The following is a 288,358-nucleotide window of genomic DNA, read 5'->3' on the forward strand; positions in this document are numbered from 1 at the left end:
TGAAAGGTGTTAAACTACTTCTCTGCCATCCCTAGGCAGCATTACGAATCACTTGAGCAAATTTGATTTGAAAAAGCACCCTTTTCCTTATCAATTTCCCAGCGCCCGTGGCACGGGCCCTGGATCTCCTTGCTCCCTGCAGTTAAAGAGAGAGGGAATCGCCCTGCACTCCTCTGGCACTGTTAATGACACAGCTGGGGCAGCTAGGGCTTGTCTACACAGTGAAATGACATCACTAGTCATCGCAGTATAATGCTCTTTCTGGACACTCTTATTCTGGGCTGAGGGCCTTGATCTTATTGCTTTGAAAGTGGCTTAAACTAAACCAGAAAAAAGGCCTTGTTATTCTGCTAGACAAGCATCCACGCAGGGACTTATGCCACTGTAAGCAGAGCATAGGATTATGCCAGTGAATTTCACTGTGTTGACAAGCCCTTAGTAACGCTGAGAAATGGACGTGAGCAGCTATTAGGTGAGGGACCCACCTGGGATGCAGAACCAGCGCAGCAGTGGGAACAGGGTTTAGGGCCTCTGGACATTTCCCCTTCATCCCCACCCCAAAGCACGCCACACTCTAGCTCCAGGCTCTCCAGTATGTGCTCGCTATTGACTCTCTACTGCCTCCTGTTGGGCATAGTTGGGTTTCTCTCTCTCTCTTTTTTTTAGTGTTTGTTTATTTAGGAAGTTTTAACAGGTTTACAGCTCCTTGCCATGTAAACATCAGAGCCAAAATAATAATCATTACATTACAAGAGTGAGCTGTTGTTTCAAACCGTTGTACAGTAATACAGCAGAGTCATCAGGTATCTCTGTGGAACAGCCTGTTTCCATACTACAAACTGAGCATCTGTAGCTATCCACCATGTGTTGCTTCTGGTAATTGTACTAAATCAAGTGACATCTCTGAATACACATTTTTAACAAACCAGGCATGTCTATCAAATGTTAATAGTAAAAAAAAAACCATACAGGTGTGCTGGGGTTTTTGCAGGTGACTGAATGTACTTTGTCTGAGCATTGAATACATAGAAACCAAATATCTACAAATCTGTTTGTCTTCTGTCTGTTTTGCTGAGGATGTAATTGGTGTGTTCATTTTACCATAACAACCACCTCCCTTATTTTTTGACCCATTCCTCTAGAGCTGGACTAGTTTTCTTTCCCAATGACAGGCTCTCAGCCGCTGAGCAGCTACTAACAGATGAGAGATTAAGGCTTCATTTCCTTTTGTGTCATTTCCACTAGGCACCCACAAGAGACTTGCCAAAGCAGCATTTGGTAATAAACACCCATCCATTTGTGATGTCTGGTGATGGAGCATGTCCCAATGCTCGCTAGCTGGACATGTCCACCATGTCCACCAAAAATCTCTTCTTTCACCATAAAAAGAAAAGGAGGACTTGTGGCACCTTAGAGACTAACAAATTTATTTGAGCATAAGCTTTTGTGAGCTACAGCTCACTTCATCAGCTCGAATAAATTTGTTAGTCTTAAGGTGCCACAAGTCCTCCTTTTCTTTTTGCGGATACAGACTAACACGGCTGCTACTCTGAATTCTTTCACCATGTCTCCAACATTTATACCCATCCAGATCTCTCTGTATTTTAACCTGACTGTGGTAAGTTGCTATTGAAACAGTATCGTAGGAAATTTTTCTTGTATCATGTTACAGACTGAGATTGCTGCTCTGTTTGGCATAGTTTTTAATAACTGAAATTGTCTGTCCATCCTCCTCTCCTGCTAATCCCTCATTCTTTGTTCTCCTTTCCCCTCCACTCCTGCTCTTGCTTTTCTTCACCACCTCAGTCCAGTCTCCTCAGCTCCCTAGCCCTACCTCACTGTGTATACAACTTACCTAAGAAGAAAGAGACCATGCACCGTGCCTACTCCAGCATGTATCCAGTGCTGGGTACACTCTCGAGCCTTGTCTGGCTAAAGGGCGGCTCTTCACACAGACTTGCACCGAAATACCTACACGTGAATTCAAAGCCATGTTCATAGGTGCTGGAACTAGGGATGCTAGGGGTGCTGCTGCATTCCCTGGCTTGAAGTGGTTTCCATCATATACAGGGTTTACAATTTGGGTCAATGGCACTCAGCACCCCCACTACACAAATAGTTCCAGCCCCTCAGCCATATTGTTAGTTCAGCGCAGGTTTACATGTAGCCCAGCCCTGAGACCAAAGGTGTTCTAAATCATGTGAGCTGGCACATATGGTTACAGCTCAGTGCCAATAGGACAGGCTGGTTGAGGTGAACCCACCAGGGAGGCCAGGCTACAGCTTGGCCTGCTAATGTCTTCAAACCCACTTGCCTCATCTGCACTAGGGTTTTTACACTGTGTTAGTGAAAATGCAGTGCCAGCGGGCTGGGCCTCTGTCCATAATTCAGCCTAGGTCATGACAATAGCAACCCAAACCTTGCTTGCCTTTGGGGATTTTAGCAAGAAGCCTGACCAAATTCAGTAAAGTTACTGAGCTTTACTCTAACAGGGAGCTTCCTGGCAAGTCTAAGGAAGGCTAATGTAGTGCCAATCTTTAAAAAAGGGAAGAAGGAAGATTCTGGGAACTACAGGCCAGTCAGCCTCACCTCAGTCCCTGGAAAAATCATGGAGCAGGTCCTCAAAGAATCAATCCTGAAGCACTTGCATGAGAGGAAAGTGATCAGGAACAGCCAGCATGGATTCACCAAGGGAAGGTCATGCCTGACTAATCTAATCGCCTTTTATGATGAGATTACTGGTTCTGTGGATGAAGGGAAAGCAGTGGATGTATTGTTTCTTGACTTTAGCAAAGCTTTTGACACGGTCTCCCATAGTATTCTTGTCAGCAAGTTAAGGAAGTATGGGCTGGATGAATGCACTATAAGGTGGGTAGAAAGCTGGCTAAATTGTCGGGCTCAACGGGTAGTGATCAATGGCTCCATGTCTAGTTGGCAGCCGGTATCAAGTGGAGTGCCCCAGGGGTCGGTCCTGGGGCCGGTTTTATTCAATATCTTCATAAATGATCTGGAGGATGGTGTGGATTGCACTCTCAGCAAATTTGCGGATGATACTAAACTGGGAGGAGTGGTAGATACGCTGGAGGGGAGGGATAGGATACAGAAGGACCTAGACAAATTGGAGGATTGGGCCAAAAGGAATCTGATGAGGTTCAATAAGGATAAGTGCAGGGTCCTGCACTTAGGACGGAAGAACCCAATGCACAGCTACAGACTAGGGACCGAATGGCTAGGCAGCAGTTCTGCAGAAAAGGACCTAGGGGTGACAGTGGACGAGAAGCTGGATATGAGTCAGCAGTGTGCCCTTGTTGCCAAGAAGGCCAATGGCATTTTGGGATGTATAAGTAGGGGCATAGCGAGCAGATCGAGGGACGTGATCGTTCCCCTCTATTCGACATTGGTGAGGCCTCATCTGGAGTACTGTGTCCAGTTTTGGGCCCCACACTTCAAGAAGGATGTGGATAAATTGGAGAGAGTCCAGCGAAGGGCAACAAAAATGATTAGGGGACTGGAACACATGAGTTATGAGGAGAGGCTGAGGGAGCTGGGATTGTTTAGCCTGCAGAAGAGAAGAATGAGGGGGGATTTGATAGCTGCTTTCAACTACCTGAAAGGGGGTTCCAAAGAGGATGGCTCTAGACTGTTCTCAATGGTAGCAGATGACAGAACGAGGAGTAATGGTCTCAAGTTGCAGTGGGGGAGGTTTAGATTGGATATTAGGAAAAACTTTTTCACTAAGAGGGTGGTGAAACACTGGAATGCGTTACCTAGGGAGGTGGTAGAATCTCCTTCCTTAGAGGTTTTTAAGGTCAGGCTTGACAAAGCCCTGGCTGGGATGATTTAACTGGGAATTGGTCCTGCTTTGAGCAGGGGGTTGGACTAGATGACCTTCTGGGGTCCCTTCCAACCCTGATATTCTATGATTCTATGATTCTAAGTGTAACCACAATCAGACAAGCCAGTCTGGGAAAGGTGGTACCTAAGCTTGGTCGTTAGGCCTGTGAAAGGTGGCCATTCGTGAGTCAGCCTCTCCTCAGCAGGCTGGCTCCGGCAGAGAATGGCCTATCTGGATCCTGTGGTGTGACACGGAGTTGGAGAAATCTGGTTTGGAAGTGGGGTTTGTTCTGCTGAAATGTGTGTGTGTGTGTGTGGGGGGGGGTTGCTAAGAAGATTGAGGGAGGGAAGTGACTTACCCAAGGTCCCATGTTATGGCAGAGGCAGGACTAGAATCCAGGTCTCCCAACACCCAGCCCTGGGCTTTGCTCCAGGACCACCCTCCTCTCCAAATGAGTGGCTCTTTTCTGCTCAAGGTGATGTTTAGGTGCAGCTCCTTGTAGTATGCATTGCACTGACACAGCCTGCAGGTGGCAGGCAGGAGTAACCAGTTTACAGACCTGAGTCAAACCCCTCAATGGAGGGAGCCAATATCTACTCAGCCAGCTCCTCCAATTCGTCCCCTAGCCTGCCAGCAAACCTCTGCTGTCTCTGGCCCATGCTCAGGGCTGATGGCATGATCTCTTCCTGCAGAACTGAATAGGCCCTCATTTATCACCATCCCTTTGGGCCAGCCCCCCGCTGTAGGGCAGGCCCCAGATTGCCACTGAGACCACATGTTAGATTCATTGGCCTAACACTTCCTTCCCCCCACTTATGGGTGGGGGAGGTAACACAAGCCTCCCTCCAGTGCCGGCTCGAATATCTGCTCCTGGGGCAAAGCTTTGGTTGGCATTTCCAGCTCTGTGAGCATAAGGCTAGTGTCTTGGTCCCTGTGCTGGGATGGCCAAAAGCCTATTTGCTCCAGCAGCACGCCAAGCACACGCTGCTGGACTTTCCCACCACAGAGCTTCCCTGCTGCCCGTTTAGAGCCGCCTACCTTCTAGGGCGTCAGGTAAGGGACTGGGCTCACTGGAGGTCCCCTCCAGCCTAGAACCTCTCATCTTCTGGTTGCTAGACTGTAGATCCCTGGCTGACCAGGGCAGGATTGGAAGCCCATGACTGTCCCAGCAGTACAGGTTTCACCTGTCCCATTGCAGCCCCCTGGGCCTGAATGCACACTCCTGACAGACACATGTGGTCATGCCGAGTGTGCTCTAAGAGACTTCACAGCCGCTCCAGTGTCAGTGGGTCCAACAGCAGGTTCCCCCTCGTCTGCCCTTCACTTGGGTGGTTTTCTTCCCTAGGCTCTCCTGTGGCCTTAGCTCCTGACCTGTGCTCTGCCCTGTAGCATCGCATGTCGAAAAAGGACCCCTGCTAACATAAGTCCTAGCACTAGCATAAGCCGGCGGCTGTTTCTCTGGCCCTGACCTCTTTACCTGCCAGGCTCTGGGAAATTGGGCTCCCCCCACCCTGAACAGCAGTGTTCTCCTGTGTGCCATGTCCTGGCAGGTGTGTCCGGCAGCATTCACTGGGGGATGGAAGTGAAGGGAGAGATTTATCTGCAGGGAGCAGGATGAGGACAGGTTCCCCAGCCTGTCACGGGCTTCCAAGCACCACGGGGTGCTAAAGCCAGCTCCACGAAGGCCAGTGCCCGAAGGGGAAGCAGCAGAGCAGGAGCTCTGGTTTCTCCGGGACAATCTGCACTAACTGTTTCAGAGTAGCAGCCGTGTTAGTCTGTATCCGCAAAAAGAAAAGGAGTACTTGTGGCACCTTAGAGACTAACAAATTTATTTGAGCATAAGCTTTTGTGAGCTACAGCTCACTTCATCGGATGTGATTTAGTTGGCGATTGGTCCTGCTTCGAGCAGGGGATTGGACTAGATGACCTCCTGAGGTCCCTTCCAACCCTGAGATTCTATGATTCTATGACTCATCCTCCAAGCAAGCCCAGCCCCACACCAAGGCTGCTGTAAAGAAGGAGGTGCCATACAGCCAGTGCCTGAGAATGCTGCCATGCAAAGCAAGCTCCAGGCACAAACAGGGTCCAGAATCCCAGCATCCCCCACCCTACCACTTGAACCTGAGCTCCCACCAGATGCCCTGAGCCAGGGGAAGATCAAGAGCCTGCTGCTTTGGAATGCAGAGAGCAGAGGAACAAAGGCCCTGTGCTGGGGAGAGCTTGCAGGAGCAGAGTGTGGCCAGCTGGCCAGGCCTCTCATGCCGCCCACATTAGCAGCCTGCCTGGGATCTGTGTATTAGCCGTGAATTAATGTCCTGCAGAGACTGGGAACCTGGATCAGGCGGGGATTAAAGAGGCATTACCCCTTTGTTAAAGCTGATGTTTTGGGGATAATCTGGAAGCTTTAGCTAATACATTATTACAGAAACTTCTTCAATCACAGTGGCAGACAGTAAGCAGATTTGGATATTACTGCCTACCGGTGTGCAGGGCCTGCTGCTCCCGGGGGAGTGGGTTTGCATCATGGCAAACACATGCCTGAGCTCCTCAGGCATTCTGGAGGAGCAGCAGGGGGGCAAATGGGGGGCAGCGGGAAACAAGGGAAACTCAGCCGCACCCAGGGAATAGGCTCCTGCCCCACTGGGAGAGGGCCCCAGGTAGGGTAACCATATGTCCAGTTTTGGCCGGGACAGTCCCTTTTTAAAGCCCTATCCCGGTCGTCCTGACTTTTTGGCAAAAGTGAGCATTTGTCCTGTTTGCTCTCGCTGACTTGATCAGTTGGCAAGAGCAAACAGGAAAAATGCCCAGTTTTGTTAAAAAAAAAGGTGGATTGTGGAAGAACTTGTGGAGGGGGAGATGAGCGTCAATGGCAGCCCCACACAGTGGGGGAGGCAGGGCTCAGATGAGGGGCAGGCAGGGCTCAGGTAAGCAGCAATGCCAGCCCCAGCCTCACGTGGGAGCAGACAGGGCTCAGGCGAGCAGTGACACCTGCCCCAGCCCCACGTGGGGTGGGGGGCTGGGAGTGCAGCTCGGCCAGCCCTGTGTGGAGGGGGCCTCAAGAGAGTGCCTTGGACCAGTCCCGGGTTGGAGGGGTGGGGGTGGGGGTGGGGGATTCAGGAGAGCGGCTCGGGCCAGCCCCGCATGGAGAAGGGGGTCTCGGGTTAGCCCCACCCTCCCTTTGGGAAATATGGTCATCCTAGCCCCAGGGAGTGCCATGCAAAAAAATTGGCCTGGTCTCACTCACCAGAGGCAGCAGCAGCCAGGGAGACCTCTGAAGAGGCCACTCAGGCCCACCCCACTCCTTACCCCCACTGGAGATTGCTGGGATTGGGTCTCTAGGAGCTGCAGTGTCCTCCAGTCTGGCTCACTCCAATAGCCCAGAGTTTGCCATCTTTCTAATGGCTGGTAACCAGACCCCCTAGGCCTTGCCCCCTGCTCCAGCTCTTCCATCAAAACCCTGCCCTTTCTCTGCTTCTTCCCCCAAGGCTCCACCCCTGCTCCGCCTTCTCCCCCCCCTTCCGCGACCCCCCAAATAAAAAAACCCAGACATCAAGGCATGTCAAATGGCACCAGGAAACACAAGCCAAAACCCAGACTGTCCGATGGCAACTCGAAATACCCTCCAGCTTTACTGTTCAGTTCCTGCCACAACAGGTCCATGGGATCTGGCAGTTGGGAGAGGAGCCCCAGATGGGGAGATCCCCAGCTTTCCAGTCAAATGGGCGCTAGGTGCCAATGACTCTGCTGGGGGCAGTAGGGCTTGGATGAGGCAGCTCAGGGCATGGCCTCACCCATTCCAGGCTCCAACGTCTGGGGGAGGTTGCTCCCTCCTAGCCCAGGAGAGAGCAGGATCCAGAGCCTGGGATGATCAGGGCTCAGCCTTGCAATATGGAGGCAGCAGGAACCAGGGGAGGCTATTTTGTGCCTCTTCAGCCTGCCAGAGGCTTCTGGGCTGAGGACTGAGCAGAGGCCAGCTGGCTCAGCTGCTGGAGGCAGCATCTGGTGCTCAGGGCTGGATTAATCTTTTGGGGGCCTGGAGCCAAAAATATTTGTGGGCCCCCATGGAGGCAATTGGAGCATGTAGTGGGGAGTTCAGCCCCCCCACCACTGCCCAGTACCCCACACACAACCCTAACTCCCTAGTACCCCAACACACAAACATCTTCCCTGCCCCCTCACTGCTCAGCACCACCCCGCCCCCATATCCTCCCAGAGACCCACTCCCCCATGCCTTGCCTCCCAGCCACACTCACTGGCACTGCTCGGAGGCAACTGTCTGCCGGGCTGAGCCGGGGTGGGGAATTGCTCCGGCCCCTCGGGAGTGGCACAATCAGCCAGGCCAGGGCCTGCCTCAACCAGGCCACCTCAGGACCCACTTGCCTGGAGGGACCCAGCCAAACCCCCCACACTGTCTACCTCTGCCCCTTCCCTGCCACAACCGGCCAAGACTGGGAAGGCTACTGCACCAGTCAGAGGTGCCTCCGTGAAGACAGACAGGGCCCCACAGGTAGAGGGAAGCAGAGACTGCACGGAGCTGGAGGTGCACTGGGGTCTGGCCAGGGGGCAGAAAGAATCATAGAATCAAAGAATCTCAGGGTTGGAAGGGACCTCAGGAGGTCATCTAGTCCAACCCCCTGCTCAAAGCAGGACCAATCCCCAACTAAATCATCCCAGCCAGGGCTTTCTCAAGCCTGACCTTAAAAACCTCTAAGGAAGGAGATTCCACCACCTCCCTAGGTAACGCATTCCAGTGTTTCACCACCCTCTTAGTGAAAAAGTTTTTCCTAATATCCAACCTAAACCTCCCCCACTGCAACTTGAGACCATTACTCCTCGTTCTGTCATCTGCTACCACTGAGAACTGTCTAGAGCCATCCTCTTTGGAATCCCCTTTCAGGTAGCTGAAAGCAGCTATCAAATCCCACCTCATTCTTCTCTTCTGAAGACTAAACATCCCCAGTTCCCTCAGCCTCTCCTCATAAATCTTGTGCTCCAGTCCCCTAATCATTTTTATTGCCCTCCACTGGACTCTTTCCTATTTTTTCACATCCTTCTTGTAGTGTGGGGCCCAAAACTGGACACAGTACTCCAGATGAGGCCTCACCAATGCCGAATAGAGGGGAATGATAGGGGCTGTCCCTAGCTATTCTGGGGCCCTACACCGCCTCCCCGCGGGAGGTGTGTGGAGGGCCCCAGACCTCCATGGGTGGGGGGGCGAGGCAGGGCTGGCATGGGGGGCCAGGGAGGAACTGCCTCCCAGCACTTCCCGCCACCAGTGAGTGCAGGCCCAGCCCTGCTGCAGTTCTCAGGAGAGTGGGGATGGGGATGGGGCGGAGCAGGGGGAGGAAGACACAGGGTGGGGGCAGAGCAGGGCAGGGGCTTTGAGGATGGGGTGGAGTGGGGGCAAAGCTGGGGCGGGGCAGGGGTGGAGCAGGGATGGGGGCCATGGACCAGGGGCGGGACAGTGGCTGGAGCCACATGCAGCTACGCAGGGCATCAGGAAATTTGGTGCCCCAAATTTCCTGGTGCCCTACGCAGCTGCGTACATTGGGTATGAGTAGGGACGGCCCTGGGAATGATCCCGTCCCTTGATCTGCTGTCAATGCTCCTACTTATACAGCCCAAAATGCTGTTAGCCTTCTTGACAACAAGGGCACATTGTTGACTCATATCCAGCTTCTCGTCCACCGTAACCCCTAGGTCCTTTTCTGAAGAACTGCTGCCTAGCCACTCGGTCCCTAGTCTGTAGAGGTGCATGGGATTCTTCCTTCCTAAGTGCAGGACTCTGCACTTGTTCTTGTTGAACCTCATCAGATTTCTTTTGGCCCAATCCTCTAATTTGTCTAGGTCCCTCTGTATCCTATCCCTACCCTCCAGCATAGCTACCACTCCTCCCAGTTTAGTGTCATCTGCAAACTTGCTGAGAGTGCAATCCAGGCCATCCTCCAGATCATTAATGAAGATACTGAACAAAACCAGCCCCAGGACCAACCCTTGGGGCACTCCGCTTGATACTGGCGGCCAACTAGACATGAAGCCATTGATCACTACCCGTTGAGCCCGACAATCTAGCCAACTTTCTATCCACCTTATTGTCCATTCATCCAGCCCATACTTCTTTAACTTGCTGGCAAGAATACTGTGGGAGACCGTGTCAAAAGCTTTGCTAAAGTCAAAGAATAACACGTCCACTGCTTTCCTCTCATCCACAGAGCCAGTTATCTCATTATAGAAGGCAACCAGATTAGTCAGGCATGACTTGCCCTTGGTGAATCCATGCTGACTGTTCCTGATCACTTTCGTCTCCTCCAAGTGCTTCAAAATTGATTCCCCGAGGACCACATCCATGACTTTTCCAGGGATTGAGGCGAGGCTGACTGGCCTGTAGTTCCCCGGATTCTCCTTCTTCCCTTTTTAAAAGATGGGCACTACATTAGCCTTTTTCCAGTTATCCGGGACTTCCCCCATTCACCATGAGTTTTCAAAGATAATGGCCAATGGCTCTGCAATCACAGCCGCCAATTCCTTTAGCACTCTCAGATACAAAGCGTCCAGCCCCATGGACTTGTGCACGTCCAGCTTTTCTAAATAGTCCCTAACCACTTCTTTCTCCACAGAGGGCTGGCCACCTACTCCCCATGCTGAGCTGCCCAGTGCAGTAGTCTGGGAGCTGACCTTCTTCATGAAGACAGAGGCAAAAAAAGCATTGAGTACATTAGCTTTTTCCACATCCTCTGTCACTAGGTTGCCTCCCTCATTCAGTAAGGGGCCCACACTTTCCTTGACTTTCTTCTTGTTGCTAACATATCTGAAGAAACCCTTCTTGTTACTCTTAACATCTCTTGCTAGCTGCAACTCCAGGTGTGATTTGGCCTTCCTCATTTCACTCCTGCATACCTGAGCAATATTTTTATACTCCTCCCTTGTCATTTGTCCAATCTTCCACTTCTTGTAAGCTTCTTGTTTGTGTTTAAGATCAGCAAGGATTTCACTGTTAAGCCAAGCTGGTCACCTGCCATATTTACTATTCTTTCTACACGTCGGGATGGTTTGTCCCTGTAACCTCAATAAGGATTCTTTAAAATACAGCCAGCTCTCCTGGACTCCTTTCCCCCTCATGTTATTCTCCCAGGGGATCCTGCCCATCAGTTCCCTGAGGGAGTCAAAGTTTGCTTTTCGGAAAAAGAAAAGGAGTACTTGTGGCACCTTAGAGACCAACCAATTTATTTGAGCATGAGCTTTCGTGAGCTACAGCTCACTTCATCGGATGCATACCGTGGAAACTGCAGCAGACGTTATATACACACAGAGATCATGAAACAATACCTCCTCCCACCCCACTGTCCTGCTGGTAATAGCTTATCTAAAGTGATCATCAAGTTGGGCCATTTCCAGCACAAATCCAGGTTTTCTCAACCTCCACCCCCCCACACACAAACTCACTCTCCTGCTGGTAATAGCCCATCCAAAGTGACAACTCTCTTCACAATGTGCATGATAATCAAGGTGGGCCATTTCCAGCACAAATCCAGGCTTTCTCACCCCCCCCACCCCCATACATACACAAACTCACTCTCCTGCTGGTAATAGCTCATCCAAAGTGACCACTCTTTTCGGAAGTCCAGGGTCTGTATTCTGCTGCTCTCCTTTCTTCTCTGTGTCAGGATCCTGAACTCTACCATCTCATGGTCACTGCCTCCCAGGTTCCCATCCACTTTTGCTTCCCCTACTAATTCTTTCCTGTTTGTGAGCAGCAGGTCAAGAAGAGCTCTGCCCCTAGTTGGTTCCTCCAGCACTTGCACCAGGAAATTGTCCCCTACACTTTCCAAAAACTTCCTGGATTGTCTGTGCACCGCTGTATTGCTCTCCCAGCAGATATCAGAGTGATTGAAGTCTCCCCTGAGAACCAGGGCCTGCGATCTAGTAACTTCTGTGAGTTGCCGGAAGAAAGCCTCGTCCACCTCATCCCCCCGGTCCGGTGGTCTATAGCAGACTCCCACCATGACATCACCCTTGTTCCTCACACTTCTAAACTTAATCCAGAGACTCTCAGGTTTTTCTGCAGTTTCACACCAGAGGTCTGAGCAGTCATACTGCTCTGTTACATACAAAGCAACTCCCCTACCTTTTCTGCCCTGCCTGTCCTTCCTGAACAGTTTATATCCATCCATGACAGTACTCCAGTCACGTGAGTTACCCCACCAAGTCTCTGTTATTCCAATCACATCATAATTCCTTGACTGTGCCAGGACTTCCAGTTCTCCCTGCTTGTTTCCTAGGCTTCTTGCATTTGTGTATAGGCACTTGAGATAACTCGCTGATCGTCCCTCTTTCTCAACATGAGGCAGGAGCCCTCCCCTCTCACGCTCTCCTGCTCGTGCTTCCTCCTGGTATCCTATGTCCCCACTTACCTCAGTGTTTTGGTCTCCTTCCCCTGGCGAACCTAGTTGAAAGCCCTCCTCACTAGATTAGCCAGCCTGCTTGCGAAGATGCTCTTCCCTCTCTTTGTTAGGTGGAGCTCATCTCTGCCTAGCACTCCTCCTTCTTGGAACACCATCCCATGGTCAAAGAATCCAAAGCCTTCTCTCCAACACCACCTGCGTAGCCATTTGTTGACTTCCATGATTCGACGGTCTCTACCCCGGCCTTTTCCTTCTATGGGAAGGATGGACGAGAACACCACTTGCACCTCAAATTCCTTTATCCTTCTCCCCAGAGCCACGTAGTCCGCAGTGATCCTCTCAAGGTCATTCTTGGCAATATCACTGGTGCCCACATAGAGAAGCAGGAAGGGGTAGCGATCCGAGGACTTGATGAGTCTCGGCAGTCTCTCCATCACATCGTGAATCCTAGCTCCTGGCAAGCAGCAGACTTCTTGGTTTTCCTGGTTGGGGCGGCAGATAGATGACTCAGTCCCCCTGAGGAGAGAGTCCCCAACCACCACCACCCGCCTCCTTCTCTTGGGAGTGGTGGTCGTGGAACTCCCATCCCTAGGACAGTGCATCTCATGCCTTCCAATTGGCGGAGTTTCCTTCTGTTCCCTTCCCTCAGATGTATCATCTTGTCCGCTCTCGGCATTAGTACCTGTGGAGAGAACATGAAAATGGTTGCTTACCTGTATCTGTGCTGCTGGTACATGGACGCTCCCCTTTCTTCTTCTTTGTATCAGTCGTCACTATAAAAGATGCTGGGGAGGAACTGACCTCAACCTGCTCTCGTGGGTAGTACGAGATTGAAGTCAGCAACTGAGTTTTCAAAAGAGGAGGTGCTGGAACAAACATAAATAAAGAGCAACAAATTCGCCAGCCGAGACAGCACAGACAAGAGTTTAGGAGGAACTTCCGAAGTGCCAGGGCTGCCAGTGGTAATGTCTCATCAAAATCAGCTACTGTAGTGGAGGGCAGCAAACCTTGTGCCTCTATTTTTAAAGGGCCCTAGCGTGACCCAGGAATTACAGACCAATTAGCTTTGCTTCAGCACAAGGTAACTGGTTGAAACTATCACTTAGAGCCATATGATAAAACACCTAGAGGGATGTAAATATTGGGCTACTCAGGGCAGGAGTATCCCAAACCCCTAGAGTACCAGTAGCATGCCAAGAATCCCACCACTCTCCACGTTGCAGGGGCTATAGCTGTGGTGGGTCCCAATAACCGCTCAGGCACATGGCTCAGGGAAAGGTTATTTTCCTAGGGCTGGAAGGAAAAGGCAGAGTACAGACACCCCTAGGTACAGAGGCCTAAACAGTTACATTTCGAAGTGAGTAGCAGCAGTTCCTGGTTGGATCCCTGCTGGGGCTGTCTAATCCAGAGTCAGGGGTGTCCCTCCAGTCCAGGCTCTATTCAAGCCAGCAGGAGCTTGCAGGTTTCCAGGCCAAGCTCAGGGAGTGTCTCTCACTGGCTCCCTGCCCAGCAGCTGCTGCTCCTCACACAGACCTGCCCTCAGCTTGATGTCTAGCCATCACAGCCTGTTCCACATGGGGCTCACATTTCCGGGGAAATATTTTTGCCCTCATGAGGCTGCTGCTTCACCAGCCCACCGGCCCTCCTCCTCGATCAGGACCCTCCCCACACCTAGCCAGGAGGTAGGGGACGTGAGTTGCAATCCTTGGGTGACCATATTTCCCAAAGGGAAATGGGACACAGGGTGGGGCTAATCCGAACCCTCCTCGTCCACACAGAGCTAGCCCAAGCCACTCTTCTGAGCTCCCCTCCACACGGGGCTGGCCGAGCTGCTCTCCCAAGCCCCACACCCCCACCCTGCACGAGGCTAGGGCCCTGCCCGAGCCCTCACTGCCTGAGCCCTGCCTGCCCCCTGACCGAGCCTGCCTCCCCCATGCGCGGGGCTGGCATTGACGCTCACCCCCCTTTACATTCCTTCACACCCCACTTTTCTTAACAAAACTGGGCATTTGTCCCGTTTGCTCTTGCCAACTGATCAAATCAGCAAGAGCAAACAGGACAAATGCTCACTTTTGCCAGAAAAGTCAGGGCATCCGGGACAGGGCTTTAAAAAGGGACTGTCCCAGCCAAAATGGGGTGTATGGTTACCATAGGAACAGCTCTGTTCTCTAGTGTGCTTAAGGCCTAACATGGTGCAGCCAGGATAGGTATCTGTGCTGAGACCTCATCCAGCCACCACGGCAGCAGGGTCAGCGCTGCTCTGGGCATGGGGTATAAGGGGACACTCCCTTTTGCAGACGAGGCCTCAGCACAGGTCTGCATTAGAGACACTAACCCGTCCTCATCACACTGGCTGGATGCACTGCTCAGGGTGTCTGTGTCCACCAGTGCAATTGGTCTGGGCAGCCTTACAAGTGGGCTTGAACCACCTCCATTTGCCCTGCCCACTGCATATGCATCTGAGACCTCCTGCAAGAGCTGCCAGCAGCAGTGCCTTCTGGGTGATTTCAAAAAGCCTCATGGGGTTCCACATGGGTGCCCTGAAGAACTGTGGTAGAGGAGGTCCAAGTCCCAGAAGCCCCTGGGAAATCCCCAAGGGACTCCCATAAAGTTCCCTTCAGCCGTGGCATTTTCAAGCAGCATCCGCAGCATGGTGGGCAAACAGCATGCTTGGATCCCATGTCTCGCCTGGAAGCTGCCAAGGTTTGTGCTGCTACCTATGCAACATTTTATGCAAACTAGTTAGCAAGGTCATTTGAACATAAGAACGGCCATACTGGGTCAGACCAAAGGTCCATCTAGCCCAGTATCCTGTCTTCTGACAGTGGCCAATGCCAGGTGCCCCAGAAGGAATGAACAGAACAGGTAACCATAGAGTGATCCATCACATCGCCCATTCCCAGCTTCTGGCAGACAGAGGCTAGGGACACCATCCCTGCCCATCCTGGCTAATAGCCACTGAATTTGCATATTTACACATAGATTCATAGATTCATAGATATTTAGGTCAGAAGGGACCATTATGATCATCTAGTCTGACCTCCTGCACAACGCAGGCCACAGAATTTCACCCACCACTCCTGCAAAAAACCTCACACCTATATCTGTGCTATTGAAGTCCTCAAATAATAGTTTAAAGACTTCAAGGAGCAGAGAATCCTCCAGCAAGTGACCCATGCCCCATGCTACAGAGGAAGGCGAAAAACCTCCAGGGCCTCTTCCAATCTGCCCTGGAGGAAAATTCCTTTCCGACCTCAAATATGGCAATCAGCTAAACCCTGAGCATATGGGCAAGATTCATCAGCCAGATACTACAGAAAATTCTTTCAGGGTAACTTGGATCCCACCCCATCTAATATCCCATCACAGGCCATTGGGCCTATTTACCATGAATATTTAATTACCAAAACCATGTTATCCCATCATACCATCTCCTCCGTAAACTTATCGAGTTTAATCTTAAAGCCAGATAGATCTTTTGCCCCCACTGCTTCCCTTGGAAGGCTATTCCAAAACTTCGCTCTTCTGATGGTTAGAAACCTTCGTCTAATTTCTAGTCTAAATTTCCTGGTGGCCAGTTTATATCCATTTGTTCTTGTGTCCACATTGGTACTGAGCTTAAATAATTCCTCTCCCTCTCCAGTATTTATCCCTCTGATATATTTATAGAGAGCAATCATATCTCCCCTCAACCTTCTTTTAGTTAGGCTAAACAAGCCAAGCTCCTTGAGTCTCCTTTCATAAGACAAGTTTTCCATTCCTCGGATCATCCTAGTAGCCCTTCTCTGTACCTGTTCCAGTTTGAATTCATCCTTCTTAAATATGGGAGACCAGAACTGCACACAGTATTCCAGGTGAGGTCTCACCAGTGCCTTGTATAACGGTACTAAAACCTCCTTAGCCCTACTGGAAATACTTCTCCTGTTGCATCCCAAAACCGCATTAGCTCTTTTCACTGCCATATCACATTGGCGGCTCATAGTCATCCTATGATCAACCAATACTCCAAGGTCCTTTTCCTCCTCTGTTACTTCTAATTGATGCGTCCCTAGCTTATAACTAAAATTCTTGTTATTAATCCCTAAATGCATGACCTTACACTTTTCACTATTAAAAATTTCATCCTATTACTATTACTCCAGTTTACAAGGTCATCCAGATCCTCCTGTAGGATATCCCTGTCCTTCTCTAAATTGGCAATACCTCCCAGCTTTGCATACAACCCTAAACTTCATTTGCAACAAATTGTGTGGCCCATGCAGCCCTGGGGACGAGCCCTCTGATTATCTCTGGGCGGCGGCAGGGCAGCTTCCCCCACTCCCCACCCTGCCAGCAGCCTCACACTGGTCTGGGAGTTGCCTCTCGGGGCCATGGGGCGGTTTAGTTGCCATGGTCCAGGCTGCTCTGCTGGGTCAACCAATCAGTGCAAAGCAGTTGACATGGGAGCTGGCACTGAGACCCCTCCAAACTCATCCCAAAAAGGGGCATCCCGAACTGCCCCAAGGATGGGAACAGCTGGTCTCTGGGGAGTTCTGATGTTACACATGGACAACGAGACCATTTTGGCTGAGAGACGTTTATTCAATGCAGTCGTGGCCTGTGTGGAGCTCTCCTAGGCAGGGTCTGCCCCTCCCTGTTCCCCAGCAGCATTTATCACATACTGCACTTCAAGGACACAAATATTAACACAACCTCCAATTTCATCCGACAGGGGGTTTGCAATGAAACCATTCCAACAAGGACAGCCCACAGACTGATGGAGGGGAGCAGGGAACCTATGTAAAAACACACACCATGGGTACAAGGCCTTGCTTAGTCAGGAGGGTTACAAAGAGTTGCATGCAATTATATTTATGTTTTATAATTGTTATTCTGTATTTTGGGTATTTCTTATTATTTCATTTGATCCATTTCCTCCCTGAGGGTTGGTCCTACCCCTGGGGTGAGGGGAGTTGGGAGCCCTGAGTGGGGGATCAATCCTATCCCTGGAAGATGCAGAGCCCTGCGGGAGGTGGAGGACTTAGCTTGTACCTCACTGCACATTCTTCTTGGCTATGTAATGGTGTTGGCGGCGGGGGAGCTCTCTGAAAAAGCCAGGCATCTCCCCTACAAGGCAGGCAGGCCTGACAGACAGGCCTAGCACAAGTGTGCCATGGCAAACACAGGCTATGGGGCAGGCCCAGCTGCCGCAGCTCTCGAGAAGCCATTGCAGCTGAGGCTGGTGCAGGCAGGCAGGGGGTGCAGATGAGGGGAGACCTGATCCAGCAGCCTCCAGAGCAGGCACAGCTGGCCCTGCCCGTCAAGCACATGGCTTCATGCTCTGCTCTGCTGCTGGATAAGCTACAGCAAGTGGTGGGTGTGAGCAGGAGCCTTGCATGGTTCATCCTGGGGCCTGCAGGGAGCAGGGGTAGCTGGACACTGGGTGTGATTGCCTGGGGCCCTGCCCCAGGCAACCCAGGGTACAGGAGGCCCAAAGGCATATAGCCCCCTTTGTCTGGCTTCTACAGGCAAACAGGCCAATGGCGCTGTTCCCATGGCCCGGAGATTGGGGCTCCTGAGGTGCTTGGTGACAACTCAGTAAGTGTCACCCTGGCTGGCAATTCACTGCTGGCAGAGCCCACATGGGAAGAGGGGAGGGGGAACCATGGGATGTGCTGAGAGAGGGGGCTCATTTGGGATTGGCACTGGGTGGGGCTTCATGAGATATTGTCCAATCGGACCCGTGGGAACAAAAGGCTGTGGGAATGGAGCCAAAGGGGAGCCAACATAAGGAGTACAGTGGAGCCCAGTGCATCCCTGCCCTGATGCATCCCTGCCCCAGCACGAGAAGCCTGGCATGTCCCTGGCCTGGCCTGGGGAGCCTGGTGCATCCCTGTCCTACTTTCTGCCAGCCCCCTTATGCAGGATCACACTGTGGCCAAGGATCCAAAAAGAAAAGGGCTCAAGGTGCCAGGAAGAAGGTGAAAGAAATGGGAGAACCACCAAGCTTCAGGCACCAGAGGGGCCATCTTCAGATATGCCAACTCCCCATATCTGACCCTACATCTTTAAAAAAAGTAAGAAGGAGAACCTGGGGAACTTAGTCCCTGGAAAAATCATGGAGCAGGTCCTCAAGGAAGCCATTTTGAAGCACTTGGAGGAGAGGAAGGTGATCAGGAACAGCCAACATGGATTCACCAAGGGCAAGTCATGCCTGACCAACTTGATTGCCTTCTATGATGAGATAACTGGCTCTGTGGATATGGGGAAAGCAGTGGACGTGGCATATCTGGACTTTAGCAAAGCTTTTGATACAGTCTTCCACAGTATTCTTGCCAGCAAGTTGAAAAAGTATGGATTGGATGAATGAACTATAAAGTGGATAGAAAGCTGGCTAGATTGTTGGGCTCAATGGGTAGTGATCAATGGCTCAATGTCTAGTTGCTGCTGGTACCCAGCAGAATGCCCCAGGGGTCAGTCCTGGGGCCAGTTTTGTCCAACATCTTTATTAATGATCTGGATGATGGGATGGATTGCACCCTCAGCAAGTTTGCAGATGACACTAAGCTGGGGGGAGAGGTAGATACACTGGAGGGTAGGGATAGGGTCCAGAGTAACCTACACAAATTGGAGGATTGGGCCAAAAGAAATCTGATGAGGTTCAACAAGGACAAGTGCAGAATCGTGCACTTAGGACGGAAGAATCCCATGCACTGCTACAGGCTGGGGACTGACTGACTAAGCAGCAGTTCTGCAGAAAAGGACCTGGGGATTACAGTGGATGGGAAACTGGATATAAGTCAACAGTGTGCCCTTGTTGCCAAGAAGGCTAATGGCATATTGGGCTTCATTAGTAAGAGCATTGCCAGCAGATCGAGGGAGGTGATTATTCCCCTCTATGCGGCACTGGTGAGGCCACATATGGAGTATTGCGTCCAGTTTTGGGCCCCGCACTACAGAAAGGATGTGGACAAATTGGAGAAAATCCCGCGGAGGGCAATGAAAATGATCAGGGGGCTGGGGCACATGACTTACAAGGAGAGGCTGAGGGAACTGTGCTTGTTTAGTCTGCAGAAGATATGAGTAAGGGGGGATTTGATAGCAGCCTTCAACTACCTGAAAGGGGGTTCCAAAGAGAATGGAGCTAGGCTGTTCTCAGTGGTGGCAGATGACAGAGCAAGGAGTAATGGTCTCAAGTTGCAGTGCGGGAGGTCTAGGTTGGATATTAGGAAACACTATTTCACTATGAGGGTGGTGAAGCACTGGAATGGGTTACCTAGGGAGGTGGTAGAATCTCTATCCGTAGGGGTTTTTAAGGCCTCGCTTGACAAAGCCCTGGCTGGGATGATTTAGTTGGTGTTGGTCCTGCTTTGAGCAGGGGGTTGGACTAGATGACATCCTAAGGTCTCTTCCAATCCTAATCGCCTATGATTTTTCTATGATTCTACAGAGCACCCGGCTCCGTCCCTCTGTGGGCCTATGGAGTGATCTGCTCTGTCCCTCAGTGACCCAATAGAATGACCGGCTCCGCCCCTCTGTGGCCCTATGGAGTGCCTGACTCCGCCCCCCCGTGGCCCTATAGAGCGCCCAGCTCCATCTTTCAATCACCCTATAGAGTGCCCGGCTCCATCCCTCTCTGACCGTATAGGTCATTCCCCTCTGCCCCTGTTTGTGGCTCTGGAGGTCATGCTGAGCCAGTCTTCTTATTTTGGGGAAAATGCCAGCTGAACCCCAGGGCCTGATCACAGCCAGGAGGGTGGGCCCAGCACTGTGCGGCGGGGGCAGGGAAAGCTGGCTCGCTCATGTGCACTCCCTGAGGTTCTTGGTGATGACATAGTCAGTGTGGGTCCCCGTCTAGCTGTGTGTGCATCTCACATGCTGTCAGGGCTGCATCCCCACTCTGTCACTCCGAGTGCAGAAGGTGGGGGTCCACAAGGATTCTAAAAATTAATACTTGCCACTCCAGGCTTGTATTAAACTCCCAGATTACAGCTTTTCTCTGACCTTGGCTTAGTAAACGCTGCCACCACCCAAATGCAAAAAAAAAACAACCTTGCACCCAGGAAGGAGCACTTGGGAATTCCTCCCTGTGGGGTACCCTCAAGCCCTTTCACACACACACACCCCCTCCCAGGGAAGAGCTGAGAAAGAAAACAAAGGAAATTATCTGTTGCCACCAGCTAATCAAACAGCATATGCACAAACGTCTTAGGGCACCAAAAATCCAATCCTGTTCTTAAAAAAGGTAAAAATTTTAAAAATAAAAAGGAAGAAAATGCATCTGGAACTTAGGCTTTTGCTAGATTTTAAAAGAGCAATTCCAAAAATTAAACACCTAAAATACATTTCTTGGGAGTTCAGCTTAAAGGTTACAAGCAAACAAAAGCATCTGGGGTTAGCACAGAGGAGTCCACAAGCCTTAAATATAAACAGAAATAAACCCAATTGCATCTTCCTAAACATTCCTAATTTACTTACATATTTGGGTTGTTAAATGTAGTTCTAGATATGATCTGATGGTTTTCATATCTGGTTCAAACTTTACACAGCATTCCTGCTTATAGCATTTTTGCTCCAACAGACAAAGGGAAAGTTTCTTTCCCAATTTTAAAAAGTTCTATCTTTCCATTGGCTCTTTTGGTCAGGTGCCCACTTCCTTTTCTTTACTTGGGGGACTTTTAACCCATTACAGGTAAAGCAAGCAGAGAACAGCTACCAAGAGGGATTTTACAACTAACTGGCTGGCTGGATGCCCATCAAAGGGAGCTACCTTCCCCCGCCACACACACACACACACACACTTCATTTATCACATGTGCAAGGTCAGAGTTTGTGACCTTATAAAATGTTCTGCAGGATGGCCCAATCAGGAGTGGATGCTGCTTGCTATCACGCGTAGCCAAAGTGATGGTGACCAGAAAGGCCACCCTGACCATGAGATGCTGCAAAGAGCAAACTGAGAGCTCCAAAGGGGGCTCCATGGGATTCAGGAGGACAATGTTGAAGTCACATGCTGGAGCTGAGTCCGACAGGTGGGTAAACAGTTAACAGGCCTTTGAGGAAGCTTGAGACCATGGGGTGTGATCAGACTGCAAATGATTGCACCAGATGACAAGCCAAGATTGCTGCAGGGTGGACCTCGATGGAGCAGAATGACAAGCCAGACTAGTCAAGGATTTTTGGTAACAGAGCCTACACTGGGCCTAGGCTATGCTGGGCTTCCCACACTGAGAACCTCTAAATTTCAATCCATGTCTCTCACAAAGATGTTTTCCTGCCCTGTATCAGGATCTCCTGAACTCACAGGAGCAGTCTCTGTTTATAGCACTCAGCAAGCCAACATTCATGCTGTCGGGTGCAGAGACTTTGACTCCAGGTGCAGTGTATACATTTAATGGGTGGCGCACCTGAGCCCACTTATCCACTGATGCTTTAAAAACTCCCACACCCCAAACTGGATCTATGCTGGTTATGTGATATGTATGTACCTTTCATTATGACAGGTTTCAGAGTAGCAGCCGTGTTAGTCTGTATCCGCAAAAAGAAAAGGAGTACTTGTGGCACCTTAGAGACTAACAAATTTATTAGAGCATGAGCTTTCGTGAGCTACAGCTCACTTCATCGGATGCATAAAGTGGAAAATATAGTGGGGAGATTTTTCTACACAGAGATCATGAAACAATGGGTGCTACCATACACACTGTAACAAGGGTGATCAGGAAAGGTGAGCTATTACCAGCAGGAGAGCTGTGGGGGGGAGGGGGGGAAGAGAAACCTTTTGTAGTGATAATCAAGGTGGGCCATTTTCAGCAGTTGACAAGAACAGTAGGTGGGGGGAAATAAACAAGGGGAAATAGTTTTACTTTGTGTAATGACACATCCACTCCCAGTCTTTATTCAAGCCTAAGTTAATTGTATCCAGTTTCCAGTATAGGGTGGTGTTTATGTGACCATCGCTTATTAGCACCGTGGTGTCCAGGAAGTGGATCTCTTGTGTGGACTGGTCTAGGCTGAGGTTGATGGTGGGATGGAAATTGTTGAAATCCTGGTGGAATTCCTCAAGGGCTTCTTTTCCATGGGTCCAGATGATGAAGATGTCATCAATGTAGCGCAAGTAGAGTAGAGGCATTAGGGGATGAGAGTTGAGGAAGCGTTGTTCTAAGTCAGCCATAAAAATGTTGGCATAATGTGGGGCCATGCAGGTACACATAGCAGTACTGCTGATTTGAAGGTATACATTGTCCCCAAATGTGAAATAGTTATGGGTGAGGACAAAGTCACAAAGTTCCATCCCACCATCAACCTCAGCCTGGACCAGTCCACACAAGAGATCCACTTCCTGGACACTACGGAGCTAATAAGCGATGGTCACATAAACACCACTCTATACAGGAAACCTACTGACTGCTATACTTACTTATATGCCTCCAGCTTTCATCCAGGCCACACCACACGATCCATTGTCTACAGCCAAGCTCTACAATACAACTGCATTTGCTCCAACCCCTCAAACAGAGACAAACACCTACAAGATCTCTATCAAGCGTTCTTACAAATACAGTACCCACCTGCTGAAGTGAAGAAACAGATTGACGGAGCCAGAAGAGTACCCAGAAGTCACCTACTACAGGACAGGCCCAACAAAGATAATAACAGAATGCCACTAGCTATCACCTTCAGCCCCCAACTAAAACCTCTCCAACGCATCATCAAGGATCTACAACCTATCCTGAAGGACGACCTATCACTCTCACAGATCTTGGGAGATAGGCCAGTCCTTGCCTACAGACAGCCCCCAACCTGAAGCAAATACTCACCAGCAGCCACACACCACACAACAAAAACACTAACCCAGGAACCTATCCTTGCAACAAAGCCCGTTGCCAACTGTGTCCACATATCTATTCAGGGGACACCATCATAGGGCCTAATCACATCAGCCACACTATCAGAGGCTCGTTCACCTGCGCATCTACCAATGTGATATATGCCATCATGTGCCAGCAATGCCCCTCTGCCATGTACATTGGCCAAACTGGACAGTCTCTATGTAAAAGAATAAATGGACACAAATCAGATGTCAAGAATTATAACATTCAAAAACCAGTCAGAGAACACTTCAATCTCTTTGGTGACTCGATTATAGACCTAAAAGTGGCAATTCTTCAACAAAAAACTTCAAAAACAGACTCCAGTGGGAGACTGTTGAATTGGAATTAATTTGCAAACTGGATACAATTAACGTAGGCTTGAATAGAGACTGGGAGTGGATGTGTCATTATACAAAGTAAAACTATTTCCCCTTGTTTATTTCCCCCTCTACAGTTCTTGTCAACTGCTGGAAATGGCCCACCTTGATTATCACTACAAAAGGCTCCCTCCCCCCTACCCTCGCTCTCCTGCTGGTAATAGCTCACCTTTCCTGATCACTCTTGTTACAGTCTGTAGGGTAACACCCATTGTTTCATGTTCTCTGTGTATATAAAATCTCCCCACTATATTTTCCACTTTATGCATCCAATTAAGTGAGCTGTAGCTCATGAAAGCTTGTGCGCTAATAAATTTGTTAGTCTCTAAGGTGCCACGAGTACTCCTTTTCTTTTTGTATGTACCTTGTAACCGATACTTGCAATCCCCCATAACCCAAGCCCGACCCCAGATGTACAGTACTTTCCCTCTTAACTTGTGTAAATTTGATTTTAAACATTAACTTTAATAAAATTTTTAAATCTGATCTGCCTGTGGTTCTGCGGGAACAGGTCTGGGCACTCTGGCCAAGCTGGATAAATGGCTGCTTGGGCATCTGCAGGAGGTGTCAGCCAGAACTATCTCAGCTAGTATGGAGCTACAAGGATGATTGTGGCTCTGACCCATCAGATCTTAGGTGTCACACTGGGAAACCAAAGAATCAGTGGGAAGGCCTATAGGAGGCCTTGATTCCGCAGCTGAAGGAAGGCATCTAGTAGCAGTCCTGGACTCATGTCCCCCTTGAGCAAAAGTGCACATATTCCAAGGTCAGCAAGCACCATTGTGACTATCTAGTCTGACCCCCGGGATAGCACAGGCCAGAGACTTTCCTGAGAATCAGTTCCAGGGCAGAGCCAATCTCGATTGAACAACTGCCAGTGATGGAGAATCCACCATAACCCTGGGTAAGTTGTTCTAATGGTTAATTACCCATCACAGGTTTCACTGTGGCACCTGCTCATGGCAGGATCCAGAGATCAGCTCCCATCAGGTCTAGCACCCTTTTCCGTCACTCTCTCGCCCAGGACTCAGCCCTCCAGCCAGATCACTACACAGTTTTCTCCTTCCAGCATAACCAAGTCCCACCTGACAATCTGCCCCTATGCTGTCTCAGGCAACCTTCTGTAACTCCCAGTTTGTGCCATTTCCCCAGTGACTGGCCAGGGAACCCGGCCCAGGGATTCTATTATTAGTTGCCAAGGTCTGCACTGTTTCAGCCCTCACTGCTCTTTCCCTAGGCTTCTTCCTACTCTACCATCCACAGGCGTTCTTCCCTGTACCATCTCCGGGTAAACTTGTCTTGCAGGGCTGGGATCCCAGAGCCTTTGCCCACCCCCTTCTACCCGCAGGGTTTCTTTTTAGCCACCTCTCTGTGCCCAGACAGTGCCTATAACCTCTTCCCCTTCATGCTCACAACTTCCTGGCTTTATACAAGCCCACCCTGCTCCTGCCCAGCAGGGATTCATCTCCAATTAGTGCTTATTAATCAAGCCTGACTCTTCCCCAGGTGTGCCCTATAAGGTTAATTAACCATTTCAGGGCAGGTGTGGGGGGAACACCCTATCACATCCTCACTGTTAAAAATGTATGCCTAATTTCCAGCCTGAATGTGTCTAGCTTCAACTTCCAGCCATTGGATCGTGTTATCCTTTCTCTGTTCAACTGAGGAGCCCATTGTAAATATTTGTTCCCCGTGTAGGTACTTACAGACTGTGATCAAGTCTGCTTTTCACCTTCTCTTTGTTAAACTAAACAGGTTGAGCTCTTTGAGTCTATCACTATCAGGCAGATTTTCTAAACCTTTAATCATTCTCGTGGCTCTTCTCTGACACCGCTCCAATCTATCAACATCCTTCTTGAATTGTGGACACCAGAACCAGACACAGGATTCCAGCAGCAGTCGGACCACTGCCAAATCCAGAGATAAAATAACCTCTTTGCTCCTACTTGAGATTCCCCTGTTATGCATCCCAGGATCCAATTAGCTCTTTTGGCCACAGCATCAGGCTGGGAGCTGCTGTCCAGCTAATTATTAATACCCTCCTCCTTCCCCTGCCCACCAAATCTTTTCCCCTGGATAGAGTCCCTGTCTTGTAGGTAGGGCCCACATTCTTTGTTCCTAGATACACACATTTACATTTAGCTGTATTAAAACACATGTTGTTTCCTTGCACGCAGCTTATCAAGCAATCCAGATCACTCAGTATCCATGACCTGTCCTCATCATTATTTACTATGCCCCAGTTTTTGTTTCATCTGCAAATTTTATCAGTGTTGATTTTATATTTTCTCCCAGGTCATTGATAAAAAATGTTAAAGAGTGTATGGCCAAGAACTGACCCCTGTGGGAGCTCACCCATTCAGTGATGATTCCCCATTTACAAACACATTTTGAGACCAATCAGTTAGTTAGTTTTTAATCCATTTAATGTGTGTCACGTTAATTTTAGTTTTTTAGTCAAGATGCCTTACAGATGTCTAAGAATGTATATATATTATAAAAGCTCTGAGACTTGGTGTTGTTTTTGCTGGCAAGCAGGTCTATTATGGGAATTCCCCACTGGCTGAACACCAGCTCCAAGATGGACCCTGGCAGTGACTGGGGACAGACTGTCTTCTTAGGAAGTCCGCTAGAAGTTGCTGACGCTTGGTAGGTGAAGATCCATTGGGGTTATTCTGTGTCAGTGGCACCATGTCCGGATACCTTACTGGCAAAGTGGTGATGGCAAAGTGGCAAAGCTGCTTGTGTGTTTATGTAGTATATTGATGTCACAGAGTGGGAATTTTTCATAATATTTTATATGAATATTGTGTGTGCCTCAGTTTCCCCTATGTGCTGCATGGTTAACTAGGTGGGGGAAAAGATCGTTTACTCTTTGCAGAGGTCCAGGTGTGATGGATGCCTGGCTGTCTGGGGCCTGGGCTCATGCTCATGGAAAGTCCCAGAAAACAATGCCCAATTGGCCACTCCAGTTGCCCAGAAATTTGGTACCTAGCAACTAACGACCACAGTTGGCCGACCCCTCTGCAGAAAGGCAGCCAGGTGTGACCAGCTAAGTAGGAGGCCAGGTGAACAATGACAAAGGACTGGGGAGAGACCAGGTGGGGGGATTAAGTGTGGGCTGCTGAAGGCAGAGAGATGCTTCTTGACTGGGACTAAGGAGGGGTCAGGAGAGCACTGGGGTCTGGAGGAACCCAGACCGAACTTTGCTGTAACTTTCCATTCTCTATGTTAACTAAGGACTCTCTACGCCGTGTTCCAAACATCTAATGAACTCTCCTGATTTTACAGTGCTCCAGAGCCAGGAAGCTGGGACTGCATGGCTCCCTTTGGGTGTGTAAGTCTCCCTCCCATGTCCAGTCCAGGTGGACTCACTGCAGGGACCTCACGGCGTGAAGTAGGACAGCGGAAGTCTCTGAGGTTCCACCTCAGAAGGTGGTGAAGCCCAGGGACGTACCCAGAGAGAAAGTGTGACCCTTTGGGGGATGACACACTGAGGGGTCCTCCAAGAAACTGTTCCAGAGCCAGGCCTGTGGATCTGCAACAATTGCAGATGTCTGTCAAGATCTGCACTATGGAAATCCATAGAACAGGTAGGAATGCCATGCAAGCTAGTCTGATGACCCAGAGCTCCACCATGTTTATGTGATGTCCCACGTCTGCAGTGGACCAGCTCCCTGCATTTGTACATGGTCCAGGTGGGCTCCCCAGCCTGTAGGAGCCGTGTAAGATGTGTCCAGTATCAAAAGTCATTGTTGGGGAAGGGACCGAGACAAAACCTCCCTTCGCACATTTTGGAGGGCCTACCCAGTGTGACAGGATCCCTGGGGTGCAGCCTGGGACTGTGGGACCACTGTGCCCCCTTAACTCTCTCCAGCCTGGGCTGTCTCTCTCAATGCCTTGCTAGTGACCAGCAGCAAACCCCTCCAGGTGCTGTGATCACTCAGCACAACAGCATGTGGAGCCCCACACACCCAGCTAGATAGCATGAATGCTCCCAGAGCCACTCATGAATCTCACAAAGAAAGGCACCAAAGCCAAATCCCCCAGCTCCCAGTACTGTACCCCAGGACTATACCATCTTGCACTGCTCAGGACGAGCAATGCAGATGTCTTAATTGGTTCACTACTTCATCAATGTAAAATGGATATACACCAGCCTTGGCAAAACCTGAGCAGATTTGCCACACACTTCATACAAACTCACTGGTAAAGATAAACAGTTAAACAAATTTATTGACTACAAAAGATAGATTTTTAAGTGATATTAAGTGATAGGCAAAAAGTTAGAGTTAGTTACCAAAAGTAAAGAAAATATATCCACGCAGTCTAAACTCTCAACCCTATTAGACTGGGCAACATCTAGATTAAGCAGTTTTTCTCACCCCACTGGATACTGCAGTCCTTAATATACAGGTTTGTTCCTTAAACCTGGGCCAATCTCCTGTGTTGGAGTCTTGTTTTCTTCTCAGTGTCTTAGTTGCTTGCAGAGTAGTTGGGGCAGGAGAAAAGGCCCTGCATGTGGCCACTGTGTCAGTTTTATACACTCAGTCCTATGTGCTTGGGGAGCACAAGTCCAGGCACATCTGGGGGCATTGCTGAGTCTCCAGGCAAGGTTGAGCAATTTCCCTGGTGGGCCTCATGCAGGTGAGTCATCGAATTGTAGCTCCCTTGCTGGACAATGGCTGTTGATGGGTTGTTTCACACCCCACATGGGTGTTGATTACTTTCCTTGCTGTTGCCTCTGTGGAGCTAATATCTGGCTGATTCCACAATTTACCACATGTTTTAGTGACAACCATACAACACAATTCTCGTAGTTTCATATGCCTGAATGACATACATATATGGATAGAGAAATGATTTTCAGCAGATCATGACCTTTCCCCTGATACCTTACAAGGCATTCTTTATATGTGAGATCACAATTATATAAAAATGAGGGATATGGAGGTTACAAGATGCTCCCCCAAGGTACAGTATGTCACACACACCCATTCAGCTTTGAGATGACATGAGCTGGGATGTGACTTTCTTGATCATCTGGCATCTCATTGGGGAGTAGATGGACCTGAGCCAAAGCTGAAGGGGCCAGAGGTGAAGTCTGGCAAGCGTTGGCGTGTAAGTGCCCCGGACATGCTGCCTCGCCATGTGAAGCAAAGCTGGATCATGTGGTTGGGTCTGATTATATTCCACTTAGTAACAGTAACAATGGTAGCAATCTGTCCTCCAGAAGATAATTCCTGGCTAACCTGGAAGCAACCATGGCTCCTATGAGCTCTATTGCCTGTGATGGGGTGAGGGAAGATTTTTCACAGTACACAAGGAGGCCCGCAGAGAGAGAGCATATTTGGGGTTTGCTGTCATCTCTTATGGGGCTCTGTCCCTAATCAGCCAGTCATCCAGGTCAGGGCAGATATGGCTACCTCCCCTCCTCTGCATGCAGCCTCCACTGCTAGACATTTCTCAACAACTCTCAGTGCCGTAGAGAGTCTGTAGAGAGTACCTTGTGATGGCAGTTGCTGGGCCGCAGCGCAGATCTGCGGTACTTCCTGGGTGCTTCGTGGAATTTCACATCCTACAAATTGAGTGCCGTGAGCCAGTCTGAGACTGCAGAGACTGTGGAATGATGGAGGCTAAGGCTACCACCCAATCTCAGGCAGTGGAGCATTTGTTCAGTTGCCTCCATTCTAGGACAGGCCAACCCTTTTTTCTTCAGGTTAAAGACATATCAGGAGTAGATGCTTCTTCCCCTAGAATCCTGTGATAATTCTTCTGTGGCTCCCAGACAAAGCAACAAGGCCATTCACTTCTGTTTGCAATAGGTTCTTGTGAGAAGGATCCCTGAAGAGGGCTGGGACATGGGGACAGGGGTGGATCAGGGGGAGAGTATGGTAATAGATGAGGTGACAACATCTAGCACCCATTCACTAGCTGTAATCATAGCCCAAGCCAGTGGAAGGGGAAGGAGGGGGCTTTCAAAGATGATGGTGGGCTTTAGGTTGGTGTTAGAGACTGGGCCATGGGTGGGCAGGGCTAGTGGCCAGAGCAGAAGCTAGGAAGAGGATCCAAACCAAGGGTCAGGGCTGGAGTCAGGACCCGGAGTCAGGGAGAGGAAGCTTGAACTATGAGAAAGGTGAGGTAGCGGGGACTGAGCAGGAGCAAGGCAGGGGAACAAGGCAGGAACAGAAGTAGGAATATGGCTTGAGCAAGCCAGGAGCAAGATGAGGAGCTGCAGACTCAGGGAGCATCACAGCTGCAGGTTTAAATGCATGGAGCAGCCAGAAAACTGCTGCTGCTACTGGGCTTAAAAGCCATCCAGCCGTCCTTCCTGCCCAGTCAGGTGGCGCAGTCAATCAGACAGCCTGCACAGGCCAGTGGTGCTTGTTGGGTGGCCAGGAGACAGATTCTGCCATAGGCCCTGATCCCTGACGTTTGGCTCCGGTACGGCTCCCAGCAGTCCCGTCAAGACTGCTACCTCTGCAAGGATGCTGGTGTGTGAGGGAGAAGAGCAATCACCTCCTGGAGTCAGGGCCTCCTCCTGGGAGGGTACTGCAGCTGTCAAGTCTGGAGTAGGAAGGGTATCTCTGCCTTGGTGGGGCTGGTGTTTGCATGGCTTGTGATGCGGTGTAAATCCCTGATTGCAGGCTGGCCCTCGAATCCTTCAGGCAGTGGAGCCCTTCGTCTGCTTGGCTGCTGAAATGGCAGGTCCTGCATGGTGCACTGCACCTCCCGTGGGATGCCAGACACTTGGGGCCAGGAGGCCTTTTTTGGGGTGACTGCCATGGCCATCAACCTGGCAGCTGTGTCCACTGGGCCATGGCCACTTGTCAGGCTGTGTGTGTGGCCGTTTCACCCTCATTAATGAACTCTCTGAGTTCCTGCCCATTGTCCTGTGGTGGGAGTTTGTCAGGAAAGGGGCCACTTGCTCCCCTCTGAGGAAATGATAGTTCATGCTCATGGCCTGATCGGTCGTGACCCAGCACTGTAATACTGCAGAGCAATAGGCCTTGTGCCCCAGGAGTCCAGTTTCTGATGTCCCTTCCCTTTTGGGTGCCACTTGTAGACCTGGATTTTTCCTGCACTGGATTAGGATGGCACAAACGTATTCAAAGCCCTTTTATTGAACCTGCTACCTCTTTCTGATCCTTTTGCACAAGGGAGGAAGAGTCACCAGGGTCTGCCAAAGTCCTTCGCTGGCTCGAGTCTGCCCTCGTTGTTGGGGAGGGCAATTTAGCTGGGGTCAAGGGGCTAAGGATGTCAAAGACCTTGTGAGACAAGGTCGGGGAGGGGATATCTTTTATTGGACCATCTGCTGTTGGTGAGAGAGACAAGCTTTCAAGCCACAACAGAGCTCTGCTTCAGGGCTGGGAAAGGTACCCCAAGCATCACCCTTGCCCAGACCTGAAGAAAAGCTCTGTGTGGATCAAAAGCTTGTCTCTCTCACCAACAGAAGTTGGTACAATAAAAGATATCCCCTCCCTCACCTAGTCTCTCTCACCTCCCGGGACTGACATGGCTACAACACCACAGCAGACAAAAAGCTTGTAGGACTTTTCCTGGATTCTAGGGGTTTTGATGGCCCCGGTCTCTGCAATCTGGGACAACTTTGAAGTTGTCAGGTGCCCTTGTCAGGGCAAATTCCTCACCTCGTCTGGTGATTGTGATGACTTCTTCACAAGAGAGAGAGATGCTGCCTGTGTCTGGCTCTGACATGGGAAGCCTCATTATTGACATCACTGAGGAGCAAGGTCTTCTCCTCTTCCATGAGACCTGGGAGGGAGATCTGCTCCATCCTGCACGTGATGGTGCTCCCAGTAGTACCAAGGTGGCATGCTGCACAAGTATTGTCTAGCTTGAGAATGATCTGCACACTGCCACTCATGCTTTTCCTGTGATGGAGTCCTGTGTGATCCCTCTGATTGTATAGGAGACAGGACCTGGCTTAGCATTGGGGAAAACGCATGGGTCAGCCAGGGCAATGATGAGTATATGTCCTTCAATGGTAGCATGTTGGACAGCGTGACCCTTGCCAGCCACAGTCTCAATGTGGGGAGTGGCCTTAGTGGAGATAGGGATTCCTCCACCAAAATGTCTCTTGGCATCATGATGAGCTTGGGCCTCAGGGTCAGTGCCAATGTGAGCATGGACGGGTTGGAGGTTTGTCACTAGGGGACTGGTGTTTATATCTTTCCATCTGAGATGAGCCGGGATGGTGCTCAGAGCTATACTTCTACCCAGAACCTGTCCACGCCTATCTCTTGAGGCTAGTCTTTGGAGCTCGGTCCATCAGTGCCCAGGGTTGATGCCAGGGTTGCCAGTACAGAGAGTGCTGGTTCTGGGGATGCTGGTGCCAAAGCAGATGGCGGTGTGGAGGCTGCCCATGCTGGGGTTGCCAGTGCCAATGTTTTCAGCAGCTTTTTCTCATTGTTGGATTGTGGGTGCCTGCTAGAGGGGGCACTTGGCGGGGACAACTTCTTTGGCTCTGGTTTGGGTGTGGCTGTGTCCTCTGGGTCAGAAGTGGCCCTCTAGCATGCTCTAATAGACGCAGTTTCAGATGAGCATGTCTGCACTTATGGAAGAAAAGGAGCAGCAAATGGGGAGCAGCAAACAGAGCATCGGTTTGGAATGTGGCTCTCCCCAGGGCACAAGAGGCCGTGGCTGTGGCCATCTGCGAGTGAGAGGAGCCCACCCGAAGATGGGCAGATCTTAGATCCAGATGTTTTAGATTCCCCCATTAGGTGTGGCAGTCTGCACACAGAGCCAGGCCCCGCTGTATGAGGGGTGTCCAGGGCAGCTTCCAGGGGTACACGTCCAGGACTGTGCATCAGGGGTGGGAGGAAGGAGTCATCCTTTCCTCTCCTTTTCTTGGTTGTTTTCAGTCCCATCAGGTCTGTTTGATAAGCAGGATTCTGTGGTGGGTTTTGTTTATAAATCAGGATTAGCAAGCTCCACAGACAGCAGCAGGTCAGATGCTCATTGGGTCCCCTCTCGCTGCTCTGAGCAGTAAGAGGAAACTGAGGGAGGCCTGTGGTTGCTCCATCCTCATTCCCTCGCACAGGGACACAAGAAGGTGCAGGGCTCATGCATGGCCCTGACAGACACAGCCGTCCTCCCCATGAGGCACATGTTCACCTAAAGTAGGATCCACACTGACACATACTGAAAGCAAAGGGGGTACGCTATCATATGCCCTTCCAGACAGGAATTTGGGTAGAGTCAGACAGAAAAGGACAAGCTGGTGCTGGCCACCTCCTCTACCTTCCCAACAGGGTTTTTCTATTAGTGGCTAATTTATTTTTGCAGAAGTTAGTTAGGTGCCTGTATCCCCCTGGGACTCTCCCTGCGGTTCCTAGCTCCTGTATCTCCTGGGACTGGTGGGGCTCCCAGCTGCCCATATGTCCCTTGCATTAATCACTGGCTTCCCTCTCAGGGTTCAGGCCAGGCCCTGCCAGGAGCAGATGTGAGGTGTCAGTGAATGGTGCAATCCCAGCTCCACAGGAGGTGCTCAAAGCCCAAGCAGGGAGGGGGAGCGTCAGGGCTTCTGACTGGGCTGGGCAGGCAAATCAGATGGAATCAGCCAGCCATTTTTTCCATGTCATTTAGCCTTAAGTATGAGTGAGACAGAGCTTGTGAGTTTGTGCCATTGGGGCCAGATCCCCCCAGATGATGTACTGCCTGGGGTCTGACCCTTCTTTCCGTGTCAGCAGTAATGGAACTGAGGGGGGCTGCCGCACCCCATGGCTCGAAATGGTTTCCATGAAATACAGGGTTTACAGTTTGGTTCAATGGCTCTCAGCTCCCCCACTGTAAACATTGTTCCAACTCCCCTGTGTCCTTGCCTGCTCAGGGGCTGCCCTTTCAGCTCCTGTGTTTGAGCCAGAGAGCGTGCAAGGGCCTGGGTCAAGGACAAAGGAAGTGGAGTGTGTAAAACACTAGGAGCCTGTGAAAAAGGCTGGGGAGATCCCCTCCAGGCCAGCAGCATTGTCAGAGCCAGGAACTTTTCCAGAGAAACTGAAGGTCAGAGCCATGCCCAAGTACAGAAAGATGGCCATTCACAGCATTTCTAGCTGCTTTCACTTGGCTTTACCTGGGTTTCCTTTAGGGGTCTGATTTGCCTTGGCAGGTACTGGGAGCTGTTCCCCAGAGAAGCGGAAGTGAGCACTGGGGAGGGGTAGAGGGAGGGGGCCCACTTCCAGCATTCAACCGCAGACTTTGGCTTGAGGGGTCCATCAGATGGTGGGATCACAGCCTGAGCAAAGATGGAACCTAGGCATGAAGACAGGAGATGCGTTTGTGGGGACTGAGCTAGCTGGAGGGCTGGGGCTTCCACCAGCCTGCCGCATCTCTGGGCCTCCCATCGCTGCAGAAGCTGGGCCAGATCTGCATTTGCAGCGGCCGACACAAGCTGCCTCTGTTTTCCTATTTTTGTTATTTTTGAGAGGATATTTTAGTGCTGAGCGCATTCCCTCCTGTTGCCATGGCAGCCGTGACAGGGGTTATATACCGTGAGAAAAATACCAAAATTAATGAGTGAGTGAAAGTGCAGCCGAGAGAAAAACAAGGTTAAAAAAAGAGTTAAAACAGTAATAAAAACAATCTCTCAATAATTCGGCAGCAGGCATCCTGCAGGCAGGAGAGAGAGAGAGAGACCATTCCAAGAGTGCATGCTTCAGCCTCCACCACAAACCCAGCACAGAGGCATATACCCCACAATCAGAGCAACGCCTTCCCAGCTACAACCCACAATCAGCACAACACCTCCCCAGCTACATCCTACAATCAGTGCAACATCTTCTTTGCTACACCCCAGACACTGATGAGTCTCCCTTGGGATCCCAGTTATGGTCTGGATCCTGGCTGGAGTCTCCAAGCCTCCCTCTATCTCTGCACCCGTACGTTATCAGGAGTGGAGGTAGGCATGAGGGGAGCAGTTCTTTCATGTTGCTCATTTCCTTGTGTTTAGTTTTGGGGATCTTTTGTTTTTAATTGGAGGAACGAATGCATTGTCAGAACATCTGGGTTATTAGCATTTGCTGCCCAAATCCAGGCTGCTGCCTCTCTCGAGGAGCCCAGAGCAGATGAGAGAGAACAGAAGAGCCTTTGAACTCCTCACAGCAGACAGCAGACAGGTTTGCTGCGTGTGTGTTGGGGAGGGGGTATTTATTCTCTTGTAAGGTTCATTTGCTTGCCTTGTTTCCCTTTCTTCTTGCTTTCCCAGAGATTTATCTGGATGCTCTTCACTTGCAGGCTTTGTTCTTCTGACAAGGCCCCAGTGGCCCTGAGGAGCAGCTGTCTCTGTGTGATGCCAGAGCAGACCAGCCTGGGGTATCCTGCCTGGGCCATACTGCAGCCTCAGCACCCTCCTGGAGGGTGAACTGGGCCAGGGGCCTGGGAGACTGATTTTCCATGGCGGTTATTGAGAGGGGTCCTTGGGGACGGAGATGGAAACCAAATGCTATGTCCTGGATTTGGGGGACTCCCTCATAATGGTTCAACTTGCCTGGCCTGGGACCAGCACTAGCACCAGGATGGGAGGAGGAAAGGGGAGTGAAGGCAAGAGGTGGGGTGGGCAAAAGGGCAGGGGCTCCCCATGGGACATGACCAGCACCTTGCTTGGCCCCATTTTCAAATGCCAATTGGCACAGAGAGAAAAATGTCCCTGCCTCCCCTGCACTCTCGTGCTGCCAGTGCCGATGCCCTATGCTATGGAATTATCCTGACAGCTCCCCTTCTTAGAGGACATCGGGTCGTTGGTCTGACTGTCACCCAGGCTTCAGCTCATCGAGTCTGATAAGCCTCAGCTGACTGGTCAGATTCCCAGCCAGGGTGCTGCACTGGGCTACCTGGTTTAGGCCCTGCCCAGGGTGGCACCTGCACTTGGCACTGCACACCCAGACAGCGGGCAGTGCAATGCACTGTACGGGTTGGCATGCAGCACAAAGGAGCACAGTGACTGGTGGAACCCATTCCAATGCAGACACCTGGAGAACGTGTCCAATATGTTGGAAGAGGTGCCCATGGTGATATGCCCACCCAGGTCTCTGTACAGGATGGCATATATGCATGTATGTCACCCCTGGCCTCGGAAGCAGCATTACATAAGAATGGCCATACTGGGTCCATCTAACCAACAGTAGGCAGTGGCAGATGCTTCAGAGGGAATGAACAGAACAGGATCAAGTGCTCCATCCCCTGTCACCCAGGCAATGACACCTCAGGGAATGGTTCCTATCAGTGCTGGGCTCCAGACTTTGGGGACAGACCAGAAAAAAATGAGTCCTGATTCCATCACATTATTTCTTCAATGCTTTTACAGTTGGGGCCATGTGTGAATAGGCACTTGCAGACACCCTCCAGGCCTGTGCAAATGCACAGTCGAAGCAGGGATGCATTTGCAGTCTCCCTCCCTTATGTACAATTTGTACAAAATGTACAATTTTGGGAACCAGACATGCAATTTAGCCACATATTTTTGAAAATATGGGCCTCCAACTGTCACGGAGTGTGGGGGAGTCCAGGCCCTGCACCCCTCTTCCTGGGATTCACTGAGACTCTCAGACAGCCAGTAAAACAGAAGGTTTATTGGACAACAGGAACACAGTCCAAAACAGAGCTTGTGGGTACAACCAGGACACCTCAGTCAAGTCCTTCTGGGGGAGCAGGGAGCTTAGACCCCAGCCCTGGGGTTCCCTGCGTTCCTCCACCCAGCACCAAACTGAAACTAAACCCCCCCCAGCAGGTTCCCTTCTGCAGCCTGTGTTCACATTCCTGGGCAGAGGTGTTACCTCCCCCTCCCGGCTCAGGTGACAGGATCTCAGGTCTCCCATCCCCAGCGCACATTCCCAGGTCAACACTCCCCGCTCCCTGCTGCGTCCCATCATCACACCAACATATCTCAGATGTTGGGGCTTCTGCCCTGAGTTTATATCCATGGTTCCATAGTGTCTCTTAATGGAACCCATCTTGAATCTTCAGGGCTCACCTAAGACAGTGCTTCAGACTATCGGCCTCTCTCTGCTTCTGGATCTTGGCCCCTTCTCTGAAGCCCTATAATGAAGGCAGCTGTTTGCATTCTGTCTCTAGGCTTGTTATTCCCTCTCTTTAATAATACAGTTATGAATAATAATAAATAATCCCTGGCTCTCAGCCAGCTCTGATTTCACCAGCTCCCTTTGCAGAGGGGCATTGACCTTCAGGGGGTCTGGTCTCCTCCGATTTTGATGTCTTCTGCTGATTGGATTGCAGGTGAATTTACACGAAAGAAAAACCTGGCCCAGCTGGGCAGGAGCAGAGAAGTTTGCCATTAAAAAGATCCAGGAAAGCCTCTGAGTTCCCTGGGAGGGCAAGACCCCCACCCCAAGAGGAACCAGTTCCTGACAACTCTCTGCCTCCCTCCCCTGCCCACCAGGAAGGGAACCACGCTTCGGTGCCGCCCGCTGAAACTCAGCCAGGAAGAGGCGGATGGATTCCTCCTCGGAGAAGGAGCCTTGAACCACGGCCAGGGCTGCCGGAGCCGGCTCCATGGAAGGAAAAAGCAGCCTCTAAAAGATGGTGCAGTGGGTCATCAAAGGCGAGGTGACAGCAAGTGTGCGAGGAGAGGGGCGGGGGGCTGTGCTGTGCATGCAACAGGTTCATGGAGCTCAGCAGGAAGTAGGGCTCCTCCGTGCCGCCCACGCCCTCAGCGGCGGGAGAGCGGAGCAGGAGCTCCATCCCTGGGCAATAAATCTAGCTGTCAATCCGCTCCTGGGCAGGGATGTGAAGAACTGCCTCCTCCCCCCCGCCCTACCGCTCCGAGCCCCCAGCCTACAGATTTCACTCGGCACCAGAGAGCACCTAGCCTGTCTGGTCAGCCACCCCGCCCTTGGCCAGGAGAGTCCCCGCGCAGCTCGGCTGAATGCTGCAGAGACTGACTCCAGGCTGCAAAGGCAGGCAATTCGCTCGCACATTAACGGAGCAGAGGGGCCAGGTGTCACTGGAGCGGCTGGCACAGGGAATGGACTGCCCTAGAGCACACGGGCTGTGGGGCGTAGCCCTGACAAGGAATTGTCTCCCCTCCCCCCATCAGGCTGCCATACACAAGAGGTTCCAAGAAGTGCAAACAAGGTGCCTGACCCAGCCCTGTAGTGGGGGAGGGGGGAGTTGCACTGTCAGTGGGGAACCTGCAGCTGCTCAGCTCTGCCCAGCGGGGGTCTGACGCCTGTAAGAAGAGCGTACGTGACTCACCAGGGTGCTGACACCGGCTCAGTGACCTGCTCTTTTGCCACCTTGGCACCCCCGGACCTGGGGCAGGGCTCCAAGCCGCAGCCAGGCAGCCTGTCCCCGCCGGCCCAGGGTCACTGACTCAGGAACGGGGCATATACTAGCTCTGCGCCTTGGCCCACAGCAGGCCCGCGGAAGCCAGAGCTGTTTGTTGGGAGGAGCTGAGCATCCCTGGGCTCCTCCCTAGCTGCATTTCTTGAAGGGGCGGCTGCTGGCTGGGCTGAGAGCGGCGGGGCACACTCACCAGGGGCCGGTGGCAGGGCCTCGACCAACCCCTCTCCTAGCTCCCCAGCGGGCTAGTGAAGCCAAATTCTGGCCTGCTGTTCCATGGGCAACACCTGGCTCTGGCCCCTTCACTGAGCTGCGCTCCGGGCTCCGGCTGGCAGGGAAGCCCAGGGTGGGAAGGGGCTTGTGGGGGAGAAGGGCAGCCGCGCAAGGTCTGTTGCGGGTGAGGGACCGGTCGCGTGCGCTGCTCATAGGGCTCCTCTGCTCCAGGGGAGCGCACCGGCTCGTTGGGAGCCGTGGGCAGCATCTCAAGCAGCTCCAGGAGCGCAGCTCTGCCTTGGAGTCATGGGGCCAATTCCTCCCGCTCCCACGGGGGAAGGGCTGGGCGGGCCGGGCAGCTCCTTGGCCCCCGGAGAGGCGGGATGGGTTGGGGGGGGGGCAGCCGCGGACGCGCCGGCCATTGGGCTGCCCCGGGGCCGGAGCTCTGCGGAGTGGTGGACAACTGGGCGCTGGCTCCGCTCTCCAGCGAGGCTTTCGGGGACACGTTGCTCAGTCCCCAGAGAACTGGAGGTCGCTCCGGGGCTCTGCCCTAAGCGCTAGCGCAGGGCTGGGGTCTGGCTTGGTTCCTGGGGAGATTAGCCATGCGCGCACCGATCCGCCCCCGGCCGGGCAGTGCAGGTGGCGGCCCGGGCCGGCTGCTCGCAGGGGAACAGGCGGGTAGCTCCGGCTCCGACCCACCGCAGCGCAAGCTAGAGGCTCCAACTGCCTCCCAGCCGCAGAACTCGGCGGATCCGCTGAGCCCCCGCCCCGCCGGGCTCCACCTCCCGGTGCTGGCGGCAGCAAGAGGCGGAGCAGCAAGGGGGAGGGGGCTAGGTCGGCTCGGTGCGTCCCTGGCACAGCCTCACACACGCCGAGAGCCGGACACTGCGACGGACACGGCTGCGCCAGCCCCGCTTGCCGAGCCGGGAGGGAGCCGCAGCCCCGACCGGCCGCCCCGGGTCCCCCGGGATTCCGCCTATTTCGTGGGGAACCAGCCGGAGGCGCGGAGCGGAGCCGGTCCCGGCAGGGGCAGGGGATGGAGAAGCCGGAGGAGCAGCGCACACGGCGCTCCCCGCAACCAAGTAAGAGCCGCAGCCGGAAGCCTGCCCGGTGCTCGGTGCCCCAGCGCGGCTGGACCCGGGAGCCCCCAGTTGCCCCACAGCGATGCCTCTGTGTGTGTCGGAATGCGGGAGTGCGCGGGTCTTCCTGGCCGGGTCCGCGCGGGCAGGGAGCGAGGCGGGGGCCGGGTCTCGGGGACCAGGCGGCTGCGCTGGCTGCTGGGGCTGCGGGTTGCGTCCAAGTGCGGGGCAGCTGGGTGCCCGGGAAGGGGGAGTGGAGCCCAGAAGCGATGCTGAGTAGCGAGGCGGATGCTGCGCCCAGCGAAGGAGGGACGCGCCTCCCGGCAGCCGGGCGAGGGAGAAGGGGCCAGGAGCGGCTGCCCTTCCGCCGCTTGTGCGGCCACCAACTTTCTTTCCAGGCTCTGTGCTGAGCTCTGTGCTGAGCCGTGATCAGAGGCTGCCCGGGGATCGGAGCCTTATTGGGGGCGCAGCCGCCCCGTCCCCGCCATGGGCTCCCGGGCTTCACCCGTCTCGTCCCTGGAGATTCCCGTGGCTTGTTGGGCGGGGAGCTCCCCCTCTCCTCGGCACCAAGGGTGGATCGCGGAGCTGCCCTAGCCCGAGCCAGGGCCGGGAGGGGTGGAGCTGCTTGCGCCAGGGGCTCTCGCCGGCTGCTCAGGGCCGGGGCCCGGGGCTGGCGAAGCGAAAGGGCTGCCGGGCTGCGCGCTGCAGTGCCCTGGCGTCGCCTGACCGGACAGCAGCGCCGCACGCGGCTCCTGACACTTGTTGTGCTGCTGCCTCCATCCCCGGGAGAGGCTGCCCAGAGCCCGCCAGGAGACCAGCGCCTCCCCGATCGCCCACCGTGGCGGAAACGGGCTCATCTGCATCGCTCCCCACTGGCCGCCGAGCTCCCGACCTGCCCTATAGCTTCCCCAGGAAAACCAAGCCTGCTTCGGGTGCGGGCAAATGCTGCTGTAAGTGCCAGAAAGGGAGTGGGAGCGCGCGCGCGCGCGCGATCGCCGCTGGCACAGTGTGTGTGCGCGCCACTGGCATGGGGTGAGTGATGTGTTTGTGCGCGCGCGCCACTGGCATGGGGTGTGTGATGTGTTTGTGTGTGAGCGCCACTGGCATGGGGTGTGTGATGTGTTTGTGCGCGCGCGCCACTGGCATGGAGTGAGTGATGTGTTTGTGTGTGAGCGCCACTGGCATGGGGTGTGTGATGTGTTTGTGTGTGAGCGCCACTGGCATGGGGTGAGTGATGTGTTTGTGCGAGAGCGCCACTGGCATGGGGTGTGTGATGTGTTTGTGTGTGAGCGCCACTGGCATGGGGTGTGTGATGTGTTTGTGTGTGAGCGCCACTGGCATGGGGTGAGTGATGTGTTTGTGTGTGAGCGCCACTGGCATGGGGTGAGTGATGTGTTTGTGTGTGAGCGCCACTGGCATGGGGTGTGTGATGTGTTTGTGCGCGCGCGCCACTGGCATGGGGTGTGTGATGTGTTTGTGCGCGCGTGCCACTGGCATGGGGTGTGTGATGTGTTTGTGCGAGAGCGCCACTGGCATGGGGTGTGTGATGTGTTTGTGTGTGAGCGCCACTGGCATGGGGTGTGTGATGTGTTTGTGTGCGTGCGCGCCACTGGCATGGGGTGTGTGATGTGTTTGTGCGCGCGCGCCACTGGCATGGGGTGTGTGATGTGTTTGTGTGTGAGCGCCACTGGCATGGGGTGTGTGTATGTGCCACTAGCGCTGCGTGTGTGTGTGCCTGTGAACGAGAAGGTACCAGGGAAAGCAGGTGTCCCTTTCTAAATGGCCCAAGCGAACCCTTATCCACCGCTTTCCTTGCCTGGCCCTAGCTCCGTGACGGCAGCTTTGGGATTTGGCCAGGGATTAGTTCCCCGAGAGCTTGTAGAGTGTGTGCCCCTCCCCGCGCGCGTGTGCCTTGCCCCTGGGTGCGTAGTGGGAAGGGGGGGGGTGACCGGACCTGGCATTTCCCCTTTAATCCCTTTCCCCCTTTTTTCTGGAGTCACTACCCAGTTGCCAGCCTCCCTCTGGGACTCAGCTCCCTCAGGGTTCTCGCCCAGGGCCAGGCTGTGCTAAGTCCTGACAGCTCCAGCCTGGCGTGGCTAAGGTTGGGAGGGCTGGTCAGTGCTGGAAGTGCCCCGGCTCTGGGGCAAGTGGGCAAGGCAGGGCAGGTGCGATCTCGTGCATAGTGTAATGTGACTGTGGGTGTCAGGCTCCAGGCCGCTGGTGCCTGCTTCGCAAATCTTGCTCCCTCTGTGCCTAGGAATGGTCTGGGGGTTCCTGCTGCCTGTAGCTGCTGTGGTGGGGGTGGGCCTGAGAGCCCTGGGCAGGGACTTGCTGTGGTGGGATGCACAGGTGTGATTCTCCCTTGCCCTGTTTCAGGCTACTTGGCCAGGCAGCACTGCCTGTAGCTATGGCTGCCAGGATGAGATCTTGTTTTTAGTTGCTTGTTGGTATGATTTTACCAAACGCCAAATCTTCAGGCTGGAATTTCTCACACTCGCTGTCTGCCTTCCGGCTGGATCTTTTGGAAGGGTTCAGCTCAAAGGGCTCAGCCATTTCTGAGAAATACCATGTTTGACCATGTTAGAAACATTCCCACTGCTGTTGGGTTGAGAAGCTCTGTCACCACCATGCTTGGGGGTTAAGGCTTGAAAGGGGGTCACTCCAATGCTGGGGAGGTGCCTTTTGCTGTTCCTGGGAAAAAACACCCAAATTTGGTCAAGTGAAAAGCCTTTGAAAAATCTTAGTGTGCACATGCTCAGTAGAGAGAGGTTCAGCCTCTAAAATCTCAAAGATTCTGTCTGAACTGAGCATGCTACAGCCTAGGACTGCAGGGCCTGAGCAGGACTTTCCCTGCTGTTTCTCCCCCAAAGGCCAGAGGCTGCTGTGGAGCAGGGGAGCTGTCTGTCCTATGCCCTCAGTGCCCCCTGCTGTGTCCAGGCAGGAGGAGGAAAAGGGTGTGGCAGGTACTCATAAGAAGGGATGGAACAGAATGGGGGGCGGAAGATGGCAGTGGGGACAGAACAAGGTAGTGGAGGGAGGGGGCAGGAGCCATGCGGGGGGGGAATAGGATCAGGGTGTGAGCATGGCAGGAGCTGGGGACAGATGCGGGGGATGGCAGCAGGGAAGGGGAAATGGGGGGAGAGTGGCAGGACCATGAACTCTGGAGTGGGAGGCTAGGAGCAGAGCTGGGAGTAAGTAGGGGCAGGAAGACAGGAGATAGCAGCAGGGAGAGGGACAAGGTGAAATGGGGCAGAGAGATCTGTAACCACTAGAGAACACTCCCCTCCAGAACCTGGGACTGAATCCAGGATTCCTTGGTTTCAACTTTACTGTTCAGCAAGTATGTGTGAAACCCACTGGTAAAGTATGTCTCCAGCCCCCTCTAGTGGTAGGTCCATATTGAGGTTGACAACCTACTACTGCTATCAGTGAATGTTAGCTTACATGGTGGAGGACTGTGCTAAGGATCCCAGACCCACTGATGACCCACGTTGGTGTCGGTACAGTTTTACACAAGGAAATTAGTGTTTTTTTCAATTGTTAAGTTTTTTAAAAGTAGGAAATAACATCTGCAAAGGAACATTAAGGTTGCAAAGTCAAGCACTCAAAATTAGGGAATGCCTGAATTAATTTTGCATGTAATCTTAATTCAGTCCTCTTGTACCTATGCATTATGATACAGCCTTTAATTATGTGTTCACGTACTTGCTTTTTGCACTGGGCCCCTGTCTCCTTCAGTGCACAGGGCGGATCTGCTCTAGGGATGAATCAGGGTTGTGTAGTGAAGGAGGCTGCTTTCTGTGGAGCCCCTGCCTCCTCTGCTGCAGAGGTTGGAGAGTGGGGAGGGAGTGAGGTGGTAGTGGGGGGAGGGGTTGCAGGAAGAGAAAGGATGGTTTCACTGTGGCAGTTGAATACTGCCTTTAGGACTGGGGTCTCTCCCTCTCTCTGGAATAGGGTCTGTAGCCTGCATGAGGTGTAGGGTAAACTGGAATCTGCACAGGTGGCAACTTAGGTGTTTCTCATTGTGGGGCATCTGGCTTAGGACACCTTAGGCCAAAGCTGCAGAAGTGCTGAGTGCTCACAGCTGCAGCTGAAGTCCACTGGAGCTGTGCTTTGAACATACTAGATCGGGGTCAGCAACCTTTCAGAAGTGGTGTGCCGAGGCTTCATTTATTCACTCTAAATTAAGGTTTTGCGTGCCAGTAATACATTTTAATGTTTTTAGAAGGTCTCTTTGTATAAGTCTGTAATATATAACTAAACTATTGTTGTATGTAAAGTAAATAAGCTTTTTAAAATGTTTAAGAAGCTTCATTTAAAATTAAATTAAAATGCAGATCTTATCAGTTTAGTGTGATCTTTGCCCTTGCTTTTCCTTGCTGAGTTTTCCAATGTCTGGCACGTATTTGGATACTTTAAGCTGCACACAGGCTTCTGAGTGATCAGTTGTTAACCAGCTCCAAGAGGGACAGAGGACAGATTTCATGTGTGAAAATACCTGTTCACACAGGTATGTGGATCCAAATGCTGAAAGCATTGCAAATGCAATTTTCTTCAAACAGTTAAATTTCACTGACAGGGACGTCCAGCTGGTCAGTACAGAGGCTCAACAATCTCTCTCGGTAACTTCAAGTACACTCCACAGAACTCCAAACTTAGATGCCCACAATTCTGAGCTTTTTAACTGAATGAGCTGCATTTCGGAAATCTTCAACACCCATCCACTGAAATACAGACAGATGCAAGTCGCTTTTGTTGAAGTTTTCAGGTTTAATTATAAAAGAAAGCATTGGGCCAAATCACTGGAAATCTTGAAATCTGTCTGAAAATTCTGATTCCAGTTCTTGCATGTACATTCTAATCTCAACATCAAACGCAGTGTGCTGTTCCACGTGGCGTCATAGTGATGTCAGCAGCAAATCAAGACTTAAAAATATCCCAGTACAGTGGCGCTGGAACAATTTTTGTTGTTGCTGAGCCCCCTCTTGCTGAGCCCCCTCTTGCTCCTGTCTGCACCCCTCACTGCCCCAGGCTGGGGCCAGTGGGTCACAGCTGGTGGTAGCTGCAGAGCCCTGGGCTGGCGGCCGGGACCCCAGGCTGACAGCAGAGCCCCCCCGACCGGTGGCTGGGACTCGGGGCCGGCAGTCGGCTAAACGGGGCCAGCGGATGGAACCCCAGCTGGCAGGGGGCCGGCAGCCGGTATCCCAGGCCGCCTTTGGCACATGCCATAGGTTGCCTACCCCGTACTAGATGTTAGCGAATGTTAAGATTGGGCCTTCTCAGATTTGGGCATCTAAAATTTGTTCAACACCTTTGGCAGTTTTGGCCTTAAACTCTCTGCTTCTCTTCCCCATGTGCAAAATAGGGACAACATCCCCTCTACCTGACAGGCATTGTGAAGACACATTCATTAATGTGTGTGAAGCACTCAGATGCTGTAGTGATGAGCAATATAGAAAAGCCCCGGAGGAAATGAATTATTCTTTATTCAGGTCATGGTTTGAGTGGTGTGCAGTAAATAAGACCTGGGGCCATGCAGTGAATGATGAGGATAAACAGAAGTATTGAACATGGAGCACTGTCCACTATGTGCCCTGAATGAGGCAGGGTCCTGTGGAAACAACAGTATGTGAGCATGTAATCCAAGACTGTCTCCTAATGCCCACGCACAAAGGGGATTAATGAAGGTCCCACAGGGAACCTTAATTCTGGCATTTCTTAACTTTTGAGTTCTGGACTTTGCAACCCTCATGTTTCTGTACACAGCGCCTTGGGTGTAATTCTGTAGAGGTTCTGATCCCACCCTCATCACAGCAGTATCTGAGCACCTTCTGATGGTGCATTGAGTGATGCCATGTGTGGTTTGCTCTGTTGCTCACCCTCTTTCTGGGGGAGAGTTGTGTGTGCAGTGGAGTGGTTTGGGTTGTAAATGGTAACTGCTCCCGGTGTTCAGCGGTGCAGGTGGGTTGTAGGAGCGTGCCTGGCTCTCTGAGCAGAAGCTGGGGAGATCTGGTACAGTCCTTAGCTCCTGGAGGAATTGGTTCCAGTGCATCCTGAACAGATGAGCTTTACCATTGGTGGACAGCTTCACTGTGTCCAAGGGGCCGCGCTGTTGGTCATGATTCTCAGGCTGGAGCTCTGCAGCATGTCATTCAGAGCCATGCAGTGAGTGGGAGTTGTTCACGCACCCTCTCTGCACCAGCAGAGGATGGTGGGGGACCAGAGGCAAAAATACAGCGCCTGCTCAGGCCAAGGTGAATTGTCCTGCGAGTGAGTGTTGGTCCGTGTTCTGCCTCTGGCTCCTGCTGCAGTGAGAGAGGTAGCAGGGTGAGTGCTGGGCTTGCCCAGCCCCACTAGTGGTCACAGTGGAAGCTGCTGGGTGCAGAGCCCTGCGAGACACCTGGCCCGGAGCCTAGGAATGGCTGACTCAGGTTGCCTGCTAGGCACAGGGACTGCCTTACCCTATGACTTTCACCTTTGCCCCAAACCTCACCCAATGGGAATGACAGTTGGAACCCATGCCTAGAATAAACAAATATGGGGAAACAACCTCTGGGAGCAGCTCCAGGCCCAGCTGCAGCTCCAAAAGGGCCTCACCAGGGAACTCAATAGATCCCGACCGACTCTTGGGGTCTGTCCAACTGGGACTCCCCCAGGCCCGGTGGTTAGATAGTATTTGTTTGTCTTGCTCCATACGCGGCCATTTTCTAAGATACTACCGAGCAATAGGGTGCCTGAGAAGGGCACGCACACTTGCGGTCCAGGCATGTGGCACACTGTGGTTGCTGTCAGCCTTTTGCCTTCCTCTGGGAGCCATTCTCCACCAAAGCTGATTTTGCTCTGTTTCTTCTCTGTGCCTGGCAATGTGCTTCTCCTGGGTCAGGGCTGAGTCTCGGTGTTGATGTCCCTTGCCTTGTTACTGGGAGGGGCTTGTTTTGCTCTCACACTTTGCCAGGACAAATGGGCCTGCCCCACACATGGGCAGCTCCTGGGCTGGATGCTCCTGCCATCCCAGAGCCCCCTGTCTCACTCATGCTGCCAGGGAGGGGTGGATTTCTTAGTCCTGCGTGAAAGGCACTTAGCAAAGCGGGACAGCTCTTCCAGGGAGGGAGAGCCAGGCCCCACGGCTGGGAGCCTGGGAGCAGGGCTGCTAAGACTTCCCTGTGATTGTCATCTGTGCTTGTGGAAGAGGCTGTGGTCTGTGCAGGAGAGGAGGGGCTGCACAGGGTCCCCTCTGCTGGGCTGGGGTCAGGGACTTGTGATGGGCTGTGAGCTAGTGGCTCGAGGACTGCGCTAAACTGTGTGGCACCCTAGCTGCTCTTGGCACTGCCTGTTGCCCCACTCACTTATTCAGGGGAGCACGGGCCCACCCAGGGTCAGAGCACCATGTAGCAGAGTGGGGGTGGGGAACTGAGGGATTCCCTGGGGTGGGGGGGAGGAGAGCTCACAATGAATGGGAGTGGGGTAGTACCCCATGGGATCACTTTGTGCTGTGGACGGAGACTCAACTCGCTATGTGTGGGGGAGTGGGGCTGGCCATATGTGGGGGAAGGGTAGCATGGGGGCTGGCTCTGTGTTGGGGGGCAGCTTACTGAGTGTGTGGGTGGAAAGAGAAGGGCTGGGGGAGTTGGCCGTGTGGGGGGTGGTCTGGAGCTTACATGGGAGAGGGGTCTTCTGGGCTGGAGGGATCCTTGTGCTTGGGGTTCCCATTGCTCAGGTGTTGCCTCCCACAGGCTTGAAGCTGCAGCATCTCTCTAGGGGCTGTGCTCGTTGCCAGGCAGCTGTAACCCTCCCCAATGCCCCCCATCCTATGGGCACTCGGAGACGCTCCCTGCTGGATAGGGTGAGGTTTGGGAAGGGCACTGCCAAGGGTCCTGTGCTCTGACCCACTGGGGCCTGGCACTGCTCGTGGGGTTGATTTTCAGGGAAGGCAGTGAGGCCAGGCATGCTTGGAGGGGCTGGACCAGGTAGGCATCTCTCTTGCCATTATCTCAGCTGCAGCCCCAAAGGGTGTGCCTGGGACTGAGGGAAGGGGAGGTGGAACTCTGTAGGGGAGTGGGGTGTTGTTCTCATGGGCATCTCCTGCTGTTTTCTCGGCCCTTCCCTTGCAGAGCCTGCCTGTTCAGAGAAGAGCTCGGAGCTTAGAGCTGAAGGTAGCAGCCAGGATGGGGGGCTGAATGTCATGGGGGAGGAGTGAGGGGTTCAAGCCTTGTGCCCGGGGGAGATGCTGGCTCTTAGTGCAGTAACTGAACCAGGAAGAACTGGAGAGGAGGGAATTGTGTGTTTCGGGGTTGAGGTGGGAGGTGTGTGTATGGTGGAGGTTTGGGGTTGTGTGGGGTGCGTAGTGGATAGTGTTGAGGGGCTGGGGGCTGCAGTGTGGGGAGGGAGGAGTACGGCATTGCATGTCTGTTCATCACAGGAGGTGTTTCTGTGGAGGCGTGAGGCTGGGGCATGGGCAGGGTGATGGGTTGCGGGGAGCAGTGCTGTATGTGGGTCCCTGGGAAATAGGGGGTGTGGGGCCATGATTCTGGTTCTGGACAGTCATGCTAGAGGTTGGCAAGTTTGTATAGTGCTTGCGTTCAGGTGCTTGGCTGGGATTGTGTTGTTTCTAGGGAGGAAGTTGATGCGTGTATGTGTCAGGTACATGGCTTTCACTGTGGGCTGCTTATTGGATCTGTATTGGTAGTCAAGCCCTCTGTCTCTTGGGACGCTCCGGTGTGTTGGTGGGGGTCAGACAGTGTGTGAGTGTCGGGGGGAGGTTACTCTGTGTGTGTGTGTGTGCGTGCATGGAGGGTGTCAGACAGTGTGTGTGTGTGCGCGTTTGGTGGGGGGTCAGACAGTGTGTGTGTGTGTAGGGGGGGAGGTTATTTTGTGTATGTATATGTGCAGAGGGAGTCAGTGTGTGCGTGTTGGGGGGAGGTTACTGTGTGTGTGTGTGCGTGGCGGAGGTCAGACAGTGTGTGTGTGTGTTGGGGTGATGTTACTATGTGTGTTGGAGGGGTCAGACAGTGTGTGTTTGGGGGAGGCTACTGTGTGTGTGCTGGTGGTGGTCAGTCTGCGTATCTTAGGGGATCAGACAGTGTGTGTAGTCGGTAGGTTACTGTGTGTGTTGGCGCGGGTCAGACTGTGTGTGTGTGTTGGAGAGAGTTTACTGTGTGTGTGTGTGTGTTGGAGGCAGTCAGACTGTGTGTGTTGGGGGAGGTTACTCTGTGTGTGTGTATGTGTGTTGGTGGGGGTCAGACACTGTACGTGTTGGAGGTCAGACTGTGTGTTGGAGGAGGTTACTGTGTGTGTTGGTGGGGGTCAGACTGTGTGTGTTTGTTGGCAAGGTGTGTGTGTGTTGGAGGTGGTCAGACTGTCTCTATGTGTTGGGGGGAGGTTACTGTGCTTGTGTATCTTGTGGGGCCGGGATAATGAGGAGGGGAGGGGTCTCACCTTGCCTCTCTGCCCCCCACCTGGTGTATGCCCACAGCTCGTACCAGTGTGAGCAGGGGTGGGGCCCCAGCCTGCCCTGTGTAGCCAGGGAGCCCAGCTCGGGGCCAGCACAGCAGTGCTGTGGGGGTTGCACTCCACATGGGGCAGTGCTGAGGTTAGGAGCTGCTTTATGGGGTGGCCCCAGTGCCCTGAGAGTCTCTTCTCCTGTCTGCTGTAATGCAGCCCCCAGGGGCCAGGAGTCAGGACTGGGTCTGTGTGTGTGTGGGCGCAGTTTGTGTCACTGCAGCATGGGGGGTAAGCGTGCGCTTGTAGCAGGTGTCTGTGCCGCACGGGGGGGGGGGTGCACTTGTAGCGTGTGTCGCTGCAGTGCTGGGGGGGGCACCGTGTCACTGTAGTGCCGGGGTGTGGGTGGGAAGCTCATAGCATGAGTCACCATAGCACAGGGTGTGTGTGCGGTCGTAGCATGTGTCACTGCAGCACTGGGGGGGCGTTGCACACTTGTAGTGTGTCGCTGCAATGTCCGGGTGGAGGCACTTGCTCACAGCATGTCGCTGCAGCGCTGGCGGGGGGTGGGGGGGCAGGGTCTCTGGTCTGCGCCGCGAAGCTGTCTCTCTGGCTAGAGCACGTGATGCAGTGTGTCACTGCAGTGCCAGGGGGAGGGGGTGCATGCTCATACCATGTGTCACTGCAGTGCCGGGGGGGGGGAGGGAGAGGGGAGGCGCTTGCTCACAGCGTGTCACTGCAGTGCCGGGATGGGGACACTCATAGTGTGAGTCACTGTAGGGTGGGGGTGGGGATGGGGATGGGGTGCGCTCGTAGCATGTGTCACTGCAGCACTGGGGGGGTTGCACACTTGTAGCGTGTCACTGGAGTGCCAGGGTGGAGGCACCTGCTCGCTTACAGCATGTTGCTGGAGTGCTGTGGGGGATGCAGGGTCTCTGGTCTGCGCCTCGAGGCTGTCTCTCTGGCTAGAGCATGCTGTGCACTGCAGGCGGAAGCCCTCTGCAGCATGCCCTGCGTGCATCTACCTGGGTACAGTGTCTGTTCGCACTGTGACTAGCTGGTGGGCAGGGACAGGCGTGGGGCTGGGTTTCAGTGCCTGTGTCCTTACGCAGGCAGGGCTTGCAGGAGCCTTTCCCCTGGGCACCGATGTTGGGGGGTTGCAGAGGGCTGCTGGAAATCAGCTCCTGTGACTAGCTCAGCAGGGAGGTGAGTGTGTGGAGCAGGGAAGTGCTCAGCTGCTTCATGGCTGGCAATAGGACTGGGGTTTCTCATTCCTAGCCAGGTTGGACATGGAGTGGCAGCGAATGGGGCCTGTGGGGAGTGAGGAGGCCCAAGGGATGGAGCATGCTGTCCCTAATCTGTGGTGTCTTTGCTTCCTTGCAGCCCCTGTCCAGCACAGGATGACGTGGCTGGCAGCCTGCCTGGGCCTGTGGCTCTTCCTGCAGCTCCCCATCTTGGGCGCTGGGACACGCGTGGTCTACAAAGTGCAGGAGGAACAGCCGCCCAACACACTCATTGGGAGCTTGGCTGCCGACTACGGCTTTCCTGACGTGGGGCACCTCTACAAGTTGGAAGTGGGGGCCCCCTACCTGCGTGTGGATGGCAAGACTGGGGACATTTACACCACGGAGACCTCCATCGACCGAGAGAGCCTGCGGGAGTGCCAGAGCCAGTTCCCAGGGGACCGCTGCTTCTTGGAGTTCGAGGTGTCCATCACGGACCTGAAGATGAACAGCAGCCCACGCCTGCTGGAGGGGCAGATCGAGGTGCTGGACATCAACGACAACACGCCCAACTTTGCCTCACCCGTCATCACGCTGGCCATTCCTGAGAACACCAACATTGGGGCACTCTTCCCCATCCCCCTGGCCATGGACCGTGATGCAGGAGCCAATGGGGTGGCCTCCTACGAGCTCCTGGCTGGGCCTGAGGCGCAGGAGCTCTTTGGCCTACAGGTGGCTGAGGATCAGGATGAGAAGCAGCCACAGCTGATTGTCATGGGGAACCTGGACCGAGAGCAGTGGGACTCCTATGACCTGACCATCAAGGTGCAGGATGGAGGCAGCCCACCACGGGCAAGCAGCGCCCTGCTGCGCATAACCATCCTGGACATGAACGACAACACCCCCAAGTTCGAGAAGGCCCTGTACGAGGCGGAGCTCTCGGAGAACAGCCCCGTGGGGCACTCCGTCCTTCAGGTGAGCATGCAGCGGGGCACCAAGCATCGCGCACAAGCTGCACCACCCAGGCCAGCTTCCCACTTTCTTCATCAGTGTTCAAAGGGGGGGTGTGGAGCAGCTGGAGTGTCTCTATATTACTTACTATGATTATTATTTATTAGGTGTATTATGGGAACACTAAGGAGGCCCAGTCACGGACCAGGCCCACATTGCAGTAGGCACTGTACATTATTAGGAGTATTACAGTATCTCTCATCGGCTCCAGTCATGGCTCAGCCCCCTGTGGCCCCAGATGCTGTACAAACACAGAACAAAAAGAACAGTCTTTGTCCCAAAGGCCTCACAGTCTGTCTGTCTGGAAATGTGCTGAGGCACCACCGGGGACCTGGTTTCAGGCATGGCATGATCACAAGTGGCAGGGGTTTTGTTAGTTAGGTTTTGTAAGTTGGTAAGATTAGGAATGGAAAAGAAGTGGGGGAAGGCCAGGGCTGGGCTAGCAGGGGCTGCAGGTCAGGATAGAGGGGCACTGGCAGCGCTGTGCTTGGGAAGCCTGCCCACTGCCTAGCTGTGCTAAATGCTGGCTACAGACAGGAAATTAGTCTCCCTTTCAGCAGCATTAGATGCCTCTGAGAGTAAAGCAGGCTCCTTTGGCTTGGCAGCCCCTGGGAAGTGCCTGCTCCCCGGGGAGATGTGGGATGGTGCAGACTCTCTTGTACATGCACAAACAAAACGTGGCATGGCTGTCTCTGAAGCCCCGGGGCAGCCAAAGGCCGCTTGCATGCCACAGACTCCACAGAGAGAATTTTGAGCCCAAGCGTGGCATCCTAATGCCCATCTTGATTGGCTGGGGGCCCTGAGGGGTGGGTCTCTGTGGATTTGGTGGAAGGGGCACTGAGCTGATGGGAGCTGACATCTGTTTATCTGCAGCTGCCATCTTAATAAGCGGAGCGCGGCCAGCGCTCGGCTGCTCGGCTCGCTAATTTTGATGTGAATTTTAAGAATTCATTTTTCACTGTTCAGAGAGCGAAAGTTGGAGGCAGATAAGGCAGAAGCGACAGGAGAATGGGCTGCAGCTCTGCTGCTGCCATTGCTCAGCTTTTATCTTTCAGGAAGAAAATGACTCCTCAGCTCAGGGAGTGGAGGTAAAAGGTGGAATTTACATTTAACAACTTTTGTTCTCCATCCAAATCTGCTGAGCGAGATAACGGCAGAGCCGCAAATGGGGCAGAGAGGAGCCCGCTTGGAGAGCTGATTAGGAAAGCAAATGTTAGACAAACCTCTGATTCTTTAGAAAGCAAATAATAAATGTGGAAACAGGCTTATGTGAATGCAGAACTCCTGACCGGGAGAAGTGTGTGTGTGTGTGTGTGGGGGGGGGGGGGAATAGAGCCATGCAGCGTATGGGCAGCTCTCCTCTGTCCCTCCACTCAGCCAACATCTCTCAGCCCCAATCTGGAGCTGTTCCAGCCCTGGGACCCACCTCCCCCACTTCTGCTGCTGCCCCTCAATCCCAGCCTCTCCCCCCTACATGCTATTTCTGTCCTCGGTTCCCCCACTCCCCAGCTACGCTGGTCCCCATAGTCCTGACCCACAGCTCCCTGCCACCCCCCCACGCTATCCCAGCCCTGAGCTCCTCCCCAGCTCTGCCATTGCCCCACAGTACGGAACCTCAGCCCGCCTCCCATTGTTCCTGTCCTGGGCTCCCCCAACACTCAATTCCGCTCGAGCTCCTCAATCCCAATCTGCAGCCTCCTGCTGTCCCAGCCCTGAGAATCACTAGCTGTCTGCATTGAACTGCAGCAGCCTCTGGACTGGCTTTGGGTCAGGACGGCCCAGGAGCAGGCACTGGGCTGCCTGCGTGGCTTCAGAGCAGCAGCCCAGAATGGGAAGCAGTGGGTTCTAACCCAGCCTTCCCGGGTGGTGTCTTTGGCTGCATGTAACTAGCTTCACTGCAGTGTGGCGGTGGTGAATCAGGGTTCATTTTAGCAAAGAGGTGTGCAAGGGCCCAGCAGGGTGTGGCCGACTCACTTGGACGGGCTGCATTCTAGTTCCTGGCTGTTCCTTCCTGTTGCTGGGTGTCAGACCTGCTGGCTGGCTGGTTCCCATGGAGAATTCCTTGCATGCCAGAGCAGGACAGCAGGGAGTGGGGCTGAGGCAGCCTAACCGGTCAGGCCAGTTTCACTGGAGCAACATGGACAGGGTTGCTCCTGTTCACCTTGTCCTCCTCTTCCTCCTCCCACAGGTGAAAGCCAACGACTCAGATCAGGGCGCCAATGCCGAGATTGACTACTCCTTCCACCAGGCCACGGACATGGTGCGCCGCCTGCTGCGCCTGGACAGGGCCACGGGCCTCATCACTGTGCAGGGGCCCATTGACCGGGAGGACATCAATATCCTCAAGTTCTCTGTCCTGGCTAAGGACAAGGGGGCCAATCCCAAGAGTGCCCGCACCCAGGTGGTGGTGACCGTCAAGGACATGAATGACAACGCCCCCTCCATTGAAATCCGGGGCATTGGCCTTGTCACCCATCAGGACGGCATGGCCAACATCTCTGAAGACGTGCCTGTGGAGACGGCCGTGGCTCTGGTACAGGTGTCTGACCGGGATGAGGGTGAGAACGCTGTGGTCACCTGTGTGGTTGCTGGCGATGTCCCGTTCCAGCTGAGACAGGCCAGTGAGACGGGCAGTGACAGCAAGAAGAAGTACTTCCTGCAGACCACCACGCCGCTGGACTACGAGGCGGTGAAGGAATACACCATCGAGATCGTGGCTGTGGACTCGGGGAACCCGCCCCTCTCCAGCACCAACTCTCTCAAGGTGCAGGTGGTGGATGTGAATGACAACGCCCCAGTCTTCAGCCAAAGCCTCACCGAGGTGGCCTTCCCCGAGAACAATGCACCTGATGACCTGGTGGTGGAGGTGAGCGCCAGCGACGCTGACAGCGGCTCCAATGCCAAGCTGGTTTACTCCCTGGTCATGGACCCCTCCTCCAAGGGCGTCTTCTCCATCGACCCTGACTCAGGCGAGATCCGAGTGAAGACCGTGCTGGACCGGGAGCAGAGGGAGCGCTACGAGTTCCTGGTGGTGGCAGCTGACAAGGGCAGTCCCAGTCTCAAGGGCACTGCATCTGTGGCCATCAATGTCGTGGACAGGAACGACAACGACCCCAAGTTTATGCTGAGCAGCTACAACTTCTCAGTGATGGAGAACATGCCTCCCCTGAGTCCGGTGGGCATGGTGACAGTGATTGACGCTGACAAGGGCAACAACGCCCGAATCCAGCTGTCAGTGGAGCAGGACAACGGGGATTTTGTCATCCAGAATGGCACTGGCACGATCCTCTCCAGCATCTCTTTTGACCGGGAGCAGCAGAGCACGTACACCTTTCGGCTCAAAGCTGTGGATGGCGGGGACCCTCCCAGATCCGCCTACGTGGGGGTGACCATCAACGTGCTGGACGAGAATGACAATGCCCCTTTCATCACCTCCCCTTCCAATGCCTCTTACAAGCACATCCTGCCCCACACCAGCCCTGGGCAGCAGGTCAGCAAGGTCAAGGCCGAGGACATTGACTCGGGGGTCAATGCAGAGCTGACTTACAGCATCACGGGGGGTAACCCCTTCGAGCTGTTCCAGATCTCGTCGCAGAGCGGGGACATCACGCTGGAGAAGGAGATCCTGCGCAAGCACCACGGCCTGCACCGCCTGGTGGTGCGGGTCAATGACAGGGGCAAGCCCTCACGCCACGGCACCGCACTGGTGCACTTCTACATCAATGAGACCCTGGCCAACCGCACGCTGCTGGAGACCCTGCTGGGACACAGCCTGGACACGCCGCTGGACATCGACATTGCCGGCGACCCCGAGTACGAGCGCGGCAAGCAGCGCAGCAACATCCTCTTCGGCGTCATTGCCGGCATCGTGGCCGTCACCCTGGTCATAGTACTGGTGGTGCTGGTGCGCTACTGCCGGCAGAGGGAGGCCAAGAGCGGCTACCAGGCGGGCAAGAAGGAGACCAAGGACTTGTACGCCCCCAAGCAGGGCAACAAGAGCAGCAAGAGCAAGGGCAAAGTGAAGAAGAGCAAGTCCCCCAAACCGCCCAAACCGTCCGAGGATGAGGAGGAGACAGGGCTGCAGAAGTCCCTCAAGTTCAACCTCATGAACGACTCTGTCAGTGATAGCCCCCGCATCCACCTGCCTCTCAACTACCCGCCCGGGAGCCCGGACTTGGGGCGCCACTACCGCTCCAACTCCCCACTGCCCTCCATCCAGCTGCAGCCCCAGTCACCCTCCGCCTCTAAGAAGCACCAGGTGGTGCAGGACCTGCCTGCCACTAACACCTTTGTGGGCACTGGGGACAACAACTCAACGGGCTCCGAACAGTACTCTGACTACAGCTACCGCACCAACCCCCAGAAATACACCAACAAGCAGGTAGGAGAGCTCGTTCTGAGCCCGCCGGACGCACCCCCTCTGCATCGGGGCGCCATCTGGACGGAGGTGTGGGAATGAGCATGGACCCACCCCCGGCCACACGGGAATGGCCTGGGGGGCTGGCAGAGGACTAATGGAGCACCTAGCCATGGCTCCTTCCTGGGGCAGGAAAGGGCAGGGGCTGAAGCACTGTGACCTGTGGGCAGCCGCCTGTGGCTGATGGGGGTGGTAGCTGCTGAGCTACATTGCTGGGGGTTCCCCTGACGGGAAGGAACCCTGCATGTGCTGGGTGAGGGGTGTGGATGGACTGGATCCGCAGCCCCTGGGCCCCGGTAGCAGCCAAGCACTGGGCTAGAGACCAGGCCTGCCAGCACCAGCAGATGGCAGTGCCCACCCCTCCCATCCCGTGAGTCGCGCTTGCTTCAGCTGCGCTGGGCTGCCTGGGGCCTGCCTGTTGCTGGTCCCACAAGGAGCTGACTTCCTGCCCTGCCTGGGTCAGGGGTGCTGTGCCCAGCCCCAGCCCATTATTGCTAGCAGCAGCCTCTGAAGTGCCAGCTCTGGGCTTCTGGGGGAGGGGCAAAGCAAATCTGTAAGAGAAGCTTCTTCGGCTCCTGGTGTGGCTGCCTGGGGTGGGGAGCCTGGCCTGTGTCCCAGGGCCAACCCTCGCTGCCTGGGGTGCTTGGCCCTTTGCTCCAGCTTGAGCATCAGGCTTGTCTCTGGAGCTGCAGGAGCTGATGCTGCAGCCTCTGCTAAGCCCACTGCAGAGGAGATCAGAGCACAGCTTGTTACCATAAATGAGGGGGCTGGGCTGCACCAGGGCTGTCTGTGTGTCGGGAATGGGGAGCCAGGGCTCGCGGAGTTGGGGTCTCTGCTGGGGAGCAGGAGATGGCTGTGCCAGTCAGGGCTGGGGAGGGTCTCTGCTGGGGAGCAGGTGGTGGCTGTGCCGAGTGTCGGGGCTGGGGAGCCGGGACTGTGGTGGTGGGGTGTCTCTGCTGGGGAGCAGGAGGTGGCTGTGCCGAGGGGAGCCGGGACTTAGGGGGGTGTCTCTGCTGGGGAGCAGGAGGTGGCTGTGCCGAGGGGAGCCGGGACTTAGGGGGGTGTCTCTGCTGGGGAGCAGGAGGTGGCTGTGCTGAGGTTCAGGGCAGGGTCACTGCTGAGAGTTGGGGCTAGGTGTGTCTTGCTGCATGAGGGGACAGAGCAAAGGTCCTGGCTGCATCTTGAGGGACCTGGGGGGGCTGGGGGGAGAACGCAAATCTGGGAGCCAGGCTGTGGAGGTGATGGGTGAGGTGGAGGGTTCAAGGCCTTGAGGACATCCTGCCTGGCTGCCTCATCTTGCTGGGCTCCTGCTCTGTGGGCCCTGTTGCGATCTGCCCATGGGGGGAGGGGGGGCGCTTCCCACCTGCAGCATTGGCATTATATCCTGTGTGTCCTGGGGCTGGGCTCCCCTCCCCCTCCATTGCATTGTAGGCTGTGTGTCCCATGGGACTTGGCTCCCCCTGTTGCATTGTAGCCTGTGTGTCCCATGGGGATGGGATCTGCCATGGGCCTGGACTGCCCCCATTGAATTTGCCCTCAATAAAGTTTTATATTTTTGAATGCTGTGTCTTGTTTTCCATAAGGCCCAGAGGCGCGGGGAGGGGGAGTGAACAAAAGGGGGCTCTGCCTCCCCCGCCCCCGCTTCCCCCCCGCAGTCCATCCTCCCATAGTACAGCTGGGGGCAGTGGCACATTATCCACCACCCCAACCACATCCACATTATCCACCACCCCAACCTCTCTCCATGTGAGGACGTAGCAGGTGAGCCTAGAAATGGCATTACAAGGCCCGGTCCTGTGCAGTCAAGGGGCAGCAATAGTTTGAGGTGCCTCCCCCACACCGTGGAGCCTAAGTTGCACCTGGGGAAAATTTCCAGGGCTGCTCCCCACAGCAACCCCCGTCCCTGGGTCAGGCTCCGCTCCTCCCATCCCTGGGGTTTGTGCCTGTGCCTTGGGGCTAGTTCCTCTCCTGTGCCCTGGCTTCCTTGTGCCTGAGTCCTGTTTTCCTGCCCGTGGGATAGGCCAGGGCAGGGTGGCTTGGGAGGGAACATGGCATGTCCCTGGCTGGCTGTGCCGTGCTGGTGAATGATGGGGGCTGTCGCAGACATCCGGCCCCTCCCTGTGCTGGAATCAAGCTTTGCCACTAGGGTTGCCAACCCGGCAATATTTAAAAACTGGACACTCCAGCAGGGGTGGAACCTCCCCTGCCCTGCCTCTTCCCCCTGAGGCTCCACCCTGCTCTGCCTCTTCCCCCCAAAGCCCCACCCCTGCCCATCTCTTCCCCTGAGGCCCCGCCCCCATCCATTCCCCTTCTTTCCTCCCACCCCATTGCTTGCTTCTGTCTCCGCCTGCCTGGGTCGGGGCTGGGAGCTGCAGCCGCACAACGAAGGTAGGAGGTGGCCCTGATTGAGTAAAGGCTGGAGCGGGTGATGATCTGGCAGCTCCCTGTCTCCCCTGCTCACAGTAACTGGATTTTGGGTGTCCAGTCAATAGATCCGACCGGACGCTGTCAGGTCCCCCTTTCAATCAGATTTTCTGGTCGAAAACTGGGCACCTGGCCACACTACTTGCCACGAGGGAGCTCCAGCGTGCCAGCACACGCCTGGAACTGCTCCATGCACCCTACTGGGTGCAGCGGGATCAGCAACGGTCAGTGCTCGCACCCAGCAGGGCAGCGTGGTGCGTGCATGCAGAGGGGCTGCCTCTGGGAGCACTTACTGACCAGGTCTCGATACTGCAGTGGGGTCTGCGTGGGAGAGGGAGCGAGGAGCCATGCTCCAGCAGGAGAGGGAGCTATCCCTCTGCTTTGCCCTCACACTCAGTCCCTGACCACTGCCCTGTGGGATCCATTCTCTCCCTTGCCCCTTATCCCAGGGGTTGGTTCCTGCACTCTTGTGCCCACTGCAGGCAGGTGCCTATGGAGGTGTGCAGGACACTTGAGTGTCCCGTTCCTTGTGGCATAAGAACGGCCATACTGGGTCAGTATCCTGTCTCTGACAGTGGCCAGTGCTAGATGCTTCAGGGGGTATGTACAGAAGAGGGCAATTGGAGGGTGATCCACCCCATCTTCTCTCCCAGCTTCTGGCAGTCAGAGGTTTAGGGTCACCCAGCGCATGGGGTTGTGCCCCTGATCATCTAGGCTAATAGCCATTGATAGGCCTATCCTCCATGAACTTATCTAATTCTTTTGTGAACCCAGCTATACTTTTGGCCTTCACAACATCCCATGGCAATGAGTTCCACAGGTTGACTGTGTTGTGTGAAAAAGTATTTCTTTATTTATTAAACCTGCAGCCTATTAATTTCCTCGGATGACCCCTGGTTTTTGTATTGTGGGAAAGGGTAACTAACACTTTTCTAATAATTTTCTCTGCACCATTCATGATTTTATGGACTTCTGTCATATCCCCCCCATGTCTTCTCTTTTTTAAGATGAACAGCCAAAATCTCTCCTTGTAGTGAAGCTGTTCCACACCCTTGATAATTTTTGTTGCCTTTCTCTGAACCTTTCCCAGTTCTACTATAACCTTGTTGAGATGGGGTGACCAGAACTGCACGTCATGCTCAAGGTATGGGTGCAGCATAGATTTATATAGTTGCTTTATCTTATTTTCTGTCTTATTTTCTATCACTGTTCTAATGGTTCCTAACATTCTGTTAGCCTTTTGGACCACTGCTAAATTGATGTTTTCAGAGAATTATCCACAATGACTCTGAGATCTGTTTCGTGGGTGACAACAGCTAATTTAGACCCTATCATTGTATATGTATAGTCGGAATAATTTTTTTCAATGTTCATGACTTTGCATATCAACACTTAATTTCATCTGCCATTTTGTTGCCCACTCACCCAGTTTTGTGAGATCTCTTTGGAACTCTTTGCAGTCAGCTTTAGAATTAACTGTATTGAATAATTGTGTATCATTTGCAAACTTTGTGATTTCCATTTTCCAGATCATTAATATGTTGAACAGCACTGGTGCCAGTGCAGACCCTTGGGGGATCCTGCTGTTTACCTCTCTCCATTCTGAGAACTGACCATTTATTCCTGCCCTTTGTTTCCTGTTTTTTAACCAGTTACTGATCCATGAGAGGACCTTCCCTCTTATCCCATGACAGTTTACTTTGCTTAAAAGCCTTTGTGGTGGGACTTTGCCGAAGGCTTTCTGAAAGTCCAAGTACACTATATCCACTGACTAACCCTGGTCCACATGCTTGTTGCCACTTCAAAGAATTCTAATAGATCCATGAGGCACAATTTCCCTTTACAAAAGTTGTGTTGACTCTTCCTCAACTAATCGTGTTTATCTATGTGTCTGATAATTCTGTTGTTTACTATAGTATCAGCCAATTTGTCTGTCCTGAAGTTTGCCCTGTAATTGCCAGGATTGCCTCTAGAGCCCTTTTTAAAAATCGGCATTACATTAGTTACTGTCCAGTCATCTGGTCCAGAGGCTTGTTTTAGTGATAGGTTACATATACCACAGTTAGTACTTCTGCAATTTCATATTTGAGTTCCTTCAGAACTCTCAGGTTCTGAAGGTCTGGGCCTGGTGATTTATTACTGTTTAGTTTATTAATCTGTTCAATTTGTACTGCGACATCAATGTGGGGCAACACTTTAGATTTGTTACCCACATCAGAGCTAGCCTTTTGGGTATCCTTTTTTGAAAACCGATGCAAAGAATTCATTTAGCTTCTCTGCAATGGTCTTGTCTTTCTTGAGTGCTCCTTTAGCACTTCGATCGTCCAGTGGCCCCACTGATTATTTGTCAGGCTTCCTGCTTCTGATATATTTTAAAAAATTGTTACTGTTTATTTTTGCGTCTTCTTGTGAATGCTTTCTTGGCCTACCCATACCCTGGGCAGGAGGCTCTGCTGGGGCCATGCGCAGCCTGTACCCTGGGCAGGAGGCTCTGCTGGGGCCATGCGCGGCCTGTACTCCAGGCAGGAGGTGCTGCGGGGGCCGTGACTAGCCTGTACCCCGGATGGGAGGCAGTGTGGAGTTCTTGCCCGGCCTGTACTCTGGAGTGTGGGGGGTGATGCTGAGTCTCTGTGTAATTCTCTGGGAATGGGGCCCATCAGGATTTGTGAGATCCTTGCAGCCGTGCTATTAGTGGGACAGGTTACCCCTGATGTCTGTGCTGCCTGGGGACTGGCTTTGCCCCAGAGATCCTAGCCATGCTACAGGCAGTTCCAGCTGCCCAGAGCATGTTGTCCCAGGCTGGCTGGAGCCTTCGTAGAATCATAGAATATCAGGGTTGGAAGGGACCTCAGGAGGTCATCTAGTCCAACCCCCTGCTCAAAGCAGGACCGATCCCCAATTAAATCATCCCAGCCAGGGCTTTCTCAAGCCTGACCTGAAAAACTTTGAAGAAAGGACATTCCACTGCCTCCCTAGGTAACTCATTCCAGTGCTTCACCACCCTCCTAGTGAAAAAGTTTTTCCTAATATCCAACCTAAACCTCCCCCACTGCAACTTGAGACCATTACTGCTCATTCTGTCATCTGCTACCACTGAGAACAGTCTAGAGCCATCCTCTTTGGAACCCCCTTTCAGGTAGTTGAAAGCAGCTATCAAATCCCCCCTTATTCTTCTCTTCCATAGACTAAACATCCCCAGTTCCCTCAGCCTCTCCTCATAAGTCATGTGTTCCAGTCCCCTAATCATTTTTGTTCCCCTCCGCTGGACTCTTTCCAATTTATCCACATCCTTCTTGTAGTGTGGGGCCCAAAACAGTTCCACTTCCACTTCCTTTTGGCTGTTACTTCCCTTCTGCTCTGGAGCTGGGTGCTGGGGCTGTCATCCTCCTGCTGCCCCTGGGACCTAGGGGCTGGGAAGAATGGGTTTCTGGCCTAGTGCTCTATGAGTGCCTGCAGGTCAGAGCAAATGGCTGCAAAGCTGCCAATCGTAGTCACATCCCCAGGGCCTGGAGCAGCTGTGCCAAGGGGCAGCATCCCATGAGGCAGCTGCTGCGTGGCTGGGGATCTTTCACAGGGCCTGGGATGAGCGGAGCAGAGCTGGACCCATCTGCAATGCAGCTTCCCAATCAGCAGCATGCGGCAGGGTGGGGCCCTGGGCAAAAAGCCGGCAGGGCACAGATGTCACTCAGGCTCTGGCTCAACATGGCCTAAAGCAGTGGTTCTCAAACTTTTGTACTGGTGACCCCTTTCAAATAGCAAGCCTCTGAGTGTGACCCCCCCTTATAAATTGAAAACACTTTTTTATATATTTAAAACCATTATAAATGCTGGATGCAAAGCGGGGCTTGGGGTGGAGGCTGACAGCTCGTGACTGCCCATGTAATAACCTTGCGACCCCCTGAGGGGTCCCGACCCCCAGTTTGAGAACCCCTGTCCTAAAGGCTGATTCTGGGCTCAGCCCGTGGAAGGAGCCTGTGCCCCCGGGGGGTGTGTGTGTCAGATCTGTGTGCATCGACTCCATGCAGTGTGCCACGCTCACAGCGCCCCTATGCTGTTGCCATGCCATGCTTCTGGATGCACCTTCAGCTAGCACCACACACTGCTGAGAGAAAGAGCTGCCTGGGAGTGCCCCGCCATCAGGCCCTCCATCATGCTTTGTGTGGGGGAGTCTCTGCCCTACGCCCCCGGCAGGGTCCCCATTTGCCTGTTGCTGTGCCTCTGCAGCATAGCATGGAGCTCCGCATTGGCCTGGCCCTGACTCGGCCAGGGAGTTGCGTGGGGATTTTGTTAATTACCGAAGCCCTGGCTGTTTGTGCGCCCTGCTGGGGATCCAAGTGGCTCTGATTGATATTCCCAGCACTGCCTCTCCCCGGCTCCATTGCAGAGCTGCTCCTTGGTATTCACAGTCCTTCTGGAACCAGGCCAGAAGCTGAGTCTGGCAAATTATTCACCCAATTACTGGGGCAAAAATGGATTCGGCGGCCCTCTGCTTGGGTGTGTTCATAGGCCTTTCTGTCACTAGCCAGGCTCCTGTGGAAGGGTGGGTATCAGTGCCCAAGGCGCCATGGGGCAGGCAGGGGTGGAGGGCAGGGTGCTGTGGGGTAGCGGAGGTGGAGGGTGCTATGGGGCAGGGGATAGAGGGCAGGGTGCTGTGGAGCAGGCGGGGGTGGAGGGCAGAGTGTTGTGGGGCAGGAGGAGGTGGAAGGCAGGGTGCTGTGGGGCAGGAGGAGGTGGAAGGCGGTACTGTGGAGCAGGTGGGCAGGGTGCTATGGGGCAAGAGGGGGTCGAGGGCAGGGTGCTCAGGGCAGGGTGCTGTGGGGCAGGAGGGAGTGGAGGGCAAGTTGCTCTGGGGTGGGGCTGTGCTTGGGACGTGGGCCAGCTGTTTCCCTGTGGGCAGCTGTGTCGTGTCAGAGTGGGGCTGGCCAGTGCCTGGGTTTTCCCCGTGGGTAGTAGGCAGAATGTACTGAGAGGCGTGTGCTGGTCTCGTGTCAGTTACAGCTGGGGCTGGTGTCTGGCAGTAGGGGCATGTGGACTGTGGGTTACTTGCTCCTATAGTGCGGGGGATGGAGTGTGAGGCAGCCCTGCCCCTCGAGAACCATGGGGTGAGTGCCAAGTCTCCTTGCGTGGCAGGAGTATGTGGGGTGTGACTGCAACTCAGGTGAGGCCCCCGGGGAGCTTGTTGCTGGGATTACACCCAGTGATGCCAGGGGATGAGTGTTTCCTGGGGCCACAAGGGATGGAAGCTCCTGGCTGTGCCGTGGGGGTCAGTCTGCCAGGGAGGGCAGTGCTGGGCAGCTGGGAGGGAGGTGCGCATTTGTGCAGCAAATTCTATGTGCGGATCCCACTCGTGGTACGTGCGCCTCATGTACGAGGTTGAGATCTCTTGACCTGCAGTGTCTATTGGGGCCATGCATGTCCTTGAGCCCTCCCATACATGAGGGCATATAGGGTAGGGCAGCCCTGCCAACCTGTAGTAGTGAGTTGTCTTTCTGCTGCCCTGTAACACCCCTCCATCCCGTCCGCTAGTGTGTATTTGACTGGCTAGGGGAACTGAGTAGCACGTTTCTGCCCTGTTGGCATCTCTGTTGATTGTTTTCTTTCTTTAAAATCTCTGTCATTCCCATAACTACACTTAGCGCTGAGGCACCTTCCTGCCCAATCACCCAGCCTAAATCCTTGGTCCTCAAGCCATGTACAGTGTGTGATGGACTTATCTTATTAACCAATGGACATGGTTAGTGTCTCTTCGCTTTGGGCGAAAGACGCATTCCAGACTGTGTCTGTGTGCACTGGTCACGGTTTCAGAGATATCCAGCTAAAACTCGGCCTACTGGAGCGATCCATGAGAGGAGCATCAGACTGGGGAGATGTTCCTCTGACTCCACAAAAGGACTTTTCTCCCAAAGATCCCACTCCTTCAGGGCCCCTGTAAGTAGCGATTCTTCCCTGAAGGCTTCCGATGCGAGTACCGAGAACTGGCCTGCATCCCGTTCAGGTAGTCATTCTCAGTTCTCCAATCTGAGTCCCATACTGGCTGGGAGCTCAATGCTAAAGCACAATACCACCTCCACCTCATTAGTGCAGGGCAGATCTGAGCACTGCTCTATGTTCGACTCATGGCACCTATCCTCTTTCCCCAAAGGGAGATCAAAGAAACTGAAAGTGATAGGTCTTCTGACTCTTCTAAACCCAAGCCTTGAGGCCAGCTCACCCTGATGGTGACTCTTTGCCTCACCTGGTTCCGAGTTGGACCAAATCCATTCTGTCGATGACACCCTTGGTACTGACCTCGGTGTTAGTACCTGTCACGGAGTCCCCGGGCGATCATCTGGAACTGGGGGAGCCTCCTCTCTGTGAGCAAACTGTCTTCAGGGCAAAAAGCTCACACGGCCTCCACCTTCCTGGGTCTGACCTCTGAGCATTCAGCATCTTCTGTCCCTCTGTGCGCTTCCCACAGCGAGTCCGCCCAGGCGGGGTCCTGGGGAAGCCAGAGGGTCCTGCACCCCAACTTCGCAGTCAGACGTGACTTTTAGCCAGTCAGTAAAACAGAGGTTTATTAGATGACAGGAACACGGTCTAAAACAGATCTTTTAGGTACAGAGAACAGGACGGCTCAGCCGGGTCCATTTTGGGGGGCAGTGAGCCAGACAACCACGGCTGCACTTTGCTCCTCGTTCCCAGCTAGCACAAACTGACTCACTCTCCACCCTTCCTCCTCTGGGCTTTGTCCCTTTCCCAGGCCAGGAGGTCACCTGATTCCTTTGTTCTCCTTGCAGGGGGGAAGGGCCCAGGCCATCAGTTGCCAGGAGACAGAGTGTCAGCCATTTATGTACTCTGGCCCTTTGCTCTGCAACAATTACACCCCCTTATCCCACCACCTAAAGACTTAAGAAATGCATATGGGAAACTGAGGCACCACTATAGTATTCAGAGGAAACATTAAGAACAGTCCCACTTCATCACAGTACCGAAAGACCTTTACTATCTCTTGACGTTGAGTCCCCAGCACTGACCTTGGTACCAATGTCTCTGACACCAATCAGAATTAAACCCTTGCTACTGGTAGTCTCCTATCCTAGCACTGAGAGGACAGGCTTACTCCTCCTCCTCCTCTGGCCACTCTTCCTCTCCAGAATCAAGCTGAGCCCCTTCTCTAGACGTCCATTCCCCTCCACTTCCTAGGGAGCCTCTGAATACAGCAACTCCCAGATCACTGCCAGCAGACTTTAGGGGTCCCAGAGTTCCTAAATATCCCTGAGATGTCCTCATATCCCTTAGCAGATGTCTCCTCAGGCCTCAGCATCTTCTTCGCCCTGTCCCTTTAGCTTCCCATCTTAACCATATTGGCATTCAGGGTCCCTGGTCTAGACCCTCTAGAAGCTGCTCTCCCTCTCACATTACCCACAAATTACTATATTCCCGTCACCAGTTAGGTGCCGACTAGCCCACTAGAAAGAGAGCGAGAACAATATTAGGAGGCAGAGGCTCAAGAGGAAGCATCATAAGATTATGGTTCTCTCCTACAAATCTGTCTTCCTCTTTGCAGGATGAGGTGGTGATGTACACTCCAGTACCACGCCCTGCAACTTCAGTCCTTCCAGGAGTTACTGGGTAGGATGCAGACACTTAATCAAGCTGAGTTTTGATACAAGTTAGTTTCCCGCACCCCTACCCTGCTGCTCCCCTTGGAAGGCTGTTCCAGAACTTCACTGTCTTTGATGGGTAAAAGCCTTCATCTAAACTTGTTGTTGACTAGTTTATAGCCAATTGTTCTTGTGTCCACATTGATACTTAACTTAAATAACTCCTTTCTCACCTGGGGTGTTTATCCCTCTGATGTACTTACAGAAAGCAGACATATCTCCCCTGAGCCTTAGTTTGGTTAGGCTAAACAAGCCAAAGTCCTTCAGTTTCCTCTCATAAGGTATGTTTTCCATTCCTCTGCAGCCCTTCTCTGCACCTGTTCCAGTTTGAATTTATCTTTCTTAAATATGAGAAACCAGAATTGCACAGTGTTCCAGATGAGGTATCACCAGTGCCTTGTATAATGGTACTGTATATTTCTCTGTTGGAAATGCCTCGCTTGGTGCATACTAGTATTGCATTAGACTTTTTCCTGGCCATAGCACATTGGTGGCTTATAGTCATCCCCCTGTGATCAACCAATACACCCAGGTCTTTCTTCTCCTCTGTAGCTTCCAGCTGAAGCATCCCCAGCTTGCAGCAGAAATTCTTGTTGTTAGTCCCTAAGTGCAAGATCTTACAGTTTGCACTATTAAATTTCATCCCATTTCTATTTTTCCAGTTTTCAAGGTCATCCAGATCTTCTTGTATGATATTCTGGTGGTCCTCCGTATTGGCAATATCTCCCAACTTCGTATCATTCACAACTTGTATTGCGCACTCCCACTTTTTATGCCAAGGTCATTAATGAAAATATTAAATAAGATTAGTCCCAAGACTGATCCCTGAAGAACTCCACTAGTAACCTCCCTCCAGCCTGATAGCATGACCCGTTGTAGTCTCCCTTTTAACCATCTCCTTACCCATCTTTCAATTCTTGGATTAATCCCCATCTTCTCCAATTCCACTAATAATTTCCCATGTGGAACTATATGAAATGCCTTACTGTAATCCAGGTAGATTAGATCTACTGCATTTTCTTTGTCTAGAAAATAGGTTATCTTCTCAAAACAAACAAACAAAAAACCAAAAACCATCAGGCTGGTCTGGCACAAGGTATCTTCTGTAAAACATGTTGTATTTTGCCTCAATTACTGTTTACCTTAGCTATTTTTCCTTCAGAATTTGTTCCAAAACCATGTATACAACTGAGGCCAAACTAATGGGCCTGTAGTTTCCTGGATCACTTTTTTTCCTTTCTTAAAAATAGGTACTGTATTAGCAATTCTCCAGTCATAGGGTATGACCTCTGAGTTTATGGATTCATTACAAATCTTTGCTATTTTGGTCTTGCAATTTCATGTGCCAGTTCCTTTAATAATCTTGGATGGAGATTAGCCGGGCCCCCCAGTTTGGTCTCATTAAACTGTTTGAATTTGACTTCCACCTCGGTTGTGGTAATTTCTACTTCCTTGTCATCATTCCCATTAGCCATGCTGCCACTACCCCATAGATCCTCATTACCATTATTAAAAACTGGGAAAAAATGTTCATTTAGGTGTAGGGCCATGCCTAGATGATCTTTAATCTGCACCCCTTCCCAGTGTTTAGCCATCCCACTTCTTCTTTCCTTGTTTTCTTTTTATTTATATGGTAAAAGAACCTTTTACTGTTGGTTTTAATTTCCTTTGCAAGGTCCAACTCTGCTTGGCAGTTCTCACTTTTACCCTACACTTTCTGATCTCCAAGAGGTCGCTTTCATTGCTGATCCAGTCCATCTTCCATTATTTGATTTAAATCACTAGTCAGGAAGACTCGATTTAATCATGGTTTTCTACATAAAAGTGCATTCTTGTTGGTTGTTATAACCTTAATACATATTCTTCACAACTGAGAGTTAGATGTAGGTTTCATTTTTAGGAGGTATGCACTATACATTTTAAAGCAGTGATCTATTTTGAAAACTTTTAAGATTTTTTTACAGCTATATCAGAAAATGAATGATTGGTTATTTCATTTACCAAAGGTAATTGAAGCAGATATTTATGAAGTCATTGGGAGGTGAACTATCTCCAATTCAACAGGTTAATCATTAATATTTGGAGGATTTTCTTGCCATGCTGTATTAGGAGGAGAACATCACCAGACAGACATTTAAATTGTTTTATTTAACTAAAACAAGGTTAAGTATTCTGGATTTTTTTCTTCAACAGCAAACATATAATATTTTAACAAAACAAGCATATGTTCCTCACTTCTCACATTTATCTCCAGACTTCTTCTCCTTGTCCAGGTCTATTCCGCCCCCAACAATCTTATATTCATTGAACTTTTTGAAACTTTGCACTTTTAGAGAGAGGTAAGAGATTGACTCTGTGTACACATATTTGCAGAGGGACAATAGAGTTGAGGTCTGTTATTTCTCACCTATGCATGTTATTTATTTATTTAAAACATTTTTGCTGTTAACAAGCCAGTTACCTCTGGAGACACAAATCCACAGTTTGAGAACTGCAAAACTAAGCATCTCTGATGGTATCTTCTAGACTGAGCACTGAGTCCCATTGGGTAAATTGAAAGATTAACCTAAATAATCCATACAGAAGCCTGTGGAACCCATAAGATTGGGTCCCTAAATAAGATTGAGTCCCATGAACTATTGGACCTCATATACAAAACTTTTCTTAAACATTACATGAATATATTGTCTCATCCTATAGAGTTAGAATTTATAATCCCTATTCCTTGATGAGATATCTTTGAGCTATAATGTATCTTAATTAAAACTATCTTTAGTTTTTTTTCCTCAGAAAGCATTTTATGAAAAAAATCCAATTTTAAATTTAAAAAAAAAATCATTTATTTTTATCCACTCTGCCTTGTAGAAGTTGTTTTCTCTCAATCACCTGTTTGAAATGCTTGCTTATCAAGCTTGGTTTGCAACCCGTCCCTACCAATGTTTTCCCCTTGCTTGGAATACAGGCTTCAGATAGCTTCTGCAACTTTGACTTAATGTAATTCCAAGCCTCCCCCACATTAAGATCCTTGAGTTCTTCAGTTCAGACCATTTGCCTAACTTATTCCCTTAATGTTTTAAAGTCTGCCTTTTGAAATCAAGGACCTTTGTGGCAGATCTATTTTTGTTTGTTTTGTTTAAACTGAATTAACTCATGATCACTCAAACCAAGGCTGTCCTCTACAACCAGTTCTTCTATGAGCTCCTCGCTATTTAGCAATACTAAATCTAAAATGGCATCACCTCTTGTTGGCTCAGTGACTCTTTAGAGAAGAAATCTGCCAGCTATCACATCCAGGAATATCTGGGCCCTACCATTATTTGTAGCACTTGTCCTCTAATCTATATCTGGGAAATTAAACTGTCCCATAATCACACAATTCCCACTTGTATTTATTTCATTAAAAATATTAAAGAGGTCTCTACCCATATCCAAATTGGATCCTGGGGGTCTGTAGCATACTCCAAATGCTATCCCAGTGGAGCTTCTGTTAAGTTTCTTCCTCAAAGTGATTTTGATCCTAACAGATTCTGTTTTATCCATTCCATCACTTCTAATTTTTTTTACAGTCTACCTCATTATTATTATACAATGCTACTCCACCACCTTTGCCTTTATTTCTGTCTTTGCTGAACAGCACATACTCTTCAATCCCTGTATTCTAGACATGACTGCTATTCCAACATGTTTCTGTTATCCCTATGATATCTGATTTCACTTCTTGCACCAGTAGTTCTAGTTCCTCCATTTTGTAACCCAGGCTCCTTGCACTGGAATATAGACACCTTAATATAGTTGTTGCTTGGCTTAGCCCAGATTCCTCACTTGATTAGGTACAGTCATTCTACTGCCAGTATCACTGACCTGCCTGTTAGTGCCGAAACCAATGACACTGTATTTCCTCTTGATGTCCATTCTCCTGCCCTCTATTATTCCTTTCCCTGTTCCTGTGTCCTCTCTTACTTGATTTTCCTCCTGCTCAATATTACAATCAGGTGTGGAGATTACATGAGCATCTCCCAATGGTCTCCCCTGAGTTCCTAGTTTAAAACTCTTTTAATCAGTTGTGCCAACCTCCATCCCAGAAGTCTGTTTCCCTCTTTACTTAGGTTTAGTCCATCTCATGAGAACAGTCCTCTGTCCATGAATGCCTTCCAGTAGTCTAACATCCCAAAGCCCTCCTTATCGTACTACTGCTTGAGCCATCTGTTGATCATCATAGGTAGAATCCCACTGAAGATCACCTGAGCCTCTATTTCTTTAAGCATCTTCCCAAGCATGGCACAGTCTCCCTGGATGTGTTACCATGGTAATCTAGCAGTATCGTTTGCTGCCACATGAAAGTGGGTTCTTTCCTGCTCCCATTAGGATCCTCTTCAGCCTCAGGTCCACATTCTGTATTTTAGCTCCTGGCAGGCAGCACACCCTTCTGTTCTCCAGCTCAGCTCAACCAGCCTTCCTCCTGTTCTTTCTGGATGCAAGTCCACTTGTCTTCTGTTCTCACTTACAACCTTCTGTGAGTCATCCTCTATCCTGCTGTGAACTCTGGCGCTCTCCATTGACTCTTCCCCTTTTCTTGTAGGACTAGCTGCTCTTCTCTTTTTCCTTGCCCTCCCACCTTCTGTTACTGCCTGCAGTGTCCCTTCATTTTCCAGATGAGCAAACCTGTTCTTCAGCTTTATTTATCCTTCACTAGCCGGTCTTTTCCTCTTCTTGTTCTTATAGTCACATGCTTTCACTGGCCACTTTCCTCATTTAGCAGTCTACCATCACAGTTCTCCAGTCCAGCTTGCATGAGCAAGTCTTGAGTTTTCCATTCAGCCTCCTTTCACCTTCCCTCCATCATCTGGTCAAATCCACCTCAAAACTCAGCCGTAGTTTCTACCTGCATCTCCAAACCTCAGATCGTGTTTTCCATCAGATCTATCAGGCAGCACTTTATAAAAACCTTTCAGATACCCTGTCCAGGATAATGTACATCCTGCAGCTTCCACATCCCGTCATCTTCACTGTCTTTTCCATTCCTAGGGTCAATACCAGTGCTGCCTTTATAGCTTTCGTACCCTTCACTCCTAAGCTCCTGTCAAGAAAAAACAAAAAACAAAACCCCACACACTCCTTCCATAAACTCTCTTGTTTTCAACTCTGTTTCCTGGCTCCTGTGGTGCTGTCCAACTGACACCAAGGCCTGGTAGAGACTTATCCACTGCAGGAATCAATGCACCTCACCAGCATTGACAATGACACTCACCCAGCGCTGTCAACACAATCGGGCTTATTAGTCAACTGGACACAGCACATGAAGTCTTTAAGGTTAGCACAGAGACAGGAAAGTTAAAGCATAGCCCAAGTTCATCTTGGCCAGCACAGAGCCCAGCCATGCTATGGTGAACCCCATGGCTCAAGCTCTGTCTGTCTCCGACTGACCTCCTTAGTCAGTTCCCAGGTGAGAGTCCCGACTCCTTCCTGCAGCCACCTCTGATCCCCCTCCTCATCCCTTCCCAGTCCCTTGTTCTGGAGCTGGGGTCTGTGCTCAGCTCTCCTGCTGAGAGGTGGGGAAATCCATCTCCCCCGGGTCTCTGGTTGCTAGGTGTCCATGACCTAGTGACTTTGCTGTTGTCTTCTCGGATTCTGAGCCAGTCCTTTCCCAATGACCCATTCAAACTCAGACAGCTAGTGACATTCATACCTATGTCTCATAGCCTGCCCTGAGAGCAAAGAGTCCTTTGCCACCCACTGGGTAACAATGAAGCATGTAGGGAAAACTGAGGCATACATAGGGATCATAAAAATAGTGCTGAAAATCCCCATTTCATCACAGCTATCACTTACCTGGCATCATTTTCCAAACAGCAGGCACCATAGGCTATTGGAGATTATTATCAAAGTCACTCCATATAGTTCCAGTGTTTTCTCCTCTCTCACTCCCTCTTCAAGGACCCATTTAATGAGAAACAACTGAGGGAAGAAGGTGGATTCCTTACTTTATCTAGGAGTAAGTAAGAAGGACCGTAGGAGTGTAGAGGGAGGGGTGTCTATTCCTGTTACGGTACGCCTCCTGCCCTGGGCCTGAGACAACTAAACACATTCACACACCCAGTTCAATTCAGAATGGTGACACTAGCCTTCAGCATCTCTGCCGTAGAAGCTTAGGATTGGCTTGCAGCTCTCAACACTTTGTCCTGGAGGCTTAGTTTCATGTAGTGAGGATTCTGGTGCACAGTAGGACATGGCCATGACAGTACAGCTCCATGAATGTTCACAAAATTCCTGCCAGTAGTGGTGGCCCATCTGAGCTGGCAAGGAATACACATCTACCTGTACTTGGATGACTGGCTTCTGAGAGGGAGAGTCCCCTCCAAAAATATCTGGCACCCTCAACATCCCATGCTCCCAGCCCGTCCACAGAATTTATAGAGGCCCTTTCAGATTCCAAGTCAGCAGAGCTGTACCTCTCTCTAGACAGGTTTCAGATCATCACATGCATGACTTCCATTACAGCAAGAGCCTATCAAACTCTTAGGTCACATGGCGCTATGCTTATGTGATGCCTCCTGCTAGACTCCACCTCCCCACATCCAAGACTGGCCGATCTGTTTACCTACCCTCCTAACATCTTATAGATCATCTCTTCAAAGTCCTGACTTCTCCTTGCACTGGTGGGCAAAACCACACATGGTCCCCAGAGGGGTCCCATTCTGCACTTCTCCTCCACAACAGGTTGGTGAGGGCCATCTAAACCACCTACAGATTCAAGAGTCCTCGTTGTCAATATGCTGGAACTCCAAGTAATTAGAGCAGCCCACAGAGCCTTTCTGGTGCTCCTGCAGGGGACCACAATACAGATCCTTACAGACCAGAACTCCACAATGTAGTATCTCAACAGTCAGGGTTGCCTGCTCATCCCCTCTGTGGCAGGAAGTGATCTAGCCTGGACATGGTGACATTCTCATATGATAACTCCCCTTTGGTCCTTCATCTATCAGGAACAAACAGCAATTGGGCAGGTCACCTCAGCACACAGGTCTCAGCCAAATACAAGCGGTTGCTGAAGGATTCTGTTCTTGAGGCTGTATTCTGCAGATGGGGCTGTCCTGTCATAAACCTGTTTGTCAGCAACAGAAATAACAAGTGCCCTTCTGCCACAGCAGGTACCAACCCACTGTACCTCCAGGATGCATTCATCCTTCATCCATGCGGTAGCTAAAGTCTGAAAGTCTCCTTTATGCCTTCTCCCCCATCCCACAGATTGCTCTTCCAGGATCAAGGACAAATTCTCCACCCAGACCCCACATCTCTACTCTTGGCAGTTTGGAAGTTGACTGTCTGAGTACAATAGACAAGGACTGTTCCAGAGAGATCCCAGAGATCCTCATACAGAACAGGAAGCCTTTTACCCCTCTCCAATATCAGTCTACAGATCCAAGTGGAAAAGATTTTCCATTTGGGCTTCACAATGAGGTCTCGACCCATTGCAAGCTCCTGTTCCCAAGAGTCTGGATTACATCCTCCAGTTCAGGTTGAGGGGTCTCAGTGCTATCATGGTCTAACTAGCAGCTGTTTCAGCATGCTACACACCCGTTCAAACTTACACTAGTGTTCTCTCACCCCTGTTTCAGAATTCCTAAAAGGACTGGTCTGTGCCAATCCCCTGAGTCAGGAGCCTCCCCTGTCCTGGGACCTTAATGTTCCTATGGGCCTTATGGACACCCCCCCTCCTGCTCTCCCTCCCCTTTCCCAAGTGCTCTCTGCACTATCTCACTCTCAAGCCGCCTTCTGGTGTTGGTCACCTCAGCCAGAGCTCCACCCTATGTTACCTTCTACAGGGATGAGGCAGTGCTGAGACCTTCACCCTAAATTCTTTACCAATGGGGTGTCTGATTTTTTCACTGAAACCAAATAATTCACTGCCCCATTTTCTTCTTCAAACCTCATTCAAACCTGGGAGGAACCAAGCTCCACCCTCTAGCTGTCCAGAGCCATCCTCTATTATTCAGACAGAGCAAAGCCCTTCAGGAAATCACTCTGTTTATTTGTGGTGCTGGGGGAGACTGCAGAAGGTCAAGCCATCTTTTCCTAGAGATTATCCAAGCTGATCACCCAGTATCACAGTCTGTTATCCACTGCAGATGTGCTCCTTCGTTCAGGTATCAGAGCCCACCCAACTAGAGCTCTGGCAACCTCATCAGCATGTGTAATAAATACTTCTGTATCAAAGAGCTGTGGAGCAGCCACTTGGTGTTCAGCACATACCTTTACCAAGCATAATGCCTTGGGTTTGGCAACTAGCTCAGAGGCCAGACTCAGGAGAACAGTTCTGCAATCCTTTATCTATCTGTAACTATGTCCCTCCTGTTAATTTGGGAACTGCTAACTAGCCACCATGAGTGGGATCAAGATGGACAAAGACTCTTTAAAGAAAGAACAACTGCTGACCTAACAGTAACTGTAGTTCTTCAAGATGTTTTGTCCATGTGGATCCCAAACCCCACCTTCCATCCCTGCTCCTTTGCTGTCTGGCTCTTCTGGGATTCTGAATTTGCAATGGAAGTGAGAAGCAATTAGGACCACTCTATCCTATGTACCCATTGGTGCGGGGCATGAGGACATGGAGGACACAGGTGCAGTCCCCCCAGATACTGCTGGTTGAGAGATTCTGATCTTGCGCATGTGAGGTGCTCGCACACCAGGAGCGGGATCCAATGGACAAAGCTAATGCTGAGGCGGGGAGGATGTGTTCTGGGTATGACTGGGAGGAGAGGAAGGGAATTGCCAATCATGCTGGAAGGAGTGGGGGTGTTAAAAAGGCTGAGTAGGGATCACTGCTAGCAGTAGTGTGGGTCACGTGTGAGTGTTCTGCAGGCACACAATGGCCAATGCCTGGGCGTGTACTCATGGGCCAACTGCATCTAGTGTGTTCTCACCGGCATGTGTTTTCCTAGGGTTAGTGACAGGGGTGTCTGGAAGCAGGGACTGTGGAGTGATTGCCAGTCCCACAGAGGGCATGAGTGTGTACCTAGGGCATTGGGGACCGCCTGCCCAATGTTATGGGAGTTGCCTCTTCTGCTGGCTGGGGCTGCAGCACACCACAGTACTGCTACATCTTGCCCTGGGACTGGGGATCTGGATCACACCCCAGGTTTTCCCTAATGATCTTTTTTCCACTTTGCCCTTCTCAGCAGCTCCCTCTTGGGCCACTCTATGTTTCCTTTGGTGAGCTGTCCAGTCCCTTTGTCTCCAAGCTGCCACCTCATGCCCTTTCCCTGCTCTGCCTGCTGCATCCCTGCTCTCTCAGACGAATGGTCTGGACTCTGCCCTGCCAGGTGGCAGAATCAATATGTGATACAGCCAAAGGGAGAGTCGGAGTCCAAGGCCATGGAACAGGGCCACTGACCCATGTGATCTCAAACAGCCTGGAGCCCCCAGCGCGAGCTTCTTCACCTGGCTGAGGACACCAGCAAAGGGGGAGGCAGCATGGCATGTGCCCCCAGGCTAAATGAGTGCTCATATGGGCTTCTTACCTACTGTGCCAGCTGAGAACAAGTGCACTTCCTTGCTGTCCACTGATGTGGGAGGGGCTGCCCCAGGTTATTCCCCAGGGAGCAGGGGGCATCCTGCCACTGTAATTTCCCTGGGAGAAATAAGTCGGGGGAGGGGTCAGCCTTAGTAATACCCCCTTTCCCCACAATGTGAGACCCACCCCAAATAAAACACAATAATGACATCACTTCCCCTCAACAGACACTCAAGGCTAGTGCAAGCCCGCTATGATCCCCCACAGGGTGGCAGGGTGAGAAGGGGCTCTTCCATTAGAGGAGTACAGGTGGGCAGGTGGATGTGGATTTCCCCTCTGGAGGAAGTGCAGGGTGCGGTGTCTGCAGTAAGGTGCAAAGCTCCAGTTTGGAGGCTACCCTTGTACCTCCCACCAATGCCCCTAGAGCTCAAACATCTGCCACTGTGTCCCACCCCTCCACAAAAGTCTTCCAAAGCGCCGAATCCTCTCGCCTGGGGACCCGTTATCCACAGACCAAGCAGAACAAAGCAGTAACAGTTTCTCCCTCAGCAGATTCATGATGCTGTTTGTGAATCATCCCTGCCCATCCAATCTGTCCCCTGCCTTCTGACATGTCCCTGCCCGAATAATTCCTTCCGTACCCTCTGACCCTCCCCTGCCCTCTGACACGTTCCTGCCCGAACGATTCCTTCCCTACCTTCTGACGCATCCCTGACCTCTGACCCCCCCACCCAACCAATTTATTCATTGCCCTCTGACCCATCCCTGCCCAACCGATCCATCCCCTGCCCTCTGACATGTCCCTGGCCAACCAATCCATCCCCGGCTCTCTGACCCCTCCCTGCTCAATCGATTCATCCTCTGTCCTCTGACTGCTCCCTTTTCAATCATAGAATCATAGAATATCAGGGTTGGAAGGGACCCCAGAAGGTCATCTAGTCCAACCCCCTGCTCAAAGCAGGACCAATTCCCAGTTAAATCATCCCAGCCAGGGCTTTGTCAAGCCTGACCTTAAAAACCTCTAAGGAAGGAGATTCTACCACCTCCCTAGGTAACGCATTCCAGTGTTTCACCACCCTCTTAGTGAAAAAGTTTTTCCTAATATCCAATCTAAACCTCCCCCACTGCAACTTGAGACCATTACTCCTCGTTCTGTCATCTGCTATCCATCCCCTTCAATCCATCCCCTTCCCTCTGATCCATCCCTGCCCAACCGATTCATCCATAGAATCATAGAAGATTAGGGTTGGAAGAGACCTCAGAAGGTCATCTAGTCCAACCCCCTGCTCAAAGCAGGACTAACACGAACTAAATCATCCCAGCCAGGGCTTTGTCAAGCTGGGCCTTAAAATACCTCTAAGGATGGGGATTCTACCACCTCCCTAGGTATCCTATTCAAGTGCTTCATCACCCTTCTAGTGAAATAGTGTTTCCTAATATCCAACCTAGACCTTCCCCACTGCAACTTGGGACCATTACTCCTTGCTCTGTCATCTGCCACCACTGAGAACAGATGAGCTCCATCCTCTTTGGAACCCCCCTTTCGGGTAGTTGAAGGCTACTATCAAATCCCCCCTCACTCTTCTCTTCTTCAGACTAAATAAGCCCAGTTTCCTCAGCCTCTCCTCATAAGTCATGTGCTCTAGCCCCCTAATAATTTTCGTTGCTCTCCGCTGGACTCTCTCCAATTTGTCCACATCCTTTGTGTAGTGGGGGGCCTCAAACTGGATGCAATACTCCAAATGTGGCTTCACCAGCGCCGAATAGAGGGGAATAACCACTTCCCTCAATCTGCTGGCAATGCTCCTACTAATTCAGCCCAATATGCCATTAGCCTTCTTGGCAACAGGGGAACACTGTTGACTCATATCCAGCTTCTTGTCCACTGTAATCCTCAGGTCCTTTTCTGCAGAACTGCCGCTTAGCCAGTCAGTCCCCAGCCTGTAGCAGTGCATGGGATTCTTCAGTCCTAAGTTCAGGACTCTGCACTTGTCCTTGCTGAATCTCATCAGATTTCTTTTGGCCCAGTCCTCCAATTTGTGTAGGTCACTCTGGACCCCATCCCTACCCTCCAGCGTATCTACCTCTCCCCCCAGCTTAGTGTCATCTGCAAACTTGCTGAGGGTGCAATCCATCCCATCATCCAGATCATTAATGAAGATGTTGAACAAAACCACTCCCAGGACCGACCCCTGGGGCACTCCGCTTGATGCCTGCTACCAACTAGATATTGAGCCATTGATCACTACCTTTGAGCCAGACACTCTAGCCAGCTTTCTATCCACCTTATAGTCCATTCGTCCAATCCATACTTCTTTAACTTGCTGGCAAGAATACTGTGGGAGACTGTATCAAAAGCTTTGCTAAAGTCAAGGTATTTCACATCCATTGCTTTCCCCATATCCACAGTGCCAGTTATCTCATCATAAAAGGCAATCAGGTTGGTCAGGCATGACTTGCCCTTGGTGAATCCATGTTGACTGTTCCTGATCACTTTCCTTTCCTCCAAGTCCTTTAAAATGGATTCCTTGAGGACCTGCTCATGATTTTGCTGGGAACTGAAGTGAGGCTGACTGGTCTGTAGTTCCCCGGTTTCTCTTTTTTCCCTTTTTTAAAGATGGGCACTATATTTGCCTTTTTCCAATTGTCTGGGACCTCCCCCGATCACCACGAGTTTTCAAAGATAATGGCCATTGGCCCCTGCCTTCTGACGTGTCCATGCCCAATCATCCATCCCCCGCCCTCTGACATGTCCCTGCCCAACTGATTCATCTCCTTCCCTCTGATCCATCTGTACCCAACGGCTTCATCCTCTGCCCAATGACCCATCTGTACCCACCTCATTTATCCCGTCCTCTGACCCAGCCCTGCCCAGCAGATTCCTTATACAGAGTTCCAGAATAATGAACTATGCTGACTATTTGGAATGTACAGCTGTGTCTTGGCTGGAATAACCATGATGAGATACATGTCCCGCAGATTGACTGGGTCTTTGAACTGTAGATGAGCCCAGTGTTATACACAGGCCACTGGGAATGATAAGCAATGGGAATGCCAGGGATGCTGCAATTTCACACTGACCAGGGGGAGCAGCCATCTTGAGGAATGTCTGGGGAGATCACTATGAAACTCAGGCCATGTAAAACAATGGACACAGGAAAAGCTGGGGAGGTCACAATCATCCGTAGGCTTCAGGAAACTGTGGGTTCAGGGAATGGTAGGAAAGCCATAATTATAGCAAGGTTGCAGTAAAGAGTTCACACAGTTACCAGGGAGAGAGGTTATAGTTACATGGAGGCCACAGGGGGTGATAGGCTCAGTGGATTCCGGGGGGGGGCCAATATTACACACAGGCCACGGGAGCAATGGGTTCAGGGAATGGTTTGGGAGGGGCACAATTACACACAGGCCAAGGGGAGCAATGGGCCCAAGGAATGGGGGGAGATGATACTATTCTTCTTCTATGACAATTATGTATTCCCACTTGTGGGGTTCGGCTCCTCTGTCATTGTGATGTAGAATTGTCTTCCAAATGCACGTCTATTTGGGTGCACAAGCAGAGAGGGACTGGTACTCAGCACCTTTGTTTTGCTAGAGCCGTCGCTAATTTTTTCTGTGTATATTTGTAAATATAATGTTATTATAGCATTATATGTAGATATAGGATAGTCATCTTTCCTTTCTGTTGATCCTGGGTCCTCGGCTGGTCCTGTTTTTGTCCTTGAGCTCCGTATCTCTTGTCCCTCAGTCATCCTGGAGACTGCTGCTCACATCCAGTGACTCATGTGCCTGTGAGGATCTCATTCAATTACTCAGTGTGTGGCCTACCATGCCTTTACAGCCCAGACAAAAAGGGAAAGGTACCTCAGATTCCTGGCCCATCTGACCTCTCTGTTCCTGCATCCCATATCTCGACCAGCATCAGTGCCAAGGTCCTGTATGACAGTCCCCTCAACCTCACAGACTGGACTGGGCCACTCACTTCAGCACTTTGGCTATAAAATAGAATCCATTGTTGGTCAAAGCCTACTTGAATCTATAGAATGCATACAAGGAGCGTGGGCAGCTGCAAGAAGCTATTGAGCATTATAGGCATGCGGTACTCCTCAGAGAAGATTTCATTGATAGGTATACTAATCTGGCTTCTGCACTGGTAGCTGCAGACTATACGGAAGGGGCAGTATAGGCCTATGTCTCTGCCCTTCCTGTAAGTAACACTCTACTCCAAGAACTCTCTGTCCTACCTAACCATCAAACATACTGCTGCATCAGTACAGATAGAGAAGTTTTTGTCTTTAAAAAGTTTGTTTGGAGAATTAAGACTGGAGCCCTAGCCACAAATTTAGAGTTTCTGGTGGTCAGGTTTTTTACAATTAATATTCTATTTACAGTTTTTAAAGGGCATTACATTCTTTGTTTGAGCTGTCTCTGCAAAAATCTTCATCGGGGCATGTTATGCAACTGCTGGTATATGCTTATTGCATAACTGAGATAATAAAGGAAATTTCCCAATCAGTGACTTTGGAAAAGATTTGAGGGTCATAATAGATAATCAGTGAAACATGAGTTTCCAATGCAATGATGGGGCCAAAAGGGCTAATTGATCTTTAAATACATAAACAGGGAAATCTTGAGTAGGAGTGGAGAGGTGTTGTATTTCACCTCTGTATTTGGCACTGGTGTGACTGCTGCGGGATATTGTGTCCAGTTCTGGTGTCCACAATTCAAGAAGGATGTTGATAAATTGAAGAGGGTTCAAAGAAGAGCTACAAGAATGATTAAAAGATTAGAAAATATGCCTTACAGTGGAATCCCCCTCCCTATAATCAACATCATCAAAAGCTTCTATTCCAACTTTACCTGCAGTATTGATCACAGTGAGGTCAATTTTGAAGTCAAAACAGGAGTACGTCAGGTGTGTGTCATGTCTGCAATCCTCTTCAACATTGCCGTCGACTGGGTAATGTGGCGTACAACAGAAGACATACCAAGAGGCATTAGATGAACACTCTTCTCATGCCTTGAAGACCTGGACTTCACAAATGATCTTGCTCTCCTATCACATACCCAACACCGTATACAAGAAAAAACAACCTGACTCAACACATTCAGCCAGCAAATTGGACTGAAGATCAACCGCAATAAGACAGATATCATGACCCTTAATATTACCTCACCATCACCAGTATGGATAAAGGATCACCAACGTAGAAACATTCACATACTTGGACTGTATCATCAGCCAAGATGGTGGAACAAGCCAGGACATCCGGAACAGAATCAGTAAAGTCAGAAACACCTTCAGGAGCTTAAATACAGTCTGGAAATCATCAATATACAACACGAAAACCAAACTCAAGATTTATCAGAACTGTGTACTTTCAACACTACTTTATAGTGTAGAATGCTTGGGAATGACAAAGTATGACATGTCCAAACTGTCTTTATTCCATACAACCTGTCTCAGAAAAATCCTCTGTATCTTTTGGCCCAGAACAATCTCAAACCAAGATCTATTGACACAATGCAGGCAAGAGGATATGAGCAGCATCATTGCCAGGAGGCGTTGGATATGGATCGGTCATGTGCTTCAGATAGAAACTGATTCCATCACCAGAGTAGCAATAAGATGGTCACCTGAAGGCAAGCAAAAATGAGGCCGCTCGAAAACAACATGGCGAAGAGCTGTGGAAGCTGAGCTTAAAAACCTGGGGCACAGCTGGGGAACCATTGAAAGACTTGCCAGAAACAGACAGGAGTGGAGGTGCTTTGTCACTGCCTTAAATGCCAGAGGAGTAATGGGTACTAACTAACTAACTTACAGTGATAGACTCAAAGAGCTCAATCTATTTAACTTAACAAAGAGAAGGTGAAGCAGGGACTTGATTACAGTCTATAAATACCTACATGGGAAACAAATATTTAATAATCATAGAATATCAGTGTTGAAAGGGACCTCAGGAGGTCATCTAGTCCAACCCCCTGCTCAAAGCAGGGCCAATCCCCAGTTTTTGCCCCAGATCCCTAAATGGTTCCCTCAAGGATTGAACTCACAACCCTGGGTTTAGGAGGCTAATGCTCAAACCACTGAGCTATCCCTCCCCCAATAATGGGTTCTTTAGTCGAGCAGAGAAAGGTCTAACACAATCCTATGGTTGGAATTGAAGCTAGACAAATTCACACAGGAAATAAGGTGTAAATTTTTGCCAGTGAGAGTAATTGACAATTGGAACAATTTACCTTGGGTCATGGTGGATTCTCCATCACTGACAATTTTTCAATTAAGATTGGATGTTTTTCTAAAAGATCTGCCCAAGGAATTATTTTGGGGACGTTCTCTGGCATGTGTTGTACAGGAGGTCAGACTAGGTTGTCACAATGATCTCTTCTGGCCTTGGAATCTATGACCTCATCTGAAAATTGACCCTATTCCTAGGCACCAATCATCAGCCATTGGCATCTACTAAGGCTAAGATAACAGTCAAGCTTAAGCTGGCATTGATGGCATGGGCCACTCTCTTGGCTCCAACTAGTGCCCCAGCACTGAGCACAATTTCTGCACTCTGCATTGATGGGAATCCTCCAGGGCCAAATGGTCCCTTTAAGAAAAAGAAGAGGAAACATGTCCTTTTGGAGAATATTCATAAAAAGAAACAGAGGAAGCATCAACATTCTGTGTCTTACTCATTTCCTCAGAACTGCCTTCAGACTCTCTTCTCAGTGCCATCGACACCATCACATCCCACTTTCCCAATGTGGATCATTCTGGCTTGAACTTACCTGGATACCTTGCCACTGAGTATTCTGAGGACTCAATCTCCATGCTGGAGTGTGAGAATACTGGGGTGGATTCTGGTCACCTTCCCTCAGCACTTTGTGTCATCCAGCTTTCACTTATCATCTAGCCATCCTCTTTTGTCCCAGAACTGACATAGAGAATCTGTTATGCTATTGGGGATTCCCATACAGGCCTTAGGTCTCAAATTCTTTGTTTCAACCATCAGCCTCATCTCATACAAGGAACTGCCCCACTATTGATGCTGTCTTACATACAAGACTTAGACACTTCTGGGCGAATGTCATCTGCACTGATGTAACCTTTGGCTCTTCAAGCCCTTCTTTCTTGCCACGCATTAGGAATCATGCAGACGCCAGTGCTCTTGGCACCAAAATTTTTCCAAGACACGTCTCAGACAATGTTATCACTGGCACTGGGTCACCCAACATTGATCCCAGTGCCCCTTCCTAGCTCTCATAAAGATCAGTCTGGTGAGGATTACTAGGAAGAGAACAGGCCCTTGAAGAATTGTACAAGTATCCCTTGAAGGACATCATGGGAGCCGCCTCCCCTGAAAACCAGATTGGAGCTGCTTCTGCGTTTCCAGCTGATGAACAGACAGTTTCAAGAGCTCCTGGGGAGGATGGCACAGACTGTTCAACTACAGACAGAGGCATGACACTGGAGACTCCCAATCCCTTCCTTGAGATCCTGCAGTCACATCGGAAGGAGAAACTATCTTTCTTACTCAGTTCCAACCTCTTGAACCCAGCCAGGGACATTTGGTTTTCTCCCTTCTCATCATCCCCTTGTTTCCTAATGTGCAAACAGGATGCAGGCAGTACCATCTGAATCATAGAATCATAGAATATCAGGGTTGGAAGGGATCTCAGGAGGTCATCTAGTCCAACCCCCTGCTCAAAGCAGGGCCAATCCCCAATTAAATCATCCCAGCCAGGGCTTTGTCAAGCCTGACCTTAAAAACTTCTAAGGAAGGAGATTCTACCACCTCCCTAGGTAATGCATTCCAGTGTTTCACCACCCTCCTAGTGAAAAAGTTTTTCCTAATATCCAATCTAAACCTCCCCCACTGCAACTTGAGACCATTACTCCTTGTCCTGTCCTCTTCTACCACTGAGAATAGTCTAGAACCATCCTCTCTGGAACCACCTCTCAGGTAGTTGAAAGCAGCTATCAAATCCCCCCTCATTCTTCTCTTCCACAGACTAAACATGCCCAGTTCCCTCAGCCTCTCCTCATAACTCATGTGTTCCAGATCCCTAATCATTTTTGTTGCCCTTCGCTGGACTCTCTACAATTTATCCACATCCTTCTTGTAGTATGGGGCCCAAAACTGTACACAGTACTCCAGATGAGGCCTCACCAATGTTGAATAGAGGGGGACGATCACGTCCCTCGATCTGCTCGCTATGCCCCTACTTATACATTTCAAAATGCCATTGGCCTTCTTGGCAACAAGGGCACACTGCTGACTCATATCCAGCTTCTCGTCCACTGTCACCCCTAGGTCCTTTTCCGCAGAACTGCTGCTGAGCCATTCGGTCCCTAGTCTGTAGCTATGCATTGGGTTCTTCCGTCCTAAGTGCAGAACCCTGTACTTATCCTTATTGAACCTCATCAGATTGATTTTGTCCCAATCCTCCAATTTGTCTAGGTCCCTCTGTATCCTATCCCTGCCCTCCAGCGTATCTACCACTCCTCCCAGTTTAGTATCATCCGCAAATTTGCTGAGAGTGCAATCCACACCATTCTCCAGATCATTTATGAAGATATTGAACAAAACCGGCCCCAGGACCGACCCCTGGGGCACTCCACTTGACACCGGCTGCCAACTAGACATGGAGCCATTGATCACTACCCGTTGAGCCCGACAATCTAGCCAACTTTCTACCTACCTTATAGTGCATTCATCCAGCCCATACTTCTTTAATTTGCTGACAAGAATACTGTGGGAGACCGTGTCAAAAGCTTTGCTAAAGTCAAGAAACAATACATCCACTGCTTTCCCTTCATCCACAGAACCAGTAATCTCATCATAGAAGGCGATTAGATTAGTCAGGCATGACCTTCCCTTGGTGAATCCATGCTGACTGTTCCTGATCACTTTCCTCTCATGTAAGTGCTTCAGGATTAATTCCATGATTTTTCCGGGGACTGAGGTGAGGCTGACTGGCCTGTAGTTCCCAGGATCCTCCTTCTTCCCTTTTTTAAAGATTGAGACTACATTAGCCTTTTTCCAGTCATCCGGGACTTCCCCCGTTCACCACGAGTTTTCAAAGATAATGGCCAATGGCTCTGCAATCACATCCGCCAATTCCTTTAGCACTCTCGGATGCAACTCGTCTGGCCCCATGGACTTGTGCACGTCCAGCTTTTCTAAATAGTCCCTAACCACCTCTTTCTCCACAGAGGGCTGGCCATCTATTCCCCATGTTGTGATGCCCAGCGCAGCAGTCTGGGAGCTGACCTTGTTCGTGAAGACAGAGGCAAAAAAAGCATTGAGTACATTAGCTTTTTCCACATCCTCTGTCACTAGGTTGCCTCCCTCATTCAGTAAGGGGCCCACACTTTCCTTGGCTTTCTTCTTGTTGCCAGCATACCTGAAGAAACCCTTCTTGTTACTCTTGACATCTCTTGCTAGCTGCAGCTCCAGGTGCGATTTGGCCCTCCTGATTTCATTCCTACATGCCCGAGCAATATTTTTATACTCTTCCCTGGTCGTATGTCCAACCTTCCATTTCTTGTAAGCTTCTTTTTTATGTTTAAGATCCGCTAGGATTTCACCGTTAAGCCAAGCTGGTCGCCTGCCATATTTACTATTCTTTCGACTCATGGGGATGGTTTGTCCCTGTAACCTCAACAGGGATTCCTTGAAATACAGCCAGCTCTCCTGGACTCCTTTCCCCTTCATGTTAGTCCCCCAGGGGATCCTACCCATCTGTTCCCTGAGGGAGTCGAAGTCTGCTTTCCTGAAGTCCAGGGTCTGTATCCTGCTGCTTACCTTTCTTCCCTGTGTCAGGATCCTGAACTCAACCAACTCATGGTCACTGCCTCCTAGATTCCCATCCACTTTTGCTTCCCCCACTAATTCTTCCCGGTTTGTGAGCAGCAGGTCAAGAAAATCTCCCCCCCAGTTGGCTCCTCTAGTACTTGCACCAGGAAATTGTCCCCTACGCTTTCCAAATACTTCCTGGATTGTCTATGCACCGCTGTATTGCTCTCCCAGCAGATATCAGGAAAATTAAAGTCACCCATGAGAACCAGGGCATGCAATCTAGTAGCTTCTGCGAGCTGCCAGAAGAAAGCCTCATCCACCTCATCCCCGTGATCCGGTGGTCTATAGCAGACTCCCACCACTACATCACTCTTGTTGCTCACACTTCTAAACTTAATCCAGAGACACTCAGGTTTTTCTGCAGTTTCGTACCGGAGCTCTGAGCAGTCATACTGCTCCCTTACATACAGTGCTACTCCCCCACCTTTTCTGCCCTGCCTGTCCTTCCTGAACAGTTTATAACCATCCATGACAGTACTCCAGTCATGTGAGTTATCCCACCAAGTCTCTGTTATTCCAATCACGTCATAATTCCTTGACATCACCAGGACCTCCAGTTCTCCCTGCTTGTTTCCAAGGCTTTGTGCATTTGTATATAAGCACTTGAGATAACCTGCTGATCGCCCCTCATTCTCAGTATGAGGCAGGAGCCCTCCCCTCACAGACATTCCTGCCTGTGCTTCCTCCCGGTATCCCGCTTTCCCACTTACCTCAGGGCTTTGGTCTCCTTCCCCCGGTGAACCTAGTTTAAAGCCCTCCTCACTAGGTTAGCCAGCCTGCTCACAAAGATGCTTTTCCCTCTCTTCGTAAGGTGGAGCCCGTCTCTGCCCAGCACTCCTCCTTCATGGAACACCATCCCATGGTCAAAGAATCCAAAGCCTTCTCTCCGACACCACCTGCGTAGCCATTCGTTGACTTCCACGATTCGACGGTCCCTACCCAGGCCTTTTCCTTCCATGGGGAGGATGGACGAGAACACCACTTGCACCTCAAACTCCTTTATCCTTCTTCCCAGAGCCACGTAGTCCGCAGTGATCCGCTCAAGGTCATTCTTGGCAGTATCAAGGTCACCAGTTTTTCACCAACAGCCACCTCTATACTGGTGTCTGCAGCACAAGGAAGATCAGGGGGAACTAGAGCCTCATGTTTTGCCCTTTTGGACAGGCGTACATATTGGTCATGTTTGGCAGGAGAGTATATTCATCTGGCTCTTTTGGCCTAAGAGTAGCCAATTACATCACCATCATACCCCAGTATGATTTTGCCCTTTGGGCTGCCATGATTTTTATCCTGCATTCCCTTCCAGAGGAGCAAAAGGAAGCAGTAAAGAACCTAGGAATGAAGAGTCACATCCTGGCCAGGCTTTGTTTAAGAGCTGCCTGTGAGTCCTCTGACTCACGTACCAGAACTATGGTCACTGGGGTGGTGTAATGAAGATATTCCTGCCTAAAATTCTCTGGTCTTATGTTGGAAATACAGGACAGGATTAAAGATCTTCCCTATGAGGGCAGCAGCTTCTTTCATGAAAAGACTGATGAGGTCTTGGAGACAATTAAAAACATCCAGTTCTGTCCCAGGCCTCCTCACCTTCCTCTCCCTTTTCCTTCCCTCTTCACAAACCCATCTCATGAGAGTTCTACTGGAAGAGGTGGAGTCCCTTTTCAGGAAAAGAGTCATAGAGGAGATCCTGCAGGAACACCAAAAGAAGTGATTTTATTCCTGCTATTCCCTGACTCCCAAGAAGAGCAACCTCAAAACTCAACAGGAACATAAGAACATTTACATTCAAGATGCTCACTTTTTGGTAAATTATCCTTTTCTTATTCCAGGGAGATTGGTATGTGTCTGAGCCTGGGGTAACTACTAGATGCGTTGCTCTGATAGTGGAGGCTGGTTGTATGCCTTTCCAGCAATTCTCTGATTCCCAGGGTGATTTCCAAGATCAAAAAAGACAAAGCCATGATCATCCTGGTAAATCCATACTGGCTGAGATTTGAATCGACTCAACAAGTTCATCCGCCTTTCAAATTCAAGACAGTAACAGCCTCTATAATCCCATCCTTAGGTTCCTGGGCCTGGTTTGTGGCTCTTGTCTTACAAGATGCCTACTTTGACATATCAATTCACCTGGTTCACAAACTGAGATTCCAAGTGGGAGGTTCCCATTACAGAGTTCTTCTCTTTCAACAGCACCAAAGGATATTCAAAGAGTGCTTGGCAGTGGCTCACCTAAGATGACAAGAGAGCCAAATATACCTGTACCTTGAAGATTGGATCATTCGAGGGAGATCACCACAGCAGGTGATCGACTCTTCTCCTAATCCTACATGTTTTCACTATACTGCATCTCAGGATCAACAAAAAGAAGGCATCACTGTTGCTGACCCAGAAAATAGAGTTCATGGGGCAGTGGTGGATTCCACATCGACAAGAGAGAGATTCAGGACTGTGGTAGACCTCATCAATCAGGGGCAGACTTAGCCACAAATGTCTGTAAGGGTATACCTCCGATACCCGGGGTTACATAGTCTCCTGAACTTATGTCACACAGCATGCCAGACCTCAACTCATGCTCCATGCAGGGGCAGTTGAAATCTGTGTATCTACCCAGCACATGACACATGGATATGAGAGTGCAGGTCCCCTGAGAAGTCCTCTCATTGTTCGATTGGTGGAAGAACCCTCTCCACGTATGCAAAGGAGTACTCTTTTCTCCATCTCTACCTACCAAGATGACGATAATGGATACCTTCACACTTGGATGGGGAGCACACCTGTAGACCACCATCAGACCCAAGGCCTCTGGACTCCCAAAGAGACTCACCTCCACATAAATGTTCTAGAACTCAGAACTATTCATCTAACATGCACAACATTTCTTCCTATGCTTTGCAGACTAACAGTCTAAGTAATGTATGCAGTGTTGTTGTAGCTATGTTGGTCCCAGGATATTGGAGGGACAAAGTGGGTGAGGTAATATCTATAACTGGACCAACTTCTGTTGCTGAGAGAGACAAGCTCTGAGCCATAGAGAGCTCTTCTTCAGGTCTGGAAAACTAACTATGAGCTTTTTTGGTTTTGTAACTGATAAACTATAATTAGCGTAAAATAGCTAAACAAAAGGTCATTTCAGACTGAAAAATACCTGATAAATTCATCAAAACTGACCTTTTCCTGTAAACAATTTCAGTTTTGACAAATCAGCATTTTCTGACAAAAAAGGTTCATCTAAAAATGATTGACGAGCTGTACTTAAAAGCCCCGCTTCCTACTATCCAGGATGCTTAGGTACCCCGAAAGCAGGGATTGGCAACCTTTGGCATGCGGCCCTCCAGGGTAAGCCCCCGCCAGGCCGGGCCGGTCTGTTTACCTGCTGCGTCCGCAGGTTTGGCTGATCGCAGCTCCCACTGGCCGCATTTCGCTGCTCCAGGCCAATGGGGGCTGCGGGAAGCAGCATGTACTGAGGGATGTGCTGGCCACTGCTTCCCGCAGCCCCTGTTGGCCTGGAGCAGCGAAATGCATCCAGTGGGAGCTGCGATCAGCTGAACCTGAGGATGCAGCAGGTAAACAAACCGGCCTAGCCCGCCAGTGGGCTTACCCTGGTGGGCCGTGGGCCAAAGGTTGCCTATCCCTGCCCTAAAGCACTCAGGACTATCCATCAGCTCTATCAGGGACATTTAATAGCAACATCAGCTCATCATCCTCCTGTCTAGGATCACACCATATTTTCCCATCCTATAGTTGCTAGATTCCTCAGGGGCCTTATTCATGTGTTTTCCTCAGTTCAGGAGCCCTCTCCTTCTTGGGATCATTAGAAAATCTTAGAAGATTTAAGGGATCTCCTTTTGAGTTCTCTGTCCCATCTGTCTATGAAAACAGCCTTTTTAGAAGCTAAAATATCAGCTTGAAGGGTAGGGGACGGGACATTCAGGCCCTCGCAGCTGGTCCAGCTTACACCTTATGGTGTTCTATCAAAAAAAAATTCAACCTAAGTTTTTACCAAGGTTGTTTCAGATCTTCATCTGACTCGGATGATTTCACTTGCCAACGTTCTTTCCCAAGCCTCATTCCAACCAGTAGGGAGCCAAATTGCACACCCTTTTACTTGTTACAGTTCATTTATATTACCTTGATAAAACAAGACCCTTTAGAAGCTCCCCCAGGCTGTTTGTAGCCTTTGCTGTTGGGGTGATATATCAGGCAATATCCACTCAGAGACTGCCCACAAGGGATTCTAATTGTATTATATCATTCTCTGAGTTAACAAGATTAGATTCACTTGTGCAGGTTACAGCCCGCTCCATCAGGGCTCAGGCAGTTTCTGCAGCTTGTCTAAAAAGCATACCATTTTCAGAAATTTGCAGGGCAGCTACATGGGGATCAGTTTATGCTTTCACCCAGAACTGTTCCTTAGTTGAGGGCTCAAGATCTGATGCCTGCTTTGGTAGAGATGTCTTATAATTATTATTTAAATAGGACGTAAGCACCTATCTCATTGCTTGCTAGTCTCCAGAAGTAAAATCCATCTGGACAATCACACAAAGAAGAAAGAATAGTTACCTGCCCTACAGTAATTGTGGGTTTTTTTTAGATGTTTTGTCCATATGGATCGCACAACACACCGTCTTGCCTCCCTACTACAACCTCCTATACCACCTGGAGTATTTATGTTGGGCCCACTCCACCCTTTATGCTCTTTGGAGTGGACATGAGAGCATCTAGAGCACAAGCACAGATTTAACTATCACTGGTGGCCAGAGATTCCGATCTTGTGCACATGGGGCTCATGAGGACCAGAAGTAGAATCCAACAGTGAACAACACAACTTGAAATACCACAGTTACTGTAATGAGGATGATGCAGGAATCAATGGGTGAGGTTCTCTGGCTGGTGCTATGCAAGAGGTCAGATTAGATTATCATAATGGTACCATCTGGCCTTAAAAGCTATGAATCTTTCCTAGAGTTATCACAATTAGTTGAGTTACCATAATTTCTGACACACACTTTGTGGAAGGGATATTAAACCTCAGGCTTCAGGGTTTAAGCCAGTCTCTAATGATTAGAGATCGGGATGAGGTCTAATTTGGGGGAGCAGGGAGAGGTTGCCCCACATCTGCCTATGGCTCTGAAGCAGTTGGTGCTGCCCACTGTTGGCGGCAGGACACTGTACTGGGTGGAGCTGGGTCTGACCGAGTCTGGCCGTTCCTATATTTCTAAGGCCACGTCTACACAATCCACCGGATCATCGGGTAGTGATCGATTTATCGGGGATCGATTTATAGCGTCTAGTGTAGACGTGATAAATCGATCCCCGATCACTCTGCTGTCAACTCCGGAACTCCACCAGGGAGAGAGGCGGAAGCGGAGCCAACGGGGGAGCGGCAGCCGTCAATCCCGTGCCACGAGGACGTGAAGTAAGTGATTCTAATTTGATATAAGATGTGTCGACTTCAGCTACGCTATTCTCGTAGCTGAAGTTGCGTATCTTAGATCGATTGCCGCCCCCCCCCCCCCCAGTGTAGACCAGGCCTATGAATCACTGAACTTGCTGGGGTAGTTCTGGATCCCCCATGCATTGAAATAGTTGTAGCCCAGTGGATCCTGTTAATCCTGCTGCTCCTTGTTCTGCCTCAATTCTCCCCCCGACCCCGACCCTTAGATAGTATTTAACAGTATCAGGACAGCTGATTGAAGAATTGCAACTCTGGGTTGGTCTTGTATTCACACTGGGCTATCGCAGTAGCCTTGTATCTCTGAAGATCTGGGACCTTGAGGTGTTCAGGGGACAATGGGGACATGCGTGAGTGCTGTGGGAAGAGGCCTGATCTCCAGGTCACAATCAAGGAAGAAAAAATATCTGGGGATAGGTCACTGGAAGTGTCCAAAGTCACTAGGAGTACATATGCCCTTTGTCCGTCATTTTCAAATACGCCTTCTATAACAAATGTGCTCTTTGTGCTGTGAACTGTCTACATCTCAGATGATGGTCCCAATATGCCAGCATGATGCAAGGGATATTGTGCTACAGGGAGTGGTGTGAGTGACTCAGTAGGGAGTACTTTTCTCTCTGAGTCAGTGCTGACTGATGCCCCAGTATTGTGCTAGGGGTCATTGTGCTGCAGGGAGTGGGTAATTTGATAGGGGAGTGCTGTCTGCTCTGAGTCAGTGCTAACCCCAAAGTACTAAGACAGGGGTAGTCAACTATTTTTTGTCAAGGTCCAAAATTTCTTGGTCAAGATATAGTCAAGGTCCAGACTCCAGAGAAACATTTTTCACATCACAATAACAATAATGATAATAACAAGTAAATAAAAAGATTTTGTGATGCGTTCAAAAGTGTCTGGTTGTCCAGATTTGGCCCGCGGTCCTCCTATTGACTACCCCTGTACTAAGGGATGCTGTGCTGCAGGGAATACTGGCATTCAAATGAGGGTAAAACCAAAAGGCTGATCACTTATGGCCATTGATGATCTAAGGTCTGGCTTTCTAAGAGCATAAGTTCTTTACCCTGGACAATTTGAAACTAGGTAATTCAAATTCTGCTTCCATAAATCCCTGCAAGTGGTTTCCATCATATACGAGATTTCCCTTCATTTCTAGTCCTTAGATACTGTATTGCACTTCTGTATGCCTGTGTTCTCCCCCAGATGCAGCTGCTTTTCAGTGACAAATGAAGAAGTCTCCATGTGACGCACAGTCAGCCTGTGGAACTCTTTGCCAGAAGATGTTGTGAAGGCCAAGACTATAACAGGGTTCCAAAAACAAGTAGATAAGTTCATGACGGATAGGTCCATTAATGGCCATTAGCCAGGATGGGCAGGGATGCTGTCCCTAGCGTCTATTTGCTAGAAGCAGGGAATGGGCGACAGGGGATGGATCACTTGATGATACCTGTTCTGTTCATTCCCTCTTGGGCACCTGGCATGATGGACCTTTGTTCTAACCCAGTATGGCCATTCTTATGTTCACAAACAGTAAGGACCCTATGTATAGTGAAGTAAGCTGGACCTGTAGTTCTGTGGCAAGACTGCCTGGTTGGCACAGCAGACTAGAAATCTTGCAGTAGCTCTGGATCAATTTAAAAAGTATTTAATTAATTAATCTGAAATTGACCATCTCATTCACCACCGTGGCCCCCATATCAGGGCTGTTTTGATATTCTGTACATTTGGCTTGGCTTTTAGAGTTTCAGTACTGTAAGGTACTGCGATTGTAGTAGCTGGTGGAGAAGCTGGAGATTTTGGCAACTGACTAGGGGGTAGTTGGGACTTTTGGCATCTGGGGAGGCATCAGAATTAATTGGCAGTTGTCAGACAAGCACATTAGCGATGTTTCTGCTATAATAATTGACATTTGAAGTATCACAATTAGGTTTCAGAGTTAACCCTGCTTTGGATTAATGGGGCAGTTCACACTTGCCTGAACTGTTGTTCCAGGCTGCTTCTCTTCACCAGTTGGGGAAGAAACCAACACCCGCACCTAGGCCAGAGGTACCTGACCAGCAGTTGGCATGATCCCTTCCTCTCTGCTTCTCAGAACCAAGAAGACTCTGGAGATTTCACCAGCAGGGCTGAAGGTGTGAGAACCTCACTCCAGCCACACACTTGAGCCAAACCCAGCCTCGGCACACAACTCACAGGATCCATTGGCTCCATGAGGGGAGACAGCTACACAGCCCAGGGCTCTGGTGACTTTGAGTAGGGGCTGTCAGGTCAGAGATCATGTCACTCGGTGTGGGGTAAGTACCCTCTGAAGTGAGATTGTGTCGTTCAGTGGGGTAGGGCTAGGTGTTTCTGAGGTGAGAAATGGTGTCAGTCCTGAGGGCTGTGAAAAGAGATGGTTTCAGTATGCGGGAGATCCCTGAGGGGAGAGTTGGTATCAGTGGAAAGGAATCTGAGGTGTGAGATTGCGTCAGCTGGGGAGTTAGGAATTGGGCAAGGATGGTGACCCTTGTTGGTGGCGCCCTACTAGGGAGGGCTCTGGCTGAGAGATGGTATCAGTTGTGGAGGGGGCAGCTCTGAGCGGCGTGGTAATGTCAGTCAAGGGGGTTCTGAGCTAAGATATGGAGCCAACTTGGGGAGACACCTGAGGTGAGGAGGTGTTGTGAGTTTGTGTTAAGGCTGTGAGGTGAGAGATTGTGTCAGTCAGGGGTCAGGTATACTAGGGACTCTTCTTCACTGTGCTCTGCCAGGGAGGACTCTGATGTGAAGGATTGCACAGTGGGCACATCATGTCAGTTATTCATTGGTGCCAGAGGGAGGGCTCTGAGTTAAGAGATAGTGTGTCATTTGGGAATTGTTCTGAGGTGAGAGTTGGTGACAATCGAAGGGTTGTTCTGAGGTGAGAGCTGGTATAAATCAGGGTGCGCTCTCAGGTGAGAGTTGCTATTGATCAGAGGGGTGTGCTGAGGTGAGAGTTGGTATCATTAGGATGATTGCTCTGAGCTGAAATTTAGGGTGTGTCTACACCAGTGGTTCTCAACCAGGGGTCTGGGGCCTGCTGGGGGGCCGTGAGCAGGTTTCAGGGGGTCTTCCAAGCAGGGCCAGCATTAGACTTACTTGGACCCAAGGCAGAAAGCCAAAGCCTCACTGCATGGGGCTGAAGCCGGGGCCCTGAGCCCCAACAGCTGGGGCTGAAGCCAAAGCCTGAGCAATTGCAGGGCCCCTGTGGCATGGGGCCCCAGGCAATTGCCCTGCTTGCTACTTCCTTACATCAGCGCTAGCTTTTATACGCAGAAACCAGTTATTGTGGCACAGGTGGGCCTTGGAGATTTTATAGCATGTTGGGTGGGCCTCAGAAAGAAAAAGGTTGAGAACCCTTAGGTTATACTACAGCATAATCATCTGGACCCATGGCAAAGAAGCCCTTGAGGAATACCACCATGATTTCAACAATTTCCATCCCACCGTCAACCTCAGCCTGGACTGGTCCACACAAGAGATCCACTTCCTGGACACTACAGTGTTAATGAGCAATGGTCACATAAACACCTCTCTATACTGGAAACCTACTGACCGCTATACTTACTTACATGCCTCCAGCTTTCATCCAGGCCACACCACACGATCCATTGTCTACAGCCAAGCTCTAAAATACAACCACATTTGCTCCAACCCCTCAGACAGAGACAAACACCTACAAGATCTCTACAAGAGCATTCTTACAACTACAATACCCACCTGCTGAAGTGAAGAAACAGACTGACAGAGCCAGAAGAGTACCCAGAAGTCACCTACTACAGGACAGGCCCAACAAAGAAAGTAACAGAATGCCACTAGCCGTCACCTTCAGCCCCCAACTAAAACCTCTCCAGCGCATCATCAAGGATCTACAACCTATCCTGAAGGACAATCCACCACTCTCACAGATCTTGGGAGACAGGCCAGTCTTTGCTTACAGACAGCCCCCCAACCTGAAACAAATACTCACCAGCAACCACACACCACACAACAAAAACACTAACCCAGGAACCTATCCTTGCAACAAAGCCTGTTGCTAACTCTGTCCGCATATCTGTTCAGGGGACACCATCATAGGACCTAGTCACATCAGCCACACTATCAGAGGCTCGTTCACCTGCACATCTACCAATGTGATATATGCCATCATGTGCCAGCAATGCCCCTCTGCCATGTACATTGGTCATACTGGACAGTCTCTATGTAAAAGAATAAATGAACACAAATCAGATGTCAAGAATTATAACATTCAAAAACCAGTCGGAGAACACTTCAGTCTCCCTGGTCACTCGATTACAGACCTAAAAGTGGCAATACTACAACAAAAAACCTTCAGAAACAGACTCCAATGAGAGACTGTTGAATTGGAATTAATTTGCAAACTGGACACCATTAACTTAGGCTTGAATAAAGACTGGGAGTGGAGGGGTTATTACACTAAGTAAAACTATTTCCCCATGCTTATTTTCCCCCCTACTGTTACCCACACCTTCTTGTCAGCTGTTGGAAATGGGCCATCCTGATTATCAATGCAAGAGGTTTTTTTCCCCCCCCCTCTCCTGCTGGTAATAGCTCACATTAACTGCTCACTCTCGTTATAGTGGGTATGGAAACACCCATTTTTTCATGCTCTCTGTGTACATATATATCTTCCTACTGTATTTTCCATTGCATGCATCTGATGAAGTGGGTTTTAGCCCACGAAAGCTTATGCTGAAATAAATTTGTTAGTCTCTAAGGTGCCACAAGTACTCGTCGTTCTTACTACAGCATAAGTTGACATAAGTCATGTAGCTCAGGGGTGAGACTGAGCCACTCCCTGAGTGACATAACTTATATTGACTTAAGCGCCAGTGTGCAGATTCTCCTGCTGACATAGTGACTGCCTCTTGTGAGGCTGGAGTAGTTAAGTTGACGGGAGAGCTCTCTCCTGTCGTCTTAGAGCGGCTACACTAGAGAGCTTACAGTTGCATTGGTGCAGCTGTGTCGCTGTAAGCTCTCTAGTGTAGTCATAGCCTTAGTGTCAGTCGGGGGTTGCCCTGAGGTAAGAATTGGTATCAATCAGAGGGTTGTTCTGAGGTGAGAGTTGAGATCAATTGTGGGCTTGCAGTGAGGTCAGAGTTGGTGTAAATTGGGGGGCTGCTGTAAGGTGAGACTTGATATCAATTAGGTGAGGTTGCTCTCAGGTGAGAGTTATCAGTGGTCCTTCTAATTTTTTATGTCCGTGTGCGGAATGAATTTTGTTATGTGTACCAATATGGAGGTGATGTGTGAAACATCACCTTCATATTGGTGCACATAACAAAATTCATGTGAGGGGGGTGGGGCCGATAGGTTCGAAGTGTGGGAGGGGGCTCAGGTCTGGGGCAGAGGGTTGGGGTGTGTGTGGGTGAGGGCTCTGGCTGGGGGCTCTGGGATGTGGCTAGGGATGAGGGGTTCAGCAGAGGACTCAGGGTTGGGTGCAGGGGTTGAGGGTTCTGGCTAGGGGTGAAGGCTCTGAGGTGGGGCAGATGAGGGGTGTGGTGGGGTGCTGGCTGTGGGGTGGGGCCGGGGATGAGGGCTTTGGGGTGGAGGCTGCCCCGGGACTGTGGTGGGGAAAGAGGACTCACCCCAGCCCTTGCCGCAGCAGCTTGGGGCCGCAGGAGAGGTGCTTCTCCCTGGCTGTGGCAGCTCCGGTGGGGCTGGGCTGGGCTGAGGGAGGGGCTCCTCTCCCCCGGCCACAGCAAGTCCGGGTCAGGTCCGTGTTGGGGCCGTCAGGGAAGTATTAATGGGAGGTTCCTCCGACGTGGGAGTTAGTGTCAATGGGCAGGGGTTGCTCTGAGATGAGAGTTGGTATCAGTTGAGAGGTTGCTCTGAGATAAGAGGTGGTATAAGAACATAAGAATTGCCATACTGGGTCAGATCAATGGTCCATCTAGTCCAATATTCTGTCTTCTGTCAGTGGCCAGTGCCAGATGCTTCAAAGGCGATGAACTGAACAGGACAATTATCAAGTGATCCATCCCATCAACCATTCCCAGCATCTGGCAGTGAGATGCTTGGGGACACAGAGCATGGGATTGCACCCCAGACCATCTTCGCTAATAGCCATTGATAGGCTTATCCTCCATGAACTTACCTAATTCTTTTGTGAACCCAGTTATAGTTTTGGGCTTCACAACGTCTCCTGGCAATGAGTTCCACAGGTTGACTGTGCCTTGTGTGAAGAAATACTTCCTTTTTTTTGTTTTAAACCTGCTACCTATTAATTTCATTGCGTGACCTCTGGTTCTTCTGTTACGCGAAGGGGTAAAATAATGGTTTCTTATTCACTCTCTCCCCACCACTCATGATTTTATAGACCTCTGTCATATCCCCCCTTAGTTGTCTCTTTTCCAAGCTGAACAGTCCCAGTCTTTTTAATCTTTCCTCATATGGCAGCTGTTCCAAATCCTTAATTTTTGTTGCCCTTCTCTGCACCTTTCCATTTCTAATCTATCTTTTTTGAGATGAGGCAACCAGAACTGCATTCAGTATTCAAGGTGTGGGCATGCCATGGATTGATATTGTGGCATTATTTTTACTGCCCTATTATCTGTCCCTTTCCTAATAGTTCTTAACATTCTGTTAGGTATTTTTTGTCTGCCACTGAACACTCAGCAGATGTTTTCAGAGAACTATACACAATGACTTCAAGGTCTCATTCTTGAGTGGTAACAGCTAGTTTAATGCCCCCATCATTTTGTATGTATAGTATGTTTTCCAATGTGCATTACTTTGCATTTGTCAACATTGAATTTTTTCTGCCATTTTGTTACCCAGTCTTGTGAGATTCCCTTTGTGACAATTTGAAGTCGCTTTGCACTTAACCATCTTGAATAATTTTATATCATTTGCAAGGTTTCCCACTTCACTGTTTACCACTTTCTCCAGATCATTTATGAAGATGTTGAACAGCACTGGTCTCACTACAGATTCCTGGGGTCACCACTATTTACCTTTTTCCATTCTAAAAACTGACCACTTATTCCTATCTTTTGTTTCCTGTCTTTTAGGTTCATAAGAGGACCTTCCCTCTTATCCCATGACCCCTTACTTTGCTTAAGAGCCTCTGGGGAGGGACTTTGTCAAAGGTTTTCTGAAAGTCCAAGTACACTATATCCACTGGTCCACATGCTTGTTGCTGTCTCAAAGAATTCTAATAGATCGATGAGTCATGATTTCCCTTTACAAAAGCTGTATTGGCTCTTCCCCGACTAATTGTGTTTATCTATGTCTCTGATAATTCTGTTCTTTACTATAGTTTCAAAGAATTTGACTGCTACTGAAGTTAGGCTTACCAGCCTGTAATTGCCAGGATTGCCTCTGGAACTTTTCTAAAAAATTGGTGTCACATTAGCTATCCTCTAGACATCTGATACAGAAGCTGATTTAAGTGTAATTTACCTACCACAGTTAGTAGTTCTGCAGTGTCATATTTGAGTGTCTTCAGAAATCTTAGAATCATAGAATCATAGAATATCAGGGTTGGAAGAGACCCCTGAAGGTCATCTAGTCCAACCCCCTGCTCGAAGCAGGACCAATTCCCAGTTAAATCATCCCAGCCAGGGCTTTGTCAAGCCTGACCTTAAAAACCTCTAAGGAAGGAGATTCTACCACCTCCCTAGGTAACGCATTCCAGTGTTTCACCACCCTCTTAGTGAAAAAGTTTTTCCTAATATCCAATCTAAACCTCCCCCACTGCAACTTGAGTGATATCTTGGGTGATACCATCTGGTCCTGGTAAGTGCTTCTTGAGCACCTTGGTCATCAAATTGCCCGACTAATGGTTTGGCAGACTTCCAGTTTCTGATGCACTAAAAATGTTTTTGCTGGTTTTTTTTGAGTCTTTTGCTAGTTGCTTGTCAAATTCTTTTTTGGCCTGCCTAATTTTACACTTGACTTGCCAGAGTTTATGCTCTTTTCTATTTTCCGCAGTAGGATTTGACTTCCAATTTTAAAGGATGCCCTTTTGCCTCTAATTGTCTCTTTTACTCTGTTAAGCGACGGTGGCATTTTTTGGTCCTCTTACTGTGTTTTTTATAAGAACATAAGAATGGCCCTACTGGGTCAGACCAAAGGTCCATCTAGCCCAGTATCCTGTCTTCCGACAGTTGCCAGTGCCAGGTGCCCCAGAGGGAATGAACAGAACAAGTAATCATCAAGTGTTGCTCATTCCCTGCTTCTGGCAAACAGAAGCTAAGGACACCATTCCTGCCCATCCTGGCTAATAGCCATTGATGGACCTAAGCTCCATGAATTTATCTAGTTCTTTTTTGAACCTTGTTATGGTCTTGGCCTTCACAACATCTTCTGGCAAAGAGTTCCACAGGTTGACTGTGCGTTGTGTGAAGAAATACTTCCTTTTATTTGTTTAAAACCTGCTGCCTATTAATTTCATTTGGTGACAACTAGTTCTTGTGTTATGAGAAGTAGTAAACACTTCCTTATCTACTTTCTCTACACCAGTCATGGTTTTATAGACCTCAATCATATCTCTCTTTAGCCGTCTCTTTTCCAAGCTGAAAAGTCCCAGTCTTATTAATCTCTCCTCATACAGAAGACGTTCCATACCCCTAATAATTTCTCTTGCCCTTTTCTGAACCTTTTCCAATTCCAATATATCTTTTTTGAGATGGGGCGACCACATCTGTACACAGTATTCAAGATGTGGGAGTACCATGGATTTATATAGAGGCAACATGATATTTTCTGTCCTATTATCTATCCCTTTCTTAATTATTCCCAGCATTCTGTTCTTTTTTTGACAGCCACTGCACATTGAGTGGATGTTTTCAGGGAACTATCCACAATGACTCCAAGATCTCTTTCTTGAGTAGTAACAGCTAATTTAGACCCATCATTATGTGGGGTATGCATTTAATATGAGCCTCTGTTATGGCCTTTTAAAAAAGTTTCCATACAGCTTGTAGGCATTTCACTGTTGTGACTTGTTCCTTTTAATTCCCATTTAAGAGGGGTGGGTTGGCTTTGTGGTGAGAGTTAGTTTCGGGGAGGAGGGGGAATTGTGCTGAGGTGAGACTTAGTGTCAATCAGAGGCAGTGGTTCTGAGGTGAGAGTTAGGCCATGTCTACACTACCAATTTGTATCGACAAAAGTGTTGTGACACCCAAAAGTCAACATAATAAAAATCACAATTTCATGTTCATACTTTCTCCCTCTGTTGGCAGATTGCGTCCACAGTGGGGGGGACCATCATCAGTGTGAGCAATGCACTGTGGGTACCTATCCCACAATCCTTCTGTCGCTAGATGTTGTGGGACGATGGAGCAGATCGTGGCGCATGTTGGGACAGTGCTAAATGTCCCGTGATGCATTGCTTTCTGTTCCAGCACTCCACGGGCTTCTGGCTTTCTTTCGCAGCATTTTTTCAACAGCTCTTCTTTGCTCTGCACCCCAGCATCTTTGTGAGAAGGGATGGATCCTGCACTACTCTCCTATGTCTGTTAACTGTCATGAAGACTGTGACAGGTTCAGACACAGAGAACCCCTTGGGACTGTCACCTGGCGTGTTGGAATTATCTCTGAGCCTGTTTTCCACTGCCAGCTTGGGACACCAGAACCCTGCCTTGTTGAGCCAGACACACTAGTCTGCTGCAACAGAGACCCAGGTCTGGTCCACGCCCCCAAAGCTGCAGACATTAATCAAAACCTGCTCAGTAAGTCACTTATCTCCAGCACCCAGACACCCAGTTCCCAATGGGATCCAAACCCCAAATAAATCTGTTTTACTCTGTATAAAACATATACAGGGTAAAATCATAAATTGTCTGCCCTCTATAAGACTGATAGATATGCACAGCTGTTTGCTCCCCCAGGTATTAATCACTTACTCTGGGTTAATTAATAAACAAAAGTGATTTTATTAAGTATAAAAAGTAGGATATAAGTGGTTTTAAGTAATAACAGATAGAACAAAGTAAGTTACCAAGCAAAATAAAACAAAACATGCAAGTCTAAGCCTAATACATTTAAGAAACTGAATACAGGTAAATCTCACCCTCAGAGACGTTCCAATAAGCTTCTTTCACAGACTAGACTCCTTAGTCTGGGCCCAATCCTTTCCCCTGCTACAGTTCTTGTTAGTTCCAGCTCAGGTGGTAACTAGGGGATTTCTCATGACTGGCAGCCCCCTTTGTTCTGTTCCACCCCCTTGTGTCTTTGGCACAAGGCGGGAATCCTTTTAATCTCTCTGGGTTCCCACCCTTCCTTCTAAATGGAAAAGCACCAGGTTTAAGATGGATTCCAGCATCATGTGACATGTTCACATGCTCTGAGAGACTTCATTACTCACTGGCTGGCACCGACGGACACAGGAAGGCTTACAAATAAACAGCCATTTACAACCAATTGTCCTAATTAATAGGAGCCATCAACATTCCAAGCCTCCATTTATGGTCCACACTTTGCATAGTTACAATAAGACTTCAGACTAATAGTTCATATTTCTAGCTTCAGATACAAGAATGATACATTTCAGAGTAGCAGCTGTGTTAGTCTGTATCTGCAAAAAGAACAGGAGCCTAGACAAATTGGAGGATTTTGCCAAAAGAAATCTGATGAGGTTCAACAAGGACAAGTGCAGAGTCCTGCAGTTAGGATGTAAGAATCCAATGCACCGCTACAGACTAGGGACCAAATGCCTTGGCAGCAGTTCTGCAGAAAAGGACCTAGGGGTTACAGTGGATCAGAAGTTGGATATGAGTAAACAGTGTGCCCTTGTTGCCAAGGCGGCCAATGGCATTTTGGGGTGTATAAGTAGGGGCATTGCCAGCAGACCAAGGGACGTGATTGTTCCCCTCTATTCAACATTGGTGTGGCCTCATCTGGAGTACTGTGTCCAGTTTTGGGCCCCATACTACAAGAAGGATGTGGAAAAATTGGAAAGAGTCCAGCAGAGGGCAACAAAAATGATTACGGGACTAGAACACATGACTTATGAGGAGAAGCTGAGGGAACTGGGGATGTTTAGTCTTCAGAAGAGAAGAATGAGGGGGGATTCAACTACCTGAAAGGGGGTTCCAAAGAGGATGGCTCTAGACTTGTCAGTGGTAGGAGATGACAGAACAAGGAGTAATGGTCTCAAGTTGCAGTGGGTGAGATTTAGGTTGGATATTAGGAAAAACTTTTTCACTAGGAGGGTGGTGAAACACTGGAATGCGTTACCTAGGGAGGTGGTGGAATTTCCTTTGTTAGAGGTTTTTCAGGTCAGGCTTGACAAAGCCCTGGCTGGGATGATTTAGTCGGGGATTGGTCCTGCTTTGAGCAGGGGGTTGGACTAAATGACCTCCTGAGGTCCCTTCCAACCCTGATATTCTATGAAGGGGTTGGAATGGGGGCCGGACGGGGTGGGAAGAAGCGGGGCAGGTGTGGGGCCTCATGGAAGAGGTGGAGGGGGGGCGGGGCCAGGGGAACGGGGGGTGTCAGTGAGGGCCAATGCACTAGTCCTCATGTGGCCCTCGTGGTCATTTGAGTTTGAGACCCCTGGACTAGACGATCATAATGGTCCCTTCTGACCTTAAAGTCTATGATGGGGGGGAGGGATAGCTCAGTGGTTTGAACATTGGCCTGCTAAACCCAGGGTTGTGAGTTTAATCCTTGAGGGGGCCATTTAGGGATCTGGGGCAACTATGGGGGATTGGTCCTGCTTTGAGCAGGGGATAGATTAGATGACCTCCTGAGGTCCCTTCCAACCCTGATATTCTATGAGTCTAGTTGAAAGCAGCTATCAAATTGCCCCTCATTCTTCTCTTCTGCAGACTAAATAATCCCAGTTCTCTCAGCCTCTCCTCATAAGTCATGTGCTCGAGCTCCCTAATCATTTTTGTTACCCTCCACTGGACTCTTTCCAATTTTTCCACATCCTTCTTGTAGTGTGGGGCCCAAAACTGGACACAGTACTCCAGATGAGGCCTCACCAATGCCAAATAGAGGGGAATGATCACTTCCAATCCTCTAATTTGTCTAGGTCCCTCTGTATCCTATCCCTACCCTCCAGCATAGCTACCACTTCTCCCAGTTTAGTGTCATCTGCAAACTTGCTGAGGGTGCAATCCAGGCCATCCTCCAGATCATTAATGAAGATATTGAACAAAACCGGCCCCAGGACCGACCCTTGGGGCATTCCGCTTGATACCGGCTGCCAACTAGACATGGAGCCATTGATCACTACCCGTTGAGCCCAATGATCTAGCCAGCTTTCTATCCATCTTATGGTCCATTCATCAAGCCCATACTTCTTTAACTTGCTGGCAAGAATACTGTGGGAGACCATATCAAAAGCTTTACTAAAGTCAAGTAATAACATGTCCACTGCTGTCCCCTCATCCACAGAGCCAGTTATCTCGTCATAGAAGGCAATTAGATCAGTCAGGCATGACTTGCCCTTGGTGAATCCATGCTGACTGTTCCTGATCACTTTCCTCTCCTCTAAGTGCTTCAAACTGATTCCTTGAGGACCTGCTCCATGATTTTTCCAGGGACTGAGGCAAGGCTGACTGGCCTGTAGTTCCCCACATCCTCCTTCTTCTCTTTTTAAAAGATGGGCACTACATCAGCCTTTTTCCAGTCATGCAGCTCCTTCCCTGATTGCCATGAGTTTTCAAAGATAATGGCCAATAGCTCTGCAATCACATTTTCCAACTCCCTTAGCACCCTCAGATGCAGTGCATTTGGCCCCATGGACTTGTGCTCATCCAGTTTTTCTAAATAGTCTTGAATCACTTCTTTCTCCAGAGGACTGGTCACCTCTCCCCCATACTGTGCTGCCCAGTGCAGTAATCTGGGAGCTGACCTTGTTCATGAAGACAGAGGCAAAAAAAGTATTGAGTATATTAGCTTCTTCCACATCCTCTGTCACTAGGTTGCCTCCCCCATTCAGTAAGGGGCCCACACTTTCCCTGACCTTCTTGTTTCTAACATACCTGAAGAAATCCTTCTTGTTACTCTTAACATCTCTTGCTAGCTGCAACTCCAAGTGTGATTTGGCCTTCCTGCATGCCTGAGCAATATTTTTATACTTCTTATAACACCTGTCACCTAAGCACTACTGAGGGTGTTGCGCTTAGGTGACAGGTGTTATCAATCGGGAGGAGCACTCTGAAGTAAGAATTGGTATCAGTGGCTAAGGTTACACTGAGATCAGAGTTGGTATCAATGGGAACGAGGTTGTACTGAGGTGAGAGTTGGTGACAATCGGGGGGTTGCTCTGAGGTAAGAGTTGGTATAAATTGTGGGGGGTTGCTCTGAATTGTGAATTGGTATCATTCAGGAGGTTGCTCTGTGGTAAGAGCTGATATTGATTGGGGGCTGTGATGAGGGGAAAGTTGGCATCGATCAAGTTGGTTGTACTGATGTGAGAGGTGGTATCAATTGGGGCAGGGGGGTTCTCTGCTGTGAGATTTTTTGTATCTGTTGGGGGTTGTGCTGAGGTGATAGTTTTAATGATCCGGGGATTGCTCTGAGCTGAGAATTGATGTCAGTTGGGGTTAATCTGAGGTGAGAGTTGGTACCAACTGGGGTTGTGTGTTACTCTGCTGTGATAGTTGATGTCATCTGGGTGTGTGTTCTCTGAGGTGATAGTTGGTATCAATTATAGGGGTTGCTCAGTGTTCAGAGTTCCTGTCAATTGGGGCGGGGAGAACTGGTATCAGTCAAGGGGGTTGCAATGAGGCTAGAATTTAAATCATTTTGGGGTTGTGCTGGGATGAGAGTTAATATCTATTGGAGGGTTGCTCTGAAATGAAAGTTTGAGTCAATCAGGGGCCTGGTGTAAGGTGAGAGGTGGTGTAAATCAGAAGGGTTGCTCTGAGGTCAGAGTTAGTATCAAGTGTGGGGGGGCAGTTCTCCTAAGATGAGAATTAGTGTGAAATGTGGGGTTGCACTGAGAGGGGGTGGCATAAATGAGGGCGGTTTCTCTGAGTTGAGAGTTGGTATTAATCGGGGAGTTGCTCCAAGGTCAGAGTTGGTATAAATCCTGGGGATTTCTCTCATGGGACTGTTGCTGTCAATCGGGGTAGTGCTCAGGTTAGAGTTGGTATTGATTGGGATGGAGGGGAATTGCACTGATGTGATAGTTTGAATCAATCAAGGTGATTGTGTTGAGGTGAGAGGTGGTATCAGTCGGTGCCCTCTGATGTGAATGTTGGTATAAATTGGGGGGTTACTCTGAGGTGTGAGTTGGTGTCAGCTGGGGGTTGCATTGAGGTGAGAGTTGGAATCAATCAAGGGTATTGTACTGAGGTGAGAAGTGGTGTCAATCCGGGGTGCCCTCTGATTTGAATGTTGGTATCAGGGGAGGATTGCACTGAGGTGAGGGTTGGTATCAATTGCAAGGTTGCTCTGAGGAGAGAGTTGGTAGCAGTCAGGAAGGGTTGCTCTACGGTAAGAGATGGTATCAATAGTAAGGTTTGCACTGAAGTAAGAGTTGGTATCACTTGGGGGACTCTGAGATGGGTGTTGGTGTCAGTGCGGGTTGAGGTAAGAGATCAGTAAATATTTCCAACAGCTGGAATTGGGACACTGGGGAGGGCTCTGAGTATAAAGAATTCTTTCCCAGGTGTCTGGCTGGTGGGTTGCATTCACAAGCTCAGAGTCTAACTGATCCCCATATTTTGAGGTCAGGAAGGAGTGTTTCCCTAGGTTAGATTGGCAGAGACCCTGGTTTTTTTTGCCTTCCTTTGTATCATAGGGCACTCTTAATTTGCTGGTTTGAAGTAGAGTAAATGATGGATTGTCTGTCACTTGCAGTCTTTAAATCAAGATTTGAGGACTTCCAGCATTCATCCAGAGATTATGCTCCTATCACAGGAGTGGGTGAGTGAGTTTCTGTGGCCTCTGAAGTGAAGGAGGTCAGACTATATGATCATGATGGTCCTTTCTGGCCTTAAAGTCTATGAGTTTATGTCAATCAGGGTCTCTGAGATGAGAGATGGTTTTAGTTGAGGGAAGACCCCTGAGGTTAGAGGTGGTGTCAGGTGTGAATGGGACTTTGAGGTGTGAGATTATGTCAGCTGTGTAGTCAAAGATCAGGCAGTTCTGGCACCCTGTTCTGTGGAACTCTGCTGGGGTTCCTCTGAGTTGGAGATTGTGTCTGTTGTGGAAGCAGTTGGCTCTGAGATAAGAGTTGGTGTAATGTAATTCCTGTGTGGGACTGTGAGATGAGAGATGATGTTAGCTGGAGGACTGCTAGTCAGGGACGGTTCTGAGGTAAGAGATTATGTCAATTGGGGGTTCTCTGAGGTGATATGGTAGTAAGGGAGATGAGGGGGTGATTCCATGGAGCTCTGAAATAGGAGATGATGTCTGTTGGGTGGTGGGGTGTTTCTGAGATGGTGTAAATTGGAGGGTGGACTCTGAGGTGAGAGATCATGTCTGTTGGGGGGCAGATTTCTTTGGTGAAAACCAGAAAGACCCCTGAGGTGAGTGATGGTGTCAGTCAAGGGGAGACACCTGAGATGAGGGGAGGTGACACTTTTTTTTTGGGAGGGGAGTGGGGATACTCTGAGGTTGGAGATATTGTCCATTGGGGGGCTCATGAAATGAAAGATTTTTTTTCAGTTGGCAGGGCTTAGGGTCAAGAGAAAGCTGTGGTTCTTTGTCCTCAGTGCTTTGCTGGGGAGGTCAGGTTTCATAACCAGTCCTGATCACTCCCTGTGGGTGGCTGGTATCCCCTCTTATCTCTTTTCTTTTCTGCTTTGCAGTTACCTCATCGCCGAGTGACATTCTCTGCAGCTAATCAGGCACAGGACTTGCAGGACCCCTCTCAACATAGTTACTATGACAGCGGGCTAGAAGAGTCAGAGACGCCCAGCAGCAAGTCATCATCAGGGCCCCGGATTGGGCCACTAGCTCTTCCTGAGGATCATTATGAGCGCACCACACCTGACGGTAGTATTGGGGAGATGGAGCACCCTGAGAACGGTAAGAGAGCCTGCTGCATGCATGTCAGCCTCCTTCCTGCAGATTGTCTTGGTGCAGGCACTTCAAAGCCTTGCAAATCTGCATCCCATGGAGGAGGGATAGGTGGGGGGGTTAGTAGCCATGTTGGGACAGCCTTGGACAGCGTGAGGCAGGGAGGCCAGAGAAAGTCACAGTTCTGAAGGCAAGAGACCACCAAGGATGAGAAAGGGCTCAGAAAGGTGGTCACTGGAGAGGAAGAAAGGAGAAAAGAGGACTTTAGAGGTAGGAGTAAAGGAGTTAAAGGGATGCCTGGGGCTGATATGGCACAGGAAGAAGGGGAACCAGAAGGCTTTGATTTGAGTTGTCAGTAGAACATCATGGAGGATAGTTGGAGGGGAGATCTTGGGGGTTAGACTAGATGACCTCCTGAGGTCCCTTCCAACCCTGATATTCTATGATTCTATGATACAGTTTGTGACTGAGCCCATGGGCAAATCACAACTCTTTGTGTCTTGGAACAAAGGCCAGGGGAGTGTCTAGACTAGCATGTACAGTTATATGTTATATGTTAAAACTGGGTCCCAGACTCTTGTTTAAACAGACTCAGAGGAGCAGTTGGGGTAGAAACAAGATGGAGTGGAGAGGGCCTATGGGATTCCTTGGTGTAGAGGTGGATATTGAAGCCATGGGAGCCTTTGTAGTGGCAGAGAGGGAGAATACAAAAGGACCAACCTTGGGATAACAATAGACATTGGAAGAAGAGGGGACATGGTGCAGTATGATTGTGGCAAACCCAAAGGCATCAGGGCTTTCCATTGAGTTTGTTCGCCATAACAGCCTAACTCTTTTTTTTATGGTCCCACTTCCCCAGGCTATCTTCTGTCAGGCTAAGTTGCCTCCTCCTGCCCAGGCTCTGGCCATGTGCCCAATACCTTCCTTACTCTGCTGTCTGCATTCTGACATACAGGAGTTTTCCTCTGAAATGAGGCCTCTCATTAAGTGGGCTGCAGAGAAACCTTTGGGGAAGAGCAGGGCAGCAAAATTGTCGTTGTGAATTTTCCTAGTGCTGGGAGAGATGGAAATAAACAGGGGTTCTCTTACTTGGGACAGGGTAGATAAAGGGCATCTGCGTGAGCACATTGCTGGGCACTTGCTGTGGCCAAAGCCTGTGGGGGGTGGGCACAGGCAGCCTAGGGGGTTGGAAAGCCACTGGATCTCTCCACTGGGAATACCCTTGGTGCGATGGGGATTGCATGGTGGCAAAGGCCTGGTGAGATGTGCCTCAAATCCCCCCTTATCAGTTTCTGGGACAGGGGCCTGAGAGGATATGGCTGGAGTGCACTAAGCTCCAGCTATTCTGGGCTGCTCAATGAACCCAGCAGGAGCAGCCAGACCAAGTTAGAGCAATCTCTAGGACTGACGTGGCCCCTGAATCCAGGATGTGCTAAAATGGCATAAAGCTCCCCCTCTATCTGTGGGAATTTCATACAGACCACTTCCTCCCAAAGAGGAAAAACATTCAGCCTGGAAAAAAGGGAGAAAGGGGAGGTCTGGGGCCTGGCTGATGGGGTTCTTGGGGTCTCTTGCGTATGCTGTGTAATAACCCTCAGGTAACAGCTGGGTGAGTGGAAGGGACTGTTGAGGGACCTGTGAGGAGAATTCTGATATGACACCGTGTCAGTTGGGTGAGCAATGACTGAGTGTCATCAATAATGACAGTGTTCTGGATAGGATGAAGGCCGTGTGAAAACAGAGGAGGGAATAGGAAAGGAGGAGAGACTGGAGCTGGACAGAGGAGGAGATGAAGGAAGGAGAGAGAGAACAAGGGACAGATGGGGACTCACAGAAGGCTGAAACAAGCAGCAGAGTAGAGTTCCCACTGACAGCATATGGCATCTGCCGGGGAAGATTTTGGTGGGGAAACTGAGGCTCAGCAAGAGGAGGTGACATGGTCAGCCTGCAGTGTCAGCAACAGAATCTTGGCCCTGTGCTTTAGCCACACAGTCCTTCCTCTGGCTAGTGAGACCTGCAGCTGCCTTTAGCCTCTGGGATTCTGACTATTCTGGACTCTTTTTCCCTTCTTGATGATTAATCCTGTTCAGGTCAGTTTCAGCTCCAGCAAAGCTGTCAGCATGCTATTGGAGAGACCCCTTGACTAGCCAGCAGAGGGAGATAATTTAGATCCCACTATGTTGTTGATCTCTGAGATATTCAGTTCTCAGCAGGGGATCAGAGTGCAAGGAGTGAGCTAGACCAGTGGTTTTCAGACTGCGGGTTGTGACCCAGTACTGGGTCACGGAATGTAAGGCACTGGGTTGCAGCCAGCTCCTAGGTTGGGGGGCCACAAGGCTCTGCACATGCCCCTGCCCCGCATGCTGCCCCTGCCCCAAGCACCAGCTTCCATTGGTTCCCAGCCAATGGGAGCTGGGGGTTGGGGGGGTGGTGCCTGCACGTGAGAGCCGCTTGCATGCCTCCGCCTAGGAGTCGGAGCTGCTGCTGGCCACTTCTGGGCCGCAGTGTGGTCCGTGGTGCCAGAAGAGGCAGGAAGCCCCCACTGCAACGCTGACTGGGAGCTGCCTGAAGTAAGCCCACTCCCCAACCCCATGCCCCAATCCCCTGCTCCAATCCTGAGCCCCCCCCAACCCAAAGCCACTTACTGCACCCAAAACCCCTCATCCCCTGCCCCACCCCAGAGCCCTGACCCCCTACTGCACCCCAATCCCCTGCCCCAGCCCTGAGCCACCCCAAACCCCTCATCCCCAGCCCAGAGTCTCCACCCCAAGCCCAGAGCCCTGACCCCCTCCCACACCCCAACCCCCTGTCCCAGGCCAGAGCCCCTTCCATACCCTGAACCCCTCATTCCCGACTCCATCCCTCAGCCCTCACCCCCGTACCTCAACCCTCTGCTCTAGCCCTGAACCCCTCCCACATCCCAAACCCCTCATCTCCAGCTTCACTGGGGCACGGGCATCAACAATTTTCTTCAACTAGGTTGCCAGAAAAAAGTTTGAAAACCCTGAGCTGGACCATAGACAGGACAGGGGACACTCGTCCCGGGTAGTGCCCTGCACAAAGGAGGCACATCCTCTGACTGAAGTACCTGAACATGACTCTCCTGAAAGCTGAAAATATCAGTCTCTGCTCATAAACTTTTCTCCTCCCTCCTATAGTAAGGTGCCTTCACTAACATGCTCACTGCCATGGACAGCAGCCAGGTGTGCACACACACACACATGCACACCACACATACGTGCTTGCCAACACACACATGCATGCACATGCCATGTTCACATACACAACAGGGCTGAAGAGATACAGAACTGTATTTTGTGGCCATCATCACCTGGCCTGGGTCAAGCTCCCCTCACATGTTAGTCAGGCTCCCCTGTTTCCTGAAGCTGCTGGTAAACGCACACAAACTTGATGCAGTGCAGAAAGAGTGAGAGGCCAGGGCTCCACTGATTCTTCTGACATTAACTCTAGCCTGTCTCTATGTTCTTCAGATTGTCTCACAAAGATAATTATATCAACAGAGAATATGAGAATAGGGTCAAAAATTCTGTTCCACCTAGGCGATACACTGGGTGACTGTGGAACCAGGCAAAGGGATCTGTAGCTTGAAAGGTACCTAGTTACACTGCTACCTTACTTCATGATAATTGGCTAGAGATTCCTCTGGTGAGGCTAGCATATTAAGATCTGATCCATTAGGAATTTCATAGCTCAGACTAGTAGTGTGACCCAAATTAAGGAGTCCTATGGAGCAGATATCATCATGACTTTGAATCGGCTCATTCAGTTTCTCCAGCTAGTCCTCTAACAGTGCCAACTCAACAAGGGCCATACAGGGAAATCTAGTTTTGTTTCTGAGATCTTGGAAGCATAGGCCATTCTTGCCCACAGAATGAGAAGTTAATGCTGGAGAAACACTATTATTAGATCCCACACAGCTTATCTGTGGCAGGTGCAGGACTGCACCCTATTGTACATTTTCTAGAGTTTTATCTAGTCTAGTAATAAATGTTCAAAATGATGGGTCTTCACCATTTTCCCCAGGAGACTGTTCAAAGCCTAAGAGATCTGATGGGTGGATGATCATCTTTTGATATCTCTTCTGCTGGAAGGCAAACTGCATGGTAGTTGTGTCTTTTCTTCTGTAAGTCATCCCTTATTTGGTTATCACAGACACTTTTGGATCCTTCCTTATTGGACACCTCCTACCGTGTAAGCTGCAGTGAAGTTCTGAGTTGCAAAGGCTGCATGAGCCTTTAAGGCTGTTGAGGGAGAGCTCTACAGTATTTTGGCATTGACATATGCCATCTTCCCTGGTAACACAATTGGTTGGTACCTTTAGTACCTGACTAGGATGTCCCCCACTTCCTATCCAGCACTCTGCAGTGCTGTCATCTGGTAGAGTGTGAAATACTGAGCTGGGGACCCCTGCATTACTTACCTGTAAGGCTGCCAGCTCCCTTGCTCACTCTGAAGACATCTGTTCCCATAATATTGAAACTTGCTCTGGTAAGGAAAGGCTGGGAATTGTTTAAGAACACTTTACTAGATGCCCAAAAAGCCACAATCCCACAATTTAGGAAGAATGCCAAATTGGTTAAAAAACTACCCGGGGATTAGTGGAGAAGAAAAGGCAGCAATAAAAAAAGGAAATATTTCAAACAAATGGAAGAAAGGGGATGTTGATAGTAACGAATATAAATCAGAAGTTAGGAATTGCAGAAAATTGATAAGGGAAGCAAATGGACACAAAGAGAAATCTGTGGCTAGCAGAATTAAGGATAATAAAAAGAAGCTTATTAGGAACAAAAAGATGACCTCCTGAGGCCCCTTCCAACCCTGAGATATTCTATGATCAGTCCTTTGTGTAGAGCTTCCGTTTGTAGCAAAGTCCCTCCAGAGGTAAGAAGCAGGGTTGAAGACAAGATGGAGAAGCTGCAGCAGCTTTTTATAGTCTCTTGCCATGTGGTCTTTCTTTCTTTGTCCCAGGGACAAGCTGTCCATCACATGGCCTGGAAAAACCTCAGAGTTCTGTCCATAGGCATGTCCCTGCATACCTTGCTCAGTCACAAGGCATGTCTGCCTTCTCTCAGTGGGTCAATTGTATAGCTGATGGTCCTTGGTGTCAGGCTAGGCAGAGCTGACACCAATTTGTCTGGGGTGTCACCCAGAAGCATTGCATAAGTTTGAAATACAGACAGTATAGAGACAATATGCATAACTTCAACTACAAAAATGATACACATATACAGATAGCATAATCATAGCAAGAAAACCATAACCTTGTCTTAGACACCTTATTTGACCCCCTTTTTACAAGATTTGGAGCCACTACAGGACTTTGGTTGCAACAACGATCTATACAGTTACAGATTCTGTCAATAACGTCACACAAGGTCTATGTGGTTGCTCAGACAACTTCCTGGGCCAACACCTGGGATTAAGTAGGGGCACTTGGCCAATCAGAGGACTGCAGGGTACTGTCACTCTGGGTCTCGTGGGTGGTAGTTCCTGCAACGCCTATTCACACCGCTTCCTGGCTGTGCCTCTGCAGGGCCTTCTGCTGATATGGTGGGAATATCAGCCACCCCAGGCTCTGCGTACCTAGGTTTTATTCCCTGCATCCTTACAAAACTGAGGCAATTGAAATGTTTAATTTCAATCTCACTCAAAATGTTTTGATTTACTGAAAATTCAGAACATTTTGGTTTTAAGTTCGATCCAAAACAAAACTTTTTTTGGGGGGGAGGGGGGCATAGAATTGCCTGTGAATTAAAAAAGCCACTATTTTCCCAGCTCTCTTTCTTAGGCTGGGCAGAGTATAGGCACTGTCAATCTGGCTATGGGCCTCCAGGAACACATTCCAGGTGCCAACCCGATACACCAATTGCCTGGGCCCTGAAACCAGTGCTGGCTTTCCTTAGATCCCCAAGAGCTCGTGCATGCTCTCAGAGGACAACTGAAGCTGCCAGTCTTCCAGTGTACTGCTTTCCCCTTTGGGGACTACATGAAAGTGTAAGCAAATAACACACAAACACAGCTAAGGCATTTCTAAATACATACACACTTAACTCTTAGGTAGCACAAGAGATATACAGATATCCTGTACCCAAATCCCTGTCTTAGTTTCCTCACTCCAAAAGGCCTTTGGGATTTGGCCTGTGTGTTTCCAGGTGGTTCAGGATTCTTCCTCTTCTTTTTCTCATGGGTATTAATGACCCTGCCCAGGGCAGCATGTGGCTATGTGTTGTGCTTTATGGGTGTTAGCAGTCTTGCTTGGGGTGGTATGTGGCTACATGTTGTTGATATGGAATTACTGGGCCTGCCAAAAGAGAGAACATTGGACGCTGTCCCTCTCCTGACGGAACTTGTGCTCCTGGTGGGGGGTGGGGAGCTGCAAGGAGCTGAGAGCCCAGGCTCTTAGCCCCCCCAACACTGCCCCTCTTAAGTCAGTAGAAGTGCTCCTGGTGAAGATGCACATCACCAACAGAAGGATGTGGATGTGAACCGCTGCAGTAATTACTGCAGTGGCTATAAGTCAACCTAAAATAGGTCAATATAAACTTGTAGTGTAGACATGCCCTTAGATTTCACCAACCAATTATCAAGTGAAAACTCCTCAAGCACTTTAACAGCCTTAACATGGAGTCACAGACAGTCCAATCTGGTACTTTGGTCTATCTTGCCACCCAGGTAAGCTTTCCTTTGTGATAGATGGTCCCTTACATCAAGGATCAGAGCAATATTCAAGTTAATCCCAGTCACATACCCCAAGTTAAATGCATCTTTAGATCTCAAACCAAGATAAAGTTTGTAGCTAATCCTATAATAAACTGTCTAAAGATTTATTAAGTAGTTGCCAAAGGAAATAAGAGTTATTTACAAGGTTAAAGCTGGTAAACATATATACACACAAATGAGTTCCAGTCTTAAGTTTCAAAAAGTAATAGAAGCTACTATAATAAGCAAGTTCTATATGTCCTTTAGAGCTAATTTAGTCCAAGCATGGGGATCATTTGCTTATGCTTATCAGTCCTTGCCCCTGAGAGTCCAAGCAGTATAAAAGCTTTGGACAGCTTTGCTTAAATATCTTGAGTAATTTTGTATCGTCTGCAAATTTTGCCACCTCACTGTTTATTGCTTTTATGAACATGTTGAAAAGCAATGTCTCAGTACAGACACCTTGCTTCATTCTGAAAACTGACCAATTTTTCCTACCCTTTGTTTCCTGTCTTTTAACCAGTTACTGATCCATGAGAGGACCTTCCCTCTTATCCCATGACAACTTACTTTGCTTATGAGCCTTTGGAAACGGACCTTGTCAAAGGCCTTCTGAAAGTCCAGCTATACTGTATCCATTAGATCACACTTGTCCATATGTTTTTTTGACCCCCCCGCAAGGAATTCTAATAGATCAGTGAGGCATGATTTCCCTATACAAAAGCTGTGTTTACTCTTCCCCAACAAATCGTTTTTATCTGTGTCAGATAATTCTCTTCTTTACTATAGTTTCAACCAATTTGCCTGCTCCTGAAGTTAGGGTTACCAGCCTTTTTATTGCCAGGATTGCCTCTGGGACCTTTTTAAAAATTGGCATCACATTAGCTATCTCTCAGGGCCGACTGATTCTGCCTAAAAGTGTGGGGACCCCGAGTCCCCACCCCCTCCATGGCCTCACCCCTGCCGCTCCTCTTCCTCCTAAGGCCCCACCCCTGGCCAAGCTGGAAGCTGAAGCCAGGCCACGGAACCCAGTCCCCTCAACCTGCCTGGGGTGGGGTGAGGGCCTGAGAGAAGCCCTTAGCCCATGTCCCTGCCCTCTGAATCCCCACCCCAGGCAGATGGAGGGTCAGGGGCTCCCCCCTGCTGCCTGGGCTCTGCAGGCTGCTCTTACCCAGATGGGGTCCAGCTTCTAGCCTGACCAGGGGGTGGGGTCTCAGGGGGAAGAGAAGGGGCAAAGGGCCAAGCCCGTGTCAAAAGGTAGATGGGCCAGGTCTGTCTACTTTGAAAAAGTGGGCGGGCCATGGCCCCTAGGCCCCCTCTATGCCAGTGCCCCTGCCTCCACTCATCTGGTACAGAAGCTGATTAAAATGATTGGTTACATACCACAGTTAGTAGTTCTGTAATTTCATATTTGAGTTCCTTGAGTGGGTGAATACTGTCTGGTCCGGTGACTTATTACTGTTTAATTTATCGATTTGTTCCAAAACCTCCTCTATTGACACTTCAATGTGGGACAGTTCCTCAGATTTGTTACCTAGATAAGAACGGCCATGTTGAGTCAGACCAAAGGTCCATCTAGCCCAGTATCCTGTCTTCCGACAGTGGCCAATGCAGGTGCTTCAGAGGGAATGAACAGAACAGGCAATCATCAAGTGATCCATCCCCTGTCACCCATTCCCAGCTTCTGGCAGACAGAGGCTAGGGACACCATCCTTGCCCATCCTAGCTAATAGCCATTGATGGACCTATCCTCCATGAACTTATCTAGTTCTTTTTTTAACCATGTTATGGTCTTGGCCTTCACAACATCTTCTACTAAAGAGTTCCACAGGTTGACTGTGCGTTGTGCGAAGAAATACTTCCTATTGTTTGTTTTAAACCTGCTGCCTATTAATTTCATTGGGTGACCCCCTAGTTCTTGTGTTATGAGAAGGAGTAAATAACACTTCCTTATTTATTTTCTCCACCCAGTCATGATTTTATAGACCTCTATCATATCCACCCTTAGTCATCTCTTTTCCAAGCTGAAAAGTCCAGTCTTATTCATCTCTCCTCATATGGAAGCTGTTCCATACCCCTTTTAATTTTTGTTTCTTTTCCAATTCCAATATATCTTTTTTGAGATGGGGTGACCAGATCTGCATGCAGTATTCAAGGTGTGGGTGTACCATGAATTTATACAGAGGCAATATGATATTTTATGTTTTATTATCTATCCCTTTCCTAATGATTCCCAGCATTCTGTTAGCAATTCCTTAAAGGAATGGCTTAGGTGTGGGAACCTCCCTCACATCCTCTGCAGTGAAGACAGATGCAAAGAATTCTTTTAGCTTCTCTGCAGAAAAGGACCTGGGGATTACAGTAGATGAGAAGCTGGATATGAGTCAGCAGTGTGCCCTTGTTGCCAAGAAGGCTAACGGCATATTGGGCTTCATTAGTAGGAGCATTTTCAGCAGATCGAGGGAAGTGATTATTCCCGTCTATTCTGCACTGGTGAGGCCACATCTGGAGTATTGCATCCAGTTTTGGCCCCCCCACTACAGAAAGGATGTGGACAAATTGGAGAGGCTGAGGGAACTGGGCTTGTTTAGTCTGCAGAAGAGAAGAGTGAGAGGGGTTTGATAGCAGCCTTCAACCTGAAAGGGGGTTCCAAAGAGGATGGAGTTCAGCTGTTCTCAGTGGTGGCAGATGACAGAACAAGGAACAATGGTCTCAAGTTGCAGTGGGGAAGGTCTAGGCTGGATATTAGGAAACACTATTTCACTAGGAGGGTGATGAAGCACTGGAATGGGTTACCTAGGGAGGTGGTGGAACCTCCATCCTTAGAGGTTTTTAAGGCCTGGCTTGACAAAGCCCTGACTGGCATGATTTGGTTGGTGTTGGTCCTGCTTTGAGCAGAGGGTTGGACTAGATGACCTCCTGAGGTCTCTTCCAACCCCAATCTTCTATGATTCTATGCAATGGCCTTATCTTCCTTGAAAGCTCCTTTAAGTCTTTGGCTAATTACTCTTCAAAGTCGTCTTTGGCCTGCCTAATTATACATGACTTGCAGAGTTTATGCTCCTTTCTATTTTCCTCAGTAGGATTTAACTTCCAAATTTTAAGGGATGCCTTTTTGCTTCTAACCACTTCTTTTACTTTGTTTAGCCATAGTGACACTTTTTTGATTCTCTTACTGTGATTTTTAATTTGGGGTATACATTTAATTTGACCCTGTATATGATGCAGATCTGCAGTGACTTTAATCCTTTCATAAAATAGGATCCTGAAGTCAGGCTACATTTTTTACTTATTGAGGTAGGCTTGAGACCTCTGTCAGAGCCAGGTCAGTCAGTATGTTGTGTCAGTTAGGAGTGTGCCTCCTACTTTGCCTGAGTTCCAAAACGGCTCACCCTCCCGATTGCCGAGGAAGAGTCATAAGACCTCCAAGCAGCCCACCAAAAGAAGATCTCTGGCATCGAAGTCTGCTAGGCATGGGGTTAAGAGGAAAGTGCAGCTGAAGTCCAAGCACTCCTCTTCTCCAGCACCCAAGAAACCAGCAGCAATGACTCCAGCATCGAGGCAGGTACTGTTGAGTCCAGGCCCTGAGGGAGCACCTTCCACACCTGTGGAACTGCACAAGAAATTTCTGGCAGCCTCAAATGCCTAAAGCATGCTCAGTACCAATGATCTCTTGTCACTTTCAGTGCCGGTATCACCAACAGTACAGGAGTCGGCACTCTTGGTACCACCGGACACAGGGGCTCCAACAACATTGCTGTAGTGCTCATTACTGTGTCAGCCCCATTTGCCTCAGATGGCTTGCTATCTGCGACTGCTGCGACTTGCGATTTGGCCTCAGTCACTGGTACCATCAGTAGCAGCACCTCCATGGCTACCGGAAGGAGAGCTGTCCTCCTATTAATCAGAGGTTGGGTCTTACATTTTCCAACCTTGGAGCCACTTTCTCTAGTCCCCATCGAAGCACTACTACCCTGCAAGGGATCCTTCTGCAGGAGTACCATCAAGTGGGTGGTCAGGAGGTCACTTGGGGCCTACACCTGTCCAGTTGCCTTTTTGGAATCTGTGGGATTTCCCTATGTTTTCTAGATTATATTTTAGGCATTCTTATTCAGTCACCTTGGAGAGGTGTGCAGTATCTGCCCACCAGGTACCTCCTGTTCTTGAACCTGTTCCTGAGCCCAGTACCAGGTGCCAAGAGCTGGATGAGGAGGTCTCCACTGGACAAGTGATGGAAGAAGAGCAGCCTGAGCCTATGCTGGCCCCCTCTTCATCCTCTCCTGATGACACAGGCTCATCGGGGGCATTTCACCTCCCCCAGATGACTATAAGGCCCACCAAGAATTGTTAAAGAGGGTGGCCTTAAGCCTGGGCATCCAGGTGGAGGCAGTGAAAGAATCCTTGCACCTCCTGATAGATATTTTGGCCTCAGCAGATCCTTCCAGAGTGACCTTGCCTCTCAGTGAGGCAAATATGGATCCCGTTAAGGCACTCTGGCAGACCCATTCATCCCAATAGGGTGTGTTAAACTTCCAAGGTTACAGTTTCTCTCTGACCTTGGATGGGTAGATGCTGCCACCACCCAAATGCAAAAAAACCCCTCCCTTTTTTGAGAACCCAGAAAGGTGCACTTGGGAATTCCTTCCTGTGGGGTACCCTCAAGCCCTTTCACCCCCTGCTTCAGGGAAGAACTGAGAATGAAAAACAAAGGAAATCAGCTGTTGTCCTCAGCTAATTAAACAACATGTGCACAAACCTCTTAGGACACAAAAAACCCAATCCTGTTCTTAAAAAAGGTAAATTTTATTAAAAACAAAAAAAGAAAATACATCTGGAACTTAGGCTTTTTGCTAGATCTTAAAAGAAACAATTACAAAAATTAAACATCAAGATAGCTCTCTTGAGGTTCAGCTTGAAGGTTACAAGCAGAACAAAAGCATCTGGGGATAGCACAGAGGAGTCCACTAGCCATAAGAAATAAACAGAAATAAACCGAATTGCATCTTCTAAACATTCCTGATTTACTTACACATTTGGGGGTTCCAAATAAGTATTTCTAGGTATGATCTGATGATCTATGATCATACCTGGCTTAAAGCTTCTCATAGCATAACTGCTCTCTGTTCCCCTCTTTCCCAGAGAACAACAACGGACACAAAGGGGAATTTTTTTCCCCATTTAAAAAAGTTCTAGCCTTCTCATTGGCTCTTTTGGTCAGGTGCCCAGTCCCTTTCCTTTACCTGGGGGACTTTGTTAACCCTTTACAGGTAAAGCAAGCGGAGAACAGCCACCAAGAGAGACTTTATAGCTAACTGGCTGGCTAGGTGTCCATAAAACAGAGCTTAACCCCCACCCCCCTTCATTTATCACAGAATGTTAGACAATCACCAGTCAGAGAAGGTCTAGATAATACTTAGTCCTGCCTTGAGTGCAGGGGACTGGACTAGACGACCTCTCCAGGTCCCTTCCAGTCCTATGATGTTATCTTCTATAAGATGCAATCCCTGAATCAAAAGATGCAAAAATTTAGATCTGTTTGTCAGGAAAGTTTATTCTACTCGGGGAGGAGAAGGCTGCAATTTAGGATTGCCAACCAGCAGGTGCTCTTCAGCCAATATAATTTTAATGTCTGTGATACCATGCTCAAGTTTAGAGACATGCTGCCAGAAGATACTAGGCAGGAGTTCTTGTAAGTGGATGAGGGGAAATCTGTGGCAAGAGCTTCATTGCAAGCTGCACTGGTTTCAGTGGACTCAGCAGCCAGGTCCATGGCTTCTGCAGTGGAGGCCATACCAGTTCCCAGGATGTTAGACCCCATTTTTGTTTATTTGCAAACTGCCTTTCCCACTTTCTCAGTGCTTGGTCCTGCATTACTAAGGACCATTGGGTGTTAAGCCACGTGGAAGTGAGATATACCCTCCAGTTCAGTTCTACCACACTCTCCCTCCCCTTCAGTCTTCAGGGACTACTTTCATGGCAAACTCTTAATTCAGGAGGTTTAGTCTCTCCTTCAGCTGTAGAGGAGATTCCGCAGAGTCTCAGAGGAAAGGGGTTCTACTCCTATTTCCTAATCCCCAAGCCAAAGGGCAGTCTCAGACCTATTTTGGACCTGTGTCAGCTCAACAAAAAGATAAAGTTCCACACAATCACCCAGGCTTCTATTATTGCCTCCCTAGATCCTGGGGACTGCCTACAATTTAAGAGATGCCTACTTTCATGTGGCAATTGTGAAGTTCCCCTCTGGTGTTATCCGGACCGGTGATCTGCTAGGTGACTCCAATCCTTGACTCTGGGAGCCAGCCTTACCATGCTCTGCTGTGAGAACCCCCCACTCCTGGACTGTTCACGCACAGCCTCTGGCATGTAAGCTGCTCCTTGGATTGTGCAACCGAATGACACTAGCCAATACCTCCGGTCCCAGACACAACCCTAGGAACTTCCATCTTGCAGTGTCCAGTTATGTCCTCTGGACACTGCAAGCTTATATGAGTTTGTCAATTTAACAAAGAAATTGATATGTATCAGGCTTGTTATCCCAAGGGAGGCCTCTGACACACTTCAAACAAAACACACTGCTTCAGGTAGAATAAACAAACAAATTTATTAACTATAAAGATAGATGTTAAGTGACTATAAGTCAAAGGATAATTTGGTGAAATGAAATAAAAGCAAAATGCATTCTAAACTGATCTTAACACTTTCAATGCCTTACAAACTTAGATGCTTCTCACCACAGGCCGGATGGTTGCTCTTCAGCCAGGCTCTCCCCTTTGATCAGCGTTTCAGTCACTTGATGTGGTGTTTGTAGATGGAGGTGGAAGAGAGAGAGAGCATGGCAAACGTCTCTCCCTTTTATCATGTTCTTTCTTCCCTCTTGGCTTTCCCCCTTCCCCCCCTTCAGAGTCAGGTGAGCATTACCTCATCACGGTCCCATACTGACTAAAGGAAGCGGGGGGGAGGGGGGACGACTCACTTGAACAGATCCTTTTGTTGCAGCCTAGGCCAGCGTTCTTTGTTCCTCTGAGGCTGGGCTGGGTTTGTCTGATACCTGCCCTGATAAGTTGTGAACTGCCTCTCTGCTCTTGGAGAGTTTTTGCCTGGGCTTATTTTAAGCCATGAGGATACATTTTCAGCCTCATAACTATAACCTATAACATTACTGTAACAATTACTATAACAACAGTGCTCAGTGCTTCATGAGCCTTCTGAAGACACCCAACATAAGAAACTTTGCATTGGATACCACCCAATCATTTTACAAGGATGAACATTGGGGTGCTGGGTGTTTCCCTGAGGTACAGAGCATCACAGCAATATATCAAGGTCACGAATGGTGTCTCAGGTTTGCATTTTCCAACATATAGACCTGTTTCCAAACAAGGCCAATAGAAAATGTCATCAATTTGCTTGCTGCAAGGCTACAATTAGTTGAAACAATAGTAAAGAATAAAATTGTCAGGCTGTATCATAGTTGCTTTTCTGCTACTCTAGCTGTTTTATCCTTTTCCCCCAATCACAGTCCTTCCCAGAGTGCTACTGAAGATCAAGTGGAACCAGGCCCGAGTTATTAATAGCCCCAACGTGTCTCGCCAGCACTGGTTCTCCTCTCTACTGGACCTGTCAGAGGCAACTCCAGTTTCACTCTCATTACACTCGGACTTGATCTCCCAAGATCAATATCAGTTGCTCCACCCAAACCTGCAGGCCCTTCGTTTAACTGCCTGGAAGCTCCATTGCTAAATCTCATGTAGCAGTCTTGTTTGGAGTAATTTCGCCATGTCTTATTAAATAGTAGAAAGCCCTCTATCAGAGCTGCTTACCTGTCAAAATGGAGGCATTTCTTTACCTGGATTTGTCAAACTGGAATCTCACTGATGCAGTCCTCTATCCAACATATACTGAACTATCTATTGCACCTAAAAAAGGCAAGAGTTAGCAATCATAACATTCTTTTGATATATTTTTGAAGTAATTGGGAAGCCAGTTCAGTACAGTCAATACAGTTTTTTCAGGTACACAGGCCAAAATATGACTAAAGGAAGGATGGCCCAGTGGATCAGAAGCTTGGGAGAAATGGGCTCAATTCCTTACTCAGCCACTGATTCCCTCTGTGTCCTTGGGCAAGTCACTAATTTCTCTGTGCCTCAGCTTCCTATTGGTAAATGGGTATAACAATATTATTTCCATAAGGATTGTGAGGAACTCAGGCACTAAAATCATGGGAACCATGTAAGTATTTTAGACAGATAGCTAATATATGTTTTAAGTATTTGTATGCAAGTCATTTATAATGACCTGGAAAGCAAAGTGCCAGGAGATTGCCCAGAGCCCTGGCCTGTCACACCCTCAACACTGCATCGTGTGTGTGTGTGTGTGTGTGTGTGTCCCAGCAGCTGCTGGAAAAAGTGGAGCCTGACTGACATGTGATGGGACCTTCTTCCAGGTAAAGTCATGGAAGCCAGGATATAGAGTTCAGGATCTCCTCAGCCCTGTTGTGAACATGCATACGTCGTGGGCACTTGCAGCTGGGTTCATTTGGGGCCAGCAAGCCAAGGCTCAACAGTCTCTCAGAGTCTCGGGATGGCCTTGCCAGGCAATCTGAAGGTCTAGTGACCAAGTTACAGTCCACCATCTACTGGACTCCATGGGTTCCCCAGGTCTGGTGAAGGAAGAGGAAAAAGTGTAGGGGGACCCACGCCCTTCCTCTTCACTGGCTCCTGGCGCAAGGCCCAAGGGGGAAGGGATGAGTTGATATTCAGTCAGCTCTAGCTTTTACAACAGACCAGTCTCCCTTAGGTCACTTCCTACCTCCCCCTGTTCTATCTTCAGTTTGGAACGTGGTTGTGGCACTCAGCTTCTCCCTCTGCAGAGGGTTTCTTCCTTCGGGGGGGAGGGATAGCTCAGTGGTTTGAGCATTGGCCTGCTAAATCCAGGGTTGTGAGTTCAATCCTTGAGGGGGGCATTTAGGGATCTGGGCCAAAAATTGGGGGTTGGTCCTGCTTTGAGCAAGGGGTTGGACTAAATGACCTCCTCAGGTCCCTTCCAACCCTAAGATTCTATGATTAACAGTCTCAATAGTTCAAACACTCATTTGGGTCTTCCCAGTGTCCACCTACCCCTTTTGTAGGTGACAAATCTGAGGAATTGTCACAGATGGAAGTGACACTAGAGGAGGTTTTGGAATTAATTGATAAACTTAACAGTAACAAGTCACCAGGACCAGATGGCATTCACCCAAGAGTTCTGAATCATAGAATATCAGCATTGGAAGGGACCTCAGGAGGTCATCTAGTCCAACCCCCTGCTCAAAGCAGGACCAATCCCCAACTAAATCCTCCCAGTCAGGGCTTTGTCAAGCTTCACCTTAAAAACTTCTAAGGAAGGCGATTCCACCACCTCCCTAGGTAACGCATTCCAGTGCTTCACCACCCTCCTCGAGAAAAAGTTTTTTCTAATATCCAACCTAAATCTCACCCACTGCAACTTGAGACCATTACTCCTCGTTCTGTCATCTGCTACCACTGAGAAGAGTCTAGATCCATCCTCTTTGGAACCCCCTTTCAGGTAGTTGAAAGCAGCTATCAAATCCCCCCTCATTCTTCTCTTCCGCAGACTAAACAATCCCAGTTCCCTCAGCCTCTCTTCATAAGTCATATGTTCCAGTCCCCATATCATTTTCATTGCCCTCTGCTGGATGTTTTCCAATTTTTTCACATCCTTCTTGTAGTGTTGGGCCCAAAACTGGACACAGTACTCCAGATGAGGCCTCACCAATGCTGAATAGAGGGAAACGATCACGTCCCTCGATCTGCTGGCAATGCCCCTACTTATACAGCCCAAAATGCCATTCGCCTTCTTGGCAACAAGGGCACACTGTTGACTCATATCCAGCTTCTCGTCCACTGTCATCCCTAGGTCCTTTTCTGCAGAACTGCTGCCTAGCCACTCGGTCCCTAGTCTGTAGCGGTGCATGAGATGCTTCCTTCCTAAGTGCAGGACTCTGCACTTGTCCTTGTTGAACCTCATCAGATTTCTTTTGCCCCAATCCTCTAAATTGTCTAGGTCCCTCTGTATCCTATCCCTACCCTCCAGCATATCTACCTCTCCTCCCAGTTTAATGTCATCTGCAAACTTGCTGAGGGTGCAATTCACGCCATCCTCCAGATCATTAATGAAGATATTGAACAAAACCGGCCCGAGGACCAACCCTTGGGGCACTCCACTTGATACCGGCTGCCAACTAGACATGGAGCCATTGATCACTACCTGTTGAGCCCGACAGTATCGCCAGCTTTCTATTCACCTTATAGTCCATTCATCCAGCCCATTCTTCTTTAACTTGTTGGCAAGAATACTGTGGGAGACTGTATCAAAAGCTTTGCTAAAGTCAAGGAACAACACGTCTACTGCTTTCCCCTCATCCACAGAGCCAGTTATCTCATCATAGAAGGCAATTAGATTAGTCAGGCATGACTTGCCCTTGGTGAATCCATGCTGACTGTTCCTGATCACTTTCTTCTCCTCTAAGTGCTTCAGAATTGATTCCTTGAGGGCCTGCTCCATGATTTGTCCAGGGGCCGAGTTGAGACTGACTGGCCTGTAGTTCTCCGGATACTTCTTCTTCCCTTTTTTCAAGATGGGCACTATATTAGCCTTTTTCCAGTCGTCCGGGACTTCCCCTGTTCGCCATGAGTTTTCAAAGATAATGGCCAATGGCTCTGTAATCACATCCGCCAACTCCTTTAGCACTCTCGGATGCAGCGCATCGGGCCCCATGGACTTGTGCTCGTCCAGCTTTTCTAAATAGTCCCGAACCACTTCTTTCTCCACAGAGGGCTGGTCACCTCCTCCCCATGCTATGTTGCCCAGTGCAGTAGTCTGGGAGCTGACCTTGTTTGTGAAGACAGAGGCAAAAAAAGCACTGAGTACATTAGCTTTTTCCACATCCTCTGTCACTAGGTTGCCTCCCTCATTCAGTAAGGGGCCCACACTTTTCTTGACTTTCTTCTTGTTGCTAACATGCCTGAAGAAACCCTTCTTGTTACTCTTAACATCTCTTGCTAGCTGCCACTCTAGGTGTGATTTGGCCTTCCTGATTTCACTCCTGCATGCCTGAGCAATATTTTTATACTCTTCCCTGAAAGAACTGAAATGTGAAATTGCGGAGCTATTAACTATGGTTTGTAACCTGTCCTTTAAATCAGCTTCTGTTCCCAGTGACTGGAAGATAGCTAATGTAACGCCAATATTTAAAAAGAGCTCTAGAGGTGATTCCGGCAATTACAGACCGGTAAGTCTAATGTCATCACCGGGCAAATTAGTTGAAACAACAGTGAAGAATAAAATTATCAGACACATAGAAGAATATAAATTGTTGGGCAAAAGTCAGCATGGTTTCTGTAAAGGGAAATCATGTCTTACTAATCTATTAGACCAAGGAGTACTTGTGGCATCTTAGAGACTCACAAATTTATTTGAGTATAAACTTTTGTGGGCTAAAGCCCACTTCATCAGATGCACGCAGTGGAAAATACAGTAGGAAGATATATATATAAACATGAAAAAATGGGGGTTGGCATACCAACTCTAACAAGAGTAATTGATTAAGGTGGGCTATTATCAGCAGGAGAAAAAAACTTTTGTGGTCATAATCAGGATGGCCCATTTCAAACAGTTGACAAGAAGGTGTGAGCAACAGTAGGGGGAAAAATAAACACAGGGAAATAGTTTTTAGTTTGTGTAATGACTCATCCACTCCCAGTCTTTAGTCAAGCCTAATTTAATGGTGTCCAGTTTGCAAATTAATTCCAGTTCTGCAGTTTCTCGTTGGAGTCTGTTTTTGAAGTTTTTTTGTACAGACTAACTCGGCTACCACTCTGTAATCTATTAGAGTTCTTTGAGGGGGTCAACAAACATGTGGACAAGGGGGATCCAGTGGACATAGTGTACTTAGATTTCCAGAAAGCCTTTGCAAGGTCCCTCATCAAAGGTTCTTACGTAAATTGAGTTGTCATGGGATAAGAGGGAAGATCCTTTCATGGATTGAGAACTGGTTAAAAGACAGGGAACAAAGGGTAGGAATAAATGGTACATTTTCAGAATGGAGAGGGGTAACTAGTGGTGTTCCCCAAGCCATCGCACAGTCAACCTGTGGAACTCCTTGCCTGAGGAGGTTGTGAACACTAGGACTATAACAGGGTTTAAAAGAGAACTAGATAAATTCATGGTGGTTAATTCCATTAATGGCTATTAGCCAGGAAGAGTAAGGAATGGTGTCCCTAGCCTCTGTTTGTCAGAGGGTGGAGATGAATGGCAGGAGAGAGATCACGTGATCATTACCTGTTAGGTTCATTCCCTCTGGGGCACCTGGCATTGGCCACTGTCGGTAGACAGAATACTGGGCTGGATGGACCTTTGGTCTGACCCAGTGTGGCCATTCCTATGAGAAGCGGGGAAAAAGGGGGTCAGACACTTGGCCTCCCAGTTGGATCTTACCCACAGTCCAGACTCTTTCCCTGCACATCCCTCTGTTCCAGAAGCTACAGCCTGGCTTCCTGTATGCAGGTAGTCTCTCCTTCATTCTCCTCCTGCTTACCTGTCAGAGTTTCTTTTTAAGCAGACCTTCCTTTTGGAGCATGCTCTGCAGCTGCTGAGGGGAGGGGCCCTCGTGGTCCAGTACTGTTCCATTACTCCTTTAACCCTATGGAAGTGTCTGTAAACCCCATCACTCACCCTCCCCCTCAGGCTGGACATCGCAGGGACAGTCTGTGCAAACAAGTTCCCTGTCCCTTGAGAAGAAGTCTGCATTCCTATGGTCTTTTTCTGCTCAGTGTAGTACCTTGAACCTGTATGGCTGCAGTGAGAGGTAGCTTCACATGATCCGAGGTTATAATCTTTCATGGCATGCAGTCACTGATGGGGTGAATGATCCACTACCAGATGGAATGGCTGGGCCCATACATAATAGCGGAGCACTTTGATAGCCCATTTCACTGCCACAGTCACCTTCCAGATTACCGAGTAAGAAACTTCTTGGGAGAACAATTTTTGGCTGAGGTAAAGAATTGTGTGTTCTTCTCCCTCAATTTCCTGTGAAAGCATGGCCCCATGGCAAACATCAGAGGTGTCCATCTGCAAAATGAAGTGTTTGGAAAAATCAAGGTGGAACAGGACAGGTTCCTCAGTCAGTGGATCCTTTAATTTTCTGAAGGCTATGGTGCAGTTGTGGAACCACTGGACCTTCTTGTTAGCTGCATCCTTCACCAGGTCCATCAGTAGGGCCACAACTGTGGTGAAATCCAGAATAAGCCATCTATAATATCCTGCTTATCCCAGGAAACATCAGACCTGCCTCTTTGTGGCAGGCATTCTGCTAGGGCTTGGACTTTCCCTACCAATGGGCATAGATGCCCCTCCCCACCATATACTCTAGGTACGTCTCCTCCCAGTTAGCTAGGCAATACTTGGATGGGTTAGTTATAAGTCCAGCAGTTTTGAAGGCATGGAAGATTACCACTACCTGCTTTAGAACAGTGTTTCTCAACCAGGGGTTGAGACCCCCAGAGGTCTTCCAGGGGTTATATCAACTCATCTAGATACTTGCCTAGTTTTACAACAGGCTACATAAAACCACTAGCAAAGTCAGTGCAAACTGAAATTTCATATAGATAATGTCTTGTTTATACTTCTCTATATACTATACACTGAAATATAAGTACACTATTTATATTCCGATTGATTTATTTTATAATTACATGGTAAAAAAGAGAAAGTAAGCAATTTTTCAGTAATAGTGTGCTGTCACACTTTTATATTTTTATGTGTGATTTTGTAAGCAAGTAGTCTTCAAGAGAGGTGTAACTTGGGGGTACTCAAGACAAATTAAACTCCTGAAAGGGGTACTGTAGTCCAGAAAGGTTGAGAACCACTGCTTTAGATGTTTTCTTCAGGATGTGCTATAGATGATAATTTCATCAATGTATGCAACTGCACATTGGAAGGTAGCTGCTGCGCCATGTAGGCCAAAGGGCATAGTCTTAAATTGTTATATGCTGAATGGCATGTAGAAGGCTGTCTTTTCTCAGGATTCTGGAGTCAAAGGGATCTGCCAGTAACCTCTGGGTGGGTTGATGGTGGTGATATAACTGGCAGCCCCTAACCTCTCTAACAACTCGTTTACCCTTGGCATCAGCTAGGCATTGAATTTTGACACTGTTGACCTTTCGGCAATCTATGCAGAATCTGGAAGACATGTCCTGTTTAGTTGCCTATGCTATGGGGCTTTGCCACTTGCTCTGTGACTCCTCAACTACCCCGAGGTCTAACATAGCCTGTAGCTCTTCTGTACTATTTCCCACTTGTATCAGCAACTGTAGAAAATTCTCTCACCTCTTTTTCTGGCTCAGTCTCTGTGTGGTGAAACACCAGGTGAGTCCGTCCAGGTACTTCAGAAAAGACCAAAGCTAAGGACTGAGCCAGTTTTCAGATCTGCTATTTCTGTTCCATCTGCAGGTTCTTTCCCACTGGAACTTGTTTAGAACTGAGGGTTACAGGGGCCTGTGGCTCTAGTTCAGGTTCTGGGCGAAATGGTGCTACCAGGAGCCCCTCCCAATTTTTCCAGGCCTTTAACAGGTTGACGTGGTATACGTTAGTGTCCTGCCTCTTGCCTGGCATGGTTTACTGCTCCAATCCATCTGATCACTTCAGAAGGGCCTTGCCATCTGGCCAATGGTTTGGATTCTGAGGCGAGGAGCAGAAGTAATACTTGGTCTCCCAGTTGGAACTCCCAGACACAGGTTCCCTTGTGGTAGGCTTCTGCTTACCCTAGATTTTCCCTTGCAAATTCACTTAAGGTCTTTAATTTCTCCCTCAGCCATAACACATACTGTATCGAGTTAGTGGCTTTGGAATCTTGTTCCTCCGATGCCTCACAAAGGAGATCTAGTATTCCTCTCAGCTATCTCCCATACAGTAATTTGAATGAGAAGCCCATCAATGCCTGTAGGACCTCGCAGACAACGAACAGGAAGGGCGGAAGCAGTTGGTCCCAGTGGCAAGGTTCCGGGGCTTCGAACTTTTGCAGCATACTTTTTAGTCTTACTGAATCTCTCCACTAATCTGTCAGATGGGGGATGATACACGGACGTTCTTAAGGATTTTATTCTCAGCAGGCTGCACAACTCTCTCATAAATTGAGACACAAAGTTGGTTCCCTGATCAGTAATTATTTCCAGAGCGATCCCCACCTGGGCAAATACTTTCATGAGCCAAGGGCAAGGGAGTAGAGTGGAGTGGAATCACCTTGGGGTATCTCATGCCATAGTTTTGTATGATTGATATGTATTAGAAACCTGCTGCACTCTTCTCTAAGAGACCCACCAGGTCCATGCCAATTTCACTATGGGGTGGGATATCAGGGAGGCCTGGGGTACCATCTTCTGACTTGTCCACTAGCATTCTGGGCAGAAGGGGTAGTACTCTCACACCTCCTGTTGGACACCTGGCCACTAAAACCACAGTGTCACTCGTTTTTGTGTTTTCTCCAGAGCCAGATGTCCCCCATAGGATATGGTGTGGGCCAATTCTAATATTTCCCTGTAGTACTTCTTTGGGATGAGAAGTTGCATTTTAACCTCTCCAGTCTGCTGGTCTTTCTTTGCTCTACACACTTTTTCTCCCTGTAATTGTAATTTGTCTCCCTCTCATTGCTTCAGGAATCAGGACTCCACAATCTCCCCATTAACTCAGGCATGGTGTTTGTAGGCTAGCCTTAATGTTGCGTCCTTCCTCTGTTCCTCCACAGAATCAACCTTGTCCAACAGTAGGTCGGTCTCCATAGGCTCATTTAGACCCTTCTGTTGTTCGTCCCCCATAAGAGAAGTCAGGCCTGCCCCAGTCGTCTGTGGGGACTGATGTTCCTTTCCTTGGGTCCTCCTTCTCCTTGCCTGCTAAGATTTGAGGCCCCGCAATCCCCACATCACTAGTATCACTGCCTGTCCCTTCCAGGGCTCCCCATTCTCAGACTTTATTAAGTCTCTAAAAACCTCCAATCCCGTCTGATTATCAGAGAATATATGAAGTTTGGAGCTACCCCTACACAGATTTCCTCGTTGTGATTCTGCACCATCATCAGCACTTTCTTTGTCAGGTAAGGGCACACATCCCCACGGATGCACTGCAAATAGATGGTGTCCGTGGGAACTGTTTCCAGTCCCGCCAGACTCACCCTCACCAGAGTCTGGCAGCAACACCAGTCCATCAAGCCTTGCACCTCCACTCTGTTCACTTGCATGGGCTCTAGTAGTATCCGTGGCCCCTTATTACAAGCCCTGGAGTCAGCCACCCATACTTGGTTGTAAAGACAATCGATGTACAGGCAGTCTCAACAGAAGTGCCTGACTCCTCCTGGTCTCCCGCACTCCTTGTCAGTTTCAGAGAAGGGCTGTTGCCTGAACCCACCACACTTCCTAAGCTGGGGGCCTGGCAGAGGCGTGTTCCCCACCACCACTCTTGATCTGTGGCTGTCGCCTTGCTGGGATCAGGTTACCATGTCCTCAGTCCTCACCTCCCCCTTCCTTGCTCTCCCTTCCACCACCTTTGTCAGCTAAGGTGAGGGACAGACCACCCTAGGGGGTCTCCACCATAGGCCCCATGGTGACATGATAATTCTTTGCTTAAGTTAAGCCTTGGACGGGGTTGCAGGCTGTTGTCGCACCCTTCAGTAAACTGCACTAGGACAATTCTTTTGGCTACCTGAGCTCCCATTTTTGCATTGCATTGGAGCCATCACCCACCACCAATATTCTCTGAAACACAGGGCCACTGCCATGGTCATGCCCCAGGTGGGAACCTTTCCCATCAGAATCACTGGTGATGAGTCTCTGTCAAAATATCAAAGGCATCTAAGATGGCTGCCTTAAATTGAGAGTGGACTTGTGCAGCAGTCACATCTGGTACACAGACTTAGCTGTATCTGTTAGGTAGGGGGCTAGCATGTGGTCAGGTTCTCCACAGGCCAGCGGGTTGCCATGGCAACCCTTTCACAAGGAAAGCCATTGAATGTCATCCAGCCCCACTTTTTTAGCTTTAGTGGTGTAGTAGGAAGAGAGCCTAAGACATAAGCCCTTTTATTAGAGGCCTGGTATGAGGCCTGAGGTCTAGGCTAAAGTAGCTGTCAAAACTTTGATAAAAATAAAGCAAAATCTGGCTTTGAGCTAGAGGCAGGCCCTGCCCACAGAGTCTGGTAAGAACAGGGCTGATATTTTTCAGAGTAGCAGCCGTGTTAGTCTGTATCCGCAAAAAGAAAAGGAGTACTTGTGGCACGTTAGAAACTAACAAATTTATTTGCGCATAAGCATATGCAGTGCATGCATCTGATGAAGTGAGCTGTAGCTCACGAAAACTTATACTCAAATAAATTTGTTAGTCTCTAAGGTGCCACAAGTACTCCTTTTTTAGGGCTGATATTGCAAAAACACACATTCCTAAGAGGTGCTAGGTACAGAGCACTCATGCAAACACATTCCAGAAGGGTTGTACCAAAATACCTTGATACCAACACATTCCCTAAAGATAACAGGAATACACTGACCCATCCTAAAGATAATGTCAGGATGACAGTGTGATGGATAGAGATGTACAAGGTAATGGGTGGTAACTGGTCAAAGGGTGTCAACTAACTACGTCAAAGGGGCAGTATGTAACTTGTTTGTATTGATGTATAAAATAGAGCCTCACAGGAAGTTTCTCTGTCTAGCCTAGGGAGGAACGGAGTGTCCCACAGTTTACTGAGTTGTTCCATTGTTATGGTCATACATGTATTAGTGGTCCAGTAGAGTCAGTGGAATACTAGTATTCATTAACAATAAACCTGGCCTGGTGCCTTCGTCCATTAATGGATCTTGTCTTCTCAGTTATAGTTCCAGTCAGAGCCAGATTTACGCCTTACACGTCCTGAGGCATAGTATCTTCAGCACCCTCCCTGCTTACAGCAGACCTTCATATTTTCTGTAAAATATAAAAGGAAAAGAAATATAAACAATAATTTAAATACAGTAGAACCTCAAAGATACGAACACCAGAGTTATGGACTTACTGATCAACCGGACACTCTGTGGAACCGGAAGCCCTCAATGAGGCAGCAGTGGCTCAGTTATTCAGCCATGGGAAGGTTGGAGCTTCAGTGTCAGGGCTCCAGACTTCTGACCCTAGGGAGCACTGGGTCTCAGGTCTTTAGACAGGAGGGAGCGCTGGGGCTTGGGGCTTTGGCACCATGGCTCTGCTCCTGGTTTCAGCCCCAGCACTCCCCCCATAGCTAAAGCTCTGAGCTGTGGCCTCCACAAGGCTGAAACCAGGAGCGGAGCCATGGGGCTGAAACCCCAACCCCAGCACTCCCCCCAGGTCTAAAGTGCTGAGCTCCAGGGCTCCCACGGGACAGAAGCCCTGAGTCCCCTGCCCAGAGCCCTGACAGTCAGAAACCCCGACTCCACTGCTTCCCCAGCCCAGAGCCCTGACACCCCCATCTTCATTCCCCCGCAGCTGCAGCCCCAACCCTCCATGTGGCTGAAGTCCGTAACCTCTTCTTCAGAGTTATGGAACATTTCAGAGTTACAGACAACCTCCATTCCCTTTTAAACTTTTAACCCACTTTTAACTTTTAGGAGCCCCTAGAATGCTTGCACCGCTAGGCGTGTGCCTAGTGTGCCTAATTGGAAATCCAGCCGTGGTGCCAGTTCCCCTCTTGAAAACCATTTCCAGTTAAGAGACAAAGACTCAGTGTGGAAGGATGTTCCCTGCTGGTTTTTTTCACCTGTTTGAGCTTCCTTTGTTTCCCTTCCTGCTTGATGACTCTGTTTACTGCTTACATGCAAATTAAGACAAGTATATATTCCATTGTGTAGAACAAACCTATCTGCCAACTTCTGTTTAGGCAGGGCTGCTGGTTTGGGTTTGGAACATGTGTTCATAACATCATAGAATTTCAGGGTTGGAAGGGACCTCAGGAGGTCATCTAGTCCAACCCCCTGCTCAAAGCAGGACCAATCCCCAATTTTTGCCCCAGATCCCTAAATGGCCCCCTCAAGGATTAAACTCACAACCCTGGGGTTAGCAAGCCAATGCTCAAACCACTGAATTATCCCTCCCCACCATGCTCTCAACAACATCATATTGGGAGTTCTTATAACTTCACGTACAATGTTGCCACACATATTTTATCAGGGCAGCACTGACCAGCAAATTATGAGCTTTCAAATGATATCATACAAGGCATACCTTGTAAAAAGACTATTACAATAGTGTGTAGGTTCTGAATAGAGGGGTGTATTTAGTCACAGCAGTAGTGCGGGCTAGGAACGTGAGTACCTACCGAGGGTATTCCCACAGTATTCTTGCCAGCAAGTTAAAGAAGTATGGGCTGGATGAATGGACTATAAGGTGGATAGAAAGCTGGCTAGATTGTCGGGCTCAATGGGTGGTGATCAATGTCTCCATGTCTAGTTGGCAGCCGGTATCAAGTGGAGTGCCCCAGGGGTCGGTCCTGGGGCCGGTTTTGTTCAATATCTTCATAAATGATCTGGAGGATGGTGTGGATTGCACCCTCAGCAAGTTTGCAGATGACACTAAACTGGGAGGAGTGGAAGATATGCGGGAGGGTAGGGATAGGATACAGAGGAACCTAGACAAATTGGAGGATTGGGCCAAAAGAAATCTGATGAGGTTCAACAAGGACAAGTGCAGAGTCCTGCACTTAGGATGGAAGAATCCCATGCACAGCTACAGACTAGGGACCAAATGGCTAGGCAGGAGTTCTGCAGAAAAGGACCTAGGATTTACAGTGGACGAGAAGTTGGATATGAGTCAAAAGTGTGCCCTTGTTGCCAAGAAGGCCAATGGCATTTTGGGCTGTATAAGTAGGGGCATTGCCAGCAGATCGAGGGACATGATCTTTCCCCTCTATTCGACATTGGTTAGGCCTCATCTGGAGTACTGTGTCCAGTTTTGGGCCCCACACTACAAGAAGGTTGTGGAAAAATTGGAAAGAGTCCAGCAGAGGGCAACAAAAATGATTAGGGGACTGGAACACATGACTTATGAGGAGAAGCTGAGGGAACTGGGGATGTTTAGTCTTCAGAAGAGAAGAATGAGGGGGGATTTGATAGCTGCTTTCAACTACTTGAAAGGGGGTTCCAAAGAGGATGGCTCTTGACTGTTCTCAGTGGTAGCAGATGACAGAACAAGGAGTAATGGTCTCAAGTTGCAGTGAGTGAGATTTAGGTTAGATATTAGGAAAAACTTTTTCACTATGAGGGTGGTGAAACACTGGAATGCGTTACCTAGGGAGGTGGTGGAATTTCCTTCGTTAGAGGTTTTTCAGGTCAGGCTTGACAAAGCCCTGGCTGGGATGATTTACTTGGGGATCGGTCCTGCTTTGAGCAGGGGGTTGGACTAGATGACCTCATGATGTCTCTTCCAACTCTGATATTCTATGATTCTATGAGGGTTCCAGTCGTGTTTCTGCAGCCCTTGCTGCAGCCCACATCTTCACTGCTCTTTGTTCTCACACTACCTACAATTTAAGCTGCAGTCACACTTCTGACTGCAGTGTAGACATACCCTGGGTGGGACCTACAAAATCCCAGGTATTGTGCTTCCTCTGCTGGCTAGGAAAGTGGTCTGTTGAGAGCTGTGTTTTTTAATTTGGGGTATACATGTAAGTCGAGCCTCTATTATGGTGTCTTTGAAAAGTGTCCATGCAGCTTGCAGGGATTTCACTCTAGTCACTGTACCTTTTAATTTCTGTTTACCTAACCTCCTCGTTTTTGCATAGTTCCCCTTTCTGAAAGTAAATGCCACAGTGTTGGGCTGTTAAGGTATTCTTCCCACCACAGGAATGTTAAATGTTATTATATTATGGACACTATTTCCAAGCGGTCGTGTTATAGTTACCTCTTGGACCAGATCCTGCGCTCCATTCAGGAATAGATTGAGAGTTGCCTCTCCCCTTGTGAGTTCCTGTAACAGCTGCTCCAAGAAGCAGTCATTTAAAGTATCGAGAAATTTTGTCTCTGCATTTCGTTCTGAGGTGACATGTACCCAGTCAATAGGGGGATAATTGAAATCTCCCACTATTATTGAGTTTTTTATTTTGATAGTCTCTCTAATCTCCCTTAGCATTTCATCATCACTATCACTGTCCTGGTCAGGTGGTCGATAATAGATCCCTACTGTTATATTCTTATTACAGTATGGAACTACTATCCATAGAGATTCTATGGAACATGTGGATTCATTTAAGATTTTTATTTCATTTGATTCTACATTTTATTTCATGTATAGTGCCAATCCCTGCCCCCGTACGACTTGTTCTGTCCTTCCAATATATTTTGTACCCCAGAATGATTGTGTCCCATTGATTGTCCTCACTCCACCAGGTTTCTGTGATGCCTATTATATCAATATCCTCCTTTAACACGGGGCACTCTAGTTCACCCATCTTATTATTTAGACTTCTAGCATTTGTATACAAGCACTTTAAAAACCTGTCACTGTTTATTTGTCTGTATCTTTTATGATGTGTCAGATTCATTATGTCAATGTTTCTCATCTGATCTGGCCCATACTTTATCCTCTTCCATCCCCTCCTCCTGACTAAAACCTGGATAATCTTTATCAATACACTCTCCTCTAAGAGAAGTCTCTGTCTGATCCATATGCGCCTCTGCAGCAATCGGCTTTCCCCCATCTCTTAGTTTAAAAACTGCTCTGCAACCTTTTTAATGTTAAGTGCCAGGAGTCTGGATCCACTTTGGTTTAGGTGGATCCCATCCTTCCTGTATAGGCTCCCCCTATCCCAAAAGTTTCCCCAGTTCCTAATAAATCTAAACCCCTCCTCTCTACACCATCGTCTCATCCATGCATTGAGACTCTGAAGCTCTGCCTGCCTACCTGGCCCTGCGGATTTCTGAGAATGCCACCATAGAGGTCCTGGATTTCAGTCTTTCCTAGCAGCCTAATTTGGCCTCTGGGATGTGTCTCCTACCCTTCCCTACATCATTGGTACCTACATGTACCAAGACCACTGGCTCCTCTCCAGCACTACACATAAGTCTATGTAGATGCCTCACCAGGCAGGTAAGTCACCATATGGTTCTCCCAGTCATCACAAAACCAGCTATCTATGTTTCTAATGATCTGTCTCCCTCATGATCCCCCCAAGAGCTTGGTGTTTGCAGATCCTCCTTGGACTAGCACAAATCTGAAGTTTCCATGGGTCTGTGGTGGCCAAAGCAGCAACGCAAAAGCTCTTCCCCACACCAGGCAAGCTGCCCTCAACGTGCCTCAGAGCCACCGTGGCTTAACAACCATGTAAAAGAAGCAGTGAGAGATAAAAAAGTATTGTTTAAAAAGTGAAAGTCAAATCCTAGTGAGGTAAATAGAAAGGAGCATAAACACTGCCAAATTAAATGTAAAAATGTAATAAGAAAAGCCAAAAAGGAGTTTGAAGAACAGCTAGCCAAAAACTCAAAAGGTAATAACAAAATGTTTTTTAAGTACTTCAGAAGCAGGAAGCCTGCTAAACAACCAGTGGGGCCCCTGGACGATCAAGATACCAAAGGAACGCTTAAAGACAATAAAGTCATTGCAGTGAAACTAAACCATAGAATATCAGGGTTGGAAGGGACCTCAAGAGGTCATCTAGTCCAACCCTCTGCTCAAAGCAGGACCAAGCCCCAATTTTTGCCCCAGATCCCTAAATGGCCCCCTCAAGGATTGAACTCACAACCCTGGGTTTAGCAGACCAAAGCTCAAACGCCTGAGCTATCCCTCCCTATCCCAATTCTTTGCTTCAGTCTTCATGGCTGAGAATGTTAGGGAGATTCCCAAACCTGAGCCGTCTTTTGTAGGTGACAAATCTGAGGAATTGTCACAGATTGAAGTGACACTAGAGGAGGTTTTGGAATTAATTGAGAAACTTAACAGTAACAAGTCACCAGAACCAGATGGCATTCACCCAAGAGTTCTGAAAGAACTCAAATGTGAAATTGCAGAACTATTAATTATGGTTTGTAACCTGTCCCTTAAATCAGCTACTGTACCCAATGACTGGAAGACAGCTAATGTAACGCCAATATTTAAGAAGGGCTCTAGAGGTGATCCTGGCAATTACAGCCCGCTAAGTCTAACGTCAGTACTGGGCAAATTAGTTGAAACAATAGTAAAGAATAAAATTGTCAGACACATAGAAGAACATAAATTGTTGCGCAAAAGTCAACATGTTTCTGTAAAGGGAGATCATGTCTTACTAATCTATTAGAGTTCTTTGAGGGGGTCAACAAACATGTGGACAAGGGGGATCCAGTGGACATAGTGTACTTAGATTTCCAGAAAGCCTTTGACAAGGTCCCTCACCAAAGGCTCTTACGTAAATTGAGTTGTCATGGGATAAGAGGGAAGATCCTTTCATGGATTGAGAACTGGTTAAAAGACAGGGAACAAAGGGTAGGAATAAATGGTACATTTTCAGAATGGAGAGGGGTAACTAGTGGTGTTCCTCAAGTTTCAGTCCTAGGACCAACCCTATTCAACCTATTCATAAAATGATCTGGAGAAAGGGGTAAACAGTGAGGTGGCAAAGTTTGCGGATGATACTAAACTGCTCAAGATAGTTAAGACCAAAGCAGACTGTGAAGAACTTCAAAAAGATCTCACAAAACTAAGTGATTGGGCAACAAAATGGCAAATGAAATTTAATGTGGATAAATGTAAAGTAATGCACATTGGAAAAAATAACCCCAACTATACATACAATATGATGGGGGCTAATTTAGCTACAACTAATCAGGAGAAAGATCTTGGAGTCATTGTGGCTAGTTCTCTGAAGACGTCCATGCAGTGTGCAGCGGCAGTCAAAAAAGCAAAAGGGATGTTAGGAATCATTAAAAAAGGGATAGCGAATAAGACGGAGAATATATTATTGCCCTTATATAAATCCATGGTACGCCCACATCTTGAATACTGCTTACAGCTGTGGTCCCCTCATCTCAAAAAAAAAAAATACTGGCATTAGAAAAGGTTCAGAAAAGGGCAACTAAAATGATTAGGGGTTTGGAACAGGTCCCATATGAGGAGAGATTAAAGAGGCGAGGACTTTTCAGCTTGGAAAAGAGGAGACTAAGGGGGGATATGATAGAGGTATATAAAATCATGAGTGGTGTGGAGAAAGTGAATAAGGAAAAGTTATTTACTTGTTTCCATAATATAAGAACTAGGGGCCACCAAATGAAATTAATGGGTAGCAGGTTTAAAGCAAATAAAAGGAAGTTCTTCTTCACTCAGTGCACAGTCAGCCTGTGGAACTTCTTGCCTGAGGAGGTTGTGAAGGCTAGGACTATAACAGGGTTTAAAAGAGAACTAGCTAAATTCATGGAGGTTAAGTCCATTAATGGCTATTAACCAGGATGAGTAAAGAATGGTGTCCCTAGCCTCTGTTTGTCAGTGGGTGGAAATGGATGGCAGGAGAGAGATCACTTGATCATTACCTGTTAGGTTCACTCCCTCTGGGGCACCTGGCATTGGCCACTGTCGGTAGACAGGATACTGGGCTGGATGGACCTTTGGTCTGACCCAGTGTGGCCATTCTTATGTTCTTACAGGCAGGAGTACTGCCTGAGGCAGTGCTATTGAAGCCAAAGGCCAATGCTAGCACAAGAACAAATGGGGATAAACTGGCCTTGAACACGCTCAGGCTGAAAATGAGAAGAGGGCTTCCAACCATCAGAGGAAGGAAGTTCTGGAGCAGACTCCCAATAGGGGTTGTGGGAGCAAACACCCAAACTGATTTAAGATGGTGCATGATAAGTTTATAAATGAGATTATATGACAGGGCTGCCTGCAATAGCAGGAGATGGAACTTGGTGATCCAGCAGGTCCCTTCCAGTCCTGTATTCCTGTAGTGGGCAGGAGCTCTGGATAAGGCACATTCCTGCATCTCACAGGATCACCTGGAAAGAGCAGCACAGCAGAGGGCCTGGTGCCAGAGCTATGCACCAACCAGCCCCTACTAGCAGGCTCTGTGGAGAAGTTGGGAGCAGTGCCAGGGTCAGCACGCACAGGGCTCCTGGGAGGGGCTAATTGATGGCTCCATTTTATCTCTTGTTACTCAGTACACAGGTCTGGCACTCCCAACCCACTCCTAATAGAACAAGCCCAATTCCCAGCCTGGCCCAACCCCTTCATCATATGGGCTCAAGCACTCCCAGTCCACCCACCTTGGCAGAGGTGTCCCAGGCTATCACTGGCTCTGTCAAGTCATAAAGCAGATGGCAGAGAGACAGGGGGCTTGTGTGAGGTGTTGGCACAGGTGACTTCCTTCTCTGGATCAGAGGAGCTGAAGTACTCAGCAATAGAAATAGCAGGATGAGCAGCTAGGCAGGTCAGATTCACCACTTGGAATCCTGCAGGAGTATGGAGAATCCTGTTCATAGGGATTGCTGCACAAGAGAGATGTCTGTGAAAAGGGTCAAGAAGGGACGCATGCAAGAGACAGTGGTTTATGCGTGTGACAAATAGGATATTACCTATAAGGGGGTGTATGAGTTGAAGCCTTGTGTGAGTGGCATGTGTGTGTTTCCATACGTATTTGCACAGACATTTAAGCCAATGCAGGGGAGGGCTGAATGCACAGAGGCCAGAAAGCCATTCTGCTGGGCAATCCCATCTCCACATTTCAGAGGGAGAAGAGCAGGAGCTGCTGTGCTATGGTGTGTCATTCCTTTCCTGACACTTGCCCAGGTACCAGATGGGCTCACAGATTCACTTTAACAGATTCACAGATTGCAAGGCGAGAAGGGCCCACTGTAATCATCTAGTCTGTCCCCCTGTATAACACAGGCCAGAGACCTGCCCTCAAATAATTCCTTGACCAGATCTCTTAGAAAAACATCCAATCTTAATTACAGAATTGTCAGTGATGGAAAATTGACTGTGACCCATGGTAAATTATTCCAGTGGTTAATTACCCTCATTGTTAAAAATTTACACCTTATTTCCAGTCTGAATTTGTCTAGCTTCAACTTCCACCCACTGGATCGTGTAATACTTTCTCTGCTAGACTGAAGAGCCCATTATTAAATATATGCTCCCCATATAGGTATTTACAGACTATAATCACGTGCCCCCTTAACCTTCTCTTTGTTAAGCTAAATAGATTGAGCTCCTTCAGTCTATCACTATAAGGCAGGTTTTCTAATGTGTTAACCATTCTTGTGGCTCTGCTGTGAACCCACTCCAATTTATCAACACTGTTCTTGAACTGTGAGCACCAGAACTGGACACAGTATTCCAGGAGTAGTTGAAGCAATGCCAAACACAGAGGTATAATAACCTCTCTGCTCCTACTTGAGAGTCCCGTGTATCCAAGAATCACATTATCCCTTTTGTCACAGTGTCACACTGGGGGCTTATGACCCACAAACCTTTTTCAGAGTCACTGCTTCCCAGCATAGCCCCCCATCCTGTAACTATGGCCTACATTCTTTGTTCCTAGATGTATATAGTTATATTTAGCCATATTAAAATGCATATTGTTTGCTGAACATAAGAACAGCCATACTGGATGAGACCAATGGTTCATTTAGTCCAGTATCCTGTCTTCCAATAGTGGCCAATGCCAGGTACATCAGAGGGAATGAACAGAATAGGTGAGTGATCATCAAGTGATCCATCCCCTGTCGTCCACTCCCAGTTTCTTGCAATCAGAGGCTAGGGACACCCAGATCATGGGGATGCATTCCTAACCATCTTGGCTAATAACCATTGTGCCCACCTTACCAAGCAATCCAAACTGCTCTGTAACAGTGATCTATCCTTTTCATTATTTACAACTCCCCCAATTTTTGTGCCGTCTTCCAACTTTATCAGGGATGATTTTATGTTTTCTTTCAGGTTATTAATAAAAATGTTAAATAGTGTAGGGCCAAGAACCTATCTCTGGATTACCCGACTAGAGGAACACACCTGTTCGATGATTTCCTGTTTACAGTTACATTTTCAGACGTATCGGTTAGCCGTCTTTTAATCTATTTAATGTATGCCATCTTCAATTTACATCTTTGTAGTTTTTAAATCCAAGTATCATGCCATACCAAGTCAAATGGCAGAAGAAGTCTAAGCATGTTACATCAACTCTGTCACCTTTATCAATCAAATTTATAATCGCATCAAAAAAAGATATCAAGTTAGTATGACAGGATCTATTTTCTATAAACTGGTGTTAAATGGCATTAATAATACTACCCTCCTTTCATTCTTTATTAATCAAATCCCATATCAGCCACTCCATTATCTTGCCTGGGCTGGATGTCAGAATGACAGACCTATAATTACTTGGGCCATCCCATTTACCCTTTCTAAATGTTGGCACAACTTTATCTTTCTTCCAGTCTTCTGAAACTTCCCTGGTGTTCCAGTCTAACTGAAAAACAACATTAACAGTCCAGTTAACAGTCCTGACTGACTGCTCAGTCAGATCTTTGAAAACTCTTGGATGCAAGTTATCTGGACCTACTGATTTAAGAATGTCTAATATTAGTAGCAGCTATTTAACAAGGAAAGAGTGTTATCATCTTATGGAAAGCAGTCTCATCATATATTTTTTTCTTAAATACAGAACAGAAATATTAATTGGACACTTTTGCCTTTTCTGCATTATTATTGATAATTCTACTATTTCCATCCAGTAATGGACCAATACCACCGTCCGGTTTCTTTTTGTTCCTAATATACTTTTAAAATTCCCTCTTATTTTCCTTTACTCTGATAGCCATAGATTTATCCTTGTGTTCCTTTGGCTCCCTTGTCAATTTTCTACAATTGCAAGCTTCTTATTTATATTCATTACTATTACTATTAACTTCTATTTGTTATATATTATTATTTTTATTTTTTATAGTTGCCTTCATTTCTCCTCTAAACGAGGTCATTTTTTAACCAATATGGCCTTCTTCCTCAATTGTGACTTTTTGGGTGGGTATCTAGTACCATGTTCTTAAACAATTCTCAATTATCATTCATATTTTTCTGGTTAAATTCTTTCTCCTAGCTCATGTGGCTCATAATTGTTTTCAGCTTTATTCATTGGCTATAGCACCAAGAATAAATATCATGGTCTGGACTTTATTCTTTTTCACATTATAATGCAGAAAATGCAAAAGTGTTCAATTAATATTTCTGTTCTGTGTCTGAGAAAAAACGTATGATGAGACTGCTTTCCATAAGATATTAACACTTTTTCCTTTCCACTAGTATCTCGGTCTGCAAAGCATTCTGTGTGTTTTTTTGCTGAGGTCTTTGGTCAGTTCAAGGAGCTGCCTATTGCTAAGGCTGTTAGTCAATCTGGACAACTTCCAGACTGGCTATTGCAAAGCCATTGGTTGATCCAGGAATATATCTGTTCTGGTATGGCAAGAGTCCTTAGTCAGTCTGGGGAGCTGCTTGTCAAGGTGTTGCAAGGACTGTTATTTGGACTATGGTTAATCTGCAGAGCTGTCTATGTTGGTGTCACAGGGCTCAATTGGGACCAGCTGTCTACCTGGATAGTGTAGGTTTCAGGATGTAATTTTAAATAAATTATTAGTATAGTATAGGCACTGCAGGTAGCAAACCCTGTGTTAAGATAGCCTAACACTTCCTATTGTAGGACCCCATTTTCAGATGCTTATAACTTTGTCAAACTTTTAACTGGTTTCAGAGTAACAGCCATGTTAGTCTGTATTCACAAAAAGAAAAGGAGTACTTGTGGCACCTTAGAGACTAACCAATTTATTTGAGCATGAGCTTTCGTGAGCTACAGCTCACTTCATCGGATGCAAAGCTCATGCTCAAATAAATTGGTTAGTCTCTAAGGTGCCACAAGTACTCCTTTTCTTTTTGTAAACTTTTAACTGTTAAGGCTTAAATATTCCCTGATCAGCATCTACCTTGGGCTGAATATTTTGGGAAAGTTTCAGCAAAACCAGTTCAGTCATTTCAGAGAATGAAGCTAGGGGAAATATGTTGTTTTGCCCATGATAAAAATGCATTCTGCCATTTAATTGAGAAACTCTAGCACTTCTATGCTTTCGAGTAGGAACTTCTTGCAATCCCCTGCCTCACTTGCTACACACCTTATAGCTTCTGCACCAAATGTGGTGGGACTCCTACAGACTACAGAGCATCGTCCATCTAGTGCACTGAATGAGGCAGGGGTTCTGTGAAAAAAATGGTATGGGATTATGTAATTAAAGACTGCATCATAATACATGCAAGGGAGATGAATTAAGCTTGCATGGACAACCCTAATTCTGACATTTCCTAACTTTTGAGTGCTTGACTTTGTAACCTTCATAATATTCTTTAACATAATTTTTAAAATATAATTATTGTTGTGTTTATTATGATGGTGCATAAAGATCCTGATCAGGAATGGAAGCCCATTATTCTAGGCTCTGTATAAACACAAAGGAAGAAATGCCTCCAGTACCAAAACCTTAAAATCTAATGTGCCTGTTGTAGAGGCTTGAATATGGTCTTGAATAACTATCCATCTGGGTGTTGTTGGGACCAGTGTGGAGTCTGGGAGCTGTCTGGGGTTTGAAAAGGTTATTGTTTGTCAATAACAATAGTCTTGTGTCTGGGTGCTGTGACAGCTTTGGCAGAGTCTGAGGAGTCAGCTGTTTGAGTGCTGTGAGGATTGGTGCTGCTCTCTGGAACTTGTCTATTTAGGTATGATAGGAGCCAATGTTTGGTCTGGGACAGCCCCCTGTCTTGGTGGTGGCGTGTTTAGATGGGGTTTGGGAAAATAGATGCCTTGGTTTTGTAGGAGTTATTCTGGTATGTTCTAGGGCCATTGTTTGGTTTCTGGCGCCCACTGTCCGGATTTAGTAGAAGTGGTTAATTCCAGAGAGAGTTGTCCATATGTGTGATTTAGGTGCCATTGTTTAGTGCCAGGGGAGCCATCTGTCCAGGTGTTGTAGGGATGAGTGTTGGTCCTGGGGAGCTGTGTGTATGTTGTTGGGACTTGTGAGACATCTGTCTTTTTGTTGTGGTGGTCAGCACTAGTTCTGAGGATCCTTCTGTGAAGATGTCGTAGGGATGGTGTTAGATTTTTGGAACTGTCCGTCTGGGTGTTGTAGGAGGTCAATGTTGGCTCCAGGGAGCCATTTCTGTGTATGGACAATGTTGGGTTTAGGGAGCCATCTGTATGAGTGTTTAGGAACAGGTATTGGGTCTTGTGTGCCAGCTGTCCGATTTTGTAAATATCATGTTGGGACCCAGGAGCCACCTTTGTTGGAGTCACAGGGTCAGTATTGGATCCCTGTAGCTGTCTACCTGGGTTTTGCTGTGATGATGCTGGGGCTCAGAAGCTGTCTGGGTGTTGGAGGGATGGTGTTGGTGCTCAGGAGAAACTGTCTGGGTGTTGGGGATATACTGTTGGGGCTCGGAAACTGTCTATTGGAATGTTGGAGGGATGGGGTAGGATCCCAGAAGCTGTCAGTCTGAGTGCCATAGGGACTGATGTGGGGCCCAGGGAACTCTCTGTGTGTATGTGTTTTCATCCCTTACTCTGCAGATCCTCGATCTCTAGGATCTCTCTCCACAGTGATCTGCTCCAATTCATTGCTTCCTCTTGTGGAAGTAAGCACCATTCCAGCAGCCTGCCTCAAGGGATGAAAAGTGAAATTGATGCTATGCTGTGCGGGAGGCAAAGCTCTCTGGCCTGTGTCCATGTGCAGTGATAGGAAGGCAGAGATCTTAACAAAGCTGGTATGGGGAGCTCAGGGAGGCTGCATTGCTGGCCGCTCCTTCCCTAAGCCAGGAACCTCTGTGTGCCCTTTGGCAGTGTAAGGCAGATGCTGTGCCCAAGGCTGTCTGCTGGGTGAGGTTGTGGGTTGGGAGAACAGGCTGCTGTCTGGATGGTCTAATATCCAGATCTGGGTGGAGGGGGTGGGGTGGGGGGGTACATGAGTGGGAACCCACAGCATGGCCAATCCTTCAAAAAAGTCAGTTCAAAGGGCAGTTTGGGTGAGAGCTATTAAGCTTCTGCCAAGCCAAGCGCCTGCTGAGCCTTGCTTTTGAGGAGGTCTGGCATGCTGAACTGGGAGGGCCAGGCTGCTCAGCACTCTCGCCCTGGGAATTCAAAGGAGGGTACTTAGGACTATTGGGATCTGTACGTGGCCCACTCACAACTGCCTCCAGAGAGAAGGGGTGTGGTGTTGTTGTCAGTACCCAGGAACAGTACCCAGAGGGATCCAATACAGAGCAGCCACATCTCATGTGAGATGCAATATGAGGGAAGGGTGCCCAGGGGGAATACTGCGGATGCATGCCGATGAAGTGGGCTGTACCCATGAAAGCTTATGCTCAAATAAATGTATTAGTCTCTAAGGTGCCACAAGTACTCCTGTTCTTTTTGTGGATACAGACTAACACGGCTGCTACTCTGAAACCTGTTAGGGGGAAGTAGCACTGTAGCAGAGAGGTGCCCAGGGGAGCAGAGCTGTAGGGAAGTGATGATACGAAGGTTCATAGCCATAGAGGTGCAATGCCCGGGGTAGCAGGGCGATAGGGAAGTGATGCTGCAAAGGTTCGTTGTCATTGGGATATGGTGCACAGGGAAGCAGGGCATTGGGGAAATGATGCTGCCAGGGTTCGTAGCCATAGGGATACAGTGCACAGGGGAGCAGGTCAGTAGGGAAGTGATGCCGCGAAGGTTCATTGACATAGGGATGCAGTGCCCAGTGCAGCAGGGAGATAGGGAAGTGATGCCGCGAAGGTTTATTGCCATAGGGGTGCAGTGTTCAGGGAAGCAGGGCAGTAGGGAAGTGATACTGCTAAGGTTCATTGCGTATGGTTGCGGTGCACAGTGGAACAGAGCGGTAGGGACATGATATTGTGGTTCTTTGCCATAGAGGTGTGGTGTCCAGGGAAGCAGGGTAGTAGGGAAATGATGCCACGAAGTTTCATTTCCATAGTGGTGTGGTGCCCAGGAAAGCAGAACTGCAGGGAAGTGATGCCGTGGTTCATTGCCATAGGGGTCCTGTGCCCAGTGGAGCAGCGTGGTAGGGAAGTGATACCATGAAAGTTCATTGCCTTAGCGGTGTTTTGCCCAGATGAGCCAGGCTGTAAGGAAGTAATGCCGCCAAGGTTCTTTGCCATAGAGGTGCCGTGCCCAGGGCAGTAGGGAAGAGATACCGCAATGGTTCATTGCTATAGGGGTGTGGTACGCAGTAGAACAGGGCTGTAAGGACATGATGCCATGGTCCATTGCCATAGGGGTTGGTGCCCAGGGCTGCAGGGCAGTAGGGAAGTGTTTTTGTGAATGTTCATTGCCATAGGGGTGCGCTGTCTAGGGGAACAGGATGGTGTGGAAGTGATACCATGAAGATTCATTGCCATACGTTTCCGGTGCAGATTGAAACAGGGTGGTAGTGACTTGATGCCGCGGTTTATTACCATAGGGCAGTAGTTCTCAAACTTTTGTAATGGTGATCCCTTTCACATAGCAAGTCTCTGAATGCGACCCCCCCCTTATAAATTAAAAACACATTTTTATATATTTAACACCATTATAAATGCTGGAGGAAAAGCAGGGTTTGGGGTGGAGGCTGACAGCTTGCGACCCCCCCCCCCAATGTAATAACCTCGCGACCCCCCTGAGGGGTCCCAACCCCAATTTGAGAACCCCTGCCATAGGGGTATGGCACCCAATGATGCAGGGCAGTAGGAAAGTGATGCTGTTGTTCATTGCCATGGGGTAAGGCGTCCAGGGCAGCAGGGCAGTAGGGAATTGATTCTGCAAATGTTCATTGCCACAGGGGTGTGATGCTCAGGGGAGCAGGGCTGCATGGAAGTGATGCCGTGGTTCATTGCCATATGGGTGCCTTCCCAGTGGAGCAGAGCTGCAGGGAAATGATGCCATTGGGGTACGGTGACCAGTGGAGCAGAGTGGTGGGGACACGATGCTGCAAAAGTTCATTGCCTTAGCAGTGTTTTGCCCAGGAGAGCCAGGCTGTAGGGAGGTGATGCTGCAAAGGTTCTTTGCCTTAGGGGTGAGGTGCCGAGGGCAGCAGCATGGTAGGGAAGTTATTCCGTGAATTTTCATTATCATAATGGTGCAGTGTCCAAGGGAGCAAGACTGTTAGGAAGTGATGCCGTGAAGGTTCATTGCCGTACGGTTGTAGTGCACAGCGGAACAGGGCAGTAGGGATGCAATGCCGTGGTTCATTGCCATAGGGGTGCGATGCCCAGTGGAGCAGGGCGGTAAGGAGTTGATGCCATGAAGGTTCATTGCCGTACAGTTCTGGTGTGCAGTGGAACAGGGCCGTAGAGTCGTCATGCCGTGGTTCATTGCCATAGGAGTGAGGTGCCCAGAGCAGCTGGGAGGTAGGGAAGTGATGCCACGTATGTTCATTGCAGTAGTAGTGCGGTGTGCAGGGGAGGAGGGTGGTAGGGAAGAGATACCGCGATGGTTCATTGCCATATGGGTGCAGTGTGCAGTGAAACAGGGCGGTGTAGATGTGATCCCATGGTTCTTTGTCAAAGGGGTGAGGTGCCCAGGGCAGCAGGGTGGTAGGGAAGTGATTCCGCTAATGTTCATTGCCATATGGGTGTGGTGACCAGGCGAGCAGGGCAGTAGGGAACAGATGCCGCAAAGGTTCATTGCTGTACTTTTGTGGTGCACAGTGGAACAGGGCAGTAGGGACATGATATTGTGGTTCATTCCCATAGGGATAAGGTGCCCAGATAGCACGGTGGTAGGGAGGTGAAACCGCGAAGGTTCATTTCCATAGCAGTGCGGTGCCCAGGGAAGCCGGTCTGTAGGGAAGTGATGCCGTGGTTCATTGCCATAGGGGTGCGGTGCCCAGTGCAGCAGAGTGGTATGGAAGTGATGCTGCGAAGGTTCATTGCCATAGGGATGCAGTGTCCAGGGAAGCAGGGCAGTAGGGAAGCGATACTGCTAAGGTTCATTGTCGTATGGTTGCGGTGCACAGTGGAACAGGGTGGTAGGGACATGATATCATGGTTCTTTGCCATAGTGGTGTGGTGTCCAGGGAAGCAGGGTAGTAGGGAAATGATGCCATGAAGATTCATTTCCATAGTGGTGTGGTGCCCAGGAAAGCAGAACTGCAGGGAAGTGATGCCGTGGTTCATTGCCATAGGGATCCTGTGCTCAGTGGAGCAGGGCGGTAGGGAAGTGATACTATGAAAGTTCATTGCCTTAGCGGTGTTTTGCCCAGATGAGCCAGGCTGTAAGGAAGTAATGCCGCCAAGGTTCTTTGCCATAGAGGTGCCGTGCCCAGGGCAGTAGGGAAGAGATACCGCAATGGTTCATTGCTATAGGGGTGTGGTACGCAGTAGAACAGGGCTGTAAGGACATGATGCCATGGTCCATTTCCATAGGGGTTGGTGCCCAGGGCTGCAGGGCAGTAGGGAAGTGTTTTTATGAATGTTCATTGCCATAGGGGTGCGCTGTCAAGGGGAACAGGGTGGTATGGAAGTGATGCCGCGAAGTTTCATTGCCGTACGTTTCCGGTGCGCATTGAAACAGGGCGGTAGGGACTTGATGCCATGGTTCATTAACATAGGGCAGTAGTTCTCAAACTTTTGTACTGGTGACTCCTTTCACACAGCAAGCCTCTGAGTGTGACCGCGCCTTATAAATTAAAAACACATTTTTATATATTTAACACCATTATAAATGCTGGAGGAAAAGCAGGGTTTGGGGTGGAGGCTGACCGCTTGCGACCCCCCCAATGTAATAACCTCGTGACCCCCTGAGGGGTCCTGACCCCAATTTGAGAACCCCTGCCATAGGGGTATGGCACCCAATGATGCAGGGCAGTAGGAAAGTGATGCTGTTGTTCATTGCCACAGGGGTGTGATGCACAGGGGAGCAGGGCTGCAGGGAAGCGATGCCGTGGTTCATTGCCATAGGGGTTTCAGAGTGGTGCCGTCCCAGTGGAGCAGGACTGCAGGGAAGTGATGCCATCAAGTTTCATTGCCATTGGGGTACAGTGACCAGTGGAGCAGAGTGGTGGGGACACGATGCTGCAAAAGTTCATTGTCTTTGCGGTGTTTTGCCCAGGGGAGCCAGGCTGTAGGGAGGTGATGCTGCAAAGGTTCTTTGCCATAGGGGTGAGGTGCCGAGGGCAGCAGAGTGGTAGGGAAGTTATTCCGTGAATTTTCATTATCATAGTGGTGCAGTGTCCAAGGGAGCAGGGCTGTTAGGAAGTGATGCCGTGAAGGTTCATTGTCGTACGGTTGTAGTGCACAGTGGAACCAGGCAGTAGGGATGTGATGCCGTGGTTCATTGCCATAGGGGTGCGGCACCCATGGCAGCAGAGTGGTAGGGAAGTGAAGCCACAAAGGTCATTGCCATAGGAGTGTATTGCCCAGTGACACGCAGGGTAGTAGGGAAGTGATGCTGTCGTTCATTGCCATAGGGCTGAGATGCCCAGGGATCAGGGCAGTAGAGAAGTGACACCGCGAAAGTTCATTGCCATAGGAGTGTGATGTCCAGGTGAGCAGGGTGGTAGGGAAGTGATGCCATGAAGGTTTATTTCCATAGGGTGTGGAGCCCGGGGAGCAGGGCTGTAGGGAATTGGTACCATGATAGTTCATTGCCATAGGGGTGCGTTGCCCAGGGGAGCAGGGTGGTAGGGAAGTGATGCTGCGAAGGTTCATTGGCATTAGGGTGCGGTGCCCAGGAGAGTAGGGTGGAAGGGATGTGTAGAAAGAATAGTAAATATGGTAGGCGACCAGCATGGCTTAACAGTGAAATCCTTACTGATCTTAAACACAAAAAAGAAGCTTACAAGAAGTGGAAGATTGGACAAATGACCAGGGAAGAGTATAAAAATATTGCTCAGGCATGCAGGAGTGAAATCAGAAAGGCCAAATCACACTTGGAGTTGCAGCTAGCAAGAGATGTTAAGAGTAACAAGATGGGTTTCTTCAGGTATGTTAGCAACAAGAAGAAAGTCAAGGAAAGTGTGGGCCCCTTACTGAATGAGGGAGGCAACCCAGTGACAGAGGATGTGGAAAAAGCTAATGTACTTAATGCTTTTTTTGCCTCTGTCTTCACGAACAAGGTCAGCTCCCAGACTACTGCACTGGGCAGCACAGCATGGGGAGGAGGTGACCAGCCCTCTGTGGAGTAAGAAGTGGTTCAGGGCTATTTAGAAAAGCTGGACGAGCACAAGTCCATGGGGCTGGATGCTCTGCATCCGAGAGTGCTAAAGGAGTTGGTGGATGTGATTGCAGAGCCATTGGCCATTATCTTTGAAAACACAATGCGATCGGGGGAAGTCCCGGACGACTAGAAAAAGGCTAATGTTGTGTCCATCTTTAAAAAAGGAAAGAAGGAGGATCCTGGGAACTATAGGCCAGTCAGCCTCACCTCAGTCCCTGGAAAAATCATGAAGCAGGTCCTCAAGGAATCAATTCTGAAGCACTTAGAGGAGAGGAAAGTGATCAGGAACAGTAAGCATGGATTCACCAAGGGCAAGTCATGCCTGACTAATCTAATTGCCTTCTATGACGAGATAACTGGCTCTGTGGATGAGGGGAAAGCAGTGGACGTGTTGTTCCTTGACTTTAGCAAAGCTTTTGACACAGTCTCCCACAGTATTCTTGCCAACAAGTTAAAGAAGAATGGGCTGGATGAATAAACTATAAGGTGGATAGAAAGCTGGCGATATTGTCGGGCTCAACGGGTAGTGATCAATGGCTCCATGTCTAGTTGGCAGCCGGTGTCAAGTGGAGTGCTCCAAGAGTCGGTCCTCGGGCCGGTTTTGTTCAATATCTTCATTAATGATCTGGAGGATGGCGTGGATTGCACCCTCAGCAAGTTTGCAGATGACATTAAACTCGGAGGAGAGGTAGATACGCTGGAGGGTAGGGATAGGATACAGAGGGACATAGACAAATTAGAGGATTGGGCCAAAAGAAATCTGATGAGGTTCAACAAGAACAAGTGCAGAGTCCTGCACTTAGGAGGAAAGAATCCCATGCACCGCTACAGACTAGGGACCGAATGGCTAGGCAGCAGTTCTGCAGAAAAGGACCTAGGGGTTACAGTGGACGAGAAGCTGGATATGAGTCAACAGTGTGCCCTTTTTGCCAAGAAGGCCAATGGCATTTTGGGCTGTATAAGTAGGGGCATTGCCAGCAGATTGAGGGACGTGATTGTTCCCCTCTATTCAACATTGGTGAGGCCTCATCTGGAGTAGTGTGTCCAGGTTTGGGCCCCACACTACAAGAAGGATGTGAAAAAATTGGATAAAGTCCAGCGGAGGGCAACAAAAATGATATGGGGACTCGAACACATGACTTATGAGGAGAGGCTGAGGGAACTGAGATTGTTTAGTCTGCGGAAGAGAAGAATGAGGGGGGATTTGATAGCTGCTTTCAACTACCTGAAAGGGGGTTCCAAAGAGGATGGAGCTAGACTGTTCTCAGTGGTAGCAGATGACAGAATGAGGAGTAATGGTCTCAAGTTGCAGTGGGGGAGGTTTAGGTTGGATATTAGGAAAAACTTTTTCACTAGGAGGGTGGGGAAGCATTGGAATGCATTACCTAGGGAGGTGGTGGAATCTCCTTCCTTTGAAGTTTTTAAGGTCAGGCTTGACAAAGCCCTGACTGGGATGATTTAGTTGGGGATTGGTCCTGCTTTGAGCAGGGGGTTGGACTAGATGACTTCCTGAGGTCCCTTCCAACCCTGATATTCTATGATACAATGATTCTGTGAAGGGAAGTGATGCCCCCAAAGTTCATTTCCATAGGGGTGCGGTGCCCAGGGGAGCTGGGACATAGGGAATTGATGTCGTGGTTCATTGCCATAGCTATGCTGTGCCTACTTAAGCAGGGCAGTAGGGAAGTATTCCTGTGAAGGTTCATTTCCATAGGGGTGCGGTGCCCAGGAGAGCAGGGTGTTAGGTTAAGTGATACCGCAAAGGTTCATTGCCTAGGGGTGCAGTGCCCATGACAGTACGGCAGTAGAGAAGTGTTCCCCCGAAGATTCATTGCCATAGGTGTGCGGTGCGCAGGGGAGCAGGGTGCTAAGGAAGTGATGCTGCAAAGTTTCTTTGTCCTCGGGGTGCAGGGGAGCAGGACAGTATAGAAGTGATACTGCAAAGTTTCATTGCCATAGTATGCAGGGGAGCAGTATGTTTAGCAGATTCTAAAGTGATGCCACCAAGGTTTATTGCCACAGGGGTTTGTTGCCAAAGGGATCAGGGCGCTAGGGAAGTGATGGTTCATTGCCATAGGTGCTGTAACCAGGGGTGCAGGACCGTATGGAAGTGGTACAGCAAAAATTTATTTCCATAGGGTTGTGGTTCCCAGGGGAGCAGGCCAGTGGGGAAGTGATACCGCAACGGTTCATTGCGCAGTGCCCAGTCTAGCAGAGTGGTAGGGAATTGATGCCATGAAAGTTCATTGCCATTGGAGTGTGTTTCCCAGAGGTGCAGTGCTGCAGGGAAGTGATACCGCAAATACTCATTGCCATAGGGGTGCAGTGCGCAGGGGAGCAGGGCAGTATAGAAGTTACACCACAAAGGTTTATTGCCATAGGGGTGTGTTGCCCAGGGGAGCAGGGCTGTAGGGAAGTGATACCTCGAAGGTTCATTGCTGTTGAGGTGCGGTGCCCAGGGAAGCAGGAACCTGAGTGTTCATCATTTTCGTAAGAGCCCTTTCTGAGGGAATCAACACCAAGGCACATTTTTGAAGTGTAGTGCAGTGTTTGGGTGGCTGTTCCGGGAATCACTGTACTGTTCTCTGCCCTAAGGGGAGGCATGTTAGAAATAGTCCCAGCTGTGCTTTCACACAGCAAGGGCTGGAGAAGATGCTGGAGTGAGACGCTGATGGAGCTTAATCTGTGCGCTTCAAAAAGAAGACTTACAGGCTATAATTTCACTGTGTAAGTGCTTTCATGGGATGAAAATATTTCTAGCAGAGAAAGAGTGCAAGAGCCAATGGCTGGAAACTGAAGCAAGACTTTCACATTAGAAATAAGGCATATCATCTTAGCTATGAAGGTGATTAACCCTGGGAACAAACTGCCAAGGGAACTGGTGTATTCTCTAGCTCTTGATGTCTTCATATCCAGCTGACTGCCTCTCTGGAAGATGCTTTAGTCAAACACAAGTTACTGCGCCCAGTACAGGAATGAATGGTTGAAGTTCTCTGGCTTGGGCTACACAGCAGGTCAGACTGGATGAACTGTTGGTCCCTCCTGCTCTTAAAATATGTGAATCCCACATCTCATTGTGTTCCCCCAATGCTGCCTCCACTGCTGTGCTTCCCTGCCCCTTCCCACCCTGCCATACCCCCCCATTTCCCTCTCTGCACACTCCCAGCCCACCACACTGCCATTCCTCTTTGCTCTCCCACACTCTTCTGTGCTCACCCACTCCACCGCGGTCCATTGTCCCTCCCACGCCACAGTTATCGTCCCTTGCTGCTGCACCATGTTCTCCCATACTCCCACCTCATTTCCCCCATCCCTCCTTACCCTACTCTTCAATCCCTTCCCTCCTTGCCATGCTCCCTGCCCCACTGCCCTACCCCGTCCCTTCTGCACATGCACAGCACCTTGCCATGCTCACCCGTGCACCCCTTCGCAACACTCTGTTGACTCTCCCCAATGTACTCCCCTGCTGTGCTTCACCACCGCTACCCACCCCACTTCTTGTCCCTCTCCATAATGTTGCCATGCCAGCTCTCTCAGCCTGCCTCCCTCTGCCAGCTGCCTGCCTTTCACTACCTATCCCCAGGCACTTTCCTATTGTCCCACTCATCTCTCCCTGCACCCTCCGTCATTGGCTCAGCCTCCTCTTCCCTCCATCCTACCCCCTGATTTTCTTGGCCCTACATGCTTCCCTCCCCCTTATCGTTGCTTACTGCTCCCTTATGCCCCCCCACTGCAGTCCCCCTCAGCTTGCCTGACCCCCCAGCTTACACAATGCTGAAAGCACTACTTGTCCATTTCTCTGGGCATTTATAGGGATTTCTAAAAGGTTTTGCACAAACACATGTAGCCCTCACTGAGTCCCAAATTTTTACTCCCTTCCATGCACAGACACACTCAGATGCACAGCCCCTGGAAATAGCATGGCCCATACCAACACTGACTCCCCTCCCTCCTAAGTGCAGTTGAGCTCCTCGGGCCTGCATGGGCAAATCAGGTGTTTTCGTGTGGGCATGTGCAAGCCTTTTGTCATTAGCACCTGTCATGGGTGAGCACCTGATTTTGCAGCTGAGCAAATGGACATCGCTGTGATGTGTCCATTTATTTGTGCCCGTCTGTGTGTGTGAGTGTTCACATCCAGGTGTGTGAGAGCACGTTTGCCCATGCATGTATGTATGCATGTCTGTGTGAGTGTATGTGAGCGTGAGCGTGTGACTGTGCATGTCCCTTTGTGTGAATGTGCATGTTTGTGTGATTGTGCACATCTGTGAGTGTGTGACTGGGCACGTCCATGAGTGTGAGTGGGCATGTCCATGTCTGATGTGGGAGTGCCTGTGTCTTTGTGCTCTACTAGTCAGGTGTCCCCTGCCCTAATCTAACTCCAGTGCCAAGCTCTGGGGCAGGGAGTTGCTTGGTGATGGAGTTGGATATGGATAGGGCCCTACTAAATTCGTGGCCATGAAACATGAGTCACAGCCCGTGAAATCTGGTCTTGTGAGTGCTTTTACCCTATACTATACAGATTTCATGGGAGAAGCCAGCCTTTCTCAAGTTGGGGGTCCTGACCCAAAAGGGAGTTGCAGGGGGGTCATAAAGAATTTTACAGGGGACTTGGTATTGCCACCATTACCTCTGCGTTGCTTTCAGAGCTGGATGGCCAGAGAGTGGCGGCTGCTGACTGAGGGCCCAACTCTGCAGACAGCAGCGCAGAAGTAAGGGTGGCAATACCATACCGTGCCACCCTTACTTCTGTGTTGCTGCTGGCAGTGGCTCTGCCTTCAAGGCTGGGCTCTCTGCCAGCAGCCGCCGCTCTCCAGCTGCCCAGCTCTGATGACAACGCCACTGTCAGCAGGAGTGCAGAAGTAAGGGTGGTAGTACTGCAACCCCCCCCTATAATAATCTTGCAAACCCCCCCCACACACACACACACAACTTCTTTTTGTGTCAGGACCCCTATGATTACAACACCATGAAATTTTAGATGTAAATAGCTGAAATCATGAAATTTACAAATTTTAAAATCCTATGACTGTGAAATTGACTAAAATGGACTGTAAATTTGGTAGGGCTCTGTATATGGAGGGTGGCAGAAAGAAAGCAGAGTTGTGGAGAGTGAAGAAAAACTGGTGGGAAAGGAGAGAGATCCAGAGGCTGGGAGCTGGCATGGTCAGTGGTGGGGAAGGGCTGGCAAAGACAGGGGACTAGTGAAGGATGGAGGTGGGTGGTACTGGCTGGGGTTCTGCAGAGGCTGAGCCGGGGCCAGTGGAGGTCTGGGGGAACTGGAGCAGGTTAGGAGGAGTAGGTTAGGGGAAGACCTCATTGGGCAGTGTTGGCCAGATAGTTTGGTGGAGCCTAGGGTGGGGCCAGTGGCTCCCAAGTCACTGGTAAAGACAGCAGATATCAGAGGAAGCCTGGGGGAAAGAGGTGCAAGGCAGAGATGCAGGGGTGGGCTGATGCAGGCTGGAGGGGCTGGCAGGGTCCTGTGGGGAGTGTGTAGACTGGGGGCTGTATAATGATGTGACCCTGTCGTCCTTTTTCTGCTCCTAATTAGAGTCCCCTGAGCGGAACAGGCTGTGAATGGGGCTCTGAACCGAGGTATGTCCGCACGGCTTCCACCAGGGTGTTGCAGCTAATGTGCCCCAGGGGATGGGCCATGGGAGGACCCTCCCTGCCCATGGGAGGGACTCACAGGGGGTGACATAACCGATACAGGAGCTGGGGGAGGGAGAACCTGTGGGCATGATATAGCCGCTGCAGTAGCCAGTGGTGTGGGGGGCACTATGGGGACCTCACAGGTGATGCCGGAGCAGCGGGTGGGAAGCAATGGGGATGAGGCAGTCACTGCAGGAGCTGCCGGAAACCAGTGGGGGTGACACAGTTATTTCAGGAGCTGCAGGTGTAGAGTGTGGTGGCTGATGGGTTATTTTTGAAAAACAACAATTTCAAGAACATCAGTTGATCTTTAACTCTGACTCCCAGTGCCAACCCCTTCTGTCTGACCTGCAGCTCCTAGCCCCATAGCTCTCACCTCTGACTCAAGCATCCAATCTGTGTGGCTTGACCTCTGATCCCCAGCACCTGATCCGTGGCGCCAATCCCCTGACTCACTGAGCTCAGATTTTGAGCCCTGGCTCTGCAGGGACCTGGCTTAGTGAACTTATGTATTTACTTGTAGGAAGTCTGCCTTGTGTGAAACCAGTGCCAAAGGAGACTCAAGAGTCACTGTGCCCAAGAGCTCAGAGCTGTGGGAAGGGAAGCAGGCAATGGAAGGGAACTATTGGAGAGGGGCATTGGGGCACAGTAGAACTGGGAAGGATTTTCAGTGGGTGTCAGGGTTCCCCCCACACACTCTGAACTCTGGGGTACAGATGTGGGGTCCCACATGAAAGACCCCCTAAGCTTATATTCTACCAGCTTAAGTTAAAACTTCTCCAAGGCACAAATTCCTTTCCTTGTCTTTGGACGGTATATTGCTGCCACCACCAAGTGATTTACACAAAAATTCAGGGAAGGGTCACTTGGAATCTCTATCCTCCCAATATATCCCCCAAGCCCCTTTACTCCCTTTTCTGGGGAGGCTTGAGACTAAAATACCAACCAGTTGCCTTAGCAATGTGAGCTCAACCAGACCCTTTGTCTTTAGGACACAGAAATCAGTCAGGTTCTTAAAAGAAGAACTTTTATTATAAAGAAAAAAGTAAAAGAATAACACCTGCAAAATCAGGATGGAAGATAACTTTACAGGGTAATAAAAGATTTAAAACACAGAGGATTCCCCTCTGGGCTCAGCTTCACAGTTACAAAAACAGGAATGAAACTACCTCTGTAGCATAGGGAAATTCACAAGCCAAAACAAGAGATAACATAACGCATTTCCTTGCCCTACTCACGGTTTCTGTGGTTTTAGATGGATTATTCCAGGTATATGTTTTAGGAGATATTGTGTCTGCTTGGCTTCTCCCTCCGGAGAGGGAACAACACACAGAATAACAAAACTATCCTTCCCCCGCCCAGATTTGAAAGTATCTTCTTTCCTCTTTGGTCCTTCTGGTCAGGTGCCAAGTAGGTTATTTGAACTGCTTAACCCTTTACAGGAAAGGCAATCCAGTACAGCTGCCAATCATACACAAAGGTTACTACCCTTCCCCCTATATTCATGACAGTGGGAGTGACATGGGGACCCTCTGTGGGTAGCAGCAATGTCTGATGCTGTGTCACACTCCAGGCTCTGGGCTGGCGATGTGGCAGCTGGGTGGTTTTTCTCCCCCAAATTGTGGTATTGTATGCCTGTTTCTGTGGGGGAGTAGTGTGTGTGTGTGTGTGTGTGTGTGTGTGAGAGAGAGAGAGAGAGAAGAGAGAGAGAGAGATGGTGTTTCCAGGGTGGAGAAGCACTGTGCACATGTTTGTACAGTACAGTGTTTTCCTTGGGAACCAGGGTATTGGGGGAGGGTGATGCGGGGGGGATACTGTTATCTGTGCGATGAAGTATTTCTGTGGCGGGGGGGGGTATAAGGTGTCTGTGGAGGAGATGGGGAGAGCATTGTGTATATGTGTGGATATTGTGTCTGAGTATTTGATGTGTATATCCAGCATTGTGTCATGTATTTACGTGTTGGAAAAATTGTGTATGTGTGATGAGTTTGTGTGTGGTGGCAGTATTGTAGATATATTGTGTCTCTCTGGAACAGTATTGTGTGTCTGCAATGTAGCATATTGAGGGGAATCCCACATGTTTTGAGGTGTATTGTGTGTGGTGTTGAGTATGTGGAGTGTGTTTGTGGTATACTGTGTGTGGGTGTATGTGAGAGATGTAGAGTGTGGGGGTGTATTATGTGTGTTATAATGTGTGGAGGATGTAATGTGTGTGTGTGAGAAAGGAATGTTGTGTGCATAGGAATATAGTGTGTGTGGTATTGTGTGTGCAAAGGAGTAGTATATGTGGCATAGTGTGTTTGTGTGAGAGAGAGAGAGGGAGGTGTAATGTGTGTGGTATAATGTGTTCTGGGTGGGGGTGACACAGAGGCAGAAGGGAGAAGTGTACGTGGCATTGTGTGCATGTGTTTATGTGTGTGAGAGAGAGGGGTGTTGTATGCGTGGTATACTGTGTGGGGATGAGGGTGACAGATAGGCATAAGGGAGTAGTGTGTGTGGCATTGTGTGTGTGTGAGAGACAGAGGGGTGTTGCGTGTGTGGTATAGTGTGTGTGGGTGAGGATGACAAAGAGGCAGAAGTGACTAGTGCGTGGCATTGTGTATATGTGTGTGTGTGTGTGAGAGAGAGAGAGGGGTGTTGAATGTGTGCTATAGTGTGTGGGGGTGAGGGCGACATAGGCAGAAGGGTGTAGTGTGTGAGGCATTGTGCGTGTGTGTGTGTGTGTGTGTGTGTGAGGCGGGGGTGTTGAATGCATGATTTTGTGTTTATGGGTGATGATGACAGGGGGCAGAAGGGAGTAGTGTGTTTGGCATTGTGTTTATGTGTGTGTATGTGAGAGAGAGAGGGGTGTTCTATGTGTGGTATAGTGTGTGGTGGGGAGGGTGACAGAGGCAGAAGAGAATAGTGTGTGTGGCATTGTGTGTAGGTGTGTGCATGGGGGGTGTTGTGTGTGTGGTATAGTGTGTGGGGGTGAGGGTGACAGAGGCAGAAGAGAACAGTGTATCTGGCATTGTGTGTATGTATGTGTGTGAGAGAGAGAGGGGTGTTGCATTCATGGTATAGTGTGTGTGGGTGAGGATGACAGATGCAGAAGAGTAGTGTGTGTGGTATTGTGTGTTTGTGTATATGTGAGCGAGAGGGGGCGTTGTGTGTGTGGCATAGTGTGTGGTGGTTTGGTGCATGTGGTATTGTGTGTATGTGTGTGTGAAAGAGGGGTGCTGCGGGTATGGTGTGTGTGAAAAAAGGGTGGTGTGGTATTGTCTGTGACAGAGGCAGAAGGGAGTAGTGTGTGTGGCATTGTGTGTGTGTGTGTTTGTGTGAGAGGGGGGGGTGTTGCATGCATGGTATACTGTGTGTGGCTGAGGGTGACAGAGAGGCAGAAGGGAGTAGCGTGTGTGACACTGTGTATGTGTGTGTGGGGGGGCTTGCATTTGTGGTATAATGTGTTGGCGGTGAGGGTGACAGAGAGGCAGAAGGGAGTAGTGTGTATGGCATTACGTGTGTGTGTGAGAGAGAGAGGGGGGTGTTGTGAGTGTGGTATAGTGTGGGGGGTGAGTGACAGAGAGGCAGACAGGAGTAGTGTGTAGCACTGTGTGTGTGTGAGAGAGGGTGGGGTGTTGTGTATGTGGTATAGTGTGTGTGGATGAGGGTGACAGAGAGGCAGAAGAGAGTAGTGTGTGTGGTATTGTGTGTGTGAGAGAGACAGGGTGTTGCATGCGTGGTATGGTGTGTGTAGGTGAGGGTGAAAGAGAGGCAGAAGGGAGTAGTGTGTATGGCATTGTGTGTATGTGTGTGTGTGAGAGAGAGGGTGTTGCGTGTGTGGTATATTGTGTGTGTGGGTGTGAGCGACAGAGAGGCAGAAAGTAGTAGTGTGTCACTGTGTGTATGTGTGTGTGTGAGAGAGAGACAGAGAGAGAGAGACAGGGGTGTTGCGTGCGAGATATAGTGTGTGTGTGGCTGAGGGTGACAGAGAGGCAGAAAGGAGTAGTGTGTGTGTGTGTGGCACTGTGTGGATGTGTGTGTGTGAGAGAGAGAGGATGTTGCGTATGTGGTATTGTGGGTGAGGGTGACAGAGAGGCAGAAGGGAGTAGTGTGGGGAGCACTGTGTGTATCTGTGTGTGTGGGAGAGAGAGTTGGTGTTCTCTGTGTGGTATAGTGTGTGGCGGGGAGGGTGACAGAGGCAGAAGAGAATAGTGTTTGTGGCAGTGTGTGTGTGTGAGAGAGAGAGAGCCGGGTATCACGTGTGTGGTATAGTGTCTGTGGGTGAGAGTGACAGAGAGGTAGAAGGTAGTAGTGTGTGTAGTATTGTGTGATCCCTGCAGCACAAAAATAAAAGAGGCCAAAGCAGCCTCCCTTGGGTCCCAGCACCTGGCTGGATCTCTCAAGGTGGGTGCTCTGGAGGGGGGTGTTCTGTGTGGAGAGCAAGGAGGCCCTGGTATGTGTGTGTCCATTTGGGAGAGTGGTGAGCGGGGTGGGGGGATTTTTGTGACTGGTACTCCAATTACTTGGCTGTCCCAAGGGCAGAAGAGCAGTTGGTACTTGGTACAGCCTGCTTGTGCCTGGTGCAGAGGAATGACTGGTGCCCAACGATGCCTGGCTGTGCCTGAAATAGGGGAGTGACCTGTGCCCAGGGGTGGCTGGCTGTGCCTCAGCAGAGAAAGTGGATGGTTCCCAGAGATGCCTAGTTGTGCCCAATATGAGGGAGTGCCTGGTGCCCAGAGATCGTAGAATCATAGAATATCAGGGTTGGAAGAGACCTCAGAAAGTCATCTAGTCCAACCCCCTGCTCAAAGCAGGACCAACACCAGCTAAATCATCCCAGCCAAGGCTTTGTCAAGCCTGACCTTAAAAATATCTAAGGAAGGAGATTCCACCACCTCCCTAGGTAACGCATTCCAGTGTTTCACCACCCTCTTAGTGAAAAAGTTTTTCCTAATATCCAACCTAAACCTCCCCCACTGCAACTTGAGACCATTACTTCTTGTTCTGTCATCTGCTACCACTGAGAACAGTCTAGATCCATCCTCTTTGGAACCCCCTTTCAGGTAGTTGAAAGCAGCTATCAAATCCCCTCTCATTCTTCTCTTCCGCAGACTAAACAATCCCAGTTCCCTCAGCCTCTCCTGATAAGTCATGTGTTCCAGTCCCCTAATCATTTCTGTTGCCCTCCGCTGGACTCTTTCCAATTTTTCCACATCCTTCTTGTAGTGTGGGGCCCAAAACTGGACACAGTACTCCAGATGAGGCCTCACTAATGTCAAATAGAGGGGAACGATCACATCCATCAATCTGCTGGCAATGCCCCTACATATATATCCCAAAATGCCATTGGCTTTCTTGGCAACAAGGGCACACTGTTGACTCATATCCAGCTTCTCATCCACTGTAACCCCTAGGTCCTTTTCTGCAGAACTGCTGCCTAGCCATTCGGTCCCTGGTCTGTAGCGGTGCATGGGATTCTTCCATCCTAAGTGCAGGACTCTGCACTTGTTCTTGTTGAACCTCATCAGATTTCTTTTGGCCCAATCCTCCAATTTGTCTAGGTTACTCTAGAGTCTAGACCCTATCCCTACCCTCCAGCGTATCTACCTCTCCTCCCAGTTTAGTGTCATCTGCAAACTTGCTGAGGGAGCAATCCACGCCATCCTCCAGATCAAATATTGATCAGATATTGAACAAAACCGGCCCGAGGACCGACTCTTGGGGCACTCCACTTGATACCAGCTGCCAACTAGGCATGGAGCCATTGAACACTGCCCACTGAACTCGATAATCTAGCCAACTTTCTATCCACCTTATAGTCCATTCATCCAGCCCATACTTCTTTAACTTGCTGGCAAGAATACTGTGGGAGACCGTGTCAAAAGCTTTGCTAGAGTCAAGGAACAACACATCCACCGCTTTCCCCTCATCCACAGAGCCAGTTATCTCGTCATAAAAAAAAATAAAAAATTTTCCAGTCGTCCGGGACTTCCCCCGATCGCCATGAGTTTTCAACGATAATGGCCAATGGCTCTGCAATCACATCCGCCAACTCCTTTAGCACTCTCAGATGCAGTGCATCCGGCCCCATGGACTTGTGCTCATCCAGCTTTTCTAAATAGTCCCGAACCACTTCTTTCTCCACAGAGGGCTGGTCACCTCCTCCCCATGCTGTGCTGCTCACTGCCATAGTCTGGGAGCTGACCTTGTATGTGAAGACAGAGGCAAAAAAGGCATTGAGTACATTAGCTTTTTCCACATCCTCTGTCACTAGGTTGCCTCACCCATTCAGTAAGGGTCCCACACTTTCCTTGACTTTCTTCTTGTTGCTAACATACCTGAAGAAACCCTTCTTGTTACTCTTAACATCTCTTTCTAGCTGCATCTCCAGGTGTGATTTGGCCTTCCTGATTTCACTCCTGCATGCCCGAGCAATATTTTTATACTCTTCCCTGGTCATTTGTCCAATCTTCCACTTCTTGTAAGCTTCTTTTTTGTGTTTAAGATCAGCAAGGATTTCACTGTTAAGCCAAGCTGGTCGCCTGCCATATTTACTATTCTTTCTACACATCGGGATGGTTTGTCCCTGTAACCTCAATAAAGATTCTTTAAAATACAGCCAGCACTCCTGGACTCCTTTCCCCCTCATGTTATTCTCCCAGGGGATCCTGCCCATCAGTTCCCTGAGGGAGTCAAAGTCTGCTTTTCTGAAGTGCAGGGTCTGTATTCTGCTGCTCTCCTTTCTTCCCTGTGTCAGGATCCTGAACTCGACCATCTCATGGTCACTGCCTCCGAGGTTCCCATCCACGTTAGCTTCCTCTGCTTATTCTTCCTGGTTTGTGAGCAGCAGGTCAAGAAGAGCTCTGCCCCTAGTTGGTTCCTCCAGCACTTGCACCAGGAAATTGTCCCCTACACTTTCCAAAAACTTCCTGGATTGTCTGTGCACCGCTGTATTGCTCTCCCAGCAGATATCAGGGTGATTGAAGTCTCCCATGAGAACCAGGGCCTGCGATCTAGTAACTTCTGTGAGTTGCCGGAAGAAAGCCTCGTCCACCTCGTCCCCCTAGTCCGGTGGTCTATAGCAGACTCCCACCACAACATCACCCTTTTTGCTCACACTTCTAAACTTAATCCAGAGACACTCAGGTTTTTCTGCAGTTTCATACTTAAGCTCTGAGCAGTCATACTGCTCCCTTACATACATTGCAACTCCCCTACCTTTTCTGCCCTGCCTGTCCTTCCTGAACAGTTTATATCTATCCATGACAGTACTCCAGTCATGTGAGTTATCCCATCAAGTCTCTGTTATTCCAATCACATCATAATTCCTTGACTGTGCCAGGACTTCCAGTTCTCCCTGCTTGTTTCCCAGGCTTCTTGCATTTGTGTATAGGCACTTGAGATAACTCGCTGATCGTCCCTCTTTCTCAGTATGAGGCAGGAGCCCTGCCCTCTCGCGCGCTCCTGCTCATGCTTCCTCCCGGTATTCCACGTCCCCACTTACCTCAGGGCTTTGGTCTCCTTCCCCCGGTGAACCTAGTTTAAAGCCCTCCTCACTAGGTTAGCCAGCCTGCTTGCGTAGATGCTCTTCCCACTCTTCATTCGGTGGAGCCCGTCTCTGCCTAGCACTCCTCCTTCTTGGAACACCATCCCATGGTCAAAGAATCCAAAGCCTTCTCTCCGACACCACCTGCGTAGCCATTCGTTGACTTCCACGATTCGACGGTCTCTACCCAGACCTTTTCCTTCCACGGGGAGGATGGACGAGAAGACCACTTGCGCCTCAAAATCCTTTATCCTTCTTCCCAGAGCCACATAGTCTGCAGTGATCCGCTCAAGGTAATTCTTGGCAGTATCATTGGTGCCCACGTGGAGAAGCAAGGAGGGGTAGCGATCCGAGGGCTTGATGAGTCTCGGCAGTCTCTCCATCACATCGTGAGTCCTAGCTCCTGGCAAGCAGCAGACTTCTTGGTTTTCCCGGTCGGGGCGGCAGATAGATGACAGTCCCCCTGAGGAGAGAGTCCCCGACCACCACCACCCGCCTCCTTCTCTTGGTAGTGGTAGTCGTGGAACCCCCATCCCTAGGACAGTGTATCTCATGCCTTCCAGTCGGCAGAGTCTCCTTCTGTTCCCTTCCCTCAGATGTATCATCTAGTCCACGCTCCGCATTAGTACCTGTGGAGAGAACATGAAAACATGTCTGACTTTGCCTCAGAGTGGGGCAGGGGGTGGCCCGAGGGATGTCTGTCTTTGTTGCGGGTGTGTTGGTACTTAGGTATACCAGGCTTTGCCCTGATATCCAGGTACGCCTGGATGTGCCCAGGGTGGGGAGTGGCTGGTGCCCAGTGATTCCTGGCTGGTGCCTGTGTCGAGGGAGTGGCTGGTCCCCACGGATGCCTGACTGTGCCCGGGGAGGAATGGCTGGTACCCAACAATGCCTGGCTGTGCCTGGAGTTGGGTGGTAGCTGGTGACCTAGTTTTTCTCTCCTTTGGTGTGCTATTTTCATCTCCCTCCTGGCGTTCTGCGATATCATCACTGTCGATTGGGGAATTCCCTGTAGCAGCATGGGGGCAGGTGAATGCCAGATGCGCTGGGTCAATGGCTGTGTCTGCCTGGGTGTAAGGGCCACACTTGCAACAGGGCCTGTGCTGAGCCTGAAAGGGCCCCGGCCCCAGGGCTGCTGCAGCAGTGAGTTTGAAGATGGGGGCTGGAATCACGAGTCCCGGGTTTTAGGCCCAGCTCTGCCATGCCTTTTTATGGCCTTGGGCCAGGCTGCGCCATAGGGTTCCTCTGCCTCCCAGGAACAGGGCAATTTGTGACACGTGGCCCATGCCAGCCTCCCGGTGCTCGTGCTAACTGTGATTGTTCAGCCTTCCCCAGGGCCTCATGGCAGTGAGCTTCCAGAAGTACTGGAGTCCTCTCTGGCCTGGGACGGGATGACAGAGATGGGACATTACCTTCTAGAGTCCCTTTTGCCCCTGCCACCAGTGGAGAGGCCACGACAGGAAGCCTGTCAGCGAAATGTCCCCCAAAGTGCCATGTGCTTAGCGCTGGGGGGGGGGTGTGTGTGTGTCAGGCCTGAGCGGTGCCCTAGGATCCAGATCCAGCAGTGCTCCCATGTTGTGGGGCTTGTGCACATAGGGTTAACGCCGTTCTTACTTCCCTTCTCCACAGATCTCCGGCCTTTGCCTGATGTTGCCATGACTGGGACCTGCACCCGGGAATGCACGGAGTTTGGCCACTCTGACACCTGCTGGATGCCTGGCCAGTCCTCCCCGAACCACAGGCCCAAGAATGCCCTGAAACTCTCCACTTTTGTGCCTTACCAAGAACGGGGGAGTCAAGAGCAAGTTGGGAATGGCAGCCCCAGACTCTCGGAAGAGCGCAGCACCAAAATGGCCAACCTCCGCCTGCTCCCCACATACAGTGCCTTCTCCAACTGTAGCCATGAGCCCTGCAAGGACTCCCCTATGGAGGAAATTCCTCTCACCCAGACCTCGGACTTCCAGCCAGCCACCACCCCCTCGTCTCAAACCGCTAAGAGGGAGATCTACCTGTGAGGCTGGGCCCAAGGGGTGGGGAGCAGACACTTGAGGCCAGTTTCCAGAGGAACATTTGAAACTTTAATGCTTTATCGCTCCTGCAGCCGGTTCTCCAGGTCGTTCCCAGTTTCCACCCCCCTTCGGGTGAGATGCCCCAACTGGCCTCTGAGGACACAGGGCAGGGCAAGGGACAGGAGGGCCTTTTTAACTCATTGTCTTCAGGCAGGGGGTGTGTGTGTGAAACCTAAGGAATTTCCAAGCACTTGAGGGTGCGTCTCTGAACTGCTGTGTCAGGGAGGGCTGGGCAGGCTCCGAGTGCAGAGGACACGGCTGGGGTGAAGGGCTTAGGTACCAAAGGTCCATGCAGAGCTGGTGGAGTTCCTGGGGCACAGGATAGAGGGTGTCTCCATGCACAGGGAGCAAGCTGCCTGTTGCTTTACTGTAGACTCCTGTAAATATGAATCTTAGGAATGACATTCAAATCCTGCCTGATTGAAACTTTTATTGTCCTTGAAACAAAAGACATTTCAACAAAACAAACCACAGGGAGCAAGTTCCAGCGTTGAATGGTTTGGTGCATGGAAGAGCACAGGGGAGCACAGCTTCCAGTCCACACTCCTGTTCCATATTGTAAATAGAGATGTGATTGGTTCCTCAAACAGCTGGGAATGGGAGGAGAGGGGCAGGGGCCTGTCAGTGCGGCTGGAGGCTTTCTGGTTTTACATCCTGGCCCGCTTGCCAAATGCTGTCACTGTGCCCATGGGCTGCAGGGTGTCCAGGGACTGCTCAGTACCAGAGATGAGGGCCTATGCTGAGGGGTCCCTTTCGGGTGTGCCAGTGGATGGCAAAGCTGAAAGAGCCAGGAGGAGGCCTGGGGAGCACCGGTTTGATAACTATATCTCTGGCTGTAGATGTCCTTGGCTCTAGCTCTGCTGGAGGGAAGGGAGGCACAGGTCATTGGGCCTCACCCCTCCCCTTGCACCTGCTGTAGTGCAGGGAACTCCCATGGGGCCATCTGTGCCATGAACTTGACCTTTGACCTGTCCGCCTGTAAGCCACCATTTGCCTTTGTGAGGAGGAGCTTTGTCTCAGGGTCACACCAGGGGCCACTGGCCCCTGCAAGCTGGAGTCCCGCTGCCCTTAGGCCACAGAGCCACTCTCAAGGGCTCCAGTATCCTCTTCCAGTGTCAAAGGTCATCCAGTCTCCCTGGGGTGGCACCCTAATGCCGTGCCAGGTGCCAGCAGCATCTGAGCTCCCCTTCACAGGGTACCAAACCCAGGGAGACACTGTGCAGGGTAGAGAGGAAGGATGGGTGCCGTCAGCTTGAACAGGTGCTCATAGGAATGGCCCGTGGCTTGGCCAGCCCGAGCAGGGCATGGATCAAAGGGGTGGCCCTGGTGGGACACAGGAGCTTCTGCTGGCTCTGCTTGAACTCTCTTGGAGGCCTTGGAGCTGTTTTGGTGACTTGGTTTCTGTCCCATTCTCAATTGTTCCAGCTCTGGCCTGACCCCCTGCTCCAGACACTTGGGCTGTCCCGCCTGGAGCAAGGTGAGGGTAAGTCATGCCTCATTCTCTCTAGGATACCTCCTTTCCTCTCCTCATCCAGTAGGGGTGCTAGAAGGGGGGTGAGATGCCCCATTGTTCTTCCCTTCCTATCTCCTCAGCACTCTTCATCACTCAGCTCTTCCTTGGGCAGTGAGGCCAATGGCAGCTTCAGGATAACATCCCCTTTCCTATCTTTGGTCCATGCTTGGCCTTTGAACATAGGGGGAGGGGGTGGGAACATTTTATGTCTCCTGGCAGGGCAGCCTTTCCTCTCTCGTGCCTGTGGGTGGCTAGGCAGGACTTGTTCAACACTGGGTGCTTCCTGCAGGGAGAGGGATTTGCAGCTCCATCCCATCAGGCCCAGAGGCCTGCAATTCCTGCAGTGAGTCTCGGGAGGTTCGGGGCAATGGCACTTGCCCTCCCTTGCCTCCTGGTGTTCAGTCCCTTGCTGAGTAGCTCCCAACCCTTTGCTCTGGCAGTGGTGATGGGATATGGCCAACTTCATGGCGTAGCTTCCTCAGGGCTGTGTGGCCTGATGGACACAAGCTGAACCAGGTCTGCCCAAGGAGCTCAAGGCCGAAAAGGCATAGAACTGACAAGGCCTGCGGAAGGGCCGCAGAGACTGAGGCTCCTAGCTGCCCTGCCCTACCCTGCCCGCTCCCCCAGCTCCCTGTTCTTGTGTCACCCTCTCCCAGGTGATGTGATGGGGGACTGTGCCACCACAGTTCATACATCTAGAGGTGTCGCTTCAGGGAGTCAGGACCCCCCCTTCCCACCTCTCCTGTCACAGCTCTCCTGCTTGGAGGGCACTGGTCCAGTGGGTCTCTGTGGTGGACATCGCCTCCAGGTGGGTGTCCGTCCAGGCATACCTGTTCTGCTCTGCTGGCAGTGCTGTGGGGCCCGTGTTCCCCCTGGCCTGGCTGCCTGAGCACGTCACTTTCCTGAATATGTTTTTATTGTAATTCTAGTTTCAGGGCCTAACTGGGCAGAACGTGCAATTTGGCCATCTAGGCCAGGATCCTTGATTCCTCTGCCAGCTCAGATGCTCGCTCCCCACACCCAGGCTCAGGTCTGGGGCAGCATCCCTCTGGGGCAGGCTCCCCAGGAGAGCTATATGACCGACACAGATGAGGGGCACTGCTTCCAAGAGGGAAAGAGTGGGCCCTGGCTCTCCCCATGGCCTGGTCTGCAGGATGGCTCCCCTACTCGCTGCTTGGGTCACTCAGGGAACCCTGAGGCTCACAGCCCTTTGGTTTGGTTCAGGAGCTGCCTAAGGCAGCACAGCAGCTCACTCAGCCTGCATACACGGCCATCTGTGCTTCTCAGACCCTTTGGTTTGGGACTGAGGGGGGAATCTGCCTCAGCAGGGAGGGCAGAGGTGGTGCTGGGATCAGCCCACATGTGAGGGATGAGGTGGTGCTGGGATTGGCCCAGGGTGAGTGTGTAGGTGGTGCTGGGGATTGGCCCAGGGGTAGGGGTGGAGGTGGTGCTGGGATCACCCAAGGGTGGGAGCGGTTCTGGGATCAGTCCCAGGGTGAGGGTGGAGGTGGTGCTAGGGATCAGCCAAGGGGGGAGGGGTTCTGGGATCAGCCCCAGGATGAGGGTAGAGACGGTGCTGGGATTGGCCATGGGGGGAGGGGTTCTGGGATCAGCCCCAGGATGAGAGTGGAGACGGTGCTGGGATTGGCCATGGGGGGAGGGGTTCTGGGGTCAGCCCCAGCATGAGGGTGGAGGTGGTGCGGGGGATTTGCCATGGGGAGAGGGTGCTGGTGCTGGCAGGGAGAAGCTCATTTGCACAAAGATAAGCCAGAAGGATAAAGCCTCTGCACATGGGGGAGGGAAGGCTCCCCACAGGCTCCGGTCTAGACAAGCACAGTGAAGGGGGGTGGGGGGTTACAGATGCCCCTTAGGGAGGGAGGGGGGTTCACTGTATTTAGCACTGCACTAGGACAAGCCAGGGGGTAAAACCAAAGGTGGGAGCCAGGGAGCAGTCAGGCTGTGTGGGAAGGATCCAAGCGACCCCATTGTAGCTCTTCAGTGTTAGTTCTATTTATACGAGATTTCATTTCCTTGCTTGTGATGCCTTGTTTTTTGTACAGTTTTATGTACATGCAGGTGTAGCTTTTCTAAAGGAGAAATCCTATGTCAGAGGAAAGTACCCAGCTATTTTTCAGATGGTGACCTATGTCTAAGGCAGCGCCTATTGCTAAGGTTGTATTGCTCTCAACATGTGATGCATTTCCCTGTGCGGGGAAGGCTTTGGGCCTTGGGTTTGGTTTTTCCCAGGCACTGTGAGCACAATTGATTCCCTTGTAATTCTTTCTGTTCGGAGCAGTGAGCATGACACCTTGTGAGCCCCTTTCTGTTCTCTCCCCTTCTGTTTGTTTGCTGAGCTGTCAGATGACAAACTCCATTGTAATTAGCCCTTCCCAAAGCTTTACAATAAAAGTGTGAAAACCCGGGTGCTGTGCCTGCTGGATTCTTCCCTGTGGGTTGTGTCCGCAGGGTCCTCGGAATCAGGGAGAGGACTATGTGCATGAGGGGCTTTGCATAGGCTCACTGCCTCCCTGCTTCCTCTCCTCGGCCCCATAGCACTCCCTTGCTGTGGGGGGAAAACCCCTGGCCACCCACCGAGGCTGAGAGCTTGGCTCATCCATTCACCATTACCCCATTTCCAGAGTAGGGTGTTTCCAGATGGGGCCTGGATCAAGCACAAGGAGCAAATTAGCCAACCTTGCCAGGCCCTGGCCTGCAGTGCCCTGGTGCTAGCCATGATTAGCTCAGCAGGCCTGACTCAGGTTCAGCACCCGACTCTGGCTCAGTGCCTATATGTCTATTCTCTTGGGATGCGTGCCTCCCCCGAATACTTACCATGTCCTGGCTCTGCAAAAGGCCCAACTGCTTCACGCGCCTTCATGAGAGCTTGTCTGTGCCAGCCTGTCCTCTGAGAGCTGACACCTGCCTGCTCTCCAGAGAGGGGATTTTAACTGTTCAGAGCCCTTTGATCAGTTAGTTCTCAGCCTGGCAAAGCAGCCATGTCACTTCTGCCTGGGGCTGGGAATATGCCATTGGCCTGTAATTGTTCAGCCAATGTTTGCCAGGAGGGTGCTTAGCTAGAGCCATTGATTTTTTCCCTGCTTGTTTTTCCAGCAGACCCGTTTAGCTAGAACAACACACTCAGACCAGGAAGTGTAATACACACTCACACCTCAGCAACCAAAGGTCACACACACTGGTCATTAGCTTATCACAGCTCAGGGCTAGTCTACACTAGAAGCGCTACAGGGTGCAGCTGCACCGCTGTAGCACATCTTGTGAAGACACTCTATGCCGACAGGCATAACTCCACCCCCGTGAGAAGCAACAGCTATGTTGTGGAAGCTCTCCTTCCAACAGTGCTATGCTCATCGGTGCTTAGGTCAGTGTAACTTACATCGCTGGGGGAGGGGGTATTCACACCCCTGAGTGACATCAGTTATATTGCAGGAAATGGTAGTGTACACCTGGCCTCAGTGTTGTGAGATTGTTACACAGCATCACCATGTCGGTCATACACCCCAACCACTCACCATGGAGCTCAGCTCTAGGACTGGAGAGCGGCATGCCATGCGGCTTAGTAATGAGAACTTCCACCCCCACCCCGCTACTCCTCAGGGCACAATGCATTGGGAATGGGGGGTGCCCGTGGATTCAGTGCCAATGGAAGTGTGATGTGTGCGCTTGGCAGCCTTGTGCCACACTCATTGCTCACATCCATACCCTGCAGTGACTCCTGCCCCAAGGCACACTGACACAGGCTGTCTATCAGCCCCCATGGGTGCCCCAATACCAGGGGGAGCACAGCAGCTGGTAGGGACGGGATAAGAGCAGCCTCTGTCAGGAAAGGGATAGACAATAAAACAGAAAATATCATAATGCCACTCTATAAATCTCTGGTACCCCCACACCTTAAATACTGCATGCAGATCTGGATGCCCCATCTCAAAAAAGATGTACTAGAACTGAAAAAGGTACAGAAAAGGGCAACAGAAATTATTAGGGGTATGGAACAGCTTCTGTATGACGAGAGATTAGAAAGACTTGGACTTCTCAGATGGAAAAGAGACAACTAAGGGAGAATATGACAGAGGTCTATAAAATCATCAATGGTGTGGAGAAAATGAACAAGGAGGTGTTATTGACCCCTTCTCATAACACAAGAAGCAAGGGTCACCCAATGAAATTAATAGGCAGCAGGTTTAAAACGAACAAAAGGAAGTACTTCTTCACACAACGCACAGTCAACCTGTGGAACTTGTTGCTAGGGGATGTTGTGAAGGCCGAAAGTATAACTGTGTTCAAAAAAGAATTAGATAAGTTCATGGAGGATAGGTCCATCACAGTGGCGTAGTGGTTAGCCAGAGTGATCAGGGATGCGGTCCCATGCTCTGGGTGTCCCTAAACCTTTGACTACCAGAAGCTGGGAGTGGTCAACAGGAGATGGATCACTGTTAATTGACTGTTCTGTTCATTCCCTCTGAAGCACCTGGCATTGCCCACTGTCGGCAGACAGGATACTGGGCTTGATGGACCATTGGTCTGACTGATTATGGCCATTATTAGGTGATTATGGTCTCTGTGACAGCCCAGGATTGGCATGCTGGACAGCTGGTCAGGGCTACAGCCCTGCCTTGGGCTTCAGTGACAGGCATCAAAGGGACATCCTAGAGATCAGCCTAATGGACAAGAGGGGGGGAGGGTCCAGAGACTCACCACCACGATCAGCCTCCCCAACAGACGCCATGGGAACCTCACCCCCATATCAGTCCCACTAACAGATGCCTCAAGGACCTCCTCCCACAGATCAGCCCCATCAATAGGTCAGGAATGGGCAGGGTCAGTGTCTAGGGATGGGTCTGGTGAATGTCTCTAGGGAGAGGGAGGATGATGGGTTGGCAGCTAGGGCAAGGGATGAGTCAGCTCAGTGTCTAGAGTATGGGATGGATCAGGTCTGTGTCTTGGGGGGGTGGGGGTGGGCGGGGAACATCATTATCTCCCTCCCTGTCCCAGAAGCAGTGGGTGAGACTTTGCTCTGAGGCTGGTGCCCACCTTGCTTTGGGCACTTGGCCTTGCTCTCTCTGAGCTGGTGCTGCAGCTCCTGCCGCACAACACTTCAGCCCTTGTTCTCTGTCCAGCCCCCAGCTGGGGGCTCTGCACGCATCTCTAGGGTGCTCCCCTGGAGGGAGTGCTTCTCCACCCTGCAGCTGGGCTGGGGCGGGTGGGGGGTGGCACTACTGCTCTTGTAGCTCCTGCCCCTCAGCAGCTTCCATTCCTGTGATTTGGTCTGCCCCACACTCTTTGCTCCCTGTCCCCTAGGCTCAGGCCCCTCCCTCCCCTGCTCTCTACTCCAAGCTGCCAGTTTGTACAGCTTCATGGGTGTGATGTATGAAAATGATTTCATGAGGAAGTTTTCATACATACTCATAATTTGCATAATAGCATAACTTTCTGGTCAGCACATCCTGCCCCAAGCAGTGGTGGAGCCGGCCTTGGCAGCTTGAAGTTGGGGGAGACAGGTGGGGTGGTGGGTGTTGGGTCAGAGGGCTTGTCAAGGTTCCTCCCCCACTCTGAACTCTAGGGAACAGATGTGGGGACCTGCATTAAAACCTCCTAAGCTTACTTTTAGCAGCTTAGGTTAAAACTTCCCCAAGGTACAAATTAATTTTACCCTTTGCCCTTGGAATTTCCACTGCTACCACCAAACTTTAACTGGGTTTACTGGGAAATGTAGTTTGGACACGTCTTTCCCCCCCAAAAATCTTCCCAACCCTTGCACCCCACTTCCTGGGGAAGGTTTGGTAAAAATCCTCACCAATTTGCATAGGTGACTACAGACCCAAACCCTTGGATCTTAGAACAATGAAAAAGCATTCAGTTTTCTTACAAGAAGACTTTTAATAGATGTAAAGGAATCACCTCTGTAACATCAGGATGGTAGATACCTTACAGGGTAATTAGATTCAAAACATAGAGAATCCCTCTAGGCAAAATCTTAAGTTACAAAAAAGACACACAGACAGGGATAGTCATTCTATTCAGCACAGTTCTTTTCTCAGCCATTTAAAGAAATCATAATCTAACACATACCTGGCTAGATTACTTACTAAAAGTTCTAAGACGCTATTCCTGTTCTGTCCCTGGCAAAAGCAGCATACAGACAGACACAGACCCTTTGTTTTTTCTCCCTCCTCCCAGCTTTTGAAAGTATCTTGTCTCCTCATTGGTCATTTTGGTCAGGTGCCAGCGAGGTTATCTTTAGGTTCTTAACCCTTTACAGGTGAGAGGATTTTTCCTCTGGCCAGGAGGGATTTTAAAGGGGTTTACCCTTCCGTTTATATTTATGACATGCCCCCCAAATCTCAGCTAGAGTGAAACGCTGGCTGGGATTTCTTCCTGGAGCTCTAGGAAAAACAGAGTTAATAAGACACATGCACCTCTAAATATACTACCAAGTACATAAAGACTAACAATATTTTCCACATCAAGGACGATTTTAACCAGTTGATTTTGGGAAACTTTCACAGGAGAGTGCATCAGCCACTTTGTTAGAAGCTCCTGAGATGTGTTGGATGTCGAAATCAAAATCTTGGAGAGCTAAACTCCACCGAATAAGTTTTTTGTTATTTCCCATGGCGGTATGAAGCCACTGTAGCGCAGCATGGTCGGTTTGCAGGTGGAAACGCCGTCCCCAAACATATGGGCGTAGCTTTTCCAGGGCGTAGACAATGGCGTAACATTCTTTTTCACTGACTGACCAGTTGCTTTCCCTCTCAGACAGTTTTTTGCTGAGAAACACTACAGGGTGGAATTCTTGATCAGGTCCTTTCTGCATTAAAACTGCTCCCACACCACGCTCGGACGCATCTGTGGTTACTAGGAACAGTTTGTCAAAGTCTGGGGCCCTTAGTACAGGGTCAGACATGAGTGTCGCTTTAAGCTGGTTAAAGGCCTTCTGACACTCTTCGATCCACTGAACGGCATTTGGCTGTTTCTTTTTGGTTAGGTCTGTCAGTGGGGCGGCGATTTGGCTGTATTGCGGTACAAATAGTGTGTAATAACTGGCCAAACCTAAGAAGGATTAAACCTATTTCTTTGACTTTGGGACAGGCCACTTTTGGATAGCATCCACTTTGGCCTGTAGGGGGCTGATAGTTCCTTGACCCACCTGGTGTCCAAGGTAAGTCGCTCTGCTTAGGCCTATTTGACACTTCTTAGCCTTAACAGTTAGTCCTGCCTCCCTTATGCGCTCAAGGACTTTTTGTAGATGTTCCAGGTGTTCCGACCAGGAATCTGAAAATATGGCCACATCGTCAAGGTAGGCGACTGCATATTCTCCTAATCCCTCTAGGAGACCATCTACAAGTCTTTGGAAGGTGGCAGGTGCATTTCGCAGCCCGAAAGCGAGTACATTAAATTCATACAGCCTGAGATATGTGGTGAAGGCTGACCTTTCCTTGGCGGATTCATCTAGCGGTACTTGCCAGTACCCCTTGGTTAAGTCCAAGGTAGAGATGAACTGGGCCCGTCCCAGTTTCTCTAATAGTTCATCAGTGCGTGGCATTGGATAGTTGTCTGGGCGAGTTACAGTATTTAGCTTACGGTAGTCCATGCAAAAACGTATCTCCCCATCTGGTTTGGGAACTAGAACCACTGGAGATGCCCATGCACTTCCAGAGGGGCGGATTACACCCATCTGTAACAGATCCTGGATCTCCCGTTCTATAGCAGTTTTAGCTTGAGGAGACACCCAGTAAGGTTGGACTTTAATTGGGTGAGCATTACCTGTGTCAATGGAGTGGTATGCCCGTTCAGTCAGTCCTGGGGTGGCTGAGAACATTGGTGTGGAGCTAGTGCATAGCTCCTTGATCTGCTGTCGCTGCATACGCCCAAGGGTCATGGAGAGGTTCACCTCTTCCACACCACCAGTACTTTTGCCTTCGTAGTAGACACCTTCAGGCCACTCAGTGTCGTCTCCTCCCTGGGCTATAAACTGACAAACCTTTAATTCTCTGGAATAAAAGGGCTTTAGAGAATTAATATGGTACACCTTAGGCTTTCGTTTGGAGGTGGGAATGCTATGAGATAATTAACAGCTCCCAGGCGCTCCTGGACCGTGAATGGCCCTTCCCACGATGCTTATATTTTATGGGCCTGGGGCGCCTTTAAGACCATGACCTGGTCCCCTACTTTGAAGGAACGCTGTCCGGCATGTTTATCATACCAGGCTTTTTGCTCTTTTTGAGCATCCTGTAAGTTTTCTCTAGCAAGGGCTAAAGAGGTTCGGAGGGTGTTTTGTAGGTTGGTTACAAAGTCCAGAATGTTAGTTCCTGGAGAAGGTGTAAATCCCTCCCATTGCTGCTTCACCAACTGTAATGGCCCCTTAACCTCATGGCCATATACAAGTTCAAATGGGGAAAACCCTAAACTGGGGTGTGGTACAGCTCTGTAGGCAAAGAGCAACTGCTGCAACACTAGGTCCCAATCATTGGAGTGCTCATTTACAAATTTATGTATCATGGCCCCCAAAGTTCCATTAAACTTCTCCACCATGCCATTTGTTTGATGGTGGTTAGGAGTGGCAACCAAGTGATTTACCCCATGAGCTTCCCAAAGGTTTTCCATAGTTCCTGCCAGGAAATTAGTCCCTGCATCTGTGAGGATGTCGGAGGGCCAACCTACCCTGGCAAAAATGTCTGCTAGTGCCTGGCACACACTTTTAGCCCTGGTGTTGCTTAGAGCTACTGCTTCCGGCCATCGGGTGGCAAAATCCATGAAAGTCAGTATGTACTGCTTTCCTCTGGGTGTCTTTTTCGGAAAAGGACCCAGAATATCCACAGCTACTTGCTGAAATGGAACTTCAATGATGGGGAGTGGCTGGAGAGGGGCTTTGACCTGGTCTTGGGGTTTTCCCACTCTTTGGCATACTTCACAAGACCAGACATAGGTAGAAACATCCTTGCCCATTCCCTCCCAGTGGAATGACCCCCCAAAATGGTCTTTGATCCTGTTCACCCCAGCTTGGCCACTAGGGTGATCGTGGGCTGAGCTCAAGAGCTTGGCCCTGTATTTAGTAGGAAGTACCAACTGTCTGAGGATGCCAGTCTTCCTGGTGTCCACCAGAAAGAGTTTCCTTGTATAAAAGTCCTCTTTCTACAACAAACCTGGATCGATTAGAAGAGCTGAGAGGTGGTGGGTTGCTCCGTACCACCGTCCAAGCTCTCTGGAGGCTTTCATCTGCTTCCTGTTCGGTCTGGAACTGTTCCCTTGATGCTGGAGACATCAGTTCCTCATTGGATTGTGGACCTATGCTTGGTCCCTCTGGAAGCGATGTAGGGGATGGGGCTATTTCCATTGACTGTGAACCACTCTCCGCTGGGACACTATGTTGGGGTTCAGGCTCCAGCTGAGCCTCTTGTGTAGGGTTATGGGCTGCTGCCGGTTCAGGTTCAGTGGGGGCCTCTGGTGTTGAGGTTGCAAGTACTGGATTCAGTGCCGGCAATGGATCTGGTGCTGGTTGTTCCTCTGGTTCCGGTTCTGGGACTGGTTCCGTCTGGGTCTCTGGGACTGGATCCACTACTGCTGTTGCAGACATTGGCCTGGGGTCCGGGTCCATCACCTCTGACCGGGTCCTGATAGAAGTTTCTGGAACAGAGCTAGGCTTCACGGCTTGTTTAGCCTGGCTGCAGGTGACCATTCCCACCCTCTTGGCCCGCTTCACATGATTGGCCAAGTCTTCCCCCAACAGCATGGGGATGGGATAATCATCACAGACTGCAGAAGTCCACGTTTCTGACTAGCCCTGGTACTGGACGGGCAACTTGGCTGTAGGCAAATTGAAAGAGTTGGACTTGAAGGGTTGAATCGTCACTTGGATCTCTGGATTGATTAAATTGGGGTCCACTAAGGAAGCATGGATAGCTGACACTTGTGCTCCGGTGTCCCTCCACGCGGTGACCTTCTTCCCGCCCACACTTACAGTGGGCCACTCCAAAGGTATCTGGGAGGTATCTGGGACTGCGGACCTCTGGTGTGATTCCGGTGCAATGAACTGTAATCTGTTGGGGTTCTTGGGGCAGTTGGCCTTTACATGCCCCAGCTCGTTACATTTAAAACATCTTCCAGCTGACGGGTCACTGGGGCGAGGTGGGTTGCTGGAGAACGGGGTGGTGGGACGATAAGGTGTCTGGAGGGTTCTTTGGGAGGTAGGTGGGGCCTTGGGCAGCCCCTGGTAATAGGGTGTGGTCTGGGGTTGTCCCTTCTGGTCTCCGCTCCAACTGCAAACAGTTTTCTTCTTCTCTGCCACCTCCACCCATCTGGCTCCAATCTCTCCTGCCTCAATTACAGTTTTGAGCTTCCCATCTAGGATGTATCTTTCTATTTCCTCAGGAACACCCTCTAAGAATTGTTCCATTTGCATTAGGAAGGGCAAATTTACTGGAGATTCAACACTTGCTCCTGATATCCAGGCATCCCAATGTTTCACAATGTGGTAGGCATGTCGGGTAAATGACACGTCTGGTTTCCACCTTAGGGCTCTGAACCTCCGACGAGACTGCTCGGGTGTTATCCCCATTCTGACTCTCGCCTTGGATTTAAACAGTTCATACTTGTTCATGTGTTCTTTAGGCATTTCAGCCGCCACCTCAGCTAAGGGTCCACTGAGCTGCGGCCTCAGCTCTATGATGTATTGGTCGGTAGAGATGCTGTACATAAGGCAGGCCCTTTCAAAGTTTTCTAAGAAGGCCTCCATATCATCGCCTGCCTTGTAGATGGGGAACTTTCTGGGATAGGAAGTGGTACCTGGAGAAGGATTGCTAGGATTTGTTGGTATATTCTGCTGAGCCTTTATCTTTTCCTTCTCCTCCAGTTCTTTGGCCCTTGCCTCCATTTCCCTCTTGTGGGCAGCCTCCTGTACCTCCTTCTCCAGCCGCATGAGTTCTATCTGTCTTTCATGTTCCTTTTGTTTTTCCTCAGCCTGAAATCTGGCTAATTCCAGCTTTTGTTGAGCCGTGGATTCTGTCATCCTAACCTCTCTGTTTTTAACTAACTTTACACCCGAGGTTTAGAAATAAACAAGCAAAACTTGGCTGTAAAATTTTGCTGTGCTGGAATAGGATACCTATTCTCTGATAGTGATTGTCAGCCTACAGAAAAAGACAATTCCCTATGTCTCTGCTCTGGCCCCAAATCAAAGCAAAAAACCTCCAACTACTTGGAAACCTGCTTACCAGCAGCCCAAAGGAAAAAAAAATTCCTCTCAAGCCTGTGCTCCTCGTAAAAAAGAATCAAAATCCTAAAATAAAAAAAACCCTGCCACTTTTGTCTCCAGGCAAGTGGGTAGAACACCCACCCCACCCCCCCATTTACTTTTAGGGAAAAAAAAAAACCTCTGGTTTGCAAAGACTGTGAATTTCCCTGCAGGAGTTAATTACTCCGCCTCCAGGCAAAGAAAACCTGCAATTCACAAAGATCATAGAATCATAGAATATCAGGGTTGGAAGGGACCCCAGAAGGTCATCTAGTCCAACCCCCTGCTCAAAGCAGGACCAATTCCCAGTTAAATCATCCCAGCCAGGGCTTTGTCAAGCCTGACCTTAAAAACCTCTAAGGAAGGAGATTCTACCACCTCCCTAGGTAACGCATTCCAGTGTTTCACCACCCTCTTAATGAAAAAGTTTTTCCTAATATCCAATCTAAACCTCCCCCACCGCAACTTGAGACCATTACTCCTCGTTCTGTCATCTGCTACCTTTGAGAACAGTCTAGAGCCATCCTCTTTGGAACCCCCTTTCAGGTAGTTGAAAGCAGCTATCAAATCCCCTCTCATTCTTCTCTTCTGCAGGCTAAACAATCCCAGCTCCCTCAGCCTCTCCTCATAAGTCATGTGTTCCAGACCCCTAATCATTTAATCAGATAATCCCCTTTTGTCTCTGCTCTGGCCCCAAAGCAGAGAAAAAACTAGCTGCTTTCATTTGGACCTCCTTTCCAGCAGCCCCAAAGGAAAAAACAATATTTCCTTTTTAAAATCTGTCTTTCTGGTTCAAAAAATCTCAAATTGATCTCAAAAGGATTTCAGGTTAATCCCACCACACTGCCACCATGTCAAGGTTCCTCCCCCACTCTGAACTCTAGGGTACAGATGTGGGGACCTTCATGAAAACCTCCTAAGCTTACTTTTACCAGCTTAGGTTAAAACTTCCCCAGGGAACAAATTAATTTTACCCTTTGCCCTTGGAATTTCCACTGCCACCACCAAACTTTAACTGGGTTTACTGGGAAACATAGTTTGGACACGTCTTTCCCCCCCCAAAATCCTCCCAACCCTTGCACCCCACTTCCTGGGGAAGGTTTGGTAAAAATCCTCACCAATTTGCATAGGTGACCAGAGACCCAAACCCTTGGATCTTAGAACAACGAAAAAGCATTCAGTTTTCTTACAAGAAGACTTTTAATAGACGTAAAGGAATCACCTCTGTAAAATCAGGATGGTAGATACCTTACAGGAAAATTAGATTCAAAACATAGAGAATCCCTTTAGGCAAAACCTTAAGTTACAAAAAAGACACAGAGACAGGGATAGTCATTCTATTCAGCACAGTTCTTTTCTCAGCCATTTAAAGAAATCATAATCTAACACATACCTGGCTAGATTACTTACTAAAAGTTCTAAGACGCCATTCCTGTTCTGTCCCTGGTAAAAACAGCATACAGACAGACCCTTTGTTTTTTCTCCCTCCTCCCAGCTTTTGAAAGTATCTTGTCTCCTCATTGGTCATTTTGGTCAGGTGCCAACGAGGTTATCTTTAGGTTCTTAATCCTTTACAGGTGAGAGGATTTTTCCTCTGGCCAGGAGGGATTTTAAAGGGGTTTACCCTTCCCTTTATATTTATGACAGGGCTGGATAGCAGGTTTCTGGGGCAGTGGGTGCTGGAGAGTAATGGGGGGCCAGGCTTTCTGGGTGCTGTCTGGGGCTGATGCTGGAGGCTAGGGTGACTAGGTACTGTTGGGGTTGGGTGGGGTGTTGGGACATCTGTGGGTGCTGGGGCAGGTAGGTTTGTGCTGGAGTCAGTTTGGGGGCCTTGTAGATGGAGGCAGGGGTCCAGCTGAAGGTCAGGGATGGAAGTTTGGCTGGGGGTGGGAGGTTTTTCAGGGAGCTACGGGCTGACTGGAAGGCAGAAGGGCTGGGGTACTGAATCCTTGCACCTTCTGTCCACCCCAGGCCATGTGTCTCCAGCAGCTCCTTCCCTGCTACAGCTCCGGGACAGCAGCCCACACAGACAGACTATGGCCTGGCTGCCCAAAGCTGGGACCCACAGCAACCACAGGGGGATCTGCATCTCCGGCAGCATGAGAGGTTCTGGCTGAGGTGCAGGAAGGCATGAATGTCCCTGCAGTGTCCTCCTCTCCCACCCACCCTGGGAACAGCTCCCAGGTCACCCCAGGGCAGGCACATGGTGCCACCTCGCAGCCCGCTGAAGTGTCCTCACGTGGGCTGCAGCGAGGAGCCAGGTCTCCGCTTCAGCTCCCCACCTAGGGTTCCAACGCTCCCCCTTCTCTGCTCACTGCCACCCCGCTGGCCCTGCCCCTCTCTCAGGAGCACAATAGGGAGTGGGAGGAGCTCAGCACTCTGTTGTCTGGGCCTGAGCAGCTCAGTCACCCCAGTGGTAGCCATGGAAGGAGGAGGATGGCACCAGGGGACTTCCAGTGAAATTCAGGGGGAGACAGACAGGCTCATGGCAAGACAAAGGGCCAGGGGAAGGGGGACAGGCCAGGCCAGGCAAGGCAAGGAGAGCAACAACAGTGATGGGTGAAGGTCTGGGATAGTGATGGGGAACAGGAGAGGGAAAGGGACCAAGGGAACGCTGCAGGGCCAAAAGGGGCAGCATGGGCTGGGGACTTAATGCCGAGGCCAGGGATCCACGATGCTGGGATCCAGTTGCAATCCTACCACTGACTCGCTGGGTGCCCAGGTCACCACACCATACCTCAGTTTCCTACTCTGCAAAATGGGGATAACAACATTGTCCCCTCCCACCCCTGGTGTGCCAGCACCGCCAGACCTGAGCTGGGAAGGTCAGTGCAAACATGAGTGGGAGACGGGTTGAGTCAGGGAAGCTGCGCACTGCCTGGCCCCTGCAGCAGCTGCTTGGCAGTGGTGTGTGGCGATGGTGTAAGGCAGTGTTTTTCAAAGTACAGGCCCTGCACAGCGGGTCCTGCTGAAGGTCAGTACTGGGTCATGGAATGTCAGGCACTGGGTCACCTTGCTGATTCAAACGCCAACGATTGTTGCCATGCAGCAGCTCTAAAGGGGGACCTGGAGAGGAGAGAGGTAGGGGGTGGGCGGGAACCGGGGAGAGGAGCAAGTTGGGCCTCTCCCAGGCCCCAGAGCTCACTGCTGTCAGCAGGGAGAGAGAGAAGCCTTTCTCCCGGAGCTCCGTATTCCCTGCCACCTGCCTGCAGTGGGAGAGCGGGTCCCCTTCCCCCAGAGCTCTGTGCTGCCAGCGGGAAGAGGGCTGGGGGGCGTCCTCTGGCCCCAGCCCTGGGGCAGCCTGCCTGCACCCCAATTTCTTCATCCCTGGCCCCACCCCAGAGCCTGCACCCCCAGCCAGAGCCCTCACCCCCCTGTTTCCCAACCTTCTGCCCCAGTCCTGAGCCCCCTCCTGCATCCTGACTCCCTCATCCCCAGCTCCACCCTAGAGCCCTCACCCCCAGACAGAGCCCTCACCCGCGCACTCCACCCTCTGCCCTACCCTGGGCCACCTCCCACGCTCCTTACCATAAGCTTACTAATGCTAGTGTCTAGTGTTAGTTATGTAAAGTGGGTTAAGCTGGAAGGTATTGCAATATTATGATTTTATGAAAACTCTAGTCAAAAGATATAATTATGTTGGGTCACGGCCATCAACAATTTTCTTCAGCTGGGCCATGAGGAAAAAGTTGAAAACCACTGGTATAGGGGAGCAGCCCATTAACGTTGCCTGACACTTCCCATCATACAGTAGTGATCAATGGCTCCATGTCTAGTTGGCAGCCGGTGTCAAGTGGAGTGCCCCAGGGGTCGGTCCTGGGGCCGGTTTTGTTCAATATCTTCATAAATGATCTGGAGGATGGTGTGGATTGCACTCTCAGCAAATTTGCGGATGATACTAAACTAGGAGGAGTGGTAGATACGCTGGAGGGCAGGGATAGGATACAGAGGGACCTAGACAAATTGGAGGATTGGGCCAAAAGAAATCTGATAAGGTTCAATAAGGATAAGTGCAGGGTCCTGCACTTAGGACGGAAGAACCCAATGCATAGCTACAGACTAGAGGCCGAATGGCTAGGCAGCAGTTCTGCGGAAAAAGACCTAGGGGTGACAGTGGAAGAGAAGCTGGATATGAGTCAGCAGTGTGCCCTTGTTGCCAAGAAGGCCAATGGCATTTTGGGATGTATAAGTAGGGGCATAGCGAGCAGATCGAGGGACGTGATCGTTCCCCTCTATTCGACATTGGTGAGGCCTCATCTGGAGTACTGTGTCCAGTTTTGGGCCCCACACTACAAGAAGGATGTGGATAAATTGGAGAGAGTCCAGCGAAGGGCAACAAAAATGATTAGGGGTCTGGAACACATGACTTATGAGGAGAGCCTGAGGGAACTGGGATTGTTTAGTCTGCAGAAGAGAAGAATGAGAGGGGATTTGATAGCTGCTTTCAACTACCTGAGAGGTGGTTCCAGAGAGGATGGTTCTAGACTATTCTCAGTGGTAGAAGAGGACAGGACAAGGAGTAATGGTCTCAAGTTGCAGTGAGGGAGGTTTAGGTTGGATATTAGGAAAAACTTCTTCACTAGGAGGGTGGTGAAACACTGGAATGCATTAGGGAGGTGGTAGAATCTCCTTCCTTAGAAGTTTTTAAGGTCAGGCTTGACAAAGCTCTGGCTGGGATGATTTAGTTGGGGATTGGTCCTGCTTTGAGCAGGGGGTTGGACTAGATGACCTCCTGAGGTCCCTTCCAACCCTGATATTCTATGATTCTATGATTCTATGATACACATGCATCCAACCGTTTAGTTTAAGAGCTCTCCCTCCTTCCTGGCTTGCAGCAGGAGGAGCCTGATATTTGAATGCAGATTGCATTTGCTGGCAACCTTAATTTGGGCATTTCTTTACAGTTGAGTGCCTGACTTAAAAATGGAGAGTCAAGCACACAGCACTGGCCTAGTCATTGTGAAAGGCAGAATGGCTCAGTGGACGAGAGATGGGTTTTGTTCCTAACTCTGTCACAAATGACCTAGTACAAATTCTCAGTTGCCCTATCTGTGCAATGTGGGGTGGTACAGGCCGGCCTCCTAGAGCAGGAGTATGAGTTCTTGCTCAGTAAGGAAGTCTGTGAAGATTAAAGACTTAATAACAACACTCAGAGGAAGAAATGAGATTGGGACTCATGGTCCCTTGTTCCCAGCCCAGAGCACCCTCCCTTAGGCTAACAGGAATTTTCACAAGCAGGCGGGCTGGGCAGCACCTCACTTTGGCCTGGGAAAATGCACAGCACCGTTGTAACATTCAGAGAAGTATGGGGTCAGCATATAGCAAGGGCCAAGTTTCTATGGCTTATCTTAGCCCAGCTAAAATGGATTTTTATAGTCACCTCCCTGACCCAAGCGAGACCCCTGCCAAATTTCAAGCCCTAGCTCCAAAGCCTGGAGGCCTAGAGCTGTTCAGTTTTAGGTTGGCAAAACAGCCTCCTCAGCAAAGCTGCCTTCACTGAAATGTTCAGAAAGAAAATCATGCGGTGGCTGAGCGTGAGGGCGGGAGTTCCAGCACTGGCGGCTGCAAGCTGGCAGAGCTGTAGGCAGCCAAAAGCAGCGTCTGTACTACAGACTTTGGCCGGCACGGCTGTGTCGCTCGGGGCGAGCTCTGACTGGCAGAAGTCCTTACCGTAAATGCAGCTAGATGGCAAAGGCACTTTTACCAAGTCAGCTTATTTTGTTCATGGGGAGGGATAACCTATAACTGCACCAGCCCAGTGGTGCCGGTAAAGCTGCGCCTGCACTAGGCACAGTGCTCTGGGCTAGCTCTCCTGGTGACGAGCTCCTGGTGTCCCCTGGCCTAGGAGTGGCAGTGTCAGGCAGCCTGACCTATCTGCATCACTACATGCTCAGTCTGAGCAGTGCCTCCTGGGGGGCCAAGCCTCAGTGTCTGTCACATCAGCGACTGCTTTCCTGGGTGGCACCCAGGCACCACAGTGAGGGGTACAGTCCTAGCCTGCCTGCAAGGGATGGAACCCAGGCCCGTTGCTGGGCAGACTCAGGAAGCAGCAATAGTGCTTGGCCTTGCCTTGGGGAAGCCACAAGTCATTTCTGCCAGGCTGGCTTTCGTTTGTGGGAGGTCGTGCCCTCTGCAGTTATCCCCTGTCTGCGTATTGCTGGTACTCACTGGATGAGTGGGGCACGTCTGCTCCACGCCTTGCCAAGGGAACTGGCCTCACACCTGGCCCAATGGACGTGGGGTGGAGGGTGGCGGGATTTCTTGGAGTAGGAGGGTAGCCCCTGTAATCGCTCACAGGATGGCTTGGACAGAGGCAGCGGGAAACCCAGCCCAGCCTTTGCTCCTATCTCTCCAGTTGTCTGGCAGTGTTGATGAAAGGGATTAGGAAATTTAGAACATCCTTCCCCCAACCCTTGAATTGAAGCCCCAGCAGAGTTTGCAATTCAGTCTATTCCCAGAGGCAGGTTAAGGCAGAGGAGTTGCAAACAGCAGCTAATCTGAGAAGCCACAATATTCCTTCTGCATTTGCAGGGCGAACTGGGATCTTCCAAACCAATGGTATCTACTCAGCTACCTCAACAGCCAACCACTGCCAGCCACTTCTGACCCCACACCTCAGACAAGCCTGCACCTCACTTTGCTATTTAACAAGTCCTGACTAATTTTGTTCACCCCAAAGCTCTGTCAAGGCACCTTAGCCCTGAACACTCCATCCCCACCATTCCAGTTCTGGGCCCTTCCACAGCTGTGTAAATACATCTCAATCCTGACTGAACACCCCCTCACTTCCCACTGCTACTTTGCCAGTCCTGGGCACCCCCATCACAGCTCTGCTGATGCCCCTCAGTCTTGAGCTACAGCCCCTGGAATGGTTGGTTTGTATTGTGTTTTAATCACACCAGCACCAAGGAAGTCACTCAGTTCGAAAGGGAGTGGTTAGGACTGAGTGCAAATATGAGTGTAATTAGTGACAACGAGTCATACAGTCTGTTACAGCTGCCACCACAAAAGGGGAGAAGCCTTCTTATACAGTATACAATTATAGTATCTAACCTAATCATCATCATCTATCTATCTATCTATCTTTCCAGAGTGCCAATCACCATATTATCTCAGCTCCAATACTGTAAAGATCAGCCAGAGTGACTGGGACAAAAGACAAAGAGACACAAACTATCATTTCAGGCTTTTCCAATGAAGCAATAGGTGTGAGATTTATTGGTGGTTTAGGTGTTAATCCCCCTCCCCCTGTTCTCAGCATGGATAGCTGGCTGCCATTATAAAGCCCCCTTTTGGCCCCACTGTATCTTTGGCTTGGGAAATAGGGTTGGCCTGAAAATTGCCAGATTTACCCCTGCAGCAAAGGGGAATATTCCACAAAGTTTGAAGGCAAGGCTTTGAAATGTCCCCTGTCTCCATAAGGACTTGTTGCTGCCCTTCCAAGCTTTCCATAGGGCATGTCTTTACCGCTGTGAGCAGCCCAGGTGATCGGCACCAGGTCAGCCTAGCCCAGGTGTGAGCAGCCCCGGTGCAAAGCCCTGCTGGGGTTATTGCATCCTCGCTGGTGCTGAGCTCCCTAAGTGTGTCCCACTCCCTGCTGCATCCACGTCAGGGCCGGCCCACAACATTTTGGCACCTGAGGCGGGGAGCTCAAATGGCGGCCCCATACCCCCTCGCTTGGGCCAAAACTTTGAAACTCTGGGTCCTAGTGGCGCCCCCCCCAGCAGCTGCCTCAGTTCGCCTCATGGTAAGGCCAGCCCTGGTCCACATCCTGTGGCTCTTTGTGCGGCACTGAGCTGAGCTGCTCTGCCATTCTCTCCCAGTGAATTGTGGGAGAACTTGCTTGTCCCGGGCCCAGGGGAGAATGGGTAGGAATTGGCAGACTGGCAGCCCTAGTTTTTGTTATTATTAATAATTGTCGTAGTGCCTGGGAATCCCAGGCACTGGCCACAACCCCCATATTGTGTCAGGCGCTTTAAGAACATAGAACAACAAGACAGTCCCTGTCCCACAGAGCTGACTGATTCAGGTGCCTTGGCCTGCATTCCCACTGCAATGCAGGCGGGTGACCCGCCCGAGGCAAAGCCTAAACCCCAGGATGAGCCAGCTACCATGGAGTAAAGCCGCAGGGCATGGAGTGATAGGGTTTTGTGTGCGACTGGGAGGCAGGTTAGTTAGCACCCCAGCAACAGCCCAGCTTAACACTGCAGCCAAGACAAGCGCAGAAACACCTAGACAGCTTGGTGCTGGCTTAATTGGAGGAGGCAGGTTTTAATTAAGCCAAGTTGTTAACAACCTGCAGCTGACCCTTTCAGCCCAGCCATGCTCCCATTGATTTCAAGAGGAGTTCTTTGCCATTGGCTTTGGGGAGAGCAGGGCAGGGCCCCAGCTGCATGAGAACGCTGCCCTCTATTGGCTGTTTGCAGCTTAGAAAGGGCAGGGAACCATTTTGGTGGCAGCTGCTCATAGCCCTTCTGCTCAAGCAGGAGAGGCCTGTTCTCCATGGCGTGCTGGTCCCAGGTGTATTCCACCCTTGGGTGCCCATATGCCATGTGCCTGGATTCAGAAGTTTTTTCCAAGCAGCATTAATTGACCCGCACATGTGCAGCATCTCCCCTCGTACTCCCTATTCAGGGTACAAGGGGCAGTGAAGGTCGATGGCCCTCCAGTTCCTTCTGCCTGCTGCCTGGCCTGAGTTGGATCCCTGTCCCCCTTCCCTCTTCTAAGCTCTGGAAGGGTTTTTGTACGTCTTTGCTACCAATAGTTATCCTCTAGTTTAGAAATCTTAATTGTACATAGTATAGTCTAGTATAGCATAAGAAACGTCCTTCCCCAGGTTGGGGGAAACCCTCTTTGTTGGGGTCCCGGGTTTCCAGAACTGTGTCTCCTGCCCTTGCTCCTTTCTCAGCAGCAATAAGCATCAACGGTGCTACTACGGTCTGGGCGAGGTGAACATATCTGCGAAGTGCAGCATCTGTAAGTCCTTTCTGCCCAGAACCAGAAAGGCCTGAGCACTCAGGCTGAGGAAGCACCTGATGGGAGAGGCTATGAGGCCCCAATCTGACCCTGGCCCAGGAGACCCCCTATACATTGGCCTCAGCCAACCAGTGGTGCCTCTCTGAGCATGAGAGTAGAGCGGAGCCGTCGGCACCGAAGCCCAAGTACTGAGAACACAGGGCTGCCCATGAGAGTAAGAAACACTGTTATGGGCATGAGGGCAGATCACCGCAGTGAACTGCCCACAAGAAGTGTGTTCCCTCCCTGAGCCATGCCAAGTCAGGTGAGATGTCATGTACAGATCCCATGGAACCAGCACCGAAGGGTCCCTGCTTGATGGGTAGGGTGAAGAAGAGGGATCCAGTGGTACTGACAGTGACCAGGTACAAGGGCATGCAGCTAGGCCAATCCCATCCACCAACACCTGTCCAGATGTACCATCGATACTGCCTCAGCAATATGGAGACTGGCCAGTGTCAGTGGTCAAACCAGGTCCCTCTGGTGTCTCGATGGGAACCCCACAGACTCTGAGCTATACAGAGACTTTTCTGACACTGGAAGAGGTCTTCCTCCCCTATCCACAGTCCTCGCTTTTGTTGGGCCTGATGGTTCTCAGGGAGGCTCCTACTCTGCCGCAGGAGAGACCCTTCATTATCAATTGGACAGGGGCCTCCTGGTACCAACAGTACCACCCTTTCCCATGGCACCATCATCAGACTCAGAGGAAATAGTCCCACTGATGTCTCCGACATGGTGCAGAAGCCCAGATACACAGCTGCAGCTACCCTACCCACCCGGGTATGACTGCCCCGCCCCCCCACCCCGGGACGCCTGGTATCACTTTGCGTGGGGACCACCACAACCCATAGCCCCCTCCTTTTGGCTGTATAGCGGACTCCCGGACCTGTCACAGGAATCCTACTGCTCTTCCCCCTCTTGTCCGACCATTCTTTCAGTGTACCAGAAGGAAGATGCCGAGCTGGTACTGCCGGATCCTCCTAATCACCCTCTCTGCCAGATGACCACCGGCAATATCAAGATCTGCTCCAAAGGGTGGCTACTGCCTTGAAAATCCTGCTGGAGGAGATCCAGGACCCCCAACATGGTCTCCTGGATATTTTACAGCCACAGGGACCATCCAGAGTGGCCCTCCCCATAAATGAGGCCATACTGGAACCTGCTGGAAAGGTCTGGCACACACCAGCATTGTGTGTCCCCACCCCAAAGGGAGCCACGAGACTCTATTTTGTGCCAGCCAAAGGGGCTGATTTCCTCTTGACACACCCTGCCCCTAATTCACTGGGAATGCAAGCAGCCACAGAAAGGGCTTAGCAGCACTCCCAGAAATCCACCCTGCCAGATAAAGGATCAAAGAGGCTGAATCTCCTCAGCAGGAACATCTGCTCTCTAGGCCTTCAGTTTCATATTGCCATCTACAGGCGTTGTTGGCTAAATATGACTAAGACTTACACCAGGCTGGTGGGGTTCAAAGACAAACTCCCTGCTGAAGATCTGGCCCAGTCCTTGGTGGATGAGCGAGGCTGGTGGCAAATGGACACAGCTGATACTGCATCCTGATCCTTAACCATAGGGCTGGTCATGCATAAAGACTCTTGGTCCAATCATTGGTCCAAAATACTATTCAGGACATCCCTTTTGATGAGGCCAATCAGCTAAAAGATGAGTGGATGTCCGCAATCCCTGAAGAATGTGAGATCCACCCTAACGTCCCTGGGGATCTACACTTCAGCCCCCAGGAAAAACATCAAAACAGCCCTTCAGATCATGGCCACCCTCTTCCTATTTCTCCTACTACCAATGGCCAGCTGAACCTCCCTGAAAGCACCTGAGATCCCAGACAGCCTGTTTCCTGGCTCCTCCCACTACCACATTGTCCATGTCCTCCCAACCTCAGGGCAAAGGCCACTTTTGACATCCAGGTTGAGACCCATGCACCACCACTGATGCCGCCTATTTCACCACCCATCATCTTTGGAGGCCACGTCACCTTCTTCGCCCACAGTTGGAGCAAGATCAGCATGGACAATTGGATTCTGGAGATCATCCATCATAGCTACTCCATAGACTTCCTTTCCTTCCCACCTCACAAACTACCCACCTGGCTTCCCCTCGGGGCTCCCTCCTGCCAACTGATTCTTCAACAAGAGGCAGACTCCCTACTTCACTGGCAGAGACTGTTCTGCCTCAGTACCAGGGAAGATATTTCCAATATTTCCTCATCCCCAAGAAGGGAGGAGGCTGGTGACCCATCCTGGAACCTTGACAGCTCAATATTTTCATCAGGAAGCTGAAATTCAAGATGATTACACTGGCATCAATAATCCCTCCCTCCAGAAAGGGAGTGTAGTTTGTGGCTCTCGACATGAAGGACACATATTTCCATGTGGACATTCACCTATTATACAGGAAATTCCGAGTATTCAGCACTGGACAGCCACACTACCAGATTTGCGTCCTTTCCTTTGGTCTTGCAATGGCACCAAAGGTCTTAACGAAAATGTTTACGGTAGTAGCGGCCCAGATGTGATGCCAGGGTCATACGACTTACCTGGACAACTGGCTTCTGGTGGGACATTCTCAAAAAGAAGTTGTCTTCTCAAAAGAGTCTCTTAGAGGCTGCATAAACAAAGACAAGTCCGTTTTGTCACCCACACAGATGATATATTTCATAAGATCATGTCTGGACTCGGTCTTGGCACTAGCTTTCCTTCTAGCCAACAGATTTCAGATGATGAGCAGCCTGATTGCTCGCATCATCCCAAGCCCCACATGACGGTGTGTCAGTCCCTTTCCCTCTTGGGCCATAAGGCTGCCAGCACCTACGTGCCATCTTTTGCCAGGGTCCACTTGCGGTGCCACTCGACCTACCATCCAACCAGGGATTGCATCAATTCCAGAGTCACTGCTCCCTCAGGAGTTCTTGCCTCTTTGGCTTGGTGGTCCAGCCCACCCAAGGTCATGGAACAATCCCCTTCAGCCCTCCCATACTGAGGCCACCATTGTGACAGGCACTTCCCTTATGGGATGGGGCGCTCACCTGGATTGCCACACAACCCAGGATGCATGGATGCCAGGGGAAGCCCGGCTGCACAGAAATCTGTTGGAGCTCAGAGTAGCCCACCTTGCCTGCAAGGCCTTCCTTCCCCTCATATGCTACCTCCACAAGCAAATACTATTGGATAGTATCACCGGCATGGTATATATCAACAAACAGGGAGGAACGAGGTCTCATCCCCTCCGCCTGGGACAGTCAGACTGTGGAACTGGTGAGTCAGAAACCAGGTTACCATAGAGGCCGTATACCTCCTGGGTGCTCAGAACTATTGTTGGACAGTCTAAGCAAAATTTTCTACATTGACTATGACCATAGGAAATACACAACACAATTCTGACAAACATCTTTGCATGGTGGGGCACTCCCTTATGGGACCACTTAGCATCCCAGAAGAACAAGAAGCTTCCAATGTATTGCTTCAGGGGGGCCAAAGGCAGCGACTCACAGGGTGATGCTCTCCTGCTCCCCTGGATGGGTAACCTTTAATACATCTTTCTTCCTATGCCCCTCATACCACAATTTCTCTGGAAGATTCACCAAGACACAGCCACCATCCTCATCCTAGCATCCTATTGGCCCAGACAGTTCTGGTTTACTGATCTCCTAAGGCTATCCACATGCCCATTCCCAGAGCTCCTGACACAAGACAATGGGAGGCTCAGGCACCCGCACCGGAGCTCACCCCACCTCACAGTTTGGTGTATGGATGAGCGTCCGACAGAGGACTCTCATGCTTTGCCTAGGTCCTTAACCAAGCAGGAGAGAACTGACCAGAACATGTTACTGTGTGCCACTTCTCGACTGAGTGCACTGCCACAACCATCCTCTTGCTAATGGTGAGCATTCCAATTATCCTCAGCTATCTCTTAGCCCTGAAAATACCTCGCAGCGATTAGCGCCTTCCTTCCCTGGTGGAGGACGCTCCATTTTCACGCATTCAATGACAGTACATTTTATGAAAGACTTGATCAGAAACTTCCCACCAGGCATCAAACCCATGCCCCAGTGGGACCTTAACCTTGATCTGTCAACTCTCACAGGGCTGCCCTTGGAACCTCTGGCAATCTGTGCCATGACCCACCTCTCCGTGAAAGTTGCATTCACTATCACTTTGGCCAGAAGGCTCAGTGAGCTAGCAGCCATGATGGCAGACCCTCCCTTCACAGTATTCCACAAGGAGGTCACCCTCCAGTTATACCCCATGCTCCTCCCCAAGATTGTGTCCAAATTCTGTACCATTCACTTAGCTGTATTTGTTCCAAAACTCATGCCTCCCCTGATGACAAGACACTTCCTCGATGACAGACATGCCCTAGTGTTATATCTGCAGAGAACCAAACCTATTAGAAAGTCTCTGAGACTCTTTGTTGCCGTAGCAGAAATATCAATGGGCCAAGCCATATCCTCACAGAGAATGTCTAAGTGTGTCTCAGGATGCATCCTAGAATGCTATAACATAGCAAACCTCCCAGGGGTGTTACAGCTCATTCCATGTGGATGCAAGCTGCCTCCACGGCATCATTATCAGACATCCTATTGCAGGACATTTGCAAAGCCACATTTCTGGCACACTACACCCTGACACTCATCAGCTGTGGATGCAGCAACAGGCAGGGTCATATTGCAAAAGGCTCTGCCATCAATCTCCTCGCACCCACCTCCACACTGATCACTGCTCACACGTCACCCACGTGTGGAATACACGTAGGGCCCAGCACTCAGAGAAGAAGAAGAGGTTACTTACCATAACTGGAGGCTCTTTGAGATGTGTGGTCCCTATCTGTATTCCACTACCCACCTTCCTTCGCCTCTGCTTCAGACTTGATTACACTGTGGTAAGAGGAGGCACTAGAGAGGCATTGACCCACACCTCCCCTTATGTCCTCGGTCGGGAGCACGAAGGGAGACACTGCACATGTGTGGATCAATGGACACTGCTTGGAAAACTTCTGGACTTGAGTGCATGGCACACAAGCGCACCCACATGGAATACTGTTAGGGCCCACACATCTCAAAGAACCTCCAGTTGCAGTTAGTAACCTCCACATTCTGAAGCAGAAGGGCTAGTGCTTCTGGCTCTGCAGGGCCAGTGCATGTTGTTACTCAGGTGACAGCATGGAGAATAGCTAAGGTGGCACCTACAGTACTATCAGAGAGCTGATGTGGATCCCATTATGACTCCAAAACCGATAGGAAGGGAGGGAACGCCTCCTGCTTTCTAACATTTCATGGCAGGTTTCCCTGACACATTCTCAGCTTCAGAAAATCCTAGACTTCCCAAGAATCAAAGACTCACTGTAAAGGGCTCCCTCCCCCTGGCCTGAATTCCCCCCTCTCCACCCTGTGAGAGAGAATCACACCTCAGCATCTGACCCTGTGCAGAATGTGACCCTGACTCATGCAGTAGGCAGTTCTCAGTGGCAGGAATAATGCAAACAGCAAAAAAATGATGCCTTTAAGAAACAGCTCTTTGAAAACCAGACAGGAGTCTCTGTCAATAGTTGATGGAGAAACAATGGCAGGGGAGAACACATTTATTGTCAAACAGGAGAAACACCAAGGTAGATATACACTCTCCATTGCTTCCCATGCCCCTCACCATAACACCCCTTGGCCTGGGGGGAGTGTGCTCAGGTCCATTTTGTAGACAGGGCAATGAAGCATAAAAGACGTCACACTGTTTTGGGGACTTAGGTGTATTGGAAGACTGCCCTGAATAGGGTATAACCCCCAAACTGGTTGTAAGCACTATATCTAGATTTCACCAATCAACAACAATTGCAACCCCCTTAGGCACTATAAGCGAACTCAAGAGGTCACAGACAATCCCCGTAGGCACTCTGATCCACTTTGCTACCCAGGCAAACAAGACTCTGTGATAGAGGGTTGCTTTACTCCAAAAATCAATCACAAAATTCAGGTTACCCCCAGTCCCAAGAGACCAGCCCCTCACCTAGGTCTATTTGCATCCTAGATTTCACATCAAAGACAACGCGGGTAGTCAGTTCTATAGTAAACTAACTAAAGGTTTATTAGCAAAGAACTGAGAGTTAATGAGAGGTTACAGCAGATAAAATATACATGTACTGATGAGTCATAAGGCAGCAGAGATGTAATCTGCCAGTTTCCCAAAAGTCTTTCCGGGCTACTCAAAGTAACTCTGGGGATTTCTGCCTTCTCCTTCAATTATTCTGGCCTGTTAGAATCCAAAGAGTCCAGAGATGAAACATTTTTTCTTGTGTCCATATGTATAGCTTTTTCTTACAGAAACCAAGCTGACAAAACAGCATCCATGTGGGTCCTTTCTTTCACGATGGAGAGGGAGAGAAATGTGCTTAGAGACTGATCTTTGATCTCTCACACACAATGACCATTTGTGTTCCGTGTGCAGAAATTAGTACTTTCCAGTTAGAGTTCTTAATTTGCATTGCACAGACTTCTTTCTCCTTTGATGAGTTACAGGGGTATATTCTACGCAAATGCTTAATATAACTTTATACCATGGGCTGTAGAGCTTATAGGTGAGAGCAATACATGCAGCATCCTACAAGCATTTTCTAATGTCTAAACATTAAACACATTCTTATCAACTTACCATTTAATATCTAGTATGATTATGGTAAAACACAGGGAAGCAAGACTGGTTTTCAGCTATGCATTTCCAAGTGTTCATTGAGCCCTGAGGCCTTGGCATGAGCTGACACCAGATCTGCCAGTGTCACAAGAGACCTAAAAGAAATTTCCAAAACTTGCATAAAAAGTTTATGGCAGATCTAGGAACAGTCCCTTTATTAGCTGAAGATGAGCTCCTAGTGCTGTGCTGTGGCCCAAAGAGCTAATACGATCCTGGGATTCATAACAGCGAAATCTCAAGTACGAGCAGAGAGGTTATTTTACCTATGGATTTGGCCCTGGTGCGACCACTGCTGGAATCCTGTGTCCAGCCACAAGAATGATTGAAGGATTAGAAAACCTGGCTTGTAGTGATTGAGAGACAAGATGGGGGAAGGAATAACTGTTATTGGCCCAATATCTGTTCATGAGAGAGACAAGTTTTTGAGCTCACAAAGGGCTCTTCCTTTTCTTCCCTTGAAGAAGATCTCTGTGTAGCCCGAAGGCTCAAAGGCATTTGCAGTGACATTCAGACAGCATTGTCAAGTCAGTTGGGTTTATTCATTAACGGGCACATAGCACAGGAAGTCCTTAGGTTAGCACAGAGATATAAAGGTTAAAGCCTTGTCTATTCTGGTCATAGCCCAGCCAAGCTGTAGTGAACCCCTGGGTTCAAGATCTGTCTGTCTGTCTGACCTCCTTGGTCCCAATCCCAGGTCAGAGCCCCCCAACTGCCTCCAGCAGCCAACTCTTAACCCCCAACCTCAAACCACTGTAATTCTTTGTTCCCGAGCTAGGGAAATGCTGCTCGGCTTCCCCAGTAGATCAGTGAGGCCTGATTTCCCTTACAAAAACCATGTTCTTCCCCAACAAATTATATTGACCTGTGTGTCTGATAATTCTGTTCTTTACTATAGTTTCAACAAGAATTCTTTGAGGGGGGTCAAAAAGCATGTGGACAAGGGTGATCCAGTAGATGTAGTGTACTTAGATTTTCAGAAAGCCTTTGACAAGGTCCCTCACCAAAGCTTTTAAGCAACATTAGCTGTCATGGGATAAGAGGGAAGGTCCTCTCATGGTTCAATAACTGGTTAAAGGATAGAAAACAAAGGATAGGAATAAATGGTCTGTTTTCAGAATGGAGAGAGGTAAATAGTAGTGTCCACCAGGGGTCTGTACTGGGACCAGTCCTATTCAACATATTCATAAATGATCTGGAAAAAGGGGCAGACAGTGAGGTGACAAAATTTGTAGATGATACAAAACTATTCAAGATATTTAAGTCCAAAGCAGACTGCAAAGAGTTACAAAGAGATATCACAAAACTGGGTGACCGGGCAACAAAATGGCAGATGAAATTCAATATTGATAAATGCAAAGTAATGCACATTGTAAAATATAACCCAACTATACATATAAAATGATGGGGTCTAAATTAGCTGTTATCACTCAACAAAGAGCTCTTGGAGTTATTGTAGACGGTTCTCTGAAAACATCCACTCAGTATGCAGTGGCAGTCAAAAAAGGGAACAGAATGTTGGGAATCATTAAGAAAGGGAAAGATAATAAGATGGAAAATATAATAATGTCACTTTATAAATCCATGGTACCCCCACACCGGGAATACAGCAAGCAGATCTGGTCACCCCACCTAAAAAAAAATGTTGAATTGAAAAAGGTTAAGAACAGGGCAACAAAACTGGTCAGGGGTATGAAACAGCCTCCATAAAAGGAGAGACTAAAAAAGACTGGACTTTTCAGCTTGGAAAAGGGATGACTAAAGGGGGGCAGGTCTGATAGAGGTCTGTAAAATCATGACTGGTGTGGAGAAAGTAAATAAGGAAGTGTTATTGATCCCTTCACATAACACAAGAACATCACCCAATGAAATTAATAGGCAGCAGGTTTAAAACAAACAAAAGGAAGTATTTTTTCACACAATGCACAGTCAACCTGTGGAACTCCTTGCCAGAAGATGTTGCGAAGGCCAAGACTATAACAGGGTTCACAAAAGAACTAGATAAATTCATGGAGGATAGGTCCATCAATGGCTATTAGCCAGGATGGGCAGGGATGGTGTCCCTAGCCTCTGTTTGCCAGGCTGCTTCTGGTCCCAGGATTTCCCCTCACCACAAAGGGGTGCAGGGCTCAAGGTGCAGATTACACAACTACACTAAACTCCAAACTGTAGTCTCCTACCTCAGCGTCCAGACACACTCACAGCAGGCAGCAGCCCTGGACTAGCAGCCAGAGCAGAGCTGACCATGTGGTGACTGGTCTCACCTAGGGAGCTGGAGGACTAACTCAGCCTGGCTGGGGAAGTTTCCCAGCAAAACTCTACAAACTGGGAGTCATCAGTGGAGAGGGGAAAGCCCAGCTGAGGGATCTTGCTTTCAAGTCCCTAGAGGCCAATTCTCAGTGGAAACCCTGCATGCAGGCCTGGGACTCACCAGCTCCCCACACAGCCAGTCCTGCCCTTGCCCTGGCTGGCTCCAGACTGACTCAAAAATGGCTTCTCCCCTTTCCCAAGCTCCCTATTGGTTGCCGGGCAGACTCTGAATCTGCCTTGGCTCCCCTTCCCTACCAGGGGCAGTGTGCCTCTCCCTGAGCTGCCACCAGGAATCTAGGTAATCTCCTTGGGAGTTACACCGCCATCCCCCTCCTGCCTTCCCCAACCCCCCCATCCCCCACCTTTCCCAAATCCTCCCACCCTCTCCTGCCTTTCCCGAAGCCCCCATCTCCCATCCCCCTCCTGCTTTCTCTGAGTTACCAGCAGACTTCCCCTGTCTCACCAGGTTTAACTTTGTCCCTCATCCTTCCACAGGATGTTCAAGGTTCAAACGAACCCTGGCTAGGACAGATCAGACTCCTGAAAGGGGGACAGCGCTCTGGAAAAGTTGAGAGCTAGGAGATTATAAATGCCTGTTTCCTTTCACAAGATCCATTTCCAGTCCAGTGTGATATTGGCACGAGCTCCAGCATTACTCGTTGAAGGAAAAGTTCAGTGTGACAAAGCCCACACGGGGGAATAATTTGGACTCTCACACACATTGCCGGGCTCTAAATTAACTGGAGCTGCTTAGAAAGAGACCTAAGCATCCCGGTGGGCAGCTCAGTGCAGCCCTTGCCTACATGTGCGGCTGTGGGCAGAAAAGCAAACAAGCATGCAGGAGCATAAGGAAGGAGATGGCAAACAGTACTGAGCCAGTGATAACGCCATTAGCTGGCTTGATGGGACACTGGGTCAGTGCTGGTCAGCCTGTCCCCAAATGACAGAGCAGCAAAGGGGTTCAGAGTCAGGGAAGAAGAATGATCAGCGGCCTGGGGACCCTTCGTATCTGGAGGAATCGAAAGGGTTGAGGCTGATTAGTGTAGAGAGGACACTGTGAAGAGGGGACAGGCTGCAGATGGAGCAAGCGATGGAGGATGCAGAGAAGAGAGGCCAGGCTTCCAGCGACCAATCCTTAGAGCACAAGGACAAGGACATACTCAATGCAAGGAAAGGCCAGCAATGTACAACTGAACGAAGGAGTTCAGTTCTCACACCAGCTCCATCAAGTTGTGGACATTGCCACGAGGCACTCCACTGGTGTTTCCAATCACTGTACTGGTGCTGGTCCTTTTTTTTTCTCCACCTGGGACAAGCACAGACAGACCCTGGCACCAAAGGGCTCCGTGCTGGGAGACGTGGCACAGAGCTGAAAAGCTGGTGGTCACTGCCTGTATGGGCAGCCGTGGCATTTTTCCCAACAAGGTCAGTGTATGGAAGGTCACTGAAGCCAAAAGCTGAGGGGAGCTGAAAGGGGATGAGACATTGATCTGGATCCAGTTACATTCAATAGGATAAAAAATACCTTTATAATGGATCTAACCCCTCCTGCTTCTGAGTGCAACCCAGATTCTCCCACAAGTGTGTGTGTGCGCGCGGTGGGGTTGTTTCCTAGATCTATAGGTTCCAAGGCCGGAAGGGCCCATTGGGATCATCTAGCCTGACCTCCTGCATGGTCAGGGACCTGTCCCCAAACAATTCCTGTGTGGACTAGAGGAGATCTTTAAAAATAAATTAATACATCCAATTTTGATTTAAAAGTTGCCTGTGATGGAGAATCTCCTATGATCCTTGGTAAACTGTGAGGGAGGGAGTTCCCATAGGGAGGCATATCCCATAATTGTCCCTTAAGGTTTTTCTTATACAATCATAGTACGGTGGGGCTGGAGGTGACCCTGAGAAGTCATCAAGCCCAGCCCCCTGCTCTGAGGCAGGACCAAGGAAACCTAGACCATCCCTGATGGGTTTGTCCACCCTGTTCTTAAAAACCTCCAGTGGCGAGGATTCCACAACCTCCCTTGGAGCCTGGTCCAACTCCCCTGAGAGTTACAAAGTTTTCCCTAGTATCTAACCTAAATCTTGCTGCAGATTAAGCCCATTACTTCTTGTCCTACCTTCAGTGGGCATGGAGATCAATTGATCACCGTTCTCTTTGTAACTGCCCTGAACATAATTGAAGACTGTTATCAGGTCCCCCCTCGGTCTTCTTTTCTCCATACTAAACATGCCCACTTTTTTAACCTTTCCCCACAGATCAGGTTTTCTAAACCTTTTATCATTTTTGTTGCTCTCCTCTGGATTCTCTACAATTTGTCCACATCTTTCCTAATCTGTGGCTCCCAGAATTGGACATGGTACTTCAACTGAGGCCTCGTCAGTGCTGAGTAGAGCAGGACAATTACCTCCCATGTCTAACATATGACACTCCCATTAATTAATAAACTCCAGAATGATATCAGCCTTTTTCACAACTGCATCACACTGCTGACTCATATTCATTTGGTGATACACTATAATCCCCAGATCCTTTTTAGCAGTACTACCGCCTAACCCAGTTATTGCCCATTTTGTAGTTGTGCATTTGATTTTTTTCTGCCTAAGTGATGTACTTAGCACTTGTCTTTATTGAATTTCATCTTGGTCATTTCAGACCAATTCTCTAATTTGTCCAGATCTTTTTGAATTTTATTCCTGTCCTCCAAAGCGCTTGCAACCTCTCCCAGCTTGGTGTCAGCTGCACATTTTATAAGCATACTCTCCACTCCATTATCCAAGTCATTAATAACAATATGGAATAGCACCAGACCCAGGACTGAGCCTGCAGGACCCCACTAGATACACCGTCCCAGTTTCACAGCAAACCATTGATAGCCGCTCTTTGAATATGGTCTTTCAACCAGTTGTATACCCACAGTGCCCAGGGACCCCATGGTGCCAAGTAGAGGGGGTACATGGGTGTGCAGGGATACAGAGATCCCCTGAGTCTGGTATCTAATCATAGTTCACCGGAAGGTGTCTTGTCAGGTCTCTATACAAAGCCTGTGTCACACTGGTTATCAGTCAGTGCCAAATGTACGTATGGATGATATGTAAGAAGCTATGTATCTTTTCTAAAAATTATGATCTTAAGATCTGTGAGTTGGGGCTGCTCACCAAAAGGTGATAAACAAGTTTCTTTCAGGTAGGAGACACTTCTCTACTTGGCTGGCTAGATGTGAACTAAGTATTGTATACTTTACAGTGGCTGCCTATTTACAGTCTGAACAAAATGCCAACCAAGGGAGCCAAATGTTAATCAAGAGATTACAAAGTCTCCAGGAGAGATTCTCTGCAGGAAAGTACAAGCAGTAGGGGTTGGGAGTTACCCTGTTTAAAAGTGAAGACAAAGGATGGATGGAACTATATCTTCGGGGGGAGGGGGCAGAGATACACCCAGTTATCCTTCACCGAGGGGACAAGCTGTCAGCTGTCTCGTCTTATGAATGGAGGATCGCAGCTGGTCTGGCTGTTTAATGTGGGAGAGAAACTTTGGGTGAGCCAACCTATATGGGACAGGTGACTGACCTATATGGGACAGAGGACTGGCTTCTTTGGTAAATTTAGGCTCTAGAGGGTGCATGAAGGGGGAGAGATAGCTCAGTGGTTTGAGCATTGGCCTGCTAAACCCAGGGTTGAGAGTTCAATCCTTGAGGGGGCCATTTAGGGATCTGGCGCAAAAACTGGGGATTGGTCCTGCTTTGAGAAGGGGATTGGACTAGATGGCCTCCTGAGGTCCCTTCCAACCCTGATATTCTATAATTTTATTTTCTAGGTGATCCTTTGTTTCCATTAATTCTACTCGTTTCATGAGGCTCGGTTCTCTGTTAAATACATTACCTGTTTTCATTATAAACATGTCCAAGTGCTATGTGTGAGAGGCACGATGACCCTGTGATGGAACTGATAAGTGGGTGTGCACTGGTCCGGTGGGAGTAGTGGCTCTGTGCATTCTGTGAGTGCCCAGCGGAGCAGGGGCTGGATATGCCAGTGGAACTTGGAGGTCTCAGGAGTGGGAATGTGTCTATTGCTTTGAGCAGCGGGACAGTGGATTCTGTGTGGACTGAGAGGGAAGTGCTTTTGCTACCAGAGGCTGGTGGTGTCAGGGAGCTGGGCCCTGGCAGGCACAGACAAGTCTCCCTCCCACTAAAGTGGACGATAGCAAGGAGCCACACAGCCCAGGTACCCCAGGAAGTGTTGCCCCCACCTTATAGCAATTTAATCCAGCCTGCATTTCCCTAGTTAGAGTATGAGAATGTCATGTGGGACTGTGTCAAAAACCAGCCTAAAACCAAGGTATATCACCTCTACTGCTTCCCCTATCCACTGGCCGTGACCCTGTCAGAAAAGGAAATGAGGCTGGTTTGGCATGATTTGTTCTTGACAAATCCATGCTGGCTATTCCGTATAACCCTGTTACACGCTGGTGTTTAATCATTTCTTCCGAATATCTTTCCAGGGATTGAAGTTAGGCTGGCTGCTCTGTGATTCTGGGGGGTGGGGGTGGGGGGCTCTTTGCTCCTGTTTTTAAAAAAGGTTCTGTGTGTGCCCTTCTCCAGTTCTCTGGGCCTCACCCGTCCTCCAGGCATTCTCAAAGGTCATCGCTAACAGTTCTGAGATTGTTTCAGCTAGTTCCTTGAGTACCCTAGGGTAAATTTCATCAGGCCCTGCCCACTTGAATTCACCCAACTTATCTAAATATTCCTTACCTGGCCTTGCCCTATTTTGGCTTGTGTTCCTTTCTCCTTGTTAATATTAATTATGTTGAGTATCTGGTCATCATTAACCTTTTTAAGGAAGACTAAAGTGAAATAGGCATTAAACATGTCAGTTTTCTTGACATCATCTGTTATTAGGTCTTCTTCCCTGCTAAGGAGAGAACCTTCACTTTCCTTCATCTTTCTCTTGCTAAAGAACCTCTTCTTACTGCCTTTGTGCCCCTTCCTCTGGAGCATCTGGTGCTGGACACTGTCAGAGGGACTATTGTGATCACCTAGTCTGACCTCCTGCACATTGCAGGCCACTGAAACTCAGTATCCCTCCAGTGCAGATTCATCCCCTACTGATCTCTGGGTTCTTTGCCAGCAGATCTACCATCCGTGGGCCACTGCAAAGTGTTCAGTTCAGGTGCCATTGGGTGTGAAGCTGCTGCTGCTGCTTCTCTTTGCCCTGTCTCCCTGGACTTTGGCAATGGGTGTTTGCCAGAACTTGCATCTCTTTTCTCTGCTGCATTTTATCACTTTGTGTTCCAGCAGCCATTGCTTTCAGCTGGGTTTTTTAGGACCTCCAGTCTAGCTGCAGCTGTGGCTATTTCCCAGGACAGCATGGCTCCTCCCTGAGCATTTCTCTCAGGCCTCGTTTACACACAAAAGTAACATTGCTCCGACTCTACCGGAATAGTTTACCCCCCTCCTGTGGGGACACAGTTATACTGGTATAACAGTATAGCTATTCCCATATGGGAAGGAGGACAAGCTATACCGACAGAAGGCCCCTTTACACCAGTGCAATGACATCTACACTAGGGCTTGTACTGGTATCACCTCATTGGTACAAAGTAACTTCCCAGATGGCATAGTTGCACGGGTACAACTGACTCTGTAGAACAGGTCTTGGGCCTTGTGCACACACACACATTGCATGGGTTTAATTAAATCAGTTTAATACCCTTGGACTTAAACTGGTGTAAATCCTTGTGCTGTCTCCTATATTGGTTCAAAATTGGTTCTGTGGGTTTAGCTTGTGCTTGTAATTTACTGACAAAAGCTAACCTGAAATATGCCCAGTAGGATACAGTGTAAGGGTGTCCACATAGCCAACAGCTTAACTCATTTGCTTTAAAGTCACAACTTTCGTTAAACTGGTGCAATTTTGTGTGTAGCTCAGGACTTGGAGTTGGAGCTGAAACTCTGTCCATGTCCTCTCTGTGTATCCAATCTGAGGGCTTGAGTCTCCTTTACCTTACCCGTGGGCAGAGCAAGGGCAGCGTCTGACATCCACCTTGCGCTGGTGCAGCTGACTCCAAAGGCACAAGGCAGTGGAGAATTAGGCCTCAGAGTCTGTGCCAAACAGGCTCCACTATGTACAAACTGTGAGAGGCACAGGCTAATTAGGAGAAGCAAACCAGGCTTTGAGGGCTGGACTCTGCCCAGGTCCTCAGGGGGTCTGAACCCACATTGCTGATTGAGAGAAATGTAACTGCATCTTTTTATAAATTGAATTAAAGCTACTAAATAAACAAAACCAAACTCAGGAGGTGAGCCAAAATGACCTTAAAGTTATGACTCTATAGGCACATTCGCAAAGCAAAGCTACAGTTAGTAACGCTAAACTAAGCTAAACCTAAAGCAATTCAACTATCATGCCAGGATCAGATCAACAAGCTGGTATCAATATTGGATTGGAAACAAATAATCAAATTAGTCCAATCGTCAGGTTCATTCAACACATAATCAATCATTATAAATCCTAAGAAGTGATCTAAAGAGGTGGCTTCCATTTGGTTAGAAATCCCAGTTACAGATCATCACCAAAGGAAGGTCTGGATCGGAGCTGGTTAGATATTGAAACCAAATGATTGTTTAATGTCCTAACTACAACCCCAAAGCTAAAAAGTCCCTCCCCACCCAGGTATCACAATACAGGCTCAGTGGAATGCTCCAAGAAAAGGAAGTTGGACAACTCCTGCTTAATGTTTTACAGTTGACAGCTGTATGTTTCTTGCATTCTCAAGAGCACAGAATGCAGAACGCTTGACCAAGAACCTTGGGGGCAGCTAGGACTGTTCAGACCTGGGGAACTTTGTGGCACCTGCAGCATGTGGGCCTCCACTGGTGCTCACACACACACGCTTCTGCACACGGTCACACTTCCATTCCCTAAAAGCAAAGACTAAAAGCCTGGGACATCTCCCAGTTAATAAAAACAAAAGGTAAATAAGAAAAAGAAAAAATAAGATGCTGAAGCTACCAGGGGACTCGCCAACTCTTCAGGTTTCTCGGTCTTCGGAGCTCTTTCAGCATTGGAAGTGGACAAGGAGCCAGACAAAGGTGCTACGGGCACAGCACTTCTTGCTAACAGGACCTTTTGGATACCAGGGGGCTGGTCAAAGGCTGGCGTAGCCTGTTTGTTGATATTTGGACTTCTTCTCCCTAAGCAGGCCCACCTCAGCTTCCAGAAATGTCAGGCTTCCTGCAGGGCACTTGTTGACCTGAACGGGGATGCGTCTTGGCCATACCTTTCATTCTAAGAGTTTGCATCTTTGCAAGGTGCATCTTTGCGCCTCCCTCCAAGGTCTTCAGACAAAGTTGCTGTGAGGCAGATCTTGGAGCCCTGCAGCTTGGTCCAGCTCTGTGTGAGTTGCACTTTCAGTGGGTATCAAACCTGGGAAAAGGCCTTCTTAAGTCAGCAATTTAAAATAAATATTTGATGTTTGCATCCCACAGAGGCTGCATGTCCATGACCTCCCCCCCTAAAATAATGTTATGCTGGGATGGGTGGACAATCAGACTCCCGCTTGAAGATGTTGGGTGGGATACTGCTTTCCATTCAGGCTAAATGAGGGAACAATTAAATGCCTCATTGCTGAGTGATAGCTGAAGCAATGGAAAAACACTGCCCAAGGACTTAGCCTCAAGCAAGCCTGGGCAGTGGCAGGGCCATGAAGTCCAAGAGGTTTCCTAGGGATCTGATATGTAGAGGCTGGGGATTGATTTGATTGTAGCTGTGTGTGTGAGAGAGAAGCAGGAGAAACACTAGAGAAGCAAGCAGAGAAGGCATCAAGGAAGCTCCAGACAAAGCCAGAAAAACACTTGTAGTGTGACTCTGAGAGAAAAGCAAGAACTTCTGGGGGTGAGTGATGCCTGGAAAGAGGCTTGGAATTGTCAGCAAAGAAACTGTCTCCACCTCTTTTCTCCTTGCTGTGTTCAGGAAAACAGGACTTTGAACATTCCTTGTAAATAAATAAGACTGCACCAAAGAAATACCTGATTCATATAATCAATTTCTCCTCTTAACGGAAACAACCAAGCAAGACCCTGAATATTAGCTAACCACCCAGGCCAAAAGGGGTAACAATATCAAGAATACTAAACAGAGACCAGGTTTGAGGAAGCACCCCAGGCTGAATATGCATTAGACACAGTGGTGTCAGTGTAATGTGTTATAAAAGCTGTATCCCAGCCTGTGGGCAGGAGAGGCAGAGATTTGGCTGTGGGAGGTGCCAGGATGATGAGGTGATGATGAGGAAGGTGATGGTGATGGGGATGAGGAAGATGATGGCTGACATTTCAGGTTGTTCTGAGAGGGGTGGTGTGAGTAACTGGATGTGCAGATGGACATTCTGTGTTATTTCTGAACACCATGCTGGGTTAGAGTGTTTGTGACTTTGCTAAATGTACTATATGAACTATTATCAACAGTTCCTGAAGTGAGAGCATTGCAGTTGTGAACATCAGGGTTCCCAGCTGAACAGTGATTTTGGTAATACTGGGCCTGAAAGTTTGACAAGAACCTGTCAAACCTCGGAGTGATAAGTGGGAATTCTTAAGTAATCAGTATGATTAATACAGAATCTATAAATCAGGCTACAATTACTGATTGAAAAAGACCCTTAGCAACAACCACCATTCAACATTCATCCATTAGCAAAATTAAAAATAAAATAGAACATCTTATGTCCAGATATCACCATTCACTCCTTTAAATGAGTCAGCTTTATGGTAATCTTTACATTTAAGAAGTAGGTGACAGTTGCCATCTTGATGGAGAAAAGTTACTTTCATCCGGCTGGAATCCCTTTACAATACAATAATTAAAATGCTATTAGGTCTGTATTCCCATTGTACCATTTCCCTCACGAAAGAATCCTGCCCTCATGACTCCTTGCTATTTCTCATGGAGTCTGTATGTAGCAAAAACTGGGTTTCCTATTTATCAAACTAGCTTTCCCTTCCCATAATCCTCTGCCCCAGAGTCCTGCATGCTAAGATGTCTTGGTCATGCTAATGTGTTAATTGCATGCCACAACGGGCCCAGCTGAATAAGGTGCAAGTTCCTGCCAGCACCTCAGTGCCCAACACCTCCATTCCCTCCACCGCAGTCTCCTCCCTCCCTCACTTTCTCCCTGTGCTTCCCCACAGCCTCCTGCCCTGGCCTGTCCCCTGCACTCACATGTCCCCACATTTTTCCTCCCTTTCTCTTTACAGTATCCAGTGTGGCCAACCCCAGCATTGAGTCACAGCCCCCAAAAGTGTGAGATTGGCTTCAGATCAGGAGATATTTTTAAAATACTAAGGCTGGGTTCTTTGCTTTGCTTGCCAATCTCTGAACCTGCAGGATGCCCTTGGCAAACTGCCAAGGTCTTCCCTTTGCAATGAAAGCTGAGATTCTCCTGTGGCCTCTTGATTCCAGGAGCTGGGGCTTTAAGAAAAGCACCAAATATCGTCAGATCATGCTCAGTTGTGAAATATCTTACTCCACATTTTCCCGCTGCCACCTCCTGTTCTCTGCACCCCTCAGCCTCCTCCTGCCCCTCTTTAGTCTCTATCCTGTGCCCCAACTCTCAGTCTCCCACTGCATCCCACATTTCCTTGCACCCCTCCATCTTCTTGGCACCCCAATTCCCTTAAACTCCCACAAGTCTCCATCCCTGCATCCGCATTCCTCTCTCCGCACCCTCATTCCCCTGGGCCCTCAGTCACACCCCTGTCCCCCCACCCTCCCAGCCTCTAGGATCTTCAAAGTTTCTCTCCAGCCCCTTCTGTAATGGCCATTCTCCCTGAGCAGCCTGATCTATACAGTCATAGGTTTTACCCCTAGTCTGACCACCTGCCTCACACAGGCCATAGAACCACCCTGAATTCATCCCTCTTTGAAGCAGAGCAGAGCTTTTCACCTGGCATCAGTCCCACTGGAAGCAATGGGAGTTGGTGACCACCTTGACTAGGGCCAGCCTCTCTTCCACATGCAAAGCCTTCAGGGGAATGGTGCCTTCCTGGCCTGTGGGCAGTGTGACGTCAGCCCTTGCGGAAGCGACGGCATATGCAGATATTTGGCATGAGGGGAAATTCATAAATTTAATACCAGCAATTGTGAAATCCTGGGAAGCTTTTAAAACCGCAACTACTGGAGAAGGGTGTGAGCCCGGAACTTTGCTCACTTTCACTTGGCTGGTGTGTAACACCAGTGACTGTCCCACAACAAGTCTTGCTCTCGGGCCTCTCCCAAATCCTGCTCCCGGGGGGTCCTGACACAACCTACTGGGCCCTGACCTCCCTGGAGCTGCTGCTCTTTGGGGCTGCCTGCCTGCTATGATAGCCTCCCACTCTCTCCACAAAGGGGTTAGCAAGCCCCTACACACCAGCTCCTGGGCATCAGAGCCAGGCTGGGCCACCAGGGCTCTCAGCTTTGGAGCTAGCGGCAGTTAATCAAGTGCAGCCTCGTCTGCAGGAGTTTAGTGGGGCCAGGGACCAGAGTTGATGGCCAGGGATCGATGTAGGTGAGACACTGCTCCACAATCAATCCACTGCTCACCCTGATGTCTCTTGTTTGACCAAGCAGCCCACAGGGCTCATTGGGGATAGGCTGGAGCAGGTGAGGACTGGGGCATTTAACTACCAGACACACTAAGTAGGGAGAAAAACAAGAGAGATGCACACCTCTGCAGGGACACTGTTGTGATCCTGCTGACACCATGTGCGATGTTTCCCTCTGGTATTATCTGGACCGGCAATCTGCTAGGTCATTCCAATCCTCGACTCTGGGAGCCAGCCTTACTCTGCTCTGCTGTGAGACCCCCACTCCTGGGCTGTTCACACACAGCGTCTAGCATGTAAGCTGCTCCCAGCTATGTGAGTGATCACTTTGTCCAGCTGCTGCTGGGATTGTGCAACCGAATTACACTAGCCAATATCTCCGGTCCCAGACACGACCCTAGGACCCTAGGAACCAGTTATGCCCACTGGACACAGTAAGCTTATATGAGTTCGTCAATTTAATAAAGAAATGGATATGTACCAGGCTTGTTATCCCAAGAGGAGTCTCTGACACACTTCAAATCAAATACACTGCTTCAGGCAGAATAAACAAACAAATTTATTAACTACAAAAGATAGATTTTAAGTGATTATAAGTCAAAGCATAACAAGTCAGATTTGGTGAAATGAAATAAAAGCAAAATGCATTCTAAGCTGATCTTAACACTTTCAGCGCCCTTACAAACTTAGATGCTTCTCACCACAGGCTGGCTGGTTGCCCTTCAGCCAGGCTATCCCCTCTGATCAGCGCTTCAGTTGCTTGATGGTGGTATCTGTAGATGGAGGTGGAAGAGAGAGTGAATGGCAAATGTCTCTCCCTTTTATCATGTTCTTTCTTCCCTCTTAGCTTTGCACCCCCCTTCAGAGTCAAGTGAGCATTACCTCATCATAGTCCCAAACTGACCAAGGGAAGGGGGGTGACTCATTTGAGAGTCCAACAGATCCTTTGTTGCTGCCTAGGCCAGTGTCCTTTGTTCCTGTGAGGCTGGGCTAGGTTTGTCCCATACATGCCCTGATGAGGTGTGAACTGCCCCTTTGGTCTTGGAGAATTTTGCCTGGGCTAGTTTTAAGCCATGAGGACACATTTTCAGCCTCATAACTATATACATTAAATTACAACCTATAACATTACTATAGCAACAATGCTCAGGGCATCATGAGCCTTGCAAAGACACCCGACATGACAAACTTTGTATTGGATACTCCACAATCATATTATAAGGATGAACATCGGGGTGCAGGGTGCTCCCCTGAGGCACAGAGCATCACACCATGCTCCTTCCCTCCTCCCCCGGGGAAGGACATTATGCCCCTGCGCTCCTTCATCAGCGGCACCATCCCCTGCCCTCCATCACAAGGGGAAAAGAATCTGTGCAATGGCCATGGTCCATTACTAGATGGAAATGATAAAATTATCAATAATAATGCAGAAAACACAGATGTGTTCAATGAATATTTCTGTTCTGTATTTGGGGAAAAATAGAAGATGTAGTCATAGCATATGATAACACTCTTCCCATTGCACTAGTATCTCTGGAGGATGTTAAACAGCAGCTACTAAAGTTAGACATTTTAAATCAGCAGGTCCAACAATTTGCAGCCAAGAGTTTTAAAAGAACTGGCTAAAGAGCTCTCTTGACCTTTAATGCTGCTTTTCAATCAGTCTTGGAACATGAGGAAGTTTCAGAAGACTGGAAGAAAGCTAATGTTGTGCCTGTATTTAATAAAGGCAAACAGGATGACCCAAGTAATTATAGGCCCGTCAGCCTGACATTGATCCCAGGCAAGATAATGCAGTGGCTGATATGGGACTCAATCAATAAAGAACTAAAAGAGTGTGTGATGGGGTGTTCACCTCACACTGCCCCTGAAGGGGTTAAGGCAGGTGAGAAAGGGCTAATTAAGATGGCAGGCCATACCTGGGAGAGAGGTAGGCTTGATTAATAAGCACTGATTGAAGAGGGAGCCCATCTTGGCAGGTCCTGTGTACAGCCAGGATGGGAGAGCAGAAGGTACTGCTGTGTAGAATTCTGCAGTCACTTTCTGGGCTCAGAGAGGAAAGGAGGAGGGTTCCTGACTCTGAGGGAAGGACATACCCAGAGGCGTGGTGGAGAAGAATAGGAGGGAGCCCAGGTAACAGAAAAAAAAAAAGTCTGCAATACTGCAGAATTTGGCTGCTCATTGTAAGGTCACTTGGGCAGGTCTAGGTTCCCCTGCCATCCATGGGAAAAGTGGCACAGTATTGATTTGGAAGATTGCCTGGAATGGCACCCAGACAGCTGGTCTGCTGAGCCTTTGTTACCCCAGAAGGAGAAAACTGTCTGGTGAGCTGGCTGGAGGGCTAAGTCATGAAGAGGAGGGGCTAAGCCACGAAAAGAAAGCACTACGACTCCTAGAAAGCAAGTGGGCCCCTGGCATGAGTGATTGACAGAAGGGGGCATGAGCCTGGGCAGAGCTAATTCTCCGACGCAGCCACAAGGAGGTGCCCCAGTGGTGACAGAGGGTAATATAATTACTGCCAATCAACATGGCTTTATAGAAAATAGATCCCGTCAAACTAACTGAATATCTGTTTTTGATGAGAAAAGGAGTACTTGTGGCACCTTAGAGACTAACCAATTTATTTGAGCATGAGCTTTCGTGAGCTACAGCTCACTTCATCGGATGCATACCGTGGAAACTGCAGCAGACTTTATATACACACAGAGAATATGAAACAATACCTCCTTCCACCCCACTGTCCTGCTGGTAATAGCTTATCTAAAGTGATCATCAGGTTGGGCCATTTCCAGCACAAATCCAGGTTTTCTCACCCTCCACCCCCACACAAATTCACTCTCCTGCTGGTGATAGCCCATCCAAAGTGACAACTCTTTACACAATGTGCATGATAATCAAGTTGGGCCATTTCCTGCACAAATCCAGGTTCTCTCACCCCCTCACCCCCCTCCCAAAAACCACACACACAAACTCACTATCCTGCTGGTAATAGCTATCACCAGCAGGAGAGTGAATTTGTGTGGGGGGGTGGAGGGTGAGAAAACCTGGATTTGTGCTGGAAATGGCCCAACCTGATGATCACTTTAGATAAGCTATTACCAGCAGGACAGTGGGGTGGGAGGAGGTATTGTTTCATATTCTCTGTGTGTATATAAAGTCTGCTGCAGTTTCCACGGTATGCATCCGATGACGTGAGCTGTAGCTCACGAAAGCTCATGCTCAAATAAATTGGTTAGTCTCTAAGGTGCCACAAGTACTCCTTTTCTTTTTGCGAAGACAGACTAACACGGCTGTTACTTTGAAACCTGTTTTTGATGAGATTACAGGTTTGGCTCATAAAGGTTGATATAATATACTTAGACTTCTCTAAGGCATTTGACTTGGTACCAGATGATATTTTGATTAAAAAACCAGAATGATATAAAATATACAGGGCACACATTAATTGGATTAAAAACTGGCTAACTGATAGGTTTCAAAATATGATTGTAAATGAGGAATCATCATCAAACAGGTGTCTTTCTAGTGCAGAGGTGGGCAAACTATGGCCCGTGGGCCACATCTGGCCCGCAGGACCGTCCTGCCCGACTCCTGAGCTCCTGGCCAGGGATGCTAGCTCCCAGGCCCTCTCCCCTGCAGTCATGCTGCCGCGCAGGCAGCGCAGCTTGTGCCCACCCACCTCCCAGGCTTTCCAATAAGCCTGTCCTGCCGCTCTCAGTGGCATGGTAAGGTGGCCAGGGGCGGGGGGAATTGGATAAGGGGCAGGAGGTCCCGGGCAACAGTCAAGGGACAGGGGGCAGTTGGATGCGGCAGAGGTTCAGGGTGCAGCAGTCAGGAGACAGTGAGCGGGGGGGTCGGATAGGGGTTGGGGGGTCAGGGGGTCCTGGGGGGGGAGACAGGGAGCAGGGGGGGTTGGTTAGGAGGTGGGGTCCTGGGGAGGCAGTTAGGGATGGGGGTCCCAGGAGGGGGCAGTCAGGGGACAAGGAGTGGAGTGGGGATTGGATGGGTCGCGGGTCCCGGGGGGCCTGTCAGGGGGCGGGGGTGTGAATAGGGGTTAGGGCAGTCAGGAGACAGGGAGCAGGCGGGGGTCGGGGGTCCCGGGGGGGGGACAGGGAGCAGGGTAGGGGGTGGAGTCCTGGGGGGCAATTAGGGAAGGAGGGTCCCGGGAGGGGACGAGGGTCCCGGGGGTGGGGGGCGGTTAGGGGCGGGAGGTCCCGGGAGGGGACGGTCAGGGGACAAGGAGGAGGGAGGGTTGGATGGGTCGGGAGTTCTGAGGGGGGCGGTCAGGGGGAGGGATTTGGGAGGGGGTAGATAGGGGGCGGGGGCCAGGCTGTTTGCGGAGGCACAGACTTCCCTAACCGGCCCTCCATACCTTTTCGCAATCCCGATGTGGCCCTTGGGCCAAAAAGTTTGCCCACCCCTGTTCTAGTGGGTCCTGCAGGGATCGTTTCTTGGACCTATGGTATTCAACATTTTTTCAATGACCCAGAAGAAAACATAAAATTATCAACAATAAATTTCCCAGGTGACACAAAAATTGCGGGAGTGGCAAATAAACAAGAGGACAGGTCATTAATTCAGAACGAACTGTATTGCTTGGTGAGCTGAGCACAAGCAAACAATATGCATTTTAATATGGCTAAATGTAACTGTTGACATATACAAACAAATCATGCAGGTCATATTTACAGGATGGGGGACTCTATCATGGGACTCTGAAATAGATTTTGGAGTTGGGGGACAGGGGTATGGATAATCAGCTGAACAGGAGCTCCAAGTGTGACATTGTGGGCAAAAGGACAAATGAGATCCTGTGATGCATAAACACGAGACTCTTGAATAGGAGCAGAGAGGTGATTACTAGAATACTGTGTTCAATTCTGGTGCCCACAACTGAAGAAGAATGTTGCTAAATTGGAGCTGGTTCAGAGAAGAACCGCAAAAATGGTTAAAGGATTAGAAACCCTGTCCTACAGTGATAGACTCAAGGAGCTCACCTCAGTCTCTGGAAAAATCATGGAGCAGGTCCTAAAGAAAACCATTTTGAAGCACTTGGAGGAGAGAAAGGTGATCAGGAACAGTCAACATGGATTCACCAAGGGCAAGTCATGCTTGATCAACCTGATTGCCTTCTATGATGAGATAACTGGCTCTGTGGATATGGGGAAAGCAATGGATGTGATATGTCTTGACTTTAGCAATGCTTTTGATATGGTCTCCCAGAGTATCCTTACCAGCAAATTAAAGAAGTATGGATTGGATGAATGGATTATAAGGTAGATAGAAAGATGACTAGATTGTCTGGCTCAACGGGTAGTGATCAACGGCTCGATGTCTAGTTGGCAGCTGGTATCAAGTGGAGTGTCCCAGAGGTTGGTCCTGGGGGTGGTTTTGTTCAACATCTTTATTAATGATCTGGATGAAGGGATGGATTGCATCCTCAGCAAGTTCGCAGATGACACTAAGCTGGGGGGAGAGGTAGATATGCTGAAGGGTAGGGATAGGGTCCTTAGTGACCTAGACAAATTGGAGGATTAGGCCAAAAGAAATCTGATGAGGTTCAACAAGGACAAGTGCAGAGTCCTGCACTTAGGAAGGACGAATCCCATGCACTGCTACAGGCTAGGGACCGACTGGCGACACTACAAGAAGGATGTGTAAAAATTGGAAAGAGTCCAGTGGAGGACAACAAAAATTATTAGGGACTGGAGCACATGACTTATGAGGAGAGGCTGAGGGAACTGCAGAAGAGAAGAATGAGGGGGGATTTGATAGCTGCTTTCAACTACCTGAAAGGGGGTTCCAAAGAGGATGGCTCTAGACTGTTCTCAGTGGTAGCAGATGACAGAACAAGGAGTAATGGTCTTAAGTTGCAGTGGGGGAGGTTTAGGTTGGATATTAGGAAAAACTTTTCCACTAGGAGGGTGGTGAAGCACTGGAATGGGTTACCTAGGGAGGTGGTAGAATCTCCATCCTTAGAGGTTTTTAAGGTCAGGCTTGACAAAGCCCTGGCTGGGATGATTTAGTTGGGGTTGGTCCTGCTTTGAGCAGGGGGTTGGACTAGATGACCTTCAGGGGTCCCTTCCAACCCTAATCTTAGAATCATAGAATCATAGAATATCAGGGTTGGAAGGGACCTCAGGAAGTCATCTAGTCCAATCCCCTGCTCAAAGCAGGACCAATCCCCAACTAAATCATCTTCTATGATTCTATGAATGTTTGCTCTGCCAGGAAGATACATGGGCTTATTTGCCTGCAGTCTTGTGTGCATATATGTGAAATGTATGTACATGGTGTGGGTGTGCACAGTGTATGTGCATATGCTCTACTTACACATGTGTGTGTACTGTATGTGTGTGTGTGCACATGTATGTACATGGGGTGTGTGCGTGCTCACTGTATGCATGTGTGTGTGTGTACTGTATGTACACGTGTGTGTGTACTGGGGGGATGCTGGTGGTTGTTGGGTGTGTACTGGAGGGGATTACTGCTGGTGCATAGGGGTACACAGTGCACATGTCCATGACCAGGTGTTCGGGCTCTGCAGTTAAAGGCCTGAGGCATTTATTATTCTTTATTAGTTTTCCTGTCTCTCTGACATATTCTTCATCACTCTGTCTCCATTGCTCACTCTCTCTCCTCTCTCTCAGTCATCCGCGATTAGTTCTTCTGTCTGCCTCTCTTTCCTATATTCTTTATCATACTCTCTCTCTATGTGTCTTTCTCTCTCTGTCTCTTTCGCTCTCTCGCTCTCTCTCTACTGCTGTGGAAGCACAGTGCATTTGGTAATTGAAGATCAGTTGTGGCTCTTTTCCAGGCAGCTCATGGCTGCTCAGCTGCTGCCCCTCTAAGCAATCTCAGTCCATTCCCTGTCACTCTCCATGAACTGCTGCACAAATTCTAGACTGCAGGTGAAATTGGATTTCAGTAACTTGCAGGGAAAGACCATGCCTCCCCCCCACCTTTTGGGGTCGGAAGCTGAAGAGGGTGGACACTTGTGCAGTCCCATGGCCCTGCCTCGGGGTACCTTGGAGCCAACACTCCCATGCATAGATGCCTAGATCCTGCCTTGGGGTCACCTGGTTAGACCCTACTTGTGGGTTGGCTGGCCCTTAGGACTTGCAGGGAATTACCTTAGAGGACTTGTCAGGTGCAGTCCACTTCCTGCAGGCCGCAGCTCAGAGACACGATCAGACGCCCTGAAGCAGCCACACATCAGGGAATATGGAGCAGGGACAGTAATGCAAGGAGGGGCCAGTGATTATTGCAATGAAATAATCAAAAGGGCTGGATGCGGCCCCCGGGTCATAGTTTGCCCGCCTCTGGGCTAGGTGCAGGGAGCCAAAGTCCTAGATGTGCTCATTGGCAGGGCACGTGCTCAGAGCCCCAGGCCCATCCTCTCTCCTTTGCCAGCTGTCAAGGGTCAGGGTTGCTGTGTGGATGAGAACTCTGTTCTGTGACACTGATTGGCACTGGCCGGCTGCGTTCCCGGCGGGGTATTGATCTACCCTCCTGACTGATGGCCAGCATTGCTTGTTTAGTCTAAAATAATAACTCTATTAAGAACTAACAGATACTAGCTCCCTGTGGGGCTGGCTGACGTGGAAGCCAGGCAGGCATGGGGCATAAGGGCCAGCTGGCTGACACCCAGTCGTGGGGTTGTAGAGGACCTGGTTGGTTCAGAAAGCCTGTGATGGGGCAGTAGCTCATCCCCTCCCTTCGGTGCAGCATGTGCCAGTGGTTAAAGCAGGAGGAGGAGCTGTGGGGTAGCAGTGGGAGAGTAGGGGAGTGCCCCTCTGCTCGTATGTACCAGCTGCACCCTTGGGACGCCCAGTGTCTTGGAGCAGCATGACCAGGTTTGCCGTGTGATATCTGGGGGTCCAATCCCCAGCCTGTGGGCATTGTGAGCACAGGCGCCACGTCCATGAGATGCCAGCTGCCATATCCAGGCACTAGAGTGTAGCACAAACGAGTGTGACCCCTCCACCCCCCAAGCATTCGCCCAGGGCCGGCAGAGCAGCGTGCTGCCATGCTGTACGCAGAGAGCTAGTGGAGGAGAGAGGAAATGGTGGAGGTGGTGGTGGTGGGTCCATAGGAGATGAGCGGATGGCTGTTGCGTTGTTCTCTTTATTAAGGCATGGATTTTATTTACCACATACACACTTTTGTTTTCACATCACTCTACCACAGCAACCAGGGCCTGCTACTCCCTGTAGCCCAGACTCTACCTTCCAAACCAGAGGATGCCTTTGGTTGGCAGTCACAGCCACATCCTTCCACACAACGGCAGCCCCTGAGGGCACACAGCCTTGTGAGGGACTGAGCTCTGCTCGGCCAGTCAGGAAAGTTCCAGGCATTCTGTGAGTGGGAACAGTCCAGATGCGGGAGAGGGGTGTCTGTCTGTCCCCGCATTGCCCATCCTTCCCCCAGTGCTGGAGCTCTGGCTGGCTGTGACAGGCTATTTCCTGAAGGGCCAGAGGGGCTGTCTCTGGCTCCAGCGGTGAGGATTCAGCTGCTGGTGTGACAGGGTGGGGAGCTGCTGGACTGGGCATCTAGCTGGGAGAACTGAGCAAGTCACGGGGGTGTCTCTAGCACTTGGCAGAGTCCAGGACATCCAGGTGGGTTGCAGTAATTGGCTGAAGATCCCCTCCTAGCTGAGGTGAACACTGGGGGAGCAGAGGACCAGTTTTACATTCCATCCAGTGACAACTTTGATGTATGTGACACCCACAAAAGGGGTTGCCAGTCTGCGGAAGTTGCTAGGAAACAGCCTCCTCCCCTCAGGGTCACTGATCAGCCAATGACAGTTTGTTCTGGTGATGTAATGCTTCTCTAGGGTGTTTCATTGCTTGTGTGTGTTGTCTCTCGATGCCAAAGCTGGGTGAAAAACGCAAGAAACCTTTGCAAATATTCATTGAGCCCTTCCAGGAATTTGCTTTGCCTGTGTTCCCCCTGGGTTCCTGCCCCTGAGGCAGCAAGCCTCTTTCCTGGCACTCAGCTCTGCAGAAAGCAAATTTTAATATTGGCACCAGAAGAGCTTGCATTCTCAGCCAACCTGGGAACAAAAACAACACCGCGTGATGTGTCTAGCCAACCACAGAGCAACCCAGTTCAAATGTAGCATGTCTGCAATCAATGCACTGAGCAACAGCAATCTGAAAAGATTTTTGAATTAATTCAGGGGAGGAATAAATGGAAGGGAGCTGGGCTGATGCTATTCCAGCAGGAGAGAGATTTGGTGAATAAATCCATTGCTGCATATGATTCCCTCTGCCCTGGTCAGTGTCCCACCTGCCCGCCGGGGGAGCATTGGCAGGTGAATTTGCTACTGAACTGGTCCCAACTGGAACTAGCTCTTCGGCCTGCTGGTGTCAGTTCAGTTAGCGCTTAAGAAAAGCAGCTTGTTATTCTCTAGGTCATGCCAGACCCTTACCCTTCTGGCTCCGTGCCATTGTTGTCTGCCTTCAAGGGCAGGGCTTGGGAAGCTCTTGGGAACCCTGGTAGCAACTTGCCCTTTGTATGGGTCTAACTTGCCCTTTGTATGGGTCGCCCGCCCTAGAGCTGGTCCTGATTCCTACCATTATGCACTAGGCAATCTAGACTAGGATTCCCTCAACCCACTCTCCCCTTTTGTGCTCACTCTATCCACTCCCTTGATCCCTGTCTCTGTCTCCTCCCCTCCCTGTCACCGGGTTCACTGGGGCTGTGAGATCTGCGCTATTTGCATCTCCTCTCTGGCCAGTTCCAAGCTTTCAACCTGTGGCTAGGGACCCTGCCTCCTGCTCTCACAGCCCCCAGGTGCATGGCTTCATCATCCCTGAGGCAAGTAACTGTGCAAGGAGGTTGCCATGGGGCAGGTGATCTCTCTCAGGCCAATGCATGGAAAGCTTCAAAGACTGACACAAAGACACTGGATCTGAGCCTGCATTCGGCAGGGCGCCAGTGAGGTGGGTGGTCCCAGAGGCTGATGGTACCTGGAGACTGTGGCCTGCTGGCCCAGCTGCTTTGTGAGGTCCGCATGCTCACTGCTAGTGAGAGCATGTGGGAGCTGAGCAGCCGGCCTGTCACTGTGGCAGGCCCACATTCCAGGAGATGGAGTGCTGTCTCCTGGCTAGGTGCAGACAGAAGAAGGCATCAGGGTGCGTGGTGGTCACTGTCAGATGTCTAGCAGCAGTGAGGATGCAGGGGGCTAGTCCCAGAGTGCTGGACTGGCAGTAATGAGCCTGAGACATGGCTGTCGCAGAGATGCCTGACTTAGAATCATAGAATCATAGAATATCAGGGTTGGAAGGGACCCCTGAAGGTCATCTAGTCCAACCCCCAGCTCGAAGCAGGACCAATTCCCAGTTAAATCATCCCAGCCAGGGCTTTGTCAAGCCTGACCTTAAAAACCTCTAAGGAAGGAGATTCTACCACCTCCCTAGGTAACGCATTCCAGTGTTTCACCACCCTCTTAGTGAAAAAGTTTTTCCTAATATCCAATCTAAACCTCCCCCACTGCAACTTGAGACCATTACTCCTCGTTCTGTCATCTGCTACCATTGAGAACAGTCTAGAGCCATCCTCTTTGGAACCCCCTTTCAGGTAGTTGAAAGCAGCTATCAAATCCCCCCTCATTCTTCTCTTCTGCAGGCTAAACAATCCCAGCTCCCTCAGCCTCTCCTCATAAGTCATGTGTTCTAGACCCCTAATCATTTTTGTTGCCCTTCGCTGGACCCTCTCCAATTTATCCACATCCTTCTTGTAGTGTAGGGCCCAAAACTGGACACAGTACTCCAGATGAGGCCTCAACAATGTCGAATAGAGGGGAACGATCACGTCCCTCGATCTGCTCGCTATGCCCCTACTTATACATCCCAAAATGCCATTGGCCTTCTTGGCAACAAGGGCACACTGCTGACTCATATCCAGCTTCTCGTCCACTGTCACCCCTAGGTCCTTTTCCGCAGAACTGCTGCCTAGCCATTTGGTCCCTAGTCTGTAGCGGTGCATTGGATTCTTCCATCCTAAGTGCAGGACCCTGCACTTATCCTTATTGAACCTCATCAGATTTCTTTTGGCCCAATCCTCCAATTTGTCTAGGTCCTTCTGTATCCTATCCCTCCCCTCCAGCGTATCTACCACTCCTCCCAGTTTAGTATCATCCGCAAATTTGCTGAGAGTGCAATCCACACCATCCTCCAGATCATTTATGAAGATATTGAACAAACCCGGCCCCAGGACCGACCCTTGGGGCACTCCACTTGATACCGGCTGCCAACTAGACATGGAGCCATTGATCACTACCCTTTGAGCCCGACAATCTAGCCAGCTTTCTACACACCTTATAGTGCATTCATCCAGCCCATACTTCCTTAACTTGCTGACAAGAATACTGTGGGAGACCGTGTCAAAAGCTTTGCTAAAGTCAAGATACAATACATCCACTGCTTTCCCTTCATCCACAGAACCAGTAATCTCATCATAAAAGGCGATTAGATTAGTCAGGCATGACCTTCCCTTGGTGAATCCATGCTGGCTGTTCCTGATCACTTTCCTCTCATGCAAGTGCTTCAGGATTGATTCTTTGAGGACCTGCTCCATGATTTTTCCGGGGACTGAGGTGAGGCTGACTGGCCTGTAGTTCCCAGGATCCTCCTTCTTCCCTTTTTAAAAGATTGGCACTACATTAGCCTTTTTCCAGTCATCCGGGACTTCCCCGGTTCACCACGAGTTTTCAAAGATAATGGCCAATGGCTCTGCAATCACAGCTGCCAATTCCTTCAGCACTCTCGGATGCAACTTGTCCGGCCCCATGGACTTGAGCCCATCTCCATAGCCCCCCATGCTGCCAGAGGCTGGGGTCATTCTTGACACAGCTGATATATACCCCTGTGTCTGCAAACTGCCAGGGACCTTTCAGAAATGCAGTTTCCATATTTTCAGCAGCCCCCTGGTCTGCGGAGACTCAAACATCTCCCTGCTGCGTGCTCCTTCCCAGTGAGACGGGCTTGCAGGCAGGGGTGGCATGAACATGGATGCAGAGAATCATTCCAGGTGCCTGGAAGGAAGAAACAAACCCTGCCCCAAAATACATCTACCATGTCACCCTGGTGCCAGCCAATGCCATGTTGGCCCCGCCTTATCCCACCTGTGCAGTGCCCATCAGCCTGGGGACCACCCTGCCTGTTACAGCCAGTGCATTGGCAGCTTGCAGGGGAGGGACTGACTTTTCTGCCTGTCTGGTCTTGCTACAGATTTGGCATCACACACTGGGAAGTGGCAGGTCTGGGTCCATGGCGGTGCTCCCCAGATGATCCAGAACTCCTGTTTGCCAGATTCACGTATAACATCAAGTATCCAATTCTGTCCTTCATGAGGGAAGAAGAGCCTGGAATGTGACTCAGCAACAGCCTCTCTAGAGTCAAGGGGACCAGTTCTCCCGAACCCTAGGGCCCCTATGTCGCACCAGTGCCAGAACACGGCTATAAAGGCCAGGTAGTCCTCCAACCATGTGCCCCTCAGGGTCAGGGGGCTCCCAGCTGGGGTGGAGCTGGCAGAACAGCCCCCTTCACATTCATGGCAGAGGAGTGTGCCAGGCTGGGGGTGTGCTCAGTTGTGCCTGGAGGAGTGAGCAGCTTAGGGACCTATGCTCAGATTGTGCATATGTTAGAGCAGCCTGGTGTGTGCTCTAATTTACAACAAGGACCACACAGATCCCCTGCCATGTCCAGCATCCTGAGAAACACCAAGGTGGCCGGAAAGTACCATTGTTCCCTCCCTCCGTTCCTGTGTTGCAAGTATCTGAGCCGTGCTGAGAATCAGGTTCCACATCTCTGGTGAGCTCTGCCTGGCAATTGGCAGATGTGAGGTGCCCACACTGCTGCTAGATATTTCAGCAACCTTCGGTGCAGGGGCTCACTAGTTGCCACTGGCTCCTTTGGAGCATCCAGTGAGGTGAACAAGATTTTGCTTTGCTGTGTCTTCCTTCCTTTCCAGGAGGCTCATGGAGAGAACTGCTGTAATTATGACCAATCACTGGAAAGCACTATCTCAGCAGCTGTTCTTCCTCTCGCCCCTCCCTCCATGCCCCCAGCTACCTATCCACACCCCGCAGGGTTGCCAGGCATCCAGTTTTCAACTGGAATGTCCAGTCGAAAAGGGACCCTGGCGGCAGGCTGCTAAAAGTGTGGTTGGCTGCAGCAGTTGGCTCCGCACAGCTCCTGGAAGTGGCCACCATGTCCCTCCAGCTCCTAGGCACAAGGGCAGCCAGGGGGGCTCTGCACGCTGCCTCTGCCCATGGTACAAGTGCTGCCCCGAGTGCCAGCTCTGCAGCTCCCATTGCCCGGGAACCATGGCCAATGGGAGCTGTGGGGGCAGCGCCTATGGACGGGAGCAGTGCGTGGAGCTCCCTGGCCACCCCTCTGCCTAGGAGCCGGACAAGCTGGCCACTTCCTGGGAGCTGCCTGAGGTCAGTGCCACCCAACATGGGGCCCGCTTCTCTCACCCTCTCCCACATCCCAACCCCCTGCCCCAATCCGGTGAAAATGAGCAAGTGAGAAAGGGTCGGGGAGACCGAGTGACTATGGGGTGTGTGGAGTGAGTGGGGTCATGGCCTAAGAGAAGGGGCAGGGTGGGGCCTCAGGGAAGCTGCAGGGGAAGGGTGTTCTGTTTTTCTGTAATCAGAAGTTGGCAACCCTAACACCCCCTCCCATACCATCTGCTCCACACGCACTTCTTACCCTGCCCACCACACACTCACCACTTTCCCCCAAACACATTTTCTTCCTGTCCACACCCCACTTATGTCGACCTCAGAGACTCTCAGAAACTACCCACAGGCCAGGCCAGGCCCCTGCTGTCTCTCCTGCAGGGAGAGCTCAGACAGCCCAAGAGATGGGAGTGCCAATTAGAGGTGATCCCACAGCCCGGCAGGTCTCAAGGGGCCCCGCTCTGAAGCCTTTCCCAATGGCAAACTGTCACTAACTGCAGGAAAGGCTGAGGTAGGCACGTGGGCTTCACCCCACTGTCAGGATCTGGCTCCTGTTATTCAGCCTAATTTTTGTTCCAACCCCCGCTTTCTATTCTGATGCCCCCTAAGCAATTCCACTCTTTTCGTGGAGCTCCCCACCCTTGAAGTACTAGGACAGCTCTCTTGCCCCAGCCCAGCGGCTGTTTGGCCAGTCTAGACAGATTTAGTTCATTTAATCTGCCTCCGAAATCCCTCCTTCAGCCCCTAGCATTAATTTCTCTAAACGCTCCCTGTTTTGTCTCTGTCTCTTTGGTGCTGAAGTGCCAGGAAATGAGTGCAGCCTCCAGACATGCTGTGGCCAGTGCTGCATGGAGAGGGGCTGCCAGGACCTACTTTATGACATGCAGCCTCTGTGCACAGAGCTGCTCTAGCCCACCCACAGGTCACTGGCCTGAAGGCAGGAGGCCCTGGGTAATGCTCTCTGCAGGACAAATTGGGTGATCTGGCTTTAGCATCTCTGAGTCCATGCATGCACCCCTAAATCACATCCTACTGCAAGCTCATCCACTGCCTACTCTCCCACTGGGACTCATGCATGCTTGATTCCCTGGTTCCTCCCACTCTCCTGTGGTTCTGGTCATTCCACCCAGAGGCAGCAGGGTTTTTTTAGTCCAGATTAAACTCATTCAGAACTTCCAATCCAAGGCTGAGGCCTCCAGTGATGGTTGGTGCCCAGTGTGGCACAATCCAAGGGCCCAGATTCTCACAGATAGGGCACTCAGCACTTTCTGACCATTGGGCCCTTTATGGTGACTGACACTGGGCACCCAAAATCTCTAGTTAAGTTGGAAAACCCTGTCCTGTATTTGTCCCCTTTTGAGGCCCTTTCATTGCGTCTCTGCCCTGGCTGGCATCACTCCTCCCCCTTCAGTTATGTACTACGAGACACTGGATCAAAAGCTCCAGTGTCACCCAGGGCCAGGCCTCATTCCCTGTTGCACTCCACCCCCTTTGTGTGACTTGGGTGGCAGATTCTGCCCACAAATGGCCAAGACAGGATTCCCACTGCAAAGCCAGTAGAATGGGCTGCCAGCTGCCACCCCCAACCCAGCATAAGGGGCATGCAGGGCTGGGGTGTGGCAGTGATCTGCTCCATTCTGCAGGGACAAACACCAGGGTTGGGTAGCATAGCATCCCTCCCCCTCAGCCCAGGGCACAGGGCAGAACCCAGTCCACTGAACAGAGGGCCTAGCTCCTCCTCTCAGTTTGTAATCCCACAGGGGAAGGCTGGTGAGCACGTCTGACCTGCTTTGCAGCTGCAGAATTCTCTCCCCACTGAGGAACTGGACTCCACAATTGCAGGTCCCAATTAAAACAATGATGTAGAGAAAACCTCATAAATGTGACTGGGTATAACTGATATGGTGACGCTCACCATAGTTTGCAAAGACCCTGAAATGACAACTTGGAGAGGGGAGGTATGCCCCATTCCTCTTATTCAGAGCTTGTGGGCTTTGTGATTATTGCCCTGATGGCCCAGAATTCAGTGTTCCTGCCCCACAATCCCCCACAGTGCTACCTCAGATGCCAACATTGTGGTTTCTGTCTCCCTGCCTGGCTGGAACCTGCCTGCAGCTGCCTCTTGGTCCTCAGTTTTCCCACAAGGTAGTTAATTGGATCCCCATGCATGCCCCCGGCACTACCCTGTTAGGGGGCTTATTCCTTCACCCAATTACTTCCCTGATCCTTCTCGCATGAACAGAGAGCAACAATACCCGAAGTCCAAAGGTGAAAACAATTCAATGTTTATTGGGGTGAACTTCCAGCAAGCATGATTCCAGTTTCCTTCCTTAGTGTCCCCCTTCCCAGCACTGACACCACAGAGCCTTACACCTGTGTCCCTGTTCCCATTCCTGCCCTTAGCAAAATATTATTCCAAATTTCCCCACCCCCATTCCCTGTTCCCATTCCCCCCGCACACACACACACTCACTCACTTCCTGATTGACTGCAGACTATATAGTAAAACTTGAGTTCTGCTTAGCTATACCTTAACCAATCATTTTCCTGAAATTTAACTAACCAATCCTAACATATTGTAACATGATTATTTAACCAATTATATCCCAAATATAACCAAGTATATTAATTTACACCCAGCAAAATTAATTATACAGCAGACAGAAACAATCACAAAACCAGACAGAGATTATACAGACAAACAATAGAGAAATGAGGACAACACAGAAATGAGGATTTCACATCCCAGCTATTAATAAGTGAGTTCTTGCCAGACAGGATGCTATCAAACTAAGTTTCCTTTTACATCTTCTAGGCACTTCCCTTTCTCTGGAGGCGATAGGCATTATCAGGACAGGATTGTATTCCTAACAGCCCAATAGCACCTTATTTCAATGTGACTAGTTTGGAATGTGAGGATGTGACCGTTCGCTTCCCAGCTTATGGCTGCCTCTGCTGCTTAGTCAAAGGCCTTAGCCTAAGAACAGGGCCTCAGACTGTCACAGTAAGAGAAGGCTCTTACACCGGCAGACAGTGACTTTGATTCTTTCTTTTATACCTCTATAACTAGCTAAGTGATAAGAATACACCTAAATTCATAGAGTATAGGCCTTTACAGACAGGCCTGAATATCTATATCATAACATGCCCCATGGAACCAGTCAGCAGGTGGCCAGGGTCCAGCCTGCAGCCATGAGGCAGGGAAGCCAGAAACCCAGCTGGCAATAAGCCCAGGTGTAGACTAGCCCAGAAGCTGAGGAAATGGGTGGTGGTGAGGAGTTAAGCCACTGAAGCTATCAGCTCCCCACTTCCTGGCAGGTGTGGGGGAAGGGTTTCTGAGCTGGGCTTCTAGACAATGTCCTGGGAGCTGAGGGCCACAGAGGAGAACTGGTTGCATGGAGAACATAGTGGAAAACCCATTTCTCAAATAATCCTGGATTAGTTTTACATCAGTGAAAATGTTGGGCTCTGAACCACAGTGGGGTGTGTTTGTGTGGGCTGGGGGATGGATTGTAACAGGGTCCTTGGTAGGTTCTCCCTCGGCAGGTGAGGGAACCTGACCATACCCTGTTAGCTACTGTCTCAGAATGTTCCCCTGTGTCCACACCCTACACTCAACTGTGACAATTTTTGTACAAGATATGCCTTGTGAGTTTGTCATGGACTCACAGATCGTGCCCACTCTTGGCCCCGTGCGGTTCATAGGGGGGTTGCCCCTTTCAGTGAGACAGCCCTTCTCCCAGGGGTCCACTCTCTCTTGGGGTTAAGCCCCTCCACCTCCTGGAGCCGCACCTCTCTGAGCCTTAGCACACCTGTTTCTCGCCGTGGGCCCCCTCAGGGAGTCCACTCGCTCTGGACCCTCAGGGCCTCCACCACCCGAAGGGGATGATGCAACCCTGTTCTCTAGACCGGAGTGACTCTCAGCCAGCACAAAACAGGAGGACTTATTGAGCGTTGAACACAGCACAGGAAACTCTCAGGGCCTCAGGCCTGGCCTCCCTCAGCACCGTACAGCTAAGTCTCTCCTGAATCCAGGTGGGCTCTGCCTGCTCCCTCTCTCCAGCCCAGAGCCCTCCCTGATATCACCGGCCCCAAGCCCCGCCTCTGTCCATTGTCTTCTCTTCAGGTAAATAGGGTCGTAAACAGGGTCACCCGGGCCTCCTCGCCTCTCTTCGCAGCCCATTGTCCTCCCACTGGCCAGAACTGGCTGTGACTCCTGAGCTGGGCCTCCGGATCACTAGGTCACCAGTTGCTGGGGTCTCCATTCTCCACACCAGTGGTTGAGGTCCCAAGTTCCCTCGCCGGTCCTCTGTAGCAACAAACTCCCTCTCCCATCATCTTGTTAAACCCGTAGCATCTAGGGAAACTGAATCCCACCCCCTTTGCATGCAAACCATAGGAAAACGAAGAAAATCCCCCATAGGAAACAAGTAAAAACAAGAAACTCCCCCACTTCATCACAGAGGTACCATGTGAAACTCATCATTTGCTGGTCAATGTTCTTCTGATAAAATATGTGTGGCAACACTTTTTGTGAAGTTATAAGATTTCCCTGTATAATGCTATTAATGCATGTTCCAAACAGCAGCAGAAGCTGGCAAACAGCTCTGTCTCAAACAAAACAATGTATGCTCTGCTTAATCTGCTTTTAAGCAGTAAACAGAGTCATCAGGCAGGAAGGATAGACAAAGAAATCTCAAACAGGTGAGGGAACATCCTTCTCCATAGACTTTTTGTCTCCAGAATCTCAGCTGGAAATGTTTTCCAAGAGGGGGACTGATATTATAAAAAGGAGGGATAAACACCTCTCCCCCCCACACACACACTCTCTATTAATTCACTGCACAAGAAGGGACAAAGGAAGCAAACATTGAACTGGAGAAGGGGTCTTAGCCTCAGAACTTTGGTCAAGAAGTTTGGTCAGTAATACTGCTGAGAGCATGTGGTGAGAAAAACTTTGCTTTGAATTTAACATAGTTTGTTACGTTAGGCACCAGTTGAATTTTATCTTTATTTTTCTTATAACCATCTCTCACTTTTATGCTTCATTACTTGTTCATACTTAAAATATCTCTTTGTATTTAATAAACTTGTTTTATTGTTTTATCTAATCCAGTGTGTTTAAATTGAAATGTCTGTGGAACTCCATTTGAGGTAACAAGGTATGTGCATATTATTTCTATTAAAGAAATACAGACTTTATCTGAATTTTTATTGTCTAGGAGATGGCTCAGGAATACAAGCCATACATATCTAGGGGGGAAGCTAACACTGGGAGTGTTCTGGGGTCACCCTGCAGCATAACCAAGGCTGGTAGGAGCCAAGGGTTGGCTGGCTGCAGCACACACAGACATGGCTGGGAGTGATTTGCAGGCTGGAGGCTGTTTGTGAGCAATCCAGGTTGGTGGATCCAGCCGCAAAGCCATGCAGAGGGCAGCCCAGGTTACAGAGCAGGGGCGCCAGCTACTCATTGGTCTGGATTGTACCCTAGTATGGCACAGCTACACTGGGTGGTCACAACACAGGCCTCACTTCCCCCACTATTTGCAGTGGGGGTAAGGGCTTTGCCCTTTGTGACCTTCCTTAAATCTCTCTGGCTGGGGGATCAGAATGAAAGTCACAGACCTCTCCTGCATTCAGGGATACTCCCTGCCTGTCCCAGCAAAGGAATGTGTGGCAAGTCTATAATACTGCCAGTGATCCAGCCCCAGCACAATGAGTTTGGGGAAACAGCTCTGACTGGGTCTCTGGGATAGTCTCAACCTGTTTGTCATACCGTGGGAGCCTGCTGTGCTCTCCTCTTGGTTGAGTGAAGGTCTCATGCACTCCTGCTGCTCAGAGGGAGCCTGCACCTGCTGACTGCAGCTTCATCTCTTTTAAAGGCTTCCTGCCTATCATGCATTATTGACAGGACTGGAGGGGTGGGGCTAGCCCTGCCACCAGGGCCTCTCTGGCCCCTTCCTCCTCTGCATAGGGCCTATACTCCCTGATTCACTTAAGGTTGCCAACTTTCTAATTGCAGAAAATGGAACACCCTTGCCCCGCCCCCTGCCCTGGCCCTGCTCACTCCATCCCCCTCCCTCTGTCGCTTGCTCTCCCCCACCCTCACTCACTTGCTCATTTTCACCAGGCTGGGGCAGAGGGCAAGGTTGCGGGAAGGGGTGAGGGCTCCAGCTGGGGGTGCAGGCTCTGGGGTGGGGCCAGAAATGAGGGGTTCACGGTGCTGGAGGGGGGTCCAGGCTGGGGAAGAGGGTTAGGGTGTGGGTGGGGGGTCAGGGCTCCATCTGGGGGTGTGGGCTCTGGGGTGGGGCAGGGGATGAGGGCTTTGGGGTGCAAGAGGGAACTCAGGGCTGGGACAGGGGGTTGGGGTGCGGGAGGGGATGAGGGGTGCGGGCTCCCGATGGCTTACCTCAGGCAGCTCCCAGGGAGGCTAGCATGTCCCTCCAGCTCCATGCACTGTCTCGCTCCCACCCACAGGTGCTGCCCCCACAGCTCCCATTGGCTGCAGTTCCCAGCCAATGGGAGGTACGGAGCTGGTGTTTGGGGTGAGGGGAGCACACGGAGCCCCCTGTCTGCTGCTACGCCTAGGAGCTGAAGGGACATGTCGCCACTTCTGGGAGTTGCATAGAGCCAGGTAGGGGGCCTACCTGCACCGCCATCTAGACATATTATGCCCTGGCCAACGGTGCTGACCAGCGCTGCCAGGGTCCATTTTCAACCAGGGGGTTCCGGTCAAAAACTGGACACCTGGCAAGCTTAGCCCCAGTATTTAATGGAGATAAAAATTTAACGTTCCTGAAGAATGCCGAGGCGGCTGCTAAAGGAATCTGGCTCATAGTTCTTTTCCCCTCCAGATGTTCCCTCTTACTAGCTGGTCCATTATCTCATTACAGGCTGGATCCTTCCTTCCTTATACCACATTTACTCTTCTCCAGTACTCTGGCTTCTCCCTCGTTCTCTGTGACTTTCACACAAATATATTTTCTGTGGTTTCTTTATTTCCTCCTATAACTCTCTGGGATGCACATCCCCCAGACTAGCTGAGCTGCAGAGGTTCACGCTGCCTCTTATCAATAGCTGTATTGACAAGGTTTTCTTTACTGATGATACATATTCTCTCTCGCTCTTTTTGATTAAAGGCTGGTTTTAGAACCTTGTGCAGTAGCTCAGCCATTTGAGAACCATTATTAATTTAATCGTCCTCCTTATTTATTAATGGGCCTACCTTCTCTCTAGTATTTCTGTTTTGATTTCTAGTATTTGTAAGAGAAATTCTTAACCTCCTTGCCTGGCTTAATTCATTTTGCTTCTTCCTCCCCTTCTCCCATTTTGCTGCCCTTATCTGCTCTTTACCAGCTTTAGCTGACTTGGTCAGTTCTCTGCCACCTTCTGCATCTCCAGAATAGTTATGTCTCAGATCATTAGTCTTGGAGGGGGCCCACTGGCTGTTCCTTTCATGTTGCTCCTTGTGTAGAGGACATGCTGTAAGTTGGCTCTTGAGGATGGGGTGTGTGAGGATCCCCTTGTACTCCTCTGTGTGGATGAAGTGAGCTGTAGCTCACGAAAGCTTATGCTCAGATAAATTGGTTAGTCTCTAAGGTGTCACAAGTCCTCCTTTTCTTTTTGTGAATACAGACTAACACGGCTGCTACTCTGAATCCCTCCTCATGTTGCTCTGTAACATGCAGTAGTAACTGCAGACATGATTCTACCCCGAACACACACCCGTGATGAGTCTCCTGATGTATTAGTCACCGAACACTGAAGCTGCATCACATACTGAACTGGCAATGCAGCTCTAAACTGGGAAAGGAAATCTCTAATGAACTTCACAATCCTGACAAGACACAAGTGCCCTCAGCACATGCCAGCTCCATGTAATAAGTAAAGTAAACAGATAAGTAAACATCACCACAAGAGCAGCCTGGAAGCACAGACTGGCACATGAGGGTAAATATATTAGGACAAATCATCCCACGAATTGCTGTTCTGCCCCAGGGAGTAGCCAAGCCCCCGCTGCCTCTGAAGCATCCACAGACAGCGCCAATGGGGGGGCACTTGTAGCTGTGTGGGCACCTTTCCCGAACTTGGCAATAGCCAGTGAATGGGAACAAACCTTCAGGAGCTGGGGCATTGTGGGGGGTTGTGCAGAGGCAGACATGATCTCAGCAAGCAGGTGCCCACGTCCCATTGAAATCTATTGGGATTTGGTGGCAGTTTAAAAACTAACAGATTTATTTGGGCATAAGCTTTTGTGGTGCCACTGGACTCCTTGTTGTTTTTATGGATACAGACTAACACGGCTACCTCCTGATATTGGAATTTGGCCACTGTTGAACATCCCACCACTAGAGTCTGAACAACAGATGGGCAAATGGCCCCATGCTTGTTTCTCCACTGCAAGGGATTCATTCAGTCAGCAGCTTTCCCACTCGCAAGGTGCAGCTCCACTGCATGCTGCTTAGCGGGATTGCGCCCTGCTGTGTGCTAAGCACCCAGATTGGGCTGGCCTTGCATGGCTACTCAGGAGAAGAGAGCAGAGGGTTCGCTGCCCTCCCTTCCTGCTGGGCAGGAGCCAACCACAGCCCCACGCTGTGCAGGGGTAACCCATGCCTGCTTGGTGTGGCACTCTGTCCCCTGCTAGTGGCAGCTAGACCAGCTAGAGATTGATGCGCCTGCTACAGCTAAGAGACATGCCTTTGAGCTCATGCAGTAGAGGCTTCATTAAGCTCCAGATGTCCCAGGTTTGATCCCAGCCATGTCGGTGTTACCCAGGGATCAGGCAAGTCTAGCACCAGGGCAGCTCTCGATCCCTCCTCACAGGAGGTGACGCCCAATCAAGTTGCAGTGGGGGAGGTTTAGATTGGATATTAGGAAAAACTTTTTCACTAAGAGGGTGGTGAAACACTGGAATGCGTTACCTAGGGAGGTGGTAGAATCTCCTTCCTTAGAGGTTTTTAAGGTCAGGCTTGACAAAGCCCTGGCTGGGATGATTTTACTGGGAATTGGTCCTGCTTTGAGCAGGGGGTTGGACTAGATGACCTTCTGGGGTCCCTTCCAACCCTGATATTCTATGATTCTATGATTCTATGGCGGCACACTCTCAGCCAGTGGAATAGGCCAGCATAAGAGCACACACCTGACCCACTGAGGGATGGGGAATCCTTGTCTGCCCTGACAGAGACATCCAGGCCTGGATGCAGGCCTGACTGGATGCAACTGATGACTTAGCCCCTACAGTGACAATGCACAGACAAGTCTGCTCCCTCTGTGTTCATAGTTTCCTCAGCTTTCCACTGCTGCAGCAACAGAGATCTTGCCCTGGATGGGATTCACTCCAACAGACAAATAGATACTGAGGCCTGGTCTACACTGAAGAATTAGTTTAACCTAGCTATGTCTCTCAGGGCTGTGAAAATGTTTGTGCCTGGAAGGCTCCACATGTCACCACCATGCATACAGGAGCCTTCTGTCTTTAGGAGAATCAGTTGTAGCTCCAGTTTTTTCTATCTGTTGACCAAACATCTTTGACTTTTGCATCAGTCATGTTTGGGACCCAGATGGTTTCATTTTTTGAGAAAAATATTTTTACCCAAAGCTTAATTTTCCCCCTTCTTTTTTAACCAAATTGTCAGATTTTTTTTCCCACCAGAATTGTTAGCAATTGCATAATGTGGACATTGCCCAACCAACACTGGGTACCTGCCATCCCGAAAAAGTCCCTGCCCGAAGGGCCAGCAGTGCAGTGACTGCTGGGTTAAGTGAAAAGTAATGCATGTTGGGAAAAAATAAGCCCAATTACATATATACAATTGTGACATTCTGTACCTTGGGTGTCTTCAGAAGGCTTATGATGCACTGAGCATTGTTATACAATGTTATAAGTTGTAATTTCATGTATATAGTTATGAGGCTGAAAATTGTGTCCTCATGGCTTAAAACAAGCCCAGGCAAAACTCTCCAAGGCAGTTCACACCTCATCAGGGCATGTATGGGACAAACCCAAACCAGCCTCACAGAAACAAAGGACACTGACCTAGGCAGCAACAAAGGATCTGTTGGACTCTCGAGTGAGTCACTCCCCTTTCTTTGGTCAGTCAGGGACTACGATGAGGTAATCCGCACCTGACCCTGAAGTGTATGTGTGTGGGGGGGCAAAGCCAGGAGGGAAGAGAGAACATGATAAAAGCGAGAGATGTTTGCCATGCTCATCCTCTCTCTCTTCCACCTCCATCTACAGATATCACCACCAAGCGACTGAAGTGCTGATCAAAGAGGAGAGCCTGGCTGAAGGGCAACCATCCAGCCTGTGGTGAGAAGCATCTAAGCTTGTAAGGGCATTGAAAGTGTTAAGATCAGCTTAGAATGCATTTTGCTTTTATTTCATTTTACCAAATCTAGCTTATTGTGCTTTGATTTATTATCATTTAAAAATCTATCTTTAAACAAACAAATTTATTAACTATATTCTACCTGAAGCAGTGCATTTGGTTTGAAGCATGTCAGAGACTCCCCTGGGGATAACAAGCCTGGTGCATATCAATTTCTTTGTTAAACTGACAAACTCATATAAGCTTGCAGTGTCCAGCGGCCATAACTGGACACTGCAAGACAGAGGTTCTTAGGGTTGTGGCTGGGACCGGAGATATTGGCTAGTGTCATTCAGTTGCATAATCCAAGCAGCTTACGTGCCAGAGGCTGTGCATGAACAACCCAGGAGTGGGGGTTCTCACAGCACAGCAGGGTAAGACTGACTCCCGGAGTCAAGGATTGGGGTGACCTGGCAGCTCACCGGTACAGGTAACACCAGGGGAACATCACAACAGTTATGTCTAAATTAGTTGTGACCAGCTGTCATAAAAATAAAGGGAAGGGTAACCATCTTTCTGTATACAGTACTATAAAATCCCTCCTGGCCAGAGGAAGCCACCTCCTTCCTCCTTACCAGCACTGTTCATTGAAGGTAACTGAGTCACGCTTGTCCATGTTCAGTCTGGACCCTACCAGAACTAGCGTCTCAGTGTATTCATTCATTTTCAGATCAAAAAAGCAGAAATGGACTATACTTGGACAAGAGCACCCTGGGCCAGCCTGACAGCACCAGCCAGCCATAATCCAACCCTACAGTCAGGACAGTCAGTCAGAGCAAACACACAGACCAGCCGCAGCACATGATGACACAGTCATATCACATGGTGATGATAACACTCTTTCCATGCCACTAGTTTATCAGGATGATGCTAAACTGCAGCTACTAAAGTTAGACATTTTAAAATCAGCAGATCTAGATAAGTTGCATCCAAAGTTTTAAAAGAGCTGGCTGGGGAGCTTGCTGGACCCTTAATGTTCACTTTAAATACACCTTGGAATTCTGGGGAGGTTCCAGAAGCAAGCTAATGATGTGCCAGTATTTTAAAAGGGTAAACAGGATAACCCAAATAGTTATAGGTTGGTCAGTCTGACATCGATCCCTGGCAAGAGAATAGCTAGAACCATATAAAATTAACATGCACACATTAAATGGATTAAAAGCTGGCTGATAGGTCTCATAACATGATTGTAAATTGGGAATCATCATTGAATGGGTATGTTTTTAGAGGTGACCCACAGGGATCTGTTCTTGGCCCTACACTATTTCATATTTTGATCAATGACCTGGAAGAAAACATAAAATCATCCCTGATAAAGTTTGCAGATGACACAAAAATTATGGGAGTGGCAAATAATGAAGAGGACAGGTCACGGATACAGAGTGATCTTGGTTGCTTGATAAGCTGGGTGCAAAAAATATGCATTTTAATACTGCTAAATGTAACTATATACATATGTAGAAGACAGAATGAAGGTCACACTTACAGGATGGGGGACTCTATCCTGGGAAGCAGTGACTCTGAAAAAGATTTGGTTCTCGGGGGGGATAATCATCAGACATGAGCACCCAATGTGATGCTGTGGCCAAAAGAATAATAGAATCATAGAATATCAGGGTTGGAAGGGACCTCAGATAACAGTCTAGATCCATCTTCTTTGGAACCCCCTTTCAGGTAGTTGAAAGCAGCTATCAAATCCCCCCTCATTCTTCTCTTCTGCAGACTAAACAATCCCAGTTCCCTCAGCCTCTCCTCATAAGTCATGTGTTCCAGTCCCCTAATCATTATTGTTGCCCTCCGCTGGACTCTTTCCAATTTTTCCACATCCTTCTTACAGTGTGGAGCCCAAAACTGGACACAGTACTCCAGATGAGGCCTCATCAATGTCGAATAAATGTCCCTCGATCTGCTGGCAATGCCCCTACATATACATCCCAAAATGCCATTGGCCTTCTTGGCAACAATGGCACACTGTTGACTCATATCCAGCTTCTTGTCCACTGTAACCCCTAGGTCCTTTTCTGCAGAATTGCTGCCGAGTCATTCAGTCCCTAGTCTGTAGCGGTGCATGGGATTCTTCCATCCTAAGTGCAGGACTCTGCACTTGTCCTTGTTGAACCTCATCAGATTTCTTTTGGCCCAATCCTCCAATTTGTCTAGGTCCCTCTGTATCCTATCCCTACCCTCCAGCGTATCTACCTCTCCTCCCAGTTTAGTGTCATCTGCAAATTTGCTGAGGGTGCAATACACATCATCCTCCAGATAATTTATGAAGATATTGAACAAAAACAGCCCCAGGACCGACCCTTGGGGCACTCCACTTGATACCGGCTGCCAACTAGACATGGAGCCCTTGATCACTACCCATTGAGCCCGACAATCAAGCCAACTTTCTACCCACCTTATAGTCCATTCATCCAGCCCATACTTCTTTAACTTGCTGGCAAGAATACTGTGGGAGACCGTGTCAAAAGCTTTGCTAAAGTCAAGGAACAACACATCCACCGCTTTCCCCTCATCCACAGAGCCAGTTATCTCATCATAGAAGGCAATTAGATTAGTCAGGCATGACTTGCCTTTGGTGAATCCATGCTGACTGTTCCTGATCACTTTCCTCTCGTGTAAGTGCTTCAGGATTGATTCCTTGAGGGCCTGCTCCATGATTTTTCCGGGGACTGAGGTGAGGCTGACTGGCCTGTAGTTCCCAGGATCCTCCTCCTTCCCTTTTTTACAGATGGGCACTACATTATCCTTTTCCCAGTCATCTGGGACTTCACCCGATCGCCATGAGTTTTCAGAAATAATGGCCAATGGCTCTGCAATCACATCCACCAACTCCTTTAGCACTCTCGGATGCAGCGTATCGGACCCCATGGACTTGTGCTCATCCAGCTTTTCTAAATAGTCCCGAACCACTTCTTTCTCCACAGAGGGCTGGTCACCTCCTCCCAATGCTGTGCTGCCCAGTGTAGCAGTCTGGGAGCTGACCTTGTTCGTGAAGACAGAGGCAAAAAAAGCATTGAGTACATTAGCTTTTTCCACATCCTCTGTCACTAGGTTGCCTCCCTCATTCAGTAAGGGGCCCACATTTTCCTTCACTTTCTTCTTGTTGCTAACATACCTGAAGAAACCCTTCTTGTTACTCTTAACATCTCTTTCTAGCTGCAACTCCAGGTGTGATTTGGCCTTCCTGATTTCACTCCTGCATGCCCGAGCAATATTTTTATACTCTTCCCTGGTCATGTGTCCAGCCTTCCACTTCTTGTAAGCTTCTTTTTTGTGTTTAAGATCCACAAGGATTTCACTGTTAAGTCAAGCTGGTCACCTGCCATATTTACTATTCTTTCTACACATCGGGATGGTTTGTCCCTGTAACCTAAATAAGGATTCTTTAAAATACAGGCAGCTCTCCTGGACTCCTTTCCCCTCATGTTATTCTCCCAGGGGATCCTGCCCATCAGTTCCCTGAGGGAGTCAAAGTCTGCTTTTCTGAAGTCCAGGGTCGGTATTCTGCTGCTCTCCTTTCTTCCCTGTGTCAGGATCCTGAACTCGACCATGTCATGGTCACTGCCTCCCAGGTTCCCATCCACTTTTGCTTCCCCTACTAATTCTTCCCGGTTTGTGAGCAGCAGGTCAAGAAGAGCTCTGCCCCTAGTTGGTTCCTCCAGCACTTGCACCAGGAAATTGTCCCCTACACTTTCCAAAAACTTCCTGGATTGTCTGTGCACTACTGTATTGCTCTCCCAGCAGTATCAGAGTGATTGAAGTCTCCCATGAGAACCAGGGCCTGCGATCTAGTAACTTCTGTTAGTTGCCAGAAGAAAGCCTCGTCCACCTCATCCCCCTGATCTGTGGTCTATAGCAGACTCCCACCATGACATCACCCTTGTTGCTCACACTTCTAAATTTAATCCAGAGACTCTCAGGTTTTTCTGCAGTTTCATACCGGAGCTCTGAGCAGTCATACTGCTCTCTTACATACAATGCAACTCCCCTACCTTTTCTGCCCTGCCTGTCCTTCCTGAACAGTTTATATCTACCCATGACAGTACTCTAGTCATGTGAGTTATCCCATCAACTCTCTGTTATTCCAATCACATCATAATTCCTTGACTGTGCCAGGACTTCCAGTTCTCCCTGCTTGTTTCCCAGGCTTCTTGCATTTGTGTATAGGCACTTGAGATAACTTGCTGTTTGTCCTGCTTTCTTAGTATGAGGCAGGAGCCCTCCCTTTTTGCGTTCTCCTGCTCGTGCTTCCTCCCGGTATCCCACGTCCCCACTTACCTCAGGGCTTTGTTCTCCTTCCCCCGGTGAACCTAGTTGAAAGCCCTCCTCAGTAGGTTAACCAGCCTGCTTGCGAAGATGCTCTTCCCTCTCTTCTTTAGGTGGAGCCCGTCTCTGCCTAGCACTCCTCCTTCTTGGAGCACCATCCCATGGTCGAAGAATCCAAAGCCTTCTCTCCGACACCACCTGCATAGCCATTCTTGACTTCCATGATTTGATTTCCTGGTCTCTATCCAGGCCTTTTCCTTCCACGGGGAGGATGGACGAGAACACCACTTGCGCCTCAAACTCCTTTATCCTTCTTCCCAGAGCCACGTAGTCTGCAGTGATCCGCTCAAGGTCATTCTTGGCAGTATCATTGGTGTCCACGTGGAGAAGCAGGAAGGGGTAGCAATCTGAGGGCTTGGTGAGTCTCGGCAGTCTCTCCATCACATCGTGAGTCCTAGCTCCTGGCAAGCAGCAGACTTCTCGGTTTTCCCGGTCGGGGCGGCAGACAGATGACTCAGTTCCCCTGAGGAGAGAGTCCCCGACCACCACTACCCGCCTCCTTCTCTTGGGAGTGGTGGTCGTGGAGCCACCATCCCTATCCGATGAAGTGAGCTGTAGTTCACGAAAGCTTATGCTCAAATAAATTGGTTAGTCTATAAGGTGCCACAAGTACCCCTTTTCTTTTTGCGAATACAGACTAACACGGCTGTTACTCTGGATCCCTAGGACAGTACATCTCATGCCTTCCAATCAGCGGAGTCTCCTTCTGTTCCCTTCCCTCAGATGTATCATCTAGTCCACTCTCCACATTAGTACCTGTGTAGAGAACATGAAAACGGTTACTTACCTGTATCTGCGTTGCTGGTACATGGACACTCCCCTTTCTTCTGTCTGATTCCAGGGAAGTGGCCCAGTCTGATTCCCGCACCCTGAACTCCTAATTTCTGGCCCCACCCCAGAGCTCACACCAGTAACCAGAACCCTCACCCCCTCCCACACCCCAACCCCAATTTTGTGAGCATTCATGGCCCACTGTACAATTTCTATTCCCAGATGTGGCCCTCAGGCCAAAAAGTTTGCCTACCCCTGATCTAAGGTATGCTTGAATCATAGAATATCAAGGTTGGAAGGGACCTCAAGAGGTCATTTAGTCCAACCCCCTGCTCAAAGCAGGACCAATCCCCAACTAAATCATCCAGCGCTCTCCTGCTGGTACCATCCCAGATATTCTGCTGAGAGCAATAGCTTGGAGTCAGCTGTGTTGAAATCATCTTTTCTTCCAGTACCTGTTGACATGTTCACCTCGGGTGTGCTGGCATTTCAGTCTTGCGAGTAACTGGGCTCTCTACACAGGTGGGCTGGTGGTGCTACAGTACTGGCAGAAGAGCCTGTCATTGAGAGACTAAATAAGATACCACCCCAGAGCCACAGCCAGCAGTCTCCATGGCAAAGCATGGGCAGCACAGCCAGGGCAGGCAGATTCTCATCCATTGCAGCTGGCCCGCAACACTGCTTGATCTACCTACACAGAGGCGGCATTTGAGGAGACAGACCAGCCTGGGTGGCCTCAGGGCTGGCCTTAGACTCACTGGGGCCCAGGGCAGAAACTAAGAAGTGAGCCCCAACCCCACTTCCCTTCCCTTCTCACACATTGGATTTCTGCAACATTTCTGAAGCCGAGGCCAGAGCCCTGCTGTGTGGGGCTCTGGGCAACTGCCCTTCTAGCTACCCCCTAACACTGGCCCGGGAAGAGCTGCAACAAGGCTTGTGCATCAGTTGGCAGTTCATTACTTGGGCAAGGTCCAGCAGCTACAGCAACAATCAGTGAGACCTCCAGACCTCCTACCCCTTAGGGAGAGGCACCAGGCAGGGCAGCCCAGTCTCCTCCTAGCCCTTTGTCTGGGCCTTGCTGCACAGAGCATGGGTGGGGTGGGGTCTTCAGAAGCACCCAGCACTAAAGTGCTTCAACAGAAACCATGGCCATGGAGGATGGTAATTTAGCAGCGTTGGTAATGCAGGTCTTTGAGCCCACAGTTAGGAGGTCTGTCCTGGGACCTTTTACCTACTTTTCACACAGCTCTGGTGCTAAAGCCTGTGGGAGCTGACAGGCAGGCTAGGGAAGGAAGGGCTTTCCTGTGTAACAGGTGTAAGTGGGGGAATAGTCCCGCTATTGTGGGGAACTTTCCTGGCTTCTGCACTACCCCGGTGAAGTGGGCTAGTGAAAGGATCTGAGTCCTCGCTCCCACTTCCTTTACGCAGTGGCCTCCCTGCCCTTGAGGACTCCCCTTCCACTCTCCTGTCTGGCAGAGTCCTCGTAACCCCAACAGGGCTGGGCCCAGGATTCCTGGGGGGCTCGACCCCCAACCCTACTGTGCTCACCTAGGACGGGGCCTAGGATGTCCCCACTCCGGGGTACTCTCTCTGCACTGGCCACTTCTCTGACCCACTGACCATTACATACAAGTTAAAGCAAATGCAAGTTATTTAATCAACAATTAATTTTAAAAAGAATAAGGAATAATGGGAAAGGTTAAAGGAAACACATCAACCCGCTCTGTGGCAGGGAACATCACAAACAGTGTCTCTGGAATGTCAGGGCAGTTCACAGTCTGTTCCTTGTAAGTCCCAGGCCTCCTGCTCAGGCCCTGGCTGTGCTGCAGGGATGCTGTGGGTTGGACACTTGCTCTGGTGGTGGCCACATGCTCTCAGGCTCTAAGTGGTAGGACCCTTCTTCCCAGTGTTGCCCCTGCCCTGTTGGGGTTACAATCCAAGCCTGGCCTGCAGAGCCTCTTGGCTGAGGTGTCTCCCTGTGCAGGGCCTGCTGCCCAGGGTCCCCCTCGCTCTCCCCAGCTGCTCACCGCACCCAGCTCCGGACTCTCCAGCCCCAGCTCCACCACTCTGTCTCAGCCCTGCTGCTGCTGCTCTGCCTCCAGCTACCTGGGCTGCTTCTTTGGCTTCTCTGGCTCTGGTTGCTGCAGCTCTGCTCCCAGGACTGGTCTGCTCTGCAGGCTGCTTCTGTGACTCTGCTCCCAGCACTGACCTGCTTCCTGGGCTGCTTTTCTGGCCCCTCTGGCTTTGGTTGCTGCACCTGTCCTCCCAGGGCAAGTCTGCTCTCTCTGGGCTGTGCCTCTGGCTTTGGGGCTGCAGCTCTGCTCTCAGGACAGGGTCTGCTCTCTCTGGGCTGCTTTTCTAGTCCCTCTGGATCTGGCACAGCTCTGCTCCCCAGCTCAGCTTGGGCCCCTGCTTTCTCCTTAGCTTGACCCCACTCTGTCTGACCCAGGCAATTCCAGCTCACACGGAGGACAGGACCTCCCTGGCCTCCTGACTCCCTGATTAGCCTGACCGACCTGTCATTCAGGCTGACCTGGAGCACTGGCCTCTCCCCATTGTTCCTGGGGGCTGTCAGTCTCAGGATCCTAATTCCCCATCGACCCTTCCCCATTTTTAGTACTGGGAGCTAGCAACTAAAACACCCACATTGAATGTTAGTAAGGGGGCAACAGTCCCCTTACACAGGGAATTGACATTAGAACAGCCAGCTTGTTTGGGTGAGCAAGGGAGAATGTGTGTGTGTTTGTGTATGAGTACGTATATGTATACGTGTGTGTGTATATAGGAGTCTGAATATGTGTGTGTTTGTGTATGAGTACGTATATGTATATGTGTGTGCATGTGTATATGTATATATATGTGTGTGTATGAATTTGTGTGTGTATGTGTACGTGCAAGGCTAAGCTGATCAGTTTTAAAGATTCAGATACCAGATCAGTATTTTGACCAGGGAAGAGTTTATTACTGGCATTAAAATGGTTTCTTGGCATACAGCCTGGAACAAGCCCATTAGCGACGTTGGTGGCTGGGAAGATGCGGCCAGCTGTGGGTGCCTGGGACCACATGTGTAGAATAGGCCCCCAACTGGTGAAACACTCAGCACCACTGACAGCATCTGCTAAAGGGCTGTGTCAAATGAATCCAGGCAGGAGCCTGGGCCGATTTGCCAAAGGCCCCTGCAGGAGGCACCATGGGATAGCACCTCTGCGAACGACTGGCACAGATGAGAATGTTGCTTGTGAGCCAAACCTCTGAGAGGAGAGACAGAGTTCCAGAGCCCAGAGTCAGCTGCTGGGGGGCAGGGACCTAGCAACCCCTGCAGACAGCGACAAACACCCAACATTGTTGGCTAGAGCCTGCTGTGGAGAAGCTCAGCCTGCTCACCATCACGAGCTGCTTCTCCAGAGGCCACACCAGCCTTGCTGAGGAGCTGAGACTGTGGGAGATGAGGGTTCATGATCAGCTACCTGCTGGTGAGCAGCACAACTTGCCCCTGTGAATTTGTTTGATCAGCTATGGCGATAGCCTGTCTGATCAGCAATACAGAGTGGGGAGGGGTGGGAGCAGAACAACTGCACTTGTTAGAACCGCTTCCAGTTGCATGAATGGGATGCTCTTTGAAGAGGTTTCACACAGATATGTTTGCTGATAGGACAGAAATTGGGTGTTTAAATCCTGAGAAGCTGTTTAATGAGCTGTCACCCAAGATTGCTAATTGTGAAGGGACCTCCTAAGCTGGGTTTCAGGCATTGGGCTCTGGCCCGAGTCTGAATGTCTACACCGCTATCTTTAGCCCTGGAGCGTGAGCCCTTGTCTCTGAGACCCACTGCCATGGAGGTTTTCTTTGCAGTATAGATGTATGCATCGCTTCCAAGGCCAAAAGGCACAGGCACCAACTCCATAGGGGAAAAAAAAAGTGGGTGCTCATCACCTACTGGCAGCCCCACCCATGAGCTGCTCCCCCTCCCACCCAGCTCCCCCTCCCCCACCAGTGAACTGCACACCGCTGAACAGCTGGAAGCACTTGGAGGGGGTGGGGGGGGGAAGGACTGGGGGCAGGAAGAGGCAGGGCAGGGGCAGAGTGGGGGCAGGAAAAGGTAGAGTGGCTGTGGGGACTTGGGGGAAGGGGTGGAGAGGGGCAGGGCCTGGGGCAGAGTGAGGGTCGAGCACCCCCCAGGAACTCAGGAAATTGGCGCCTCTGCCAGAAGGGATTATTGTGATCATCTAGTCTGACCGTCCTGGATAACCTCAGGCCATACGCATTCCCGGAATTAATTGCTGTTTGAAGTCAAGCAGATCTTTTAGAAAAACAATCCACCACAAGCCTTGGTAAATAGTGTCAAGGGTTAATTACCCTCACTGTTAAGATGTGCGCCTTACAGCTAGTCTGAATTTGTCTAGATAGGCCCAGAAGAGCTGACTGCAAATCTTCTGACAATAGTTTTTCATCGGCCAAGGTCAATTTGTCCAAACTGAAACAATTCATGAGCAGGGTTGGTTTAGACCAGCAGTTCTCAACCTGTGGCCTGCATGCGGCTCAGTTAGCATACAGTTGCAGCTCAGCTCAGCTGTGTGCTAAAGGCCAGCCCGCGAGGCGTGGTCCAGGTTCCTGGCTGCTTGACGTGGTGGGGTCGGGGGCTGCCAGCCTGCCCTGTGCAGCAGGGTCCAGGGTCAAGGCTGCCGGCCGGCCCGGCAGGGTTAGGGGTCTGGGGTCCGGGGCTCCTGGCCGGCGCCACGGGGTCAGGGATCCAGGGCTGCTGCCTAGCCCTGCAAGCTTTGGGGCAGCTGCCTGGCCACGTGTGGTGGGGGTCCAGCGTTCAGGGCAGGCAGCCTCTGGCCTGTGCGGCAGGGGTCCGGGGCAGGTGTGCGTTCGGGGAGGCAGCCCACTGGCCTCGCATGGTGGAAGTCCAGGCTCTGGGTCCAGGCTGCCACTGCCCTGCCACCTGGCTCCTGCACCCCAGGTAAGACATTGTGGCCCGCATATGTGGCCCACAATAATAAATAAGTTGAGAACCACTGGTTTAGACGAATCACCTGATTCAAACAAATTCTGGGGAAAAAAGTTTCCAAAGAGTAAAAATGTTCTGTTTCTTGATCAAAATGACTTTTTGTTTCAAGTATTTAGTTTACTTATTCTAAAAAAAGGTTAAAATATTTTTTAAAAGATCTAAATTCAAACAAAACATTTTGAAATTATTGAAATGAAACATTTTGACTGACCCAATCTGAATTTTTTTTTTTTATAATTGGGGCATGAACATTTTTGAGATATTGACTTTTTGTCCTATTTTGGGACAGGAAGAAATTTTGAAGTCTGAAAAACTGTCATGGGACAGGAAACTGTTCCTGGCTAGCTCTACTGCTAAGTGCCCTGGAGGTCAGCAAACTTGGTGGACCAAGAGGGGAAGCTAGTTTCAGAGCCCATGGCTAGGAATGCGTTGCCCCAGGCCAACACATCAGACTAAGAGCGAGTCTATACTACAAAATTAAGTCCACCTAAGATACGTCAACGTACAACCACTGCAGTAATTACATCGCTTTTGAATGTCCACACTATGCTCCTTGTGTCGGAGGTGTGCATCCTCACCAGGAACGCTTGCACCGATTTAATTGTCAGTGTGGGGCATTGTGGGATGGCTTCTGAAAGGCAGCGACAGTGGATGTACCAGCTCAGTGGCTGCACTGACACTACCTAGAGTTAACTGTGTTGACCTAAGCACTATGCCTCTCATGGAAGTGGAGTTATTAAGTTGTTGAGGTGGGCGAGTTGCATTGGTGGGAGCTACATTTTAATGTAGATGCTCACAGAGTTATGTCGACCTAACCTATGTTCTGTAGTGTAGACAGGCCTCAGGGCTGGTCTACAGTGAACAGTTACATTGGCATAGCTACGTCTCTCCCGGGGGGGAGAGGGGGTGGAGTGGGGGGCTGAAAAAACCACGTACCTGAGAACGTAGTTAAGCCGATGTACCCCTCAGAATAAACTGTGCTAGGCTGTCAATGGAAAAAGTCTTCCACCTCTCGTGGCGGGGTGAGGAGTGGATTACCTGCAGTGACAGAAGAAACCCTCCCTTTGCTGTGGTACATGTCTATACTGCAGAGCTGCAGCTGTGCCACTGTAGCATTTTAAAGGGAGACCTAGCCCCATATGAATGGTCAGCATACATCTCCTAGGTGATCTCAACTGTCAGGATCAGAAACAGGCTGGGAGGCAGATCTCCAAAGCACCAGGATCCAAACCCCAGAGGTCATGATCAGCTAAAGCAATTCTTTTAATAACCCCTGCCTAAAAGTTGAGAGCTCCAAGAGCCCTGGGCCACAAGTAGGCAGCATTAGCCCCGGGGGGATTGCTGGAGCCTGAAAAGTGAAGCTCATGCTGCATACTAATCCCAGACAGCATGCAAAACTTGTAACTATGAACCCAGGCTCTCAAGCAGGGCAGGGCAGCAAACCATTAGGAGGCTCTGGCCTGTAGTAGAACTGTGCTTAATCTGACCCAAATGAAGGGATCATCCTAGCTGAAAGGACCTCGTTAAAACAGGGGCTCGAATGCCAGACCCCTCTGAAAATAAGAGGGATGGGGACAGGTGTCCCTGCCAGGAAGTATAGACTCTCCCCAAGTGCACCCCGATCTGGGTTAACCTGTTTCTCCCCAATGTTCAATGAAAGAGTTAAATAGGCTTTATTAGGACCCTCTGTTATTTTAAAATGCTCCATCAGAGCTGCAACCAGTTGTGGGGGGACTGTGTTTCTACCCAGCCTGTTAAGAGCTAAAAACCACGGAGAGCTGAAATCACTTGAAATGGGGCAGTGTTTGTGCCCAGCCTGCAAGGAGCTGAAAATTACTAAGAGACTGATGTTCAGAGATCACAGCAGAGGGGCAGGTTACAGCAAAATGTGACTGACAGTCAGCTGGCGAACGAGTGGCTGGTGAAGTGGTAAGCAGAACGAGCTGCTGGCGGTGTGGCCAATGGAGAGGACTGCAGCTGGCGGGGTGGCCAGTGGAGAGGAGCAGTGGCTGGCTGGGCGGCCAGCCAGAGCAAGTGCTCAGATGGCGGAGTAAGCAAGGTGACTTCTTTCCCGGGTGGGAGGTGAACTCACACAGATACACCTCGGGTCCTCACTGACCAAGGACAATCACTATGAGCGGGGTATGGTGAGGGAGCAGAGAGGGACACAGTAAAGGAATTTTGGTTGTAGAACTCAAGAACACGAGGCAGAAGACACTGCCCCACGCATGTTGGGGTGGGGGTCCTGCTCACAGTTTTGATCATGAATCCTGTCTGTGGCATTTTCCCTAATTAATGCCAGGTGACTTCCCTCCCTTTATTAGAAGTGTCTTTTCTACACTCGGACTCTGTGCTTTCGAGTGGGGAAGTATTGCCTCTCAGAGGTGATCAGGGGTGGTGTGTACTTTTCCCAGGTTACTTGGTCAGGGATCAAGCTGGTTCTGTGTTGTATTATTGAAAAGGAACCCCTAGATGTTGAACCCGGCCCTGGATGGTGCTGGCTCCACCTGGCAGAAGGTGTTGTAGTAGCCAGGCAAGGTACTAACAAACTTCAACAGGACTTTATTTTTTAAAGTGGAAACCTCTTTTCCAAGCTGCTGCTGCACCCCCAGTAGCTGTCCCTCAGCCTCTTCAACTCCTCCTCCCTCCCTGTTTCCTGTCCTTTCAGACTCCCAACAGCCAGTGTTTCCAATTCTAATAATTACAAGCAACATCTAAACCCCACAGAAGGGTTGCATTGCCACCTCCTGTCCCACCCTTCAGCTTCTGGCAGGGTGGGTGTGGCCTTCCTGGTTCTGTAATCCAAGGGGCAAGTTGTGGTCTCTCTTTGTCAATCTTTGAGGGAGGCCACACCTCCATGTCATAGGCTCAAACATGTGTCAGAGCCCAGGTACTCTATGCAGCCTAGACAGACCCTGAGTATAGTTCGGCTTGCCCCAGAGAAGATGGGACACTTCCTCCCCTGTCAGTTATGCTATACACCCCACTTCCAGATCCAGAATTGTAACAAGCCCCACAGAGAGAAACGTGTTTTGCACTTTTATAAAAGCACTTTCCAGATCACAGAACTTTGTGTGATTATGAAGTTGAGGCAGCGACTCTGGTGCTAGTGCTGTAATTCACAGCACTCAGCTCATGCGGGTGGGTGCTGCAGAGATGGAAAGTGCCGCCTAAGTGCAGAGCATTATTAATTCTAACAACTCCTATTCCCTTGGCAATAGGAGTTTGGATTTCAAACCCCTCCTCCTAACTCTCAGAAACTGTTCTTTCACTCTCAAACATCGGTTGGCTTACCCACACAGTCTTCTCTCTTCCCTACGCTCCCAATCACAGCCTCACTCAGACCTGCTGCTCTGGTGGACAGGAATGCGGGGCAGGACTTGCCTTCCCTATCATTACCCAGAACTGCTTTCAGTGGCTTTTGGAGCTGGTAGAGTCATCCTGCGGAGGCACAGCTGAGCAGCAAAGAAACAGTTACTGACTTGTAACTGTGGTTCTTCGAGACGGGATGCAGACATGTATTCCACACACGTGTATGTACACTCAGCACACTAGAGCCAGAGAATTTGCCTAGCAGTACCCAGAGGGGTTGGGGCTGTTGCCTTGTGGCCATCGCCCCTCTCCTGGCTATATGAGGCAGTGTTGCCCCGACCCCCGTCAGTTCCTTCGCACCAGACATCAAGAGTACAGACTCCACTGCAGAGAGGCTAGAGGATGGGTCATGGAACACGTCTGCATCACAGCTCAAGAGCCACAGTTACAGCAACTATTTGTTCTTCTTTGAATAGATGCAGCCATGTATTCCACACACCCTGGAGGTGGGGCTCCGAGTCTACTTGAACAAGGACTGCAGGACCACTCTACCAAAGTTTGCATCTGCTTTGGATGCCATGGCAATGGCATAATAGCTGGTAAACATATGCACAGACAACCAAGTGGCAGCCCTGCAAATGTCCAAAATTAAAATTTCACTTAAAAACACCATCAACATAGCCTCTGCCCTCGTAGAGTAAGCTTGCACCCTTGGAAGGGGAATCTTTCACGCTATTTTGTACCCAGTCTTGATGCAGGAAGTTATTCACCTAGAGATCATCTGTGAAGAGACTGCTCGTCCTTTCATCCAGTCTGTATACAACACAAACAGATGAGGCAAAGCACAGAAGAGTTTAGTCCTGTTCAAGTAAAAGGCGAAGCAGCATCCAGTGAAAGAAGACGCTGCTCCTCCAGTGTTGAATGTGGCTTAGGACAGAACACAGGGAGATGCACTGCCTGGTTCAAGTGAAATTGAGACCTCAATTTAAATAAAAACGTAGGGTGCCACCCCAGATGTGCTCCCCAGCTTATCAAGGAGACATCAGTGACAATGGTCCTGGTTGGTGGGGACCAAGGAGGGGAATGCCCTGGCATACATTGCCCTGAACTGTCCACCACCATAAGAAGTCTAGGATCGGTGGAGGGAGCCGGACCAATCCATCCAAGGAGTGATGGGTTGGACAATAAACTGTCCTAAGCCACATTTGGAGAGGGCAAAGAAACAACTTGGCAAGCAGCCACATGACCCAGCAGCCTTAGGCACACTCTATCTGTAGTTGAAGGCTGAGAGTGCAGCTCCAGACACACATGACGAGTCGCCTGAAAATGGTCCATTGGCAGAAGCACTCTCAAACTTGTATAATCTATTAAGGCCTCAATGAACTTGATTCTTTGAGTGGGGACCAACGTTGACTTGCCTTTGCTGAAACTGAGACCCAGGTGATCGAATAAGCATAGCATAAAGTGTATGTAAGAAAGAACTTCACCCATGGACTTGCCCTTCAGTAACCAGGTGAGGTACAGGAAGATCTGAATTCCCCTCTTCCTGAGGTTCGCTGTCACTACAACCATTTGGTAAAAACCCAGGGAGCAGAGGCCAGACCAAAGGGGAGTATGGTGTACTGATATCATCGGTGCGCCATGATAAACCAGAGAAACTGTCTGTGGTGCAGGAGAATCACCACATGAAAATAAGCACCCTGAAGGTCCACAGCAGCAAGCCAGTTGTTCTGATTTAACACAGGGAGGATATTTGACAGGGGTACTATATGGTACCTCACATACCTGATGTGTGTGTGTGTATGTATGTAGTATTGAGGTTGCAGAGAGAGAGAATCGATCTCACCTCTCCTTTGGACTTGGGAACCAGAAAGTACCAGGACTAAAACCTTTGGCCCCAGTGCTGCAGAGGAACTTCCTCCACAGCTCCCAACGGTAGTAGAGATTGAAGGTGCTTAAGGAAGAGTGTCTGCAAGAGGGGTCCCTGAAGAGGGACAGGGTGGGAGGGTGGATGGAAAGGAACTGGATTGCATAACCTGATCTTATGGTGCACAGGACCCAGCTGTCAGTTGTAGTGGAGCCCCAAATATTGTGAAAAGTCAAAATGGACACTTGGTAGATGCAGTGGGGAGGATGAGTTGACAGACCAAACCCAGAACCCAAAGGCTTCCACCTCTGGGATCTATGACCCTTTCTGAAGCAGTCTTGCTGCCTGAATTTTGCAACCAAGATGCCCTTCTCATGGTTACCGCTGAGGCCATAACTGTGGCCCATGTATCTGCCCTGTCCAAAAGCTGATTGCAAGGATGTCTTGGCCACCAAAAAGTCCTCAGCAACAAGCACTTGAAATTCCTCCCTGCAGGCTTCAGGTAACTGCTCTACAAAAGTTTAGACAATGCTGTCCAATTAGCAAAATCATACTTGGACAGCAAAGCCTTCTGGTTCGCAATACCTCACATTGTATGGAAAAGGAGTTACAGATTTTTCTACCTGTTAAGTCCATCCTCTTGGACTCTCTGTCCTTGGGCATAGACTTAAACGTACCCTATCATTCACTGCAGTTACAATTAGGGACCAGGTGGGAACAGAAGCCTTCAAAACCCTCCATAGGACTGATAGCATTTCTCTGAATGCTTTGCCAGAGGCGGCACTGAGGCTGGAGTACTCCAAGGAACCATAGCAGACTCCAGGAGTGCATCACTAACGGTAAGGGCTATCCTCCCCAGGGCAGATGGCTGGAGAACACCCAGTCATTTGTAAGTATTCTCCTGCAGGAACTTTGTCTGGATGCCCAGATTCAGCTATGTGCTGCAAAAGGTCCTGGTAGGCCTTGAAGTGCTCAGGCACTGAGGGGTAGGAGAAGCCTGGCATTGTCGAAGCACCAGGGAATGACACCAAAGCAGACAGTTGCACTAGGGACGAGACCTGCTCTTGAACTGTCGGACCTGGATGGGAGAACTGCAGAGGCCCTGAGAGGGGAAGCTCAGCCAATGCCTAAGTTTGTGGTGGATCAACGACCAGAGCCACCAATGTGCCCGGGGATCTCCCTCTGAGCCCAAGTGGACAGACTTGGCCTTGCGAGACTTGTACTAGGTCACAAAAAATTACTGGGTTGACATTGCAGTTTGGACCAGAGCTTAAGCTCTGCAGCTGGCGGGAGGGGGGGTTCAGAGCCAGAGCCTGAGCCCCAGCCCAAACTGTCACTTAAAAGCACCATCTACACAGTGATATTTAGTGGCATAGTGCGAGCCCAATGAGCCCAGGTCTGTTGACCTGGGGTTGGCAGCTTGCTGCCAAAAAGGCTAACCTCTGTAACTGTTCAGCCATGCGGCACAGGCAGCAAGCTGCTCCAGTACCTTCCCCCTGTACCACAGTCTCTCTGAAATCAAGCTTTTCTCTAGTACATTATCTGTAACCCTTCTGCCAGGTGGAGCTGACAGCAACTAGGCTGGGTTCAATATCTAGGAGTGCCTTTTCAACAATACAACACTGGGTGAGGCTCGAGCCCTCACCCAGTAACCTGGGAAAATTACACACCACGCCTGGGTGCCTCTGCGAGGCAATATGTCCCCACTCACAAGCACAGAGTCTGAGTGTAGAAAGAGTTTTCTTTAATAAAAGTAACCTAGCATTAACCAGGGAAAACAGCACAAGCAGGATTCATGAACATAAAAGCAAGGAGAAAAACACCCACCCCATCTTTTGCCATAATTTCTTGAATCCAACACCAAAGTTCTTGTAGTGTGCCCCACTTAACACCCCACTCACAGTTGTTGTCTGCAAAAGAAAGCTAAGGAAATTCATTCCAGCTCATTGTTTCACCAGAGTTAAGCTGGAACATTGTGGTTTGAAAGACCTACATATATCAGAGTTGAGAGGTCTAAGGTTCTACAAACAACTTCACCTCTGCCCCTGAGCCTCAGTTCTGGCCACCCTATGTCTGCATCACTGAGGGCTGGTCTACACTTAAAATTTAGGTCAGCCTAGCTATATCGCTCAAAAATTCACACCACGGGGCGATTCTTCCGTCAACCTTGCTATTGCTTCTTGATGAGGTGGATTTGCTACATCAGTGGAAGAACCCCTTCATCACTGGAGTCTCTACACTACTGTGCCACAATAGCATTTCTAGCGTAGACATACCCTGAGACATCCTCACAGCCCAAACATGGTACCTCTTCTATATTTATTTGATCACATATCTAAGGTTTTGATCATCTATCTAGGGTTTGTTGGGACAGTCCCAGGTTTTCATATGATCTCCGTGTCCTAGGAACTTCTTACCTGCAATGTCCTGAGGTTTCATCAATCCAAATATTTCCTTTTTTGTTCTATAACTACAAAATGTTCCAAAACTACAGATGTACGACTACCCCAAGCAGAACAGGCTCTGTGTTTACCAGAAGTGAACTGTCCTGTGTCATGAGAAGTTTCTCTGATTTTCACCAAAATTAACAGGATTTTTCCCTTAGATACCTCAAACATTCCCTGAGATCTTGGAATTGATTGGATGGGTTTTCAAAAGTTATTTTGTTACAGTTAGAAAAATAGACAGTAGGGCCTTGCTGCTCTCAGCCAATTAATGCCAATCATGATTTTATGGAAAATACATCTTGTCAAACAAATTTTATATTGTTTTTGGATGAGATTACACATTTGTTTCATAAAGGTAACTGTATTGACAGAATGTACATGGACTGTCAGGCATTTGACTTAGGTCCACATAGACAGATAGGATTAAGGCCAGAAGGGACCATCATGATCGTCTAGTCTGACCTGAACGTTGCAGGCCACAGAACCTCACCCACCCCCTCCTGTAACAGACCCCTTACCTCTGCCTGAGTTACTGAAATCCTTAAGTTATGATTTAAAGACTTCAAGTTATAGCAACTCCACCATTTACTCTAATTCAAACCAGCAAGTAACCTGGCCCCATGCTGCAGAGGAAGGCGAAACCCCCCAGGGTCTCTGCCAGTCTGACCCAGGGGCAAATTCCTTCCTCATGCCAAATATGTTGATCAGTTAGAGCCTGGCCACGTGGTACACCTGGAAAAGAATTCTCTATAGTAACTCAGAGCCCTCCCCCTCTAGTGTCCCATCTCTGGTCACTGGAGATGTTTGCTAATAGCTGTTGTGGATGGGCCAGATTCCATTGTAGGCAACCTCATCATATCATCCCCTCCATACACAGGTGCCAGCTTCCTCCGGGCCCCAGAGGTGCTCAATGCCCCTGCTCCGCATCATAAATTTCCTAGAGTTCAAGGCCAGAAGGGACCATTAGATCAACTAGTCTGACCTCCTGTAAATCACAGACTATTACATTTTCCCAAAATACCCCTATATTGAGCCCAGTGACTTCAGTTGGACCAATGCATTACAGACCTCTGGAGAGTGCATTGTTGTGTGCCACAGGCAGAGAACAGGAAAGACTGAGGGGCACCAATGACTGAGATCCATGCAATGGCAAGGAATCAATTAGGTGAGATGTGACCAGAGGATCCCAGCAGGCTACCCACACCCCATGCACTGGAGAAGGTCCTGTCAGGGACAGGGAGCTCAGCTCTGCATTGAAAAAGGTAAACAGCACAAAACACCAAGAGTTGAGGCAGGGCTGGAAACCTTCCTGGTGCAGGATCTGATGGGTAGGGCTCTGGGGACACTTCCCCTTGGGAAGAGTATCCCATTTCTGCTGAGGCAGGGTTCTTGCACATTCCACTAATACAGCTGGTCCTGGCCACTCTCAGAGTCAGGACATTGGAGCACATGGAGCTGGGTCTGGCATGTCCTCTTAGACATCATGTAGACATGGAAAATACATGTCACCAGCCAGGGATACAATCAGACAAGCAAGTAGTAGGAGGCTGTTAGACAAAGTGACTCCCTTCCCCCACACCTATTGGAGGGGAGAAGAGTAACTGACACTGGGTCAAATGTGATTGTCCTAACAGGGTGGAAATAGGAAAGGGTTGTTCTGCCCCAGCCCAGCAGTTCTACATGCAACATGAGCAGCAGAAAGGAAAATCTGTACAAACTCCCTTTCAAATACAGACTCAGCCCAGGAAAACATCATCTGAAAGTGCTTTAGAGAGTAAAGAAACAGATGCTCTAATAATTCTCTGTAGGAGCCATGAACTAAGTGCTGAACGCTTCAGTCTGGCTCTTATCATTACTGGGGTTTCCACAGAGGCTGACAGTGACTCAGGGAGGAGGCAGCAGAGACATACACATGCTTCATAAAAGGGGAAAGTGAGTGACAAACTAGCGCTGGCTTGGCAACGCATGGCTCTCCAGAAACAATAAAGGAACTCTTTTGAATCAGCAATGCCGGAGCCCTGAGACACAGGCACAGTAGGGGATTCCCAGGGCACGTTCTGAATATGTAATTCACTCACCAAACAGAAAAGGGAAGGTCACATAATTAACTGCTACTGAAGACAGAAGCAGCCTGAGCTGGGGAGTACTGGAGTCGGACAGCTGGAATGGAGGTGCCTGGGCAGTTAGCAACTGTAGTAAAACCTGGAAAATTCCTTTTGAACAAACTCGTTAGAAAGATTCCCATTCTCTGCCCAAAGCCAATCAGAATAGCAGCAAAAAGGCTACTGAGGCTGATCAGACTTGGCTCCTCCTGAAAAGTGGAGTGAGGTCTCATTAAGCCAACATCCAGAAGTGTGGCCCCCTGGGCTACGCTAGTCCTGGAGAATTAGGACTGGAGAATTTCTGCAAGGGGAGATCGTCTTCAGTAGCAGAATGACAGAACTGTATGGTGGGCTCCTAGGCCAAAGGGACTGGACTTTCCTTGGACACAGAGTAATTGTACATTGAAGCCCAGGGGGATTCAGAGCTAGAACTGCCATGTTGGGCTGCACGGCTGTCTGCTTAGCAGACAAGGAGAAGTATTCACCTATCTTCTTGGCTATCCACAGGTGTTCGGCTGTATTTGGCACCGACTTGTTTTACTAAAAAATCTGCAATTGGTAACAGGTGGAATGGCCAAGTCTATATCAGAGGGAACACACACACACCCAAACCCACACAGCAGGAGCCAGAGCACAAGGTGGCTGCTTCCTTGGCCAGAGGCTCTTTATGTCTATGGGTATGTCTAGGTTCCAGTTACTGTGACTGTAGTTAGCTGCAGCACAGTCAGCACAAGGTAGTGCACAGGGTGTTCCCAAGAGGGTTCACTGTCCACCCACAGGCACAGGCGCATTGCACTCAGGCGAGTTGGCAGCAATGCTTTCTGGGCAGGCATCCCAGCAGAATTCCCAGCATTGCTCCCAGCTGCAGGGCACAGAGCATAGTTGAATCCAACCCCTGGGACAACTTGTGAGCACCCAGGGGGATTATGGAAGGAGAGGTCACTGTGACCATTTTCCCCAAATAAAGGGATTTGGGTATCTGGGTGCTGGAGACAGGAGTACATACTAAGTGGTTTTCAGTTAAAGCCTGCAGCTTTAAGGGACGTGGTTCAGACCTGGGTCTGTGTTTGCAGCAGGCTAGCATGTCTGGCTCAACAAGACAGGGTTCTGAAGTCCCAAGCTGGCAGGGAAAATGTAGTCTCATTTTCCCTGCCAGCTTGGGACTTCAGAACCCTGTCTTGTTGAGCCAGACATGCTAGCCTGCTGCAAACACAGACCCAGGTCTGAACCACGTCCCCTAAAGCTGCAGGCTTTAACTGAAAACCACTTAGCAGGTACTCCTGTCTCCAGCACCCAGATACCCAAGTCCCAGTGGGGTCCAAACCCCAAATAAATCCATTTTACGCTGTATAAAACGTATACAGGATAAACTCATAAATTGTCCGCCCTCTATAACACTGATAGAGAGATATGCACAGCTGTTTGCTCCCGCAGGTATTAATTAGTTACTCTGGGTTAATTACTAATCAAAAGTGATTTTATTAAGTATAAAAAGTAAGATTTAAGTGGTTCCAAGTAATAACAGACAAAACGAAGTAAGTTACCAAGCAAAATAAAACAAAACACGCAAGTCTAAACCTAATACATTAAGAAACTGATTACAGGTAAAATCTCACCCTCAGAGATGTTCCAATAAGCTTCTTTCACAGACTGGACTCCTTCCTAGTCTGGGCCCAGTCCTTCGCCCTAGTACAGTCCTTGTTAGCACCAGCTCAGGTGGTAACTAGGGGATTTCTCATGATTGGAACCTCCTTTGTTCTGTTCCACTCCCTTATATAGCTTTGGCACAACACGTGAATCCTTTGTCTCTCTAGGTCCCCACCCCTCCTTCTAAATGGAAAAGCACCAGGTTTAAGATGGATTCCAGTACCAGGTGACATGGTCACATGTTCTGTGAGACCCCAACCCTTCATTCTTCCTGGCCTGACTCAGAGGAAGGCTTGCAAGCAAACAGAGCCATTTACAACCAATTGTCCTAGTTGATGGGAGTTATCAAGATTCCAAACCACCATTAATGGCCCACACTTTGCATAATTACAATAGGACCTCAGAGTTATATTTCATATTTTTAGTTTCAGATACAAGAATGATACATTTATACAAATAGGATGACCACACTCAGTAGATTATAAGCTTTGTAATGATACCTTACAAGAGACCTTTTGCATGAAGCATATTCCAGTTACATTATATTCACACTCATTAGCATATTTTCATAAAATCATATGGAGTGCAACATCACAGTCACATTCTCCAAACTCCCATAATCCCCCTAGAAATCCCAACATTCCTTCATGGTCTGGAACCTTCACTTATGAGCTGGGTCCATGGCAACCAATTTATTTTGGCAAATGCTTTCTGGACCCTGCTGTGGTGTGGACTCTTCCCAGAGCCCTAGGCTGTCCCTGGAAGAGGGACAATCATGTGCTATGAGGCCTCAGCGGTGGCAGGTGTTCCCAGTGAGAGCTCAGCAGGATGGATTCAGAGAGTGGCTGCATGGTCTCCTGGGAGGTGAAGCACTCTGGGCCAGTCAGTGGCCTGGCCCAGAGGATCAGAGTGGCCAGACCACAGAGTTGTGGAGACTGGGGATGGCCAACAGCGGCTGCACAACTTCCTGATGAGGAGGCCACTTTTCTGAAAGTCTGTGAGGAGCTCGCACCAGGCCTGGAGAACCTGGCCCCGAGGTTGGGAGCCCAGGTACCCATCTGTGAGCCAGTAGCATCTCCCTGTGGATGCTGGTTATCTCTGATTGTTGCAGGTCTGCTGGGAAGCCCTTCATGCTGGGTAGTTCCCTGGTGGGTGCTGTGGAGAAGTGTGAGGCCATAAGTGCTGAGCTGTAGCCTTGTGTGGAGAAGGTAGCCAGTGTCCCTGAAATTACTGAGCGGTGTTGGCAGCTGGGATTCCTCACTGGTGCTGGAACCAGGGGTGATACGAGGTGCCGCTCAGCGTGCACAGGAAAGTTCACTACTCCCTGGTGAAGCAGCTCTGGCTGTCAGGGAGCCTCATGCACAGACATGCTGGTAAAGTCTATGATGTGAGGGCATTCAGAAACTTGGACTCTCTGGCATTGGCCAAGCAGGAACACTACTGTCATTCAGGGAGACCCAAGTACCCACCCCTGCCCTGGCTAATGAAGCTGCACCCTGATGGGAGGCTGCCAGTCAGAAGATGGTTTCACTACCCCCATTCCATGACCCCATACACAAGGTGGCTGCAGGATGCTAGAGTGGTCTGAACCCTTGGCCGGCTGAAAGCCCAGAGGAGATGCCTCCTCACTTGCAACGACTACTCAGCATGCAAGCTCATCCCCATCATGACCCCGGCTGCACCCACTGTAGTGTGTGTGAAATCAAAGGGGAGCTTTTAGGCCTAAATTCAGGAGGCCATGCCATGAGCCTGTCTTCAGACAGCTTGAAAGTAAAGCACTTGGAACCCGGTTGAGAATGCAGCTGCCAACAGCATACGAGCTGCCCTGTGCTCTCCTGGTGGATTTATGTAAGGAATTCACTGCTGAAGTATACTGGTTTTACTTCCCTGATGAGCACAGCCATGACATTTTACTTTGGGTACTATTCAAATGCCGTTTAAGCCACAGTGGCAGTGTTATACCTGTCAGGGTGGGGATGCAGGGAGGAGATGCAGCGAGAGCTTCTAGGCTGGAAGTGCATGTAATGCAGTCATATTTGCTTCAGTACAAAACTTTATTGCCAGGAGAGATTGCAGAACAGCTGCTGTCGCTTGACAACAGATGAAGCAGCACAACCCCACGCTAACAAGGCAAAGGTGGTAGCATTCTCTGCATTGCTTCCAGTTCCATGCGCAGGGCCAGTTAGACAGGCAGAACTGCAGGGTCTCAATGCGTGGATGAGCCAAGAGGATTGGGAGGAGGGATTTAGGTTTATTAGAAACTGGGGAACCTTTTGGGAAAGGAGGAGCCTGTACAGGAAGGATGGGCTCCACCTAAACCAAAACGGAACCAGGTTGCGGGCATGTAAAATTAAAAAGGGCATAACGGAGTTTTTAATCTAAGAGCTGGGGAAAGCGGACAGGTGTGCAGGAGCACAGGGTTCAGATGGATGCATACCTTAGGAGAGGATTTATTAAAAGGGGACACTCTGTATCCTAATAAAGGGCAGAAGAGAGAAGCTGATAAAGTCCAGGTAGGAACAGAAGAGAAAGAGTCAAAGGAAAGAGAGTCCCATTCAATTACATCGCATGAGGGCAAACAACTTAACACTGCCACATTTCATAAGTGCTTGTATACAAATGCTAGAAGTCTAAATATTAAGATGTGTGAACTAAAATGCTTGGCACTAAATGATTATAGTGATATAATAGGCATCACAGAAGCTTGGTGGAACAATAATACTGGGATACAAAATATATAGGAAGGACCTTGCTGGTGGGGGAGTGGCACTAAATGGGAGAAATAGCATAAAGTCAAATAAAGGAACAAAATCTTAAATGAATCAAACTGTATCATAGATTCTCTAACAGAAATGCCATGTTTGAGCATAAAAGTATAGCACAAGGAATACAATTTATTATTAAAGCTAATGTTAAAAAATTATATAATGCACGGGTGAAGCAAAGAGCATCTGTACATCTGTGCTTAGTGCTTAGATTAGATTAGATTATCCAAAGTAATGATCTGGAAAAAGGGGTAAACAGTGTGGTCACAAAATTTGCAGATGATACCAAATTGTTTAAAATAGTTAAGTCCCAAGCAGACTGCGAAGAGCTACAAAGGGATCTCATAAAACTGGGTGACTGGGTGCAAAATGGCAGATGAAATTTGATGTTGATAAATGCAAAGTAATGCACTTTGGAAAACATAATCCCAACTAGACATACAAAGTAATGGGATCTAAATTAGCTATTACAACTCAAGAAAGAGATCTTGGAGTCATTGTGGACAGTTCTCTGAAAACATCAATTCAGTAGCAATAAAAAAAAAAACTATCAGAAAGTTAGAAACCATTAGAAAAGTGATAGATAATAACACAGAAAATATAATAATGTCACTATATAAATCCATGGTACTCCCACACCTTGAATACAGCATGCAGATCTGGTCACCCCATCTCAAAAAAAAAAGAAAAAAGAATTGGAAAAGGTACAGAGAGGAGCAACAAAATTGATTAGGGGGATGGAACAGCTTCCATATGAGGAGAGATTAAAAAGACTGGACTACTCAGCTTAGAAAACAGACAAATAGGGGAGTATGATAGAGATCTATAAAATCATGAAAAAGTGTTATTTACCTCTTCACATAACACAAGAGCCAGGGCTCACCAAAGGGAATCAATAGCAGCAAGTTAAAACAGTTCTTATGAAGGGGCTCAGTGTACAGCAGCCTGCGCAGAGGATGCACTTTCACAAAGAGTGACAGGCAGAGCCACTCACTGGGACCTGCCCCACCTGCCCCTTTGGAGTGGCTCGCTCTAGCAGGGGACTAGGAAACAGCAGTTCCAGGGGTCTATATGCACCCCAGCTCCTGCCTGCTCCACAGCATGATATTGGCTACAGACGGACTGATCGGATTAGAAAAGGGGTTGTGCACATGGGCACTAGAATGAGATACAGAAGCCTGGAGCAATTCAGGGAGAAACCTGGCAACAGCCTCTCTTGCTGGGTGAGAGATGGCCCCTGCTCTTGAGAACAAACAGTGACCTGGGAGTCACTGCCTCAGGCAGGAGTGGCGGAAGCTTCCTAAAAGTGTGTGTGTGGGGGGGGCGGGCTGCCAGTGCCCAAACCATGGCCCCGCCCTCTGGCCTCTCCTTCCCCTGAGGCCCTGCCCTTGTGCCTCCCCTTCCCCTGAGGCCTTCTTCCCCCCAAGACTCCTCCCACCTTGTCACTCACCCTTGTGGCTGGTAAAAAGTGATGGGGCCATGGCCCCCCCTTGTTCCAGCACTCCTGGCCAGAGGCCATCCTAGCCCAGCAGCGACTCCTGCAGGAGTCACGAGACAGCCCAGCTCCCATTGAGCCAAATGAAACCTTTCCAGTGGCTCCACCTTCACGGGGCCAGCCAGCCTTCCGTGGTAGTCTATTGACAGCCTTAGGGTTCTGAACCAACAACAGGAGCCAGACCAAAGCGTTACTGACCCTATGGCACCCCATATCACCCCCATATCAGCCACTCAGCAATGCCCCTTCTGAACACCAGAGGGTATGTCTGCACTGCATAGAGCATCCAGCACGTTAACGTCAGAAGGACTCATTGTGATCATCCAGCCTGACCCCCGGTACACCACAGGCTGGAGAACCTCCCCCAGCCATCCCTATTCCCTGCCTCCAGCCCAGAACTTCTGGTACAGAGAGAGGCAATCTTACAGAAAAGGTGGGCAGGAGAAGCTAGCCATCCAAGTACATACCGCGGGTCTGTGACAGGATCATACCCAGAGCGGTTAGACTCTCCCTCTGCTTGGGCTGCTGCTGCTATCCTTTTATTTTTAGCAGGCTAGCTTGATCAGAGCTAGAAGGATATGTCTCCTTGAGCTGGACATTACACCTGCCTGCTCCACTGTAGACACACCATTAAAGGCTCCAAGTTATAGACAATCCATCGCTTGAAGCAGGAGCACTACGAACTGCAGGATTGTGCTGAGCACACTGCACAGACACCTTCCTTAGAGAGGCTCCAGACACAGCGATCTGGAAACCCAGGGCAACATGCACCACAGATAGGCGGTGACAGATAACCCACACAAAGGCTCATACCTGACGGGCCTAGTCCTGCTGTGATAAATGAAGGGTGGGTGGTAGCTCCCTTTTTTGGACACCCAGCCAGCCAGTAGCTATAAAATCCCTCTTAGTAGCTGTTCTCTAATCACTCTACCTGTAAAGGGTTAAGACGTCTCACTGCAATGCATAGGTAAAAGGAAGTGAGTGGGAACCTGGCCAAAAGAGCCAATAGGAAGGCTAAAACTTTTTAAAATTTAAACAAGACTCTCCTTTTTTCTATCTGTGGTTGTTCTCCCTGGGAGAGGCGAACAGGGCAAAGTTATGGTGTGAGAAGCTTGGGCCAGGTATGAAAAATCATCAGTATCATACCTAGAAACTTCTCATTAAAACCCCCAGATATGTAAGTAGATCAGGAAATGTCTAGGAAGATGTGATTAGGTTTATCCCTTTTGTTTCTTTATGGCTTGTGACTCCTCTGTGCTAACCCCAGGTGGTTTTGTTTTGTTTGTAACCTTTAAGCTGGACCTCAAGAAAGCTATTCTTGATGCTTAATCCTTGAAGTTTTCTTTTTTTTTTTTTAATTCTAGCAATAGCTTGAGTTCCCAGATGTATTTTCCTTCCTTTTTTTAAAATAAAATGTACCTTTTTTAAGAACAGAATTGGATTTTTGTGTCTTAAAGGTTTTGTGCGCATGTTGTTTAATTAGCTGGTGGCAACAGCTGATTTCCTTTTTCTTTCTCAGCTCCTCCCCACAGTGTGTGAAAGGGCTTGAGGGTACCCCACAGGAAGGAATTCCCAAGTGCGCCTTTCTGGGCTCTCAAAGGGATTCTGCACTTGGGTGGTGGAAGCATCTACCAATCCAAGGTCAGAGAAAAGCTGTAACCTTTGGGGTTTAATATAAACTTGGAGTGGCCAATATTAATTTTTAGAATCCTTGCGGGCACCCACTTCTGCACTCAAAGTGCCAGAGTGGGGAATTAGCCTTGACATGGTGGCATTGGTTGGATCATTTTTTACCAGAGACACAGTCCTCAGGATTTTAAAAGGACACATTTTTCCTTTTGGCAAGCCTGCAAGGCCAGGGAGATTCTTTTCTTTTCTTTTCTTTGCTGCCTGAGGGGGAACAGGCATGCAAAGGGTTCAGACTGCAAAGCCAGAGAGTCCAACAAGCAGTTTATTTTTTTTATAGCTTAGTGGCAACAAAATAGCTAGGGTAGAGTAGGGCAGCTCTGTGCACGAGGTTGCAGTCGGGCACCGAATCCTTGGAGCAACCAGTCGTCCCAAAGTGGCATGCCATGGAGAAGACAGACCCTGATCAAGCCCAGACATCCAGTTCACTGATATAAATACAAGGAGGAGAAGCGGGAATGGAAATTTCCCCGGAAGGAAGGGTTAGCCCTCCCCAACCTGAGATCCAGGTGCCAAGATGGAGGGATGCCCTTAATCCAGACCGAGTTCTAACTGTGGAAGACAGGAATTTCTTCCCACAGATAAAGCACTTGGAGGCGGAAGCAGAGGTGAAGTGCTTGGAGGTGAAAATGGAACTGAAGCACGTAGAGCTGGAAAGGGCTAAGCTGGCTCAACCAGGTAGTCCTAACACCCCTCCTCCAAGTACCACTCCCCATTCCAAGAAATTCCCCACATACAAGGCGGGCAATGATACAAAGGCCTTCTTAGAAAATTTTGAAAGGGCCTGCCTTGGGTACAACATTCCTACAGACCAGTATATGGTGGAGTTGAGGCCACAACTCAGTGGACCCTTAACAGAAGTGGCAGTTGAAATGCCTAAAGAACACATGAACAAGTACAAACTTTTTAAACAAAAGGCCAGAATCAGAATGGGGCTAACACCCGAGCATTCCTGTTGGTGGTTCAGAGCCCTAAGGTGGAAACCAGACGTGGCATTTTACCAACACGCCTACCACATTGTAAAAAATTGGGATGCCCGGATATCAGGAGCAAGTGTTAAGTCTCTGGAAGATCTGTCTCTCGTAATGCAAATGGAGCAGTTCGTAGAGGGTGTTCCTGAGGAAACAGAAAGGTACATCCTAGATGGGAAGCCCAAAACTGTAATCAAAGCGGGGAAGATTGGAGCCAAATGGGTGGAGGTGGCGGAGAAGCAGAAAGCTAGTAACAGTTGGTGGGGATACCAGAAAGGGCAACCTGAGATGACACCCCACCATTGGAGTCAGCCCAAGTCCCCACCTCGCAAGGAGGAGCCCTCCACACAGTCAGGGAGACTCCAGATGCTCTCTTGTCCCACCACCCACTTTCCAAGCACACATCTCGCCCCAGCCCACAGTCAGCTGGGTGATGCTTTAAATGTAATGAGCTGGGGCATGTGAAGGCCAACTTGTGAAGGCACAAGAGCACCAGCTGACTGCAACTTATCACCCCGGGAGCCCACTGAGAGCCTTCAGGCCTAGATGCCTTGCAAATACACCCAGAGCAAAGGGAAACTGTGAGTGTGGGCGAGAGTAAGATACTGAGTGGAGAGACACTGGAGCACAGGTGTCAGCTATCCATCAATCCCTGGTGGACCCCAAATTCATCAACCCAGAGGCCCAAGTGACAGTGGAATCCTTTAAGGCCAACTCTTTTAACTTGCCTACAGCCAAGTTGCCTGTCCAGTACAAGGGCTGGTCAGGAATATGGACTTTTGCAGTCTATGACGATTATCCCATTCCCATGGTGCTGGGAGAAGACTTAGCCAACCATGTGAGGCTAACAAAAAAGGTGGGGATGGTCACCCGCAGCCAGGCTAAACAGGCCTCCACACCTAACTCCACTCCTGAGCCTCCTACAAGGACTCAGTCTGTGTCCCCTGATACCACAGGCCTGGGGACCTAGCCAGAGGTGGTGGAACCAGACCCCAGACCAGAGTCTATGGCAGCTGTTGTAGATCCAGTTCCTGGGACCCAGCCAGAACCAGCCCAAGGATCGGAACTGGCAGAGCAGGCAGCACCAGAGCCCATGCTTGCAATCCCACCAGAGTCAGCAGAGCCAGCACCAAAGGGTACCACAGAGCCTGCACCTGCAGCAGCAGCTAAACCAGCACAAGAAGCTCAACTGGAGCCTGAAATACAGCCTAGTTCCCCAGCAGAGAGCAGTTCACAGTCTACGGAGACATCCCCATCACCTGCATCACTTCCAGTGGGACCAAGCCCAAGTCCACAATCCAGCGAGGAACTAATGTCTCCAGCATCAATGGAACAGTTCCAGGCAGAGCAGGAAGTGGATGAAAGCCTCAAGGGATCTTGGATGGCGGCATGGAGTGACCCACCACCTCTCAGCTCTTCTAATATGTTCAGGTTTGTTGTAGAAGGAGGACTCTTATACAAGGAAACCCTTTCTGATGGGCACAAGGAGGACTGACATCCTCAGAGACAGTTGGTAGTTTCTATTAAGTATAAGGAAAAGCTCTTGAGCTTAGCCCATGATCACCCTAGTTTTGGCCATGATGGGGTGAATAGGACCAAAGACTGCTCGGGAAAGTCATTCCACTGGGAGGGAATGGGCAAGGACATTTCTACCTATGTCTGATCTTGTGAGGTGTGCCAGAGGGTGGGAAAGCCCCAAGATCAGGTCAAGGCCCCTCTCCAGCCACTCCCCATAATTGAGGTTCCATTTCAGCATGTAGCTGTGAATATTCTGAGTCCTTTCCCTAAGAAGACACCCAGAGGAAAGCTGTACATACTGACTTTCATGGATTTTGCCACCCGATGTCCAGAAGCTGTAGCTCTAAGCAACACCAGGGCTAAAAGCGTGAGCCAGGCATTGGCAGACATTTTTGCCAGGGTAGGTTGGCCCTCCGACATCCTTATGGATTCGGGAACTAGCTTCCTGGCAGGGACCATGAAAAGTCTTTGGGAAGCTCATGGGATGAACCACTTGGTTGCCACCCTTTACCACCACCAAACAAATAGCCTAGTGGAGAAGTGTAATGGGACTTTGGGGGCCATGATACATAAATTTGTGAATAAGCACTCCAGTAATTGGGACCTAGTGTTGCAGCAGTTGCTCTTTGCCTACAGGGCTGTACCACATCCCAGTTTGGGGTTTTTACCCTTTGAACTCGTTTATGGCCACAAAGTTAAGGGGCCATTACAGTTGGTGAAGCAGCAATGGGAGCGGGTTACATTTTCTCCAGGAACAAACATTTTGGACTTTGTAACCAACCTGCTAAGCACCCTCAAAGACTTTCTAGTCCTTGCTTGAGAAAATCTACAGGATGCTCAACATGAGCAAAAGGCCTGATATGATAAACATGTCAGAGAGCGTTTCTTCAGAGTAGGTGACCAAGTCATGGTCCTGAAAGCAGTCCAGGCCAATGAGATGGAAGCATCATGGGAGGGGCCATTTATGGTCCAAGAATGCCTGGGAGCTGTTAATTACCTCGTAGCATTCCCAAACCCTACCCTAAAACCTAAAGTATACCATGTTAATTCTCTAAAGCCCTTTTATTCCCAAGAATTCAAGGTTCTCCAATTTACAGCCCAGGAGAGAAATGACACTGTGAGGCTTGAAGGAGTCTATTATGAAGGGAAAAGCAATGGTGGCGTAGAAGAGGTGAGCCTTTCCATCACCCGTAGGCATAAGCAGCAACAGCAAATCCAGGAACTGTGCACCAGCTTTGTGCCAATGTTTTCAGCCACCCTAGGACAGATAGAACGGGCATACCACTCCACTGACAAAGGTGATGCTCGCCCAATTAGAGCCCAACCCTACCGGATGGCTCCTCAAGCCAAAACTGCAATAGAAAGGAAGAACAAGGACATGTTACAGATGCATGTAATCTGCCCCTCTGAAAGCGCATGGGCCTCTCCAGTGGTTCTGGTTCTCAACCCAGATGGGGAAATCCACTTTTGCGTGGACTACCATAAGCTAAATGCTGTAACTCGCCCAGGAAACTATACAATGCCAAGCACAGATGAGCTATTGGGGAAACTGGGACAAGACCAATTCATCTCCACCTTAGACTTAACTAAGGGGTACTGGCAAGTGCCTCTAGATGACCCAGCCAAGGAAAGGTCAGCCTTCATCACTGTATGAATTTAATATGCTCCCTTTTGAACTGTGAAATGCACCTGCCACCTTCCAGAGACTTATAGATAACCTTCTGGCTGGATTTGGGGAATTTTCAGTCACCTACCTTGACAATGTGGCTATATTCTCAGATTCAGGGCAGAACACCTGAAACACCTACAAGCTGTCTTCCAACATATAAGGAAGGCAGGATTAACTGTTAAGGCCAAAAAATGTCAAATTGGTCTAAACAGGGTAACGTCCTTGGGCACCAGGTGGGTCAAGGAACTATCAACCCCTTACAGACTAAAGTAAATGCTATCCAAAATTGGCCTGTCCCTAAGTCAAAGAATCAGGTCCAATCCTTCTTGGGCTTGGCTGGGTATTACAGATGATTTGTATCACACTACAGCCAAATTGCCACCCCACTGACCGACCTAACAGCCAAATGCAGTTCAGTGGACTGAGAAGTGTCAGAAAGCCTTTAACTACCTTAAGGCAGCCCTTACGTCTGACCCTAAGGGCCCTGGACTTCGACCAACCTTTCGTCATAACCACAGGTGTTTCCGAGCGTGGTGTAGGAGCAGTTTTAATGCAGGAAGGACCAGATGAACAATTCCATCCTGTCATGTTTCTCAGCAAAAAACTTTATGAGAGGGAAAGCCACGTTTTCAGTCTCAGAAAAAGAATGTTACGCCATTGTGTATGCTCTGGAAAAGCTACGCCCATACATTTGGGGATGGCGTTTCCACCTGCAGACTGACCATGCTGCACTGAAGTGGCTTCACACAATCAAAGAGACTAACAAAAAACTTCTTTGGTGGAGTTTAGCTCTTCAAGACTTTGATTTTGAAATACAACATATTTCAGGATACTCTAACAAAGAGGCTGATGCACTCTCCCAGGAAGGTTTCCCAGAATCAGCCAAATAAAAATGTCCCTGTATTCTAAATCACTGTAGTCCTTAAAATATGGAAAATACTGTTTAGTTCTTCATGTAATTAGTAGTAACATTAGAGGTGCATGTATCGTATTAACTCTGTTTTCCTAAACCTCCAGGAAGAAATCCCAGCTGGTGTGGACCCGACCTGAACCAGGCTGGCCAACATCATCTGTGATTTGGGGGATGTGTGATAAATGAAGTGGGAGGGGGTAAACTCCCTTTTTTGGACACCCAGCCAGCCAGTAGCTATAAAATCCCTCTTAGTAGCTGTTCTCTAATCGCTCTACCTGTAAAGGGTTAAAAAGTCTCACTGCGATGCGTAGGTAAAAGGAAATGAGCGGGAACCTAGCCAAAAGAGCCAATGGGAAGGCTAAAACTTTTTAAAATTTAAACAAGACTCTCTTTTTGTCTATCTGTGGTTGTTCTCCCTGGGAAAGGCGAACAGAGCAGAACAGGTGTGAGAAGCTTGGGCCAGGTATGAAAAATCAACAGTATCATAGAAACTTCTCATTAAAGCCCCCAGATACGTAAGTAGATCAGGAAATGTCTAGGAAGATGTGATTAGGTTTATCCCTTTTATTTCTTTATGGTTTGTGGATTCATCTGTGCTAACCCCGGGTGGTTTTGTTTTGTTTGTAACCCGTAAGATGGACCTCAAGAAAGCTATTCTTGATGCTTAATCCTTGAAGTTGTTCTTTTTTTTAATTCTAGCAATAGCTTGAGTTCCCAGCTGTATTTTCTTTTTTGTTTTTTATTAATAAAATTTACCTTTTTAAAGAACAGAATTGGATTTTTGTGTCTTAAGAGGTTTGTGCACATGTTGTTTGTTGCTGGTGGCAACAGCTGATTTCCTTTTTTTTTTTTTCCTTTTCTTTCTCAGCTCTTCCCCAGAGGGCTGTGTGAAAGGGCTTGAGGGTACCTCACAAGAAGGAATTCCCAAGTGCACCTTCCTGGGCTCTCAAAGGGGCTCTGCACTTGGGTGGTGGAAGCATCTACCAATCCAAGGTCAGAGAAAAGCTGTAACCTTGGGGGTTTAATATAAGCCTGGAGTGGCCAGTATTAATTTTTAGAATCCTTACAGGCCCCATCTTCTGCACTTGAAGTGCCAGAGTGGGGAATCAGCCTTGACACCTGTACTCCTGGCCTAGCTGGATATTTTGCCGCGGGTAGGTCCTAGAGACTTGAGCTTTTCTAGCCCTCTTTGATAAACTAGACTGAGTTTCAGTTTCTCATGGTGAGGCAGGTTTTTTAGCACTGTTAGTTCTTTTATGAACCCTTCAATTTTATCATCTTTCTAAAACTGTGGGCACCAAACCTGGTAGAGAATTCCAGTAGTAACGTCACCAGTCCCATATACAGAGGTAACTCACCCCCTGCTCTCACTCAGTAACCCTGTTTATGCACCCAACAGTCACACTCACATGAGCCTTCTCAGCCACAGAACTGTCCACTGAGAAATCTGGTCTTTTGTGTGTTTTTAGTCTATAGTATACAAATTTCACGGGGGAGACCAGCGTTTCTCAAACTGTGAGTCCTGACCCAAAAGGAAGTTGTAGGGGGGTTGCAAGGTTATTTTAGAGGGGTCATGATATTGCCACCCTTATTTCTGTGCTGCCTTCAGAGCTGGGCAGTTGGAGAGCAGCAACAGTTGGCTGGGTGCCCAGTTCTGAAGGTAGCACCCTGCCAGCAATAGCACAGAAGTAAGGGGGGGCAATACCATGCCACCTTTACTTCTGCACTGCTGCCTTCAGAGCTGGGCTGGAGAGTGGCAGCTGCTGACTGAGGGCCCTGTTCTGTAGCAGTGCAGAAGTTAGGATGGCAATACCATACCGTGCCATCTTTACTTTTGCACTGCTGCTGGTGGTTGCTCTGCCTTCAGAGTTGGGCTCCAAGCCAGAAGCCATCGCTCTCCAGCTGCCCAGCTCTGAAGGCAGCGCTGCCACCAGCAGCAGCGGCACAGAAATAAGGGTAGCAGTACTGCACCCCCCCACCCAATCACTTTGCAACCACCCCACCCCACAACTCCTTTTTGGGTCAGGAGCCCTACAATTACAACACTGTGAAATTTCAATAGCTGAAATCATGAAATTAACGATTTTAAAAATCCTATGGCCAAATGGACCATGCATTTGGTAGGGCCTTAGCTATGGTGCAGCCTGTAAGTTTATCCCTGGGTGCCTTTTGTGTGTGGCCCATCCTGCGGGTGTGCTCTGAGTAGTTTGTTAGCTCTGGGTGGTGTCAGGATGTAGTCAGCTTTGCACATGCACACCAGCAGAAATTTAGGTGCCTCCATGGTCAGGCAGCAGCTGCACGGTGGTTTGAGAAAGTCAGTGGCACCTAAAGAGGCCATGGGCCCCTAAATCCCTTGTGAAGCTTTGTGAACCTTAGGCATAGCAGTACTAACCAAAGCAACATCAAAATATCTTAAAATCTGGGCCTTAGACACTTCAATATTACCTCAAACTATTTACCATGAAACATGGGGATTAGCAGTCAGTAGATTTCCAGCCTTTAGTTCTTTAATGCTGGAGCCCCATATCAGCGATTCCATTATTTTCCCTGGGAACCATGTCATGCTAACTGGCTTCTAATTACCTGGGTCCACAGGAACATAGAAGTTGCCTGATTGGATCAGACCCAAGGCTTATCCAGTCCAGTGTCCTGTCTCTGACATCTTTTCTACCATTTTAAATACCAGCACAACACTGGCTTTCCCCCACTCTCCAGAACTTCCCTGGTTTCCAACAGTTAAGAATTAACCCCCCAGGGCAGCGAGCTCTGCTCAGCCAGCGCCTTCAGACCATTCCTCAGAGCTGTGCCCAGTGCGGAATGAGCGGGAGGCCAGGGGGCTGCACTAGGGGAGTGTGAATGGAAATGATGTTTAAGTGGGTGGGGACTGATGCAGGGACTGCTCTGTCTGTGATCTCAGAACAGATGCACACATTAAGCTTTCCTACTGGCAAAATAAGATAGAAACTCTAGCCAGTAATTGTACCAAAGGACACAGGCCTTCACAGACTGGAAGAAACTGGCTGGGCAAGTTAAACTGGGCTGCTAGGCTGTGTTCTGTGCAGGGAACTAAACACAACACAGACATTTGTACTAGATACAAACGCAGAGCGAGTATCCGCTGTAATGGCAGAGCTGTGGGCTCTGCCACTGCTGAAATGCTGCTGAAACGCTGCCTGCTCCCTTGTGCATTGTGCAAATCCATAGTAAGACAGGTAGATGCAAAGTTCCTGTGGAGTTCAGTGGCTGGGCAGCACTGACTGTGTGCGTTCCAAGAGCAGATTTTGGCATAAGGAATTGTAGGGAACCCCTATAAAGGCCTGGTTGGAAGTGGGTGTGATGCTCTGTACTTCGAGGGAACACCCTGCACCCCCAGGTTCATCCTTACAATATGATTGTGTGGTATCCAATGCAAAGTTTGTCATGTTGGGTGTCTTCGGAAGGCTCATGATGCACTGAGCATTGTTGTTATAGTGATGTTATAGGTTGTAATTTCATGTATATAGTTATGATGCTGAAAATGTGTCCTCATGGCTTAAAACAAGCCCAGGCACAACTCTCTAGGAGCAGAGGAGCAGTTCACACCTCATCAGGACATTTGTGGGACAAACTCAGCCCAGCCTCGCAGGAACAAAGGACGCTGGCCTAGGCAGCAAAGGATCTGTTGGACTCTTGAGTGAGTCACCTCTCTTCCCTTGGTCAGTTTGGGACTACGATGAGGAAATGCTCACCTGACTCTGAAAGGGGCGGGGGGAAGCCAGGAGGGAAGAAAGAACATGATAAAAGGGAGAGACGTTTGCCATGCTCTTCCTCTCCCTTGCACTTCCATCAGGAGACATCACCACCAAGTGACTGAAGTGCTGATCAAAGCGGAGAGTCTGGCTGAAAGGCAACCAACCAGCCGGTGGTGAGAGGCATCTAAGTTTGTAAGGGCATTGAAAGTGTTAAGAGCAGCTTAGAATGCGTTTTGCTTTTATTTCATTTGACCAAATCTGACTTGTTGTGCTTTCACTTATAATCACTTAAAATCTGTCTTTTGTAGTTAATAAATTTGTTTGTTTATTCTACCTGAAGCAGTGCATTTGGTTTGAAGTGTATCTGAGACTCCCCTGGGGATAACAAGCCTCGTGCATATCAATTTCTTTGTTAAATTGACAAACTCATATAAGCTTGCAGTGTCCAGTGGGCATAACTGGCACTGCAAGATGGAGGTTCCTAGGCTTGTGTCTGGGACCAGAGATATTGGCTAGTTTCATTCGGTTGCACAACCCAAGTAGTGGCTGGCCAAAAGTGCTCACTCACATAGCTGGGAGCAGCTTACATGCTAGAGGCTATGCAGGAACAACCCAGGAATGGGGGTTCTCACAGCAGAGCAGGGTAAGGCTGGCTCCCAGAGTTGAGGATTGTAGTGACCTAGCAGATCACCGGTCCAGATAACACCAGGAGAACATCACAGCAGGTCAGAGTGAATTCCAAACTCCAGGCATCACATGCCAGACAGGTGATGCTGACAAGACTGGACCCATCTCTGGGATGGCAACAAGTGCAGCTGGTGCCAGATGAAAAATACGCCATGCTCTGAACTTTGCAAAGGCCTGGCAGGGTTCCCTATGGCTCAGCCAGTGTTCAGCAGCATTTCAGAGAGCAACAGATCAAGAGATGCAGAGTTAGAGGGCACTATTGTGTGCCACATTCACACCAAGAGAGCCAGAAAACAGGGAAAATCCCAAAGAGATTCTGAGAAAATATGGACTGAGAGACGACCAAAGGAGTGTACTGCCTCCCAGAATTCCTGCAGAAAGGGCACAGCCACACAGGAGAAGGCAGGAGCTGCTGACGACAAGGCTGTGCCCCAGGATGCATCAGAGCAGAGGTGTTTTGGGGACAATGCTGAGCTCTCCTGGAAGATTTTGTCAGTCTAAGTTAGTGTAACATCTGCATTGTTAGGGAGAGATCGGAAATGCATTCAGACTGAGACACAAAAGAAGGCTTTTGAGGAATCAACCACAAAGCTTGTGTACTGATTCATTCATTCAGTTTTCCTGACTGATGGCCTGTGATGCCTCCCCAGTAGGGCTGGGGCTGCCTGATGTATAAAGACAGGAAAGAACATTCCACCCTATTTCCTTCCAGTACATTGTGAAAGGTGACTGGGAACTACCTCATCTGGAGCAAGAAACAGGAGGCAATACAGAGGGGGAATTACATTTCCTTAGCACCTATCAAAAGCCTCTGGATGTAGAGGTAGGCATTGCACCTGTGGCAGGAACCATGGCCTTGGAGTCTAACTGCCTGGGTTACAGCCCAGGCCACTGCTTCTGGCCAAGCCTCTTGTCTGTCTTCCTCTGCCTCTCCAAGGACTCAACAGACTCCCAGCTAAAGCTGACTGCTGAACAAAACCTGCTCCTGCTCAGCCCCCAGCTCCCTCCTCTCCACGTGGCCTGGAGCAGGGAACCTGGGCGTCAGCCTCCCTTTGGGCATCTGCTTTGCAATACAAAGGAGTCTCAGAGCTTCCCTGAATGCCCTCATGAGAGGAGTGAGTGGATTCAGCCTCCTGAATGACTCCCCAGTGCACCTGTGGCATCTTAATGCTTCCTGAGGAAGACTGTGCTTCCAGGGTGATACATCAATGGCCCCAGTAGCTACCATTGCACGGGAAATCGCCACTGGCTTGTTTAGCAGGCTAGTGTCAGAGCTCAGTATTACTCACCCACAGACCCCGGCAGAGTTCAAGGCCCAGACAAGCCAGCCTGGGGCAGCATGTCTATGCACAGCTCTCCAATTCATTGTGGCACCTTTTGTTAGTTCCTGGCACAGCTCCTGGGGCATCCCTGGGCAGGTGCAGTGCAGGCGTATAGCGTGATGGTAGCTACAGCCACTGCAGTATGTTGTGATGTATGGGTATCTGCACTGGAGCTGGAAGGTATAAGTTTCAGCTCGAGCAGACATGCCCATGCTAGTTTTGATCAGTCTAGCACACTAAAAAGAGAAGCGTAGCCCCTGTGGATGAGTGGCAGGAGGGACTAGCTGCCAAGTACATATCTAGGGACTCTTGGGGCAGCTAGCTCCTCCCACGGCTTGTGCAGCCTATTTTTAGCACTAGCTTGATGAGAGCTTGTGCGAGTCTGTCTGCTCAAACAGGAAATGAGACCTTCCAGCTCCAGTGTGGACACACTCCGTATCTTCTTCTTTCATACGGCTTTAAAACAGCAGTGTCAGATGTCCAGGTCCAGGCTGGCAAGCCAATTCATTGCTTCAGGTGACATGGAGGGGATGGCAGAGACCCCATTAGGGTATGATCGCTGGATGCTGACTGATGAGGTGTTCCTCAGCTTGAAGTCTGTTTCCACAGTCACAAATAGGAGTGTCTCAGTCCCCGTGTGATGCATGGATGCGATTTAAAGTGGACCATATTTTCTGTGAGGGTAAAAAGCTCCTGGGTTCTTCAGTTGGGTCCTTGATGAGTGTTTGTCTTGGACCTTGGTGTCCTTCCATTGTGCTCACCATTGATCCTCAGGGGAGAACTCTGAGTCTTTGAGCTCTTGCACTGCAGGAGCTCAGTATGTTATTTAGGTCTTCTTGTATTGGAAGATCCTTGTTTCCTTGAGTATGATGGGACTCCCAAAGGATTCTCATGGCTTGGCGACATCGGGGAGGGTGGATGTGGGCCTTAAAGGAAGCCAGAGTTGTGGCATTGATTTAATTGTGCCCATGATGATTGACATGATGGTGTTAGGTTGAGAGCCGACAAATGGTGTGTGGGATCTATGTGTCCAGACGTGTGAGCGGTACTCTGCGGTACAGACAAAGGGCAAGTGCAAAGGTTCACAGGGTCTTTGCATTAGTTTCCCCAGGTCATATCTGCTAGCTTCTGGATAAGATTTACACCCATCTTTATGCAATGTTACTGAATGAACAAGAGGTTTCCAACCAGGCCAATCTTACTGCACTGACCAATCTTAGGCTTAACGCAACACTGAAGTAGGATTCCAGAAAAAACTCAAGACTGGGGCCGCTTTGTTAGACTTGTCTTCAGCCTGCGATACCATATGGTGTCCTCCTGAAAGCCAGCAGAATTTTCCAGTGCAACGCACTGATAACATTCTTCTGAGTTCTGACCAACTGCAGGCTTTGCATTTTCCTTCATGGCCAGGTCAGTTTGCCATGCCCTCTCAGTGGTGGCCTACCACAGCGATCAGTCCTAGCACCGCTCCTCTTTAATACCTACCCAATCGACCGTCCCTGAACATCATCACAGAGATTTGTCTGGGCTGATACCAGTGCTCTGACTACACAGGCTCAGGATTTACCTATCAGAGAAGAAACCGGAACCAAAGACCTTAACATCGTAGAAGAATATTTCTTATACAGTAGAACCTCAGCGTTACGAACACCAGAGTTACAAATTGACCAGTCAACCACACACGTCATTTGGAACCAGAAATACAAAATCAGGCAGCAGCAGAGACAAACAAACAAACAAATAAAAAAGCAAAGACAGTACAGTACTGTGATAAATGTAAACTACTAAAAAAAAAAAAAAACCAGGGGAAAGCAGCATTTTTCTTCTGTATAGTAGTTTCAAAGCTGTATTAAATCAATGTTCAGTTGTAAACTTTTGAAAGAACCACAACATTTTGTTCAGAGTTACAAACAACCTCCATTCCCTAGGTGTTCATAACTCAGGTTCTACTGTGTTGGTGGCTAAAACCAACCCTCACCAAGACTTGTTGTACCAGCATTCCATCAAAACAATCAAAAGGCTTGGACAGAACTGCACATGGACTTCCATAGCCAGTGGATCCCACCCCAAATATCCACTAGAATATCTTGGTGTGACATTAGACCAAAGTCTCACACACCACCAGCATCTGAAAAATATCCACAACAAAATAAAGATATGCATGCTGCAGATGTGTGTATAATGTACAGTATATATCACAGCCAAACTATTATCTTAAGAGAATGATAAGGGTGCAATGTGGACCACTCAAAAGTCTAGAAATACCCCCTGCATGTGCGGCCTATAGTGAGCCATGAAGGAAAAAAGAATCTGGGTCTACAAATGTTCAAATGCCTTAAATGTAGGAATCTTGCCTAGTCACACTACAGAGCAGAGTTAATGTTGTTTAGGGTAACTGTGCATTTCCATAGCTTAGCATGTTTGGATTTCTTGTAATTTTTACTCTGAATTTTCTTTCTCTTAGCTTAATGATTTGTGCTCTCATCCTGAACTCCAGATTAATGTAGGGTTGTTTTTTTTTGTCTGGGACTTTCCTTGGTTTCTGTTGTTTGTTTGTTTTCTTTCCAGCCAGCCCTGTGCCCCTAGGGGTCCTGTCTCTGCTACCTCTGAGGGCTACACTCATGACAGCTTCTCCTGCTTTTGGCCTCTATCATTCTCTCTCATGCACACACAGCTGCACCCAGTCAATGCCCCAGCCCCTGCATTTGCAATCAGTCCCAGGGAAACCCCTGGTCCACATGGCTGAGCATCTGCTCAGGCCTTGCCATGTTGGCCAATTCATTGGGCAGTGGTTTCCATTGTTTCAACCATCACCACATAAAGAGGCACTTAATTGCTCCTCCATTTAGTCTGAATGAAGGGGTGTCACCTCCATCTACTGTGTCTTTCCTGATGGAGCAGTACTTTGTGATTTAGCTAGTTTGGCTCTGTGATGCTCTGTACCTTGGGGGAACACCCAGCACCCCCATGTTCATCTTTGTAAAATGATTGTGTGGTATCCAATGCAAAGTTTGTCATGTCAGGTGTCTTCAGAAGGCTCATGATGCACTGAGCATTGTTGTTATAGTGATGTTATAGTAATTGTTGTTACAGTAATATTATAGCAGTGTTATAGGTTATAATTTCATGTATATAGTTATGACGCTGAAAATATGTCTTCATGGCTTAAAATAAGCCCAGGTAAAAACTCTCCAAGAGCAGAGAGGCAGTTCACACCTCATCAGGGAATGTATGGCACAAACCCAGCCCAGCCTCACAGGAACAAAGGACGCTTGCCTAGGCAGGAACAAAAGGATCTGTTGGACTCTTGAGTGAGTCACCCCACTTCCCTTGGTCAGTTTGGGACTGACTCTGAAGGGTGGGGGGTGGGGGTGGGGGAAAAGCCCTGAGGGAAGAAAGAACATGATAAAAGGGAGAGACATTTGCCATGCTCTCTCTCTCTCTTCCACCTACATCTACAGACACCACCACCAAGCGACTGAAGTGCTGATCAAAGGGGAGAGCAACCAGCCAGCCTATGGTGAGAAGCATCTAAGTTTGTAAGGGCACTGAAAGTAACAGCTTAGAATGTTTTTTGCTTTTATTTCATTTGAACAAATCTGACTTGTTGTGCTTTGACTTATCACTTAAAGTCTGTCTTCATAGTTAATAAATCTGTTAGTTTCTTCTACCTGAAGCCGTACGTTTGGTTTGAAGCATGTCAGAGACTCCCCCTGTGATAACAAATCTGGTACATATCCATTTCTTTGTTAAATTGACGAACTCATTGAAGCTTGCAGCGTTCAGCAGGCATAACTGGGCACTGCAAGATGGAGGTTCCTAGAGATGTGTCTGGGACCAGAGATATTGGCTAGTGTCATTCGGTTGCACAATCCAAGGAGCAGCTTACTTGCTAGAGGCTGTGCATGAACAGCCCAGGAGTGGGGGCTCTCAGAGAAGAACAGGGTAAGGCTGGCTCCCAGAGTCAAGGATTGGGGTGACCTAGCAGAGGGATAGCTCAGTGGTTTGAACATTGGCCTGTAAACCCAGGGTTGTGAGTGCAATCCTTGAGGGGACCATTTAGGGACCTGGGGCAAAAATTGGGGATTGGTCCTGCTTTGAGCAGGGGGTTGGACTAGATGACCTCCTGAGGTCCCTTCCAACTCTGATATTCTATGATTCTATGATCACCGGTCCAGATAACACCAGAGGGGAATATCACAGGCTCCCTGGAGACTTTTCAGTGCTGGGCTGCTCTTTGAATCCTTACGCCTTCTGCTTCAGAGCCAGGAACTTTGTGTGTATACAGCCAACTGCAGGCAGGTCTACACTTAAAATGCTGCATGGGGACAGCTGCACTGATGCAGCTGCACTACTGTAGCACTTCAGTGAAGATGCTCCCATGCCAACAGGAGAGTTTCTCCCATTGGCGTAGTTAAGCCACCTCCTTGAGAGGCAGTAGCCATGTCAATGGAAGAAGCTCTCCCATCAAAATCGCGCTGTCTACATGAGGGGGTAGGTCAGTATAACTATGTCACTCAGGGAGGTGGTTTTCACACCCCTCAGTGACATAGTTATGCCAATATAGGACTGTAGTATAGACCTGGCCTGGGTGTCATACAGAGATATTTCCCCTCCCATTCATGGGAGCCATTCTCTGACACTATGAGAATTGAGACTGTCCCCTCCCCCTCCCTGTCCAGGCACCCTTCACAGCTGCCCATTTCCTGTGTGGATTTCCCTCTAATGCAAGAAACAGGGCCTCATTCCTGCACTGTGCAAGAGCCCACAGGCCTTGTTCTCCGTTCTGTGCCCAGCCCCCGTGGACTGTGCTAGCCACACCCCAAGCCTGGTGGCATGTGGGATTTGCAGACACAGAGGCCCTGAGCTTGTGGGGCCCAAGGTCCAGAGGCTGTGCCTGGGGTCCCCATGGCAGTCTCTCTAGGGTTCATCAGCTTCAGAGCAGATGGGGAGCATGAGATCCAGAGGCCTGTGCAGGCAGGCCAGGCCTCATTGTTAGGAGGGGATCAAAGGCCCCTCTGCTCCTGCTCAGCACAGGGGGCTAGGGTTGCACAAAACTGAACACCTTATCCCTGCCCCTTCCCCGAGGTCCCACTCCCTCCCCCCACCCCTTCCCCTGGGCCATGCCCCTGCTCACTACATTCTCCATCCCTCCATGGCTCACTTTCCCCCACCCTCACTCACTTTCACTGGGCTGGGGCAGGGGGTTGGGAGTGGGAGTGGGAGAGGGCTCTAACTGGGGGTGCAGGCTCTAGGGTGGGGCCGGAAATGAGAGGTTCAGATGTGTGTGTGGTGGGGCTCCAGGCTGGGGCAGGGAGTTGGGGTGCAGGAGAAGGTGAGGGCTCTGGAGTGGGGCTGGGGATGAGGGGTTTGGAGTGCAGGATGGGGCTCCAGGCTGGGGAGTGGAGCCAAGGGATTCAGAATGTGGGAGGAGGCTGTGGATTGAGGCAGGGATTTGCGGTGTGGGAGGAGGTGAGGGCTCTGGGCTGAGAATGCAGGCTCTGGGGTGGGGCAGGGATGAGGGGTTTGGGGTATAGGAGGATTCTCCAGGCTGGGATTGAGGGGTTTGGAGGTCTGGAGGGGGATCAGGTCCGAGGTTGGGTGAAGAGGGGGAGGACTCTGGCTGGGGGTGCAGATTCTGGGGTGGGGCCAGGGATGAGGGGTTTGAGGTGCAGGAGGGGGCTCTGGGTTTGGGGGGGCTCAGGGCTGGGGCAGGGGGTTGGGGTTGGGGCTTGGGCTTACCTCCAGCAGCTCCCAGTCAGCGGTGCAGTGTGTCTAAGGCAGGGTCCCTGCCTGTCCTGGCTCCATGTTGTGCTCTGGAAGCAGCCAGCAGCAGGTCCGTCTCCTAGGTGGGGGTGCCAGGAGACTCCACGTGCTGCTCCTGCCCGCAGGCACTGCCCCCCAGCTCCTATTGGCCATGGTTCCCAGCTAATGGGAGTGCAGAGCTGGTGCTTGGGGTAGGGGTGTCATGCGGAGCCCCGTGCCCTCCCCCCCCGGCCTAGGACACGGACCTGGTGGCCACTTTTGGGGTGCAGTGTGGTGCCAGGATAGGTAGGGACTAGTCTGCCTTAGCCCTCTGTGCCGCCAACCGGACTTTTAACAGCCCCGCCGGTGGTGCTGACTGGAGCCACTAGGGTCCCTTTTAGACCGGGTGTTCTGATCGAAAACTGGACACCTGTCAACCCTAAGGGGGACCATGAGGCAAGACAGTGGCCAGCTCTCAAACATGCCCCTCCCCCTAACCCCTTCATCAGGCAACCCAGCCTTTGGGGCATGGTGGGGGGGGCAAAGCAGGGGATCAGTTTTTCACATGCAAAAACAGGCTCAGGGAGGGGTTGGGAGAGAGCAGAGAAGGCGGTGCGGGGCAGGGCAGGCCTATCCTTGGGTCCTCTCTACCAAAGCTTTTGACACGGTCTCCCACAGTATTCTTGTCAGCAAGTTAATGAAGTATGGGCTGGATGAATGCACTATAAGGTGGGTAGAAAGTTGGCTAGATTGTCGGACTCAAAGGGTAGTGATCAGTGGCTCCATGTCTAGTTGGCAGCCGGTGTCAAGTGGAGTGCCCCAGGGGTTGGTCCTGGGGCCGGTTTTGTTCAATATCTTCATAAATGATCTGGAGGATGGTGTGGATTGCACTCTCAGCAAATTTGCGGATGATACTAAACTGGGAGGAGTGGTAGATACGCTGGAGGGCAGGGATAGGATACAGAGGGACCTAGACAAATTGGAGGATTGGGCCAAAAGAAATCTGATGAGGTTCAATAAGGATAAGTGCGGGGTCCTGCACTTAGGATGGAAGAACCCAATGCACAGCTACAGACTAGGGACCGAATGGCTAGGCAGCAGTTCTGCGGAAAAGGACCTAGGGGTGACAGTGGACGAGAAGCTGGATATGAGTCAGCAGCGTGCCCTTGTTGCCAAGAAGGCCAATGGCATTTTGGGATGTATAAGTAGGGTCATAGCCAGCAGATCGAGGGACGTGATTGTCCCCCTCTATTCGACATTGGTGAGGCCTCATCTGGAGTACTGTGTCCAGTTTTGGGCCCCACACTACAAGAAGGATGTGGATAAATTGGAGAGAGTCCAGCGAAGGGCAACAAAAATGATTAGGGGTCTGGAACACATGACTTATGAGGAGAGGCTGAGGGAACTGGGATTGTTTAGTCTGCAGAAGAGAAGAATGAGGGGGGATTTGATAGCTGCTTTCAACTACCTGAGAGGTGGTTCCAGGGAGGATGGTTCTAGACTATTCTCAGTGGTAGAAGAGGACAGGACAAGGAGTAATGGTCTCAAGTTGCAGTGGGGGAGGTTTAGGTTGGATATTAGGAAAAACTTTTTCACTAGGAGGGTGGTGAAACACTGGAATGTGTTACCTAGGGAGGTGGTAGAATCTCCTTCCTTAGAAGTTTTTAAGGTCAGGCTTGACAAAGCCCTGGCTGGGATGATTTAATTGGGGATTGGTCCTGCTTTGAGCAGGGGGTTGGACTAGATGACCTCCTGAGGTCCCTTCCAACCCTGATATTCTATGATCGATTCTATGATCCCCCTCTGCTATGGTCAGCCCTTCAAGCCTTCTGCAGAGGAAGGAGCTGCCGGGCAGGGGATCGGGAGCCTGCAGAAGGATGAGGACCTTGGGCAGGGAGGGGCGAGAGAGCCTGGAGGAAGCGGAGCTGCCAGGGTCAGGAGACCGGAAGTGGAGGGTCACAGTCCCCACAATGGACAAGTGGCCAGTATGGGAGGAGGGAGAGGAGCAGGGGGAGCAGGGGCAGGGGAGGATGTGGACAGGTGGCAAGGAGGGGGCAGGTTGCAGGGACAGGGGGTGGGAGCAGGGATGGGAGCAAGGGTGGGGGCAGGTAGCAGAGAGGGGGTAGGGGACAGAAAGGGGGCAGGGGAAGGTGGCAGGGGGTGGGAGCAGGGACAGGGTGGGGGCAGCTGGCAGGGAGTAGGAGTAGGGATAGGGGGTGGGGGCAGGGGGTAGAGGGTGAGAGCAGGAACGGGGAGGGTGCTGGGGTAGGGGGCTGGGGGTAGGAGTAGGGGGCAGGGGCAGGTAGCAGAGAGGAGGTAGCTGGCAAGAGGTGGGAGCAGGGGCAGGGGGAGGGGGCAGGTGTCAGGGAGGGGGAGCAGGGATGGGTGGGGGCAGGCTGCAGAGGAGGAGCCCAGGTACCGCTATGCTTGGGAGGGTGGCTCTGCCTGGCTGTAGCTCAGGTAGCAGGAGCAGTGCAGAGAAGCCAGCAGCGCTGACCTGGGCATCCAGGCCTCAGCCCAAGAGCCAGCAAAGCTCCCGGGGCCAGGCCAGCCCCACAGAGCAGGGGCTCCCCAGGGACTGTGCCAGACGGGCTCCACTGACCCTTGTCATGACATTCTTTTTCACTGACAGACATAACCAAAAAGAAACAGCCGAATGCCGTTCAGTGGACCGAAGAGTGTCAGAGGGCCTTTAACCAGCTTAAAGCGACACTCATGTCTGACCCTGTACTAAGGGTCCCAGACTTTGACAAACCGTTCCTAGTAACCACAGATGCATCCGAGCGTGGTGTGGGAGCAGTTTTAATGCAGGAAGGACCGGATCAAGAATTCCACCTGTAGTGTTTCTCAGCAAGAAGCTGTCTGAGAGGGAAAGCAACTGGTCAGTCAGTGAAAAAGAATGTTACGCCATTGTCTATGCTCTGGAAAAGCTATGCCCATATGTTTGGGGATGGCGTTTCCACCTGCAACCCGACCATGCTGTGCTACAGTGGCTTCATACCGCCACGGGAAATAACAAAAAACTTATTTGGTGGAGTTTAGCTCTCCAAGATTTTGATTTCGACATCCAACACATCTCAGGAGCTTCTAACAAAGTGGCTGATGCACTCTCCCATGAAAGTTTCCCAGAATCAACTGGTTAAAATCATCCTTGAGATGTGGAAAATATTGTTAGTCTTTATATACTTGGTAGTATATTTAGACGTGCATGTGTCTTATTAACTCTGTTTTTTCCTAGAGCTCCAGGAAGAAATCCTAGCTAGCGTTCCACCCTATCTGTGATTTGGGGGGCGTGTCATAAATATAAAGGGAATGGTAAACACCTTTAAAATCCCTCCTGGCCAGAGGAAAAACCCTTTCACCTGTAAAGGGTTAAGAAGCTAGGATAACCTCGCTGGCACCTGACCAAAATGACCAATGAGGAGACAAGATACTTTCAAAAGCTGGGGGGAGGGAGGACCTCTCTGTCTGTGTGATTCTTTTGCTGGGGACAGAACAGGAATGGAGTCTTAGAACTTAGTAAGTAATCTAGTTAGAGATGCATTAGATTCTGATTTCTTTAAATGGCTGAGAAAATAAGCTGCGCTGGAGGAAATGGCTATTCCTATTTTTGTGTCTTTTTGTAACTTAAGGTTTTGCCTAGAGGGATTCTCTATGTTTTGAATCTAATTACCCTGTAAGATATTTACCATCCTGATTTTACAGAAGTGATTCTTTTTACTTTTTCTTCTATTAAAATTCTTCTTTTAAGAAACTGAATGCTTTTTCACTGTTCTTAAGATCCAAGGGTTTGGGTCTGTGGTCACCTATGCAAATTGGTGAGGATTTTTATCAAACCTTCCCCAGAAAGGGCAGGGGTAATGTTTGGGAGGATTTTGGGGGGGGGGGGGAAGATGTTTCCAAATGGACTCTTTCCTAATAATAATAATACCGGTTAGATGTTTGGTTGTAGCAGCGAAAGTCCAAGGGCAAGTTGTACCTTGGGGAAGTTTTAACCTAAGCTGGTAAAAGTAAGCTTAGGAGGTGTTCATGCAGGTCCCCACATCTGTACCCTAGAGTTCAGAGTGGGGAAGGAACCTTGACAGCCCTGGAGAAGCATCATGGGGAGTGTGACAGATTTCTCTGGCCCAGGTGAGCGCTGGCCGGGCCATGCCCAACCCTCTGCCCAAGGCAAGGGGCTCTGGAGGCAGAGCCAGATGCTCTCAGCAGCGGCTTGCAACTCATCTCTTCCTCTCCTCCACCTGGCCCCCCTTTGCACCCCAGTGCCAGCCCCCCTCTCCCAGGCAGGGGCCACAGAGGGCAGCAGAACAGACCAACTTGCAGCAGAAGGGCTGCTGTCCCTCCCACCCCACTAACTCACTCTCCTGCTAGTTTATGGCTGGAACATTTTGTTTGCGAAGTGCTGTCAGATGCGACATTAAGAGGCACCATAAATCAGAGTGCCGGGGCCTCTCCAAGCCTCCGCAGATGAAAACCTTTTATCACAATTTGGATCTGTTTGCACTGGTATGAAAATTATGGCTCCAGTTTAGCATCAACCTCCCATTATTCATGTCCCTGTGAGGCTGCAGTGCCTGCAAAATTGGATTGTTCCAAGCTTCCCCTCCCCTCCACATGCTCCCACAGCCACTCTGTCCTGGTGCCACCTGCCTGCTCCCTAACAGGCTCAGCCCCTCCACCTCAACCTGGGCATGAGTGGGAGTGAGGCCAGGGCCCCAAAGCGCAGCGGCCAGATGGATTGGGGCCAGGAACCTGTTTGGATCGGGGCAAGAGCCTCAAAGGGCAGTGGCCAGCTGCATTGGGGCCAAAGGCCAGCCTGGAGAACTGAGAAACCAAATGGGGGTGGGAGATAGAGAGAGCTCCAGCCCCTAGCATGGATCCCCCAGAACTGGACACTGTCTGAGACACAGCAATTGCTCCAAGCCATGGACCCTGCTCTGAACCCTGGCCCCCTCCAAGCCATACCGTGCCCTGAGCCATGAACTTGCTTCTAGCCAGCCCCTGCTGCCATATACATCAGCTCTGAGATGACATGCCATGAGCCATCACCCACGCTGGATGCCATGCCAGTTTCAAGCGGCACCCCGCCCCAAACCATGGCCCTGCTGCAAGGCCCGCCATGCTCCAAGCCATGGCCCTGCTGCAAGCTGCTTCCTGGCTACAAGCGATCCAGAGATTCAAGAGGTGCCCTGATGGAAGCCATGCCCAACTCAGGGTCCCAGCCCACTCCAAGCCACATCCTGTGGTCTGAGCCACAACCCCTCGTCTGAGCCCCACCCCGCCCACACCACGCTCTGCCCTATTCAAATTAATGGTGTTAAATTTGCAAATGAATTTTAGTTCTGCTGTTTCTCTTTGAAGTCTGTTCATTTGCAAATTTAACACCATTAATTTGGGCTTGAATAGGGACTAGGAGCGGCTGGCTCATTACAAAAGCAGCTTTACCTCTCCTGGAATTGACACCTCCTCATGTATTATTGGGAGTGGACTACATCCACCCTGATCATAGAATATCAGGGTTGGAAGGGACCTCAGGAGGTCATCTAGTCCAATCCCCTGCCCAAAAGCAGGACCCATCCCCAATTAAATCATCCCAGCCAAGGCTTTGTCAAGCCTGACCTTAAAAACCTCTAAGGAAGGAGATTCTACCACCTCCCTAGGCAACGCATTCCAGTGTTTCATCACCCTCCTAGTGAAAAAGTTTTTCCTAATATCCAACCTAAACCTCCCCCACTGCAACTTGAGACCATTACTCCTTGTCCTGTCCTCTTCCACCACTGAGAATAGTCTAGAACCATCCTCCCTGGAACCACCTCTCAGGTAGTTGAAAGCAGCTATCAAATCCCCCCTCATTCTACTCTTCCGCAGACTAAACAATCCCAGTTCCCTCAGCCTCTCCTCATAAGTCATGTGTTCCAGACTCCTAATCATTTTTGTTGCCCTTCGCTGGACTCTCTCCAATTTATTCACATCCTTCTTGTAGTGTGGGGCCCAAAACTGGACACAGTACTCCAGATGAGGCCTCACCAAAGTCGAATAGAGGGGGACGATCACGTCCCTCGATCTGCTCGCTATGCCCCTACATATACATCCCAAAATGCCATTGGCCTTCTTGGCAACAAGGGCACACTGCTGACTCATATCCAGCTTCTCGTCCACTGTCACCCTAGGTCCTTTTCCGCAGAACTGCTGCCTAGCCATTCGGTCCCTAGTCTGTAGCTGTGCATTGGGTTCTTCCGTCCTAAGTGCAGGACCCTGCACTTCTCCTTATTGAACCTCATCAGATTTCTTTTGGCCCAATCCTCCAATTTGTCTAGGTCCCTCTGTATCCTATCCCTGCCCTCCAGCGTATCTACCACTCCTCCCAGTTTAGTATCATCCACAAATTTGCTGAGAGTGCAATCCACACCATCCTCCAGATCATTTATGAAGATATTGAACAAAACCGGCCCCAGGACCAACCCCTGGGGCACTCCACTTGACACCGGCTGCCAACTAGACATGGAGCCATTGATCACTACCCGTTGAGCCTGACGATCTAGCCAACTTTCTACCCACCTTATAGTGCATTCATCCAGCCCGTACTTCTTTAATTTGCTGACAAGAATACTGTGGGAGACAGTGTCAAAAGCTTTGCTAAAGTCAAGATACAATACATCCACTGCTTTCCCTTCATCCACAGAACCAGTAATCTCATCATAGAAGGCGATTAGATTAGTCAGGCATGACCTTCCCTTGGTGAATCCATGCTGACTGTTCCTGATCACTTTCCTCTCATGTAAGTGCTTCAGGATTGATTCTTTGAGGACCTGCTCCATGATTTTTCCAGGGACTGAGGTGAGGCTGACTGGCCTGTAGTTCCCAGGACCCTCCTTCTTCCCTTTTTTAAAGATTGGCACTACATTAGCCTTTTTCCAGTCATCCGGGACTTCCCCGGTTCGCCACGAGTTTTCAAAGATAATGGCCAATGGCTCTGCAATCACAGCCGCCAATTCCTTCAGCACTCTTGGATGCAACTCGTCCGGCCCCATGGACTTGTGCACGTCCAGCTTTTTTAAATAGTCCCTAACCACCTCTTTCTCCACAGAGGGCTGGCCATCTATTCCCCATGTTGTGATGCCCAGCGCAGCAGTCTGGGAGCTGACCTTGTTCGTGAAGACAGAGGCAAAAAAAAGCATTGAGTACATTAGCTTTTTCCACATCCTCTGTCACTAGGTTGCCTCCCTCATTCATTAAGGGGCCCACACTTTCCTTGGCTTTCTTCTTGTTGCCAACATACCTGAAGAAACCCTTCTTTTTACTCTTAACATCTCTCGCTAGCTGCAGCTCCAGGTGCGATTTGGCCCTCCTAATTTCATTCCTACATGCCCGAGCAATATTTTTATACTCCTCCCTGGTCATATGTCCAACCTTCCACTACTTGTAAGCTTCTTTTTTATGCTTAAGATCCGCTAGGATTTCACCGTTAAGCCAAGCTGGTCGCCTGCCATATTTACTATTCTTTCGACACATCGGGATGGTTTGTCCCTGTAACCTCAACAGGGATTCCTTGAAATACAGCCAGCTCTCCTGGACTCCTTTCCCCTTCATGTTAGTCCCCCAGGGGATCCTACCCATCCGTTCCCTGAGGGAGTCGAAGTCTGCTTTCCTGAAGTCCAGGGTCCGTCAAATTGGCCCTGTCAGCACTGGTTCTCCACTTGTGAGGTAACTCCCTTCTCCATGTGCCAGTATATTTATGTCTGCATCTGTAATTTTCACTCCATGCATCTGAAGTGGGGGTTTTACCCACGAAAGCTTATGCCCAAATAAATCTGTTAGTCTTTAAGGTGCCACCGGACTCCTGGTTGTTTTTGTGGATACAGACTAACATGGCTACCTCCTGATACTTGAGGATGATGAAGCAGCTGAGCCGCAGGGCCTGGGCTGGACCCTGGGGGCAAGGAATAAGGCACCCTAGGAAGACACGGCTCACAGAGTGAATTGCTCCCTGTTAGGGACAGTGCATTTTTGCTGGAGTTTTCGGCTACCATTCCCAGCAGTGGGGCAAGGGTTGGGGAGGGAGCAGCTGCCTGAGGCCCTGGTCAGGACAGCAGAATACTGTGCCAGGCTTGGCTGCAGGAAGGGGTGCAGCTAGCACATACCACCCAGCCGGGTTTCCCTACTGCTCACATCCAGCGAGCCCGTCGGGGGCTAGTGCGCGGAGCAGGGGATAGTGCTGGGAAGTAGCAGTCCCACCCCAGCTCCCAGCTGCCTCTGGTTCCTGGAGGCTGGTAGGAGACAGAAGCTCTTCCCAACACCTGAACAGGTGCTGGTTGCTCTGCTTCTGTCTAACCTAGGCATATGTAAAGTGCCCATTGCCATGGTGTCTCTGTGCCCCGTGCAGCAAAGTCAGCAGTGTGCTGGGAGTCAGCACCCAATGGCTGGGGATTGCTTATGGGGCACACAGGGGTAGGGTCTGGGGAGGGAATTGGGGGTGTCATTGGGAAGTGGTGGCTGCTGTTGGAGGAGTCTCAGCCCTCATGGTGGAGAAACAGCAGCTTAGCAGCTCCACTCAGAGGTGACTGGGCCTAGGCCTCTGCTGGGGCTTCCCCAGGTTGGCTGGGTGGGGCAGGCTGGCTAGAGGATGCTGTGGGAGAAGTAGGCAGCGTTGCTCCCTCAGGTAGCTGCCTCCCACTTGACTCCCTCTTTTTAATGCCTGTGCTCAGAGTGCAACCCCCACTGGCCCCTCTTCAGCCTCTGAGGCTGCAGACGGGAAATCCCACGGTTTTTGTAATGAGTGAAATACAAAAATGAATGATACAGTCAGAACAGCAGCCCCTGTGTTATTTGTTGATATTTAATTCCCTGTCTGGGCAGCAGTAGGAAGCAGGATGGGTTTCTGGGATAGCACATTGTAACCATGCCTCAGAGGGCCACAACTGAGAATGCCAAACTCAGGACAAACTGCTGAGAAACAGGGCAAACACAACCCAAAACTGGTAGTTATTCTTCCATAAGATATATCAAACCAGCAACAAAAGTAAACTTTTGTTTCACCACACTGGCTAACAAGAAATCAGAACAGCAGTTTCCTCAGGCATTCCAGTTCTTATGTCACCACCAAAAACATTGGATTCAGAGATGAGTAGCTCTTTACAACCAGTCTCATCAAATAAAAGTTTCTTCTGATCCCAAAGAACCAGCCATACACCCAGGTCAATATATAACTCAGATCTTAGCCAAAATTCGCGCTGATGCCAATCTTTTAGTATCTAAAACCTAAAGATTTATTCATAAAAAGAAAGAAAGAAAAAAGGTGAGTGTTAAAATTGGTTAAAGGAATCAAATACATACAGTAATTGTAAAGTTCTTGGTTCAGGTTTGTAGCAGTGATGGAATAAACTGCTCGCTAAAGTCAAGTCTCTGACTGCTTCCAAATCATTGGAAGGAACTCAGTCCATTAGTTAGAATTCTCCCATTAGTAAAATCCTGAGGTTTGGGCAGAAAGGAGGCTGGAGCAGGGCAGAGGCAAATGGGAGGCGTTTCCAGGGCCTTTTATATCTTCTGCCATGTGGAGGGAATCACATTGTTCTTACTGTGGAAAAGTACAGTAACAAGATGGTGGTTGGAGTCATATGGACAAGTCACATGTCCATGCATTTTTGCCCAGTCATTGCAGGAAGCCATTACCTATACTTCAGATGGAATGTTTGCAGGACAGTCCATTCGTATAGATGGACATCTCCCCTGGTCCATTGACAGTTAAGTGTTTCTTGATTAGCCAGTTAATTTGAATAGTCCCTTCAAGATGTGCAGGCTAAATACCTTGTGGATGTTACCCCAGGAGCAAACATTTGAAATACAGGTATAGAGCCCATACTTATAACTTCAAATACAAAAGCAATGCATGCATACAGATAGCATAATCATAACCAGCAAATTATAACCGTTTCATAGACACCTCACTTGCCAACCTTTGTACAAGATTTGTTGCAAATATATAACAGTGGTTGCAACAATGATCAATGTGGTCATATTTTTAATCAGATAACATCACATACACAGCTAGCGACTTGGCTATAAGGATCCGTATTGAAATAGAGAACAGTATTGGAAAGCAAAATGTCATCTTTAGGTTTCATAAGCAACACTTCATTGAGATGAAAGGGGCAGATCACACCTCTCAGAGGTATTGTTTCAGACCGGTACAACCTCAGGCAGACAGCACTGCCTCAGGTGCACATGGTTCAAGGTTTTCTTCATGCCCATTAAAGCTAGAGACATAACTGGAAGGTGTTAATGGCTGTCACCAAATGACTCCTTGATCTACAGCTCAGACACAGACCTAATTAAAGCCAGTGGGAGTGCTAACCACCATTCACACTGAATGATGAAGCAATTTAATGTCCTTTTGTGTAGTGATAGCTGAAACAATAGGAAGCCACTGCCCAAGGCACTGAGCCTCACAGCAAAGCCAAACACAAGCTAAACCATGGGGTTCACAGGCTTTCCCTAGGATTGATTGCAAATTCAGTGAGTAGGGTGTGACAAGTCCACCCCCCCACGGGTGTTACCTGGAACTGGGGTACCGCTGAGTCCTCTAACCCAGCAGCCTGGGCTCCCTCTCACACTGTGCTGGTTTGACAAGCTGCAGACACTCTCCCAGTCTTACACTTCACCAGCATCAGCACAGAGAGGTAAGCACCCAGCTGCAGTTACAAGCAGGCTCTCTGACTAGCCATTGCACAAACCAACAGTAGAAAGGCTAAAGCCAAGGTCCCCAGGCACGCACCCCCTCTGGAGCATAAATGCCAAATTATACCATCCTGTGCTGCACAGGGAACTGTACAGCGAAAGCTCCTAGAGTTAACCCCCATATCAATGTGGAGAGCAATATGCAACAGCTTCTCTGAGCTAAGATTCCCAAGCTCTTCACTCCAACTCACTGGTTTAGATAAAGCAAAAACAGGTTTATTAGCTACAGAAGATAGATTTTAAATGATTATAAGTGATTACATAGCAAATAAACAAAAAATTAAAACTAAGTCTAAGATACTAAAAAGATAGGATATGAATTAGCAAACTCTCACCCTGGCTGATGATATAAGCTGGCTGCAGATTCTTAAGGCACACGCTGCACTTGCTTTACAGCTTGGGATCCCCAGGTCTTTCATACGCAGGCTAGAAATTCCTTTAGCCTGGGTCCAACACTCTCCCCATTTCAGTCTTTTTTCCTCAGGTGTTTCCAGGAGTCTTCTTGTGTGAAGTGTGAAGAACAACAGATGAGAGGGATAGCTCAGTGGTTTGAGCACTGGCCTGCTAAACCCAGGGTTGTGAGTTCAATCCTTGAGGGGGCCATTTAGAGATCTGGGGAGTTGGGGATTGGTCCTGCTTGGAGCAGGGGGTTGGACTATATGACCTCCTGAGGTCCCTTCCAACCCTGATATTCTATGATATCACTCCCTACCTTATTTAGCGTTAGCATACGGCGGGAACCCTTTGTTTCAAAACTTGGTTCCCAAACCGGTTTGTGGAAAAATACTGTCATCCCAAGATGGAGTCCGGAGACATGTGGTCTGGTCACCTGCCTTCATAGTGTTATCGTTGCCATTACTTACAGGCTGGCCAAAATGCCCACAGGAAGGTTAAGGAATTCCACAGTCCATTGTCTTTGCTGATGGGCCATCAGCCCCTGCTGACTTCTTCATTGTTGTACCTGAAAGGCTGGCTGTGGGTGTTTTTCAGAGTAAACCCATTTGAAATACAGATCCCTAGTCAATATTAATGACTTCAGATACAAAAATAATACATGCATGCAAATAGGATAATCATATTCAACTTTTCCCAATGACACCTCACTTGACTTATCTTGTACAAAATGCATCATAATTATGTCATAAATCATATCATAATAATAATAATAATATTCCTATGATGAATGTGGGCTACAGTGTCACATATGTAAGTATTAGGCCTTTGTCTGCAGCCATATTGTAAGGCCTAAAGCCTAAGGCCGTCGTCTGAATTTGAATCTTTCATTCAAAGTTGCAAAACTGACAGACACTTTTTGCCAGACACAAGTAACTAGTGTTGTTTGGCTTTGGTATTTAGCATTTAACCCTTAAGGTACCTCAATGCTTTATAAAGTTCAATATCATTTTAAAGACCAAAGTCGTGGCTGCAGCAGGGCAGTCAAACCCAGGAGAATGGGGAGAAATTCTGGATTTTTTTTTTTAATTTTAATTTTTTTTTTTGGTAAAAAAATAGTAGATAAGAGCTGTAGTAAAACAATAAGAAATTAAAAAAGACAGTGCCCCTCTGGAGCAACAGCAGGGGTGAGGTACACAAAAAAAGAAAAGAGAAAAAGCAACATTAGAAACACAGCCTTAAGGTGGGTCTGAGTAATCAGACTGTCACTTTGATAAAGGTACATGAAAACTCTGTGAGCACAAAAGAAACAGTTACACCTTTTGTAAAAATTGATATAGCTAATATAATGTTATAGAAGTTAAGCTATGAAAGGAATGTGCATTTTTCCCAGGACATGTGCAGTGTATATTGTAGCAGGGGTAAAAGAAATGCAAACAAAACATGCTACTTAATTAAAATCCTATTAGGGCTCCAAAGGGATCCAAAATAGGTTGTGTTTTCTTTTTCAGATTGCTGTGTGTTTTGGAAGCAGGAGTTGAAAGTGAAAAGAAATCAAAACTCTGGTGGAAGTTGATTGTGTCCCTTTTAAGACTGTCTCTGAGCTGCTGATGGCTTTGGATCCAAAAGCAAGCCAGAAAGGGTCTGTGTTAATGCAAATTACCTAACTGATAGAGGAAGGAGAGAACTGCCCATAAATGGCAGCACAAAGGAGCTGCAGATAATGAACATACCTGGTCAGCAAACAAACTACCTGAAACCAAAAGGCTCAATGGAAAAGAAGTCAAACCTAAAAATAAGAGAGGGACAGGTTAACCATAAGTAGAAAAATATACTTTTGTTTTGGTGTATGCAGTGCTGAAATCTGAAGACAGGTATAAAAGAGGCCTGCTTATATGCATGGCACCCCGACCTGTTAATTCACCAAAACCCCAAAGATATAATTAAATTAAAAAACCTATGCAAAAATTTCAAGAGAACATTGAACACACTGGTCTTAAAAACAAATTGTCTAAAAAAGGCATGGTATAATAAGATACTTTAAATAGATTTGATGTTAATATTAAATGTTGGTATAAATTTAATGTTAATAAGTACCCCTGTAACAATGTATAGTGTGTATGATTTTTGAAAAAATCTTTAAGGTCATATGGTAATGATGCTTCTCAGCTATTACCTGTGAATAAGCTTAAAGCTTAGCACAGCAGAAAATATATTACAAACTTGGTCTGCTGTATAAGAAGAGAAACTGAGGTACACCACCTCATAAATTTAATAACTGAGCAGTGGGATAATTTCCCCATAACCCGTAAAAGATAGAAGCCATTGAAACCTGGCCTGCGTATAGAACAAAAACACAGGGAAGTATGCAGATAATTCCTCTGTTTTGCCTGCAATCGGCAAGGGTATTTGTAAAAGAAAGGGATATTTTAAGCAATAATCTTCCACCCCAAAAGGGGTAGAAACATGTTCTTTTTGTCTTTCATAAAATCAGGAAAAGCTGGTACCAGCTGAAGAGCAACCCAGAATACCATGGATCTACTGTTGCGACAAATATTGTGTTTTGTGTTTTGTCTTGTGTTGTTTGTCTTGTTGCTAGCATTGTTGTGTATTGTGTTACAAAAAAAGAAAATACTGCATTAGGCAGAAAAGGATTAATAAGCTTTTTAACTGTATTTAGAGAAACCAGTGTTGCAGACAGGGCTGTCCCTACCCATAGGCAAAATATGCAGCTGTGTAAGGCACCAGGAAATTTGGGGCACCGAGGCCAGAGCTGGATTCAGTGGTTTTGGGGGAAGCAGAATCAGGGCAGAAAACTCCTAGCCCATGATCTCTTTTTGGCCCACAGCCTGAACTTGGCCTGTAGGGTTTATTTTTGTTGTCTGGAGTAAAAGAAAATGAAATGGAATTTCTGAGCCATTCCTCCTGATAAATACTTGTATTATTGTGTCAAGTGAGTGAGAAATTCCCAAGACATCATTCCTGGTCTACAGTACCCACTGCAGTAGGGCAGGGCTGGACGCTGGTCAGCACCCACTGCAGGGGGCCGGGGCTGGGCGGTAAGGGCAACTACTAGAAGTGGGCCAACACCCAAATATATGTATATGTCTAATATGTGATTCTAAATGGCAACAACTGGCACCTATTATCCAACCATCTTCCCCCTCCCCCAAGAGGCGCCGTCTTTCTAAGTTGCCAGGGGGGTGCTCGACCCTCTCTCCACCCCAGGCCCTACCCCCACTCCACCCCTTCCCGCTCCACCCCTACACCACCACATTTCGCCCCAACCCCTGAGCATCCCCTGCCCTTGCTCCTTCCCCTACCACCAGCACCTCCTGCAAACCGCTGAACACCACTGTGGATGGGAGGCGCGGGGAGAGAAGGGGAGGAGCTGATCGCAGGGGCTGCCGGTGGCTGCTGAGCACCCACTATTTTCTTTCCGTGCGCAATGGCCTGTGATGGGATGTTAGATGGGGTGGGATCTGAGTTATTCCAGAGAATTCTTTCCTGGGTATCTGGCTGGTGAATCTTGCCCACATGCTCAGGGTTCAGCTGATCGCCATATTTGGGGTCGGGAAGGAATTTTCCTCCAGGGCAGATTGGAAGAGGCCCTGGAGGTTTTTCGCCTTCCTCTGTAGCATGGGGCACGGGTCACTTGCTGGAGGATTCTCTGCTCCTTGAAGTCTTTAAACCACAATTTGAGGACTTCAATAGCTCAGACATAGGTGAGAGGTTTTCTGCAGGAGTGGGTGGGTGAGATTCTGTGGCCTGCGTTGTGCAGGAGGTCGAACTAGATGATCATAATGGTCCCTTCTGACCTTAATATCTATGAATCTATGAGTCTAGAGTCAGTGCCTA

General features: G+C 49.5%; 1 protein-coding gene across 5 annotated transcripts; it reads left to right on the forward strand.

Moving 5' to 3' along the window:
• Positions 1 to 38,861: 38,861 nt before the first annotated feature.
• PCDH1 (protocadherin 1) lies at positions 38,862 to 229,340 on the forward strand. Of its 5 annotated transcripts, XM_084636549.1 has the most exons (6): positions 48,038 to 48,161; positions 49,891 to 50,705; positions 52,930 to 55,122; positions 105,792 to 106,011; positions 154,500 to 154,543; positions 163,758 to 163,895. In XM_084636549.1, the coding sequence occupies exons 1-5, from the start codon at positions 48,047 to 48,049 to the stop codon at positions 154,523 to 154,525; spliced, it is 3,369 nt and encodes a 1,122-aa protein (XP_084492675.1). In that variant the 5' UTR covers positions 48,038 to 48,046; the 3' UTR covers positions 154,526 to 154,543; positions 163,758 to 163,895. The 5 variants fall into 5 exon arrangements, with proteins under 5 accessions (XP_084492673.1, XP_084492676.1, XP_084492675.1 ...); XM_084636547.1 differs by lacking the exons at positions 48,038 to 48,161; positions 154,500 to 154,543 and adding an exon at positions 38,862 to 39,072 and having other exon boundaries at positions 163,758 to 167,549; XM_084636550.1 differs by lacking the exons at positions 48,038 to 48,161; positions 154,500 to 154,543 and adding an exon at positions 39,715 to 40,019 and having other exon boundaries at positions 163,758 to 167,549.
• Positions 229,341 to 288,358: the final 59,018 nt, after the last annotated feature.

This window comes from Lepidochelys olivacea, assembly GCF_965140295.1.
Source record: "Lepidochelys olivacea isolate rLepOli2 genome assembly, chromosome: 8".
Taxonomy (NCBI): Eukaryota; Metazoa; Chordata; order Testudines; family Cheloniidae; genus Lepidochelys; species Lepidochelys olivacea.

Bases quoted from the DNA above. Each gene is read 5' to 3' on its own strand.
- PCDH1 (XM_084636546.1), top strand. From the start codon at position 48,047: ATGTTACTATGTGTGTTGGAGGGGTCAGACAGTGTGTGTTTGGGGGAG. The intron at 50,706-52,929 runs GTGAGCATGCAG...CTCCTCCCACAG, and splicing joins TGGGGCACTCCGTCCTTCAG to GTGAAAGCCAACGACTCAGA. The intron at 106,012-163,757 runs GTAAGAGAGCCT...CCTTCTCCACAG, and splicing joins GATGGAGCACCCTGAGAACG to ATCTCCGGCCTTTGCCTGAT.